The 288,358-nt window shown below is 39.5% G+C and overlaps 1 protein-coding gene across 3 annotated transcripts; it reads right to left on the reverse strand.

Annotated features, from left to right (window-relative positions):
* Positions 1–20,138: 20,138 nt before the first annotated feature.
* Positions 20,139–228,796, reverse strand: FAM135B (family with sequence similarity 135 member B). 3 transcript variants are annotated; one of them, XM_032182514.1, is made up of 20 exons: positions 228,699–228,796; positions 167,907–168,002; positions 133,203–133,282; positions 101,383–101,522; positions 94,521–94,591; positions 92,581–92,754; positions 75,829–75,955; positions 50,470–50,623; positions 47,421–47,467; positions 42,987–43,142; positions 40,873–40,946; positions 35,700–35,854; positions 32,607–34,674; positions 30,813–30,979; positions 29,339–29,430; positions 26,658–26,755; positions 26,205–26,356; positions 25,527–25,637; positions 22,984–23,097; positions 20,139–20,965 (listed from the first exon to the last, which is right to left on the reverse strand). In XM_032182514.1, the coding sequence occupies exons 2-20, from the start codon at positions 167,981–167,983 to the stop codon at positions 20,760–20,762; spliced, it is 4,263 nt and encodes a 1,420-aa protein (XP_032038405.1). In that variant the 5' UTR covers positions 167,984–168,002; positions 228,699–228,796; the 3' UTR covers positions 20,139–20,759. The 3 variants fall into 3 exon arrangements, with proteins under 3 accessions (XP_032038405.1, XP_032038402.1, XP_032038404.1); XM_032182511.1 differs by having other exon boundaries at positions 47,421–47,470; XM_032182513.1 differs by lacking the exon at positions 228,699–228,796 and adding an exon at positions 174,648–174,702 and having other exon boundaries at positions 47,421–47,470.
* Between the last annotated feature and the right edge of the window lie 59,562 nt (positions 228,797–288,358).

Below are 288,358 nucleotides of genomic sequence, written 5' to 3' on the forward strand. Positions count from 1 at the left end.
TTAGCTCACAGAGCTCAGCTCACTGTTATTACAGAAAAGAGTATCCTGGAACCTCAGTTGTACAATTGCAGAAAACTAACATTATAGGCAGCATTCTTGCCCCTTGTACCTTGATTTTTTATTTTTATTTTTAAAGTAAAGCCTAGCTCTGTAGGTCTTGAAAGAGTTCCCTTCTGCTCAGTTTTCATATTACTCCATTTACACATTCCTTCATCTCCTTGTTTCAATTAATGTTTTTTGAACATGAATTGGACAAAAGTGGGCAGAGCTGTACAAACAGTTTCAAATGAGATTCACTAGTACATAGAATCATAGCTGTGGGTTGGAAGGGACCTTAAAGATCATCCAGTTCCAAATCCCTAGTACCTGGTATGACAGGTAAGGCCTACAGCTTTTTCTCTGTCTGTTAAATTAATTATATTATTTTACCTTGGCTGTTGTTGACTTCTGTGGAATTTATATCAGTTTTGCAAGCTCCTATATCTTTATTCTTAATCCTTCAAACACTGCATGCTAATCAGATGTAACAAATTGATCTATATCTATTTGCAGTCACTTCTTTGCCTGGAGGACTCAGTTCTGTCCTGTGAAGACATGCACTGAGGTCATACAGTGCAGCACTCTGTTAGGCAAAGCAGCGGCTCATAGCTGCTCCTCTGGTGCATGCCAGCAAGTGCTACAGAGAAGATCCAGGTTCTACCCACCCATTGCCTTGCTACTCCCACAAGAAAGAGAGAGTATAAGTTGCTCCCAAACCTGTTTTTCTTCCTCAAGCCTGAGTATTCAGAAGAAAATATTTTATACATCCACCTTTCTCGAATTTTTATATTGTAATCTCCATAGATTAGATGCTAACTTCTGTGGTTATCTGTTGTCATCCTTTATTATCTGCTCATTTTATTTCCCTGCTTTCTTTCTCCCTTCCTACTTCCCTTTCTTGTTCCTTCCCTCTGTGTTCCTTTTTAAACCTGACAGTCACCTCAATGGTTCTTTGTAGACAAGCATGAACCAAGGCTTTAAATGAAAAATCATTAGGTTCCAATCAGCTGCCTATAATGTACGAATCCTCACAAGGAGAGGAACTGCAGAAGGAAGCCAGGTGTTTGGGGTCTGGTTGGCTTCCCAGTCACATCTTATGTGCCCTCAGATGCCAGCTTAAAAGCTTCCCATTGTATTCAAATAGAGGCCTGCAGGCAGCCCAACAGTATCAGGACCAGTGCCAGCCAGGACTGTTGAACAGACTAAATGCTATAATTATTACATAGCCCTTTTAACAGCAGGGATGGGACAAATAACTGCTTTCTGGCCAAAGGAACAGCCACAGACTATGAAGAGTCATATTCTGCTCTGCTGAAGCACGCATGCTGTATAACGTAGATCTAGTGCTGGAAGGCTTATAATCCTTCCCCAAAAAACATTTCATTTGTGAGAAGTCTCAGCCAACTCTGTCAGAAGTGTAGTTATGGCTAAGAAAAAAAAATCCTCAGAAGAGAAAAGATAACACAGGCAGTTTGCTATTCATCATGCCATAGTATCACAGCAAGTAACAGACAGGAAAGCTGAACATGATACAAACATCACTGAGCCCATGCTATGAGAGTCTTCTGCATTTGAGAGCTTTAACAGGCAGAAGCACATTGTCAAAAGCCATTAGATCCAGCTTGATGGCAACCAACCAAAGCACACATTCTCACTAGCTCTGGTTTGGCTCCTAGATAAAACCATCTCAACCTGGTTGGAAGGGACAGTAGGTCAGGCTAAGAAACTTTAGTAAATGGCTGACAGTACTGATGTTCCTGTGGTGGTGGCAGGAGAGACTAGTTTTTGGTTTCCATCAGCTTTTCCATGTAGTAAACACTTTTTGTTGTTGTTTGTTTTGCTTTTTGTTTGTTTGTTTTGTTTGTTTGTTACCTGAAGTGACGGGTACATTTAGAATCATTTTTTCTTCCACATTGCATTTGGTGTTGTTTGCATCACTACCACCTTCAAGTAGCCCACTGCTCAGGGATGGCATTATCCACCTCTGCCACTGGCAAAACCAAAGTAGAGGAGCTACATCTTTGAATTCGGTAGCCTTCTTCTTTACCCAGGAGTAAAAGCAAGCCACCACTGAACATGAACCCAGTGCAGCAATACAGGACATCAGTCTGAGACAAATTCTGGAGTTCAGCTTTTCCCTAGATTTTCTACCTCTTCCACTTTTCCTCATGGCACATACATTTTAACTGGCAGCATCACAAGATTTAAATCCCCCCTTTCAGCATAGAGGAAAGCTGTTTTAATGTTCTGATGAGCACAGACAACTCAGTTACTAATGTTGTCTTGTTTCAGAAGGAAAAAATGCCTGGATACTAGCAATAGAGGTTAGATGTATTAGTATACTAAGGGGGAAAATGAGAGGAAAAGGATTTCCCTTTTTTACTGAAGAACTTCAGGAACTCCTTAATAAATTTAGACATCATAATATTAATATATTAATTTCCAAAGCTATAAATTATCATGTGAGTTCAGAAAGGTATCGGTTTAAGTCTGTACTAACAGACTGAGTAACTGAGTACTGAGTAACTCCAGTACTATGGAAAAAAAATGAGATCAACAAAATGAAACTCACAACAGTATTTTTTTTCCCTTTCTGATAAGATCTCACTTACAGAAAGAGTGAAAACTTAATGTCTTAGTCAACTTCACCCCCTCTATCAAATTTAGATGAAACTGGAATCCAGCTGAATTGCTTAGCAGGACAGTATGAGCCTCATTTCCTCAGGAAAATAATACAAACAGCTGAGGAAACTTTTACCCTGAGGGAACAAGTGGAGCATTGATACTTTACACTACCATGTGACTCCTTTGGGATCGATTGCAAACCTCTCCTGTGTACACTGGCAATCAGAGGATGTGTTTAATTGATTTCACTTTTCCTTCTTCCCTTGTTCAAAGAAGGGGTACAAGTCAATATTTGCACTGACTGGGGAACCATCTAAGAATTTCTGTTAAAAGCCTTTAAACTACAAAAGCTACAAGCACTCTTATCTAATAGGAATGTTGCTTCAAAATTGCCCCACTGATGATAAATCAAATGCTTTAAGCATAGAGACTAATATGAGTGTTTTAAGGGTCTCTCAATTACATTTTTTTTTTTTTACTATGCTTTTTTCTTTTAGCTCTTCAGAGTGACAACGTATTTTATTCCTCTGTGAAGGGTGAGCACTGCAGAGGTATCTGAAATAACTTTGATTAATGTGTCTGAAGCTTTTAAAACCTTTGACAGGAACTTGACTGAATGCTCTATAGAAAAACTTTTTTTTTTTTTTCCGTATTCTACAGCATTCCATAGTAATTTTCACTACTCCATGTACTTCTACATTAAAACTTTAATGTGGTGGTCTGTCCTTTGATGTCTTATTCAGCCATTTGCTGTCTGGGTTGGAAAAAGGAGGAAGGTACATCTGACTGATGAGGACACTGCACTTAGTTGGAATATTCTACAAGAATAACATTTCAAATAAAAACTTTCTCAGCATAGATTTAAGTTGTATCACAAAGTCTTCTAACAGTCATTGACCACCATGTAGAAATTACATTCATAAAGTCTGCTTCTTCTGACAGAAGTTGGAAAGGATAGGAATGAAACTGCTAATCCCTCAGATAATAAAAAATAAAAAATACCCAATATGCTCAGTTTCCCCTTGGGGAATTAATACTGATGACCAATTGACACTCCTATGGAAAATGCTCTGAAAGAAGAGCATTCAGCACATGCTGCTGGTGAGGGTAATTCTGAAGACGGAGGAGAGAGACTTGAAGGTATGTTTGGGGCTTTGAGTTTGTATTAGGACCTTTACTCTGTGGTGGAGACTTTCTTCCAAGACATGAATAATAGAATGTCTTGACTTGGAAGGTACCCACAAAGATCATCAAGTCCAACTCCTGGCTCCACACAGGACCATCCAAAAATACAAACATATGTTTGAGAGCATTGCCTAAACTTTTTTGTTTGTTTCTTTGTTTTTGCACTAAATTAGGGAGCCAAGACTATACTAAAGCTTTTTTTTTTTTTTTTTTTTTTTTTTTTTTTTTTTTTTCCCTAGTCTAGACCAATTCTGAGTACATTTCTACTTATTCAAGCATTATCTGGAAAGAGATGGAAATATTTAAGACTATCCATGGTACATACAACAAACTGGCAAACTGACACAGATATGCACCATGCATCTTGCTTCCACACAGTGCTTTTATCACTGTCTCTTTAGTGTAGGCACTATAAGTGTAAGTATGTGAAAAGTCAAGTCAAATATAGTCTCAGTATGGCTCCAAGAAAGGTAGAACTGTGATTTGTGTGCTTGGGAGTATTTTTCACTGCTTGAACTTAAGCAGAAGAGTCAGCAATATCAAGATATTTCCAGAATGCTTCAAGACACACCTAGCTTAGAAAGACCTACATTTTTCAAACTGACATCCTTTTGGAACCACCACAACAAAAATAAAAGAAGAAAAGGCATTAAACACCTAGATAGCTGTTGTGATACCCTTGGAGAACAGTCAAGGTTAACAAAATGGCTGATGGTGGCAGAAGAACAATGAAAACTTGCCTCAATTGCTTCATCTGTTTTTCCAGAGAGAAGACTTTTACTGGAAGACTTTTAAACAAATTTCATGCTAAATAATAATAATATTATTAATAATAGTAATAGTAATAATAGTAATAATAGCAATAATAGTAATAGTAATAGTAATAGTAATAGTAATAATAATAATAATAAAATCTAATATTAATCTAAAAAAAAACAAAAAACAAAAAACTTGTGGCTTAACCATTACAACTCCAACAGCTGGCTGCTTACTAGAGGGGTTTAAGAGGATTTCAGTATTTAATGATGATTTAACTTTTGTTTGTTTGTTTGTGTTTATACTGTAAAAAATATGGCAACGGAGAGAACATTAAGTTATGTAAGTATTAACAACAGAGTTGTTCTAATGCAGTGCTAATCCTTCTCTATGTATTAATCATCTTGTAGAAAAGGAAATGTAGAACAGCAGAAACCCTATGAACATAAGAAGGTTTACCAAACATATCTAGCATATGCTTTCAGCAGAGATTTGACATGTTACCAGCAGAATGGATTAAGCTTTTCAACACAGGCTCCAGTACTGTTCATCAAAAGGTTAAGGATGTTCAGCACTGAAGAAGAAACACAGTTCAGTAGCCAAGTGAAAGTAGCAAATCTGTTCAATTTCCTGCTCAGTATTTGTATGTTTGCTAGTGGAAAAAATACATCCAAGCTTTCATCTAAGTTTTGTGTTGGACATATGTACCCTTCTGCTGGAGGACATGTCCGTATCAAAGATTCACCAATCATTTTAATGAAAGAGTACAGTAGCATAGGGGGTGGCATTTGATTAATGCCTCGTGGCAATTCCTGTGTTCAGAGTCTGATGCACTGGAGTCTTCCTGTTAAATTCCAGCAGGCTCTGTGCTCTCATGCTTTTTAATGGTACAATAGCCTAATATGAGCTCATACTTTTGTTAATAAAAAGTAGCTAGTCCTTAACAGACTCTAAAAGAAATTTGATTTCTAGGAACTCAGAGGACAACTTCTAAGAAATTGTTGAGATAAAACATACTGAGCAAGCCTATGAGCACTAAGCTTAAATCTGCCATGTGCTGGGTCTAAATCTCCAGTTTCGGATGGAAAAACAACAGGAAAAAAACAATTCATATAGCCTCAGGATATATGCTGGCAGTCTAGAAAAGAGAAATGATTTATCAGAGGCAAAATTTCAAGTCAGAAGAACACACAATTTTGTCTTTATGGTCATGTCGTGGTGCACCTGGTCCTGGGCTGGTACATAGTGTGTCACCTACCTTGGGTCACTTCCAATATAGCATCCCTTGGCCCGTCACAGTCCTGCACAGGTGTGCAGTGGCAGCCAAGGAAATGCACAGCTCATTGTATTTGTATGATCCAACACTGACATCGTGTGGCTGCCTGGAAAGGGTCGACCTCCTCAGGCTTCACTTGTAACTGCTGGCTGTTGGACTATCAATCCCCATGACTTCTAAAAGCATGTTAGTGATTTGGAGCTTGGGAAGACAGCATAAAACTAACAAAAAATGCCTTCACTCATTTTCCTTCTGAAAACTTACAGTGAAAAACGCCATCATTCTTGTTATGTGCAAACTGATTTTTCAGGAAATTCATGGTTGGTAATACCACCCTAGTGGTTCACTTGTGTAGTCAGTGGCATTCCAGCCATGAAGATGACATGGCCATATTGGCACTATGCTGGATTGAAAGCTTACTTCCATGAGTAGAAAAAGAGATTTGCTGCCTGTTTAGCCCTTCCAAAGACATTGCATGCCAAAGACTTTCATAAGGAGACAATGCAGCATGCCAGTTTCACCATCACATCTGTGTGAAGTACAACATGCTCTTGGGAAAGTTCCCATCTAACCCAGACTGAACTAGATACAGAGAGTCTCCAGTTACTGTTAGTGGTGATTTAAAATAGCTTTCATTTTGACTAGCTGTGAATCTCTGCTATGTAGGGATTGCTTTTATGATTTATCAAAGCTTCTTAAGGATGTTCTGAGCTGCCTGCTGCTTTTTTTTTTTTTTTTTTTTTCAGTTAGCACAGTAGTGTACAGCACTAGAGAGATATTGGTGTATATGTCCTGTATTAAAGATCAAACAAGGTAATCCATAAATAACTCTGCAGCTAAAAAGCTTGTGGCAGCTTTGGATTATAAGAGACATGCTTGTGGCAAGAGGCTATACAATTTAATTCCATGATTTTGATGTCCAAGTTCCACCAAAATCATTTGAAATTGTGTAGAGAAGTCACCAGGTCTATCTGACAAGTGGGTGGAGCATGGTCAGTATTGCCTGAACTAATCTATTCCCACTGCACAGCACAAGGCAGGCATTCTGTATTGCAGTAGAATAACACCATCACTCTCCACAGTCCCTGTAATGAATATTATTTCAAAACCTCACCTCACACTGTTTATGGGATGAGTTTGTTCTATATGCAGGAACAATAACTGCTATTAATGATCAATTAGTGGTTGAATTTGACTATGAAACATAGCAGACATATAACGAGAGGGAGAAAAAGTAAGCAGTGATGGAAGAGATGTTCCAGGTTGGGTGTTGATTATATTCACAAATTCATGGCTCAAGAAAGAACAGTGCATCCCAAGCTTCATCTCCCTCTCCAAATGTGTGCAATTTTGTATGAATACGAAGCTATTAGCTGACCTATTTGGACATAGACCTACAGCAGAATTAACTGTAGAGTGGATGCTGGTGTTGTGTGCGCATGTGAATGTATACTCTCACTCCTTGTATGACTCAAATTAGAGAGGAAAACTCTTTGGGGCGTGATAATGAAAGCCTGATTAGACAAGTGTAAGCTCCTGGGACCCATCCAAACTGAAGATCAGGTTGCTAATGCCACCACATTGTACATATCAGTTTCTGATCAATGACGTCTGAAAAGGATGAAACGCAAAAGCCCACTCTCATTCCTTTATTGAGTAATTTGGCTTCAGTTCCAGCACAGTAATGAATTCAAAGTCCAACAAACCAATTTTGACTTATTGGTTTGCTAATTAAAGTCTTAATTATGTCAATAGGTGTTTGGGTCTGCAATAATTCAGTCTCCTTTAATTTGTCTCCTGACTTTTACAGCCAATTGTCCATCACACACCAACCTGTGCTGTCTTTGGATAATGGGAGAAGGATGTGTTTGTGTTGGGGGAGCAGGGAGGTTTGAGTTAGATGAAAAGGAGAGAGAAATTGGCCTATAAACATTATAGGAAAGGACACAGGCTGCAACTACAAATGTCTTACACATGGGAAGGAGGAATGAGAACCCAGCCATAGGCAGGTTGGTGCCATGCAGAATGACCTGTGCTTCCAGGTGATTAAAAGGCTTTGGCCTAGATTCACCAAGGGCTATATACAGTAACATTTTATTAGCCCAACTACTTGTTTTCCAACCATAACCTACCTGGAGTAAGGACAGTACCATAGCTCTATTTTGAAAGCACTACTTTGTCTTGGACAGTCATGGTAACAAATTGTGGTGTTTCTTCACTAGGAGTCCCCAGAAGAACACTACAGCCTGACAAGGATACAGTTTAGTACATAACACCACAATATGACTTACAAGAATAATAAGGTAAATTTAGCCTTTATTAAAACAACAGATTGAAAATACCAGTTTGGACCAGGCAGAGTGAAACTGGCATTGGTTTGTTTTGCAGCACAGTTGTGCCAATGAGTATCTCCTGGTGCTGACCAGAGTATCTCCTTATCTGGACTATTTAGAAGTGCACTCTGCCAAATCCCAGAAAATACGTCAAATCCTGTAACATTCTGAGGATGGACAAATGATTTGTTGGGATTAAGGTGAGGCCAATTCATTTTCTGTCTGTGAAAGTGCAATGTAATTGTCATCAAAAGTAAAAGGGAAATGCATATAATCAATGCATACATTATCCTCCCCCTGTGGCTGGTTCCTTTGCCATTTGATATGATTGAGGAGTGAGTCAGAAAAAAGAAAACCTATCTCTACAGACACAGGCACATCACCAGACCCCTTTGTTGGCTACTAATCAGTTTGCACTAGGAAAGCAGCAATCCCCTAGATTTTGTACTCCCTCTGTGCTCATGCCCCTGCTTCCATCAGATGCTCCATGTATTTGCTGTCTTTTGGAGCTTCTGTGGGAGATGTCATCAAGCGCCTCTGTTTCCCGTAGAATTGTCTGAAATAGCATAAAGATAAAAAAGGGCCAGGAAATTTCTTCTGGGACTGCACACACACAGCTTCATCCTCACTGCCTTCCTTTCTATGTCTCAAGGTAGAGATACCCAGTGATTCTACCACACTAAATCACAGATAGCATCAGCAATCATAACTATCTCTGGGGTAAAATAAAATAAATAGACAGACAGAGATATATCCTTATCTTTGTAGGAAAGGATAAAACAGAGACCTGCATTGTTGACATATATCTGTGACTAATTTTAAATGCAGATGTATTTTTCTGGAAATTTGTTGGGATAACACCAGAACTTACAGTTGAAGTCCCTGTTCACTTGACAAAAAGCAGAAATGTCCTTTCCCTGTATAGTTAACTGGTATAGAAATTGCCAAAGGCACATGAAGAAGCAGCAACACCCCCACCCCAACACCAACTCCTGATGATGGTAGGCAGCTGCCTATAAGGAGGTTCATGACCTCAATATATGGGACCAGAGGAGCTCAAGTTTAGTTATGGATTATATTCCTGAAATGAATTCTTAAATATACATACAAAAGCCTGAAAAAGAAGTGTTCAAGCACTTAATACATTGCTGCCTTCAATGTTTTTCTGCTTCGAGGTCTTATTCATTTAATCAGTCAACATAAGTTCCATGTTAAAAGCCTTTTAGGTCATGATCAGTTCATCTAATAATTTCTATGTATTATTGATTCAGTGTCTCAGAGTTGTTTTATGTTCTTCAAGCAGAAAGTCACAATGTGAATTGGCCAAGGTTGCTCATACAGCTCATGCATTCTCTTACTTCACATTTTCAGAATTTTTTGTTTGACTTCTCTTTATCACTGGCATCATGTTCCCTCACACTACAAAGACAAAAGAAATTTGTGACGTCCTGTGTAAATACCAGGAACCACACAAAGTACAGACAAAAGGAAGCAAAGATTTTATTGACATTTCTTTACACAGAACACAAGCTACACAAAATGCCACAATAAAGCATATGTAGAAAAATAGTAGAATCATATTGGCACTGATGACTATTCATTATTATTATCATCATCTTATTATACAGGTTTCATCATAACCATAATAAATAAGCATTAAAATTTCACAGTGGCATTATAAGCTTTACATTCATGATCTTGTTTATACAAGGGACCATGTCAGGTTTCTTCGCTTTTTTATTTTATTTTTTTATTTTTTTTTTTTTTTTGTATGATCATGATTCTAAGTAGTAGATTTAAAAATTAAAAGCCCTTTCCCTTAACCTATAAGGATCTGTCCACATTAATCCATTGACTTGATCCCTTGAAGAGGTCTGCATTTGTCTAAATAGACATTACTTCTAAAACATAATTGACCAATTTGAAAATTGGCCTTAGAAAGAACCCAGGATATTTGTTATCTTCTGGTGGTCCAACTGTGAGATGCCATGAATGCTACTGGCTGCCATTCAGCAAGATCCTTAGGAGGTATAAACTGCTTTATCAGGTTAACCCACTTGGGGATCTGGCCCATTATAACAAAAGTGCATTTGAGCAGCATTTCTCAGGATCAGACCTTTAGTCAAGACTTTGTGGATGCTGTTGAGTCAGAACATACATTTCAAGAAAATTGATTTGTGTCTGCATTTTCCCTAAAATGTCACAGAACTGACTCAACTTCATTTGTTCCCACTTTGTGAGATCAGTTTGGGTTTTTGATATGTCTTACTTAAATCTTGACAGACGCAGTTAAAGAAAATTGAAGTGTATGGCAGTTGACAAATGTTCATTAGGGAAAGGAAAGTAAATTAGAGTGAGGCAGAACAGAACACATTTTGTAGATCTTCTTAAAAAGAGTCTTCTTAAAAATAAACAAAGAAACAGTACAGATTTTCCAAGCTCACAGACTCTAATTATTGCCTCTTCTGTCTGATTTGAAATACAATTTGTGAGAAGCATAACTGCCTCAATCAAATGTAATAATATATAATTTAAAAATACAACCTCTAGTGTCACATGACAGAATTAGTTGTACTCATATTCAGACCACAGAAATGGTTATACTTTAAAATACCATAGATTAGTCATCTGCAAAGTTCAAACTCAGTATAAAGTTACTGTCTTTAGACCCAAATTTGCAGAAGGTTGTACATGCATCACTTATATCATGCATATTGCTCACCCTGAACAACCAGCCTTAAAGGAAATACTTGGAGAACAATATATTTCTGATGCATTGCTTTGCATCCTGTGTGTACAAACATGGACACATTGTCCAATGATAGTTTAACACATCCACTATGCATGGGTACAAACGGTTATTAAGTCCAGGGATCAGCCTCTTTATTTGTTTGTCTGTTTCTTTGTTTTGAAATTGAACTGCTTGATGATGAATTTATCACTTGAAATTCAGCCCATTATTATTTATGTCAGTTGTTTACTTTAAAATATGTATTTATTTTTAAAGTATTTTAACCTTGTCCTTTTTAACTAAGAAATGTAAAAGTATACTTAAAGAAAACTACTTTCAGAGCTAATCACTTAGAGGAAAAAGCAGGGGGGTTAGTTCTAAGGGTTATTATCTTGTTAATTAGTATAGTAAATAAAACATATTTTTTATAACATAGAATAGGGATCTTCACAGAACTGTGATCAGCAAAATTCCAGCAAATTCTATTCCACATGTCTGTTGAGGAACAGTAAAGATCCAATTTTAGGTGTTGCCATTGAGCTGAGAAATAATCCAGCAATGTAAAGTGTTCCACTTGAATAGATACTGTACAGTTGAAAAGCTATTTCTGGTGACCTTGCTAACCTTAACTATTAAAAAGTTACAGGCTGATTTTGAGGGTTACAATTTTAATAAACTTGAAAAAGGAGTTTCATCAAGTTTTCCAAGACTCTCAAACCAACATAATGGTTCCAACATCAAAAATAGCAATTGCCTATGTACATCACATACAAGGAAAGATATGGCAAGCAAGACCTGCCTCATGGATGTGCTTTGTTTGGAATATGAACGCTATTTTTCTGATTTTAAGCACCTGAGTGTGAAATTTGCAGCAAGAAATAGAGAGATAGGATGAGGCAGAGATCCACTTACTCCTGTGAATTGCCTAAAAACTTGTTACACGTTCCTTCTAAGGAAAACAGAAAGTTCTCCAGCAAGCAAGTCCTGCCAACTAAGGGCTTGATAAAGGTAATTCTGATTATAGGGAAAATTACATTTTCTGATATCTTAGATGCTGCCACTAATTATCCAAACATAAATGGGAAGATGGAGATATAATGTCAGATTTAAAAAATAATAATAATACTTGAGTATATGTTAACAGATTTAAGCAGATGATAGAGGCCTAGTAAGATGAGTACGTAAGACTAGGGTTAAAAAAAACTTCAATACTAAATGGATTCATTACTGAAGTCAATGAAGCCCAGTCCTGGGTTAATCTGAACCATTAAACTGCTCATCATTTAAGAAAGCTTGCTATTAAAAGTTGAATACAAGCAACAAATATAGATATGGATTTCAGTTTATCTCTGAACTTTGTGTTTAGGAATATGCTCTTCTATATTTTGATTTTGGATCAATATTTCTCCCAAACATACAAAAATATTATAGGATGATTTATCCTGCATCTTTGTCTTTTATCTATCTTTTTATCTACATCCAGACTCTTACTTACCTGGATAATCCTAAAAGTCATGGGACAAATTACCAGTATTGCTTCTTTCTTGGTAAATCAGTGAAAAATAAACCTTGAAAACACTACCAGTGATGTGATTTATTTATTTTCTTCAAGACATTTGCAAAGGAGTACCCTGGTTTGTCTAGACTGATCTCCTTCCTACTTCATAAGAAGATTTAACAGCAGAAGAAGGAAATAGCTAATTCCCCAAACTGTATGAATAACCAAATACACACAAGGCTAAAATTAGCAAGCAGAATTGTAAAGCTGATAAATTAGTGGTCCATCAGCTTAAAAATAAATGCTTGGTTGAAGAGGAGGGATGTCAAGAAAAATTTAAAAATGGTGACAAGCTTCCTGTCTCAGAAGATAGGGCAGCTGGGTTTGACATTACATTGACCTTGGAAGCCATGGAGTTGGTAGATAACACCCATCAAATTCAAGACTGCTTAGATAAGATTAGTCAATGAATGGTCTGCCAAGAGGCTGACATTGTCCAAACCAATCTCTCTCCTCCAATGAGGTGGAGGAAGCCAGCAAACTGCTCTTTCACAGGAGCTCTGGAAGATAACCAAAATGTTCCTCCAAAAAGGAATAGTAACCTATGAAATTCAACAGTCACCACAAGCTTCAAAGTAAGGTATGATATACATGTACATACTCTACATATGGGAACATACATTCATTACATATAAGATTATAACATACATTACATCAGGGAAAGGACACTTTTTGTATGCATAGGGATGTTAGACATACCACAAAAATGGTATGTGGGGCATACAAGACCTATTTTTTTTTATCATTTTTACTGAAAGTGATGATATATCTCAGATCAAAAAGATTCCCCTTATCTCTTCCTCAACCTTTGTAGTGCATGTAGCTGCATATATGGTAGTGTATCAGAAATGCCTTGATATCTTTCCACCATTAGGAGTAATGCAGGTAATGTTATCCACATTACAAAGAAAAAAGTAAGAGTAAGTGAGCATTTCTCCTGAATTGGGACAAGTAGATTTCTACTAGTACTTTAGCATTCAGGAAGGAATTAAAAGCTTCTTAAATTAATTGACAGAAACTACTACAAAAATTGAAATATTGAACCTCTTGGCTATTCTATTTATTAGACTAACCACATGTATAGGTAATGGAGAAAAGTGAGGCCATCACAGTATTTGAACCACCCACTCAAAAAATAAATAAATAAAACATAAAAAATTGCTCGAGGCTGGACTTCTTCATAGACTTTGGGGAGGTTTGTTTGCTACTTTGGAAAAGCTATTTGTGTTTGCAGTTGATAGCTCTCAAAGTCTGAACTGCATGCCAGAATAGTCCTATTTACTACGTCACAGTTTCACGTTTTCAGAAGCAGAAGCTACTTGAAGATGTGCAGCTCCATGCATATACCTAATGGACTTCTGGCACGTTTATCTACTTGTGGGAATCAGTTTTGCACAGAAGTGATTAGTTTTCTGCACAGATAATAGGATCTTCCAGTGCTTTGGGTAGAAGTAGAGTTGAATTCACAAAAGCAGATAAATCAAGTTTCAAGGTTGTAATAGAAGTTAATTCAGTTTGACCTTTTGCATAAGCAGAGCTTATACATATTTATTCTTTATGCCTCTTAACCTATGAAGGGAAGGCCTGACCCATCTGCATTTAAAGCAGCTATACAATGATTAAACTGTTTTCATAAGCATTTCAATTCAGTGCATTAACTTCTGTTAGGGAACTGCACATGTATTATATAGTCTTACTAAAAAAGAAAAGAAACAGCAGCAGCATCTATTTCAGACCACAACCTGTTGGGAAGCAACATGCCATGGACCTGATGATCAAAAGGTAAGAGAACATACCTGTCACTCATGCCAGGGTGAACAAGACTTACATTAGGCTCTATGTATTGTTATTTGTGCCTGAAGATTACCAATGACTGTAAAATAAAAATATGGAAAACCAGGAGGGAAGCCATTAGCATCATTGTGGGTGTTCCAGGGGTATAATGTAGTCCCAGATGTATTGTGTGCTGAAAGAGAGGCCCACCAATGGTGGTGGTATGACACAGGTCACAACTCTTTGCCCTTGCTGGTGCAACCACTTCAACCAAGATCAAGGATCAAAGAATCAAGAAGTAAAGATGAACTCACAGAGGGATGCAATCTGCAAGTTTACAAATTCTGGCAACAGGAGGACAGCTCCAGCTCCAGCTGTCCAGATTAGGACCTGAGATAGGAAGAGGATGTGATGAGAGTCGATTGCCAGTGACTCCCTCCTTCCCAGGGCAAAGGCACCAGTCAGGACCAGAGCTGCTATCCAATGGACTTTCCTGATACCTGGAGGCCAGATCCATGACAGTGCAGAAAGACTGCATAAGACCCTTCTGACTATTTCCTCTAACTGCTCGACTATGTGGACAAGACCAGGGTTAATCTTGAGAATACTAAAGGTGTTTGGGCACTTGGACAATGCTGTAGCTTTGTATGAAGGAAAGGACTGAATGATGAAGAGAAAAGGAATTCATGGGAGCTGTAAGAAGAAAAAAAAAAAAAAAAAAGAGGCAGGAGATGTAATCAGATAATGGAAAAGTGACTATACAAATGGGCAAGACAGAATAGTAGCTTGGGGCCATTTAGGCTACTCAAGAAATAGCAAGTTTTGGGAACCATAGTCAAAGAACAGAGCAAGAGGGACAATCTTGCTGTGGTCACAACATTTGATCCAAAAGAGAGTGGTAAATAAATATTGAAGATTGAACTAGGAATTGACAGTTACTTAACAGCATTCAATATCAAAATTGCTGAGTATATGCACTGAAATAAAACACTCTTAGAGAGCTCCTTATGAACATGACCTTTAGGCTCCAAATAACCAGCAGGAGTGAAATATCATGGTCTGTTCTGATGATCATTTTCAAATGGAAATTTAAGTCCATAAAGAAAATAATCACTCAGTTAGGCTGGCACATATTGGCATGCTGAGACCACTGTAGAAGTGCCCCGTGACTATTCAATGTATATAATGTTTCATGGGATATTTACGTAAACTTTCACAAGGGTCTAACACTCTTAGAAGTTCTCATTTTCTTCTTGCATCACCACTTAGATACTTCAAATGCAGCAGTAGAAAGGAAGAGATCTTCTTTTCTTAACTTGCAGAATGAACAGAGGAACCTACAAATTCTAATGAAAGCTTTGGCCTGAATTCCCAGTTTTCACATAATCTTGTGACAGCTTTCTCTTTCAAGCTTGGCACTTCTCTAGCAAGGAAATGCTGAAGAGGATTGGTCAGTTGATACTTATGAAGTGCTTTGAAGTAAAGTAGCACTCAGCATTTGTACTAGTAATTTCCAAGGCTCTGTGCTAAGGTTTCAAGCCTTTAAGACACAATCCTTTAAAGCTAAGCAATTTCAGCTTCCACTTTTGTCAGTGGAAAGACTTGATTTTAAAAACAGAATAACAGTTTTGTTAAAGAGAAATTGGCATCATTGGAGGCTGGGAAAGACACATTTTCAGGCTAACTTTAAAGAAACCTGTTTGTCTCTTCAGTGCTTGCTTATGATCCAACTGTACTAGTCCAAATTCACACCTAATTATGAAAAACAGATCAGTTTTCTAACCAGTCCACCAGTGTTGGTCCTCTACTTTATGCCAACACCTTAGGGACCCAAAAAATGAGCCTTACAATAAGTCAGTGAAGAGAGGCAAGTGACTCTGAAGGCCACCAAAGGAGAAAACAGGAGCACTCCTTCAGAGTACTTACCTCTCTTCATTGACTACAGTAAGAACTTAGACACTTCCTTTAGTTGAACAAAGTCATTTTGAAACTAATTTTTAAGCGCAAATTAGGTAATAAAAATAAACAGGCTAATTTCTACTCTACAAGCAGAAACATCTCTAGAGGTTTCTCCAGGTTTTGTGAAGGGCAGTCAGCAATTACTAAGAGATTAAGAAACAGACCCCTGAAGATCCTTAAGAGTGCCGCAGGAGGAGCTAGACCCTTTTTGTCCTTCACCTACTCACATTTAGTCAATACTGCAATGTCTTTCCATTTGTATTCAAGAAATAATTCTTCTGTTTCAAAAGAGATTAAATCCTTATAAAACAGAGTTCAGTAGTCTCATTCTAAGTACTTTGTCAATAAAATTGGTGATATTTTAAATACTCTTTCTTCCAGAATTACTGTGCTATTCCAAACTAGATAACTGTGAAACTGAAAAGGAGATAGCTTCAAAGGCAAGTGTTATTTCAAGGTACAGTAGGCTTTATTAAGGCCTTTGGAGTGGGGATGGATTCCCATAAGATTTCCAGTGGGAAATCGGTGGGGGACTCCCACTGATATTTTGAAATTTTGAAATTTTGGTGTGGTGGCCTCATCTGATCAAGCTTAGGTATCTAGAAAGTAGACGACAAAATCTGATATCCTGCATAGTCAGTGGAGAAGAACAGGCATAAAGAAAAATAGAACAGACAAATAAAACAGATCCGACAAAGCACACCCTAAAAGTGTATCTTTCCTTCCACTGACCCTAAAAGTCTCTCCTACCAGGTCACAAAATGACTTCTATACCATAATTATCTAAGGTTAAGTGTAATGATACTACTCTGTGTGGAGGTTTTCAATTACTTGTAAGGTAATTTGCCATTGCCTGTGCATATTCCTTGAAACAATTTTCTCATATAGCCCATACCTCATATTTAACACTGTCAAACCTTACTAGACAAGTTCATTTTACCAGTTGGAGCCAGGATGTCTACCATGCTGGTTTTAAGACATCACACCCAGGTGCTCAAGAAACAGCCCTGCATTGTCTTCTGTGTTTTATCTTATCTAGAGAAAAGATACAAAGAAGTGGATGGAGTTTCACTTCAAATACAACCGCGTTCTCCACTCTGACCAACCTCTTGAAAAAATGTCTTCTTGTGAATGTATGAGCTTCACTTAAAAAATTAAGCACAGCCTCCATGGATATACCAAAACAAGCAGAGATTGTAAAGTTTGAAGGGAAATCCTTGTATCAATACTGAAAATGCAATTAAATCCATTTAAAGTGACTTTATGTGACAGGGCAATACATTAAAATTCCAAAACATAGAAACACAAAAGCTTACTGTGCAATTATTTTGACATCTCCTATGAAGATAATTCTAATATTATATTTCTCTCCATATAAATCAATATATAAAAAACTTCTAAAAATGATTCCATGTTGATTGCTATATTTTGATGAAGTGCAACCACTCAGATGTTATTTACATTATAATGACAATGAGGATTTCTTTGCAATATAGTCTATACCATTAGAGAAGATTTACAATATTCTGTGTCATTATCAAGGCAATATCCCATTAAAAAGCATAAAAGAAAAGGAGACTATTCTGAGAACCTCAAAATGAATGCTAAGCTAGACAGTTATTGCCAATATATCCCACAACGCTCTGGCAGCATAAGGAAGATAAAATCTGTGTCATATCATTTCACAGGAATGACATCTCCCAGATTTTTCTGAGGCTCTATAGAAGCTCTCTATCACACCCTCTAAGGAGCAAGCTGAATGAACCTAATCCAACTCCGCTGAAATCAGACTCTAAGATGTGGAAGAACAGTTTATGGACAGGTACATGGAAATCTTTAGGTATGTTTGTCCATAAGTCACAGCACTGGTAGCAGTGTACAGTGTGAACATGAACGTACCGAAAGGGCTACCAATTTCTGCAGTAATACAAAAGAGACTTTTTCACATTTCCCCTCTTCCACACGTACATAAATAGAAGGCTAGGAATGCTGTCTAATGTACAAGGCAAGGCAAGAAACCACCTGTATGATTTTAAGAAGCACTACACCAGTATGTTGTCATATCCATTATATTCATGATTAAAAACATGGAATGTTTGACCTTGAAATAAGCATACTTCTTTGTATGCATTGCAAATACACACACGCATTAGGTATGTATATATTTGTAAAATAGCCTCTCAACAATTTAAAAAATTTTCCATGTGCAGACTCCCAAAAATTTTCTAAAAGAGGAATAGATCGCCATATAAATCACTAAAGACTGCTAATGTTTGGGGATTGCTTTTCTTTCTTGCTTTTCATGTACTCCTTAGAAGTCCGTGTCTGTGGATCAAAACCTCTGTACAAAAGCTTTACCTCCATGCCCCATTATGTTTAATAATGTGTAAACAATTCTCCAAGGAAGAAGTAAGCTGTGATGTGTAAGTTTAGTTGGCATTAAAATGTTGAGGTGGAACAGTGATAAAGACTTCTAAAACAATACGTGAGACCCAGAAATTCTTGATTCCTGACAAAGAATTTTTTTTTTAACTGGGCAAATCCATCTTTTAGCTTTAAAATGTCAATTTATTAAAGGAAAAAAGAGAATAGTATCTACCTATTTACTTCAAGTATTGCGGTAATATTTAATGTTTACAAAACTAATTGCTATTGAAATGCACCATGTGACCACTTCTATTTCATTTCAGTGTCAACTTTGAAGAGCAGAAGATGATTTAAGGTGCAATATACCATTCTGTTTTCATGTTTTAGTCTTACCTTTTTGGACATTCCTTCTTATTCATTTCTATTTCAAAACATGCCTGCATTATTAGACCACCCTAGTCCCAGTTTGTCAGCAACTCTTTTCTCGAACGAATTCTTCAAAAGTTTTCCATTTTTCTTCTTTTAAACACAGCTAGTTTTACCTTCTGCATGTACAAATATTTCCCTGGGGTTGCAAAATTTTGGGGCTTATTTTCTTAATTATTTTATTTCAGAAATTTCCACTATCTTCATCCTAGTTCACTGATGACAGTCTTGAAACCTAGAACCAACTTTGTCACTTTTTATGTTCATTTGTTTTATTTTTTCACAAGATATAGAGGTCTGGTCACCTATATTTTTAAACAAATTGCATTTGCTTTAAAAAATTACCTTCCTTCCAAACACAAATATTTGTGAAGAATCATTTGCCTCCTTCTTTTTGAAAAACTGCTGTGACATTGAAAATTTATCAAAGTGGTATGAAAATGTATAGAAAGTTATTGAAATGTGTCATTTATAATGCTGACAACTTTTTGATAAAAAAAATAAAATTGAAAATGCAAAAAAAAAAAAATACAAAAAGTGAAAAATGGGTTATTTTCTAAACCCCTGAAAAGAATTCTGATAACATTGTATGAATAAAATTTTAACTGTTTTGACCAGCTGTAACCATGTAATTAGGACTGGTTATAGCACTGTAAATGGGAATTAGTAAAACCCTATTATAGCATTACAGAGAAATCTAAAACATATGTATGGTTTTTAAGCTTTTGACAATCATTACTGCTCTAGGTCACCAACCTATTTTCATCTGATTGGTGTTTTTTAGGAGTATTACTGGCTAGATTTTGAATTTCAGACTAATGTATATATATACATAATACATATGTACATATATATATATGTACGTATAATACCTTGGGGTAAATGTATTTTGATACAAATTTAAAAGTGAAAATTGTACCTCTGAGGTTATAATAACAAGCACAGTAATGGTATTCTAGAAATGTAAACAGGAGAAGTGCTAACAGATGCCACTGATATTTCACAAGTAATCCAATAGATTCCCATCAGTCTGGCAGCTTTTAACTTGAAGAAGTCTTCCCAACTAAAAGTTTGTGTTGTTTTCTTTTTTTTTATAAAGTCAAATATCAAGGTTTTTTTTTTTCATTCTATGTTAAATATTTTCCTCCTTTCCATGATTTGAATGTGTGCATGTTACAAATGATTACCAATGATGGAACCATTTTCTTTTGAGAAACAGAAATGTTGAAATTGTCATAAATGTTTTTTAGACTTTTCATTTCATTGCAAAGGAGGTTTTAACCTGAGTTCATATACACTTGTTTCCTCTTGTATTAGCCACCTCAAAGTGCTACAGATGTATAGCTTTGTTAAAATGTAAATAAGCATTAAATCAAGAACAGACAAATTCCTGGGTTATTATCTGAGAGAAATGGTGATCATATTGGTCCCATCACATTTAGATAATATTAACCATCTTTATTCTGATTCTCTACTTCAGAAGTAGTTCATATCTTTATGTGGACAAACAACATATAAACAGAAGAGGAATATTTATTTCTTCCAAAAGCACCAATATTTGGAAGCTTGAATGCCTTAAAGCCATAGCACTTTATTCTCTGAAACAGAAATGGAAATGGAGAGAGATTGAAAGTCCCACCTGATCTCATTTCTAACACTGCACGCTTTTGGCTAAGGGATTCTCCTCCACTCAGTGAAATGGTTTGCTTCTGCTACCCCATACTTCAGGCACTATTTGAAGTAGTTGAGTCCTGCCACAAGGAAAAACTTCTCCAGGAAAAGTTCAGAGTCCAGCACAGCAATGTGGGCTGCCCGGCCAATCAATGTGTTGGCGGTGTTTGGCAGAGCATGGAACACGTTGTGTCTGATCAAAGTGCAGTCCTTCGCCCCAATCAAAGGCTGGAGCAGGTTGTTAATCATTTCTGCATAAACAGGACCTGCAAAAGATTTTAAAAGTCACACGTACATGCCAAAACTTCCAGATCCCCTCTTTCTTTCCAGTATTATTTAATTACAGTCACAAAGAGAAGGAAAATGGAACAAATAGTAACAAAATGCAAGTGAAAGCAGTTTATTTCAATGGTTTGCCATGTACCAGGATGTTATTAATGTAATGGAGCCACTGGCCACCCAGAGAGACCTAGTGAAGCTGCTAGCACGAAGAGTGGGACATGCCTCAGCATTTAGTTCCATTTCTCCTGAGGTGGAAAGAAACACACATTTCCTCCAGGGAAAGAGGTCTGGATTCATACTGCCTGTGAAGCTGAATGCAAAAGGGTCAGGCAAGATATGTGTGGTTTTTTTGTTTGTTTGTTTGTTTTTTCTGGGTAATCTAATGCAGGAAGAACATCATGCCTTTCTGCAGATAGTTTAGAAGTTTATAGGGCAACAACAGCAGCTCAGGAAGCTTGCACTCATGGATGTAGGTCTGGCTTCTACTAGGCCAAAAATGTCCCTGAGGAAAAAAAAAAACACCTGAAGAAAGAGTTAGAAAACTGCCTTTCAATTCATGTGTTAGGTAAGATGAAAAGATCTGTGTGAAGGCAACCATGTTGGCCCTTGGTCAGCAGAGAGAAGAGATCAACACCTCCTGCTTTTGCTTCCCCCGTTGAGGAAACCGTAGTCCTGCAATGAGGTAACCCCTCAGCCTTCTCTTCTCTAAACTGAACAAAACAAGCGACCTCAGCCATGTCTTGCCCTCTAGGCCCTATCTAGGCCCTACACTATCTTTATTGCCTTCCTTTGGACACTTTCTAATAATTTTATATCCTTTCTAAATTGCGGCTCCCAAAACTGCACACAGTACTCAAGGTGAGGCCACACCAACACACAGTAGAGTGGACTTCCCTTGACTATCTATCAATGTTGTGTTTGATGCACCCCAGGGTACAGTTGGCCCTTTTGGCTGCCAGGGCACACTGCTGACTCATATTGAACTTGCTGTTGACCAAATTCTCCAGATCCCTTTCTGCAGGACCACACTCCAGCCTCCTGTCCCCCGGTCTGTACATATAGACAAGTTTGCCCCTTCCCAAGTGCAAAATGTGGCACTTGCTCTTGTTATGATATGTTTGATATGTTTGATATGTTTGGTGATTACCCAGCTCAATTTCTCAAGATCTCTCTGCAAGGCCTCTCTACCCTCAAGGGGGTCAACAGCTTCTCCCAGTTTAGTATCTGCAAACTTACTCAAAACGCCTTTAAGTCCTACATCCAAGTCATTTATGAAAACACTGAAAAGAACTGGCCTACAATGGAACCTTGGGGAACCCCACTAGGGACTGGCTACCAGCTTCCAAGGACAACCTCCATTTCTACATAACTATGTATCTGAAACTGGTATAAAATTACACTGAACATATTTCTGGAAGTGGTATCAAACTGAAACGATGAAACATTTTATAAGCGAGGGAGACTGCAAATAACAAAGGCAGTATTTGGAACAATGCACAAACTAAACTCACAGGAAAGCTAGGCCTCTAATGGCATGAGTGCTGATGTACTTTGCAGATTTTATTACAAACCAGTATGATTTTACATCTTTCAAATTACCCGGCAATCACCCAAATACTACTGAAAACAAATGGAAAACCCATTGACTTTGGATGTGCTGAAAGAGATTTTGTCATGTGAGACAATACTAATAATTCAGTAGACTAAAGAGAAACATTGTTAGGAACTAGTTCTATTATCTCCACAATTTAAAAAATTATTTACGGAGGCAAGAGCAATATGAAATCTTTGATTACAACCTGATTGAAACCTATTTTCATCAGACAAAGAGTATCTTTGAAATATTTTCTTGATTTCAGTCATGTCCTGTGAGAGTAGAACACTTTCTTCCTTATCAAATAAACATTTGAGTTTACATCATGCTTATGAAAAACCCTTCTGATTTACACAAAATCACAATTTCTCAACAGCTTTGTAAATATAGAATGGATCTTAAACATACCTGTGTGTCTGTCTTTAAGAGCATTTTTGCACATTTCTATTCTTGCTGAATGGAAGGGTACATATCTGTCTTGGGGTGAGGCCACTAACACAACATTTTTAAAGTACTGAAGGCCTGTGGCAAACAAATTCATTAAATGCATTTATTACAGTGTTGAACAGCACAATCATATTCATGTTGAAATGCACTTTAAAATCTATTGTGAAAAACAAATGAAGAGTAATTAAAACATACAAAACAGAAATATTCACAAGAATAACTTAAAAACATTGCTGCTGCTTCTATGAACTATTTGTTACTTATCAATGCTCATACAAGTTAATTGTATATCAACAACAATAACAACAAAAAAAGTGAGAACTGACTACGTTTCAAAGAGAAAATGATTAAAAACTTAATCTTGCAAATATTTATGCCTGTAAACATTGCAAACACATGTACAGGATCACTGTAGTCCATGGATGTACTTGCATGAGTAAATGTTCACAGATTTGGGGATCACATTTTAAAAAATAGTACAACCAATTAGTAAAATAGCAAACAAAATATAGAGAGAGAAGGAGAAGAGAAATCAGCTTCACCACTATGATGTCATACTATTACATCAGTGTGGAAGGAGCCTTGGGATCCAGTCCTTGCATCCAGCAGTCCTTGGATAAATACACACTGATGGTACATGGACTGGAAACCAGGAATTCTCCCTCTTCCCTGGAAGTAATGGAGCCACCATTCGCTATGAAAAGACTCCTGCTACTTACTCTGTCTGAGATCTCTTGAGCTCTAGATCACCCACATTCAGCAGAAGAGTAGGAGTATGGACACAGATAATCTACACTAACTCAGAGATTATTCTGTACATAGGAATGTTGTCGGTTTGACCTTCATCCTTCCCTTCCCCTTACAGAAAAGAGACCCAGAACAAAGCCCTTTGCTTTCTAGTGCTTAATAGAAAAGTTGACCATCACCACCACGAGGAAGAGCCCTGATAGTTGCCTCTACTAAGCCTGGCTGAAGCCATCATTTTCTTCCTGTGTAATCAAACCAATTGTGTTTGTGACTTCTCTGGGGTAAAATGTAAGAGGCATCAATGAGTTTTAACATAACTAAAATCTTATGTGAAGAGACTCGGTAGGGAGCAATGTCATTTTTATTTTCTTCTGAGACAAGCACAAGAAACATTTAATGAAATTGAATAGTGGAAGGGATTTCTACTTTAAGAAAGTCAGAAATTGCTGGAGGCTCAAAGAGAGAGCAAGCAAAACACTGCAGCTTTGTAGGTACTCTCAATCAAATGTGTCCCTTTGTAGGTGCTCTTACCACTTTTGGGAGCAGAGTGCTAGAGTAAGGGCACCTCAATTCTGACTCATTGTGCTAGCTCATACATTTTAATATAGAATTTTACAATTTAAGATTTTTCTCCTAAGCATCGACCTGGATCGTTTTAATTTACAGGCAACCTTTTTGATACTTAACTTTCTGCTATTATAGAGACATCACCTTCATTTACTGTCTGCCAGATCTCCAGTCTATCAAGCTAACAGGCAACAAGTCACTTTAACTCACAGGAATACTTAGGAATTCTTGGCTTGGGAAGTAACAATGCGAGCTTCCTATGTAGAACCAATTTTATTTGAACATGACTGTCTTAAAGCAAATATCCCACTGTGGTCCATAAAAAATGGGAGCTAGAGAACCAAAGGAAAATTCAAATAAGGAAATTTAAATAATGCCAAGATATAGCATCTTCCTGTCATTGATTAGGTCATGTATTGTGGTCAGAAAATTATGAAACAGCTCTGTCTGTCAGACCAAGTATTAAGTTGTACCTGTATTAAGATAGTATTTGTTTCCTATTAGCAACATAGCAGAGTAAGAGAAAAAAATAAAATATCAAGTAGTGACTGTGAGTGCATCCTTAGCACTAGCTTACGCACAATATTAAAATAACTTTTAGAAGAAAACATTTGTCTGAACAGAAGGATAATGCTTGCTTTCTTTTCTTAGGGAAAGTCTGATTTATTTCATTTATTCATAACAGACCAAGGAAGTGGTAAAATGATGTAGACATAATTTTTACAGCGTATGGCCATACATCTTTCTCTGTAGTACAGAGGTGCCACAATAGACATGAATAAAATTTGCTCTTCATCTCACAGCACCATATTTCCTAAAGACAAGAGATGTTGAACTTAAAAAAATATTAAAAAAGGAAAAACAGTTTGCATCTAATAACATAAATTAAGTTATGGTGGCCTGTCAAGAATAGTATTTCTTGCTTGAAGAATACAAAATTAGGTGCATATTTATTACAGCATGTAGGTCTTATTGGGCACTAACTGTTTGGCAACTACATCCACTAGTAATGGTGCAGATAAAAGGCAGATAAAACAGTTATTAGACAGGGCAGACCTTCTTGAAAGTAAGACATTTAAAGAAAGATCAATAATGAAATGCAGATTTTCTTTACCCCCTGGAATACATAGTATCTAGCACAATCCTTTGGAACATCCCCCAACATTTACACAACATTAAGCCCTACTCACCTGTTTTTTGGCTGAGCTGGTAGAGGAAACACTTGCGCAAATCTGCGTTGTCCCTGAAGGTCAATTGCAAAAGTGACCCTGATTTTTTCAACTTCTGCATGAGCCACAGACCTGGAATAAAATTGGTGTATATTTTTAGCCTTTTTGCTGATTATCAAACAAGGGGATTGAAGTTGTGTGCCTATAATAATAAACTTGAAGAGATTACAGTACAGTTAGCACTGTAACTCAGTGTAAGTCTTTGTTTTCTCTTGTATTGTTAATAAACAAAGAGAAAAGTCTAAGGGTCTCTCTGGACTATCCAGTGTCATGGTAACATAAACGTTCAGGAAGGGTGAACATAGGGCCATTCATTTTCCATAGTACTGTAAGTGTTTTCTTCAGCCTTGGAGATGCCTCTCTTTATTGGCAGTATAAAAAGTGGAAGAACACAGTGGAAGAAAGGTCATCTCTTGCTGCTCCACACCCCTGGATTTTTCACAATGCTGGACCATGTAGTAGGCCCTGAAAGCCTCTCTCACTGCTATTTTCTCTGAGTCTGAAGTCTTCAACAAATATTTGCCATAGGTACAGTGTATGTGTCACGTTGTCACAATTTACTGCTACCTCCACATGTTGCTCTCTCATATACTCTGCCATGGACTCCAGTAAGTCATAGCTTTCCCATTTAACTCTTACCTGTACTAACCAAAGTGCTATTGTTGTAAAGTGTTCCCAGGTGAGGTCCAGAGAGGGACAGGAAGGTATGTAACTTGTTGAGGTAATAGCGAAACCTGGGGCGAGTTAGTACAGATCGGATGATGACATTACCGAGGGAATGTCCAATAAAACTGTTAGGAGAAACAGAATTATATTAATGCCAAAATCCATCTGTATGTTATTTAAATTAAATGTAAAGGCAGCAAAAATTGCTCTTGAGGGGACTCTATCAGAGCTTTCAGTATCATCCTTTAGCTATCATTTTACATTTTGTTCAGCCTAGTGGATACTCTTCCAGCTATAACACATGTGAAAACTCAGCTCACTGACTTCAATGGCCTTTGACACAGGACACTTTTGAAAAAGCTAATTTCACAGAACAATGCTGATGACCACAAATAGTTACAGACAATTAACTATCAGAATGCTTACCTTATTCGGGATATGGAGAGGTTATACAACTGAATATGCTGAATAATTTCATCCAACAATCGGTCAGTCATTGTATCAAAATCAGCAAAAGTATCAGTCTAGTGTAAAAAGGATTGAGTAGGTGAATTCAAATATATTGCTCTTATTGAAGTATACATATATCATAGACTAACGTTATTTTCAAAGTAAGCTGCAATCACAAAAGTAATAACTAGTCCAAATTTTCTTTGTACTTGCTCAATGGGGAAGAATTTTTCTCTGTTGCTTAGTCCTCCCAAAATAGAAGCCCTTTGAAAACAGCCATAAATTTTCATTTTCAGATTAATATCAAAATTATTTCAACTAAAATTGTTAACTTATTCAAGGCAAGTATTTTTTTTCTCACACAGCTTTAACAGTAACAACACTTGTCACTATCAGTCTTAGGGCTCTCAGTATAGCCCGTATGGAAATTAATTGTCTTCATTAAGCTCCCATGTAAGATAAGGCAAAATCTTTCATCGCGGAGGTTCTTTGACTCTATATTGTGCCTTTTAGCTTCAGGAATATGACCCGGGCTTTCAATTTAGGACAGGAGTTACCTTGTGCTTCCTTTGTAGGGTATGGAAATAGGGCCCTCTAGAAACTGTATTTTAAGGGGATTACATTACCTTCTGTGGTTGCTTCTGTTTCTCTAGTGACTGTGCCTCTAATTTAGGCATAATTGGATAAATCTGGGCCTAAGGTTTATTAATAGTAAGATTAATAGTGTCAGGCCGAGTGATTTCAGAGTCAAAAGTAAGGTTTTAAAGCAGCCTGACTTGACAAGGTTGAGAACTGCTTAGCCTCTCCAGGCACCGTACTCTGCGTGTGGAAGAAAAGCTTTTTATATTTTGGATTTAATGGATTACTATAATAAAATAGTTACAGCTTTATACACTACATATAGGTGATGTTGACACTACAGACACAATCACAAAATTATTAGGCCATCTTAATTAAATGCTGTGTGTTTGTTATTCAAGAATGTCAGTAAGATAATGAGTGCCAGAGAGGGACTTAAACAATTTGTTGCTTGCAACAGTTATGGTAGTTTTGATACAATAAAACTAATAATATATTGTCTAGTCTATACAATTGCAGGCAGATCTTATTCAGAACTGTGTCATTTGGCACTCTAACAGGACTCTAAATCAAATTTGTAACTAATGAGATGCCACAAAATCATCAAATGTTGGAACAGCTATTCAGAGCAAGCATATCTAGTAATTAATGCTTTTGTAACACAACCCATCTTACTAATTGCAGCTCTTGCAAAGGAAAACGAGCATATTCACTTTGCAACACTGCCTTAAAATAAATGTTCTTCTATACTACAAACAGTCCAATAACCTCTTGCCGGTTTGTTTAGCCTGCATTGATAATTAACAATTTCCCCTTAGGCTCATTATCCCAAATCTTTCAGGTTGTTTAAAAATGGAAGAATACCAGCCTGAGCATTAACCACAAACAAAACACATCAAATGTCATATTTCACCTGGTTATACCTCCATTCTTCAGTATCATCTCAGCCTGACTGAGCTTGTCAAATATATTACAGATGAGTGCATAAAAATGTGGCTTAAATTTTATTCTGTAAAGCAAACTTCAGCTAAATGACTGATTTCATGGATCATTTTAAATGTGGTTCCCAGAGCAGGGAAAAAACTGTGACAGGATGTTTTAAAGCATCAAAACATTCATCAAAAGATATCGGTCCTATCCAGTTCTATGTGAACTTGCACACACTTCCTTACTACAGGAGGACTGAAAGTTTCCATTATGGGTTCAATACAATAGTAAACAGAGATGTTGTAAGAGCTAATCCTTTCAGCCTTGCAAAGCATCAGGAGAAACTTCGATGCAAGTCTGGTCTCCTCATTATTTCCATTTTGTTCACATTAACCATGCAGGTCCACTTCTGGCAGAGATGTACACTGAAAGGCGGCAAGTTCACAGACAAACAACAACTGGCCATTTCAAAATATAAAAGCTATTGAACAAAGAGAGTTTTGACTCTAGTTTCTTGGCTGCTCATAAATCAGAATAATGTTTTTGACTGGGCACTGGAAATCCTTATTCTATGCATAAAGGTGTCATAAATATGGGTTCATTGCGAAGCAGGCCAAAGAATTCATTTCTGGTGTTCTGCCTAGGCTAGCAATGAATTGCTCTGGAAGACACTTATTTATCATTCAAGAAAATAAATCTCACAAGCCTTGCAACAGGAGAAACAATGGCTGATGCATCAAAAGCAACTGACAACACCTTCTGGATATTTCTAATCCTCCAGAGAATTTAACATTACTAAACCTGCTGCTTTCTGTCGGTGCTGTGTTGTACAGCATCCAAAAGGCAGAGGCACCCAGCTGCTAAGTTTGCAAACTGAGAGGATAAATCAATTTGGTTTCTCTAAGGTTTAGTCCTATAAGTAATACACTGAACTTTGAGTTCAATGCAAGGAATCTTTCCTGGTGTGTTTGAATACCCTATCACCTCAGACAGGAACAGGCCTTTGAACTAAATCCTACATAAAATTCCCTAAATTCCTCAGTGCTTTTGCTTTATCCAGCTTCTGAAAGAGCCTTACTGAAGGTCCTTTTGCAGCAATGGCAACAGGTTGTAGGAGATCTAAATGAAGACAGAAATTAGCTCTACACTACCTGATTTCGTTCAGACATTAGGAAGTCCAGTTTTCCACCAGGGAGTCCCAGTTCTATAAAAGTCTTTACCAGCCGTAGATCTGCACTGTTACCTGGAAACAGATGGCAATTTATAACATGCGATTCAACAGGAATATATATATATAAATTCAATTTAATAAATTTTTCTTCTTATAAACCTTCTTATAAACCTTGGCACCAGGGACCTCTTGTTAAATGCTGCTAAGGCAGCTCACCACACCATATGATCATGCATTGAAACATCAGGAGAGCAAGAATACCCACAACATGTGCAAGGAGGGCTGGACCTCACATCCTGCTGCTGGGCACTTCATGTGCTCTCTAAAAAGTGGGAGGAGAAGGCAAAGATCAGGCCCAGAATAACTCTGTCCCTTAATTGCTGAACAATGTAGGTAAGACAAGGCGTCATCAAAAGGTTAACATCTATCCTTCCCAATTTGCAGCTGGTGACACCCCAAGGAGACACTGCAGCCATGCTGGGAACTTCAGCACATGTACCTGGATAAGGGGGATAAGGATGTGCCTTCATATGCACAGCAGCCTGCCTCTCCTCTCACAATTAAATTTGGTGCTAAAATGATGTCAGTCTAGTAATATTTTACAAGACTAGCAGGGTGGTTAGAACTACATGATTTTCAAGTCCCAATCTTTGCCATTCTATGTTTCTATCATTTTGGGAGATGAACAAAATGTCCCAATTCCATATTAGGTAAATTACAAGGTATTCTGAATTATTTTTTCTGGAAACAGAGGTACCTTCTCTTCGTAAGAAACTTATCACTGTCATTGGTGTATTGGATGGCAATGGTTCTTGCACAAACCAAGGAGAATTTCACACTTTTCTGAGGCTCTGCCCTTCCTTCTCCATAGTCTCAAGGTTAATGCTTTCACCTTCCCCATTGAAGCCAATAGCTTATCAAGAGAAGTTTCAACTTTAATATATCTGTTTTCTGCTTAGTAAGCATGTATTTAAAATATTTCAGGCCAGGCTTCCTTTGTAGTGAATATTGATTTCAATTTTCCCACATTCTAAGTCCAGCCACTATCTATCCTATAATATCAGTTTATTTTGTTTAATAATGTCATCCCAGTGACATACTGCTAAACAACCAGATACCTCCGGAAAGACAAGAGGAACTACTGTAGTGTACTCTTACTGTATGCTGAAGGGATGATGTGATTTGGTGTAGAATTCTGATTAAATAAAATAAAACAGAAAAACAAAACAAAACAAAACAGTGCAGCACCCATTTCATAAAGAAAATACTTAATATTTTCCTAGACCCTTTATTACAATGAACTGAATAACATAAAGGAAACTGAATACTTAGTTAAGATAAATGTTTTCCATAGACTCTCTGTTCTTTCCCACTTCCTGTAGATATGCCTTTCTTTTGTTTTGTTTGTTTACACTTGAGTGACTCTTACACATATCTATTCCTCTTGGTCTTACCATCCAACCCATGGACACAGACAACCAGGTGAATTCCATCTTCCAAATTTTCTTCCTCTTCCTCTGGTGGAAAATATGGGATATCAGATGCTAGTACAGATAAGTCACTGTACAGAAATCCTTCAATCTTCATCTCTTTTTTAAATTTTTCTTTGGCCTGATAAAAACTGGAGAATAGATTAATTAATCACAGTAGAACTGGGTGTCCAACAAAAAACCCTCAAACTAGAAATAAGAAGGTTCTATTCTGATTGAGAGAAATCAAGATGCAGGGAAGAAAAACTATTCCCAAATGGTTTGATGCCATACAGGGAATAGGTAAAAACCTTCAGTATCTCACACCTGCTACAGGAACACAAAGAACCTTCTGGTGGCCAAGAACTATGAGAATAAAATGCAGAATTGCAAAATTTGCATCTTATAAATGTCCTCAGACATACTGACACTGAAAAGCAAAATTATACCATCAGAAACATTTATAGGCAGGTTGCTCTCCCCATTCCTCAGACAGTGGAGTTTAAGGGTACACCTCATTACAGAGATGACATATTTTGGTTTGGTTTGTTTTGGTTTGGGGTAGTCTTGAAAACATTTAGTGGCTAAGTGGAAAAGCAGCTCAGAGCTGAAAGAATTAAGATAACCCCTCCTCTGATGAAGGCCTAAAGTTTGACATATGAACTCACCTTGAAGCTACCCAAAGGTGACAAACACTTCAGTGGCTTTTTAAGTAGAAAAACTTATCCAGAGCTTTTAGGAATTCAAAATCGCAATATAAGTGTAGGATTAGAAAACTGTGATGGACCTGGCCAGGAGATATAAACCTTTAAACCTTGGGGGTAGCCTAAGGCCAATCAGTATGATGGTGAAAATTACTTACATCAACCCTACTGACATTAAAAGGACTCAAGAACAAAAAATCTAATATTCTGGCCATGGACCTAGAGGCCCTGAATTCATCAATGCATGAATACATGGTTAAGTATTCTGCTTCACAAAGAAGGAATATATTTTGTGCTTATATCAAGCGGGATTTACAGCAGGGTTCATCAAATGAACCTCAAGATGTTAAAAAAATAAAAATGAAAGTAAAACTTAGGTCCCAAATGAATGCACGTGCAGAGAACCAACATGGGTGAATGGGTTGAGAAATTCCCATGCTACCATTTTCCTTCAGCACAGCAGAGACACAAAAAATATAACAAAATAGTATATTTACTAGCATGTCAGTCTGTGGCATAGGCCACTGTAAAATCAAGACCATGATGTGGCATTTTTTTCATGGGGTAAGAAACAAGAGAAAAACAAATAAACAAACAAAAACACCTCTTCTCAGTATGCTTACTCTCCCGTTTTCCAGTTTCACTGAAGCTGATGCCCTGCCAACCAATCTGTGTATCCCTTTTATAGTTTCACTAATGAGTAAAATTAAGCAGAAAAGAAAAACAAGCTATGACACTGTTATAGTGAAGCAAATATCTGGGATCAATATCCATGTCTTGGTAATGTGACTTGTTGATGGAATGCCAAATTTTAAAGCCTATTTAGACACCTAAATCCCACTCATTTCCATGAGGATTAAGGACCTAATAATCTTTAAAGATCTTGATTCTCCGTGTTTTTGTTCTTCCTGTCTACTTAGATTATTTATTGTGTATAAACCATATGTCTATTTGGATAACTTATACTGTAATTCCAGCAACTGTCTCTGAATGCAAACTTTCACTATGCTCTGAACTTTGTCAGGGTCTCTTGGCATCACTGCAACATTAATTAAAAGTAATTAGACATTCTTACTTCAGCATCCTTTCATTGGCCTCTTCATCCACCTCATTTGAGTTAGAAGAAACAACTCCAAAGGAGCCTAGAGGCTGTCGTGTGATGGGGAACACAGCCTGCTTTGCAGAGAAGCCGACCATCGCAGGGGTCTCTTTGAGCACAGAAGAAAAGGGAAGACATGTGGCCGTGCAAGAGACAGAGAGGTTAACCACATCAACAGCCTTTCTGCTTTCCAGTGCTACCCCCTCTGTCGTCACCGAATGAAACCCAGTGCCATTAGCAACAAGTTTATGGTCTTGGCTGTCGGGTTCCTGAGGGTATTCATCATGGTAGGATCCTGAAGCAGGGTCTGCTGAGGCAGGTGAGTCATTGAGCTCAATTTCTTGTAACCCCTGCATTTCTGTGTACACCAGCTGGCTCTCATCAGCAAGAGACCTACCGCATTCTCCTTGCATTGAGCCAAATTCTGTTGAAGTCTCTGAAGCAGCTGAAACAGGATTACAAGTATCTGGTAACACCTTTATGCTTTGTGAGAAACTCTCCTCTCCTGTTACTCTGATATCGGTGTAAAAGCCTTGTTCTATTTCAAAACTGTCAGGCTTAGGTTTGTCCTTTGGATCCTTGGTGCATGCATCAAACTTTTCTGTACTTTTGTCCAAGTAATTATTAGCCCTTGGTGTTTTTAAGCTGCACTCACCATTGCTCTCCAGTGACTGGCATTCAGAGATGTTATCTCTGAGTGACTTTGGACATGCAGGTGGTTTTGCACATTCCAAACTACAGTAAGTCTCTGAAAGACTTTCCTCTGCCTCCTCCTTATGTAATTCCATGTGACCACTACTGTGTTTGGCAGTGGGTATGGGATGTCCTTTTGGTTCTAGCTGTCCACTTTCAGTGGTGATATGACACCCAGAGAAGTCCATGATTAATTGCCTATCTTCGTCCTCTGTTTCCATGCAACTTTTTAAATATCCTTCTGAGTCTCCTGAGGTTGCTTCACTGTGTTTGGATATATCCACCTCCTCCACAGGCTCTTCTGGGCTACTGATCTGAGGAGCTGAAACAGACTTGGTCAGTTTGGTAAGTTCCACTTCTCTCTCCTCTTCTTCAAAGGGCAAAGAGCTAATGGATGTGAGTGATGCTTGGATTCCACTGGGCAAGCTGGTATTGCTTTCTGTGTGGCCACCCTCCAAGGAATTTCGGTGGATGGCGTGTCTCCGTACCAAATGGTGCAGGATCTCTCGATCACTGGGCAGCTCCAGAGCCCGGCTACGAGCATCAGACCATGCCACTGAGCTTGGTTCACTTTCAATGCCTGAATCAGATATTATAGAGGAGGATCTCTTTATAACTCCTGACATCAGGGTAAATTCTTCACACTCTTCAGTTCGTTGCTCCTTTGCGAACAGTTTTACTTCCAAGCTGTGGGCAGGCAAAGCTTTCAAAACGGGCAGCAGAGTCTTGTTGTCTGTATCTGCTGTTTTTTCAAGACTGGTTAACTCACTCAGTGCAAGCTCAGAAGTGAAATTATTCTCAGGATGACCAGATTCAGCTGTTTTCTGTATTTCAGACCTGTCTTCCAAGCTATCAGTTCCACATGCTTCACACTCATACTGAGCACTGACAATTAACACAGGCTCACTTTTGTGGGCATCCTTATTGCTAGGTTTCATGTCTCCAGAGGTAACATCTGCTGCAAGTCTATTGTCTTTTAATAAAACTTCTTTACATGTTTTAAATTCCTCTGATGTGCATTCTGTATTGCCTGGCTCTGAGTCAGTAGTTTCCTTACTTGAAACAAAAATATTTTCAGGTTTCCTTTGGCCTTCTTTGTTCAATGTACATACCTGAGATGTGGAGTGTGGGTTTAAACCCTTTGCTGCATGAGCAGCACCTTCAGTACCACTGTACAAGCAGGACAGATTCCCATTTATCCTGTCTGTGTGTATTAGCAGAGTACCTTTTCCAAAGTCCCCTTTTGTTACTGCAGTGGTATCATTTGACGAAAAATCTTCCTTGTTGTCTATTACATCCATTTGTGTATGTTCAGGAACCTCAAAATCTGGGAAAACATCCAAATTCTGATCTGAAATGATGAAAAAAAAAAAAAAAAAAGTGGTATCTGCAAGAACATGACATATTATCCCAATGTGATGTAGGACTTGGAAAAGTGATTGTAAGGCCTAGAGAAGTATGTATATTTATGTTGTAAATTATCTCTACATTATTTATTATGTTAAGAATTATCTTTACATTAGAGTTATATTACAAATACAAATGGCCCAGGGCATTTAATTGGAATTATGCTCAGTAAACAGTTACAGTTAGGTGAAAAAAAAAAACTTTCCTCTGTACAACTGCATTTATACTGCTAGTTTCTAGAATTGGTAAATCAAAGCTGGCATTTCGTTGCACTCCTGCTGTTGTACCACATTGTATGTAGAGTAGATCTTGCTTGTGAATCAGTTTAATATGGAGTTTCATAGTTTAAATATCTGTAATTGTTACTGTCAAAATTTAGCAAGTATGATAGCTCTGGAAATGGCCACGGGTCATCTTTACTGGGCTATGCTTACTTATGATACTATCTCTCTGCTACACTTAACAATTGTTGAAAAGGGAAGCAAGTGCTATGAGGTTTTACTATACGCTTGAAGAACTAAGTATTTTTTCTTAATGAAAAATCCAGTTTGGCTACTCTAGAGGATTTTTTTTAAAAAAAAAAAAAAAAAAGCAATACTCCCTTTTGGACACCATGTTAGGCTTCACACAAATTTTATTTTGTTGTTGTTCTGACTCTTCTTAACACTAGATGTCACTCTGAGTATGAAGTTAGTTGCTGTAATAAAAATGGTTTTGCTTTCTTTCTAGGTTTTGCCTCCAGTCCTTGCAACTTAACATCTTACTTGGAAGATGAAAACTATGAAGTTACAGGAAGTACTCTAAAGTTCACTATGAGAGAAAATAGAGGATTCAGTTATATTTTACAGTGGGTTGTGCTTTGATCCAAGGCAGAGTCAGCACAAGTTATATAGGATCATTTACCTTCAGCTGGGGAAGTGAACCTCCTCAGCTCAAGCTGTCTCATGTACCTTGGGGTGTTTCACTCACCTTTGCAAGGCAAATCCATATACCTGTCTTCAAAAATAACTGGAAGTGTGTTCCAGTCCCCATCTATGTCGAGGCATTCTGCTGGCAGCGGGGGCATGCTGGTGAAGTACTCTGAATTACGAATTTCTGTAGAAATCTGTCCGTGACTTTGGATCCTGGCAGCAAAGGACAAAAGAAATTGAGTATTCGAATGGTTACCATGCTTTTTCTCAGTCACTGCAAGCCAGGCAGCAAAGGCAGATATGTAGACAATTACTATATGTGTCTGCCCTTCAGCTGATATGGGGCAATACCATTTAATGCCTGTATTTAACACCCTCAGTGATGGGACAGGGTGCACAGCAGCAGGTTTGCAGGTAATACTGAGATGGGCAGGCAGATATCTCGTGAAGTTCAGTAAAGACAAATGCCAAGGTGTGCATGGACAATGGCACAATCCCCTGCAGCAGGGCAGACTGGAAGTCATCTACGCAAAAGGAAGTTCCTTGTGGGAAGATATGTTTTTTCCCCTCTCTTTATCACTGCTACAACCCATCTGCCACACTACCTGCAATGTAATGTCCTCTGCTGCTCATTCATTCAGAAATTCCTTCCAAGTTGCAATAGCTCCCAGTCTGTCGCACCATGGACCATGTTGCAGAGCTAGCCCTGAGACTAAAACTCAGTATCTATAATCTTCTTCAAATTACAAAATGTCTGTCAATGCCAGTTTAGGTAAAATGCTAACGAATTAGTCCACATCTGGCTGAATTTATGGAGTAGAATAAAGACCACTGTGGTATGCTGAAGGATATCACACAAAGGAGACGAGTTCATTACACCAGGAGCATTGCACTCAGAAGACATGATGACAAAAGAACAGTCACATGACCAGAACAAAAAGTACATCTGCACAAAGCTGTTAGAAATAAGATGGAGTTTTCATCATTTGAATTTGTCTTTGGCTAACCTAACCCAGCTGAAGGAATGTACTAAGAGTTTGCTGCACAGCATTCAGAGTAGATATAAAGACATACAACCCCTCAACAATTCTACCAGGCAAATTGTGTATAGCAAGAACTGCTTCTTTCTATGAGCATGTAAAATATCTGACACAGAGAAGTCCAGTAGTATTTTCCACTGCACCATGCTGATAAGATTAAGGACAAAGACACCAAGGTTTCTGTTTTGATAGAAGAGCACTGAAGGTGGTTGAAAACTATGAGTGGTATAAACAGACAAAGGAAAAAGTAGGTTTGAGGGAACAGAACTTCAGGTTCTATTCCACACTCAGTAGTACTTCTAGTGTAATAACAATCTTCTGTGTCCATAACAGATGTTTAAAACAAATAACATGAATTATTTGGATATCACAACAAATATTGTAAGTATTGTGGACTGTGGATAACTTTAGGCATACTCAGTTACTAACGGGGGGATGGTAGGAAAAGACAGAGGCAGTGTGTTTGAAAGGAGTACTCAGTGCTTGCAGAACACGTCCTATGAGTTGATTTCTCTTTCTGATAGAGATTTCTTTGCACAGTCCCTCAATGCAAAACCTCTTTCTTTATTGGAAAACACTCCTGCTGCTCCATGACTCATTGCTGTCAGCCCATGGGTCACTGCAGATGGCTGAGACTGTGCCCCTCCACTGGCTTTCTCATCAGGAAAAGAGGTCTGTTGCTCTGACTGTTCCAAGGGTTTCAAAACCCAGGTGCAGGAAGCAATAATCAAAAATGTCTTTGACCAGAACAGCGGGGAACAAGGCCAAGAAGGACACATGGTAGGCCTTCTATCTTGCTTATGCCAGTCTTCAGAGCAGTGTGGTATCTCACACACTTATGAAAGAGCTAAGGCATATTGGTTCAGCTACTGCTTGTTGGTAGAACTAGAATAGCTGTTCTGTTCCATCTTTTTGCACATGTAAAATGCTACCTGGATTTCATCAAGGAATGTTACATTAAGCTGGCACAGGGATGTGGGTTTGGCTAAAATAAATACATTATCCTAAGGAATAAAGAGGGAGGAAGCAAGTTTTTTGTAGACAGTTGGATGAAGGTAATTCTGGACAGCTACCACAGGACAGCACAGTGATAATACTTTTGATTATCATTGGCGGGAGTCAGGTAATCACCTTGTGATAGTTAACTGGAAGAAACACTCTTTATACATTATGAAGCAAAACTTAAACAACAAATTTGTAATTCTTGTAATTGGTCTGTCAGCACATGCCAGCACAGAAGATTCCTATATCCATACACAAAAAACCTTGTGCAAACCAGCATACTGGCTTCAACTTCAGAACATAATTGTTGTTGTCTATCATTTGCTCTTACTAGCTATTTTTTTCTCAAAGATAGGCGAGTCATTGATTGCTAAAGCATGAATCAGACAGAAGTCACAAACAGCTAGCTGCTCAGTCTTGCCTGCAGCAACACCTGGGAATTTGGAGTTAAGCCCTAGCACCATAACAAAGTTCTCACTGACATACTAATAAACAGCATTGTTGTTTATACTAAAGGCCACGTGTAAAAATCATAAGTAAACTTGCTTTGAGACCAGTTCCTGGCACAAGAAAAATGAATCATTAATGATAGGTGTAGGAAAAAATATTTTTTTCTGCAAAGTGTTGGGAGGCTATGTCACCTGCTAGAGCCACCTGCTGTGTGATATCCAACCTATTGGAAACTGTACTTCCTATTCTACTTGAGCAGTCAAGAACTGCCACGCATGTAGGTGCATGACCTAACAGAATTCACAACCATAGTATGGGAGGCAAAAAAAAAAAAACCCTCATCTGGTAACAAGGAAGAAATAACTGGGGGAAAAGCCTGCTCATGTGTGAGTTGTTTGTACAGCACCCAGCACACGAAGAGCTGATCTCATCTGAAGCCTCTTTGAACACAATTAATACTCCCTGCTGGCACCCTCAACACTAATAATACTGTGGGAGCCAAGATTCTGCTTTTCTAACTGCACCATCTACCACAACCAAAAGGAAAACAGGACTCTGCCATGAGGCCTGTATATACCGAATTTACCTCACAGATCAACTTTTAGCATTTGCAAGCAATTTTATTTTTTTGTACTCTATCTCCTTGATAATCACTGAGGAAAATTATGCTTATCTGTAGGAAATGGGCTAGCTCTGTGGCTGTCTGGAGAAATAAAAGCACTTCATGCAATTAGGCTTCCCCTTGTGCAGGGCTGTGTTTGCTTAGATGGGGCCGTGAGTGTTTTTGACCTCACCCTGGGGTCCTGCCATGGGTCTTTCCATGTACACAGCTTACTTAAAAACTGACATGGGAGAACTAAGTGAGCACAGCTGGGCCCTTGCAGCCATGGCCCTGCTCTAGTTTGTCAGAAAAAGGTACCCTTGTATAACCCATCCACTAATGAAGTCATGGCCTTTTCCACCAGCACTGAATCAGCCTTAATGTTCCTAGCGACAGCTCTGAGAAACTCATTTTCTTCTTTGCTCTTGGTTGGAAACAGATGTCTCACTTAAGACTTATCATCATGACAGAACCTGATGTCATGGCCTTTAAGCCACTTCTGAAAAGTGGGTTTCTGTTCTGGTAATGCTGTGGTCCTCCTGTGATAACAGGCTGTTTCAGTGCAGCAAAAGTTCGGACATTACTTTGAAATTCAAATCTGAGCTGCTTTCCTTTAACTCTGCCATCAGGGGTCAGATCCTGAGTAGTATCCATGCTCTCTACTTGGAATCACTAGCTAAAACTGAAGGCAGGATGTGCACTACTGCAGCGTTGAAAGGGGCCCCTCATACTCTGCAGTTTTGGTCAAAAGCAAGCAGTGTCAAGCAGATGGAAACATGGAGTAGTGCATGCAGCTTTAGGGCCCCCAGCACAAGAAGGACACAGAAGTATTGGAACAAGTTCAGCGGAAGGCCACAAAGATGATCAAGGGGCTGGAGCACGTCTCCTACGAGGACAGGCTGAGGGAGTTGGGGTTGTTCAGCCTGGAGGAGAGAAGGCTCTACGGAGGCCTTACAGCAGCCTTCCAGTACCTACAGGGGGCCTACAGGAAAGCTAGGGAGGGACTCTTTGTCAAGGGGTGTAGGGATAGGACAAGGGGTAATGGCTTTAAACTAAAAGAGGGTAGGTTTTGATTAGATATAAGGAAGAAATTCTTCACTCAGAGGGTGGTGAGGCACTGGCACAGGCCACCCAGAAAAGCTGTGGACGCCCTATCCCTGGAGGGTCCAGGATGGATGGGGCTTTGGGCAGCCTGGTCTGGTGGGAGGTGTCCCTGCCCATGGCAGGAGGGTTGCAACCATTCTATGATTCTATGAAATAACCACCTTGCTCACATTTCATAGCATATTTTTGTGAATGCAGCCCAGTGCATTGTTTATTTTCCCAAAGTGTTTTGTACTGTTGATTCTTGATCAACAAATTATCAGCCCTGAGCTCACATCACTCCTACAGTTCCTCCATCTAATGTTGTGGTGTTCCCGTGTGGTCCTTCACTGCTGCTTCCAGTGAACATTCACATCTTTGCGTTGTCTGTTTAATGAATCAAGGTTCCTATCTGCATGTACAGATGATCCTTTCTGATATAGAAAGCAGGGATGGACTAAAGACTAAAATAAATCCATGACTGCCTATAACTAAAAATATTATAAGGAAGAGTAAAAAGCAAACTCTTAAATGTTATTTTTTCTGTTGCTTTTCAGCTATTACTTCATTTTAAAATTGCCAGTACTAGATCTGGTGTAGGAAGGTTTAGAAGTTAATTGAAGAAAGACATCAAAAATATTTCTGACTACCCTGAGGCTGATGTTATTGGAGATAAGCTCTGCAGAGACATGTACCTGGTTTGGAAGAAAGGTAGGGAAAGAGGCATCATATACCACATCATATCCCTTGAAGGCTCTTGCTACAGTGTTTTAGCCACTCCCTGATGTCGTAAGTATTGTGAGAGCAGAGAAAGAAAAAGAAATGTCTTACAGGAATCTTAAAATTAATCATCTCTTGGGCCTGATTGGAGTTACTTACATTTGACATTGATTTCAATGGATTTACAATATGGAGCTAGAATAGACCTAGTGATTTCTCTCAAACCAAAGCCTTCCATACCCAGCAGAAAAGACCTCAGTCTTGGTAGAAAAATATTTTAAGCAACTACATTTTCAGCCTTCCCGGTGACAGAGGAGAGTCAATGAGTTACTTACAGGCCTTCCTGGAATGTCAGCACAGCAAGTTTCTGGTGCTCAGTGTAGAAGAAGGCTTCTGAGAATCTCCTTACCTGAGGAAGAAACATACAAATTAAACCTAAGATCTACTGAAAGGTGCCAAGCACAATCAAGCTGAAAACAGAGAAATGACTGTCAGGACCAGATTCTTTAGTATGCTCTGTCTGCTTTGCACCACTCTGGTGACAGAAAGAAAACAAAGAGCTCAACTCTGCTTCACTTTCCCAGTCCAGCACAAAGCAGCTGCTGCTGTTGCATATTTTACTGGGAGGGAAGAAGTGTACCTTGAGAGGAAATCAAGATTTTCTTATATGCATCTTCTGACTACTTTTCTAAAAGCTGTCAGATTTACCATTTTTTCCTTGTAATATTAAAACAAGGACGATTTCTTCCTTTCCCACTGTACAAATCATAGCAGCAGTGGAGTGAGTTACTAAATTAGAACAACTCATGATTGATCATCTTTTCTGTGGGAACATTCACAGCGGTTCCCAAGATGATAAAGGAAGTTTTACACTTCAGCCTAGAGGAGAATAAGCCCTGTCATGGCAGAAACACATCTGCCTATGTCACGATACTTACAAATGAGAGCTTTTCAAATCTCTTCATAGACATTTGATCTGCTCAGTGTTGGATAATCAATTACAAAAGAGTCACAGAGCTGAAGTGTCTGGCAGAGCACAGAGTGTGTAATAAGCTATAAAAAATTCAGTGTTTCTATCTGCCCTGGAATAAGCTTTGAGTTTCAATCAATCCATCATAATATGCAGTCAACTGTACTGAACTGTTAAACTGCAGCCCATACATAACTAATAATATTTGTAAGAGCGACCTCTATTATGGTGTCAGAGAATGGCAGTGAAAACCACGTCACAGCATCTCAGCATCTCCCTAAATCCCAGCCATACTTCAACAAATGGGTTTTCTAATAAAAGAATGACTATCACTTCTTTAAAAAGAGCGCATTGGTTTATCTGGAGCTCTCAAAGTGTTTTCTAGGACTAGGAAAGTTTTATTACACACAGCTTAGATAGGGAGGAACTGATGTACATGAAGGTACATCATTTACCACAGGTCATGCCAGCAGTTGTCATAATTTGAGGCTAGGATTCACCTTGCTGGAGCTGGGGGCCTACAGAGTTAGGTCCTTTGGCTGATCAAGCCATCCAGGTCCTCTCAGAGTCAAAGGAGACATAGCTAAAATAGCCAGTGGAGTCTCAGCATCATCTACCTCTTTCTGAATTTTATGTCTCCCTTTTGCAAGCATAAACATTATCTTATCTCCAGTGACTGGACCTCCACTGACTTTAACAAGAACCAGTATGTAAATTGGGATGTTAGCACCTACACTGTAGCCTTCTAAAGCTAAGCAAGATGAACCCTACTTTTCTCTACGTCTCTTTTTTAATGATTAGATCAGGCTATGAGTTCAGTTCAACCAATGTAATGAAAATGATGTATAGTCAATAACCCAAAACGTCCTCATGGAAGGCACAGCACTTGCTGAACTAATCAGGTATGCAGCTTTGATACAGTTAGCCCAAAAGGCAATTGCTTTTGTGCCTTCTTTATTATCAAGAACCAATTTCCACATGAACAGTATTAATATTTCCTTTTGTGAAACTCACTAGGAGAAAGGCAAGAACTAGCTGTATGTATGTGACATAGTGAAGAGAACAAATCTATATTCCTCATGGTAGTTCTGTGAAAGAAATTGAGATAAACTCATCTTTTGGTTATTTCGCATTGTGATGCTTATGCCTTTTAAAACATATAATTGTGATGTACAGATACCTAGCAAATATGGGGCACATCTACCTCTTTTCACCCACTTCATGTTCCATGCTGGATTCTAGTATTCAGTGTACATTCATTTTACACAGGATTCTGGGTATCATAAAAGCAACATCATTGCAAAAATTGAAATCTTTAATTTTAATTTCTCTTCTTATTCCTTGTCCTACTCACCACATCTCCCATAATGGTTCATAAGACATAATAGTAAGAGAGATATCTATCCAGATACATGTACATCACCAATGTCTGTCAAGAGGTTACCATTATGGAACTTGCTTTTAACTTCTTAATGTTACCCTTAGCATATGATGCTCCTGAGTCAGATAAGCTGTGACTTCTGGATGGAGTGTTGCCACCTCCAGGAACTGGGTCCACAGGGCCAGGAGGTGGGAGCAAAGCCAGGCGAGGTCCTTGCTTATCTGTTCTGCTATCTTCTCTGGGTTGCTCAGCAGCTGGAGGGGAGAAAGAGCATTCTGAGAATTGCATTTCAGAAAATCAGGTAGCATCTTAGGTTAAGACTTTTTAGGAAAAACAACAACAACAAATCCCCTTGATTTAGAACTATTATTAAAGCCACTATTTTGAGTTATTTTACCCCAAAATAATGCAGGAGAAACTTTTGCTTTTTCTCTTTAAAAGCCATGAGGTTTAGTGCAGAGTCTCAGTTATGTATCTGGAGGAAAAAAAAGATCAAGATGAACAAGGGACTGCAGCACCTCTCCTAGAAGGAGAGGCTGAGAAAGCTGGGACTGTTCTTCCTGGAGAAGAGGTGGTTCAGAGTGGATTTTATCAATTTGTATAAATACCTGAAAGGAAGGTGCAAAGAAGATGGAGCCAGGCTCCAGTGACAGAACAAGATGCAATGGGCACAAAATGGAACACAGAAGATTCTGTCTGAATTTCAGGAAGCACTTTACTGTGCAGGTGACAGAGCACCTGACCAGAGAGGTTGAGGAGTCTTCTTCCTTGGAGATATTCAAAAGCCATTTGGACATTGTCCTGGGCACCCTGCTATAGGTGTCACTGCTTGAGCAGGGGCTCAGACCTGATGACATCCAGAGGTCCCTTCCAACCTCACCCATTCTGTCATTCTGTCATTCTGTGAAGTGGCAACAGCTTCATTTTTTTCCAGAAACTTTAGTGTAGATATACATGTAGTAAATGGAAAAAAAAAAAAAAAAAAAAAAAAAAAAAAAAAAAAAGCAGATTCCAAACTACCCACCAGATGGTGCTGGATGCTCTGAAATAATAAAGCATGGCAGCATGGCCCGTTGTCTCCTTTCTGATTGCAAGAAAAAATAAAAATAAATCCTTCTCAGCCACATCACACTAGAATGCCAGATGGGTGATTATAGAAAAAAAAAAAAAAAAAAAAAAAAAAAAGGCAAAAAAGCACTGTGTCAACACACAATTCAAACAGACATCACAGAGTCTGCTGGTGCTTCTGTCCCACACGGGGATGGGATGGGATCTTTGGTGTTCCCAGATGGAATTCTGCACTGAAGCGTGGCAGCCCAAGGAGTGCAGGTCATCAGCAAAGTCTGCATACCAACCCCTCCCAGTTTGACAATTTCTTCAACAACAGACAGGCATTGCATTTTACCTTTACTGGATTGGCACAAAAGCAACAGAGACTGTATCTGTTGTTAGGGACTCTACCTGCCTCTATGAAACAGGTAATACTTCCAGAAATATACCATAAATAATACCACAGGGAGTTGTTCTTTCTTGTCCAGGTTTGTCTTTTTTTTTTTTTTTTTTTTTTTTTTTTCTTTTGGTTGGAACTGCAGTCTAGTTGAAAGCCTGCTTATGTCTTGCACAGTTTATTATGCAGTTAATTTTCAGACTGGTGACACTGCAAACTAAGTCATGATTAAAACCAAATTGTGTGAGACAGAAACAGAGAAGATGCATATATGGATGACAACCACAGGTATTGTCAGAGTTTACTTTGTTGGGGTGCTATTCTGTTTTAATGATTTGTCCAAAATGTCACAAGCTCCAGTACCCATGCTGGTACCAGAGAAAACATGTTGTTAAACAACAGATACTCCCCATATATCACTCTTTGCAGAGTTAGGACACTTCTTTATTTCTGTATTCAATTTTATTTTTATTTGAAATTTAGCCAGTAAGCTACTTCTTACATCAAAGACCAAAAGCATAGTCTTCAAAGAACATGAATTATTAATGTCAGCCATGCTAGGACAAGGGGTATGATGGCTATTTTTCTAGTTTATTGATTCTTAACCTTTTGAACAGGAAGGAAAGAAGGAAGGAAAGAAGAAAGGAAGAAAAAGAAGGAAGAGAGGAAGGAAGGAGGAGAGGAAGGAAAAGATGAAAGAGTGGAAGGAAGGGAGGAAGGAAGACTGGAAGAAAGAAAGGAAGGGAGAAAAGGAGGAAGGGAGGAAGGGAGGAAGGAAGAAAGAGAGGAAGGGAGGGAGGGAGGGAGGGAGGAAGGAAGGAAGGAAGAGAGGAAGGGAGGGAGGGAGGGAGGGAGGGAGGGAGGAAGGAAGGAAGGAAGGAAGGAAGGAAGGAGGGAAGGAAGGAAGGAAGGAAGGAAGGAAGGAAGGAAGGAAGGAAGGAAGGAAGGAAGGAAGGAAGGAAGGAAGGAAGGAAGGAAGGAAGGAAGGAAGGAAGGAAGGAAGGAAAATAAAGGAAGGAAAATAAAGGAAGGAAAATAAAGGAAGGAAAATAAAGGAAGGAAAATAAAGGAAGGAAATAAAGGAAGTCAGGCAACACCTACTCCTAATTGTGAGAATTTTGCTGCCATGTACAGAGCAAGAGCCTGGCAACCCTTGCAATGCAGGTTAATTCCCAAGGACTCAGTTCCTCAAAGCAAAGCCCAACAATTAAAATGATCACCAAATATGATTCTGGTTATTCTGCTCAAGTACTTGCTGCTGGGCTGTTAATCATGACTGCACCTTTCAAACCCCACTCAGGGTATTCTGGTTTTAACAACACTGTTATGCAAAACACATTTAGAGGGCTTTTTGGAGGAATTATTTTTTGCTCGATTGCTTACAAATTAATCACACAATTAGAAAAATATTGTCCTTCCATTTTCTCATTTTGAATATCTGCTGTGTCCTTGGGTTGAATACAAAATAGGGTAAAACTCACTTTCTTCCCTTCTTTTGTTTTTATTTAATTCTAAAAACGGGCCTGACTCTGGTAACACAGTGGTAATGGGAAACTAACCCCACAGGCTTCTCTCTGTATGGTTTTAATAGCATTTTCTTCCTTTATAAATGACTGCTCTTCGTATTTTCTGCTGAAGAGAAATGGTTTCAGTTCACATATTCCTAGAGGCAAAGTACAGGGAGAGCTTTGCCAATACTCATCTGAACACCATACAGAGGTCCACACAACTTCTGCACGTACATTGCAGAGCTGGTCAGTGCTTCCTCTAGGTCCCAACAATATTGTACAGGGTCTCAACATTTATGTCTAAAGAGTCTCTGCAAATTCACTGTCTTAATCATTACATTATCAGTACAAAGTTATGATTCAAGGATGCTAATGCCAAATATTTTCCTAGCATATAGGAAAATCATAGTTGATTTTTGTTGTTGTTGTTTGTTTTTGTTAACCCAAAGCCATTCTAGCTGTTGTGTTCTCCTTTCTGCTCCTACACTGTTATGGGCAGCTTTCAAAAAACAGTAAGGGCAATCTCGCTTTACTAATATGGCCATGCAAAACAAGTCAAGAAGCTTTTTAGGAGAATAATAATTGGACATAAATAAGAAAATACAAAAAAAAAAAAAAAAAGAGCTGTCATTTTCTGTTGTATGCCAAGCCAGTTTGGACTTTGCTGGACTCATATAAAATAAGTCCTAAGGAGTCTCTAGTGAGTGTTGTCTGACCCCCTATATACTTAAGGTTTCTAAATTTCTGATATCTAGTTGAGTTGAGCCACATAATTTAGGTTTCCCTAAATCAAATTTAAATGAAATCAAATTTCTTTCAAAGAATCCAACTTATGACATAGAATCAAGAAATTCGCCTTTCCAAATATTTTTCACACATGGCTGACAAACATTAGCTTACCATTTGTAACTGTAGCATAAATGTACTTGCAGTTTGATTTGGTTTCAAATTCCCTTCATTAATTGTTATTTTGCCATTCTTTCCTATCCTGTTTTCCTGCTAATAACCCGAGAAAATCAAAACTATTAGATCTCTGATTACAAAACATTTTTCCCAGTCATCAACTGCCGTTTGCATTTCTTCCTGACAACCTTGACTTTCCTGTGTCTCACTTGAAGCCAACGCAGCAGAAGTTCAAGACAGTAATTCAGTCACACTGTGCCAAAATCACTTGTGTCTTCCCATGAGCCTCCCTACACATTTAGGTGTTTTTATTTGAAAAAAAAAAAAAAAAAAGTGGCTGCACAACTTGCCAAAAAATCTTTTCTCCTGTCAGCACAAAAGCTGTAATTGCACCCTATCCCCAAGTCATTTTTTGTGCATACTCTTGACACTCAGGGCTAGGATCACTGAAGGATCCTAAAGCAATCCAGCTGGTGACTCGTTAAAAGTGACAGAAACATTATGTAAGTGAATAATCAAAATTATGTGAAATTGTCGGTGAAAAAGAAACATTCAGCAAACTTTCTGTTGGCACCAAATTCCCTCTCTCCCCACTCTGATAGATGATTGTACTGTCTCACTGCACTTGAAAAATGGACGCGTAAAAAGCAGACCGATTCTGTTGAAGAAAATACCTGCAGCTCTGTACAAAGCTGAGATAACGTGTCTTCCGTGGAAAGCTCTTCTAGGGGAAAAAAACACAGAGAGAGAAACATACCAGGTTTGAGAACAGTAGGTGTGAAATGTTAAAGCTCTACAGTTTATTCACACAATAAATAGTCATTTGATGTTTTTTGCCAATGGACGAGTTTCTGTTAGGATGTGGGTCCTCCACAGTACACATTGTACCTGCAGAGGGACAGATACAATTTCTGCTTATGCTGAACCGCTAAACCTGTACATGTTCTGGAAGGCTGTCAGGACATAGAGGACAGAATTGGGCTTTTCATTGTTTACCCTTCCCCTGAGTAGAATTTTTTTATTAGTCTTTGGTGCTTATCAATGTATATAAACACTTGAAGGGAGGTTGCAAAGAGACAGGATCTGCAGTAGTGCTCAGTGGCAGTGGGCACAAACTGGAACACAGGAGGCTCTGTTTAAACATCAGGATGCACTTCTTTACTGTGCAGGGCCTGAGCACTGGAACAGGTTGCCCAGAGAAGTTATGGGATATCCCTCCTTGGATATCTTCAAAAGCCACCTGGACATGGTCCTGGGCAGCCTGCTCTGGGTGTCCCTGTTTGAGTAAAGGGTTGGACCAGATGGCCTCTCGTGGTCACTCCCAACCTTAACCATTCTGTGATTTATGGCCAATTTCTGACCTAAATGCAATATTATCTCACCATTGGAAAATGCGAGTAAATGATATACAATAAGTGGTTCTCCTTATCATGCTACATGAGGCCATGTAATAAACGCCCTAGTTGTATGACTGGTAATACTAAAGCGTCTCTGTATCACCCTGGGGAATGTGAAGTATGTCACCACCCCTAGACTATGCAGCATTGCTTTGATATAGCCTTGAGATCCAGTCCCTAGCATAGGGACTGTCCACATTAAATGCACCACAAACTATAAAGCAGAGGAAGACATAAATCAACTCTCCAACTTTGACAGCCAGATTTTGCAATGTGGAACTTTCTAGTAGTATATAGAAAGAAAAAAAGCAGAGAAAAGAAGCAACCAATCCCCTCCCCAATACCCAAGTGATTCTTCTTAAATAATACTAAGGAATTTAAGAGGACAGAGTGAGATGTGTAACACCTCAAAAATATCTCTCCACAGTTGGTAAAAATTGGGAGACAATAATTTCCACTTTTAAAGTCTAAACTAGGCTATTAATTTTTTAATATATTATTCAGGGGGCTAGAAAAAGGAATTTAGAAAGTCCGCAGAGGAGATTTATAGTCTCATATTTATCTTAACTATCTTTAGAAACCTATGATGAGATTAATTTCACCAAATATAGATGTCTAAAACTGAATGAGTCATTTACATTCTTCTCCTGGTCAGTGGAGAAAAATGAGCAAGTACAAGATGCAGTTCATGTCATTCTAAGTTAGAGAGCACTACTTGTCAGATAACACATTTTATTGTCCTAAATGGGCCTGTGTCTCCCCAGCGACTGTAAGGACAGTCCGAGCAATTGTCTCATATAAAAACTGGCTTGATATTCATCATACTGGGTAAATCTTACACCCCATGATTTTTCTGTGCTTTGCATCAGGCCTCAGAAGGCTAGCCTTAAAATTGAATCTTCAGTAGATTTTCAGGCTGTGAATAAAATGATGCAGAGTGCTCTGCTCAAGCAGCTAAAAAGGGTATTTGCATTTAGCAAATTTGCATGTATTACAACAAGTACATTTGCAAATTAAGTGCCTGCTTCAGTACCAGTAGTCATTTGAAAACTAAGTCAATTGTATTCAGAAAGCCAATATGTGCATATCTGGGGCTGTTCTTCAGTTGTGGTCAACCAACCATACATAACTCTGCCATCTCCCAGTCTATAAGCCTGTCCAGGTAAAACACAAATCATCTAAAAATGTGCCTGATAACCAAAATGCTCGAAGCATGGGTTTTGTTGCATGTTAGATTCTGTTTGACAGCTCATAAATTGCAAATAAACATGCTGTACTTTTTTTTTTTTTTCCTCATAGCTGAATTGAATAACACAGTATGTGCTCTTCCCATCCCATGAGTTTCAGGTTTCCCGTGAGTGGAAATATATATCAGGGAACAAAACATAAAGAAACATAAAGTGGAAAATAGAAGCTATCAAGCTCATAAGTCTGTACAGAATAATGTATTATATTTGAAAGTGCTTGTAGTAAAAAAGCACTATAGTAAAAAAAGGAGAAAGATTTTATCATCCCTTTTTAAATCTGCTGCCCAATGCAATCAATTTTCATAATATAATTATCCCTGAAATACAACAAACTGCTAACTTAGAAAAAAATGTGCATTCAGATGTACAATGAGACAAAAACACAGATGAGACACATGCCTTAAATTCAAAGAAACAGGTGGGAGAGCAGGAATTAGTCAGGGATGCTCCTCATTTTCACAGGAGCTCATGCTGTCATTACAAACATGACTAAACACAAATTACGGAGCTCTGTCCTGCAAATCCAGCCAGACAGCACTTCTATGTTGGACCCAATACGCCTGACCAGCTAAAAATGTTTCTGCCAAAAAAACTAGAAAATCTATTTAAACAAATGCAATTATAATATGGGCAGAGAAGTGCATTGCAAGGGGATGGAGCACATTTCATAAACATTCATATCACCTTTCAGATTTTTGTTTTCAGTTTAAAAAGAACAAATTTGGTTGGGATTAAAAATTACTACAGTCTTCACCAGATCTCATGGTGATTTTGAAATGGAAGTTAAAATCTTCAGAAAGCAATGGAGTCCAAATACCATTTAGAGGCAAGTATTCTGAGAAATTTATCAGAACATTTTACCCCTCTACACATCAGGCAACCTTCAGTTCCTATAAAAGGATTTTCATAAGCAGAGAAAGCATTAGTCTTTAACTGTGTGCCAAAATAAACACTAATCAGGAAACAGGGAGAAAAATCCTCTAAAATCTCTACACAGCCCAAGAATTTTGGTACTAAACTGTGTATTGAAAACACAGCAATGTTCTATATTCAGTGATTTAAAATGTCTGTTCTCTCACCCAACTTCAGCTGTGGTAAATCAGGAATCTCCTTCATTATGAGGGTGTAGTACATGTGAAGTCCTCTTTGAGCATTCAAGAGCAGAAGACAGAGGTCCTTATGCCATTTGTATGCATGCTGCATGCAGTTTTCAGATGGGACATAAAAGCTGCCCTGTATAACAGAAGCATCAAGAAAAGAAAAATACAGAAATACAATTATTGCTCTCCACTTGTCCTACAAATTTCCATAAAAATCTAACTGTGGTCAGACTTCCACTTCTAACCAAGCGTTTGGCACCTAGATCTACTTCCTAGCCATGTAACCATAACCGTACCTCATTCTCTGTGTATGCTTTGCCCAAACCATATCAAAACTATTAGGTCCCAGGAATGCTGTCACATATACACTGAAACTAAAAGGAGGAAAGAATAACTCATATTAGTAGGTAGAATGGCAATACCATATGCATTGTTTCACTAATGCAAGTTATTCTGTCCTCCAGGATCAACAGCATGATTATTACCTCTCGTGGGAAGAGATGTCATTGGACAGACTACAACACAATTATACAAAAATATCCCAAATTTCTTTACACTTAGAACATAAGCTGTGTTTACAATAAGGTATCCTAGATCAAAAGTTTTCAGTTCCATCAAAAGCACCACTTCTAGAAATAATTTATATTTGGAATTTGAACTGTTCAGACTTCAAAATAAAACTGTTTCTTAAACTGTGCTTTTGTGGCCAGGATTTCCAGGAGAGTTGCAAGTAATATTATGTCAACTGTCAGTAATAGGTCTATTTCCTAGGTCTCTGTGAACGATGCATTTTAGCGGTTTTCATCACATCATGGAACTGCTATCCTCTTTCAATTTCTGGAAATGGTGCAGCAGAAAGGCCTGTGAGCACTTGCAGTCAATGACTATAGCTGCTTCTCGATCCCCCACTGACTCTAGTCACGGGGTGGGGTGTGATGGTGTATTCCCCCACACACCTGAGCTTTTCACCCATAATTCTGCTCAAGTGATAACCAGACAGCTGCAGACAGCTCAGATTGGACTCTGAGGAGACAGAAAACAACACAATAGTCAAGGGCTAATTGAGCATGTGCCAACCAAAATATGGTCGGTATGCAAATATGACTGAGTCCATTATCTCACCCCATAAACAGGGGGAAACCCAGAGCCCATTGAGCGCCCTCCACAGTCAGTGGGCTGTATGCTAGGATTGCTAGGGTCTCTGCTTGAGTAGGGGCACCTCTTAAGATTACTCCTTGAGGATGAGAGATTCCTCACCTATTAGAGATCCTCGGTAAGGCACTAATAGCTTGCTGAAACTTTGCAAACTTACATTTCAGATTGATCGTGCACATAGTCTTTTAGACATAAACTGTTGACCAAGTCTGGGACTAACATTGGATCCAGTGATACCTAAACTCCTTTGAAAAGCAAAAGGGTCCATTCTGAATCTCATGACTCAATGGGCTCTCCTGACAATTTCATCTGACCCTGTCCTCTATGCAGTAAATAACTGAGCATACCTTGCCATTGAGTCTTTTTAAACCACTGTCTTAATTTACCATTAACTTCATCAAATCACCATCTTATATCAACGAAACATATTGCTGCTTCTCTCTTACAAGTGAAGTGCATCACTCTACAACAACCACAAAGGATTAATTTATCTGCTTTGCATGAAGAGCAAGGGTTATGAAGACAAAGAGAGAAAGACAGCAAGGTACTTTTCCCTTGAACTTTATGAAGTATTAAGTAAATTAAGCATACATCTAGATGTGCATTTTAAGGCATATGAGCTGCACAAAGGCACCAGGACACGACTTTCCCACTGTCTATCTATGGAGAAACATGAACAATTTGCAAGTTACTCCACTGCTGATCATTTATGGGGAAAAAATACAATTCCTACATACCCTGTTAGGTACTAATTATGTATATGGACACTAAGTAGCTATGCACGTTCAGGAAGAACAGTGAAGACTTCAACTACATGTCAGTGCACCTCCTTTGTTTTTCTCCCTTTGAGTCCCCCCAATAAAGACCGTATTTCATGGCTTTTAGCTTGAGCTAGGATGTGATTCTCAACTTTCTTGTGTAAAATAACAAGATGTTAACTCATGTTCTGTGGTTGACACAATGGGGACTGCTCAGCTTGGCCCCTTAGAGAAATGGCTAACAATAATTGACTGAGTTGATTGTTCTTGGAAGGTTTCAAAACCTCTAGCCTCAGCATGAATCTGTATTTTACTCTCACCATGAAAAACACAAAAAAGGCAGCATACAGAAATGCTGCTGGGAATAATAGAAAATCTGATGTGGATTGATACACAATGTCACCAAAAAAAAAAAAAAAAAAAAAAAAAAAAGTCCTGTTTTATAATCCATTGCCAAATTTTAAGCAGAAATAGCTCTGGAATTTAAATGCTACACTGACAAGCAGAAGGAACAATGGGAGATAATTTCATAGTTCATACCAGCACTATAACACAGTATTGTCAGGCAAGTCTAAATTTTGATAGGTCTATTTTCAGCCTTTCTTGTCATAAATTGTTGTTTAAAACTAAAATGAAGAAGTAATAGGAAAGCACAACTGCAGGTGGGCTCAAAAATGTGTGAACTAAAGACAATGAAAATCCGAATTAATTAGCTGTTTTAAATGCATTAATGTTTGCCTAACAGTCATATAGTGCTTTTTAAATTTTCTGAAATAATAAAATTTCATAGAGATCAGATGGATCAGTTTGCAGAGTATGGGAATTTAGGAGAACATACTTTGCAAAGATTTACACAGTATTAAAACACAGAATGGGGAAATAACTGTTATTAAAAATAGTTCTCAATGTTATATATTAGCAATAGAACTTGGTCGTTATTGTAGAAATATAAAATAATTTAGGTCTGAAGGGATCTGTGGAGAGCATCTAGTCTAACTACCTGCTTAAACAGTTATGATCAGATCAGGCTGCTCAGTGTTGTGTTCTGTTTGGTCTTGAACATCTCCAAGGAAGTAGATTTCATCACCTCTCTGAGCAGCTTGTTCCAGTGTTTAACCATCTTCACAGAGCTGTTTTGGGGGCAGTTGGCCACTGATATGCACTACTGCCTTGGGTTTGTTCATCCCAGGTGCAAGATTTTGTATTTGGTTTTGGTTATATTCATGAAGTGCCTACTGCTCCATTTCTTCAGCCTGCTGAGGACACCATGAATAGCAGACCTTTTTGCCCTCCACTGTAGTAACTGCTCCTTCGAACTTGGTTTTATCCAGCTTGGCAATGAGCTGTTCTTATCTGAGGAGTTTGCTCTTGAAGATTAAACAGCACTCTCAGGCCTCATTTACCCTCCAGGGTAGTTTCCCAAAGGATCCAGACAAGATAGTCCCTGAACAGGCCAAAATCTGATCTTCTGAAGGCTTGTAATTCTTCTGTTTAACTTGCTAACTTCTCTCAGGATGTTAAACTCCATAGTCATACAGTTGTGGCAGACAAGGCTGCCATTAATAGGCATGAGAAGAGGCAAGTCCCAGGCCTAATTCTTATGCATCAGACTTGAAGTGTGACTCTGTGATAATCATTTGTCCCATACATTCACTGGTGATGCTGACATAGGCTATTTGCTTCCTCCAGTGACTCCTTTTCAGGGATGCAGCCAAGACTTGCCATTTTTGGCAGCAATGTTATACACACCTGAGAGCTTGAAATGTATCAGCTTGTAAGAAGGACTGCAATTTTACTTTCTCTTTTGTAGACAGAAGTATGAGAAGAATTTACCTATGTCCACTTCTGATCATTTCTGTCAGTTAATTCTATGGACTTACTCAGGATTTCAGGAAATAGATTACTGTGAATCCAAAATTCTATTTTAAAGGTCAGATATTTCTGAAGATCCTCTAACATTAAGTCCCAGACCAATTAGTTTCAGAGACATTGCAAAAGCAGCAAGCATCTGGAGTCACTGCCCTAGTAATCTATGACAGAAATTGTACAAATGCCAACCTAAATTCATTTATTTATTAAAGACATCTCTAGTAATTATGTCATTTTTGGAGAGGGAGGGTATGCATGAATAGCAAGAGTGTATGTATATGTATGGTGGAATAGGTTGTTTCTATAGTAATAGAGAAAAGCCACCTCCATATTAATAATTTCCAAGCTCTAGGGTCCTGTGAAATCAAAAGAGCAGAACCTTTGCCATCATTTCAGCCATGCTCTATACAATTCAGACTGGATCCTCCTTTCAGTAAAGCAGTTGTTTTCAGATGGAAGAAATATGGCTAGCAAGTGGTGCAGTCCTCCAATGAAATGTTGGCTTTTATATATGCAGGATGATATGCAGGATGATACTTATGATACACAAGCTGTTGGTTCTGCTTCCTCCTTCATGGAGCACCATCTTCTAATATGAAGCAGCACAGTGAAGGAAAAACTAACCTGGGGTATTTCTCACAGAAATAAAGTTTCAGTTTTATACCTTCCATTTGAAGAGAAAACATATGAGGAGAAACGTTGTCAAATGTATTCATTGAAAGAAGACAAAATTAAGAAAGTCCTGGGCTCTGAAAGAAGGACTCACACAAGCAAACACACATACATGTTTCTGAGCTACAAGCTCTTTTGAGAGATGGAGAACGGATGAAGAAAAATACACTGCTGTGTAATTATTGTTTTCATGACTAAAATGTCATCTAAAATCAGGAAATTTAATTGTGGCCATTTCTTCCCAATAAATGAAGGAAACATAGGACAACTGGTGACATATTCTACACTGCAGAGATGCATAATTAGGAGCACCGAATAAGGCCACAACAGACGAATCAAATTTCCTGTACCATTGCTGTGCATCAAAGTGTATTTCTTCAAATATTACCGTGAGATATTGATAATATACATGAGTGCATAGGGGCCTGAGGAGATTACTCCCAGATCTCCTTTCTCTTCCTGTCACAGTTCTCTCCAGGAGGAATATCTGTGCCGAAGAATGGTGCTGTGCTCTCAGAATACCTTTGCATGGGAGGGCTAGCACTGCACAGTTGCAGCTCAAGGCAATGCCAAACAGGCACAAACTAGGCCATGCCGTGTGTTATTAGAAGCCATATCATTAATCTGGAGCATTATGGTGCACCTCCATTAAGTGGCAGATGACTTCAAAATCCTGTTGTTTAATAAGAACATCCATCCCAATTTGACAAATCACCATGTCGAGGTGGAAAGTGACAGTGATGGAAAAAAGACACCAAGTTCCAAATCTCTGGTCCTTCAATGACTTCACAGAACTGCTTAGAAAGTTGTCACACACAGAGAGGAGGCAGAGCAGGACATAAGAGAGATTATTAAACCCACCTCACGGACAGTTTAACTAATATGAGCTAAGGTCTGTGCATCCTTGTCTGCTGAGGACCCAAGCATGGCAGGCATCTGTCAGATGAGGCCATTATAACCTGCTGCAGCTAAACCAGCCTATCTGTCACTGTTCAGTAAGCTGAGAAATGTCAGGAAATGCCCTCCTTTGGGATGGTCTGAAGACTGCATACCTTCCACGTTCTCTATGTGAATTACCTTTTCTTCTGTGCCATTTAGGTGGTCCACTATTTGCTAGGTTATAGCCTGGAAGAGGGCTCCACACTACAACACTAACAAATCAAGTTTAGTGGCAAACATGATACATGTTATTCTAAGGAAAAACAGTGATGCAAAAATAATTTAGGAAAAGCACTAGCTTTGACCCATTAAATAACTACAAAGTGCTCAGAACTCTGGGCTTCTTGGACTGCAAGGACAGACATCTTTTCCTCCAAAAGGTCTACTTCTTGTTAAGGTGCAACTTATATTAAAACAAATACTGAAGCTAACAATCCCAGCTTGCCCAAAGCATGATGACTGCGCTGAGCTTGTAAAATCCATTGTGAAATTACACATTAGCTTCCTTGGTAAACACATTTTAAGTTAATTCCTTTGGCCTCCTGTTATTCTAATCTCATTAGTTTGTAGTTAATGACAGATTTTTCTTTGCTAGTTGCAAAATACATCTGTGCTGTCTTCCTTTTCCAAGACACTTTCTGTCTGTAATAGTAGACTTTAGTTCTGGCTTTTGCCCTTCTCTACTTCTGAAAACTTTGGGAGCAAATGAATGCCTGACAAATCTTCACTTCAAGACTTACCACCTAAAGGTACTTTGCTAGCAGTGATGGATGATGATACAGAAGCTACTAGTACTGACAGCAGAGAAAAGTATGACTTCTATTGTGCCAACAGCATCAGAAGCAAAACAGATCAAGAAAGCCAAGAGATGATAGAAAAAGAGGCAGTCAGGAAAACAACACAAAGAACTGCAAATAATGGTTATAATTCCAGACTGCAATGATTTGCTTTAAGAGTTTTTGTTTGTTTGTTTTTTTCCCTGTGATGTGTGAAAAGATGTCAGCTGTATTGATTCCATAAACAAATAAATAAATGAAGTTGTCCCATTGATTGCCAATATTTTTTTTATGAACCCTCACAGCAAGTACTGTGTGCAGTTTTGGGCACCACGATTTAGGAAGGATATAAAACTATTAGAGAGTGTCCAAAGGAGGGCAACAAAGATGGTGTAGGGTCTAGAGGGTGAGACATGGCTGAGGTCACTTGTTTTGTTCAGCTTAGAGAAGAGAAGGCTGAGGGGTGACCTCTTTGCAGACTATAGTTTCCTCAAGAGGAAAAGTGGGGCAGGAGGCACTGATCTCTGCTCTCTGCTGACTAGCAATAAGACCCGAGGGAACAGCATGGATCTGGGACAGGGTAGGGTCAGGCTGGATGTTAGGAAAAGGTTCTTCACTGAGAAGACACTTGGGCACTGGAACAGGCTCCTCAGGGCAGTGGTCACGGCACCGAGCTGCCAGAGGTCAAGAAGCATTTGGACAATGCTCTCAGACACAGAGTTTGATTTTTGGGTGGTTTGTAATGGCAGTAAGTATAAAATACTTCCTAACTCTTTGTTTATTAGTTGTGAAATAGAAAAAAAAATGTTTTCCTAAAAGATCAGGTGAGCACCTGGGTGTACACATTATATCAGAAAGGATGTATCACTTATGTCTGTTTGCAGGGTGCAATGAAGAACCATGTACATGTAGCCTTAATCTGTCTTTTTCTCATTTAAATGATCATGATCATAGAATCATAGAATATGAATGTGATGACATAAAGAAAAACCTAGTCAAATGCCAGGTTAAAATAAACAAGCAAATAAAAATGCTGTGTTTTGTATGTGCAAAGGTTTCTGTTCAATTTGGCCATGTTCTGCAAAGCTAGATTCTGACAATGGACTCTCACTGTCCTTTGTCCATCTGTCCTCTAAGATGTTCCTCTAGGGCTTATCCAACCAAGTAAAATAGCTTGTAAAAAACAACAACCCTCAAACAAACAAAACACTCTTGACAACATCCCTGCTAAATATATTCAAATAAATCACCCTTTAAAATGAATGCGTCCCATGTAATGTTCTTTTCAGTCAACAGATTTCTGCTATAATTAGAGTGTATTACTTTATAAATGTACTTTTCCTTTATAACAAGAGAAAGGAAAATTACTTGAGAAAAACAAACACAAATTAAACAAGGTTCATGCCAATTCATTACTGTAATGCAGAGAACAATTTATGGATATCCACTTCCAGTGTACCAAATCCACCTAATATCAAAAGACACCAATTGGATTTTACGCTCTGTTATATACACTAAGTTGTATTTCTTTTGTATTGGTTTCACAAAATATGCTAACTGTCTGAAAAGTTCAACAATAGCACTAGCAGCTGGTAAATTAGACCCTTTGTATTTAATCTGATTCAAAACAGCATTTTGTAATTTAGATTCAAATTCTAACTGCTTTTCAAGAATTTTGAGGTACTAAAAAGCCACTGCAGACTAATTAGATAAGTTTGGCAGTTTTTCGTTAGTAGACAGTATTAGCCCACCTTTTTGGCAAAGATCAAAATATCTGCTTAGAACAGGGAAAGAAAAGTCAGCACCCCAAGATGAATGCAGTTTCTGAGAGCACAGTGTCTGCATCTTCATGCCCGTATTTGTCACATCGCATATTATTTTTGGTCTAGCTTCAAAACCACTGAGAAAGAAGATTTTATATTTCTACTCTGGAGACTGCTTTTAAGGTAGGAGATCTCCTCTCAGCTGGTGGTTTGAACAGAAATGATAGTCAATAGCTTGATATAATACATTATATTTACACCTCATTATTATGTTTGTAAAAAAGAAAGGATTAAAAGGTGATTTCTGGTCATTAGGGACATGGCTGAAATATAAGGACAGAAACATGCTTTCACATGCAAGAAAATACATGACAAAGAGAGAGATTCATATTTTATAATTAAAACAAAACAAAAATTAAACAATAAAAATTCAGAAAGTTAAACAACAGGAAAGGAACTAGGAGTTATATTACACAACATACTATTTCAGTTATATTATTGCAGTCAGTTGTTTCAGAAATATTTATATGTGCAGTCTTTGTTAAAAAACAAAAGCCTAATTTATTAGGCACTTTGCATCCAGCTAGCACTTCTATGGGAATCCAGTCTCCTGAACAGTTGGTTGCCATCTAAATGATGACAAATGACAGGAGTCTCCAGTGCAAGATCCCTTACAGTGATCCTCAGCTGGATCAGATGAGACTCCCCGGAGTGCTGGTCTGATGAATTCCTGTATCTCACTGGGCCATGATCCTGTGTGACCACTCCAGCACATACATGACCCATCTTTACTGTGTCTTATACCATGTAAGAAGTATTTTATTAATACATCAACTATTTATCAAAGTCCATCCTATTTGACCATCTCTGCCTCTGCAGGAATAGCACCTATTGACAACCCACAATACCTCCTTACCTTTGGTCAATTTTGCAGCAGGAACTTCCCAGCAGAGTCCCTGGGACAGCTGGACTGCCCAGAAAATATTTGTTAGCATACCAAAGCACACAAGTAGTGCCAGTCAACAGGTCTGAGACCTGCCCAGGGGAATCTTTGGGACAGTCTGAAATGCCCACCTAGGTTTTTCCTCCACCACCAAGTCAAATGCTGCTTCTAAGTGGTGCCAGTTTATCTCAGATTGATCCATTGTCTCATTCTCCACTCTGCCTGGTGGAGAAGGACCTGGGAGTATTGGTTGATAGTCAGCTGAATATGAGCCAGCAGTGTGCTCAGGTGGCCAAGAAGGCCAACAGCATCCTGGCTTGTATCAGAAACAGTGTGGCCAGCAGGTCTAGGGAAGTGATTGTCCTCCTGTACTCGGCTCTGGTGAGGCTGCACCTCGAGTACTGTGTTCAGTTTTGGGCCCCTCGCTACAAGAAGGACATTAAGGTGCTCGAGAGAGTCCAGAGAATGGCAACAAAGCTGGTGAGGGGCCTGGAGAACAAGTCCTACGAGGAGCGGCTGAGGGAGCTGGGCTTGTTCAGCCTGGAGAAAAGGAGGCTCAGGGGCGACCTTATCGCTCTCTATAAGTACATTAAAGGAGGCTGTAGCGAGGTGGGGATTGGTCTGTTCTCCCACATGCCTGGTGACAAGATGAGGGGGAGCAGGCTAAAGTTGTGCTAGGGGAGTTTTAGGTTGGATATTAGGAAGAACTTCTTTACCAAAAGGATTGTTAGGCATTGGAATGGGCTGCCTAGGGAAGTGGTTGAGTCACCATCCCTGGAGCTCTTTAAAGGACGTTTAGATGTAGAGCTCAGTGATATGGTTTAGTGGAGGACTTGTTAGTGTTAGGTCAGAGGTTGGACTCGATGATCTTGAGGTCTCTTCCAACCTAGACAATTCTGTGATTCTATGATGCTGTGATTCATGCAGATAACGTAATGAGATGTTCCTGGACCTCCAGTGTATTAAAGCCTAAGTGCTCTGGGTGCACATAGTCACAGCCCTAACACCATCCTACCCCCATACTATATTATAGGATGAACTTGATCTTCACCCTTGTATCACACTTATCACTTAAATTAATATCTCTAGCCACCAATGTGAAAAAAAAAAAAAAAAAAAAGAAAGAAAGAGGATTAAACAGAAGCTTAGAAATGCTTTCAGAAACATAATTGTAAATTCCAAAAATATATAAAATAATAATAATTTTAAAATATTACTTATATTTCAGTTAAGACAGAGGTCCCAACTGAAAAAATGAAGGTCTGCTATATCTAGCCCTCCAAAGTGACAGTAAACAAACACAGATTTACCAAATTATTAAAATTTTTTTAGCTTTTCATTTCTACTGACCTTCCTTTCTCCCCCTCCTTCAATATTCTTCTTTTTTTTTATTTCTTTCTGGGAAACCAATATTAGACTCACTGAGAAAGAACTTCATTTTCACTTGAACTGATACACATGACTATGCATGCTGAGGAAGAAGTGATATCCCTGTTAATTAAATCAGTGTTGGGAATGAAAAAGGTAAAATTCCCACAGTTTCAGCACAGAGTGCCTCATCAATGAACCAGTGGTGGGAGGAGGGCAAGTTCTTATCCCATTTACCGAAACTGGTTGCTTGTCAAAATTACTTTTGTCTTGAGTATTGTGTAAATATGTTAAACTGAACTCTGAGAAAAGACCAAAGATACAGGGGAATGCCTTCTCCTGAGCCTCAAAGAGGTTCTTATAGCAGGAATGAAATTCAAAAGGAAAAAAAAAAAATAATAAAAAAATCAATCAATTAAAATGAAGTAGTTTTAATTAAAATGTTTCATGGAAAAAAATTATATATATACATAAAAAACTATACATATATACAAATTTATGCATACATGTATATTTACACTTCCATTCAGCTATGGAAAACAACAACAAAAAGAAACAAATCTTCCCCATTCATTCACTCACCAATAAAAAATAGCATAGATTCCTGTGCCAGACAGTGAAAACAAACAAACAACAACAACAACAAAAACAGCAAATTCAAGAGCATTTCATAGGTCAATGGCATGAACATCCATAGTGACGAGCTTGCAGATGCTCTAGTGAGATAATGTTTTTTCATTGCCTGTTTTCCTCAGCAAACACAGCATATTCAATGAGGTTGTCTGTGTATGTCAGTATGACAGTGCTTCCAGAATTTTTTCTACATGGTGGCTGAATTTAGCCTTCTTTGAGAGATAGCAAGACATTTCCAATAGGTTAAGTGCCTGAAGTGCAGGGAAAATGGGCAGCCAGAATAGAAAAGGGACTTAAAATGCTGTCCTAACAGAAAGACTTTAGGCTGTAAATAAAGGGCATGATGCACAAAACTTGATCCTGTCTGGGGGAGAAATCTGTTATGAAAGAATGTTGATTGGTATTTCATAATATAAGGTATAATTTGACATTTCTGTTAACTCCTAAGAGTTAGGGTTACTTTCCAAAACCACGGGGGTGACAATAGAGTAGAACAATTATTTAAGATTGGAGTCAGACTTAATAATTTACACTTTGTATAAAAGCTAGCATGAAAAAAGTATTTAACTTGAGACCCTTGAAAAACAGGAATCATCAGGCTTGAAAAAGATCCATCATCTGAACAGTTGCAAGAGAAATATCCTGGTCAGCTCTAACAGTTGTGTCTCAAGATTTCAATACCACACGACACTTAAAAAACACAAGATGTAGTTTCTCAGCTAAGAATGGCTGAGACAATAAATGGCTGAGAAAGATGAAGTGTCCAAGAAAATTTTTGATAGGAAAATTTCCATTTCAAAATATCATTTTAGTAAAACAAAAATACAACAAAGATCACATTGATTTCCAATAAAGTTTTTCTATGAAAAAATAAAAAGGTAAACCCCTGATAAAGGTCCAAATGCCTCATTTTGACACTCTGAAAGCAAAACATTTTGATTTTTTCATTACAAATGAAGCCTCTGGCTACTCTCTCTTTCTTTCTTTCTTTCTTTCTCAAAATCATATTAAAATTGTAGGATATTTTACAGTTTAAAAGTGCAAAGCAATACAAAAATTTTTCTATGCACAGGTCTCTTCCTTGTTTGTTTGTTTTGATTGCTTTTTCAGATTTTTTTTACACTACATTTTATATTTTTTACATTTCATTTCAATAGAAATGAAACCAAATTCTGCAGTCTCCTCAGACTGTCTCAAATCTATTTCCTGAATCACCTTGAAAACTATACCTAGGCAGACTGCCTAAGTCGAGTTACATCCTAACATATCTTCAGCAGCATCACAACAGCTCTTCATGTAAAGACATACAAAGAAGTCTTAAAAAAAAACTGCTGAAGATGAATAAGGAAAAAAAATTGTTTTATCCACCTGAACTCTAGGGTTATACATCACTTTGGAAAGCCATAAAATATTTTTTCTAGCAGTAAATTAAGCACTGGAGAAGACGTCTTATGAAAGCTAGAGCAGGTGTCTGACAAGAGGCATACTTCTTCCAAGAGCACTGAATCATCTGGCACAAGAAAAGTCATATGCCTCCCTTTCCCTCCATTAGACGTATGTATGAAAATGACACATTAATCCATATCTTCATCTTGTAGGTATTAAGAGTCTGGTTTAGAGAACACTCACAAAGCTTTCTGAAGTATCCTTTGGCTAAGAGATGGTACAGAAGTACTGAATAATTATTTTATGGGAAAAAGCAGTGGTTGATTTTTCAAAAAATGTGAACATAAATCCTTGTGTCAAGAGAAAAAGAGAGAGAGCGAGTTTAGATAGACAGTGATATACATGTGTGTATATATATATACATATATAAAGCTTACTTCTATATGTAATTCCAAATTTAATATTTATAAATATTCACAAATGCACACATATATATGGTGTGAATGCAGACCTCCTAAGCAAAATAACACAGTGCAGATATCAAAAAGGACCTTAGTACCCTGTCCTTTCTGATTAAATAGAGTCCATGCTGCTTACCAACAGATAAGGAAAGCAAATCCACTCCTGTTGCTGTGATCAAACAAGGACCCCTGAGCTGAAGAACTGCCTTGTTTTAACACATCACTGCAGGCAGCAAACAAAATCAGTAAGGTTTTAAAAGGAAACTTGTTAGCATATTTTTTGTCTCTCCCACACATTATGTACACACTAACGCATATAAGAGAGACCATTCAAAGTCATAAGGAAATTGTACCATTAGAAATCACATTAAGGACAACAGAAAGTATCAGAAATGTTTTGACACAACTTTTACACATAGCAATAGGAAAGGACATGTCCAGCTGCTGCTCTGGCTACAGTGGAGATGGTCTTATGCTATGTACTTGCACAGATTAGCATCTGGTGAAGGAATTTTATCCTTTTCACTACTACGATGTACTGCCTGATACTAAATGAATAAGTGTACCCAAATATTGTATAGTCTCTGAGTGCTTTTGTTTTGAAAATATTACAATTAGTTACCTAGGTGGCAATTATCAAAGCTCTAACACATCTCCCACTTTGCTCACATAAGAAGAATGAGATTAATATCTCCATTTTATATTTGGACTACAAGCATCTACAACTCAGAAAATCATCCTAGTTTCCCTTCATAGCACCTGGAGGGAAACAAGCAATTTTACCTCCCCTACTATCATGGTATAATGCATTATAAACCAGTACAGAATAATCTACTGAATAAACAAATGTGCTAGCACTTTCTCAATCTCTCTTCAGTTTCTAACCTGCACTGTTAAGATATATATATATAGCAGTGGGTCAACAATGTTCAAAATACAGTCGTAACTATTGGAGGTTTGGGAGATCTAGTGGCAAGGAACAGGCCCACGAGCTGTGTGTGACTGGTTTCTCTCAGGGGCATTCAGTTCCCAGGGGGGCTGATCTATTCTTTCTTCTCATGTGAAGGCTCAAGGAGTTGATTTGGGTGTTACGTGTTCTGTTTCAGAACAGCACACAGTTTCACTCTTTTGTGTGATCTCAGCAGCTATATGAACTGGACACTGAAAAATATTGACAGATTCTAAACCTACAGAGGAATAAAAGCGAAGTGTTCGTTGCAGAACTGGCACTCACACCTCTGGGGTTTTATGCCTTCCTCTCTACCATACACCTCTTCCATATCCACTGCTGTCAGGCTGTTTCAATGACATTGTAAAATTGTGTATTCCATACTTGTGGTGTTATCATCAAGTTGAGTCAACAACATACTGCAGGTTGGGAAGGGAAGGGAAGGGAAGGGAAGGGAAGGGAAGGGAAGGGAAGGGAAGGGAAGGGAAGGGAAGGGAAGGGAAGGGAAGGGAAGGGAAGGGAAGGGAAGGGAAGGGAAGGGAAGGGAAGGGAAGGGAAGGGAAGGGAAGGGAAGGGAAGGGAAGGGAATTATCTAAAGGTAAGAGAGAAGTTTCTGTGTTTTCTTTTACAGAAGAAAACTGCCATGAGAAAAGCATCTGTTGAGCAACTTTTAAAGGATGTTAGCTGGCATAATTCTGCTTTAGCTTGGTGTTAGCTTTCTGAGGGGAAGAGTTTTTGAATGAGCACAGGGTTGTAGTAGCTCTGATGTGCACACCTGAGAATGGCAAAGGTGGAATTGGACATATTTCCTGCCCTTCTGTCTACACCTAGATGATCATTCCCCATATGTGGCCAAGGCCAGTGTAGCAGAATTACTTGAGTCTACTTGTGTACTGGCATGTAGACCGGCTGGGAGCTGGCAAATGTATTACTGAAAAACAGTTCTCTTGCACATGACATTTCTCTCATAGTGTTTGGCACAATATGCTATTAAACATACAGAACTTATATCATACTGCATGCACCAAAGAACTTGTCTCAGTGTTGCTTTCTGATGCACAGAGCCCGAGCAAATGGTCACTGAAATGCTGTTTATTGAATAAAAGCAATAGTGGGAACCACACCTTCCTATCTAAAAATGTCAGGCTCTATTAAACAGTGCCAGTCTCTGTCAGAGAAAGAGTGACTTCAGGCCTGAATCTCTGTTCACATGTGACTAGAGCTATGGGAATAATTGATTTTACAGTTCAGTGCCAGAACTGGGAAAAAGGAACATGTTAGGTCAACTCAGAAAGAATTTCCTTGTTCATAGTGAAATAAAAGACTTTTTTTTTTTTTTTCCTAAGGCAGTTTTAAGAATTACTGCGAGTTATCAGATTATTCTGGTTTAACAAGTCAAGATCTATCAGTTAAGCACCACAACAGACCTTGTATACCCTCTTAACGAACTACAGATATGAATTAAAACATACTTTAAACTTCTTCATGTTGTGAAGCTAGATAAAGAACCATGTCCTAAATCAGTTAACTTAAAATGGCATGCCATAATGATGTCTAATATAGGAAACAATAAAGAATGGGATGCAGAAAAGGTGTTCCTATGGGAAATATTTTCCAACCTACTGTAATAAATGCCTGTTTCACAGTTTCCCACAAAGGTAGTAGACTGAACTCAGTGATCCTATCATCTGTGTGGATGTGTAGATGTGGTGTTTTGGGACATGGTTTAATGGTAGTGCCCCTGCAGCCCATGGGTCCCACATGGAGCAGATCTCCACGCTGCAGCAGATGGAGGAGCCCCTGGTGGAGCAGGTGGATGTGGCCTGGAGGAGGCTGCCGCCCATGGAGAGCCCCCGCAGGAGCAGGCCCCGGGCCGTAGCTGCAGCCCGTGGAGAGGAGCCCACGCAGGAGCAGGAGGTCTGGGGGGAGCTGCCGCCTGTGGGGGACTTGTGCTGGAGCAGTTTGTTCCTGGGGGATGGACCCCGTGGGACAGAGCCATGTTCAGTTCCTGAAGAGCTGCTGCCTTTGGGCAGGCCCCGCAGGCTCAGTTTGGGAAGGATGGCATCCCGTGGGAGGGACCCCACATGGAGTGGGGTCACAAGTCCTCTGAGGAGCAGCTGAGGGAACTGGCTTGTTTAGTCTAGAGAAAAGGAGGCTATAATCAAAGAGGAGGTATAAAATCAACATAGTGGTTCCATTACAGAAGTCCACCTCTAGCAACCTATTTGATTTTGTTTATTCAGCGGAGCATAACAATGAAAACTTATCTTGGGCCTTGTGAAATTTCACAAGAAACTGTGCTAGAGTTGCAGTAAGACCTTGAGACAGCAGCACACAACGCTGGCATTTTAAACCTAAAAAGGACAGACGCTTTGCACCTTGCTACTCCCTTAAAGTAAAACATTACTCAGCTACAAGTACATGTATGTTCATATATGGAGGAAAAGGTAATTACTTCCAGTGGTAGAGCACTAACTTGCCATAAGAAAAAAAAAAAAAAGAAAAAAAAAAAAGAAAAAAGAAAGGAGGAGGAGGAGAAGGAGGGGGAGAAGCAGAAGCAGAAGCAGAAGCAGAAGCAGAAGAGGAAGGAGAAGCAGAAGCAGAAGCAGAAGAAGCAGAAGAAGAAGCAGAAGACAAAGACGCAGAAGAAGAAGCAGAAGAAGAAGAAGCAGAAGAAGAAGAAGAAGAAGAAGAAGAAGAAGAAGAAGAAGAAGAAGAAGAAGAAGAAGAAGAAGAAAGACAGTGATAGGAGGAACAGGTTCTCTGAGCCTTACAGCATTTGTCTACATCCTTATGAAGCTACAGGTCTGAACCATGCTTTAATCAAGACCCAGAGACCCATTGGTATGAGCTGTGGGGAATATATATCTACTGTCTTGCAACACCACATGTTGACAATAAGCAACCAACAAAGCCTGTGTACTATTTTAATAGAAAGGGACCGGGGACATGATCTTCTTGGGATCTGTGATATGTTGTCATTCCTGCCTATGAACAGGACTTTCATGATTTGTACCATGTGCTTTTCAGTCCACTTCTATGGTTGGAAATCACATTGGATCCTCTCTTTCTAATTCCATTTGCTTGGACTCTGAAATGACTTTATAATGGATATTTGGAAATAGCTTCTCAGTAGGTCATTTTAGTATTTAATTACACAGAGTCTTAGAGGAGAAAAGAGAGATAGAGCTAATCATGCCCACCCAAAGGTTTTATTACTTGCCCAGAGTTCAGTGTGGAAATCTCCATAATCAGGGCTATTGCTGCATGCAGGCTAATTAGCTTCTTCACAAATGCAGATGCAAATGAGAACAATCACAACACTACAGATCTCTTCTTAAACTTGGCAGCTTTTAACATTAGAAACACTGTCAAACAATGGCTAAAGAGGAAATATCTACTTGCCATTTGGCAGTGACAAATTACTTCAACCTTTATGGGTTCCTCTTTTATTTATTTTTTTTTTTAATTTTTTTAGCAGTCTAACATAGCAGTCTAACATTTTGTTACTAAGGCAAATTTTTTGTTTTATTATTTCTTCCAGTCTGTTACACAGTCACACCATTACCAAGTAGGTTCCTATGAGTCATGAGCAGGTGGGAAGCAATCAAGTCTCTTTTGATAGCATTATTATTTTTTATTATTATTTCCAAATGTTCTTGCATATCCCCTTCTTTCTACTTGGTTCACAGTCAACTTCTCATTTTCCCTCAAAGGTGTGGGCAAAATATGCTGTTCTGTATATGCTCTGTCAAACTGGATCAGAACTGAAGCCCAAAAAGTCTTGTGTTTTAGAACCAGCTGTAGTTAACTGCCAAATACTCACAGGAGAGACAGATGTAACCAAAAGAAAACCCAAATTTAAGCTCTGACAATTTCAGAAATTGCATGCCTTTAGGCAAAATCTAAAAATGCCCAAATACTGGTTTATGCAGCACTCCTCACAGTGCCATGATTTTTGAAGAACGTGCAGTCATTTTCACAATCACGGCAGAACCTCCTAAGATCACACAAGCACCTTCCAGATATGTGTTGTTCTGGCTATAATAGGGTCTATAAAACTGTAGGTAAAAATCCTGTTATTAGTTCTAAATATGCTACTTTTTGACTTCATGGAATTTTGTCTGTTTTTGTATTGGGAAAAACAATGAACATACGATGTTTTGCAAGATCCTACTCCAAGGTTTGCTGTAAATAAGTTTCCATTCCTTTCCCAGCTATTTTGCTGAAGATAATTCTATGGCTCTGAGAATTCCATCACTCACATAATTCAAGTTTTCAAAGTGACCAAGTGAAATCTATTGAATTTTTCTCATAGCAATGTTTCAAAACCTTTTCTTTCTGGAGTATTACTTTATTTCAACCAACTACACCCCAAAAGAATTATTTACAGCCCTGGCTGCAGAACCCTTCCTTCTTGCAAATAATTAGTCTTCACAAGAATTGCTCTGCTCGAGCCTACGTGCTATGTGGCTGGTCTCTGTTTTCTTTGACATAGAGGGATGTGGTTTCTATGCCTTTTGCTTCCAAAAAACAACTCAATGCCTAATGCTGTCATTATGCTGCATTTCTGAAGTCTTCACTTATGACATACTCAGGCACTGAATCATTTATACCTCTTTGACATGCATGCAAACATACCTCAAATTGCAAAGCCAATTATAAAACAATATACTGGCCTTTTTATCATTTCAGAAATCCACTGTTTCTATTTTAACACTGAAACAGAAGTAATGGCTAATCAGAAACTTTCCTGAGTATGTTACTTTAAGGCAATTATATTAATTTGGTATAATTTACTGCAACAAAACAGGGAATTTTTGAATAGCTGGACCTGTATAAATTTGCATAAGTATTATATTTTCACAGGTTCATTTTCCTAGCTCAGTAGATACCTCCTGTATTATGCATAGTACATATTCCAGCCCTCAAGTCATTTACACTTAAAGACAATCAAATTTCATGAGCCATGAGTAGTTTACCATTTATTCTGCAGGCCTTCATTTTATGGTTTTAAATAAAATATTTCTAGTCAGTTTAGTAGATGAGAAAGGGGAGGTTGACTGGTAGGTCTGGAGACTCAACCTGTATCTGTTTACAATAAAGCATAATATATAGAGCAGAAACATTGCTTTACCATCCCCAGGAACAAGACTCAACACTGCTTTGGAGGAACCCCTCTGTCCTGTTTATGAGGCCTTTATCCTTGCTTCAATCAACACTTTCTTCCAATGACAGTTAGAGCTGGTTCCAACAGGAGTTACAGATTGCTCCAAGAACTAACAAGAAACCTGTGAGATGATAATGATTTTCTTGGGGGGTTCATCAGTGAGCAGACATATAATGGCCTCTGTTCTCCTCATGGACTTTTCTTTCACATTGAATCATAGAATCATAGAACTGTTTGGGTTTGAAGGGACCTTAAAGATGATCTGATTCCAACCTCCCTGTCCTACTGGAAGTCAGAGGCTGCAGAGTGAAAGATACTGCAGCTCTTTAACACACTTCATGACACAGCCAGCTACCTAGAGATGGTAGTGTCTCAGTGAACAGACACCATCAGTGCACCCAGCCCCATTCAAATACCATGTTGTGTTGCTGGATCAGCAGAGGCAAACACTACTGTAAAATGAGACTGCCTGGAAGATTGATTTCTCCAGATTTATGCCAGTGATGGAAGCAGCGTAAGTTTACAGGCATACTGAATGTGTCTAGCTTACCCTATATAAATGTCTAGACATAGATTCTCAGATATCCATATGACTCACTGCTTGAATAATCACAAACATTTCTCATCTATGTAAAGACGCGGAGATATGGATTTGTTTGGTTTTGGTTTAGCTTTTTTTGTTTGTTTTTAAAGTGTCCCCAGTCTTCTACAGTCTTCTTAAATGGTCCCAGTACTTCTACAACCATCATTTTCCCTTGTTGTCTGTGTTCTACTTATCCCAGCCCACCCAGGTTCCCCAGATCTACAGAGTCCATTTTGACAAAAGAGCCTTTATTTTCAGCTCATTTCAGGCCAATTCTTACTCAGAAGCTGAAAATCTTTTTGTTGCAGGCCCACTACTGGAAGTTAAGTAATCTTTGATGCTGGTTCTGCTCCCTCTCACAAACCCTCCTTCCAAATTAAGGAATTAACATTTACAGACTATATAAGCAGTCTTGAGCCTAGCATACCAAGGTATCATTATGGTCAAAAGCATACACTTGAAATGCAAACATTGCAGTCAAAGTGGTAATTATTACTAAGGTAGTAATAGATTTACTGGCTGAAGAATTTCTTTAGAGTTATCAGGAACATTAAGTAGGAAGAACATAAAAGCCCTAGTCACATTTGCCAAAGTACCTAATAGCTGAATTCAACTCTCCTAGCTATTGCCATCTGATCATTTAGTGTAAATAAGTGATAAAGTCTCTCTCTAAAGCCAGCTTGATTCAGATAGGCTATTTAACTTCTGTGCAGGCAAACACTCCTATGCTCAGGACTTCTTCGATTTAGAAAAACAAATTAAACTGAACGCTAAACTAAGTGTGATAGATTGCAAATACAGTAGTTCTGATTTCACGGTTTTACTCCAACTTTTTGCCCTTCCTTCCTTCAAGCATTAACAGCATTACTGTTCTTCAAGCATTCTACCCAGCAATTGTTTATTTTTTTGCCACCCATCAAAACACTGAAATACAGACTCTAAACATATGTTTAAGTCCAGACAACTTCAGGGGATTTTGTTCTTGTATTAAAGGACTTCTACATTTTTTTCTTATCTTATCCATGAAGCTCCAAAAATGTTTTGTCTATACTGGCTAAAGCTTTGACAATTGGTATTCACTGGAAAGGCTTTTGAGAATCATACACTGGCCCATCTCTGTTCACTCATCCCCTTGTTTTCTGTTTGTCACATTGTTGAAGCTTGTCAGATCCTCAGAGAACTTGTAAGACCATTGGACCGGAGAGAGTTGCTTGTACACAGGCTGATGCCAAAAGGACTGCACTTCCAAGTCTTCCTCTCAAGCACTGCACCAAAACTTATAATTCATATTAGCTGTGAAACTGATTCTTGGGTCATTACGACTGGCATGGTCGCTTTGAACAGAGGTACAAGCTTTTGCTGTCACTCGAGGATTTGTTTCCACAAAACATGACAAAGTGGTTGGAAAAAGAGGGAATCTCTTTTCTTATTCCCCAGTCCGTGAGCTGCTGTCTGGGACACTTGCCAATAGCAAAGAGTTAGTTTCCAGATGATGGATCTCGACTGTGCTGTTGTTGGCATTTGTGCTCCTGTTGGAAAGGCCGTCAGCTCAGAAGCTATGAGACTTGATTAGGTCTCCTTTCAAGAACTCTCTCACCATCAGTCAGTGGGAATTATTGTAGTGTTCTTTAGGGCATATGAAGATAATTTTTCAACAAACTACCACTGGGAAAAGTACTGAGAAGAAGGAAAAACTGAATTATAGAGCGCTCTACCAAAGGAAGGGAGCAGCCAAGTCCACTTCCCAAACTGAAGCATAGAAAGGCTCTTCCTGCTGCTTGTGTACTCTGTTTCAGGGCAGAAGGAAAGAAACATCTGTCTCAATCCCCCTCCTATAAACTACCTTGAAAAATCAATGCTAAAATCTGTAGAAAGGGAAAGTTTTAATTGGAAGGATGTCGGTCAAATGAGTGACAGTACAAGCCACTTCAGTGGATTTCAGCCCCCAAGTAAGACATTACAGTTGATAATAAATAATAAGCCTAATAAATTCTTCTGTATATAACTTTAATCGTAGCTATGAAAGAAAAATAAATTCTCCATACTGAGTATGCCTTTTATCACTTTACTTACAGCTACTCTAAATTAGCTACATAAAACTTTATTTTAGTTGCACAACTCTAGGTGTGATTAACTCTTTCACAGCAATATGCAGAGAAACAGGTAAATTTGTAAATACATGTAGGATGTAGCAGTTTAATTCTGTCCAATACATACATGCCATAGAAAAACAGCAAAATACAGGGATGAAAAATGGAACTTCCATTGCAAATTCCATCAATTTTCAAAACGGATTTTCTCCAGAAGAAAACTCTATCGCCACCCTGGCTGAAGTCTCACAGGAATCTTTGGATGCTTTCATGACAGTGAAAGCCAAAGTGAAAAGACAGATAATTTTTTTCAACATCGCATTTTATGCCTAATCCCAGTTTAATCCCTGTTTTGAACTCTACCATAATGCAGACCATTGCTTTGCTGTACTCTGCATATGCCAGGTCAAACACTAAGAGCCACAGAAAAGAAACATGCCAGTGATTAAAGAAACCAGTTAGTGTCACATTATTAGTTAGCATGTTTTCTGCTAGAGCTAGGAAATCATTTACAGTTCTTTCTAAAGATCAGCCATTTATCTTCAGGCAACTAAAGATTAAAGACTTCATCAGTAATTATCACAAATGGTGCCCTCAGCACACTGATTAAAGATACTTGTCATTATACCTTATAAGGAACAGTACATCAACTCTTACTATTTCAGAATAATTATGTGGTGGACATCTGCTGGAGTTCCAATCACAACTAGTCACCATTTGCATAAGCAAGACAGTGAAGGACTCCTGCTCCTTTAAAACCACACAAAAGCACACAAAGGCATGAGAGATGCATTTCATATCTGTCCCACTCCAAAAAAAAACAGAAGCCTGAGACCAAAAGAAAGTGGTTTAAATTTAAAATTAGAAATTAAGGCAGAAATTTTGATCTGAGCTATATTTGCGCTGTTTGGATCAGTTATATGGAATAAGTATAAATCAAAATTAATTTAAATATTTTTTTCTTTAATTTCATTTTTAAATGTGAAATACTGTACAGCAGATATCAAATGCTCTAGCTTTAAACTGGTAAAAACCAAATGTATGCTATGCCTAAAATTTGTAGATAATCAAGTGTTGTTTGTAAAAAAACACTACTGAAACACAAATAAGGAAAAAGAGAGAAAGGTCTTAGCAAATTCACCAGCCCTATAGATACATGTGATCCCTTTTTACCTAGCATGAGATAGAGAACCTCTGTTAATTTCAGACGGAGTTAAAAATAAAATACATAGTGCCTTTTCCTTAAAAGGGAAATGCTGAGTCTTTCACAAAAGTTTAGTTCTCTAAATCTAATATTTCCCTTCCCTTCCCTTCCTTTCCCTATTCTTAACCCACAGTATGTTGTTGACTCAACTTGATGATAACACCACAAGTATGGAATACACAATTTTACAATGTCATTGAAACAGCCTGACAGCAGTGGATATGGAAGAGGTGTATGGTAGAGAGGAAGGCATAAAACCCCAGAGGTGTGAGTGCCAGTTCTGCAACAAACACTTCGCTTTTATTCCTCTGTAGGTTTAGAATCTGTCAATATTTTTCAGTGTCCAGTTCATATAGCTGCTGAGATCACACGAAAGAGTGAATCTGTGTGCTGTTCTGAAACAGAACACGTAACACCCAAATCAACTCCTTGAGCTTTCACATGGGAAGAAAAATAGATCAGTCCCTCTGGGAACTGAGGTGCCCCTGAGAGAAACCAGTCACACACAGCTCATGGGTCTGTGATCTAGATCTCCCAAGCCTCCAATAGATATGATTGCATTTTGAATGTTGTCAATCATTGATATATTTCTCTTGATGTCTATGTTAATCATTTATATATATAACTATATATCATTGTTAAACATTTATATATCTATCTTATGTCTGTAAGTTAAAAGCTGATGAGAGCTTGAGAAACTGCTAGCACATTTTCTCATTCTGCAGATTGCTCTCTATTGGTTTCTTTATCAGAAAAGCATCTTCCTTCATATTTAGCTAACAACAAAAGGCACTAATCAATAAGAAATATCTTTGATATTTTAACTTTGCTTGAAAGGAAAACACAGTAGAGAGGAAAAACAAGGACACTTTGTTCTGTGTTCTGCCATGGTTCAAGAAAATCCTTCTGTATATATAGAGAGAAAAGGGAGGGAGGAGGAAAATAGAAAGGGAGGAATGGAGGAAAGGAAATCCCTGTTTGCTGGGAATCATAGAATCATAGAATATCCTGAGTTGGAAGGGACCCATAAGAATCATCAAGTCCAACTCCTGGCTCTGCACAGGTCAACCCAAAAGTTTAGACCATGTGACTAAGTGCACAGTCCAATTGCTTCTTAAATTCAGACAGGCTTGGTGCAGTGACTAAGGGGAAGGTGACTTGGACATGTGTAGAAGGTTTCAAAAACAAAACAAAACAAAAAACAACAAAACAAATCAAACAACAACAACAAACACTAAGGATTAAACAGGTTCAATTATTATAACTTCTCTGTCGAGATGAGAGAGGAGGAAACTGTCACTGGTGTTCAGAAGTCAGTTGTGGGGAGCTACGGAAACTGCACACATACAGACCAGAACTGCTCGCATTTAATTAGTCTCTTCCCTGAGAAGCTGGAAGCACAGAATGAGAAGCCTTCATGATCTATCACAAAGCAGTGGCACCTAAGCAGCCTGAATGCAGAAGATTAAGACAGTAAGTGGCAAGAGGAGCTGATGATTGATATGAACTTTCTTTAGAAATGAAGGCAGTAACTTGCACTTTCAATAAAGAAAAAGCAAACTGAGTACATAAACTAGCTGAGAACTTGTACAGTCAGTCTATGGACCTATAAAGAAAATTAGCTCTCTGATGGATCCACATGTTTTATGAGGAACAAAGAGGTAAAATAGGTTGTATGACCTAGAGATAATATGTCAAGGTAAGAGTCCTCTACTTCATACTCAAGAGACACTTGGAAGACATGACTTAGTAGTGTTAACATCAGATCAGACAGTTCTCCACCAACTGCCTTAGGCTAGCACATTTTTAATACTTATGTAGAAGAGAACAGCTCTCACAGGAAAGTTTGAGGGAAGTTGAGGGCAGCATGTTAATTAGAATCTTTGAATCAGGGTTTCCCAACAATGTGATGATTCCAGTGTTCTAGGTTGAATTTCTAGATCTGATATTTCTAGATCTGAGGAAATATTTCTGACCAAAATAAATAAATAAATAACAAAAGAAACACCCCAAAGCTAGCACTTTCCTCCAATCAGAATCCAATTATTCATTATTTTCCAAACAAGCAACTTTGTACTAAAAATTGCACAACAAGCTCTGCTCATCCCCGGCAGTAAGTAGTAAGATCAAAGGCAAACACTAACTAAGAAATCTGCCTTGACTAAGGCAGTGTACATAACATCCCTTCAGCAACATACACAGTACTCATTCCTTGATATTTCAGACATAAACCCTTCCAGGTTTCCTTCCTGATGCCAGCTTTGACCTGCTGCTAATTACAGCATCCTTAATAATGACTCAATTCCTCTGCCTGGAAAGCAAGGATCTTTTACTGAATTTCACCCTAAAGCAGACATCTAGTTAAGTGAATTCAACCTTATAAGTCCATTGTTAATCAGGGGAATATCCACACATCCCGAATTTTTCTGAGATGGTTGGTATAGGTGGGGTCTGAACATCCACAAATTGTGTATCCAAGTGCCAGGTAGTTCATGCAGAAATGTTTGAAGGGCTCTTCTTTAAAGAAACTCTCTGTACTAGAGACAAACATTCTTCCAAGATAACACAGATGTTGTGTGACCAAATGGAAGTGAGGTATTATGGTCCCACCCTCCTTACCTCTGATGAAGTAGGTTTGCAGTAGCCAGCTCCAAACACTAGATTTTCTAATGACATACTGGACTGGTCTGGTCCCGCATCCAGGTTGCCTTTACCAAGCCATGATCCTTTCCCTGGACGAGCAAAACTAAAAGAAGAAGAAATGAGAATAAAAATAATCAGAGCAGTAATGTTACAGAAGAATCTTTTCCTTCCTAATGCATGTATTTATTTGTTTATTTATTTCAAGCTGACACCATAAGCCCAGACACCATGTTTCCCTCATTAAATGAACATTGTCCAGTATGTACTGGCTAAAATTATGTGAATGGAGCCTTATTTCTTGGCATTCAGTCCAATTGCTTGGGTGTTATCCTCAGTCCTTCCTTTGTTGTCTTACAGATCTTTTTCCAGACTAACATATCAACAACACAAACTTTCCATCTACATAGATAACACTCTCATCCAACTTCTCATCAGCTTGTATCTTGATTGATGAGGCAACTTTCTCTTTGGCTTTAACCATATCACCCTTCCTGTTTGAATTATCCATTATCTATGTTAATTATCAATATCCTTCATAGCTCATCCAAATCTTTTAGTACTAATTGGAAGCACAGGTCCCAGTTCTCACTGTCCCAGGGCATCAACCTCTAGAATTATAATGAAAAACAAACAAACAAACAAACAAACCTGCATTTCTTTTTACTGGGAGCAGTTTGTTTTCTTGGACATGTTCTCCCATACCCATATGAAATGTAAGTTAATTCTTATTCAAACCTTCCTCAGAAACCTGACAGGATTTAAGTTGTTTTACTGTTGAGGTCATTACCTCTCAGTGCTGACTCATGGCTACAGTGTTCCCTTCTGACCATATCTGCATGTTTCCTGTCTTATAGGATGAACCCCTTAATAGTGGAACACCTTTATTGGAGCCTATTCAGCCTTGAACCCACCAGAATCATGATTCATAGCTAGGGATCTTATTTGGGATTAATCTGACCCAATGTCCACATCCTCATTAATGATGTAGGCTGCCTTTATAGTTGCTGAAGAGGAATAGACATATCCAAGGGGTGAGTCATCTTCTTCTAAAGTAGTCGTATCAAATAGGTCAGATGAATCTCACCCTTGAAGTGCTACTTCTAATTGTGGACTATAAAGGGAGGCAAGGATGACTGTCTCATAAACAACTAAGGTTAGGTGAGATAAACTCCACTATTAGTCCCTGTGATAATGTGCTGCACATAAACTTTATCAAGATTTAGAGAGAGAAACCAGGCTATTTGTGGAGAACACAGTGAGTGAAATTACTGAGTCTAAATACTAATGCAGGCAATTATAATAGTTTTTAAAAAAAGCATGCAAACAAAAGTGGAAATGAAATAATGGACTGCACAGAAAAAAAAAAAAAAAAAATCCACCAAATTTGCTGTTCTTAATCAATGCAGAGGTAATGCCACTGAGTTTGTGCTATAGCTTTCAGGCTGGGATCACCATCCACTGTGAGATGTTGTACCCCAGCCAGCTATCCCAAATAACTCCTGTTCAGGAGACCTGTTGTCCTTGGAAGAACAAAAGCTTCCAAGATAGGGAACACATAAACACACACAAATTAAAACCATAAAGTGCCAGTAACAGAGGCTACAGGGCAGTGTTACTCATCCTGCCAGAACTTTCCAGCCTTATTCCCCTATGTCGATGTGTATCATGTGTCCATGTTAATTCAGATCAGCCATACTTCATGCAGTTCTACAGTTTTTTCAGTTTTAATGACAGATGCGAGTGTTGGCTGTTGTACAGAAACACAACAAATTAAAGGTGTCTTATGGTAAGGACACAAAACAAAAGAGAGGTACAGGAATACTTCCTATGACTTAGTAAAAAATAAGGTTTTGAAAAGAAGAGAAACTCAGTAACTTTTGGAAGAACAGAAAATTAATATCAAGCAAAATCAGGAACTGAAATTTTTCAGGTTGATCACAAATCCCTGCTTCCTCTCTAAGTCAAAAGTGCTATTTTTTTATATACCCTCAGGCATTCATATACTGACAAAAAGAACATCTCATAAGGGAGAGGATGGTGTAGAAAGCTTTTGCATATATCTGAGCTTGTTTATGTATATTAATTGATGTGATCCAAGAAATTTCCAGTTGGCTGCTTTTAAGCAGCAGGAAGTCTTTCCATGTTATTTCCTACATGCTAAATTTAAGGCACAAATAAATAAATAAACTAAAGCAATTATGAAGAGCCAAGAGATAAATGCTGCTCAGAATAATTTCAGCTGTTATTGGGTGATGTTGTCTGCCCTGGTCTATTGGAAAGGCTCAGGAAGCAGAAATAAAAAATGATTGCTGTGGTATCAGAGAGAAGCTTAAACAAATGTCGCCTGCCCATGAAAAACTCATCATTTGAATATTTGCAAAGCTTTCAAAGGTTTTAAGGGAGAGAAAAGCACTTTTTAATGCCTTTTTATTTATTTATCTTTTGCTTTTACAGCAGAGAAGGGATTTTAATCTGTTGGTTTTATGGAAATTGATCCCACATAGCACTGTAAAACAAAAACCGTTTTTGGGAAACCTGCCAAAATGTCATCTGTCTGTTGAGGAAAAGTTTAACTGGAAGGCTTACAGATTGTTGAGGTTCCCCTAATGCCTTCTGAAGCACATAATCATAGAAAATACTGAGTTGGAAGGGACCCAACAAGGACCATAAAGTCCAACTTACCACTCCACACAGGATCACCCAAAACTCAGACCATGTGTCTTGACAGCACTGTGCAAACACTTCCTGAGCTCCAGCAGGCTCAGTGCTATCATCACTACCCTGGGGTGCCTGACCACCTCATGGGTGCAGAACCTTTCCCTAACACCCAGCCTGACCCTCCCCTGTCCCAGCTTCATGCCATTCCCTCAGGTCCTGTCGCTATACCCAGAGAGCAGAGCTCAGCACCTGCCCCTCTGCTCCCCTCATGAGGAAGCTGTAGAGCAAGACCTTGGGGCCCAAATGGGGAGTTGGGGTTGTACAGAAAAAAAAAAAAAAAAAAAGAAGTCTTGACATCCTAAAATGATATTTTGGATTCTGAAATGAGAACTTGGACCCTGAAAAGAGGCTGCAGGTCCTTAAAAGAGGCTTTGAGCCCTCAAAATGCGGGTTTGTACTGAAAAGGAGGCACTGAGTCCAAAAAACTTGAGGACAATTTTAATTAGCAATAAAAAGCAGGTTATTTTAATATTTTGCTTACTGTATTTATTTTTTTTTCCATTTATTCCAGAAACCATGCTCATTTGTATGAATATTGAACCCTGGTTATTTATGCGTCCTTTTGAACCATCTACTTAATAGAACTAATCTAACATCAACATTTAGAACCTCATCCTATATGCTAACCTTAGCTTTTATTCAGTCAGGATAAAGAAGTAAAGGAGTTCATGTGTGTATGTCAAAGTAAATGAACATGTGTGCAGCACTATTATTATTTTCAGTGAAAGAAACAATTTATTTTAGCTTTTGTTGAACTGTTCTTTTGATTATTTTAATCATGAGATATCTTTATCTATCAGAAGAGTCTCACAGCTTTTTCAGCAGCTATCTATGGACACATATAATAATGAACTGTCCTCGAAAAACCCCGTTTTTCCAGTAGTATAACCTGCCTGCTAATAGCAATCAAAATTTAAGAACTTTCTGACTCAGAGGTTATATTTAGGCAACTATTTCCAGCAGTCATGGTTATCTTCCATTAATTTGTGTCCATGCCTTTTTGATTTTTACTTTTGACCTCTCTAATAACTTTTTGGAATTAATTGCACATCGTAATATGTGCTGCACTTTATGCTTGTTTTGAACCTGCCGTTACAGAATTGAATATGGCACCTTTTAGTTCTTGCACCGCACAAAATGTTAAATTCCCTAGTTTTTATCTTCTGTGGACAATTCTTTAACATATAAATGAGATGACAGTTCCCTAGCACAAGCAATGGATTGTCATTGATAAATATTAATTAGATGCATTATTGAAGAAATTCAGAATAAATGCTTTAGGACATTTTAATAAAATAAAATATATTATTTGACATTAAAATGCCCCCCAAATGAAATAACTTTAGTTTTATTTTTTCTTTTATTCACATTTAATTTTTCATTCATTATTTTAAAGATGAAGACTTTTTTTTTCTCTTGGTAAGCAAAATTTAAATGCTTCACAACTTGTAATTTTTAGCAGAATAGGAAAAAAGTTATCTGTTATCAGATTTGAGTCTGAATATTCACAAAAAAAGATTATCATGCATATGAATTAGTAAAACTGTAAAAAACAAGCACCCTCACATTTAAAATTACAAGAAATTGTTTGAACCAGAGTGGAAGTTCAGGAAGGGAAATTGCATCCCATTTAGGCCACATTCTATAAAAAAAAAAAAATCACTCTGTCTTTTTTCCCTGAGTCTTTTATGGATAAAATATCACTGATTTCAAAAATGAAAACTATAAGCAAGTTCCATAGTGGTAACAATATATAAAACTCTAACATAACTACATCTTCCACTGGCAGCACCACATTGCATTTCACCACAAACTTCTGCTTCCCACAGACAGGAAAATATACATTGCACAACACCAATTTCCCTTACTGTTTTAACTCAAAACATTAATATAGCAAATTATTTGTGGCAAATTACTGCTGGCATACAGCCATAGAATACATGGGTGATCTGTTATTTGTTTTGTGAGAATAACAGTTGGATATTTGCAGGCTGTGCTCACCTAGCTATCTTACACAAGTTTCACTAAGGTTATAATGAGTGACTGTAGAATATTCTGACATTCTTGGGTAAGGCTGTTAAGAAATATTAAAATCACATTAGTAATGGATACAGATATTTGTCCCTGGATCCCAAATAGAGTCAGGGTGCAAACTGGTTTGAAACCTGTAGTGATTTTGATTGCTGGAAAATGCTGGTTCAGTTGCCCTGAACCTAACTTTAGCTGCTATAAAACTTGAAATCAGGCAAAGTCAGGTGGTGATATTTATTTATGTGGTTTGGTTTAGTTTACTTTAGTTTTGTTTTAATGAAAGCTTGACTCAAAAATGGTCAGGTGTTTTCCTTAAATGACTTCTTGGCTGGTAGCTCAAGAGGATGGCATGTCAAAGTGGAAGTTTCTCTTTGCAGATGCATAATAAATAGTAACAAATAAAACAAAATTCAGAGGAACAATCATGCAGCTATTATGCAAGAATTCTTAGAGAAAAAAAATATGAAACTATTATTTAATAAACAAGTTATGGAAGCAATAGCTCTCTCCTGGATAAATATTCAATTTTCTTTCTACAGATTACTGGAAAAGTAAGTCATGACCTTTGCTACCCAGGATTACATCTGTTTCAGATATAAGCTGCCCATAAGTAGGTGCCAGCTACACTCACAATTGTAGAAAAATTGACCTGCATAGTCTGCACCCAGAATTGAGGTGCACAGGGTAGAACAGCATGTATATCACACAGATATATCAGTTATGGTGCTTTGAAGGTGTTGTCGACGGGAGGAAGACACAGACGCTCAATATGAGTGAACAGTGAACTTCAACTTTAATGGATAGCTCAGTCGCCTTTTATCTATTCCGAAACTCGTAAACATTCTTAAACTAAACTTAGGATTGGCTAACACTTTCCCGCGCTATGCAGTTGCTACCGTCCTGCCCCAGAGGGTCTATCCAATCGCCTAAGGGCATCGTGTTCTTGATCCTGATTGGCTCTCAGCCACCTGCGTACTTGCCCAGATCCATGTAAGCTAAGTACGGTACTTTATTAGCTTATTGCCTGCCAATTGCCCCACATTCACATGTCCCACCTCACTTAACCATTCCTCAACAATTCCCCCGTTTTTATTTTGCTCAACAAATACCTTCTGTGTGAGTTGCTCTAGTTTTTTCGTTAGGCAGTTAAAGATTACATATGCAGCAATTATAATCAATATAACTATAAGTAGAAACCGAAGTCCCTCTTTAACTAACTGAACAGAATGAGCTCTGTCCAGACTGATTAGCCCAGGTGACCCATATATTCTGCTGAGGGTCAATTTTCCCTAAGATGGCATTACCATGTCCAGCCATTATTATAACTGATAACATAACCAAAGTCCCTTGCTTCGTTAATTCAGCCATGGTCGCTGTTATCCTTTCTTGGTGACTTTTCTTCAAGGGCTGGTTTTACATCAGATGTCAAATACATAACATAACACAACTATACAACTTAACCCTAATAACACTACAATTACTGTAAGCACTCAATGGCAACACAATTAATAGTAAGCAACACAACTCAATAGTAACACACCCAAACCCAATCACTTGATGGTGATTAAAGGCTGCTCTTGATAGTCGTCGAGATGCCACAGCCCACGTCACCGTCAGAATAACTATCAGGAACCTCTTCCTGGTCGTCCTCGGCGCGTGCAGACTCCAAAGCTGCTTCAGTCCGCTTCTGCAGTGATCCACCGGGCACCCACTTCCGGCACCTCTTCAAAATCTCTATAACATTTTATAACATTTTTGCAAGTAACCCTACAACCACATTTATCACAATACTACATGCAATGATGATTGACACCACAGCGAACAAAATCCTCAGTCCCTCCTTGATCAATCCCAGTAAGCATCTATGCACTGTTTCAAACAAACCAGTGAACCATTGATGGAAAGGATTGATACCATATTGACTCTTTCTCATGTGCTCTTTCAAGAAAGTAATAGATTTGTGCATTGACTCAGTACGATCAAAAGTTTTAAACAGTACATTCCCTTAAGTTTCTCCAAGTGGCTACTTCACACAATGACTAATTTCCTATGATTTCAGCCTGTACTATGGCAATAAATGCGCTCTCACTAACACAGTACACAGCACACTTGCACACTCAGATCACACTTGCACACCCAGAGGCCTCTGGCACATCTCACTCTCAATCATACCACAACCTCAATCATACCACAAGAATATAATTTAGAATGATAAGCAAACAAACAAGTATTGCCTCTCATTGTGTTCCTTGTGAAGTGACTTGCAACACTTTGTTTTAAAACCTTACCCTTACATAAATACTTTCAACACAAAACACCTGGACATTTAAGAATAACACATCTTGAATTGTTCTTCGGGGTTGCAATGGGGGAGCTATCCATTCCAATACCACAGTTTCCACTCCCGTCTCCCCCGTTTTTATTTTTTGCTGTGTGATAGCACCCATCAAGTATTGCGGACCACACAGAATAGTAAGATCGAGTGGCCTGTCGGGTATGCGTCGATGTGTGACACGCATTGTAATCAATGATGCAATTTGTTGTAATATTTCTGACTGTTTTTCTGATAATGTTACCTTTGTGGCAGGGTCGGTTCCTTTTAATAATGGCCGAAGGGAATTCAACAGTTCATTTGGAATTCCGACCACTGGCCTAATCCATTGTAAATCTCCTAGCAGTTTTTGAGCATCATTGAGGGTTTTGATGTTCGATTGGATGGTAAGTTTCTGAGGCTGAATAGTGGAATCTGTAATTTTCCACCCCAAGTACTTCCAGGGGCTTGCCTCCTGAATTTTTTCTGGTGCAATTACCAGTCCCATTTGTTTAAGAGCAGCTGCCAGAGCATTTTTCTGTTGCAGGGAAAATATCTCCTTTTGGGCTAACAAAATATCGTCCATGTAATGGTAAATTATCGTTTTGGGCCATGCGCGGCGAATTGGTTGAAGTGCCGCATCGACATAGAGCTGACATAAAGCAGGTGAATTATGCATGCCCTGAGGTAATACAGTCCACTCAAATCTCTGACATGGCCCTTCACAGTTTATGGCAGGGAGTGTAAAAGCAAACCTCTGTTTATCATTTTCATGTAATGCAATTGTAAAAAAGCAGTCTTTAAGATCTACAATTAACAATTTCCACCCTTCTGGTATCATAGCAGGATTAGGTAACCCAGGTTGCAGTGCTCCCATAGCACACATTTGACTATTAACTGCTCGTAAGTCGTGTAGCAAACGGTATTTCCCTGATTTTTTGGGAATCACAAAAACCGGAGTATTCCAAGGGCTTGTTGACAGTCTCAAATGCCCTTGTTGATACTGTTCCTGTACTAATTTATGAGCATGTAAAAGACTTTCCCGTTTTAGTGGCCACTGTTCAACCCACACAGGTTCATCAGTTTTCCATTTAAGTGGGATTGGGAAAGTCCAAGCAATGGCCACACCTAAAAATTTTGATGATTTGTTGTGAGAACCGCTCCCATTTGGGCAAGGATATCTCGCCCTATTAACGCTTGTACTCCCTCAGGCAGTGATAAGATGGATACACTGCAATTTACCACCTTATCACCTATTGTCCATTGCAGCACTGGTGATCGACGAGCAAGAATCATACCTCCTACTCCTGAAACCGTGGCACTAGACTCAAATGTAGGCCAATGTGACGGCCAATCTTTTGTGCTAATTATCGATACATCAGCACCAGTATCCAACAATGCCTCAATTTGTATTTTTTCATCCTTTAAGCACACAGTGACCTTTTGTCGTGGTCTTTGACGCATACCAAGTGTCAATAGCACCACTTTTCCCGTGGAGCCAAATGCTCCCTGTCCTCGATACTTTCCAGATTCTGGTGCTAACGATTCAGCAAGATGAGGCAATGGGATTAATTGTGCTATTTTTGTGCCCCGCGGCACATGAATTGGAGGGAACATTGCAGAAACCATAACTTGTATTTCCCCAAGATAGTCCTTATCAATAAGTCCAATTAATATTTGTAATCCACTCATAGTGGCAGACGATCTCCCTATTAATAGAGCTCCCACGGGTTCACCATTAATAATTATTGGTCCAAAAACTCCTGTCCTTACCCTGGTGGGTCTCGAATCCAATAAAGTCACATCGACTACTGTTGCCCAATCCAGGCCGAGGCTCCCTCTGGTGGCTGGTCGGAGAAAGAGGGAGCCGCTGCAGATGGTGCTGTTGCTGCCGTTGTCACAAAAGCCGCTTTTTGTGTCGTCGCGGGGCGACGCTGCTCCGGCCGTTTCCCGACGCACCTCGTCGGCATGCCGAAGTGCTATGAGTATTTAATTGACAGTTTTGGCACCACACTGATTCTGTTTTACACTCCCGTCTGATGTGTCCCGCAATACCACACCGAAAACAACGGCGCGGCAGCGCCGATCCTCGGCCATTAGAACGTCCTCCGGGGGTTTGCAAAGGTGCAAGGGCGGCAAGCACTTTAGACTGCTCCTTCATGTTGTCACCTAATTGTTTTACTGCTTTTATTAACATAGCCTGTGGACCTACAGGTACCTGAGACATTCTTTCCAATCCTTCCTCTATTGTCCAAGTACTCGGCAATGTAGCTAATATACTTCGAGTTGAAGGGTTACAATTTTGGAGTGCACATTGCTTTAATATAGTGCCTTTAAGATAATCGGGAACTCCCGCGGCTTGTATTGCATTTGCTACTCGATCGATAAACAACCCGAATGGTTCCTCCCTACCCTGTTTAATTCCCATGTAGGACGGTATTCCCCCTGGTTCTCTAATTTGTTCTAATGCCCTTCTGGCTAGTCCCTGTGCATCTGGAGGTGAGTACACCACCAGGAAGGCTGTTGTTATCTGTGCTGCTATCTCGATATTCCCGTCCTTCATTGCCTCATGAGCTATTCTTTTCCATGTCTCCTCCCTATCCTGTAAATTGGATTTAAATGGATTTGTCGAAAATGAATTTGTTCCCGATTCCCCACCCACCCTTTCTCCATTCTCTAATTGTGCGGGTGGGGCTGTCGGTGGCTGTGAAGATTCTTCTTCCCCTGATATGGGTATAGATGTTTCCCAGCCACCCGAGGTCCCCTGTGGAATTATAACTGTTCTATATGATGGTGGAGAGGGGTAAGACTGTTCCTCAGCTCTTTGTTGAGTAGAGGAAGCAGCAGAAGTCCCCCCATTCTGACTGGATGATCCTAATTGCTCTGTTATGGCAGCAGCTATTTTTTGTTCAGCTTGGTGTGTTGCTAACGCATTAGTTACCGCCCTCCATGGCTTCATTAATTTTCTCGCCACCTTGTTATCACTAATCACCTCATCAAATAGTTTGTCCCCGAACTTCCTCCACTCTGCTTGTTCAAACACCATATCAGGATTTAAAAAACAACCCTTAGCTACCCCATAAGCTAATAACTCTGGCAATTCCTTTTTACAATATATACACTGTGTGCTCCGCTTTTCTAAAAAGCATTTGAGCAAATCATACGCCGCTTGCCTCTCCATACCTTTATATGCGTCGGTACCGTTGCAGCCTTTGCAAGACCTCGGCGGCGCGTTCCGGCGGGACCCTCTATGGGCTCGTCCCGGGTGCGAGGACTCCCTTTCCGAGCTGCGGGTGCGGGGATTCGAAGTTTTCGTCCCTTTCGCCTTTCAGGCCTCGGGTGCGGGGATTCGACAATTTTTAATCCTTTTCACCTCCTGAGCTGCGTTGCAGGACCGGTCCCCGTATCCCGTCCAACCGTGGCTCGCAGGTTCGACTCCAGCCGAGTCCCTGTTCCCGTTCAGATCGGTCCCTGTTCGGGCGCCATTTGTTGTCGACGGGAGGAAGACACAGACGCTCAATATGAGTGAACAGTGAACTTCAACTTTAATGGATAGCTCAGTCGCCTTTTATCTATTCCGAAACTCGTAAACATTCTTAAACTAAACTTAGGATTGGCTAACACTTTCCCGCGCTATGCAGTTGCTACCGTCCTGCCCCAGAGGGTCTATCCAATCGCCTAAGGGCATCGTGTTCTTGATCCTGATTGGCTCTCAGCCACCTGCGTACTTGCCCAGATCCATGTAAGCTAAGTACGGTACTTTATTAGCTTATTGCCTGCCAATTGCCCCACATTCACATGTCCCACCTCACTTAACCATTCCTCAACATGAAGGAACAGGGGGATGCCTGAGAATAAAAGGCTGTAGTCATGATAAAATTACTCAAGGATGGCCAGGGTTGGCCTGATTCCTCAGTGCAGTGGAGCACAGCTGAATTAGGTCAGGGCTGAAACCTTTAAATACTCAATGTCCCTTTGATTGTGCTTCCTCTTGCCACAGCAGAGCAAGCTCAGGGCACTACAAAATTCAGTATCTGCATCATGGTTTCATTGCTTGCAAAAGGGGTACTATATTGTTTCCCCATCTCAGATGCCACCATGAAGATTTACTGTTTCTTATTCAGTGATTTGGATTTGGGCAAAAAAAAGATTTTAATGTTAACAAGTCACAACTCTGAAGTCTACATTGCTTTTCACATAGATGTAGGTGTGAAGCTGGGGGAGAGGATAAAAATTGAGGAGAATCCAAACAGCTGAGGAAATTAAATCCCTTTCTTATGCAAACAAGAGAAATCAGGTTTGCCAGCTGCCTGTGAAGGAGGTACTCGCTTATTTGCAGCATTTTCAAATCTTGCCTTTTTATTTTTTTTTCATTCAGATTGAAAATGTTTTCAGCTGAAGCCCAAGAGCCACAGCAAATAACACTGCAGATACTGCGGCCATCAAGTGAGCTGATCCTTAGACAAAGCATGGCTTTGGGGAGACCCAATCTGTACAGATAGTACCAGTCTGGTGGTGAAATGCAGCACTTAAATTTCCCAAAAGCTTTCAAGGGAAGAAAGTACAAATCATGTGATGTCCCTGGATAAACTTGCAGCAGAAGTGACAGTCTGATCCTACTGGCCATGCTGCTTAAAAGGAAATAGAACACGTACGGCATTTATATATATATATATTTATAAACAATAATTTATGCTAACTCCTCTTGGGAAGGAGTGGCCAAAAGGTCTATGAAATTAATGATGCACATAACCATGCTTCTTGCTATTTGTTTCTTACAGAAGTCCAGTATAAGAAAGAAACTGAGCATGCAGCATGCCTGAAACTAAGTAGATCTGCACACCACAGAGATGGATGTGTCCCAAGGAAAGAAGAAATATTTACTGAGGTCTGAACGAAGCTGGAGCAAAGTTCTTTTTCTAAGTACTGATGCTGTGCTAAACTGTTCATTTCATTTATAAACGGGGCCTGTTGCAAAGCCAATGACAGGGAGCTAAAGGAAAAGTCAATGTCTCAGGCCAGAAACCTAACTGATATATACAAAAGACAAAACAGAAAACTGGTGTCCAAACTGGGAGATCCTCCTCACCTTTCTTCTCCAACTGCCTTGTCTAATTTAGGTCCTCTGGACTGGCTCCATGTCCCTCATGTACTGAGGAGCCCAGAACTGGACACAGTACTATAGGTGTGGCCTCACCAGGGCTGAGTAGAGGGGGAGGATCACCTCCCTTGACCTGCTGGCAATCTTCTGAATGCACCCAAGGATACTGAGCCAGGGCACGTTGCTGGCTCATGGGCTGGCTGCTGGCCACCAGGACTCCAAGGTCCCTCTGCAGAGCTACTTTCAGGCAGGTTACCTCCTGACCTGTATGGGTGTTTGGGGTTGTTCCTTGGGGTGAAGGATCCTGAATTTGCCTTTGTTGAACTTCATGAGTTTTCTTACCAGCCAACTCTCCAGCCTGTCCCTTATTATTGCACCCCTGCCTGGAAATACAAAAAATTTGGACTCAGCCTCCAGTGGTCCAGCTTCCCTAACTGCTTGTGGGGTGTTTTTTTGAAAAGTCAAAGGACCCTAAATGTCAAAGTGGGAATTTTTAACCAAGCTCTAGCTTGGTGCTCTGTAAGGAGAAGTCAAAGCTACCCAGCTCCTTCTCTGCTGCTCAGCAGCAGCATCTCAAAGCGATAAAGCTGCCCAGAGAGCCACGAGAGGAATTGAAGACCAAGACAATCCCACTTTGTTCCTCATCATCCCATACCTGGAACCAATACGATTGCTGGGGGGATTACGGAGTTGAATTGACTCTAGTTCTGCCTCATCAACTTTTTATCCAGGCTCTCACCTCCTTAGGAAATGCATAAAGCCATTAGCATCTGCTATGAATAAGGACCCCATTACAAAGCTGAAGGGTATGATCATTGGAAAAGCCGATTCACAAAATTTCCATGCACGGTCCTAAAAAGAATTCCACAATCCAGAATTTCACTTTTTCTCAGTTCTATAAGAAGTGAAGGGTTCAAAGTACCAAATCTAATATTTACAGTATAGGAATTATTAACCAGGACAGACACTTATAGCAAAATGTTAATTTTCAAAAACATAAAATAAAAAAAATAAATAGGAGTAAATGGAGGCATGCTGGCAAGTTTTGCACTGTGGGAGCTTTTTGAAGGTGAATATTACCCAGCAGGGAAGGGCCTGAATCTATCCTGCTGTTTTCCCTACGGGTTGCTCTGTTCAAATACAGGCAACACGGAAGAACTTTGGAGAAGAATGTATAATTTGCCAACAGATCTAATAAAATATGAAAAGCTGAGTCCACAGGGGATATGTGATCAGATATCTGTGTTTCAGGCAAAGTTGTTTTCCAGGACAACTTCAAGACAGAAGTAAATTTCAACTTCACATAATTTGTGAACTTTATAGAGCATGTCTAGAATTTTTATCTTAGATATAAGTGTACAAATATGTGTAGAAATAAATCATAGAATCATAGAATGGCTTAGGTTGGAAGGGACCTTAAAGATCATATTAATCCAACCCCCCTGCCATATATAGGGATACCACCCACTACATCAGATTAGCCGAGGCCCCATCCTTGAACACCTCTAGGGATGGGGCATCCACAGATTCTCTGGGAAACCTGTGCCAGTGCCTCACCACACTTACAGTGAATAATTTTATTCTAAAGTCTAATCTAAATCTTCTCTCTTTTAGTTTAAAACCATTCCCCCTTGTCCTATCATTATCTATCTGAGTAAAGAGTCCTTCTCCATCTTTTTTATAAGTCCCTTTTACTGAAAAGTTGAAATGAGGTCTACACAGAGCCTTCTCTTCTCCAGGCTGAACAGCCCCAGCTCTCTCAGCCTTTCTTCATAGGAGAGGTGCTCCAGCCCTCTGAGCATCTTTGTAGCCCTCCTCTGGACCCACTCTAACTGATCAACATTTATTGAGCCAATTCCTTATCCACCGGATGGTCCACCCTTCAAATCCATATCTTTTCAATTTAGAGACAAGGATGCTGTGTGGGACTGTGTCAAAGGCCTTACAGAAGACCAAGTAGATGACATTGGTTGGTCTTCTCTTGTTGACTGAAGGCATTGGTCAGGCATGATTTGCCCTTGCTGAAGCCATGCTGGTTGCCTCAAATCACCTCCTTGTCCTGCCAGTGCCTTGTTACTGCTTCCAAGAGGATCCATTCCATGATAATACCAGGCACAGAGGAGACATTCATTGGTCTGTAGTTTCCCAGGTCTTCCTCTCTTCTATTTTTAAAAATAGGAGTGATGTTTCCCTTTTTCCAGTCACTGGGGACTTCACCAGACTGCTACGCTTTTTCAGTTATGATGAAATTCAGTTATGTAGGAGCTTGGCTACAACATCAGCCAATTCCCTCAGGACCCTGGGGTGCATGTTATCAGAGCCTATAAACTTGTAGTAATTAAGTTGTGTCAGGACATCTTGAACTTGCTCTTCACTTATAGTTGGAGGGACTCTGCACACCCATCTAGAGGTTTGGAGACTCAAGAGATGTGGGAAGCCTGATCACCAGTGAAGACCAAAGCAAAGAAATTGTTAAGTACTTCTTAATTTTCCTCGCCTGTTATTACCAGTGTTCTTCATTTTTCAGAGGCAGTACGCTCACCTTAGTCTTCTTTTTTTGTGGCCAATGTACCCATAGAACCCCTTCTTGTTATTCTTTGTATCCCTCACCAAGTTTAGTTCTGTCGGTGCCTTGGCTTTCCTGATCCCATCCCTGCACATCCAGACAGTGTTCCTGTACTCTTCCAGGACACATGGCCCTTGAATGTACATATATATATAAAATACATAGACAATAGGATGGTTTAAGTTGGCAAAGTAAAATATAGTATATATATATATTTCCCACATAATGTAACAATCATGCATTGATTTTATTATTTTATTTTATTTTTTTTTTTACAATGTGTCAGAAAGGCTTTCTGATCATTTGGGCTCTGTTGTGCTACAAAATAAAGATGTGCTTTTACATTTTTTTCATGTTCCCAGTAAATCCCATTGACCAGTGCTAAACAAGTAATCTCAGATGAGAGAAAAGCAAGTAGGTTTTTGTGGGTTGGTTTTGTTTCAGGATGCTTGGCACTGACATTTCTTTTATACTCTTCACCTTGGTTTATATTTAGAGAACACATGATACTCTTCGGGTTTTGAAAATTTAACAAGAAGATAAATCCTCAGTAGCACACTTCAAAATGATTTTACTGGCTTAAGAAAATGAAACTCTGCATTGTGTTGTCAAAAATCTTCATTTTGTTGCACTAAGTAAAAATATTGTATATTTCATAAATGTCCACAAAATCATATTTTGAAAGCTATAATAATCTGGAACAGTTGCTCATTATGCAATTTATGTGTAATAGCAGTAACAACTCTCTGAAGCCCCATTCATTAGAAGATAACAAAGCACTGAAAACAGTCATTAAGCCTGATAACTATTGCTCTTCCACCCTTTTGTATAGTAGAACAATGGATAAATTATCTGAGCAGAACAATCTGGTTAGGAGTAGTCTGCTACAATTTAATTCACTATTTTAAAAATCTACATAGCAGGAAAGTCACAACAGCAGTTACCTGCATCTCAGTGGAGGAAGAAAAGACAGATTTTGCAGTCTGAGGTACTAATAAACTCACATCTCTGTCACTACTCAAACTCTTACAATCTTAATTCATTGAATGGCACCATACATTTATACAAATGAAGAACTGAAGAAAAGATATATTAAGTCAAAATAGGAAATCTAAGAAAAGAAGAGAGTCTAGAGAATCATCTTTTCTTTCTCACACAGTGGTTGTCACTCAGTATTTGTCAAACTCAATGTAGGCTTGGTAAACATCAAGGCCTTGCCAGAGTAAAAGGATCTGAACAACACTGAACACTGCATTTTGTTCCAGGACCCAAGGAGTTCCCTCCCTTTCAGCACTCTTTATCTCATGTGATGACAAGATTGGACAGAAAGTAAATTACCAGAAAGACCTTTGCTTCCCCTCGCCTGTTCTAAATATTAGAGGATATTGACCTCCAGTCCTGTTTTATTTGAAGGAGTTCTGAATTATTTTCATGTCCTTACGAATCAGATAACATAAATCACACCTAGGCCCCATGGCAGTTAGTATTGCACTGCTCCATGGTTAAATCAGATGATGCTACAAGGGAAAAATCAACAGAGGCTTATCCAGTATTGACTCATGCATGCTTCCTTCCAGCCATGTTATGAATTATGCTAATACCCAGAGGTCAGAAATGAGATTAGAGACCTACTGTCTAAAATGCTTTACAAAACAACAGAAAAAAATATTTATTAATGTTCTTATGCGCTTTTGGACTAAAGATGAAAGACAGACAAGGAGGAGGCAAGAAATTTCACCATTCTCTTGTTACAGATGGGGACTAGAGAGATCAAGTCTCCCTGACATTCTGCAGACTGATGTTTTTTGATCAGGCCCTTAGTGTCTTATCAAAGAAAGGAACCCGTGTCAGAGGCTGGATCCAGTCTCCAGAATCCTAGCCCATAACAAAAAAAAAAAACCTGAAATTGAATTATGATCTCTGCTTCTCTTATATAATAAGCAAATGTATTCAGAAGAGGGATCTCCTCTGCCTTTCATGAGACATTTCTGTGTCCTTTACCTGATCAGAGGCTGGTGTAATGCTACCAGTGACGCATGCACAGTGACGGATATCACTGACAGGTGAAAATAGTCAAACATGACAGGAACATGGTGGTGCAGACCTCTCCGGGGGTGGAAGTGAAGACACAGTGTACGGCTGCTGATCATGGGAATGGCTGGAACATCCCTCAGCCTGGAAGAGAAAGAGGTTTACAAGGATTAGTGAAAGCTTGAGTTGTCACAGCCTGTAACGTGATACAAGCAGCAGTCTGGGAGATGGCTTGATCTGAATTTTTATCACTGCCTGGTAACATTCAGAGCTTCAAGAGAGCTTACATAACTGATGAGTATCTTGAATTGTACTTATGTCTAGTGTAAATACAAATATAATAAATATAAATAATAAGTAAAAATATAATGAACAAAAGAGATATATAATGAAGATCCAATTTCCCTTTGTGATCACCCTTGTTGTCCACCTGTATACTAGTTCTGGAATCATCAAGAACTAATAAATAACCAAGTGATATGCAGTTAGCAAAGTACTCAGCTTGCTTGAATGTTCATAGCTAGAAAAGATTACTAATTGTGATTTTTAGTGTACAACCAATCTATTTTTCCTTAGGCAATCTGTGAGAGGTAAAAGCAGTCCTGTGTCAGAGCACTGAACATATTCAGAGTACCTTTCTAGATAGCTGATCTTCTGAAAAACTTTTTGCAAGAGGTCAGGCAAAGGAGTAGGTTAAGTAACTGCAGAGAAATTATACAATTAGCACTAGCTTCTTCTATTTTCAGTAAATAAAACCCAATGCTTTAATTTCATTGTTGATTATAACTATCCTAGAACAGCTTTCCTAGTGTGCAGTCAGCCATATGACATCCAAGACATCTGTAAAGCATGAGATGTAGATCTGAGACCATGCCTAACTACGTCCTCCCGAAGTAAGGGCAAGTCATTCCTAAAAAAAAAAAGAATTATTTTACAGCATTAAAGACACTTCTGATGTAAGCCAATTGCTTTCCAGAGCTAAGAAAAGCTATAATGTCTTGGTTGAGTATGGTGTCGTCCCAAGCAATGTTTCAGTGAGGTTTGCAGAATACATTTCTAGAAATACCACTGCTTTTGTTTAAAGTAAACCGGATTAATCATTCAAATGATAACAGAAATGAAACGTATGTTTTATGCCACAATTTCACAATAATGTGAAAGTTGCATTTCTTTTTTATTTTTGGCTTTCATTTATGTTTCTTCTCTCAGCTGGTGACTGATGGTCCAGTCCCACCTGCTTTTGTGAACAAGGTTTCACTTGTTGTGTCTTGAAGATAAAGGAAACACATGCCTTGAAATTTGTTAAGATGCTTCTGGATATGAATAAAAACACATGAAACACAGCTGCTGAAGTCATCAGAAGCCTTTTCTGTGATTCAGCAAGGTTGAATAAGGTCTAGGATTACGCTTACTGCTATGTCTCAGGAACAGATGCTATTTCCATTTCACCAAGATTTTGGAATCAAATGCAGTGGGAAGAGATCAAAGTCAATGGGAAGACTTTTTCCTCCTAAAATATCAAGACCGCTTTGGTTTTCTCTCACAAGAAAAGCACTCAACATGCTCATCCACATATCTTCAGCCTTTAGTTGTCTCCTGAGATAAATGCTTTCCTGAACAGCAGCCCCTTTCACATGGAAGTCAGTGATGATATTTCCATTGACTTCAATAACAGTAGAGATAGAGCAACACTTAAAACTCACACTTAAAAGAGAAAAAATGTTGTTCATTAATAGAGGAGTGTGAGACACACTTTTCAAATACAGAGATGAGAAACAGAAGGACTTCAACACTAAGGAAAAGGAAAGACATATCAAAGACATCCTTTTTCAAAAGGACTCACTTCATCAAAGTCATTTCCCAATTGAATAAACCCTGCATTACCAACTGAGCTTTAAAACAGCACTTACTGTTGTTCACTATCAGTAAAGTGCAGGTCCAACTTGAGCTGAAAGTCTGCCTCACTCAATGCATCTTCCACCTACAAAAGAGAAAGACAAAGTTATCTTTATAAATTGGCACCTACAATAGTGAAGACAAAGGAGGATGATTTTTCCTAATAAATTGACTCACTGGTACCTTCATCCAACAGATCCCACTAACAAGATCACCCTTCTCTTAGGGTCAGTGAAATATTGGATTGGATTTTGCGAGACAGCACATGAGGACAGCTGTCAGTTCTTTACACTCACCTGGAGAAGTCAACATTGGAAAACACTTCCAGCTTGGCACAGCTGAAGTAACTATAACCTAAGGAAATAACTAAATTAGACTGGAAGAGGGATTAAGCTGCCCAAAACTGTGTTTTATTCTTTTGGGATGTCTTTTCTTCCACAGCCATGTATGTTTAGTAGAATAAAAAAAAAATGAAAATTGTTACTATCAACATAAATGGAAATGTGAACAGAAAATCACTCGATTATCAAAATACTCCTTTTCTGTGAGTATAAGTATCCTTTGCTGTGCACCATAGTACACTGGAAAAATATGGGAACGTAGGTGGAAAAGCAGAATTGCACACTGGGGATCAAGTAGTACAGAGACATCTTTTTAGCCTAATTTAGGCACAAAAAAAGTAACGTGAGACATCTAGATTCGGTCTTTTGTCAGTGGAAAGCAACAAGTACACACATGCAGTGAGATGACCCATTTTGAAGCTCACATCTACAAAGGATAATTGATTTGTTTGTGCCTGTCTCTTTCCATTGACAACAGATGGAGCATGGACAAATACCTTGCTCTTGATATATTCAAATTTTAAATGGCTTAAATTAGGAAAAATTAAGTCTTCTTTCTCCAGCACATTAGCACCTTCTTAATATAATATACGAAAAATATACTGAAGACAATGTCAGAGGCATCTAACCCACTCTAACAGGTAGGATCCACAAAATACATAGCTTAGAACATGTTTAGTTACATTTCCCAAAGCTGAAACTCCATCTGCAGTGTGCCTTTTTCTGTGGAAGCAAGAAAAATTAGAGCCAAGGACTGGTTGTACTTTGTTGAAAAAATCAATGTAGACCCTTCCAAAGTAATATGGTGTTTCTTCTAGCATGATCACAGGCACTGAGATGTGAGAAGAAAATTCCAGCCTCTGTTTACTGAAAATGTGCCTTCTCTTTTGTGTTTGTCTCAAAACATCTGGAAGTATGTCTTTCAGCAAAAAAAGACTTTTTCCTTTTTAATGAGCTGTTGTCACTAAAAATCACAGTTGCTGGCAGTTGCAAAAGAAATAATCATTATTGAAGCTACAGACTGAATTTAAACTAGGAATTAATCTCAAGTATAGAGCAGCAGACAAAGCAAACCTCATCTGCCAACAGAGGGTTGAAATTTTGGGTCTGTGCCTAAGTACTGCTGAGCACCTGCAACTGTCACTGAAATTAGCTTGAGTTTAAACAAGTTCAATAGCTTCAGAGACAGAAGGCTAGTGACACTAGCCCAAAACAGGCTGAGGCAATGAGCAGGTATCTGAGAGGTATTCACAGCTGCACAGGATCAAGCATTACTGTGCAACTGTACAATAGGGTATATTTAGTCCCACAAGTGGATTGAAATTAGACTTCACAGCACAGTGTAAGAACCCATATAAAATCATGTCACAGTTGTCACTAGAGAGATTGCATGTTTTTCTGTATATATTGGAGGTGTATATAATAAAGCAAGTGAAAACTGGACTGTGGTTCTATACTGGAATCTTCACGAGAAAATAGCATTGAAAGGTTTATGCATGAGTTGAGTATCTAAAGCTCTCCACAAACACAGCTTATCTAGAAGTTAATCCAACCCTTAGACATAACAGCTATATACAAAAATTACATGACACAAGTTAATATACAGCTTTGATTCTTGCTAGACTTCACTGTGTTTTACTTTTCTTCACATATTAGAACCAAAGTATATAAGATCTTTTACAGGAGAGAAAATGAAATGGCCTTTCCATAACTCATACTGAAGAGACATTGAGATTTCTATCATTTATTTGTCAGTCTTCTGTATGCAATAATATTGTCCTTAAATGAAATATTGGTTGCTCCTTTAAGCACTACTGGGACTATTATGGTGTTTTTCACAGTTATTTACAAATGGTAATTGCCCAACAGTGTGATAGACAAACAGTTTTTTTTCTTTCTCTGAAGAAAAGATGTAAAGTTTTAAATGAACCTACTCAAGAAATCAGCTTGAAAACAAATCTCTGAAATATAATTCATGTTTGACTATCTAAGCCAGGAAGTGGTCCTTCCAGAGAAGGTATGAACGGTCTTCTGATGTTTTTTAAAAAGTTCTTCAACTTCTCAGCAATAGTAATGATTGAAATCACAACTCATGAAAGAGGAGATAAAGATCTTTATTTGTAGAAATACATTCATATGAAAGAAGGAATATTATTCTTTTCCCTAATATTCCATATAACTAAATAAAAGTAAAGGAAGTTCAGAACATCTGACCTCTGTGAAATGTTTCACATGCTGATCTTGTGTCCAGTCAAAAATGAAATAAGACAGTTCTGAAGAGAGATTTTGAAAGCTTTCTTTGAAATAAGTACATGCATTTCCCCAGCCTCCCCTGCCCCCCCACTAAATCAAGTAAGGCTGAAATAAATTAATTTTGTTCTTTCAGATTTGATTAATTCTTCCTTGTTTGCATCAGTGTTATATTACTCTGTACTTTCTTGTAACATCATCTTGTGTCTTGTGGGAAGTTCCTCATCGTTGGGATGGGCCTATATTTCCCCGTGTTCCTACCTTGGCCCTTAGCTTGTGCCAAAAACACCATATTTGGCTGTGAGCACACAAAATTCTCCAGAAAGCACTGTCCAGAAATCAGGCTGGTTTCTACCCTCTGCCTCTCTCAACAACGGAAAGAACTGACAGGGAGATGCATTTTATTAAACACTGTTTGGAATCTGTTCAATAAAAAGTATTTGCATATAAAAGTAGATGTAGTTTATGCAAGAAAGAACATATAGAAACCAAAATACTCCTATTTCTGCTGAACCAGTCTGGAATCAAAGGCATCATTTCAGTTTTTATTTCTAAGTTTTCAGGTTTACGTTTACTTTTTTTTTGGTTTTGTTTCTAAGAGCTGCAATAAAAGTTGTAACTGAAGTTTCCAGCATCCTTGTGATGTACTACCATAATATTTAACAGTTTAGCCAGGATGTCAGACTGAATCATCTGGCTGTCCCATCTCACTTAAATTTCTCTAGAAAGTACAAAATCTAATATACCATTATATCCCAGCATGCCTCACCCTGTCCTCTCCCAGCTGCTAAATTGTCCCCAAATGGAGCCAGCAAGCAAGGAGACAAGTTACCTGTTTTACTGCTTGATGAAAAAGGCAGTGCTCCTTCTTTAATAGGAATGAAAGCAAAAGCTTATGAAAATAAATTAGACTTTGTAACACTAAAGGCTGCCTCAGCCCTGCAATATTGTTTCCTATGAATTCAAGGAATGCTGCATTCTGGGATAATACAGAAAAAGGCATCTAATAAATGTCAGAGTTTTAAAGAACCATTTAAATGGTGAAAGGTATGCTCAGTGTGACTTGTAGATGGATAATTGAGGCTTCTTCCATATAACACCAAAAAAAAAAAAAAAAAAAGACATATTTCCATATTTAAGCTTATCAAGGGTTATACAGAAAAAAAAAAAAAAGAAAAAAAGAAAAAAGAAAACAATCTAATCTGAACATGCACACTGCAATTCTTTTTTTTTTTTTTTCTTTTTTTTCTTTTTTTGTACTGAGCCTATCTCATCTACAGAACTACCCTAGCACCATGAGGAGAAAGCATACTGCTCCCTTGATGTAATATTTGAATATGCCAGCTCTGGCAGCAGAAACTACAAGGAGCATATAAACCCAACACTTCCATTACCCAACCTAACTGCCTTGCCCATTTACAGAGAAAGCAGCAAACAGACTTACACCTCTCAACCAAAAATGCCACCATAGATCACAACAGGCACACATAGGACTGGCATACTCTGTGTGTTAAATAAGTTAAGTTAAGAAGTGATGAACAGAGACAATATTCAAAAGGCTTTGCTGAACTCAAGATATTTCTCCAAAGCCCAGTTGCAGGAATTGCATCTGACATTATGTGATAGACATGCAATACCATCTCTGAACAGTAGCTGAAAATATAATAGCTTTTATTCTGAGCAAGGTGCCCTGTTAAGTGACACAATTTGCTTTTCCCCATATTTACGATGATTTTTTACAGTCACAGAGGACAAGATGTAACAGCAGAAAACAGAGAACTGGGAGCATTAATCATAAGTGAATTGTGCGAACCTGTGTAGTGGGTTTACGTGGCAAGGTTTTGGTAGCAGGGAGCCATAGGGGTGGTTTCTGTGAGAAAGATCTAGAAGCTGCCCCATGTTTGGGAAGGGCCCCATTGTTTTCCAGATCTGAGCCAATAAGCGATGTTGTTTTGCGCCTCTGTGAGAGCATATTTAAGACAGGGAAAAAACGCTGCGCCACACAGCAGCCGGGAGAGTCAAGGGAGTGAGAGAACAGCCTGCACATGCCAAGGTCAGTGTAGAGGGAGGGGGAGAGGTGCTCCAGGTGCCGGAGCAGAAGTCCCCTGCAGCCTGTGGTGAGGACCATGGTGAAGCAGGATGTCCCCCTGCAGCCCATGGAGTACCACGGTGGAGCAGGGTTCCATGCTGCAGCCCGTGGAGGAGACCACGGTGGAGCAGGTGGCCCTGCACCGACGGAGGCTGCCGCCTGTGGAAGACCCCTGCCGGAGCAGATTCCGGGCCGGACCTGTAGCCCGTGGAGAGGAGACCACGCAGGAGCAGGTGATCTGGCAGGAGCTGCTGCCCGTAGGGGAGCCAGGTTGGAGCAGTTTTCTCCTGAGGGATGGACCCCGTGGTACGGACCCATATCTGGAGCAGTTCTGGAAGAGCTGCTGCCTGTGGGAAGCCCACGCCGGATCAGTTCATCAAGGACTGCATCCCGTGGGTGGGACCCCACAGCACAGGGGACGAGAGTGACCGAGAAGGAGCGGCAGAGAAGAAGTGCTGTAGACTGACCATAACCCCCATTCCCCCGTTCCCCTGCGCCGCTCGGGGGGAGGAGGTGGTAGAGGGTGGATGGGGGGGAAGGTGCTTTTGGTTTGCTTTTTCCTTTGTTTTCTCACTTCTCTCGCTTGTTAGTAATAGGCAATAAATCTTGCTATCTCCTTATGCCGAGTCTGTTTTGCCCGTTACAATAATTACTGCATGATTTTCTCGTCCTTATCTCAATCCTTGAGCCCTTTTCACATATTTTCTCCCCATTCCTCTTTGAGGAGGGGGAGTGAGAGAGCGGCTGTGGTGGAGCTCGGCTGCCCACTCGAGCGGAACCACGACAACCTGCTAAATGCAAGAAGTTTTATAAACCTTTACTTTTTGCATTTGACTCTTTTTAATACCTTCAGAAATGCATTTTGGGTGAACAAACCCGTTTATCCTCTTGTTCTACACCCTTGAAAAGCCAAAGCAACTTCATCACACAGAGATAATGGAGCTTTCTCTTTGTAAAACCACTCTGTAAGTACAGAATTGGGCAGGTGTTCTTTTCCCAAGGAACCTCTTATATAAAGGTGTGATGGGCACAGTGCACAAGTCAGGACAAGTTTTAGCTGCAAGGAATATCATGGGATTATTTCTTTCATTTTGTGAGGTGCATAGCTTTCTGAATATTAATGCAAAAATCATCAGAAATCATCCCTGCTCAACACAGCGGAAACCGCTGTAATTTGAGGGGAGGGATATTTAATCAGAGATGTTCCACTGTGGAAGGATAAAATTAATATTCAATTAAGCATGTTGGAACATTTTTCTAACGAATATTAATAACCTTGCACTTAGTACTTTTTCCTATAAGCACAAAACAACAGTTCTAGGGAGGAATAAATTGATCAAACTGCATGTAAAAAAAAAAAAAAAAAAATAGTGGGAGGGGAAGGGAAGCATTTGAAATGAGCTTAAATTAGGTTCTCCAGCTGTTTCACAGAATCACAGAATCACAAAATTTTCTAGGTTGGAAGAGACCTCAAGATCATCGAGTCCAACCTCTGACCTAACGCTAACAATCCCCACTAAACCATATCCCTAAGCTCTACATCTAAATGTCTTTTAAAGACTTCCAGGGATGGTGACTCCACCACTTCCCTGGGCAGCCTGTTCCAGTGTCTAATAAGACAATGTTAGATCTATATATAACAATTTAGACAATTTAGTTCTATATATAACCCAGGTATGTTTGGGTTGAAGTTAGTCAAAACATAAATTTCAAATCTCTTCATGCTTAAATATGAAGTTACAAAGTGAAGGACAGCCAAGTATCTCTGGCCCCAAATCCAAGTTCAACGCATAGCATTTGATTCACACTGGCTGCACTAGTACTGATGTACTAGAGTATGTCAACAAGTTACTCCACTGGGAAGCCAGGGTGTGGACTACTCGTCATGATAGGTGCAGTGCATAGGGTCTGACCTAATGCAGATGTTTTCAGTGTTGGCATTCACATCTGAACAAATGACCCCATGCACCCTCATCAACAGAGATAATGATAAATACAGGATCTCCTTCTAAGGCAGATGCTGATGAGAGGTCAGATAAGCCTTGCCATTACCTCCCTCAGTTATATTGACCTGTGACAACACAGGAACCCCATAGTTACCTCTCATATGGAAGTATGTGTGTGATGGACACCTAAAAGTTAGGTAAGAGGAATCCCAACCCTCCTGTTTTTTATGAGTATCCCAAGACAACTCACCCTTTCGCCATCCAGAAGCAGGTGTACTCTGAAGTTCATTGTTTCATTAAGAATGATCTCTTCGTTCCTGTACAAAATCTGAAATATTCTGCTGTAAACGTTGTTTTCATGCACGCAGGCCGAGCAAAGGCTGGAATCACCTGCACAAAACACAGACAGACTAACAGTGTGATTTCTGCAGGGAGACTATTTTCTCTCCTACACTTCATGATTATCTAGGCCAGTTGTATTAGCACTTCTAATTAAACACTTGCATTATCAATAATTAATGTTAATGAAGCAGGTTGTTGTTGTGGATTGCAGGTTCCCAAGCATGGCACTTAAAGAAAACAGATGTTCATCCAACAGAAAAAGGTGCATGCTTTAGAATGAAACAGATTTTCACCTGAAGCCCACTGCTTATTAGATCTTCTGTCACTGACAGGAATAGAGCTTGGCTTGTCTAGCTGTACAAAACTACATTGTAGGCAACACTTACTGCAATGAGTTCCTTCCAGAGGAGTCTGCAATACCTGTGTGACCATTTAATGAGCAATTGGGCACCCGAGTGAGGTACTTTCAAATGGAGTCTTGGCTTTTAATCTGAATCACTTGCTAATTCTACTTCCATTGCCCCTGAGCAAAAACAACTTCCAAAATGTATTCAGAGCCAGCTTTACCTTTTTTTTCCAGCATTCAGTTCTGTAGCGACCTAAGCTTTTGAAATGTAATCCTTTAGCAAATGGTATTTTGGAACTCTCCTGATGAGGTGTGCTTAAAAAAGCTGTACTGATATCAGTCCTTCAAAGAGAGACAGATCTGTGATCTTCATCAGGAAGCCAGCAAGTACATGATTTTTAAAAAGAATAACAGTTTTTCAGGAGGTACTTCTGGGAATTTGTGTCTTTGCAGAATTGTTTTGAGCTCATGAGCTGGGGGAGGATAAAAGACCAGGTCAAGAAGTCTTGGGGACTGCTGGTTTGTCAAGAGCTTCAAATCAGGACAGGTCTATTCTGCTGTGCTAAAGCTACTGCTGCATAACTTGTAGAGCTGCTGAATACATAACTTGCAATCAGAAGTTGGTGAGTTGATACTGACAAAGGACTAAAGATTTCCAGAGGGAACATTTATTTAGGATGGAAAAAAAAAAGGAAGGGAGAGGATTTAAAAAAAAAAAAAAGTACTAAAGGTCCTGGGACAAGGTCCTGGGACAACAATTGTCATTATAATGATTATTTTTTGTGGCACCTGTCTGTTGGAACTGGAATAGTTCCAGACAAAGAAGCACCTTCTTGAAAAAAAAAAAAAAAAAAAAAAAAAAGGAGGGGGGAGGGGAGGAGAGCAAATGAGTTGATTAGAAAATGATAGTACTTGTGCTAATTAATTAGTAGGACCAGGACCATAGGTCTATAGATATAAACTACATTCAAATCATTTTCCTGTTACTGACTTTTACCAAGCACACCCAGGATCAGCCTGTGTTTCACTCTGCTGTTGTCTTCCCAGCTCATATCCTTCACAATAGCTCTGCCAGACAGCCTAGATAAATGCACATTTATTTCCTTGTGCTACACCCGTTAGGCTAGAACGTTTCAGCCTGATTAGCTCTTCAAAGCATGCAGTCATATTTATTTTAATTTAAATCTCATCATATTAGAGACACTGCAAAAATCATATTAGGGGTATAATGCATTCTTATTCCTATCTGGCAGACAAAGGGAGCTTTATGTTATTTGATTTGGATATTGATATACTGGTACTCTTCTAAGATGGAAAGTTTAATGTCATTTACTTTTCAAATGCACTCCTGCACAGACCACTGCTAGTGTGTAATTGCTTTAGGAGCTGGAGTTGCAAGGTGGCACAAAGAGTCATTTCTCTTGTTGGGAAGGTCGAAATCAAAGACAAGCTACTATGCTTAGGGATGTCTCAAATCCGTGCATGTGGGTATACTACAGGGCCAAAAATTGCTTAGTTTTGAGAACGCAGATATAGCTTTGCAGAGATCTGGCAGAGAACTGCAGCAGATGAGTGCCTGATCATCCCCTAAGCAAAACCCGTCCCTGCCTGCTTCAACGGCCGCCGCCTGCTTCTCCACCTCCTGAAGAATGACATAAGGCTGTGGCAGGAGATCCCTCAGAGGAGTGCTCAGCAGCACGAAGACATCTCAGCAATGCTGACGGCAATACAGGCGTCCTGCCCCTCAGAGCAGAGGGGATGACAACATCGCCGCAGACGCCGCTCGTCAGGCAGCAGGACTCACTCACGCACCCTGTGCTTTGTTGTGCAGGCAGCAAGCAGGCTGCGCCGCTCTGCTTCAGCTTCTTCCACTCACAAAGTGGTACCCATGCCAGACAGGCGCTTCTTTAGCCTGCTCCACAAAAACCTTGTCATCATCCTGGGAACTTTTACAGATTTCTCCTTTTTCCTGGGATGCCTTCTGACAGCCATGTCTTTTGAAACCCACAAACTTGTCTGCTAGCAGACACCGTGGCAGGAAGGTTGGCGTTTGCACGGCTGACGTTCTTTAGAGCTGGTTGCTGGCAGAAGAAGTAGCAGATGTACACCTGTGCACACACACGCCTTTGGCACAAAGCGTAGGGTGGCAGGAGAGCAAAGCTTCAAAGACTCCCCCTTTCTAGCAAAACCTCAGTTACCCCAACAGCTCTAGGATGTGCCTGCACTGCTCACCACTCATGTGCAGTCCAAGGAAGATGGATGTAGTGTGTGGAAACTGCCAGAGATAAGACTGTATTGACCTGTGCTTTTGCTAAATTTCCTCATTAGGAGATGTATTTGTGACACTTCCAGTGTTCCTTAAGCTAGACGTAAGCCTATTTCATTTAATGGTTATCTTCTTTGGGTCAAAAAAGCCTTCAAAATACCTGGAAAGAGCTCTCAGGGCTGTAGGAACCATCTTAAGCATGAAGAGGACAGCTGTCCTGCACTGCTGTTCATTTAAGGGAATGAGAGAAGTCTGTTGATGCATCTCCTTCTCTTTCTACTCCTTCCACAGGAAATATATTGCTATCCTAATAGCACCACTAGCAATCCCTTTGCAGACTTCTAAGTAATGGCATTTTAAAAAAGAAAGGAACTTGAAGTAAGGGCTATCTATGGTAGGCATGAAAAAGCCTGTATAAAACAAATTAGTTTTTTATAACATCTCAGAGTGTATAAATATGGATGTTATAGGAAAGCAGAAGTAAGCAAGCAATGGATAGAAAAATCTGTTTTAACATCTTCCACAAAGAGCACCAGGACATGAAGAACACAATCAGGAACCATAGTTCCCTACAGCAATATGTGAGATCAGATCAAATCTCACTTAACTATGTCTTTGCCTCCTAAGAGTAGGTATAATTTGACGTACTCTGTGGTTGTTGATAATCAAATCAACTTTTGTGCCTAACAAGCCCCTCTATTTGTGCCTCATGAGGGCAGAGCAGAGGGGGACAATCACCCCTCTCCCCTGCTGCCCACTCCTCTGTTGATGCAGCCCAGGATACAGTTGGCCTTCTGGGTTTCAAGTGCACAGTGCTGGCTCATGTCGAATTTTTCGTCTACCAGAACCCCCAAGTCCTTCTCCACAGGGCTGCTCTCAATGAATTCTTCTCCCAGTGACATCAGCTGGTCTTCCCTTGACAACTGATGCAGTCGCCCCATCACTGAAAGCCACCAGATCGGTCAGGCACAACTTACCTTTGCTGAAACCATGCAGGCTGTCTCAAATCACCTCCTTGTCTGCAAGTGCCTTAACATTGCCTACAGGATGATCTGTTCCATGATATTGCCAGGCCGTAGGTGAGGCTCACCAGTCTGTAGTTCCCTGGGTCCTCCTTTCCCTCCTTTCTACCTTTTTTAATGATGGGAGTGATGCTTCCCTTTATCCAGTCACTGGGGACTTCACCTGACTGTCATAAATTTTCAAATATGCTGGGGAGTGGCTTTGCAACTACATCAGCCAGTTTTCTCAGGACCCTGAAATGCATGGTTCATTGCATCCCTTGCCAAGTTCAGTTCCGTCTGTGCCTTGGCTTCCCTGATCTTATCCCTACACCTTCGGATAGCAGATGTTCATATGGGGAAAGAAAACGTTACTGGGGAAAAATAGTTAAAGATCATGACAGTATTCTGCAAGTCAGAACTGCTCTTTCAACCTTTCCAATATCCTAGTGCATATACCAGATAGACTAACTCCCAAAACTTCACTGGCCAGTTATCCCAGCTGTCATCTCCAGCTATACCAACTCAGCCTTTCTAACCTCCTTCCTCTACTCCCATCATTTCTCTGTTATCTCCCTTCATTTAAATCTCCCTTATTCTAACCATCATGTACTCACTTTTTTATTATGATTATTATTTTTACCTCTCTAAAAATGGTTTGAGAGGCTTCAGAGCTGTTCTACAGCAACATTTCCTCGAGCAAACAAACATAAAACTCACCTTGGCAAAATCAACAATGGCAATGACACATGCATATATCAACCTCTGATTTCTGTCAAGGACAGACTTTTAACTGGCAAGATCTTGGTGCAGCAGAGACTTGATGATGAATGATTCCCCCAGAGCCACTTAAGTCATGTGGATCTTTGCTATTTGCTAGCAATATGGTTGACCAGTTTTTAACTCCTCTACATTCTGTTTGGCATGTAAGTGATTATCATGCTCCTATCTCAACAGCTAAATTATTTCCATAATTATATTTTCAATTGTTCTTCCTCCTGATGTCTATAACTGCCAAAGAAAACTGGAATAAATATTAAGCTACAAACCTTTTCATGGTAGTAGGCATCCCTGCCTGTGACCCAGATTTGTTTAGGAACTTAAGTATAATATGATCTTTAAGAAATGATAGAATCATAGCATGGTTTGGGCTGGAAGGGACTTCAAAGATCATCTAACTCCAAACCCTGTGCCATAGGCAGGGATGCCAAAATATTGGAGTTCCGTTTGTGTTTAGTACATCAAGGCTTAAAAACAAATAAATGCCTAACCACACAGCTCCTAACTCAAATTCTTGCACTAAGTGATGATATAAGGGTACCTTCAAAGCCGTGGGAGCTGAGGCTAAAAGACAGTATATTTTAGACAGTTTTTGAATAAAAACCAACTATTAGAAAGGAAGCAGTTCTTACTCATAATGCTACAGAGACCATACACAGCTCAGATGATCATCACTAAATCACTTTGCATTATTTTAAACTCTGCTTCCATTGGATACCAGAAGCACAGAGAAAGCCTTGAAATTAGTTCCTTTTTTTTTTTTTTTTTTTTTTTTATCCCGTTTTTATTTTTTGAATACTTTGCTAAGAATAACCTTAAATAATGTCAGATTACCCTACATAACAAGGACCACGAGACATAAATGAAATGAGAAAAAGCTGTGTTCTCCAGGCAAAATACATTAAAACCTCCTTCAAAGCACATTTTCTCCCATACAACTTTTCTATTAATCTTGTAGGACTTGACTGCTACAGCTTTGCTGAGAATTACAAGGGGAAATCGCCATACTCATAATCCTCCATTACCTCTGCTTCTGGTACACTTCACCTTCAGGGCTTGACAAAGATCAGAGATAGGATTCACCCTGACTTTGTCCTCTGTTCTTCAGCCCAGAGAAGTAAGATAAATGATTACTTTTTCAAAGTAAGGAAGCAGGAAGCACGGCGACTCAGTCTTGGCACTCTGCTGCTGGAGATGTTACATCACTTCCTATCCCCTACACAGGGAAGAGAATAAAATCATATTTCTTTTCTAACCACAAAATTACTACTCCAGGGAGCATCAGCGTGGATGGCCTTTTTGAAAGATGACTTCAGGTTTACATCCTGCCTTCTCCAGAATTCTCTCTGCTGTTTACTGAGCTTTGAGCGAGAGGTCTAAAATGAACGGAAAGTGATTATGCAGTCATGGAAAAAAAATCCTTATGGAAAACAAATATAACTTCAAAACTACCCTCTTTACAGCTATAGCACTGGAAACAACATAATCATTCAGTAGCTGGAAACTTCTTGAATCTCTCTTTCTATCCGAGGAATGAAGTATTATTACATTGCTGCTCAAATAAATGGAAATTCAGGGTTCAGCTAAGCTTTGATTTAATGAGATACTCTTCAATAACATGGGCAAACCAAGCTGTTGTAGTTGTAAACAGAGCTTTACTGTAAGTACTTCATTATGAATAACGGTGCACGCCAAAGCATTTGTATTTCAGATTAATTCAGAGCTACAAGACACATACCATAGCCTCTATATTTGGTTTCCCACACAAGTAAATCTCATATACCTTCAGAAGTAGATAGATTCATTCTCCCAGGTCACTCGTGCACAGACAGATGAAAGGCATTCTCACTCGAGAAAGAGCTGTGAGCATCAACACCTTCCTACCCACAAACCTTATGTTACTACCCACACAGCTAAGCTGTGTCACTGGTTCATGTGATCTTTCCTAATCTTCTCGAGTGGAAAGTCATCTCCTGGTACATCGCAGTAGAAGGCAATTTAAGCTGAGCTCATTGCCCTTGCCCTGGAGCGGATTAGCAGCAGTCACACAGTCTTCTCACGCAGCTGAACGGGGAGGGTGGCTATAGATGGGTGTACGTAGTAAAGTCTTTAAGATCTCAGTTTGGACTAGCTGTAGCCCACCTCCCTGCAATCTGAGAGATTTTTATTGCACGTCTTCCTGGTTGGTACTGTCAGAAACATAACCAGAAACTACCTAGTTGCTGATTACCCTCTCCTGTCCAGACACACACTTTCTCTTGTTCTTATTCATTTCATATGAAATTCCCAGTAACATCAGACGAGATACATGTATGATGCCTGTTTAGAGTCCCCACCAAATATGTGTTCAGATACTAACTTCTAAGTTTCTGTGTCATCTGATTTCTTCTACTGTTGCCAAACTTCTTAAACGCTTGTAGGCCATGCTAGTTTTGCTATTTTTAGTGAACATTAAGGCATGTGGACATTCCTCGAATGAACAGTATGCTGTCTTGCTAGAACCTAAGAACTGTACTGCAAAATATAACCAAAGGAGACCACAAAATCTTGTGCAAATAGCCATGTTTATCTAACTTGCTTTTTTCCCTTTACCATCTGTTGGAGCCATATGCCTTCTTAAATTAGAGCTAATTATAGGTCTCCACTGCAACTAATCAAATAGTGGCAACTGTGGCAAACTTCAGCTGGAAATTTCATTTCTTCTTTATGAAAATTCCTTCCCAAACAGACAGAGAGATAGCGGCCTTTCTCTGGTTTTCTGGACTTGGGTACACAGTAGTTGCAGTTGATACACACATCTGTGTTAACATACGGGATAAATTCATAACAAGCTGCAGAACAATAAGTGCCAAAGTACAGTTCTCACCAAATACATTAGGAAGAGTGACCTTGGGACAGAAAGTGACTGCCCGATGAATATATTCACTGATATGTACTGTTGCAGAGCTCTTAATGTTCTGAGTTTTCCTTCACTGTCCCTGTGTTGTTCTACAAAGGGAAAGAGAGACAAGAAATACACCTGTCGTAAACTTATCTAGCTTTTAGCAGTGAATACCCAGGCAAAGAAGGATCCAAGACTAAAACTAACTTTTGGAATAGAGACTGCAGACTTTTTAGAGAAAATTATATCTCATAATATATCTCCTTGTCTTAAAAAAGACAAGACTTCATTTTGAAGTCCAATAGGCATTTGCATAAATGTCTCTTTGTATAAATGTCCATTAACACCATTCAGGCAAATGTTTTATAATTGCCTTCAGTGTCAATATCACTTTTCATTGGTGTGTAATGTGAAAGGACTGAAGGATAAAAATGATTTCAGTCCTAAATATGGTAAATGAATAGCTGAGGTGCCTTTAAAAAACTCCAAACACGAGGTATGTCTTTCAGCATCACAGGACAGCAGTAATTTCAGAGTGTCATGCTGACCTTCCAGGCAGTTTAGAACCATTCTGGCAGAAATTAGAGTTTTCAGAAAAAAAAAAAAGGAAATTGAAGTAGTAAGTTTTAAGCTAATTTGTTCCAACCATCAGTCAGGTAGCTGTTTCCCATTATAACTGCCACAAATTCTTTGTGTGAATGAGTGGTGTGCAAAGAAGAAAGCCCCAGCAAGGAGGTTAAAGGGAGTGAGGTGTGTGTATGGGGGGGGGGGGGGGGAGCATTTGCAGCATCTCATTTCAGCTAGTCTTTTCCTCTGGCTACCAATAGGAAAATTCCTTTGCACTTTTCTCACCACTGCTCACATGTTGTTTTGAAGGGTGGAACACCACAAGTGTTTACAGATCCAGATATATCAGAGCTGAAACACATTAAAAAAAACAAAACAAAACAAAAAAAAAAAAAAAAACTGAACATGGGTTACAGACACCTCAAGGTGTAACACTAGGACCCACCCATTATTCCCCTACTGCTGCTAGGGAAGCATAGCTGTCATCATCTAATCAACACAGCAGCAACAGAATCAGAGAAGTCCTGAACTAAAATCACAGACTTTAAGTCAAACTGGAGACTAAAGAGTTCCCTGCTGGGGATGTACCAGTTTCAGATCTCCTGATCAATGGTATGGACTGGGAACAAAATACTCTCCTGATGTACTATTGCAATGGTACCATTTTATGCACACTGTGTTCAGGGGGATGGACGGAAGCCATATATCGACCAAACTTTTATCTTCAATGCTACAGCCAGTTGCACTGGACTTAGAGGGCAAATTGCTGTGAATTAAATATGCAAAACATTTTCTGACAGTCTAATAAAAATATGCCAGTAAAACTAATTTTTAATATGTAAGAGGTAGTCCCTAAGATACCATTGTAAAACAAAAAAGGTTTAGGATCCACCATGAAGGACATCAGACTCTCATGGGCAGGAGCAACCACAGGCGGTTAGTGTTTCTGAAAAGCCAGGCAAGTTATCCAGGTATTTAAATACAAGTTTCCAAGCCCCACCTTGTATCACAAAACAAAACACAAAAAAATGCTTCAAGGTCTTACAATTTTTTTCCTCATTGTATATAATACGAGGATGTCTTTCATATACCTTCCATGACAGTTCTTCAGAGTTAAGGGAGATACAAGAGACCTGATTTTTTAGCTGCAGCTGCAGCAGCTGAGGTTCTTTTGTTCTACAGGCTATGTTCTAGTTCTAGTGTGATGTTCAAGGTGGGTTTTTCATATTCCCATTCACAAAGTGTTCATGATCCTTGATGAACAGTGATAAACATGATTTTCTTCCTCTGCGTTGAAGTAGACCTGATCCCTTGTTCACTCAGTAGAAAGAGACCTGATCCCAGTGCCTGGTGATCTGTGATTCTGAGCACTAGATTTGGTATTTGTTGGGAGAAAGGGTAGAAACATATACCTCCTTACCTGCCCATAGAAAGGATGGAAGAATGCACTGAGCTCCGAGGGCAAGATAATAGCAATAAATCAACCCCTATAGTTTCCATGAATTGCCATACGATCTGTGCTCTGAAGACATTTCACATACATTGCATGGGTTCTTCGAGGCAGCAGAAAACAAATCAGCCTCCAGAAAAACTGTCAGTGTGATGGAGATTGGCAGAATCAGACACAGGTAAGTCATGTCAAGGCTTCATGTTTTCACCTCAAATATTATCACAACCTTAGAAGCAGACAGGTAGCTCTTAGATATTCAAGCAAAATTGTACAAAAATTTGAAAAAAAAAAAAAAAAGACAATTCTGTCTGCTTATTAAAAAGGCTACAAGAATAAAAAAAAAAAAGCACATAATTACTAACACACACACAAAAGTGCAATTCCATTTGCTGAAAAATAGCTTCTGTTCAAAATAAAAACAGCATCATTATAAAGTAGCTTTCCAAGAAGTCAACTAGATCACTTATCTGTAAGAGGAACCATTTCATTATAAACAATAAACCTAACAGAAACCCAAAATGTTCTTCTGTATGTTTTATATCTTTTAACATTGATTTGACCAGATATTTTAAATCTTCCTATCCAGCTGAGGAATGAGATTACTTCTCTCCGAGGTCAGCCAGTTCTTGTCTGATTAGTGATTTAATTGCAGAGCTGTCTATACAGCTTAGCACAAAAATGCAATAAAATTATTTTTTCTTATTCATTTGCTTCTCCAATTAGATTCCATCAACCTTTGCCACTGCATCAGTAAATTTTTTGCTTTTTAATTATGCACATTATCTTGATTGAAATCCTGCAGCCTCATCTGGATCACACATGCACATAAATCAGAAAGAGACCGATGATACTTTCTCAATCCATGTCAGGCACAAGCCATTTGGCTTTCTGTCTGTGATTTCATTAAACCGTTCTCTCTCTCTCTGATGTGCCAAGAGTATCATTAGCTGTTCTTCTTTGGATTGGTGTCTGGTAAGGCTATTTATCGCCTTCAGTCTGAATTAAGGGTCTTTCAGGAAAGGGATCCCTTATCACTTTCTGAACAGTCTGTCTTTTTGTTTGGCTTAAACTTTGCATATGCATCGTGGTTCTGCAGTAAGCTCTTAAATCAACTAAGCACTGTAAGACTAGAAGGTTGCGAGTCTAATTCTATCTGCCTTCCTCAACAAAACCCATTTAAGACTTTGCAACTGAAATGGGCCACATCCTTTCTGTCCAAATAGTCTCACTTAAACTCCCTGGGACAAAAAGTTATAAACGCAATTTGCCACTCCAAGACCAATAAATGTTACAAAAGCGTTATTACCACCATCTTATAGACAGTGAACTTATAAAAAAGTATGGTAAATCATTCAAGATGATCCTGAAAATCATTGTCGGAGCTGGGAATTAACTCTAATCTAGTGTAAAGAAAGGCATCTATTTACTGCCAAACAGAGGCAGGCACTGCTACTGTATCACACATTGCAGTGTAGAGGCATGTGGCCACACTAAAACTTTAGCACTTTAGAGATCTGAATGCCCAGTGCTATCATTGCCTTCTGGGGAGACATTAGGCAAAAAATGAAGCTTCATCGTGTCTCAGTTTCCCACATATTAACTTCTCCCTCACTTTTTATCTCATTTAACCAGTCTGCAGCTGCTATTTTGAGCCCTAAGTTTTATTACAATGCTTATCTCAGTGCTACCAGCTGTTATATATAACTTGGCTAAGAAATGCATGCTGAACCTTGGGATGCAAGTCTTCAGTTGACTTCACAATAAATAAATAAATTGTGAAGATGTTTCCTTGGATATAATTTGTATAGTGACATATTCATAAGTTTTCCTAATGACTTCATAAAATCTTGAATTTTTTCCTTCATCCTGTAAACTTATTCATCTACCATCCTAATGATTTTGGAATCAACAAGTGTGTAGTCTATGGAGATAACTGTGCATCCCTGACATAAGCTGACAATATTCAGTATACGTAATTTGCCATAGTTTAATTTTAGGCTCTTGGACTTTCAAGCATCTGGGGTCTTCTCCTGGAGAAATTATCACTTTGTACAAAGTTCACAGAAGACGACAAATCAGAACCATGTTGCAGCTGCCTACAGTTTCCTTCCTAGCTTTTAAATGCTTTCCCAAAGGATAAGACAGTGAGTATTCAAATGACATAACTTTGGAGACAGCCCATAATTTTTGCAGCTACATTTGAATGAAGAGCATGAACACATAAGTACATTCTTCCTCTGGATTTCAGTGGCAGGAAAGACTGAGAGAAAAACAAATATTGGAGATCCCAACTAACAAATATTACACTAGCGTAATCAAAAAAGTACTCCAACCTATAAAGTAGTAAAAGAAGAAACTAAATTCATAGACATAAATTCCTTTATCTTTTCAATATTTTTATAAACACTGGAAACCAACAGGATGCTAATTTCCATTACCCCCAAAACAGTGATTTAGGTTAAGATTGTTCTACTAAGAAGGAGAAAAAAAAAATCTGTTCATTTCTCATAAGGCTTTTCCACATGTCCACATCCTTGTAAGGATGGCTGTCCTTGAAAATGAGCGCTATGGGAAATCATGTAAGAGCTTATAGCTTATGGATATGAATCATGGTGGGAAAAAAAAAAAAAAAAAACAACTAAGAGTTAGCTTGTTCTTATTTATAATTAATAGAGGGATTTAAAAGACTTGATAGGAACTTTTCACACAGGCAAAAAGAATCAAAAAATGAGGGTAAACTGGAAAGCGTCCAAAATAGGCTTGGCAAGAACCTTTGGCAGAAATGGTAGAAGAGGGAGAGGGAGAAGAAGAAAATAAAAAGAGGAAAGGAAGGAAGGAACACTACAGACTTCACTACTGTACAAAACCATCTTTATTTTATAAATCTTACTGCACAAGTTGCATAAGTTGTTCAAACTTTCCTGTTTTCTTGGAAAACATTTGGAATACTGTACTGGATGTCTGTTTGCTTCTTTACTGTTTCACAAGCACCTGAACTTCTTAAGGCATTCAGACACACCAGTTCACTTTACTTGTTACACCCCTATTGAGATATCTGGATATTCTTATCCACCTTTGTCCACTCTTGCTGAATTCAATGCTATTTGTGTTAGAGAATTTCAGAGGCTTATTGTCTCGAAAAAAAATTCTTTGATGTTGCTTAAGTTTGTGGTATTTCAGCATTCCTATATACTTATTATTCTCTTTCTATCTGAAATTCAGAAGTCAGGCTTAAAATTTGTTTATGTGGTTCATAAGAGAGATGCCAGTAAGGAGCTAGAAGAGTTCAGAACTGTGAAGTTTATCCATACCGCATGATAACCATTTCCATGTATTAGTTAATATTTAGCTGTTACAGACTGTCTTGCCAAACCTTTCTAGAACTGCAACTGATATTCAGTGGTTTCCTATAATACTGCTCTTCCTGTGATGCTTCTCTTATATTCTCCTGTGCACTGGAGCCACATTCTTTCCTTTCATATTGCCTACCATGTCTACTTTATATTTCAAATCACACATCTATCTGGACAGCTAGCCTTGAGTAAGGGAACAACAGCAAAGAGGTTTAAAATGTCAGTCAAAAAACATGGATGCAGCTTTTTGCAGATAACTCTTCAAAGATTTCCATCCCATTACAAATCTATCAATTTGTGACACTATCTTCATACAATGGTCAAGGCCAGAATAATCTTTGGAAGGCTATGGTGGGAGGTATTATGAAAACTCTTAATAAAGCAAGCTTGAAGTAGAAGATATACACAGTCAATATCTATTTAATCAGTGTTATGTGGAGAGGTTGTGCTCCTCCCTTATTTATTACAAAAAATACAGAGGTGAGAAGGAAAAAATAAAACCATAGCACAAATGTTAATTCAGTTCAAGTGACCTTAGCATTGAACTTGAAACCAGAAACTCCTGTTCCAGCTTAATCAGAGACTTTATCTGTAATACCGAGTAAATTACATGTGACTGGATTAAAATCCTGTCTCCATATACCAAAAGCTACATCATTAATACAGACCCTGCCATCGCAAGCTCTTCTATACCCAACAGTGGAAAAATTTAAAGGAGCCTGTTTCTCTGAAGCACTGTGCAGCCAGCAGACCTTTCTGAAGACAGATGTTTGTTGGAAATTCAGGATTTTGAAAAAGTGGTCCATTAACACCAAAATAAAATTATTAGGATTTTTTTTTTTTTTTTGTAGAAACAGGAAGAAAAAAAATCACATTTTGTCTCTGTTTTTTCTTAGTTTTAACTGAAGTTCTGCAAAGGCAAGAAGATGCTCTGCAGGAATGACTCCTGCAGAAACTGTCTATATCATCTAGAATTAGGGCTGAGCAGCTGACTGAACCTTAATTTCTATAACCATATGAATAATTTAAAGGATATTAATATCAACACCTGGCAAACGGTTCTTTAGCATCTTGTTGTCATTTTCTTAATTTCTACATTTTCCTTGCTGAAATTACTTAAACTCAAGCAGCTCAAGTATGATACTGGATGTTTTTTCAGTGTACCAGTTTCAAGAAAAATCTCCTCTAAAGCTGGATCAGCACCTCTGAAGAGAACTCATGTCGGAACAGTGTCTTTCTTCAGCGCAACTGTGCTATTCCTGCTTCAAGAACATTGTCGTATCATTTACTATTGGGTCATTTCTGGGAACTGTCAAAATACATGAAAAAGAGATCACTTTCAACTTGAGCCTGCAGGCTTTAAAGAGTAATCACTGCTGGAGTGTATTTCTTCTCTGCTACTACTGAGATGTTTCATATGACTCCCTGTACTACTGAGCTCTCCCAAGCTTTTCCCTTCATGCATCTCCTTTCAGCAATGGCTGAATATACACTACCTTGTGTTCAGACTGTCACAAAACTTGTAGCAACAAGGAGACCCTTGTAATATGGGGAAAAAGAGAAGTTGCTTTGCTTAACTCATCCAGTCACATCTGATGCCCGTCCTTTAACTTTTCCATTCTTTATCTCCACCTTATCATCTTTTAAATTAAGGATATTGCTGTGGTCCCCTTGGCCTATATTTTGAGAGATGGGAATAATATCAATAACAGATGCCTTCAGTATAAGGTTTGGGGCAGAGGAGAATAAGGATGTCAGAGGACTTATATATTTAAGTCCTATGACTGATCCTCATGGAGGCATTATTCCTACTTGAATTATTTTAGAGATGTGAGATTTGATAGTTTCTTGTTTGTACAAGGTCAGCAGTAAAACACTGTTAACCCTTCCCTTTGTAATGGGCAAGTCACTTTAATCAAACAAGTATTGTAATGGGCTTACATGGCAAGATTTTGGTAGCAGGGGTGCTACAGAAGCGGCCTCTGTGAGCAGAGCCCAGCAGCCGCCCCATGTCAAATCAGAGTCAGCTCCAGACAGCTCCAAAGGGACCTGCTACAGGCCAGTGATGAGCCATGAGCCATGCTGGTTGGGCCTCAGTAAGAGAGGAGATTTTGTTGTTGTTGTTGTTGTTTCCCTTAAGAAAGTGGAAAACAAACAAACAAACAAACAACAACAACAAACTGCTGCTGCACAACAGCAGCTGAGAGAGCTGACAGGACAGAGCCATGTGGGAGCAGTTCTTGAAGAGATCTCAACCCTTGAACACTTTTTCATCATGTTTTCCCCCCAGTTCCCTTGAGAAGTGGGAGTGAGGGAGCAGAGGTGGAGTTTAGCTAGCCATCAGTGTAAAACCACCACAAGTGTAAGTGAATGCAATAAAATTTTGTGCAGGAAACAGGCTGGCTACCTCAGTATTTGCATTTAGACCTAAAGGCTTAAAGAACAGGGAGAGATTTTTATCCTGTTTATAGACGATTATATTCTGCACCACAAATCAGCACTATTCAGCCTATAATGAGCACACTATCAAACAGCAGTACCTCTTCCCATGGTTACCTGAGTTTGTATTCACCATCTTACTTTGTTTTATGAATATACTCATTAGGCTTTTGTAGGCAATCACCAAACAAGCAACCTCACAGACACATGCAAGCACTAAATTCAATTCAATTCACCTGTGTTTTTTGTTAATCAACTGGCTAACACAATGTATCCCCTAAGACCAGTCACCTCCTGCAACTGAACACCATGTCAGGGAGTACTCTCTCTTCTGAAGATGCTCATCAGTAATAAGCCCCAGATTTCTTCCTTGCATAAGCCAATTTCCCATTCCACATTGCAATTATGTAAATGAAGGTGAAGTTCCCAATCATTCCCATTGGCTCCTCTCAGCTCATAGTTAAAAAGATGAACAACATTAAATAACTTTCATTTCAGGCTAGGTAAAGAATTTATTATTTTTTTTTTTAAAAAAGACTTTTTAAAGGATTTTTGTCTTTATCCCCCAAGGGGAAAAAGGGATTAAAACCCACTTCCAGATTTTATTATTCAAAGAGTTTACTTCATTGTCCTCAGTCACTGAATTTCTCTTCACAGCTAACTGCTAACAAAACCAGGCACAGTGTAATGTAAAAATGAGCATCATTCTGACTTAAATTTATCTGATGTGAAAGCTTCCAACATTGTTGGAATTGCTTGGAGGCAATCTATCACATGAACATTTTTATGCCTGTCACCACATCTTCAGTGTTAGTTCTTCACTTTCTTTGTTATCATGCATGATCTTGATTGTGGTGTTTGCTTATACCCATTTTATAGGTCGGAAGCTGAGGCAGAGGTTGACTTGGGCCTGTCTCCTCAATATTCACTATAAGCCAATAAAATCAGGCCCTTGAGGGACTTTGAAGATAAGTGTCTTGCCTAACATTGGAGAGGAAGCCTGTTGCAGAGGAGGAGATTGAAGCCAGATCTCACAGTCCAGCAATAGTCTAGACTCCCTGTCCTCTTCCTCTCTTCCTAATACTGTAGAAATGTCTATTACTGGAAATCAAAACACACAATAATTTGCAGTTTAATTTGGTTTCATTAAAACCTAAAACCCAATTCACAATAAACAGCCTTCCTATTACAATCCACAAACCAGAGAAATTTATTATAGAAGTCTAAAACTCTGCTTCTGTTTCCTGCCTGCAACACCAACATGACAGCACATGGTAATTCCTTGGATCCTGGCAGAGGTCCTTTGTAGTCTCTTCTAATCTAAATCTTGAGACTCAGAGCTCTGGTGAGTGTATTTTCAATCAAATATTATTATGGCTAGTACCACAGAGGTCCTTATTGTGTTATTTGTACAAGAAGAGATTTTTCATCCCCCACAAATGTAATACCTACTTTATTAGTGGTCGACTGGAGTTATTATTGTACTTCCCTCTACTTAAAAGGGGGGAAATTAAACCTTGATATTTCTGAGCAGAAGAAAATACTTGCCATGGTGACAAATCCTAACTTCCACATATTTCTTATAACAGACACTACTGATAAGGCTCCTCAGAACCACATCATACCAGTACCATCACTCAGTTACACATAATCACCTTGAATAAAATTTTAGTGTGAGATCTGTCATGTCCCATTTTAGTCACAGAAATAAACGGGCAACTAATGTAAGTTTATTTTTATTTTTTTATTTAATTTTTATTATTTTTTGTACCACATAGAGAGGAAGAAACATCTAATCAATGTAACCTAAAATACATTCTTTAAGCATGTGGAATGAAGCCCTCCCAGTGTAACCTATGCAGAAAGCTTGCACTGTCATTTTATGGAAATTAATCTAGCTTTAAGACTACTCAAGTCTGCAATTGTTTCTAAGATTTTGTGAGAAGCTCCCTTTCCTCCTCCTGAGGTTGCAAGTTCAAGTCTAAAGTCAAGACCTTGCAGACACCAATGCAAGAGAGAGTTGAACCTTACCAAGTGTAAACTATAGACATATATAGACATATAGACATATATAAACATAAATCCAGAGCAAAGTGATATTACTCTTACAAACTTGTTCTAGTTGAAGTGTAAGATGGGAGACAACAGATGGACAGACATAAACAGATAAATCCAGGAAATAATGACACCATGTTAGTCACCACAACTGGCAGTACACTTAGCACAACACTAGGCTGGCCTTTCGTTAAGCCTGAACCTTGACCAGAGCACCATTACTGCTGGAAAATTTTATAGTATTCAGAGGGAAGAGAAGACAATCAGGAGGAGTTACATTAAATAAATAAATAAATAAATAAATCATTATTTTCGATTACTTCCACAGATATTTTACCTCCTGTTTTCAGGCTTCTTGCAGACAAAACATAACATTTTTTGCTTACACCTCTGTGGCATTTTGAGGACTTTTTGGTGGAAACTGTGAGAAAGACTTGGCATGATACTAACAACTGCACAACAGTTGGTGAAAATAGCCCTAAGGTAACAGACAGCAAACTACCACCAGCACATGAGGCAGGATGAATAACGTAGAGTATGCTGACAAAGAAACATTTAGCATAAGGACACTGCTCTCAGGAGGTAAGCTGGTTTAAAGTAGATGTTGTACTAGGTCACAGAAGTGTATCAGGTCAAAGACAGGGTAAAGATCTTCAGCAGGGTTTGGGGCATTATGGTACAGGCATAAGCTCTTGTTTACCTCATGAGGACTTGAGTTAATTCACAATAACAAGGCATGCTGATTAGCGCAGAAGGAAAGTGCTACATAGAAGTGCCAAGACCTAGTAATTAATAAACAAATACTAAAAATCATTAAGCTGTTTATTTGAGCTGTTTACATTAAATTAGATCTTTTCGCCCACATTTTCAGTTGGTTTGCTGTTTCTCCTGAGCACATTAATACGCATCTTCCCGGATCTCTATATACATGACAGCCATTTAGCTTATGTTTCCCAGAAAGCGAAAGAACACTGCCCTGAAAACAGTAAGATTTCATCTAAGAATAGCCCTGAGATGAAGAAGACATTAAAGAGAAAGTTCCCAGTGAGAAAGCGTCTGGTTGCATATGTTATCCTACCCAGGCACTGCGCAGAAGGGACACAGTTAAGCTGGGGAGAAAAACACATTTTGCTGTTTGCAGCTTAAATCTCCTTCCCTCTGAACAGCCCTTAACTGCACACTTGTCTCAGCTGGTCTCTGTTTCATATTCCCGATGAGTAATGCATCTACAGTGCCCCTGCAGCCTCGAGCTTTGATGGCCACAGAGGGTCATGGAGCAAAGGAAACCATGCAGTCTCCTGGGACAGTGGCAGCCTGAGGTCTGAGGAAGCTCTGCATTCAGGTCTAAGCTCAGGCCATGATTTGCCTCCTAGGTCTGGATGTAGAGGCATCCATCAAGCACCCACAAGGCACCAGCCACTGAGAGGAGTCTCCCATGTTGGAGTTAATGTGAACTGACAGTAATTGTGACCTGCATATAAAGGATGAAGCTTCATATTTTCCTTCACACGTAGTAAAATAACAGGTACTATGCATCCCTAACCCCCTTACTATGCCACCTACCCTGGAGTGCTTAGGGCTAGCTCCTTCCACTAAACTAACCCTTGTTTCTGGCTGTGAGCCAGCAGCTGTACTTAGATTGTGAAAAGCAGAAGCTGGTAAAACCACTGCTGCAGATTTTCTAAATGCATATTAGTTATTTCTGGCAAGTTAATGTGTAGAGGTGGGGGAGAAATATTTTCATAAACAGAATTATTCTCCTAATTTTGGACGTGTTACAGCAGCTATGATGATGTTGAAGCGCACTTCCATTTAGGACATGAGCCATATTCAAAAAACTCCCACCTAGAAAAGTGTCAGTGGTTTTAATTATATTAACAGACTCCCAGATTACTGTTATTATTTCAACTCATTACACAGTGCGTGGTAGAAATAGTAGGTCAAACATTTCCCTCTTTGGATCCACTGTATTGCTCTCTAAAATGTGAAACAACCATAACAAGTTTCAAGACCATAAATAATTTTCTGCTCTCCTACACTGTCACATATCCAAGAATATGAAAGCTCTTTATATTAAGTAATTAAGTTTCACAATGGCCTTATGATACAATTAACCCCATTACACATATGGGGAAACTAAACCAGAGTCTGATTGCTCAAGATCATCGCTAGGAAAAAGAGCTAACAATCATAGGGATTAAGTCCTTCTGGGTCCTCAAACTTTCCAGTTATCATATGCCACACAAGCATATTTATAACTTCATCAAAGCCCCCTGTTAAAAAACATATAAGGGTTTCTACTTCTGTTAAGCTCTGTCCTGAGGTTTTTGCTTCTGGTACTCACTGTCTTGAATTCTGATACATTGGTTTCCATCCCTTTGTGCGGTAGTTTCATTTTCTTTATTTGTTTAACCACAAGAAACATCAGTAACACAAGGATATCCTCTACAGTGTACTTTCAAAGGAGCTTCTTTATAAAAGCAACAAATGCTAAAATAAATTTCTTTGATCTAAATAACAACCTGAATGATGCAATTTCATGAGTGTTTCTACTAACATAATGAGAAAGCTTTATTCTTATTCTTAAGGGAGATTGTGTTTATTGCCTAGATTTTTTTTTTTCCATATCAGCTTTTGACACTAATATCTGATGCCTATTAGGTAATGTGAAATAATGTGCAATATCTTTTCTTTCTTCTCTTTAAGAAGAAGAAAAACAAAAAAAGTTATAATGCCATCCCTCAGTCACATGCCGTTTTTCATGTTTTCCTTTGCTACTCAAATGTCAGTTGCAGCATTTATAAAACACTTCCATGAAACAGATCTCTCAAAGTTATAGTCTGCAGTCCTAGACTTTAGAAGTATGGCCTACATTGGCTGCAGACCAACTTTATCACTTTCTCTCCTGACAAAGACGCAACAAGTTGACTACTCTGCTGGTCTACCCTCTTTACACACAGCCCTTGGAGGCACATTTAAATGTGCAATTTCAGGGTGTTTCTGATCTTGTGAGTGAAGGGTGTTGTGGTAGCACATATAACTTATATGCACTATAACTTCACCCACACATACGCAAGGGGAAGACTAAGCTACGCAGTATCTGCCGTAGAAGGTGACCTTTTACAGCCTGTCTGTGAAAGCCAAGAATGTAATTTTGAACCTTGTTGGCTTCTACAGAATGCATGTTATTGCACCATATATTTTTATGCCACCAGCTCTGTAATTTAAAATCAAGGTGAAATCAGAATTTTTCTTAAGATTGATCCCCAATCTAGCAAACCTCTAAGCAGGTGCTCATCTAACAAATAAGCAGGATCCATTTATAGCAACAGGACTGTTTTCAAGCTTCAAGTCACAAACCAGAATTTTCCTATGCAGAATTTTACAGCAGCCAGCAGAGAAGGTGTCTGCTCTTAATAGATCAGGTCATATGCAGAGGCTCCATATAATGTGGAGAAAGTTGTTTGTACTGTGATGTTATCAAGGGACATGAATGAGGACCCAAATTTACATGTACCTCAATGTAGAAAAGAAAACACAAAACAAAAAGGTAGTGTGCCTGTGGCATTTTTATCTCTTTGTTTGTTTTCTCCCAAATCGCTTGCAGCTCTTTGAGCCATCAGGTTTAATATCCCACATTAAGTGCTTCGTAACCATTCAGGCAGGTGGAAAGACAACGCAAACTGTTCCATTTTTGGGATGTACGCTGCTTCTCTTCCTGAAAGGTGTGAAAGTTTTGTATGAAATCCAACACAATAAGTGTATTTGAGTAACTTCTGCATGTAGAAATCTATACGAAATGAAGTGTTGGGTTCCAGCATTACCTGCGGGCTCTGACTGTGGTGTCACACCTGCAGGGAATCCAAGTCTAAAGAACGAAGAAGAAGGTTGGAATCATTCTCCTATTCTTCAGTATGTTATACAGAACTCAGGTCACATTTTTCTCAGCCCTCTATTTTCTTCCACAGTGTGCTGTACTTCCCCTGGACTCCATCTCAAGTATTTCTCACGGAGAGAAAAAGATCAGGCCTCATAGGCAGCAATTAGAGGATTCAAGGCTGCTGTTCAAAACAGGCTTGCTCTCCATGTAAACAGATGCTGGCAAAATCTAAAGCAAAACTGGGGATTTCCCACTGGGACATGTGATTCAATGCCAGGACTTGTCAGTGTATCATCAGCACTGCTGTAGAAGGTTGCTAGGCACTGCTGGACAGGCTGCCTACAGGATGTCTCAAAGGTCCTGCCACAGATGGGATATTGAGAGATATGAGAGCTCCTACACAAGGAGACCTTTCTTTAAGGGCAGCACACACATCAACAGTGAGAAAGTGATTTGACACTAGGCAGGGTTTTATACCATCGCACATATCCCTTCTGTGCAATTTAAGCATCAAAATGAAATCTAGGGACTTAAAGGGTAATCTCAGTCCAGGAAAAGTGCTTATGCTTAAATGGACCAATTTATTTACTGACTTATTTCTTCTCACAGTTAATGGATAAATAAAGTAGCTGTACAAAGAAAATTGGAATAGCTGTATTCAAACCAATACTCTTTGTTCTGCTGGTCACAACAATTCCTACTTCCCTCTATCTGATCTTTTTGCCTTCTTTCAGCAATAAGGAGAACATGGGGGAAGTGAAGACTAACTAAAACCACAAGAGTAGGAGACATCCACTCTCTCTGATTACAGCTGCTAAAAAGGCAGTGGGTGCTCCACTTCTTTCTAGCATGAAGTTATTCAGAGAAAGCAGGTCAACCCTTTCTTTCAAGTGGAAAAAAAAAATAAAAAAATCCTCTCTTAAAAATTAGCCCTGGACATCTTGCTACAAAGACATGCCACAGTTCAAACGCCAGAGCTGTGTTTTGTGCACAAAGCACTTGCTGAGGTTCTGTGGCTTAGGTCAGACTAACTATAAAAATGGTCCTATCTGGACCAAACGAAGCAATGAACAAATTTCTCAGAACATTTGCCTCTCATCATGACACCATTACCTTGCCTGGGACATAAATTTTTCTGCTGATGGAAGATTTATCAGGTCATTTTGAATCACTACCTGAAGGGTACAGCTTTCTAGCTATTTGGATTCCTGTTTATCTTACACACTTAGAAAGTTATTGTTATATATATAATTATATCTTTGAAGTAATACCATCATTTTACAGATAAGATGGAGACAAGGACACACAGGTTGTTCTGTCATGTCCCCTGTTTCAATCCGTAGGCCACAAGATTTTTCAGAGCACTCCCTGACAGTGTTATCAATGCGAAATTAAACTAACCAGAATTCCTTGACCAGAATAGTAAATTAAGCATATACGTCTGAAAGGCCCATGAGTACAATTGAATGCACAGAAAAATTTCTCATTTTTCTAATTTATGATCACATCTAATACATAATGCTAAGCTTTGGGGCTACTAACGACAGAGCAATGTCCTAGAGAACTGTTAATAGCACAGAAGGCTTTGCTGAACCTTGAATTCAGTTCCTGGTTCATCTAAATTCAAGCCTGGCTCTTTCCCAGTATATTTTTTGTCCATCTATGACATTTATGGTGAAAATACAATTATTATTTTAGTCTTGCAAAGTATAAATAAACAAACCACCATTAACACAATTTCATTTTCAATTAATAAATCACTGTGACACTGTAGAAGGAAAATGTGAATTCGTTTTTTAGATCATTGCCTTTGTGCTTAATTGTTTTCACAGGGCAGCCATTTCAGTATTGTCCAGGGACAATTCTTGCTGAACAAACTGGAACCAGTTATACAGACAAGTTAATATTTTTATTTATTTATTAAATTGGTGGTGCCACAATAAGGTCTAATAAAAAGAAAAAGAAAGATAGAAGAAAGATGATCTCATGTTGGAGTCTTATCCTTTTCTTTTTTATTATATTTTTTTAGCCTGAGAAATTATATTGAAGTGCTATGCAAAATCCTGCCTCAAAGTATCATTTGTGATTATTTGCTGGGATAGACATGGGCACCATTTGCTCCCTCTGTTGCCTGACTCACCTTTGCTGATTTTTATTATTACTTCTTAATTTGCATATATACATGAAGGCACATAGTGCAATCACAGTCCTTTTGTGCCAAGGCTTGTACAAACACAATGGAAATGTCTCTCTGCAAAAGTTCCTCAACTTCTTTTATAGTAAATGGAAAGACATAGGTGTGATTCAACTCATCTTAAAATAGATATGTTAAATCAGTCCCTCAAATTACTTATTTCTCTTCTCTGACTATAAAGGGAGCCTGGCTGATTAGCTTAGGTGGAGATGCTCACAGAATTGATATCAGCAGTTAGATAAGATGATTCTTACCCTTAGTCACAGGTTCCCAGGGCCGCCTCCATCTCACAGCCATAACTCAGGTTACAGATGATTTATTGCCTGCCCTTAAAATACAACCTAGCACATCATTATGATATAAGTATTTTGTGAAAGTATAGAAAACTTGGTAAAGTAAGGTTTCTTCAGAGGCTTATTCATAAATCATGCAAGATAGCTTCACGGGAACAACCACTATTATCTGTAAATGTTGAGTATATACATATGTTTCAACTAATGAATATCTACTTCTTACATAAAACCTGTCATCTGTAGATCTAAAGATATTTTACAGAGGTCAACACTACCACTTCTGTTCAGTATATGAGGCAGAGAGGTGAGACAAGGCTTGCCAACTGTAGTGCCACAAACGGGCTCCATCCAGCTGCTCCAGAACACAAGTCTAACACTTCATCCCTCAAGTCCTTACTCTGATAATCCACTGTGTCCTATGATCACTAGGACATCCTGATACTCCCAGGAAGCCATTGCTCCCTGCAGCACATCTATAATGATTTGCTGAGCAGAACAGTGAGACATATTCCACTATCCAAAAATGTTTTTAAGAAAGATTTACAAGTGCTTGTGGTCCCCATGCAAAAATACAATTGCATCTTCCTGAAATTGTTTCAACTAGTTCCATTTAATCCCTGCTAATTCAGATCCTAAAATCTTGAGGCTCAGATGTCTGGTGAAGTCTGAGATTTACCACCTCATTGGGTAGCAAAATCTTCAATCTTGAATTACCTGCTAAATCCGAAGGTAAAACATATGAAGAGAGTGAGGTGACAGGGCTTGTGATCATGGTGGGCCAGCTCATTACTGCAGACACGGCTCCTTCATGTACCCCCTCACTCTCTTCAAGCCCTTTGGACGCATGCAAGATGCTCCCTTAACGGGTGATTCATAGCCTTTAGCAAAGTTGTCTATGTCCTTTTATCTGTAGGTTGAACTAGTGAAAAACGACTCAGTCATAACATCTGCCCATTTCTTAACTAACATAAATCTAGCCCAGTGGCATCTTCTGCAGAAGTTTCTAGTATTTTTGTAGCCCTCTATTCAGTACGTTGTATTCCCTTTGATACATCTTATCTAGAGGGAATATGAGGTTATTACAGCTGTCAGTTTAACATGATAGTGTCCCAAATTCAAAATGAAATCAAGAGATGAAGGACAAACTTTCTGTTCTATTATTTCTCCAGAAAGACAATATACTCTTTACTTAATAGCAATAACTCTGCAATAACTCTGCTTTCAGGTACTTGAAGCTTACAGGAATTTATTACTCCCAGGAACTGTGAAGCCAAACCCATTTGGTTTTTGGCTCTGATGATAGACTTGAAGGGGTTTTGCTGGTAAAACAAGTTTGTTTCCCAAATAGGATTCCAGCTACATTTTATGATTATTTTTTTCCTGTGATTTATATAAAATTTTTATGTGATAGTTTTTAAAAGAAGGTTGTTAAGATTGTCATGATTTGTCACAAGTTATCCATTATTTTTAATATGATTTCTCCTTCTTGGCAATCGGTGTACAGGAAATACTGGATCTTACTGCAGATTTTCTGTTGTGATGGGCTATTTAGTTAGCACATTTTGACAACCTTGTTTCAGAAGTACTTTTCTACAGAAACTGTAGTGTTTCAGGTTGGGGAAGAAGAAAAAAAAAAAAAAAAAAAAAGGACTGAAGCAATCTAAATAACCAATAACTTCTGAAAATTTATTTCACTTTACAAACATCTATTTCACTTTACAAGACCTAACCTAAAAACTGCCACCGAGCCTGCCGCTTTCATCTGCATGTACTAAGTTGTGCATCTACTTTTAGAAGGTTTGAGAACTCTACTGCTGAAGCATGAAAATAAATCTTCTTAAGCAGAGGAATATATGCAGACCCTCAGTTTTTACAATTAAGCTAAAATAAGCTAGATTTGAAAGTGCCGAGACAACATTTTTCAGGCAGAAACCTTTCCAATGCATCATCATTTTCCTATTTAAATGTTTGAAGAGACTTCTTATAGTTTTAAAATATTATATTTAGCATATTTATATTTAGAATAAATGCAGATGTTATATTTAGATTAAATCATTTCTAAAGGAGACACCATTATTTTTAAATTGCTTGATCAAAAAGTTCAGAATGTTTTCTCCCTCAATGTGACTTTTGATTAAAGCTGCATATTTCTAAGATGAATCTTTTATTTTAACCTTACCTTTTGACACTTCCAATTAGCCTCATGGAAGGAATTACATAAAACTGCTTCCCTGCCAATACATAGTGAGGATAAAAAGAAAGTACCCTATTAATTCCCTTGTATGAAAGATCCTAATATAAATGCAGTTTCTTATGACTGTATTGCTCTGCAAACCCAGGTTCATTTCTCAGACATGCTGAAATGTGAGATGATAGATTGCACTTAGCATCAATGCAAAGTTTTGTTGTTGCTTTCTCAATGTTTTGTTAAAAAAAAAAAAAAAACAACATTTTTTTTTATTGATTTATTGTTGTTTTCAAGCTCATTGCCAGTTCCTTAAGAGCCCTGTTCAGTTAGTTTCAGAAACCTAGGTGAACAAATATTTCTTTGCTGTGTCACCTAACTTTGTAGCTGACACTCCACATATTTATTTGAAATACTAATTCAGGTGAGAAAATTCCCCCAATAAATTATAGGACATCAAAAGGACATTTTTTGCTTTAGTGTGCAGCAGGAGGAAACAGTTGTCTGAATGCAACTATCTACTGAATAAGTGAAAATGACCATTCAGTGTTTAGGGCAGTTGTGGATGTTGAAGGACTTGCACAGTTGAACTGTACATTAGACTGAAAGCAGAAAGGATCATTCTGTGGGGAAATCAGAGACATGTAAGTAAACATGTAAGGACCCGTGAAGGTCCTGCCTCCAGAGCAGTAGGTCTGAAAACCCCCTATGGATCGTTTAACAATAAAACTGAAGGACAGAAAAAATTTAAGACTTAAGACTTAAAATTTAAAACTTAAGCAGCAAAAATGGTGTGGGGTCTCTCTCTGCATCTGAAAAACTGATTTCTGCTCTTACCAGAACTTTAGGTTGCCACTGATGATGAAATTTTGTTGTCTCAGACTCACTGCCCAGGGAGAGAGCCCCCTGGCATGCATTGGTGCTTACAAGCCCTTTCCAGTTCTGGATTTTTCACTGACCATGGCCAGCTTGTGCTCGGTCTGTCTCAACTTCAGGTTGGGATGCTGTTCAGCATTTCCAAGCCCGTGGTCTATCCTGTTGCTTCATTTTCAGTTTCCATCCTTTGAGCTATTATGTAAGGCCTTGTCCAGAAGAGGAATGACACATACACACAGCACTAGCACAACAGTTAAGATATCTTTGGTTTCTTCCTCTCCATCTTTTTAACATGTTCCGATTAACATCTCGTAGAGTATCACTGAATAATAAGAGTTAATAAGAGGTAATAAGAGTTTCTAAAATAAATCATCACAAAGTCACTCCTCACACAACAAGGTAGGTAAAAATTAGTATCTGTCAGATATGCTTTATTTTACATATAAAATACATTTTTATTTTCAGATTACTTTAACAAGCCTTGAAAACAAAAACATGTATTGGCTAAAATATGAATGTCTCCCCCCTTTTCTCATGCTTCAAAAGCAGTAAGCTTCACTTAATGGAGGCAAAAATTACCTTTCAAAAAGTTATTGAAACTAATGACTGCAATTTCATACTATTCCACAAGTCATGGTGCTGTTTCTTCTTGCTCTAATGAGCAACTAACTGCAAATGCTTGTTATGACTGCATTAAGAAGCAGTTTACGAGAAAATATTTTTTCTTTAAAAATCAAGGTAGAATTCCTTCAGTAGAAACTTTTTTTGAGATATACAGATGGTATTAAAAAGATTAGGATCACTAACTGTCTATTAAAAACAGACACAAACAGTTAGTCAAGGAGCATATTAGAATTAAAATTAGCCCTTCAGATTAGGTTTTAGGTCTGAGGTAGTCTCAGAATGAATATTTAATTTATAGGAAAAGGCAAAATTGTCTTGCAGGCATTCAGTGTGAGTGATTAAGAACTGGTCTAGCAAAATGCAAGCATGGGTTGCAGCAATTTTCTTCATTTTCTCATATAGTCTTTTACTTTCCTTTTTGCACATCACAATTTAAATCAGGCTTTTTTTTTTTTTTTTTTTTTTGAAACCTAATGTCAGGTATTCCATTTTATGATAAATCGTCAAACTACGCATACATGAAACATCTCTATGACACCAATTAAAAGAGCTAATGTGTAATGGCAAATACTGCATCTCGCCTCCCCTGCATTATGTGAGATAGCTGAAAAAGAAACACATATTCCTTGACTCTCTTTAGCTTTCTACTCAGCAAATAACACAATTTAACTGAGTAAAATTAGGTACAACACTGCTACAATCTAATAAAGATTAGACTAGCAGGTACTATTTTTTCTTAAATACTTTGTATTACTCATCATTAGACTTTCAGAACAAGTTGTCAAAAATATTTCTCTGTTTGGAAAGTTTTGAAAATTTGTAATGTGGTACTTCTGGAGGGGAGAAGCAAAGGAAATCTGCACAAAGCAAAGTCCTAAGTAATTTCTTTAGTTATAAGCCATGCAATTTTATTTTTTTTTTCTCAGTATTCACCAATTTTATTCCCTGGTCTGTAATGTAAACAGGCAAGAAGGTCTCCATGGTTGTGCTGCATGAGAATAAGGCACAGGGAGTCTAAAAACAGCATATAGTAAAACCTGACTGCAGCTTTCACTAATAAAGCATAATTCTCTGTCCAAAAAAAAAATAACATTTCAAGGTGGTATGTACATGTATTCTACTGCAAAACACTGCAGAGGAAATTCAAAATTATACTTTTACCAAGATTTAACTACACTGATATCTTCAACAATGTAATTCAACTTTGTATATCTTCCTAGGTGATAATACTCCTAAAATTTACCCCAAATATACCACTTTACTAGTAATCTTCACCTATACAGGTCTGGCCTCCACTGTTCTCCACTCAGGTAGTCCAGGAAATCAAGATACAACAGTTAATTGTAACTGCTTCTGACCATTGTCATTTCTCCCATTATTTTCACCTTGTATGCTTACTGGCAAACTTGTATATAAAAATGCTTTAAAAATATGATTTAAAGATAAGCTCCTGCAACCTTTCATCTTGTATCTATAACCCGGAAACCACTGAATGACTGTGTATTCATAACTTTTATGAATCCTTGTCTCCAAATTTATATGATACCCTAAAAACTTATGGAACACACTTAGTGGATCATAAAGCAATTCTGCCAAAGAGCTAATTATACCAATGGGCTAGTATGAGACGGTACATTCCCTTTCCCAGATCCTTTGACTGTTTGTGTTTGAGTCATGCAGATTCAGCCTAATGTATCCTGCCGGTGGACATCACCATACCATACTTTAATAAGCCATGCTTCTGAAAAGAGACGCAATAAATAAAATAAATAAATAAATAAATGCAGTCAGAGAGGCACTTCTACAGTTTGGCTTTAAGATATGTCTGCATTAACTCAGCCCTGCAGAACTGATGCTGAGACTGTTAAGTATGTGACGTTATGAGCTGCACAAGAAAAAGCAGTGAGCATAGTTTGCTCTTCATAAGCCAAAAGCAGGCTGCATCAGTCATGATGTCTATTCAGAGACAGGAAACTAAATCTCATGGGGTCTCAAAACCTGCAGAGATAAACTGAAGACTGTGCACAAACAGCCTTGTTACTACTCTCCTTTTACAGCAGAGGAAGTCACCAACCACCAGTCTCCTGTTTTTAAGGAAACCACCACACTAATAATGGTTAGAGGTATTAAGTAATAGTATACATTTTTATGTGTATATATATTTTTATGCACATATATTTGCATGCTATATGCATATTTAAGTTCAAACAGCCTGAGTCAAGTCAAGCCTGAGTGCCTTCCCCTCCAACGAATCAATGAATTCTTGAAACTATTCCTTTGAAACTATACTGCTTCTGCAGATGAAAAAAAAAAAAAAAAAAAGTAGCAGAAAGCAAACTAAACATTGCTAATGCTGTCAGTTCCCACAGTTTTCTTGCAAATCCCACAGAAGTTAATAAAAATATAATTATTTTATATATGATTCTGTATATGCCAAGGGTGATTTACATTGGAACAGGATGAAAAATATTTTTCTTCCTTCCTTGGGCATTTTTCACACTACAGCGTATGCCAAACCAGAACCGGACTTTTTTCTTTCTGTAGAATCAATTTCTTTACTCTGACTTTGAGTTTGGGAATTTTTATTTAGACTTTTTTTTTTCATTTTTGTATATATATTTGTACTTTATGCAAATGTAATTTGTAGAATTATTTTGTATTTTAATGTATAATCTTAGTTAACTGAACCAAACTTCCAAACTGAAAAAGAGCAAATATTTAATCTATGAAAGAATGTTAAATTTGAGCATTTCAAATGTAAAAATTAAAAAATCAAAATGTAATATTCAAGTTCAAGAACTCATTAATCTTGCACTCACATTTTTTATTCCTCTCTGCACAGTATTGAGTGAAAAGGACTCCATTGCTTATTCTCTATAAGCTGTCACTAACACTGAAAAATTTTCATCCAGAAATCATTTAGAATAGTAAACCTACTCCTTCCATTGCTAGCAAGGAAAGCCATGTGTAAAAGAGTGCTTGCAGATAAGGTGGTATGAATTTCCATTGCTTTTCTGACATAAAAACCCAAGAGGAAAAGGGCAGTTTAAATTCTACAAGTACTTAAAGGATCTATGCTGATAATAATAATGGTGCAATGAATTAATTGGTGTGCCTAACTGTGGTGTGTGTCCAGAAATGTCAGAATTATGAAGATACACCTGAAGAACATCTAACTGAGAAAGCGGTACAATAATCCTATGGTATGACATTGCTTTACCAGTGGATATTTTTATACTAACGACAGTACATCCAAGCTGTGGTTTAACCAGGCAGCACAGCACCACACAGCCGTTCACTCAGTCCCCCATCTCCCACTGGGAAGGAGGAGAGAATTGGGACAGAAAAAAAGTAAAAGCTCATGGGTTGAGATAATTGGTCACCTGCTGACCAATGTCCATCCTATTCCTGAGCAGTGTCCCCCCCACTCCAGCCAGCCACTTCACAGTAATATTTCAGCATGACACCACATGGTATGGGACATCCCTTTGGTCCATCTGGGCCAGCTGTCCTGGTCCAGTTCCCCCCCAGCTCCTGCTGCACCCCCAACCCCCTTACTGGCAAGGCAGCACAAGGATCTGGAAAGTCCTCGTCTCTGGGCGAGAACAGCTCTGAAACAACTGAAACATCAGTGTGTTATCAGCATTATTCTCATCCTATATCCAAGTTACTAGTAGGAAAATTAACTCTACAGTAGCCAAAACCAGAACACAAGTTTGTACCGGTTTCCTCCAACGTGAACCTGGCTGTGGATTTGGTATGGTTTCTGCCAACACTCGGTAGTGTTCACTAACTCAGAAGCTCCCACCTCTGTAAGGCCAAGACAGCATCCCACTGTTATATACACTTTTAGAGCAGAAAGTGAAGAAGTGTCTTTATACACATGTTTTTTCCTCAATATGTGATTTTTTTTTGGCCTTCTTTCAGTCCCACCCCAATTCATCAGGCACATCAAGCTTTGAAAGTCCAGAAAAGAAGTCATATGTCTAAGTAACATTTTGATTGCACAGTGGATCTGTGATTAGATTAGATTAGATATTCAGAATTAAGTCTTTATTCAGCAGGTGGTGAGGCCCTGGCACAGGCTGCCCAGAGAAGCTGTGGATGTCCCATCCCTGGAGGTGCTCAAGGCCAGGCTGGATGGAGCTTTGGGCAACCTGGTCTGGCGGGAGGTGTCCCTGCCCACGACAGGGGGGGTGAAAATGGATGATCTTGAAAGGTCTCTTCCAAAACAAACCATTCTATGACTACTCTTCAGCTGCCTCCTCACTCACCCAAGCATGGCCCAGTCTGAAACCAGCCCCCTTGCACACACCCAGAGCTGAACATGAAAACACACATATTCACTAAAACAAAAGAGCAACTTGTAACATCCCACACAAGGACAGAAACCTGAACAGTCAGAGATCAGTAAGGAAATGCAGGATTGGATCCAAACCCAAGATCAGACTTTGAAATTAATGGCCACACTTCACCTGTTCCCCTCACGCACCCTGGCCCACCTCCAGCCATGTCCCACCCCTCAGGTATCTCCTTACCTGTCTGTCCCGCAATTGTAGCAAACAGCCTGTGAGGAATCCTGGATGGGATTTTCAGCCCAGCTCTTATCTGGTAATACCTGGGGAGACAGAATTAAAAACGTCATGCTGTTACACAGGTGACTGCTTCATCCGTCTAAAAAATCTTTGAGAACATATCCTGGGCATCTAGACACAAACAGAAGGGCCCAGAACAGACTAGCTCAGAAATACTGAGCCCTTTTCTCTGCTTTGTAGTTTTTAACTGAAGTTATAATTTATACTGACGTTATCATCCCCATCCTGTTTTACAGCAGTCTGAATGAACAGAGACCAAATGTGTGACTGATAAGGAAAGGCTGTGAAATGATCTTGGTTTCTTGCAGGAAAAAAAGAGATGGAGAAATACCTATGGAAAAATGCAGGGAGATCAGACCAGGAGTGACAAAAATTTAATGCAAAATAAAGAAATTGGAAACTTCTGTGGAAGGAAAACAGATGTGCTGATCTCATATCCAGAAAAACTGTTCATCCTCTAAATACAAAAATGAAAGCTAAATTAGAATTGTAAAGGTCTACCCAGAACCTGAAGACTTTATGACAGTTGGCAGAATTGTTGGAGAAACAGAAGAAGAGTATAACAGTACATGGAAATGAACTATTAGAAAATCCAGTCTTCTGAGAACTGCTGAATAAACAACAGCTCATACAGGCCACGCTTAGCAATGTAATCTTTACTCGGGATATAATACCGAATAATCTAGATCTCTCTCTGCTAGGTTGAAAGCTGATGGAAGGGGTTTGATGGGGAGAGAACAACAATAAAAAATGTCTTTGAGACAATTCACTCACGGTCCCTCACAGCTGAAAGCTCACCTTACCCTAACTACTCCAACTTGCAGATCCTTGCCACTGGGGTATAGTCCTAGCACAACCCCTAGCACTTTTTGGTTTCTGTTTCAGGCAAGAACTTGGAAATAAAACCTCTCTATTATATTTTAGTTTTCAGAAAAGAAAACAAACAAACAAACAAAAAGCTCAGATTCTAAACATACAATATCCAGTTAAAATACCAGCAATCAAACTGCTTGATCCTTCTCTCCCTTACACTGTTCTTGTACAATGATTAAGAGTTTTGACTTATTGTTGCTGATTTCTTCAAGAGCGAGTACCAGAATTATGCCTTAAGACCCTTTGTATTTTCATTACAATTATATGCAATACAAATATTTAACTGACAAAAATACCCTCCTTGGGCTATACACACAGTCTAAACATTTCAACATTACAGCACTGTGGTATTAGTGCATTGCCAAGGCAGGGTAATAGGACACTACTCAGTATGCACATATTAATGATGTTTTGTTCCATGTCCCTTCGACTAGATTTATCCATAAGAATAACATGCAAAACTGCCTGGTAACTCTTTTAGATATTTGCCTCTTAAGACTGTGATAGGTTAGCCTTGGCTAAGAGCCAAATTTCCACCTAGCTGCTCTTTCACCCACCCTCCTCAACAGAACAGCAGGAGAAAATATGAAAAATCTTGTGGGTCAAGATAAAGACAGGTAGGTCATTTACCAGTTACGATCACTGCCAAAACAGACTCGCCTTTGGGAAAATTAGTATAATTTCTTGCTAATTTAAGTAGTTAGAAATACCTCCCCCCCCACTCCATGCCCCTTTTCCCAGGTTCAACATCACTCCTAACTCCTCTCCATCCTCTTGAACAGTTCAGGGAATGGGATGAGGGTTGTGCTCAGCCCACCACAGCCCCTCTAATCTGCTTCTTTGTCCACAGACACTACCCAATGCTTTGTAAGCATCTCAAACAACCCTAAAAATTTTCATCAGGAAAATGGCTTCACTTGGCCCAGACTAGAACTGCTAACTGTAACACAGCGTAAGACATCAAAAATACATGAAGATACCTAAATATTAAATTTACTGTTGTTTTTTCAAAGTGGGCTAGGTGCAATGGCATAAAATAGCTAGTTCTTTATCTTATTTAAACCTCTCCCTGTTCATCCCCTTTATTCTGGCAAAATCATTTGAATGAAGTCATAAATATACCTACTTCCTGTACCCAATGTGTTTAACTGTTCAAAACAAAAACTGCACCAAAAAAATGATAGAAAGCTAAGGCACTCCATGATAAAGGTTAAAATTAGTTTACAGGTCCAAATGTGAAGAGAATCTAGAGACTGGTGAGGTCTGCAATGCTGAGGAATATGACTATCATTTTCCCTTAGATTTTATATGTGTGTATTGGGTTTATATGGCAAAGATTTGGTAGCAGGGCACTGCAGGGGTGGCCTCTGTGAGAAGAGTCCAGAAGCTGACACAAGTCAGATAAATGCCATTTTCCAGTATGAATTCCATACTGGAAAAGAAGGAATTCCATCATGGAATTTGATACACTCATCCTAAAGAAAGGCTTTAGAGAATAGTTCTATACGCAGAATACAGAGGAGACTTGTGAGTATCTCTTGTCTTCCAAGCTCTGTGGAACCATGCGTTATGTGTGTACTGCAACGTGTTGCACCATGAGGTAGTGTCACTGTTGGTCCATTAGATTAATGCAAAGGACAACGGAGAATTATGTCCCCAACATCCCACTGATATTCATGGAATTCAACAGATAGGCAGTGAAAGCATCAAGGGATCAAAACAGAAGAATAAATTAAAAATGAAATAGAAATGCTCACATTTTATCAATTCAGTGCTTTAAAACAAAATATTTTCCCTGAAATTTTTTGAGAACAAGTCATTTTTCAATGAAAGTTTTCAGGCAAAATGTTAACAATAGCTTTGAAGGAGATTATAAATACCACATACATAATAAGAGCAAAAAATAGCTTCAACTTAGGTGACCAGAAAAGGGAAAAGACATCCTCATTTGAGTTTCACCAGACCCTTTGTTGTGCAGTTAAAGTAAACATACTACAGGAAACTAAATTAAACCCATTATCTGCATTTCTAATTTTAATCCCCAAATCAATGTTTAAATCACAAGACAGGCAAATGTTGCCCGTTCTTCCCCAGATCTTCCTCTATTTGCAAGTAGGGAGGAATTATCAAATACTGACTTTACAACTAAGCAAAAACATGAAAATTAAGGTTCCTGTTCCCATACTGTGAAGTTGGATGATTACTTCAAAATAGTTTGTGTATTACTGAAGAGGGTTTTCTTGATCAAAATACAGTCCATTGTAAGTATGGCATCCCGTATTTTTTTTCAGCAGCAAACAAAGATAAATAGCTCCACTTCCCCGTGCCACTGCCCTACTCCCTTCTTGACTGTGCTGTAAAAGTATTACTGGGAACAAGACATAAAACAGACCCCCACTAATGAGAGCAAATAATAAAATACTCTCTCTGTCAGTACCTCTACAAATATCCACGCTGTTATATGAGTGAATACCGTGCTCAGTCCTTGCTAACAGGATGGCAGATGGAAAACAGCTTTTAACACTAGCGATTACTACTCCTTCTGTTACACTGGGGTGCTGTATGAACTAGAAATGGGATAGATAAATCATGCTGAAGCAACAGGTACAGCTGATCATGAAGTGTTCCTGTTTTTCCTCAGAATGAACCTAAACATCTATAGCTGGTTCTAACTACCTTCATCAGGAAATGGCTTCAAAGGCTAGTCATTGTCACCAGTCTCTTTCAATCCACCCAAGCAAGAGAAGGATCAATATGGAGATGTGAGCTCTCTTTGGAATCTTCCTGACCTCTTCTCATCTGGGAGGACTATTTGCTATTTGGACACTGGAGCAGCAGAGCCTTGAGAGTGGTCTGAGCTGAGCATGGAGGCAATTGAACAAACTCTATTTGTGTTAAAGTAGCTATTATCTGCATTGCAGGGTTGGGAAGAATTCCTGCAGAGACGTACTTCAGCTCAACCCGGCTGAGTAAACATCTCCAAAATGGAGTGAACACAAAAACTACAAGGAATGGGAAATGGATCTAAAGTCAAATTTATACCTAGCACTGGAAAATCAGGCTGAGGTAAGCATTGCAAAAGCCACTAATATAGTTTCAGGATGTTCTCCACCACATATGAGCAAGCAAAGGAAAGGGCTGCCCAATAGTGATACAACACTGACTAACAATATATATTGTTATAAAATATATATATATTCTCCCTCAAAATAACAAAATGTTTTGCTCTCCTGCTTACTTTTCATGAAGAACACAGATACGAAAGCTAAAGAAGAGTACAAAGCTTTGGAAAAGATCATAACCAAGATGCCAAAATCAAAGAGATCAGCAAGCTTAGTGAGGAGGAAGCTTGAAAATCCTGGCAGAAGTGTCACATGGTCTGGAAAATTGATCATATAGATTTACAACAAACCCAAGTAATCAATAAACATACTGTAGGGCTGGAGATATGCAGAAGAAAGTCATTTTTCAAAGATGTTTAAATGGACACCACTATGGGTTTTTGAGTGGCGTCCTACAAATACACAAGGCTTTACTGTAGATTTTGAAAGGAATAATAATTAAGAAATAAATAAGAAATTGCATTAAAACTAATGTTTTACTACAAATGCAATCACAGAATTATGGAATATCCTGAGTTGGAAGGGACCCACAAGGATTATGTAGTCCAAGTCATGGCTCCAGCAGGCTTGGTGCCATGACCGTTTCCCCTGGGGAGCCTGTTCCAGTGCCCAACCACTCTCAGTGAAGAACCTTTTCCTAGCATCCAGTCTAATAATCTAATCCAATATCCAATCCACAGGCTGTGTCTGGCTCATTAGAGTTGGGTTGGTGGTACCTCTCTTTGAGTAAACAGCTGCTGTTTGCGTGTGTGCATTTTTTGTTGTTGTTACTGTGTTGTTGTTTTTTTGTTGTTTCTTTTTTTTTTTTTTTGGTTGTTTGGTTGTTATATGTTTTTAAACAAGAACAGTGCAAAAAAAGCTTATTTAGACTTGAGTAAAGTAGGGAGACCATGGAAAATTGAAAATTGTCAGATAATGTGGAACAGGTGCTGTGAGGGGAAGATGAGGAAACAGCAAGCTGATTTCAAAAAAAAAAACAAAAAACAAAAAACTAAAGGAACTTGGCACACAACTCAGCAAAACACAGAGCAATCAGATCCCCTCTCTATCTATAAATACACTGAAAGGAAAAACATCAGGAAGGAAGAAGGAGAGTGAGGTACAAGAAAGTACAACATTGGCACAAGAACAACCACGTATAACTGCCCATGAATAAATGCAATTTAGAAATATGAAGTTGTAGCTGGCAAAGGAGCAAGGCTATGAAACAGCCTCCTAGCAGAGGCAGGGATGAAAAAAAGCCAATTTATTTTTAGGGGAAGCTCAGTTAATTTCTGAATAATTTATAGGGTATGGATCCTTCTCATTTGCAGGACCAATGTTATTTACGTAGGCAGCCTGTACCACCAAGTCCCATCTCTCCTATGAGACATTCTGCACGGGTCACCCTGGTAGCAATGAGTTTGCCATTGACACCTTCACTGGTCATTTGTGAACTGCTCGTCTTTAAAGTCATTGCTAATTTGAATGTTAACTTTGTTTTTCTATGCCTGGACACTCATTAATCCTTGACGACCTGTACTGACTCACCTAGGGCACTGATGTTAAAACCTCCCTCAGGAGCCTGACTCCACTAATGGTTGTGTTGGGTTATGCAGCCACCCCTTGCCTCCCCCTTTCAAAGGGCAAAGCTTTCAGCACCTTTCACCCTCCCAGCTCTGTGATGGTCAGACCTGCTCTAAGGAGCACCAACATCACTCTTAGACGTTAACACGTTAACTGCTCACTTAACGCTCAGGCAAGGTGCAGGTTGTTTTTTCTTGTTTTTTTTTGTTTTGGTTTGTTTTGGTTTGTTTGTTTGTTTGTTTTTGTGTGTGTGTGTGTTTGTTTGGATGTTTTTTGTTTGTTTTTAACTGTCTGCTACTTATTACTATTGTACTCAAATGCACAATGGAAATATTCAGATTTATGAGAATCAAACATTTTTGTTTCAGATAGGTCATCATGCCATCTCTAGTAATTTAACCAGAACACAAGGCAGTGCCTAATTCCAACAGATTTACAACAAAACAGAAGAGGAACACATCCATGTAGAAGGCTGATGCCAGCCTTGTTACTGATGCTTGGACTCACCCCTTTGCTTCCTCCGCTCTGATCAATGCTAGACCATCTCAGCTCCCGTCTAGTCCTACAGGCTGCTATGTAATTGCCTTCCCAAGCCATTCCCCAGTAGTGACATTACAGAGACTAGACTAAGAAGATGGGATTGGGGATGACTAGTCTGAGAGAAGCAATTTGTTGGGTAATATTGATGCATCACCCTACCAAGCCAGATCACTCCCACCAGCAGCCCCGGTAGACTAGGCTGCTCCTCCCTATCCATTTCTGCAGCATGGAAAGCAAAAAGATTGGCTCAGTACCACTGCCACAGAAAACAGAAAACCACAAAACTATGTAGCTTCTGCTTGCTATGAATTATATCTGACAAACTCCAAGGCTTAACATTTCATTCCATTTTAGGCCATGTTTTAATAAACAACCCTTAAGCTAGTACATACTGTAAACAAAACAACTGTAGGCTGAGCTCTGTCACTCAGCCTTGAGATTCTGTTGTTCCTCACACCAGTGTCTCGGAGTTGCCCTCCAGCAGTCCCTGTCAGCAAAACCCTATCAAATTGCTGCTGCAGGGGAGCCAAAGCAGTACACTCTTTAGGAAAACAATGAGGTAAAAACTCCTAAGAACAGCATGAGAAGAGATATCAAATCTCTATCCAAGAAGTTACATCATTGGCTATAAAGGGAGTTTAAACTTTTTTTTTTCTTTTTTTCTTTTTTTTTCTTTTTTTTTTACTTTTTTTTCCCCCCTGCTGGAAAGAATATACATTTGTTCTTTGGCAATATTAGCATATTAGCAGACCTTTTTGTCTTGTGTTGATGATTCCCAGAAGAGGAATACAAAGTGTGCTGCCCTCTGAGAGCTACCTACTGCATATTCCAGAAGTTTCTGCTGGTTAAATGAAGCAATTATGATTATCGACAATGATTTCCAGAGAAACACAGCACCTAGGATTTCACCCAACAATTAATGAACCAAGCTACAAAGTATTATTTCCTAGACAGATACTGGAAGATGAAACTCAAGAGGTGGTGGTTGGGAGGGGGAAGAATCGTATTGCTATATAAGATAATGTGCAAAAAAAAACAAACATGAGAAAGCTCAACAATACAACCGCAAAATAGGACAAACTCTTAGATCTCTTTATGCTAAACAGCATCCAGTGTCCATGGTTCACAAACACCTCCAGAGAAGCAGTTCATCAGCAAGTTCCCACAATCAGCATCCAAAGTCGACCACAACCAGCACAGGGCTCAAAGCGGCTCTGCATATTGCTGACTGGAACACAAGCCATTACAGAATACTGCATATAAAACATACATTAATCATCAAAGGTGAACAGGAGCCCGCTAACAAACAATGATACTGAACTGAATGTCTGGGCCTAGGTGCTGGCCAGGGGCTACAGGGCCTCTGTGGTGGCTCCAACAGCCCCATGGCAGGGCCCAGCTGAGCCCAGCACCAAGCTGGCGGCGCCTCGGGGAAAACAGATTTCCAAAAGGGCAGAGCGGGCACAGGCTGAGGAGGAGGCCCAGGGCGACGGAGAAGCAGCAGAGGGCCCAGGCCCCAGGAGGAGGAGGGCAGGAGGGGCTCCAGGCCCACAGGCAGCAGGGATTCCCCAGCAGCCCTGCAGAGGCCCCGCTGGAGCAGATCTCCACCCTGCACCCCGCAGCAGGGGGACATTTCCTGAGGGAGCTGTGGCCATGGGGAGCCCCCACGGGAGCAGGGTGTTCCTGAAGGGCTGCAGCCCGGGGCAGGGCCCCTGCTGGAGCAGGGCCATGGGTGAGGAGGAAGGGGTGGCCGAGAGGGGCTGGGAGAGGGCTGAGCGTAACAAAAATGAAAGATTTCCAATTGCAAAAATATTTTTCTCTTCATACGAGGGAGAATGTTTCATGTAAAAATCAAGAAGTTTGTTACTACACCGCAAAGAATCATATGCAAACAGTGACATTTGGATGTCACACTCCATTGTAACAGGGACTAGGAGAACATTGACTGAGAAAAGAATAAAAGATGGATGACCTTAAAGCTTTTCTTAATTATGTTAACTATTATGTTAATTATGTTTACTCCTGTAAAGAAGGGAAAATAATGCCTATTCTGTTGCATTCTTAAGTGATTAAAAATGCATACAACTCAGATGTAAGCTTTGAAGTGAAACTGCAAGCTTATTTCCAAACATTTCATTTGTTGGATATTTCCTGTGAACCTAAACACATCTACAAACACATCAGTCAGGCTGCTTTCTCAATGAAATGGTATTTCAAGAAACCTGTGTGACCACCTCTACCACGGGCTCCTAGCACGGTGCTGAAGAGCCCCAAAATACAGGAGTGAGAACATGTCACACAGGAGCTACCAGTAAGCAGTAGGTTGTTCTTCTCAACTGCCATCACCCTTCCCACCATCAGCATTTCCTTCCCACTTTTTTGTCAGCAGAAGGAACAACATGGACAGCTCAGGGCTTCTGCCTAAAAAAACTTATAATTTTGGAAGCATAAAAATGGCTGTTGGAGGTGTCAAGAGGAAGGCTTTCCTCAGCCCTCAGTGCTCAGTCTTACACAAACACTGAACAGGTCTGTCAGGGAGCATCCTCCATAATGCCCACAACAGCAGGTTAGTCAAAAGCATCTACGGCACTCCAACTTCATTTATCACATCAAGTTTCCACGATTCTCATGGCAGATTTATCCCCAGGCTCTTTAACTTTTGATGAAGGTAGATCTAATGTTAATAGAGAAAGAGGAGTGCAATCCATACCCTCCTTGCAGTACAGTAATTAATACAGCCCTTGACTTGCTAGAAGGCATAGTTGGTCTACTGAAAAGCAAACTGCCCACCTACAAGGAGGCTGTAGCATGCATACACAAGGAGGCATGCAATAAGAGGAAATTCTCCAATTGTAAACATTTGGAAGCCAACTTTTCAGACTTTTTATTTTAATAGAAAATCCTGTTCTAACAATAAATGGTGTCAAGCTCTACAAACCTTAGAAGTATTTGTGTGATTATCACCCAAGCAAACAGTATGTGTGAGGGGTCTCAGCACCTTGCTGAAGACGCTTAGCATGTCCCAGGATCAAACACAGATAGGTATGTTTAGAACCCAAGAATCTGGGCTGGAAGCTCTCCAAAGCTGAATGCTGTGAATGTGATGTAGAAAAATATATACCTTTTGGCAAACAAGCACTGAACTTAACAGAACAGCTTCCATACTTCACTCTGTTACTGAATCAGAGCCTACACTAGGCACCTGATGCCTTTGAGTTGAGGCTTTCATTTGGATCCAGGTAAGCCACAGCCTTGATAATTTTTATACTTCTAGCTTCATCAGATATCACTTCACTGCAGAAACTTGCAACTCTACAGGCCATAAACGCTCCAGCCCTTGCATCCCTGCAGCTCTCTGACAATTACACCAACCAGCACTCTTTATATCTCCTTTTATGCTCACCTCAGGGGTTCTTGCCCTTTTATGCTCACCAAGGTAGCAATGCTGCCTTTTATTTGGTCCCATATCCATACTCTTAAAGCAATCTGCCCTTTACTTTACTTTCAGGCAGCATAGCAAAGTAGGGGTGAAGAGGAGTAGGTAGTTGAATAGTGAACAGCAGAGTAAAATGAAAGAGACAGGCAATGAGAGGTAGGCAAAGGAAAGGGCAGAAAATTAGAACCCCAGTAAAGATATGACAATTGGATCCTTTTCTCAAAGGCAATGAGAAACCTGGGAAACATGGCTTAATTTAGTTTCACAGTCAAGTAGTAACATTTTTCAATCCATTTTTAAATTATATGAGCAGCTAGAGAAGAGATTTTGTGCTCTTGTAACTGAAGCATCTGAAAAAAAACTTATACTTCAATAATCTTACAGAGGTATGCAATCCTTAACTGCTGTGGGTGCCAACAAAAAGCACTTATAGAAATTGTTTAATAGATATAAAGAGAGCTGAATATTACTGAAGGTCATTCTTTTCTTTCTTAATTCAAACTTTTACGTTACGTTACAGATATTTTATTAGTATAAGATGTACAGCCAGACAAACATGGTGTCTCATGAGAGTTCTAAATTGTTTCTGCAATGTTTGTGGACTAAAATGAATATACAAGTATTTAGATTTGGAGGCATTATTTACATTAAATTTTGTTGAGTTTTGGATCCCACTCTTGGAAACAGGAGACAAGAGAAAATAATAGCCAGGAAATGGCTTCTCAGAGGCTGCTCCTTTAAAAAATGTACAAATCTTTTCACATTTTGATTCTCACACCTTCCCAGAAGACTGAAAGCCAAAGTGACCTTGAAACAGAGATGCAGACTCATTGGGGACATAATGGGTACATCTAACCCAGCAGACCAAGGAGAGATTTTCAGCTCATGCACAGCCTGGCAATTGTCCAATTCCAAATGAATACAAAACCTGAGCATCTTCCATCCATTGCCCCTGAGCTGACTTCCAAAAGAAGGAAGTCTGGGACATGAGCAAAGTGGAGATGAAGAGTGATCTGACACACAGTGAATCATGAAAGAGTGACTACATCAGTGGACAAGGGAAGAGTAACTGGTGTCCTCTACCCGAACTTCTTTACGGCCTTTGACACGGTCCCACACAACATCCTTGGCTCTAATCTGGAAAGATGGGGATTTGAAGGGTGGACTATTTGGTTGATAATGAATTGGCTAGATGGCCACGTTCAAAGAGGTGTGGTCAATGGTTCGATTTGACAACTTTGTCAGTGTTTTCCTCTGAAATGAAGCTGTGTTTGTTTTTGTTGGTGATAATGCTCTCATGCACTGCAGGTTATAAATGCATTACATTTTGTGGCCTAGAACACCTGGGCAAGTTCTTAAAAACAGTGTAATCTAAGAGAACCCACATATATCACTTGATTTAGAAAACCTCTTACTCACATGAGGCCTCAACTATATCTTCTTAAAAGGAAGATTAGTAATTTTGTAACTTATTAAAAAATAATTTTGAATTTCCAATTTCTTTGAAGGCACTAAGGAAAGTGAAAAGAGGAAAAAAAAAAAAAAAAAAAAAAAAAAGTTTTGTAGAAGCAGCATTTTCCTTTACAAGAATCAATGGAAAGCCCCTGACCCACTTTCTAAGATGTCTGAATGTCTGAGGTGGGTTTGAGAGAGGAATTTCAATTTATTCTCTTTTGCGGCCTGGTACCTAAAATTCATTACAATTTAAGTTTCTCCTCCAGAATGGGGTTGCAGTGGTTCATCTCTTCTCAAAATATTGTTCTTCATTCAGAAAGACAGCTCTTTTTTTGTGAGGGTAACACCTATGGCTTGTAAACACAGATTAGAACATGACTGTCATACACAACACAACTAAAGAAATAAAGCACACACAAAGACAGCATTTCCTATTCTAAAAGATTAAAGGTCTCAGCACAGAATCAGAAATGAACACTCACACAACAACTAGGAAATGCAGAGACTAAGTTTTCATGAGTCAAACATGGAACAAGCTGTACAGTTTTTGTAAAAACAGAGGATTGTTTTTCCATTAGTTTCATATAACCTGTAAAACTCTGTAAGACAATGAACACAAAGTGATGTGCCATAAACTGTAAAAGACTTAACACAGCCCCTTTCTTTCTGTTATAACTACCTTCTAGGACTGAGAGTGGAAGTTTTAGCAAAGGAAAAATGAACAGTTCAGTGTCAGGCAGGAAAGGACCATTTGAACTTTCACTTTCAAAAAATAAAAATAAAAAATGGATAGAGAACCTGAAGTACAACTGTGAGGTAAGCAGGACCTGGCTATGCAATTATTGGAGGTTTTACATGTAAATCAGTGAATTACGGTCCTTGAAAAGCATCTTGAAAAACATTGGCAGTTGATGGATGAGTAAGCTACAGAAAGGAAAAATGAATGTGATGGTTTTCAGCAGGGATCTGGAAGAACAGTTAAAACTTACAGTAATGTCAAAGGCTTGTATAGTGCCCAGAGAATATGAGGTAGAATCTTTCAAGCAGGAAAAAAAAAAAAAAGTGAAGATGGATGATTACAATAAGCTGTTATTAGAAAAGGACCAAAACCATCCAGAATTTACAGCTTGTGATGAAGAAATAGAAAAACTGGTGGCACACATACAAGAACAGGAGAAAAGAGGTATTAAAGTCTCAAAGACTGCAAGCTACTTCAAACCACAACCACAAGAAATTAAGAAAGTGGAAACAGAATTAAAACAAAATGAAGAAGCATTGCAAAGGACCAGTACAATAACCTGATTCAGATCTCTGTTCTACAGTTTAAATTGAATGATACAGGGCATGATGTAACTACAGACGGCAGCTCTGATCAAGCGCTGAAGGAAAAGTTAGAGGCAGAACAGGAAGCACTTGTGACGAAAGAGAGAGAGAGATTGCAACCTTATTAGACCAACTAGAGCAATATAAAGGTAATAAGATAAGAAAAATTAGGAGATATCACAGCTGAACTTGTAGTTACAGTTACAGGAAAACCATAGGACTTCCAGCTTCACTCAGCTTCAGCCAGAGAACACACACCTGAAGAGCAATCTAATAAAACTCCATTTTGAGCAAAACCTAGACCTGGCTGTGGTGGGCTGATCTCAGCAAAGTGCCAGGTGCTCTGCAGGGCTGCCAGGGAATCCCTGCTGCCTGTGGGCCTGGAGCCCCTCCTGCCCTCCTCCTCTTGGGGCCTGGGCCCTCTGCTGCTTCTCCCTCTCCCTGGGCCTCCTCCTTGGTCTGTGCCCACTCTGCCCTTTAGGAAATCTGTTTTCCCAGAGGTGCTGCCAGCTTGGCGCTGAGCTCAACTGGGCCCTGCCATGGGGCCATGTCCGGCATGGGGCAGCCCCAGCCTCTGCCGTGGTGCCAACACCTTGGAATGAACACTCGCTACACTGTTTGATGGTGTCTTCTCACCTTTCCTTTTCCCAGAAGCACTGTTTCAACTGACATATCAAGAAACTGATCATTGGAATGACCAGAGAAAGAGACTCCAGCATGAGTTAAAACACTCTTCAAGATTCAGCTGTCATAATCAGCCCTGCTGTAACTTCATATAACCACTGTATGGATCTTCTGTCTTATAAAAACACTGATCATTTCAGCATTTCTTCCCTGACGTTGGTGCATTGACCAGGACTCACTCATTAATTTCACCCATTTTCCCATAGTGCTGTGTTGCAGATTGTTGTTATGTGTGACTGTTCCACTTCCCATGTGCTAACGGCTATGACTCCTGCAATGAACAAAATGAAAGGAGAGCCATCGTGCTTAACCCCAAAGTAAACCTGTCTACTGTAAATGTAAATAGAAATACATTTTCCCCACACCAAGACTGGGGATGACCAAATCAATGCCCCATAAAGAAATCCTCCTCCTTCTCCTTCTCCTTCTCCTTCTCCTTCTCCTTCTCCTTCTCCTTCTCCTTCTCCTTCTCCTTCTCCTTCTCCTTCTCCTTCTCCTTCTCCTTCTCCTTCTCCTTCTCCTTCTCCTTCTCCTTCTCCTTCTCCTTCTCCTTCTCCTTCTCCTTCTCCTTCTCCTCCTTCATTCCTTTATCCTTATTTTTCTTATTTTTCTTATTTTTAGTTTTTGCTTCAGATTTTCTTCCTTACTCTTTCTCAGGAAATGGGTCGTTTCTATTTCCACCCACTCACTCCACACACAAATAAAACTAATTGCTAAATGTGAGTCTTACCCAAATTTACCTATTTTTCTCACTGAACCATTGGCAACACTGATGGGACTTTTCCCCCTCTTCCAAGAAAGATGAATACTCTCTTCTGAAAGTACACTCGGTGCTGGCACAAACCTGACAGCTCTAGAGATGCAAATCTCGTTTTCTGTGGAATGGATGCAGCATTAACAACTGCATTGTAATTTCTCTTCAGAATGTTTCTGTCAATACAAGTCCTTGCTCTTTTACAGAAACTCTGTACAGAGAGGTGAATAGACTCTTCATTCCCACCTGCCTCATGAATCTGCCACCTCTGCTAAAGCTTTGACCTTATTTTTGAGCTAATCCTCAGAATGCTAATTACGTAAGAATTCTCAAAAAGAAATTGTTTCATAATTTTTCTCCCAGGATATACTTTTTACAGAAGACAAAATAGAAGCAGAGCAAAAATGAGTTATACAAGGGCAGAGACAAATGATATGTACACCTGAGCTGTCACCAAGTCCTGGAAATGCCTAGAGATTGTAGCTCCTTAAGCTTACATTAGTAAGCTCCAAGATGGTTGCAAATATGCTCTTGGTATGAACAGAACTTATCTCCTAAATAGCTAGAAGTGAAACCTACACTTTCCATCAGGATCCACAAATCAAATACTCTTCAGTATCATATCTGTTCAACCAAGGTCTGTACAGAAGAGAGTGCTGACACACTTCTCTGCACTTATTCCGTAACCTAACTCATCACACAGCCCAGTCCAGTTCCCTCCCATGTCTGAGATCATCCGTGTAATTTATCTTTTCTATGCTTATCCATATGGTATTGTTTTCATTCCTGCTGAGGCTGTTCCTGTTTTCATCGAATAAAAATATTAATTGGATCTCAGATCAGCATTGTATAATAGGCATTAGGAGAAGCAAGAAAGGAATCTGAGGACTCCACTGACATAAGTGAATTCACCCAATTAGTGGGCCACGGAGCTACATGTCCTTTTATCTCTAACCTTTCATCCTATTTGAGAATACAGTTACTCACTAGTTCCCTCCGTTCACTATGTATCAGATAAATTAGCCTAAACTGGACTTGTAGATTCCAGTCTAGAAAGGGAAGTACTAAATATTTGGTATAATAACACTAAACAAAATCAGACACAAGACCCTTTGTAGATCTGTATTTTCACACCAGCATTTAAGATACTAATGACAGATATGTTAATTATTTTATATGAGATCCTCCATAAGGAACAACCAGCCAAGTCTAAAGAGAATCTCAGGTGGTGCCTCAATCTATAAACTTGATGCTTCATTATAGTAGAATAAATGTTCATTTCATCTAGGCACTGATTCTGGGAACAGACAGATCTTAAGAATAATCTCTCCACACCAAGAGCACCACAAGAGTACAGAAGACAGACATTGATTAAGTGATCCTAACCTGTTTATTCTTTTTCTCTCCAAACACCTAAGTTGTTCTTCTACATTAAAGAATTAAAACCTCACTGACTCTCTTTAACCATATTCCTGACAATCATTAATCTTTGCTGTAACATCCAGTGCCAGAATTTAGCGTATTTACTGTCTACTACGGCTAGCAGAGAATCCTGTAAAATACGGGATGTTATCTGACACCAGACATGTCTTTGGGTTGGACCATCCCAAAAGCACAATGTCCATCTGTAGGTAGGATATAGGCTTGACCATCAGCTAATTTCTGGAGAGTCAAGAAGCAGTGGAATTGGTCAAGAATAATCCAGCATGGCTTTGAAGGAAGGAAACGTTAGGAACGCAGAAGGAGCCAACTTTTAATCCTTCTTACTGGCAGAAAGATATATCAGCATGTTAAAAATTGCAGCCAACAGCTGAAAGACTATGAAAGAAAGCTAGGTGCAAAAATTTGAGTAAGATAACAGACTTTTTCTTTTCAAAATTCATTGAAAATGTTGACAAAGGAAAGCAGAGTCAGGATGTAGGACACAAAGCCTTTGATACGATGATGTATATAGGGCTGTAGTCAACAAACCTTGCAAAAGGAAAGTACATTCACACTGAAAATACAGTATTATCTTGTGAAATAGAGAGAACAAAGACAGATGTCCAAATGGCATGAATGTTAGATACTCAGACAGATCTTACCAACTCAACAAATAGGCCAATATGTGTTTAGATTGGAACCATTTTTATCAGATAGGACATGTAGCAGTAAACTTTGTCATACTGTCCTGGTGGGTGCTGAAACGGAGACACTGAGCTCCAAATCATAGAGCATAGTGGAGGTGGAAAACAGTCCAATTTTTCAGAAAAAAAAAAAAAAAAAAAAAAAAAAAAAAAAAAAAAAAGCTCAAAAGATAGTTAATACAATACAACTTCAAGACCAGAATTCAAGTGTTCTTATAGGCAAAAGAGACTATTCAAGAGAGTACTCAAATCACCGTCATATCTTATAAGCTGACAGCCTTATCAGCTACAAAATTTTGAAGTTAAGGAAGTTAAATGTTAAGAGACAGAACTGTTACAGGAACTCAGTTAAGCCATGAAGAAGGAATTTCCAAAAACTTACATTATTTGCATGCTATCTGAAATTACATATAATAATTTCTGCAGCACACAGAACAAGTACTCTTGATTGTTTTCCTTCTTACTGTGATGCCACATCATTACAGGCATAGGACAAGTGAATAAAAATGGCACCAACATTCAACTATTTCCAATAGCATTTTTTCTACTTGGAAAAAAGTACAAATGTGATCAAAAGTGCTATCATGGTAATAAAAGACAGAGTTTCCATGATACCAGATGACAAAGTACTGTTGGTTAGATCTGCTAGAAGATCATATGCATCTATATTGTTTGGCTCATAAACTAATGGGAAAGCTGGTCGCCTGCTGTGACTTATAGTGCAATTTTAATTCATTTTTGAATTTCAGCATGTATCAGACACCAGGTATTCTCAGGAATCCCTTCAGAAAAGGTTATTTAAGTAAGGTATTTAAGTAAAGAGCTTTAAGTAAGGAAACAAAAATTGTCAACTCAATTAGATTCAAAAAGTATCTTAGTTTTCAATGTTTACAAATCTTCTCTTCATTTATTCTCTGAAAACTTCTCTACTATCTTATTCTGTAAAACGTACCAGTGTATTTAGCTTTTCAATATCTCCACAAACTAGAGGTGCCCTGGTGTATTTTCTTTATCTGAACATATTGTTCAGCCCTAAATTCTTTTATCCATCCCAAACTGGTAATTTGATCTAATGGCCTAAATGAAATGATCTCTTTACTAAAATTGAAATGCTTACATATTGTGCCCATTGCCAAAAGAGTTTGAGTTCAGTTTGTTTTTTAAGGAGTTCAGACATCTTTCCCTAGCCAGTGGTTGAGCAAGCCAGGGCTGCTCTTGTCTGAGAAACTTCATGTCCAGTAACTTTCCTCAAACTCTAGTAGGTCTGCTTCATCAAACTATTTCTCTCCACTGCTTCACAAATTTTATCTTAGGAGGAGGATGTGAGCCCTGGTAATATCTACCTGAAGAGTATATGTTAAACTAGTCAGCAAAGAATCACAAAATTAATTAAAAATACACAGCATCTTCAGCATTTTTGTTGTTGGCTGGCTGCAGACATTAAACAAACAGTTACATTATAAACTGACTTCTCATTTGTTGCAGGACATCATTATAAAGATTTATCTTGCATAACCAAATGGGAACAAGAGATTACTAAAGAAGAGTTCATTTTTCAGATGCATTTTATTTGTAATGCCTTTTCTTGGCAGATGTTATCCCCACAAAATAATGAATCTTCTGAAGTAACAGAGTGGACATGGATTGATGGGAGAAATTGATCTGCATTTGTTAATGTACTTTTGCTGCAGCAAGCACATTAAGTAATTAAAGTGCTAAAAAGATCTCCCCATCCAGATACACTGTATAGTCAACTCCATTAAAGCAAGGACAAAGGCCAATTGTTTTTTTCATTGCAGCTCAAGTGCACCTTGTCTGCAGTATACACGTTATATAGTTTGATTGCATCCATAGAATTAAACTATCCAGTTACACAAGCAGTTATTACCTCAAGGCAACTCTAAAGGATGAAGCGTCAAAAAAGAGTAATGATTTGGCTTCCTCACCAAAGCCATCTAAAGACCTTTGGAGGTAGGGTACAATTTTCCCTTCTGAAAATGGAGGGATGTTTTAAGCAGAATACAAAAATACCTGGAAAACAGAAGTCAGAGACACTCTCCCATGCACAATAATGTTTTCTATTACCACACCATCTGAGCATTCATGATTGTATACTGTTACTGTTGAGAACAATCTTCTGAAAAATTACTACTGCTCCCATGTTTGTAGATAAAAACTGATGGACTAAAAGGCTGTTCAGACCCATCTCAAGAAATTTCCTGAACTCATCATTCACTCCAGAAAATAATAACAGTCAAAGATCATTTGGGTTTGGAATAGTTGCATTAAAATGCACCTTACAAGACTGTGGAGAAGTGTGCAGGCAGTATTGTCAAAAGACAGGATTTCTTCAAATATAGTGCAAAGAAATAGAGCTGAACCCACATTTCAACTCACTTAGTGTTTCCTCTTTGAAAAAGATGGACATGGAGCAGTACTAAGTTAGTGACATAACAGCGAGAGAAAATACTGATTTATTTATTTATTTTCTTCAACTCTAGCTTGCATGGTGATGTGAAATTTTACACATCTAGTTCCCAGCAGTCCTTAAGACAGAGTTGAAGCCAAGCATGTGCAATATCAGAGGCAAATTTCTGGACAACATGGTTATTTAAAACAAACACATGTTGGAGAGCCCAGAAATGCTATAATAATTTGAGAGTTTATGAGAATTCCAAATGTCATCTTATCACTCTTCAATCCATATGGGCCAGATTCAACACTTGTTCTGCTCCCATTTGGTGCCCATGTAGCACAACAAGAACCAGCTGAGTCATATGGTGAGGAAGAGTGTGCTCACTTTACTTCCATCACCTTTCACACATGGGATAGCAGCTGATTCTTCTTGGTCATGAATGCTAGAATGATGATTAGTCATTAACACAAATGATTTAAAAGGACACATTGCATGACATGCAGCAAATTGGCCACCATTGACTCACAGGTATCATAAAGAAAAAAAAAAGTATAATCTAGTGAATCAATATATTCACTTCCTAGCTTTCTTTCTGATGCTATTCTTTCTTTTGGAGTTGTATCAGCTTTTTCCCATCTGTAAAATATAAAAAATATAAACAGCTAGAACTTCCAAAAGACATTTTGAAGGATAAGTGAAGGTTGTAATGTGATTTGTGATCCAAGGATAAAAGGTGATGATACTTATGCAGAGCACAGTTTGGTATAGATATTCTGGCTACCCACGTGGAAGCTTTGTACACACCAGGAAGATTCAGAAGTCAGGAGGTAACAATACAGAGAGAAAAGGCATACTGCTTTCTCTTGGAAGGCAAACATTGAATTATATCATATAGACAGTGATAGCCGAGAGGAATGTCATGCAAACAAATGGAATCCAATCTCTTAAGAAATAAAATGCAAGGTGTGATGTTAGATGAAAATCTTTGGAGGAAACACAGTTAAAAACAGGAGAATAAACTAAAATGAAACTTCTGGGATTCAATGTTTAATGCTCATTAGTAATTGGAATACAGCTCATTCCATCACCTATAACATTAACAATTGACCATCATGAGATTTTCTTCAAAGCTCTTGGTGTTTAATTGGAGAGTGCTTTGTCCGTTTTTGTGAAACCATTTCATAAAATAAAAAATATATCTGCAAGCATAGATCTTAAATATCACAGAGTGGCTTTGATCATCCTTAGAAAGTTGATTAAGCTTTAAGTTCAGCAAAGCAAAGTCTTCCATTTAGCAGACTAAAGCCATGTCTTTAAGGTGAATGTCTACTTGAACCAATAGACATTATACAATAAATGGTTGCTTTTCATTCTTCAGTCTTCTAGAGACAGCTGCACTCTTCATTCACACATTCAGGTCTAATTGTTTTATCCACTGAGTATTTGTGCTGAAAGATATCAGGAAGAATCTCAGGGCATTAAGTGCAGCATCAGAATTGGGCTTCTCCAGGACATGACGCAAGATGGTCAGAATTCAGAAACATCAATGCTTATGGAGTAGAGTGTTGCATACAGAAGAGAAGCTGAATGTAATCTTATTTGTGAACTGCATTTCTTAGCTAAAATCACTTCCTAATGTTAGTCAAATCAGCCTGTTCTGTGCTGCAGTCTAAACAGCTGTAGGATTACTGGGACCATGGTGCTGACAGTAAATCATTACAAAGTAGTGTCTGCTGCATGGACTGAAACTGAGTGATGCAGAGGAAGTTGCTCAAAGCTGAGCTCTCCCAGTTCTTCAGTTCTAAGGAAAGTCATGGCCACACTCATCCTAGACTTGGGGAATCATTCAAGCTGGAAGGGACCCTGGGAGACCGTTGGCCCAGCACCTGCCCAAAGCAGGATCAACACTGAATTGCGACTAGATTGCTCAGGTCCATGTCTAGTCATGTCTTAAAACCTCCAAGGAGAGAGATTCTGCAGCCTCTCTGGATAGCTAGCTCCAGTGCTTGACTATCCACATAGGATTATTTTTTTTTCCCTTGTAAGCAAGAGCCGTAGGAAGAGATCAGGTCTAGCCGTTCTCTCAACAGCTTGTCCTATATTTAAAGACTAGATTTGCTAGTGATGATATGCCACGCTTTCTCTAGGGATATGCACAATGTGTAACAATGTGAGAACACATTCTGAACACAGACAACTTCATCTGCCTCAATTAGTTGCTGTTTGCAAAGTGCTTTTGAAAGGAAAAGTGCCAAAAGAGCTATAAAACACCCTCACATGAAAACTTTGAGGATAACTTCCCATTCCTTAAAAACTGCATACAAGGAACACAGTGTTTCTTTGAAGCATCTCATAGTTATTTTATTACCAGAGCTGTTCATTCAGAAAATTCTGGCACTCGTTCTCTTGTTTAGAATAGTTGCATTGACACTGCCTATGCTGCTGTCATGTTTCTGGCTTGTTCTAGTTAAGTTCAATGCTTTAAAAACGTCTCGCTTAATTTGTTCTTAAGTAGTAAAACGTTGCTGCACATACACATTTATCCTTTCCCAAGCCTGTGGGCTTGGACCCCTTTTCCCTACACATGCACACATAACACAGAGCCAAGTGATTCCCAGTGGTAGCCACTGTTCCATCTGTAGCTCTATGAATTAGTAACTGCAGTCAACATTTGAAGCGTTTCTCTCTATAAATGTAAATCATGTTAGGTGAAGTTGAAGCTGCTTTCTGACATAATTCACTCAAAGTCATCAAAGGAGCAATGTAAATGTCACTTGGAATGGGGTGCTATTTGCTTTCCTTAGAAGAGACAGTATCCAGCTGTTGAGGGAGCAATGGTTTATTCTTTGGTCAACGAATTACAACAGCTAGTCAGGAAAAAAAAAAAAAAAAAAAAAAAAAAAAAAAAAAAAAGTTGTTTAACAGGTGAATGAATGGAACCTAGACTTAGTTTTAAAAATATCTATTTTAAATATGAGTGAATATGAAACTATCTGGAGGAGACATACCACCTTCCATGGTTTTCAGACCAGTCATAAGCATCAATGGGTTAATTTTAAATATTACAAGAGTTTCTTCTCTAATTGCCTGACTCCAGGAAATACAGCTTTAAAAATAAATGTAAGACCTGCATCAAAAGCACAGACATTGCCAAAGGCTCAGTTACAAACTGGCACAGAAATCTTCCTTACTCCTTGCTTAATATTAGGTATCACAAAGAATCTTCTTTAGAGGCATGTGTTTCAGAGATGCATTGCTTGCCAGCCTCTAAATCAGCAAAGACATAATCCAACAAGCCATTGGAGAGACTCCTATTAATGCTAATGGTTGTGAAGAAGGTTATGGAAGCTTAAATAGCATAAAATGCCACATGGTTTAAATTGACTTCTTGAGTGGTCAGCAGTCTTGAAAACTGAGAGTAGAAGAACAGTGGATATCTTGTATTTTGAGAGATGTAGATATTTATGTTATTTTATGCATCTATCAAAACCAGTAGTTGAAAAGATCATTACAAATTCTGCTACCATTCTGCTGTGGTACTGGCTTTGTCCAAACATAATATTCTTCTTTATTTACAAAGATGTAGATAGACACCACCTGACAAACTTTTTTTTTCCATTATCATTATGAGATTCTTATATGATACTCATCACTAATATCTGAGCAACGCTTAGCAGTGCTTCCAACAAGACTGATGTCTGTCATAAAATTTGCCTGTTATTTTCTCCCTTTGGGGAGAAACTTGAGCAGTAGAGCTTTTCCTATTTTAACTCTATACTCTGTGCACATACACGCCTTGTATGTATTGCATGCTTTTGTCAGAGATGGCAGATCAGTTGTACCATGTCCGACCCTTGGAGATGATCTCCTGTCCTGTAAGGGTTTATTGCACTGCTTCAGGTCCCAGAGAAGGGATCATCCTTCACATAGATGTATTTTCCATTTTTGATGCAAAGTTCTACTCTGGTTAAAAATAATAATAATAATATTTAAAAAAAAATAAAATACTGCACATCATGGTCAATCCTGAGATAAAGAACCTTTATGTAGATTCTAGTTGCATTCTATATGATGCAGTGTCCAACTTGCTGACAGTAACCTGTGTGGCTGAATAGATAATGTGCAGTGCTTTGAAGCAGTGGTAATTCCCTAACAAAGACATTCTGCAGCCCACAATAATTGGTATTAATACATCAGAGTGAGAGGGTATCTACTATGCAAACAGAGATAGTAAGAAGTATCAGTAGCACATATTATTGACCCTGGGACAGTGCTAAGCTGTTGGGCAGACAGACCAGCTATGGATACAAAGATCTCTCACAAAAGGATAGAGAGCTGTACTCTACAAGAAATCGTTCTCTAACTGCTAACTTGTGTCTTTAGGTCCGTGTCTCCTATTTCAGTTACTCACTGAACCACTGTAGTGTGACACAGATAGGCAACAGATGGATTTTCATATTCTCTGCAAAATGTTGTCACCTGATTTTATGCCATCTGGCTAATTGTATAATCTGCAAACATTGCACAAAAATGGTGGTAAAGACGCAAAGGGAGCTGACCACAGAAGAGCACAAAAGAAGGAGCTCCAGAAGGCAAGGCACAGTTCTTATCCCTGTACTCTGCATTCAGAAAGGACACACAAAGGTTCTCTAGCTGGTGAAACATAATCTCAGAGTCCTGAGTACTATCTGTCCAGGCCCCTTATATCTGAATCCAGATTGTAGACATTCTTGTATACTGCCTTAGGTAGTTGACCAATTCAAAATAATTAGATGAGCTTGGAGTTGGCCTTTGGCTCAGTTCTTTGTAAATAAAGAAGTGACACAGAACAGTTATCTAATACATGTAAGGTAAAGTAAGGCAGAATATTGCTTATTTGAAGGACAATGCCTTCCAGGGATGGTGACTCCACCACTTCCCTGGGCAGCCTGTTCCGATGTCTAACAATCCTTTCAGTGAAGAAGTTCTTCTTAACATCCAACCTAAAACTCCCCTGGCTCAACTTAAGCCCATTCCCCCTCGTCCTGTCACCAGGCACGTGGGAGAACAGACCAACCCCCACCTCGCTACAGCCTCCTTTAAGGTATCTGTAAAGAGCAATAAGGTCACCCCTGAGCCTCCTTTTCTCCAGGCTGAACAAGCCCAGCTCCCTCAGCCGCTCCTCGTAGGACTTGTTCTCCAGACCCCTCACCAGCTTCGTCGCCTTTCTCTGGACCTGCTCAAGCACCTCAATGTCCTTCTTGTAGCGAGGGGCCCAAAACTGAACACAGTACTCGAGATGCGGCCTCACCAGAGCCGAGTACAGGGGGACGATCACCTCCCTAGCCCTGCTGGTCACACTGTTTCTTATGCAAGCCAGGATGCTGTTGGCCTTCTTGGCCACCTGAGCACACTGCTGGCTCATATTCAGCCGACTACCAACCATCACTCCCAGGTCCTTCTCTGCCTGGCAGAATTTGTACTGGCAGTATTTGTACTGTTCAACACTGACAATATTGGTCATAGAACCATAGAACCATAGAATATCCCAAGTTGGAAGGAACCCATAAGGATCATTGAGTCCAATTCCTGGCACCACACAGGTTTACCTAAAAATTCAGACCATATGACTGAGAGCACAGTCCCAATGCTTCTTAAACTCTAACAGGTTTGGTGCCATGACTGCGTCCCTGGGGAGCCTATTCCAGTGCGAGACCATTCTGTCAGTGAAGAACCTCTTCCTGATGTCTGGTCTGACTCTCCCCTGTTGCAGCTTGACACCAGTCCTGCAGGTTCTATCGCTGGTCAGTAAAGAGAATAGATCAGTGCCTGTGCCTCTGCTCCCCCTCAAGAGGAAGCTGTAGGCCACAATGAGGCCTCCCCTCAGCCTCGCTTCTCCAGGCTGAACAGGCCAAGTGACCTCAGCCGCTCCTCATACGTCTTCCCCTCTAGGCCCTTCACCATCTTGTAGCACTTCTCTGGACATTCTCCAACCATTTCATGTCCTTTTTGTACTGTGGTGCCCAGAACTGCACACCGTACTCAAGGTGAGGCCACACCAGCGCAGAGCAGAGCGGGACAATCCCTGGTCTTCCCTTGATGGAGTAGATGGGTGATCTTATCATAAAAGGGAACCAAGTTTGTTAAATAGGACCTACCCCTCATGAACCCATTTGGCTGGGACCTATGACTGCACTGTCCCCCAGGTGCACTTCAGTAACTCTCAGGAGAATTTTCTCTGCAATTTTACCAGGCACTGACATGAGACTGACAGGCCTGTAGTTGCCAGGGTCTTCTTTTTTGCCCTCCTTGAAAACTAGCACAACATTTGCCAGCTTCCAGTCAACTGAGACCTCTCCAGATTCCCAAGACCACTGAAAAATAATTGTGAGAGGTCCCGCAAATAGGGAATATAAGGTTATGATAGACTTTCACTGGGCACTCCTGCATGCAGGACACTCAACATCGCCATCATGAATAAAATAGTTTCACAGAAGATCCTGTCTGAAAAAATTATTGAGATTTTTCCTCACAGGCGGGCACAGGAGGATCGAGCTTCCTGCAGTTCCGGGCACCTCCCCTCAAACACAGCCTCCCCATTTAGAAATGTCTCCTCCAAAGCACTGTGCTGGTACTGCAGGCACACGGATCCAGATAGGGAGAAGCCACATCCCACCACAGGCAAAGCCACCAGCACCCAGCTGCCACTGGCACCAAGGCAACGAGGCCAGCACCAAGGCAGCTGACCCATCTCACCGGGTGGCACACAAGGAGCACAGCATCCACAGCCTACATCACCCAAATTTCTTTCCACAGACAGCCCGGGGGGGCTCCCACAGGCCGTGCAAAGGGAGCCCGAGGAGCTCCGGCACTCAGGCAATTCCAGGGCCTGTGTGGGGACTGAAGGCAGGGTCAGGGGTGCAGGTGACACCACAACCATCAGCCCCCAAAAGGGCTGCTAAGCCTGCAGCGAGAGCCCAGCCACTCCGGGCAGGGCTCGTGGCTGTCACCACCAGCTCTGGCCGCAGTCTCTGCTGCCTCTCACCTCCCTCACCTCATCTCCTACATGACACCAGGGGCCTGCAGCTTCTGCCCCAGCTCCCTCAACCGCCAGCCAGCTCCCACCCAGCCCCACTGACCCGCTTCTCTCTCAACTCTTTTAGACCATGGTTTTGGCGATTTTCTTCACTCTGACATTCCTGGGTTTAATCCATAGCCCACAGAAGGTCAGTGAAGAACTAGATGCAGCTACAAATGAGCACACGCGGCAGCATGCAGAAGAGCTGCAAGCATGCATGATGCAGCTGCTGCTGGAAATGGAGCAAAGGGACCAGGAGCACAGCTGGGCACATGTGGGAGCCCTGCTCCTATCTGTGCTGCAGCACTGGCAGTTCTGGGCCCTGACTGGAGAGCTTGTCTGGTTCTTTGTGCTCTGCCGCATGCTCATGAAACTGTGCTGTGAGCTGGGCAACAGAAACAAGAAGGGCATCTCTGGAAGCAAGGAGGATGATGACACTGAGGAAGACCCCAATGGCATTTTGGATGCCCACAGATTTGTCAATGGGTACCTGCAGTGGCCAGTGAGGAGCCTGGAAGAAACATAAAAGCTCATGGAGGAACTGGTGGACAAGCTTCTTTCCGTCTGCCAGACCTTTTCCAGGAATAAGTTCATGCTGTGGCTGCAGCCAGCCATTGGAGTGGGCAGCGCCTCCAGTCCCACTGGGAACGACACCATCTACCACCTGCTCATGCCCCTGAATCCACCCCCTGGGCACGCCTTCCACCTGGAGCTGGGCACCGAAGGGGAGTCACTAGCGAGGAACTCCTGCCTGCGCGTGGAGCTGTAGTGCATGTGCACACGCGAGGGGCTGCTGGGGGATGTGCTGTGCTTCCTCCACCATCCTGAGGATGAGCTGAGACATCAGGACCCAAACCTACTGGACACCCTCTGCAGCGGCTCCTACTTGGATGTGCAGAAAATGGCAAAGTGGTTCCAGGAGCTGGTGGCAGAAGCCTGGGTGGCTATGCCCCAGTCATCCCAACTGCAGCTAACAGTGCTGCCCTCCACCCGCTTCTGTGAACTCAGGCTGACCAACGCCTCCAAGGACACCCTTTCCATTGAGATCATGCTTGGGGTAAAGCAGGACAACTCAGACACCTTCCTGACCTTCAAGTAGGCAGAGAACATCGTTAGCAGCAGCATGAGGTGGCCACAGAGCTGTGTTGTGCCAGAGATGCACTCCTTCAGGAAACAGCTAGGCATGCTTGGTACACCTTCCACCTCAGACATCTGCAGCTCTGTGTCTGTATCCTGTTAGGCACCAACTTTGCCACCCATGCCTTGAAGACAGCCATCACACACCTCCTGACCACCATCCCTGTGGTGAGCATGTACAGGAGGGATTTCCAGCTCCACACCAGTGATGATTATGCTGGCTACAAAGATGACTGACTGACACCCTGCTTGCCACATGCCCCAGAGCTGAGCACGCTGGCCATGGAGAAGATGCTGCTCCGTGGGCAGTGGGAATTGCTCCTCTGCGTCCTCTCCACAGCAAAACCACCCCTGGGGGAGGCACACCCCATGCAGCGAAGAGGCTGCTGCAGGGAGGCTTGAAGCAGAGACTCCTCTTTCCAGCTGGACAGTGACCACCTGGGCATCTTGGGAGTGTTCATTCGCTCCAGGAGCTTTGACCTCTGCAAAAATGGCAATATATATTGCTTACTTGAGAGTTTGTTGAGAAGATGCTCATCATCTGCAAACCATTCTATTTGTTATAAATGTTGTTAAAATTTTGTTGTAAATAATGTTAAAAATTTATTATGTATGTCATATTTCACCCTATTTGGATTCAGTGTTGTCCCCCTACCACTGGCACTGGAGAACCCACCTCTCTTCAGTAAGCATGGGGCACCTTAAAGGTGGCAGCACTGATAACCAGATGAGAGAACTGTCTTGACCAACAGTCATGAAAGTAACTAATCATATATTATTCTCCAGAAGTTGGGCGTTTGCTACAGTTTAGGTTATCAACATTTAGCTAACTGAGCACCTGCACCTTGTCTGCCTTCATAAGTACAGAGTTGTGCTGCACTGAATCACAGAGTGGTTGAGGTTGGAAGAGACCTCCAGAGATCACCTAGTTCAGACCCCCTGCTCAAGCAGGGTAACCTAGAGCATGTTACACAGGATGGCATCCCAACAAGTTTTGAATATCTCCAGAGAAGGAGACTCCACAACCTCTCTGAGCTCCAGAGCACTGTTCCAGTGCTCTGTCACCCCCACCATGAAGAAGTTGTTCCTCATAAGGCGATGAAACCTCCTGTGGTTCAAACCTCCACTGGTTTCAGTCCTGTCAGTTCAGTGCAGCAGGTTCATATTTGTCACTGTATGACTATACAGACAGCCATTGCCTTCTTATACTTGAGTCCTTTATTTTGGAAAGAATCTGCTGCCTTAGAGTGAAAGTCTGTTCAAGAGTCATAGAAATAATATGTCTTCATGCCATGAAATAAGCCAGTTCTGTCAATATATCTGTTCCAAGACAGAAATCATTATTCCAGAAATGCTTCACTTTGGCATGCCTGTTAGCTCTCTTCCTTTTTTTTTTTTTCTTTTACTTCATTTGTATTAAAAAGAATCCATGCATCTTAAATGAATTAGGTAAGTACATTCAAAATGAAATAGATTTACAATTCAAAAGTGATATATATTTTATTACAGGTTGGAAGTTTGAAGAAATGAATATCATCAGGAACAAAGTATCGAGATCTGTCTCTGTACTGTATTTTATTTTATTTATTTATTTATTTATTTATTTCCATATCCTGACACTGTACCTCAAAGACTCCAGGAAATGAGGTCTGAACCTCTGACCATGATGTGTATTTTCCAGGTATCCATCCTGACAGGAAAGGCCTTGGTTAATTGAAGAACCCCGGGATGCTGAGGAGAGAGGAACTGCTGCACTGTGCCTCTGAAGGGGATAATTTCATGGTTATCTACACTGAAACTCTGCTGTCCATCCAGCAGGCAACAGGGATGCTTTGTTATGTTAAGGCTTTGTCTGCTAAGACTGAATATTATCTTTTCAGCAGCTCTGAATCATGAGAGTTCTTTGTCTGATACTTGCAGGGTACTGGAAACTCTGAGACCTCTGGTCTGTTCCCCAGGGTAATGCTGCATTCATTTTAGAAGAAGCTGGAATTTATTTCCCACTAATTTTTATCACTACCACCCTCTACACACACAGACACCGGTGTAAGTGTTAGACACTTACAAATTGTGACCTGAATTTGAGGACTGAAAGGACTGATAAGCATTTGATTCAGCCCTGTGATTGGTACGTATTTACCTTGATCCTTGTTTTATAACACATCATTGCCAGAATCTTAGCATTATGAAGTCAGTGTTTCACCTTCTTTGTGCCCTCTATTCCATCCCAGACTCCAAAAGTTACTTATCCTGTGAACACAGTATTTTTTTCCGTTGGTTGTGGTAGGTTTTGTTTGTTTTTAAGTTAGGAAATCCATCAAATAGATTTTGAAATGCTTTAAGAAAAAAGGTGCAGAAGAATTGCTTCTGACAGAACCAGACAAATCAATTAATTGATCTCTGGCAGCCAGGGATAATTTTATTTCCTACTCTATTAAGAAAAATCAGAACCAGTCAGCTAATTTCACTAGAGAAAATATCTGTCACCAGTTATTAAGTGGAACATGATGGAGAGAATTAGGACAGAAAACTTAAAAATGGGAAGTTTTTTGTTTTGATTTGGTTTGGTTTTCTTTTCCCAGAAGTTGCATAACTTATTACTCAACCTTTAGAAGTATGGCATCAAACACCACTGCAAATCCTTTGGTTCAACCAAAGAAAAGGTTCTTTCTTCCCCTACAGCAGTACCTACCGCATTTAACCTTTGATGTCTATAAATGTTATGTTTATGCTTCAGAAAAAGATAAATTTAATAACTGACCAAAGTGAACTACGTGTAACACTTAATTTGCTCATGACAGTTTCTGTTATATATGCCAGACACATAAAACCATAACAAATATTTACAAAAGCTCCTGGTTACTGTTGTATCAGAGTGTCTTTTCAATATTAACCGCATATACAGGTTAAGAAACAGTAGATTCAGATCCTAAAAGAATGATTAAAATCTCACAAGGTAGAATTCAGTTAGATTAAGAAATTCCAATTTCTCATGGGAAGGAAGAGATGGCAACTGGCTCTGTGTGCTTACACAATGCAAAATAAATTCCAGAGCAATCAAAAATAGAACCAGAACCATTACAGGAAGCCTAACATTTTAAAGCACTTTGACTCTGTGGCTTAAGGCCAGCAGACCATGTCCTTAATCAAGTTTGATTATTAACCATCACCTAACAGCTCCTGAAGGGCTGATTTTCCCTGGAATCTTTAACTAAAGATTGATGATTTATTCATGCTATCATTTGCATGTAGTGCTCTTCTCCAAAGGGCTTACTGTTGGCCCAGACATGCTCTCTGTAAAGGACAAAGAATCACAGAATCATAAAATAAACCAAGTTGGAAAGACCCACAAGGATCATCAAGTCCAACTCCTGGCTCCATACAGCACCACCCAAAAATCAGACCATGTGTCTGATTGTCCAAACACTTTTTGAACTCTGGCAGGCTCAGTGCTGCGATCATTTCCTGGGGAGCCTGTCCCAGTGCCTGATCACTTCTGGGTGCAGAACCTTTCCTTAACACCCAGCCTGACCCTCCCCTGTCCCAGCTCCATGCCGTTCCCTCGGGTCCTGTCGCTGTCCCCAGAGAGCAGAGCTCAGCGCCTGCCCCTCTGCTCCCCTCATGAGGGAGCTGCAGGCCGCCATGAGGCCTCCCCTTGGTCTGCTCTTCTCTAGGCCAAATGTTAAAACCCAGTGACTTCAGCCACTCTGGAATGTCTTCCCTTCTAGATCCTTCATCATCTTGCTTACCCTTCTTTGAACTATTTCTAGTAGTTTTACCTCTGTCTTGTATTGCGGTGCCCCAAGCTGCACGCAGTACTCGAGGTGAGGCCGCACCAGTGCAGAGCAGAGCAGGCCAATCCCTTCCCTTGCCTCGCTAGCAATGCTGTACCTGATGCACTCGAGGATACGGTTGGCCCTCCTAGCTGCCAGAACATACTTTTGGCTCATATTCAGCTTGCCATTACGCAGAACTTCCAGATCCCATTCTGCAGGGCTGTTCTCCAGCCTTTTGTCTCCTAGTCTGTATCTAGGATTGCCCTGTCCCAGGTGCAGGAGCTGGCACTTGCTTATTAAATTTCACGCAATTGGTGATCACCCTCTAGTTTGTCAAGATCTCTCTGAAAGGCCACTCTACCCTCAACAGAGTTAACAGCACCTGCTAATTTATTACCATCTGCAAACTTCCTCAGTACACCTTTTAGTCCTACACCCAAGTATTTTAAGAAAACATTTAAGAGAATTGGCCCTAAAATGGAGCTCTGGGGAACCCAGCCAGCAGCCTGATGTAACCCTGTTTGCTATAACCCTTTGAGTTCAACACATCAGACAATTGTTCACTCATTGTATTATGCATTTATCTAGCTGTATGCTGGACATTTTGTCCAGAAGGACACAGAATCACAGAATCATCTAGGTTGGAAGAGAACTCCAAGATCACAGAATCACAGAATTTCTAGGTTGGAAGAGACCTCAAGATCATCGAGTCCAACCTCTGACCTAATGCTAGCAGTCCCCACTAAACCATATCCCTAAGCTCTACATCTAAACGTCTTTTGAAGACTTCCAGGGATGGTGACTCCACCACTTCCCTGGGCAGCCTGTTCCAATGCCTCACAACCCTTTCAGTGAAGAAGTTCTTCCTAACATCTAACCTAAAACTCCCCTGGCTCAACTTAAGCCCATTCCCCCTTGTCCTGTCACCAGGCACGTGGGAGAACAGACCAACCCCCACCTCTCTACAGCCTCCCTTGAGGTACCTATAGAGAGCGATAAGGTCGCCCCTGAGCCTCCTCTTCTCCAGGCTGAACAAGCCCAGCTCCCTCAGCCGCTCCTCGTAGGACTTGTTCTCCAGGCCCCTCACCAGCTTTGTCGCCCTTCTCTGGACTCGCTCAAGCACGTCCATGTCCTTCTTGTAGTGAGGGGCACAAAACTGAACACAGTACTCGAGATGCGGCCTCACCAGAGCCGAGTACAGGGGGACGATCACCTCCCTAGCCCTGCTGGTCACACTGTTCCTGATACAAGCCAGGATGCTGTTGGCCTTCTTGGCCACCTGAGCACACTGCTGGCTCATATTCAGCCGACTATCCACCATCACTCCCAGGTCCTTCTCTGCCTGGCAGCTCTCCAACCATTCCTCTCCCAGCCTGTAGAGCTGCTTGGGGTTGTTGTGCTCGGCACTTGGCCTTGTTGAACTTCATACAGTTGACCTCAGCCCATCAGTCCAGCCTATCCAGATCCTCCTGCAGAGCCTTCCTACCCTCGAGCAGATCAACACATACACCTAATTTGGTGTCATCTGCGAACTTACTAAGGGTGCACTCGATCCCCTCATCCAGATCATCGACAAAGATATTAAAGAGGACTGGCCCCAGTACTGAGCCCTGGGGGACACCACTAGTGATCGGCCTCCAGCTGGATTTGACTCCATTCACCACAACTCTTTGGGCCCAGCTATCCAGCCAGTTTTTAACCCAATGAAGCATACGCCAGTCCAAGCCACGAGCAGTCAGTTTCTTGAGGAGAATGTTGTAGGAAACGGTGTGAAAGGCCTTACTGAAGTCAAGGTAGACCACATACCACCCAAGGTAGACCACATAGACCCTTTGGGGTAGAACGCGTCTGCCCCAAAGCCGATCGCCTCAGCAAGTGAGAAACAGTACTGAAAGCTTCAATGAAAAAAAAAAAAAAAAAAGAAAAAAAAAAAAAACACACCACCACCAACAACAAAAACCCACAGCATATTCTGTTTCCACAGAAATTAAGATTCATTTCAGCTCCACAGCTATCCTGATGGACAACCTCTCACAAATCACCTTTCTAGCCTTCAGCGAGACAGGACGATATTGACTTAATTTGCAAGGCACTCAGAGAAGAAAAACACTAGTTAAATAGAAAGCTCCCATTATTATTACTTCAACCACCCTCTCCTCTGGAAAGACTGTATGTCAATCCAAGATATCCCAGATGTCCACAGTGAATATATACAATGACAGTAGGGAAAAAATAAAAAGTGTGCCCAAGTTAAAATGAAATTTGGCAAACTTATTTACTTATTTTCTTCATACTCTCATGCTGTAGTGCTATGGGCCACAGAGTAGATAAAGCCAGTCAGAGGATATTGATTGGCAAATATGAGATGCAGTAAAGAATTGTATTGCAAATGTGAACAGTAAAACTATGGAAAGAAAACAAATAAGCAATGCAGGATACATTGAAAAAAAAATACTATTAACAAATTAATGCAGTATAACCTATAGTAGTGCATAGTACTATATGCAATACTAATGCAGTATGACCTATAGTACTATGGTTGGAATAATTAATCAGTAAAGCAGGGTAAGTGCCAGTGGGGAAAAAAGTAAGGCAATTAGGGACTCATTAGTGTCCCTAATTAGAATATATTATCTATGTTAGTGCTAGGTTTTCCCCACACCAGAGATTTGATCTGACTGTCAAAGCCAAATAAAGCATTTTATAGAAATTACTGAATGCCAGAGCAGGCCCATATGAAAACAAACATACAAACAAAAACAGGCAGCTCATTACACAGCGACATAGAATCACAGAATCATCTAGGTTGGAAGAGAACTCCAAGATCACCTAGTCCAACCTCTGACCTAACACTAACAAGTCCACCACTAAACTATATCACTAATCTTTACATCTGTATCTAAACGTCTTCTAAAGACCTCTAGGGCTGGTGACTCAACCACTTCCCTGGGCAGCCCATTCCAATGCCTAACAATCCTTTCAGTAAATAAGTTCTTCCTAATATCCAACATGAGATATAGGAAAATTCCTGGCTAACATCTGAACCCCCTACCATCTAAGTCCAAAGAAATTACTGAAGCCACATGTGTGCAGATTTTCAAACATGAGGATGATCAAATACATTACACTGAGCACCAGAAGCCAAGTTAAAAATATATAGCTAGGTTAGCCTTCTAAGGTAATGAGCATGATAGTACACAGGAGTCTTCTTTTATAACTCAGATAAACTAAACACCTCAACCACAGAGCTTTTTTTTCTTTCTCTCTCTTTTTTTTTTTTTTTTGTTTTGTTTTTCTTTTTTTCCCCTGTTAAGCACAAGTACTTGTTATAGTCAGAATGTTTGAACAGAATGACAGATGCCAGCTGTTAAAATATAGACGTGTTTCCTTTATTAACGTTCATGGCATCTTTACCACATAGTTCATCACAGCAAAAACAAATAATGAAAAGCCTGTATCCAGATGGAAACAGCTTTAACTAATCCATCACAATACCTGAAACAGTTCCGTAGTTTTGTTAGTAGAAATGAAGCTGGACAAATCAGCTTGTACAAAACTAAGGCACTAAAGAGAATATCTAGTGTGCTGTATACATCAGTCCTCCTAGATGAAAGAGAATAATATTCAGCAAAACCCACTGTTGTCCATTCTTCTGACCCATCTGGGTCTTCTGGTCTCCTCAAAAAGTATTTCAGTATTATATCTTTCCCTCACAGAAAAACAGCTGTGGGGTCCAACATGCAAGCAGAACAATAACTTAAGTTTGGTTAGGCTTCTCCATTTAAGAGCCACTGGGCTATTATAAAAGCTATCAGGAACAGTGGTGCAAAAGAATAGGGGCAAAATTTTGAGTAAACCAGAAGTTGTAAATGTTCTTCTAACTTAAAGAGATGTGAAAATACAATATGTCCATTAGAACTAGAACTTTAGGCAAATTTGAATGCTCCTGTTCCTCTCTGAAATCATGGAATTCAGTTAAATTTCAGTAAAAGAATTAAAAGAATAGTCATTGGATTTATTACCCTAAAATGAACATGTTTTCACTACAATTCAGTGCAGCTATCATTTGGCACAGAGACTCAACACCAGTCCAGAAACATTTAAAGCATCTATTGTGCTTATGTCTGAACAGAGCTTAAAATAATTTGGAGCATTACACTATTGTATTACCAAAACAAGTCAGTCGCTCTGACTTTATTGTGAAAGTAATGTACATTGACCTTCCTTGACAGCAATGAAAACCTAATGACATCCTTCCCTGCCATGGAGATTGCATGAAATAAAACTACATTTGGCAGAAAACAATCTGTTGTGGATTTGAACTGTTTTCTGTAAACAACCCTTCTGTAATCAGCTGCAAATTAATGGAAACATCAACTCACCCTCTCTGGAAAAGGTCCACATTATGGAATTTGTGTAGTTCCACAGAAAACTCGACCGTTCCCTGGACCTCAGACATGATTTTTTCAGGTCATCACCTAAACAACACATATAAACAGGAATTGTAAACTTTTGAAGTATTTTGCTTAACAAATCCTCAACCATATTACTACATTTTGTTTGGCACTTGGGGTTCATGCAAAGCTCACTGAAATTGATTGGAATGTTTCCAATGACTTCATTGAGCTCCATCTTCAGGAAGACTTGCTAAAAGCGAGATCAAAGCAGTAATTAAGAGAGGTAAAATGTCTAATTAGGCCTGAGGACAGAATGATAATATTATGGAAAGCACAAGAAGAGGCAAAAAGTAAATAACATATTATGTGCAAGAATCTCAAAGCAGATTTTAATTAACTGTCTTACTACTCTTGTATGGGAAATTGATTTTTTCATCCCATTTTACCAAATGGCAGATATCCAGGGGCAGCACAGCTCATTTCTGTAAAACCACAGGCCAAAAAGACAAAACCCTGAGACAGATGAGAGTAGAATTCAGAATTCTCATGCTTTTGACCCTTTCTGTGACATAACTGAAGGCCTGGAAGGGAAGTTTCTGAGGGAATATGAATAATTTAAAGAATAATAAATGGAAAAGATTCTTCTAAGGAAATACTGACAATCAAAGTATTTAATAGGCCACAACACCCAGATAAAGATTTTGAAGCATTACAACCATTTACAGATTTTATATATATATATACACACAGTTCATTGAATCACAGAATAATTCAGGTTGCAAGGGAGCTCAGGAAGACATACCTGACTCAAGGAAGTTTTGCCAAAGTAAGTTTCCAAACCATCACTATTTAATATACTAGTGTAAACCTTTGACATTTCCCTAATTGCAGCAGAGCCAAGCAAAGGGTTTTTAGAGCTTTTTTTTTTTTTTTTTTTTTTTTTTTTTTTTTTTTCAATTTCCATTTACCCTTTCCTGCTTTTCTCCCTGAAAGTCTTCTTTTGGCAAGCTGTGAGCTGTAAGCTATCTGGAAATTGTCTATGGCATCGTTGACAAGACAGCCATCAGATTTGCTTAATTAGCACAGTTCAGAAGCATCATTTGGTTGCTTTTTCACAGCAGCCAAGTGCAATCTCTGAGGATGACCCATGTTATGACTATTAATAATTCCTCTGTCAGAGACACTTGGGTCTCTAAGGGGACATTGAGCTCAGATTGCAAATGGGAGAATTTCTCCATACATGCTAACCTGTAATTTCAAAGATTTGACCATTGTCTACAATGAAACAGGAATGAAAAGTTTGATGCATGAAGGTCTGAGATAAGCATTAAGCTGTAGCTTTCTGATAAGTCTCTGTGTTGAATACTGACTGGTAATTTTCCAACTGACTGGCTTATTACACTGATTATTTTAAACTATGTTTTATTTCTGGTTGTCCTTTCAAACACTACCAGTTTCAAAAATAGCTATTCCAGAGTTAAAATGTTGTTGTTTTTTCATCCACCCTCTGGAAAACCAAGCATTACAGATGTTGACTGTCGAATGACAAGAACGGGACACAGGATTTATGCAGTATTTGTAATATATGTGTATAGCTGCTAAGCTATCCATCTGATATACCTCCAAGGTAAGAAACTCTACATCTTAGTGCCAGGGTATAATTTTGGAGCAGTGAAGGTAAATTCTTCTAAACTCTTCTAAAAAGCGAAGGTAAAGTGGTATTATTGGACCAAATGCATGTAATTCTCAGCCTGCCTATTTATTTTTTTCATTTAAACAGGCGTGAGACTAATCCTTTCTGGCTTTGCCTTTCTGCACAGCCTGAAGGAATTGTATACTGTTTATAGGGCACATATATCACATATTCGCCTGGTAATGTGTGTGATAGTCTTGTCTGAGCATATAGCATCAAAGCAAGGCAGACTGTGTGGGGGATGAGAAAATCACACAACACCAAGTGATACTCTGACAAGGTATTCAGCCTTGAGGAGAGTGCTAATTGGAAGAATTACCTCTGGATAAATCTGCATATTGTGCTCAGACATATTTCTCTAGACCAAAAGCTCAGGATCAAAGGAAACTGTGTGCTTTTGAAGACACCAGTTTAAAGAGACTTGTGAATGGGTGGCCAGACAGTTCAGATCAGGACCAATATTTTCAAAGACAGAAAGAATGGGATGAGGCTAAGGTTAGCTAGGATGAATGAAAAATTAAAGATTAAATACATGGAAATACACATGCAGGTATTCACTACATATACTTTTTATTTTTCATGCTTTGTACTTTTTCGTAGCAAATGTGGAAAAAATATCTCGGGACAAAAAGAGAAAAAAAAAAAAAAAGTTTCTGTAGCTTAATTTCCCTTACAGATCACCAGAATGAAAGGGGAAATAGCTGCCACACCATGTTAGACATCCATCCACTCCACCAAAAAAAGAGTGGCTCAGAGCATACCAGTCTACATCTGAAGGCTAGAGGGACTGAGCCCCTACCAGCCAGGCCTGGCACCTCAGGACACATCTGACAATCACTAGAAGTGGTGTCTGACACACCTGCTCATCACGACACTTAGCAAGGTTCAAAGAAAAATTACTCAGAGCTGTTGGCAACATACTTCAATGAAAAAGCTACAAAACAAGACAAAACAGCTGCAGAAATCCCAGATGGAGAAAACACAAGTGCTTCAAATGATGTACCGAGTTTTCACTGCCATACCACGTAGCTCTTTAAAAGAAGCTGATCACAACCCTTCAAAATCCAGGGCATGTGAAGGACCTCTGACTACCCCTTACTCACTGATCTCCATGGGGAATAACCTCAGGATATAAATAGAGAATTAGATGGTAAAAATAATACTGAATTGAAAGCATTGAAAACACAATACGGACTGTTGCCAGAATCAAAGTATCAGCAATTTGATAATAAGCAGTTTAAAGAAAAATGCAGAGGTGATCCTTGGTAAGTCTTTAGTACACTGGTTCTTCTAATTTTTATTTTTTTTTTAATTTTTTTAAGTTAAACCCTTTGTATTTTCCAAGAGACTTAAGAAGACACAAGTAAATCTCTATAGAAAGCTAGAAAAAAAGAAATACAGGGGAAGTGTTTTGGCCATATGCTTGTGTAAAAGCAGTGCCCATGACTAGTCTTGTCACTTCCAGAGCAATGAATTGCTTTGTAAGGCACTGCCATTATCACTGATTGTGCTGCGCTATCCTACAGGCACTGATTTTATCAGTCAGGTCACCGCTTTGAAAGTCTGTCCTTCCAACAAGAGTTGTCCTAGCAAAAGACAATCAATTTCATTTGTCATTTTACTTGTAGCAAGGAGACACTAACTGAAAATCAGAATCCTTTATACAAATAAAGCCCTATAAAAATCTATATATTTAAATATTGGAGTGTTCTTTTAAAGGAAGAATTGATTTTAAACTCTCCATTTCATTGTTTTTTCTAAAGGTAACTTCTGAATTGGAGATTTTTCAGCATATGATACTGGTTAAACTACAATGGCTTTATTTATCTTTATCCTCCATTGCTCTCAGTAATCTTTTTGACTCATAGTGGTTGTGCTAATGACGTTTTAGAGATAGCCAACTGACTGAGCCATCTGACAGCAGTTAAGTATTGGTTATGTACCACACACACTCTATTATTACACATCTTGAAGCTAAAAAGGAGTCTGAAAATTTACCTGCTGAGGCAGCAGTCAGCATCAACCCAACCAAAGGGAGGAGATAAAGGTGAGACAGGGACAGGCCTGGGTGGAAATAAGGACAGGACACTGCATACTCTGACAGTCTATGAACTTTCTAGCATTTCTGCAATTACCTCTGAATGAAAAATGAACTAGACATTTATTTACTGCTTTCACAATTCTTGTGCATCTCTGTCACAGAAGCCAAAGGAAAAAAAAAAAAAAAAAGAAAAAACACACACACACACATCAAGGACAAAAGAACAAAACACCATGTGATAAAGGGCAATGACTCATAAACCTAGAAACATTTGTTTAGGAGAATAAAGCTGCCTCTCAGAAAACACAGCACATACTATCTCCAGGATGGAAGGATAGAACTGTCTTCCTCAATGCCTTTAAAGCGTCTTTTACTTTATTGCGATTTTTTTCAGAAACTGGTATTTGTTGCTACCTGTGCATTCTGTCTGTCTCTCTCTCTTTCACTCTTTTTTTTTTTTTTTTTTTTTTCATTTAAAGAGTTCCTTGATCAAATGTTTAGTATATAGCCATAAACCCACTGTAAGTTAACATTATTCTCCTCTCCACAAATGCCTTCTGTAAAAATCTAAGTAAGGGACAAAGTAACTCAGGAAAAGAAAGATTATAAACAAAATCTCATTGCAAGTAAGTTCTAAAGCAGTAGGAGAAGTTCACATTAGACCAAGTCTCTTTTTTTAATTTTTGTTTAATTAAATTGCTCCATTGTTCACCTTCATGCAGCTGAAAAGGATCCCAGTTCTTAAGGCAAAAATTGCATCTCAGTAGCCTCTTCTGAGCATACATGAATCGCTTGAGTCAAAGCAGTCACAACTTGAGTCAAAGCAGTCACAAGTGTCAGTAAGATCTTTCACTATAGCATTGTCAGCAACTGTTCTCCAGTTCACAGTACCCATCGCTTTTTTCTGCCAGAACATCAGTGAAATGGCAGAGATGACCTTCAGCAAAACAATGATTTCAAAAGGTAACACCTCATTTTGTTAAAATAAACAGAGCTGGCAATTCTTGTCCAAGATTGTGTGTGATAGCAAGACATCTCCTTTAGACTTTTAAAAAGAACCAATTTAAATACAATATGAAAATATAATAGGAAATGACAAGGCTTGTTTAGCAAAGCTATTAGATAAGTAATTACAATACTTCATATTTTAACCCTGTACGTTTTGAGGAGGGGGAGTAAGAGAGCAGCGTGGTAGTGTTTATCTAGCCGTAAGTATGAAACCACCATACTTGGTCCAAATCACTAACATAATAGGAACTAGGACCTGATGAGCATTATATTTTTTAGACTAGTTAGGATAAAGGTGTCCTTCTTTTTCATTCAGAATGCTTCTTATTTTCATTAAACAATTTGTTTTGTTTCCCCAACACTACTGAGGCTAAATAATTACTGGAATGTGAAGTTTTTACTCAACTTCTTATAAAACTTCGTTCCTGGCACATTACTGTCAACCCGGGGACAACCATTGACGGTTATGGTTTTACATCAGAAAAGTGATTCAAGTATGAGTTTATGCCCCCTCTGACATCTTGAATTAGTAAAATTCATTTTACTATAGCACAGTCAACAATGTAGAGCATTTACCCTAGGTAAAGGGAAGCCAATGAAACATGTGAGCCCTCAAGAGATGCCTTTTGCCACAGCTTTAACAGTAACAAAAAAGTGCTGCCTGGTCTCCCACACTCATGCGCAAACACTGCAACAGATTGATAAAACATCCACACTGAATGAGATGCAGACGGTGTCTTACTCAATATATGGCCTCACTCAACAATATGTTATTAAGTTGAAAGTGAAGAATATATGCAATAAATTCTGCGTAGATGATGCACATACCGAATTTAGAACCCAACCATAATGCTCATTAATTTGTTCTTGAACACACTTACAAAAAAAACAAAACTTTTCGGTCACTGCCTGTTTGTGATTTTTTTTTTCTGTTTATTTTGGTATGTATTATCATTTAGGACTCTGATGTCAAGTCTCCCACAGAAAACATGTTATTCTTATCCATGAGAAACCTTCTAATGCTCTGTTTAGACATGGAACTATCAGGAATTACTTTGTAAGATCTCCAGTTTTTACAATGATCTCACATTAACTAGAATGGCTTACAGAATGAGATAGTATCACAGCATAAACTAGCAATAATCCCTTGCAGCTATTTTGCCAAGGTTTTTAGTTTTCCAGTCTATTGCAATCCTTTGAATTGTTTTCTTCAATATGTCTGCAAAAGCAGAGATTTGTGTTACGGGTAAAAACAAATGCAAGGTACATGATGTTAACCAAATATAGCCATTAAACATATATTTATTTTTTTTCACCATATAAGCATTTAGTCTGGTTCAAAATGTTAAAGACTAATTTGTTTTTATGCTGCAGAGAGCTAACTTAGTTTGGATGCAAGCCCTGAAAATAATATTCCAATATTTAAAAAAAAAAAAAACAACATATACCAAGTGTGCGGTTTAATATTCTCGGGAAAATCAATATCCACAATTTTGTCAGATGCATTAGACATATGTTCATAAACAGTGCAACATCATGAATCACTTTTGCCGAGGTTCGTTGATTTCTACCACCAAAATGTTATGAGTTAGAGATGCAGAAGACAGATAATAAATGATCCTTAAAAAATGACTCATAACCCAAAGAGTATTCAAAGGGGAGCAAATAAGAAAGGAGCCGTTTTATTTATGTTTGTTTAGTTGCTGTTTTTTCACTTACAAGCTACGCTATGTCTTTTGCCAGCTGGAATTCACAAAGTAGCAGTGGTACCTAGTTCATTGGCTCACATAGAAGAGCAGGGTAAATACTTGTTCAACCCTCAGCAACATAATTAGAGTATTATGAGGAAAAATCAGCTGCATCTCATAGTCAAGAACCATCAATATCAATATCTTCAAACATATGGGTCACATAGTCATGGGTATAAACGGTGCAGCCCAAGGATCCAAAGGTAGTCACTTAGGAAAACAAGCCAACAACTCACTTCAATTTCTCTCGTGTTTTTTCTGCGTGAACCAATCCACACTGAAGAATCTCAATCCACGCAGGAGAATTTGTGCAGGTCAGCAAATCCACGAAAGCTGAAAAGCAATGGTCTAGATTACACCCTTCATAGATTGTTCATTTCAAGGGTGTTTAGATGGAGGAACAAATCTACTAGGGAAAAACAAAAACACTAGGTTGTGCCAGAGGATTTGTATGGCAGAACTGAACCAGGGCCAGAATAAATGTCAGGTGCCAGTAGGCTGCTCTTATGAGATATAAAGCCTTTGAGCTATTAGACAGGATTAAATGTGAACACAGCTGTGCAAATTTAGGTCAGATCACTCGACAAAAAGAATGAAGATCAACCTCGATTTGTCCTCTGTAAGCACGTGCCTGTCAGGACAGCAGATCTGAGTTCAGCTCAGCACAAATCACTATCTGCTTGCACAGTTAATAATAATAACCTGCTGTTGGTATTGTGCATAAAATGAAACAGCAGGGAAAATTCAGGCAACAGAGCAGGGAGGGCAAAACAGAAGGAAAAAGGAGATAATAAAAACTTTCACCTGGACTAGCTTCCCACTACTGCATAATCCTCTCCTCACCATACCTCTCCTGCCTCTTCCTTCCCTACCTTGTATCTCTTCTTTGCGACTTCCAAAAGAAAAAGAGGTTTTAAAGCTTTATGTACAACTCAGAGCCCCAAATCCAAACTCCTAAGAACATCATCATCATCAATCTTCAGCAGCTCCCACTGTTCACCTGAATCTTGTTCATATTTTTTTCTTGTTCATATTTTTTCCACCCCAGAATTCCTTTTGTGCCTTTTAGAACCATAAAATACAAGAAAAAAAAACAGTAATTGAAGTATTTGAAGCCTAATTAGGACACTTAGGCACTTATCCATCATTCTCATGCTTGAGTATGGTCCTCTATTTAATAAAAGAAGCTATGTTCTTCTCGGTCTGAGTTCTTTTATTGGTTTAAACAGGAAATTAGAGCTCTTTCAGACACAGACCATATATTATTCTCCTGTACTTGTAAAACAGCCAAAAAGATTTATTTATTTTTAAGTTCTACTCAAGTTCATACGTGACTGTTCTCCAAATTGTATGGGCATAGGTCTATACCAAGTCCTTGGGAGTATATCAGGATGTTTGACCTCATTCAAATCTTAGCAACACCTACAGGACAGATCTGTCTGTCTTCTAAAGAGGCCACATCTGAGAGGACAAACACGCTGACTGAGATTCTCCTTGGAAAAAAATCCATAATCATGTGCTATAGGGCAGGAAAGGTGATGTAAGGAGCTGGATGAGAAGCATCCTCTTGTTGAGCTATTGAGCCATGTGGCTGCCTGATGCATGAGTCAAGGAACTATCTTGAGGACAAACTGTTATGTCAATAGAGCTATTTCCAAAGAATCCAAGTGCGTAACAGAGCTTCTTGAATGTCACCACAATGCTACTGACAGTCTTGTATGGAAAGGCTAATGAATTATGTGTTCCTTGGCACTGTTCTGACTGCATTTCCATTTCTGGTCATGAAAAAAAATCATGCTACTGTCTAAATGAGCTGTAAACTCAGTTGTCCTTGTCAGATTTTAAATGCTTATATTGCATTTTACCTTATCAAATTCACTCTAGAGTTTCACTTGGAAAGTTATTGTCCCCTTCATATGTTCTAAGGACATCTAAGTAAGATATAAGAGCAAGTAACTCCTCTGCAAACTGAAAAGGAAAGACTCATTGCAGAAAGGGTGGAGCTGAATAATACAGCCTGATCTGCTCCCTGAATAACAACTAGTCCCACCAAGAAAAGGGAATGAGTGATAGCAGTAGAAGGCTCTCTTCTGAGAGGTACAGAGGCATCCATCTGCCAACTCAATCCGCTCTTGAGAGAAATATGGTGCTTACCAGGGACTCCTGTAAGGGATGTCACCGAGAAACTGCCAGGCCTTGTACAGCCTAAGGACTATTATCCACTGCTGCTGTTTCATGTGGGGACTAATGATGCAGCCAGGAGCAGTGTAAGGGGGTTCAAGAAGGATTATACAGAGACCTGAGAGCATCAGTAAAGGACTCAGGAGTGCAGGTACTTTTTTCATCAATTCTCCTGGTCAAAGGGAAGGGGATAAAAAGGACCAGTCAAAGCTGGAAAGTCAACAAATGGTTACAGGACTGGTGCCACAGAAAGGGGTTAAGATATTTAGAACTCATTCTCACCAACATGGAGGCTGAGGTATTCAATGACTTATTTTGCCTCAGTCTTCACCAGCAACTGCTCTATCCACATAGCTTGGGCCCCAGGAGGCAAAGGCTCTTATTTTTAAAATGAGAGAAAAGGAAGGCCCAGGGAACTACAGGCCAGTCAGTCTCACCTCTGTGCCTAGCAAGGTCATGGAGCAGACCATCCTGGAAACTCTGCAAAGGCACATAGAAAATAGGGACATGGTTAGTGACAGCCAACATGGCTTCACTGAGGGCAGATAAGCCTGAAAAATCTGGTGGCCTTCTATGATGGAGTTACAGCATTATTAGATAGGAGAAGAGAAACTGACATCATCTGCCTGGACCTGTGCAAAGCATTTGACAATGTCCCCCATGATATCCTCATCTCTAAATTGAAGAGACATGGATTTAATGAATGGACCACTCGTTGGGTAAGGAATTGGCCACATGGTTGCACTCAAAATCTTGTGGTCAACATCTCAATGTCCAGGTGGAGATCAGTAATGAATGGTGTTCCGCAGGGGTCAGTACTGGGACCGGCACTATTTAACAGCTTCATCAGTGACATGGACAGTGGGATTGAGTGCACTCTCAGCAAGTTTGACGATGACACCAGGCTGTGACTGACATGCTGCAGGGAAGGGATGCCATCCAGAGGGACCTTGACAGGCTTGAGAGGTGGTTTTAGAATAGCCCTGATCAGAAGGACTTGGTGGTGCTGGTTGATGAGAAGCTCAACATGAGGTGGCAATGTGTGCTTGCAGCCCAGAAAGCCACCCATATCCTGGGCTGCATCAAAAACAGTGTGGCCAACATATCAAGGGAGGTGATTGTCCCCTTCTACTCTGCTCCACCTGGAGCACTGCATTCCTCTCTGGGGCTCCCAGTACAAGAAGGACATGGAAGTATTAGAACAAGTCCAGAGGAGGGCCACAAAGATGATCAAGGGGCTGGAGCACCTCTTCTATGAAGACAGGCTGAAAGAGCTTGGGTTGTTTAGCCTGGAGAAGAGAAGGCTCCAGGGAGACCTTACAGTGGCCTTCCAGTACCTAAAGGGGCGTACAGAAAAGCTGGGGAGGAACTCTTCGCCAGGGGGTGTAGTGAAAAGACAAGAAGTGATGGTTTTAAACTAAAAGAGAGGAGATTTAGATTAGATATAAGGAAGAAATTCTTCACTCAGAGGGTGGTGAGGCTGCCCAGAGAAGCTTTGGATGCCCCATCCCTGGAGATGCTGAAGGCCAGACTGGATGGGGCTTTGGGCAACCTGGTCTGGTGGAAGGTGTCCCTGCCCATGGCAGGGGGTTGAAACTGGATGATCTTTAAGGTCCCTTCCTACCCAAAGCATTCTACAATTCTATGATTCCAAATAATTTACGTTAATCACAGAAATTATCCTTGTTTGTGAAGGCTATTAAGCAAAGATGTTTGTCCATGAGAAAAACACCTAGAAATTCCTTCATACATATGAGGTGTTGAGTTGCTCTATAGTCAATAGAGATCTGGCAAATGCAGTCAACATAATTCATGTGACCATCGACACCTACTTCTGTACTGACCATAAAAGAAAACTAAAACCGACTAGCCCAAATCCACATCTAGTCAGATGAATGTCATTCATAGCAAGACTGAAAATATAATAAGAACAGTAAGAACAGGATTTTGAATATCTACAGAATCACATGTGAAAAAGGTGAGAAAAGCAAAATGTATGAGTCTGTATAGATACACTAATAGCATGTATTTAAAAAGAGGGAGATAAAGGATCCCAGGAAATAAGAGGGGTCTCTATGCTGGTAAATTTATAGGTATTTGAAAAGTCAGGTTCTCATAAAGCCTGTTTTTATGTCTTGATTGCTTGATCTAAGGTCTGATCAAATAAAGGCTCTTAACACAACCTTTTTTATTTAATTAACTTCTCTGAAATTACTAACAAGGTAAACATTGACACCTGTCTTGAGGTTTCCCATGGAATCAGAGGAATTATTGATGCTTATAAGGAGCTTTTGAATTGCATATTTGCATTGCTGGACCAAAAGACAACAGCGCAGCAGGCAGTGCCATGGTCTCGCACACTGAGCAAGGCAAGAGCCTTGAAAGGTTGGCAAGCAGTTACAGATCAGATTGTTTCCACCAAAAATACTCACAGGCTGGGAGAGTGGTGGGAGAAGATAAAGATGGTGGAGAGAGAATTGAACAGAGAGGGACCATGGGAGGAGCATCAGAAGAAGTATGGTCCTGGTACAGCTGGAAGAGGGAATACTTTCAGTACAGACATTAGTACAGCACAATATTTTACTTTCAGGCTCACCAAAAAATAAAAAAATAAATAAAATTGTCTTTTTTATAGCCATCCACAGTTTTAAAATATTCAACAGATTTCATGAGAACTTTGAAACATGTATTCCAAAGGACATTCAGCACTGTAGAAATAAAAATCTGTAGGTTAGTTTCCATCACAATAGTTCTTTGGACAGGCAGTAACTATTAAACTGGAATGTGGTAGAGGAGGAACAGGTGCTGGTTGAGAGCATCATGATATAAATATATGCAATAAAATATGCAGAGCCATAATCAGAATGTTGACTTGTTTTAAGTGCTTGGGGCCATGTTGATATAAATAACTGCACCAGGTTTTGCTGTAGAGCAAGAGCTAAATTATGTGGTTTACAAACAGAGGAAAAGGTTGATTTATTTGTCACGGCACTACTTGATCTCTGACAAAGAAGAAAAGGGCCAAGTGAGCCACTGCTATACATGGGACTAACAAAACAGGGCCTGAAATACAGCTGCTGAATAAGCTGCCGACTAGGCTAGCAGAGTCTATCAAAACAACAGGAAAACCATTTATTTCTCAAATTGAGGCCAGCATCTTGGTAAACTTCACCAGAAGGATGGCTCTGTACAGCTAGGCTGTAATTTTTCCTGGAGACCTTGGCTCTTATTCCAGTCTCTCAGTGCAGCTGTCCCTCAAGCTTTGCCTGACAAATCTTCTCTCGTACTGTAAGCACATTGCTCAGTCATCTCATGGAGCTAATGACCCTTCTCAAATCCATAAGGGTTTGTAAGATGGATGCTGAGCTCTTGTGTTTCAATTGGAGAAGGAGTTGGATTTCCCTTTGAAGAGCTAGGGGCACTGGTAACCCATCACATGGTGTGAATCAGTTAATTCTCCAAAGCATCTAAGTGTTGTCTTTGTAAGTTGTTGTCCTTAACACACTTACTTGAGTGGGTGCACAGTGAACAGTGCCTGAAGAGGAAGGAGATAACAAGATAAAGCTAACCAACTCTAGGCTGTTAATTTCCCTGAAATCCTCCTTTCCTGTGCCCAATTACTTTTAGACAAGGAAGTCACAGGGGGCAACACAGACAGGAAGATTTCTAGAAGGGCAGCAATTGATTTGCCAGTACCTTCATCCTGCCATGCCCCCCTGGTGTCACTTGAAGTTCTGCTTTCCTAGCAATACAAAGGGGAAATTAAAATTGCAGCTGCTCAGCAATACTCATTTGTGACCAAGGAATGACCTGTCATGGAGGGAAGAAGGTTAAACTGGAAAATGGGTTAAACTGGCTGGTAGCAGGAAGGCCAGAGACGGAAAGACTTTGTGTAAGCAGTAAATTTTCCCTGCTGATGAGGTAAGAAAGGCTTCATCACTGTCATGCAGCAATCCTGGAATGCACGGGCTCAGGAGCCACCTTTGTTGAGCAGAAGTGGTGCTGGAGCATGAGCCAAAAACTGGGCTGCGGGGCTTGATACTGATGCTTACAGAACTGGTGCAGGTGCAAGTGGAGGAATTGGGCAGCAATGTATCTTGGCAGCCTCCCTGTAGATCTGCTTATGATGGTGGGACTCTGTCCAATGCATTGTTCATTTTATCTTTTTATATTTAAGCACGAATGCGTGTTTAACTCGCCTCAAGGGGTACAATAAAAATTCCCCAACAATTGATTAAGTGTGAGCAGACTCGGTGCCCATGGCATGCTGCAGATATACGTAAACCAGCAATAAACTGCACGTTTCTGATGCAGATAGCAGTCTGGTGATAGCAGCATGGCATGCAGAGCAGGAAAACACGCTCTTTTTCTGTAGTGTTTTTTCAGCCTGTAATGAATTACATACTGCCACAATTTACATTGGCACCAGTGTCCAAATGAGCTGGTTTCAAACAATCAAGGCCCTATACACTGAAATTATAGGGACTGCCATTCAGACATAGTCCTCAGCTTGCAAGGGTCTTAGCAGATGGCAGCAGGAGATGCTTCTTGCCAAAATCAGACAGAACTGTGTTGCTAACAGCTCTACACCCAGGCAAGAATCTCCCGCTGAGGCGTGGGCAGTGAAGAAACTTTCCCCTTTCAAATGGGGCTTCTGAGGTCATGCTGCTTTTTAAAGGGGGTTCACTACACTAGTGGCTGGCTGAGACCAGAGCTGTTCTTCAGCACACACCAGGACCCTACAGTTTGTCAGTTTCTGTTCTGTATACAGTTTCTGTCTAAGGACAGAAAGTTGAATATGACTCTTTCACAGAATCACAGAATGGCTGAGGTTGAAAGGTTGGGGGAAAAAAAAAAAAAAAAGTATAAATTTACTTGGAAAAAGAAATAATGAAATCAAAAGGTTTCCTGCTAGACCTTTTCATTGTGTGGGATAATCACAGCAAAATGAAGTGAATCACCCAGCACCATGTACTCACTGAGACCAAACTGCAGCCAGCAAAAGTATCCTTTCTATTTATCTGATCCTATTTCACTAATGGAATGCAGTTCCCAGAACAAGCATATCTTGATGAAAATATATATCACCACAAATATCTTGTACAGCATTGTGGTTGCAGAATCACAAACCAAGCTACTGTGCTGAAAAACAAAACAAACCAGCTCCTTGTACTCCAGGCCAGGAATTCAGTAAGAAAAGAACACCTAGTCAGAGCAAGAGAGGTTATCTGTGGGCAGAGGAAATTTCATTGCCCAAGCAGAAAATGGGACAGCAGTATGGATTAAGCAATTCTTATTCAGAGCAGGAATCTTTAGCAAACACGGAGAAGCAGCTAAGTTTTTAGTTTTATGCCAAACTGAATGACAATACTATTCCTCTGGCACACTGTGACTTGCCAGGTCGTTTGCTTACTAGTTTGAATTACCATGTCATTCTGAAAGTCATTGACATTACTTCTAAGTAACTGAATTTGCTGCAGAGGACAAGCCTCCATATCCTGACCCTGATAAATTTTTGAGCTCCTTCTATTTACACACCACATGGAGAACATTCAAGATCTCTTAAGAATGAAGACTCATCTTAAGAGAGGCGCTAACAGCTTCTGGAGCAAGATGAGACATGGATGCAGGGCACAGATCAAGCATCAACAATAAAACAAGCAGAGGGTTTTTCCTCAGTCTCCAAATAAGAAGGCGAGGTGTGCATGAAATTGAAGTCAAGAGGATGCAGTTATCCATAAAGTTGTAAGCAAAAATATGTACATTAACATCTAAGTAAAAGTCCCCATCATGTGAATATTCATTTTCAGGCATGTTTAACACAGATGTCTGCACTGTTCCTGCTGATTTTTCATAGCCTGATTCTTGGTAACAGATGAATCATTCCTGGTGTCCCATAATCAAAAACTTAATTCCCATTGTTTTTAATTCTTATACAACACAATGAAAATTTATGGCACTTGAAACCCGTGGAACTCATAGAACTCATTCCACCTTTAGTGACTGCATCTCTTTTGGTTGTAATGGGAGCTTAAACACTTCGACCTATATATATTTTGTGTGCACTAACACCTAAATGTAGGTGTCTCACTGTGGGAATGCATTCCATTCTCAAAGTGAAACTCATCTCACCTATTCTAGGTATTTACATTGTCTATAGCTACATATGGGTTGCTTGTCTAGCAAAGTGAAGAAAAAAAGAAGCAGGCACATTTAGAAAGAGATTCCTTTGACCCATTTTTCTACATCCATTTTACACTGAAATGAGTCACACCCTTTATCTCCACAGACTAGCAGGAGAGTCTCAGTTCGTCTCTGGTGTATACTTCTTAAAGATAGATGAGAAATCCCACTTCTGTGAAAGTGGTTAGAGAACAAGAACTAGACACCTGCCTCTCAGAAATATCACTAAACATCTATACCTATCTTTAGGTACCTAAGATGCATTTAAAACTATAAATTTGAGATTGATATATTTCACTGCTCTCCAAAACAAACACACAAAAAACACACTACTTCTAAGCATCTAAATGGAATTTTAAACTACAGACAGTATGCTTCAAACAGAACAATAAATAAAAGGCTTTTAAAATTGATCCAAAACTTTGATGTAGGGGCTTCATGTATGAACATCAGTTCATACAATCACAAAATGGCTTGGGCTGGAAGGGACCTTAAAGATCATCAAGTTCCAATGCTCCTGCCATGGGCAGGGACACCTTCCACCACACCAGGTTGCCCAAAGCTCCATCCAGCCTGGCCTTGGGCACATCCAGGGATGGGGCGTCCATAGCTTCTCTGGGCAACCTGTGCCAGTGCCTCACCACTCTCATAGTAAAGAGATATCTAATCTAAATCTTCACTTTTTATTTTTTTATTTTTTTATTTTTTAGTTTAAAACCATTACCCCATGTCCTACCATTATCTGCCTGTGGGAAAAAAAAAAAAAAAAAAAAAAAAAAAAAGTCACTCCATCTTTTTATAAGACCTCTTTAAGCATTGATATCAATGATATCTCTCCACCACAGCTTTCTCTTCTTCAGGGTAAACAACCCCAACTCTCTCAGCCTGTCTTCACAGGAGAGGTGCTCCAGCCCTCTGACCATCTTCATGGCCCTCCTCTGGACCCTCTCTTAACAGCCCCATGTCCTTCTTGTGCAGGAGGCCCCAGCCCGGGACACAAAACTCCACATGTTGCCTCACAAGGGCAGAGCAGAGGGGGACAATCCCCTCCCTCCCCTGCTGCCCACCCCTCTGGTGATGCAGCCCAGGATGCAGTTGGCCTTCTGGGCTGCAAGCACACAATGCTGGCTCATGTTGAGCCTTTGGTCCACCAGAACCCCCAAGTCCTTCTCTGCAGGGCTGCTCTCAATTTATTCTCCCAGTCTGTGCTCATGTCTGGGATTGCCCTGACCCAGGTGCAGCACCTTGCACTTGGACTTTTTGAACCTCATAAAGTTCATGTGGGCCCACTTTTCCAGCCTGTCCAGGTCCCTTTGAATGGCATCCCTTCCTTCTGTTGTATCAACTGCACCACTCAGCTCAATCACTAACAGTAATTTTAAATAGAACTTTGTTTTTTTTTTTTTTGTCTTTATATTTTACTATTTTCCAGTGACTCCATGGAAAGGAAAGATAAGATTAAATAACAGCAAAAAAAGTGCAACAGGCATTGTATTATGAAATTAAACCCTGTCCACTCACAAGCAGAAACGCCACTGCCCCTCAGATAACTCCCAATTTAGGGAATTACATTTACTGGCTAATAAATTTTCCATGGCCATATTGCCTTTTTCAATCCTATTTCTAGTTTTGTTGCTATAAAATAGTTGCTTTCTTCAGCTTACAGAAAGAAATAAAATATGAGCATGCTGGAGAGCATTTTGGTGCTCCTCTGGGTTAAAGAAATGTGAATTATTGTTAGAACAAAGTAACAAAGCAGCAAGTCACTTCTTCCCCAGGAGTGATGGCCTGTCATTCTGGACAAGAAAATATAAGGGCTTATTTCTCTAACTCAAGTTATCATCATCAAGATCAGTTTTCAGTGCCTCACAAGATCCCTCTCTTTAAAAAAGCTATAAAGCTGAAAAAAGTGTGATATTAAGGCGCAAAGCCTCAACCAGGCCTTTGGAGTTTTAATCACAATCTTGAACTTGTTGTATTGAGTAAACATTCATCACGGATTTCAGGTTTCATCCACCTATTAGCAACCAGACATCCATAAAATGCAATTCTCACGCAACATTGAGAATTAGGAAAACAGACAGAACACACAACTATGGCAGGCACATGATTTCATCAGGCTGAAAATAGCAAATTGTGAAATGTTCTGTTCTCCTGCATTAGAATAAATATCACTATGAACCAACCAAAGACAGGCAACCCAAGCTATTCACAACTTCTGTCATAAGGAAATCGCAATTGTGTTTCCACAATGCCCTCACTGCAGAGACAGAAGATGGCAGAGTATTTCCTGAGTGTGTTTTGTGCTTCAGAGCAGCCAAGCGACATGCAGGCCCCCCCAAAATAAAATAAATGGTGGGCCAGGATTTCATGAAATATACATTTCACCTGGTCTAGAATCATGCCCTGATCCTGCAAAGGAGAGTCCATGTTGGCTGAGTCACTGAGTCCTGTTTGCAGGATTTTTTGCAGGAGGAGCATGTTTCACGCTGCTCCAGCACTTTTTACTTTGTGTTTATATGCAGAAACATGCCATCTGTGTGTCTTCTGAGATAAAATCTTGGCAGCAAAGACAACATCACACACTGAGTAATAGCCCAGTGATTCCTGGAATATATTGATTGCAGTAAGAGTAACGATGTTGGGTAAAATTCTGGTCACACTGTCGTCAACAGAATAGCTTCTTACTCTGTCGATGAGTGTTAAACACCTATTCATGGAGATCAGAAAAATGAGAAAATAGAAAGCACTATATCCCTCTTCCTACTCCAAAATTGCATTTGAGGTCACTGTGAAGATGTTATCAACAGCAGCACTGTGTGCACTAGAGAGCGCAAAAGACTCTTAATTTAGTGATCTAGCTTCTCACATAAATCTGATGTTGAGCATCTGAAATATCATGTGAACTCTGACACTATATCTGCTAAATTCAAAAGCAGCTTCAGTACTGCAGAAGCAAAATCTTTGCAAGTTAAATAATACATTTAACGTCACACACACCCTTCTGGTACAGTGTAGACTTTGACATTTACCTCCCTTTCCAGACTTCTCTCCTTCAGATAGAACAACTTGCAATGATTTGTGTTGGAATTGGTTTCTTTGTTTGTTTTTCAGAATAGTGAAAACACGTTTCTACTTGCATGGATGAAGTAATGATATACTCAGCCATAAAATGAATTACACTGAGATCTGTTCATTGCACATAATCTTATTTCATGCACATGCTAAACCATAAAAAAAATCGTCTGTCTGTGCTATTAAAAAATTGCTTACATTCTGCAGTTCCCTTGTGAAACGTTCTGAGTTTGGCCATCAATAAAACTTGCTCCAGGAAAGGTCCCGCTCCCATCCAAAGCAATAAAATGGCTATTCTGAAAAATTTTGCATATGACTACATGTCACTGTTCAGATCAGAAGGTACAAATAACTCTGCATATTACAAAGAGTGCTCTCACGAATCTGTCAAGCTGAATGGGTTTGTGGGTTGATACTGTACAAAGAACATTAATTATCAAACAGCAGGTAATCTGAACAACAAGATATCTGCAATATTTCTCATCATAGTCAGATGTTCTGCCAGTGCATATTAGTACAGGTTGACTGAGATCAAGAGGTTTTTGTCTACTTACACCATGGGAGGATATTTCTCACTATCTTTAAAATAACTTGTCCTTCTCTGTTCTTGTATAATAACGCATTATTTCTGCAGCCGAGGCTTCTGCAAAACATGATTTCTGTGTCAGAGGGATAAAAATATCCCTGACACAACAGTGGATTTCATTTAGAAAAGCATCAGAAGATTCACAATTTGAGGTGGAATTTATTATTGATCCTTTCAGCTCAATGTAAATTTGAAATGGTGATCTGAAACAAATAATACACTTTCCTCAGCCAAATCCGTACAGCAGCATTAAGAAAAGATCAAAACAATTCTAAAATTAACCTCTAGATTTTAAAAACATTTCATAGATCCATTATTAGACATATAGAGGGAAAAAGGGGCAGGAATCTGTTTATGGTAAGAATTTGTAAAACTTGCACTTTCTTCCTTTTGCTTTGTATTTCTCCAATATGATTACCGTTTATGTTCTTAAAGCACCTGTCTGAGGCAGAAGACCCATTTTAATAAGCCCCATAGACACAGAGTAACAATACGTAATTAACCCTTGGAACTTAATAAAATACCAATTTAAGTCTGAAACAACCTCTTTTGAAGTAAAATCAACTCAATTCAGCTTCTGTTCTATCCCAATTGCTGCGCCTATAGAATCATCTGTAAAGAAAATGAACTCCAATTTATTTTCTATGGCTTCTTTTGGCATACAAAAAGCTCAGAATTCTCAGACATTTAAAATCCAGAAGCACAAAATGGCTCAAGTATTTAAAGCCCTGCTATGACAAAACTAAGGTCATGAACCAGCCTTTTCTTCCTGAAATTCTTCTACTCCATCCAGTGCCTACTCCAAGGTTTTACTGACAAAGCTACCTTAATACCTGCAATTCTGTACAAGTCCTGACCAACACCATTTTGGCTGGGCTGAGCATCTTTGTTCCCATTTTTCTTTTGAATGGGACAAGGCAGCTTCAAAACATATATATTGATGAAGTCCTTTTGAGTGGCCAGTCCATAAGGCAAAACTTCACCCCAAATGCAGTGGCTAAGAGTACTTTCACCCCAAATCTAAAATGCTGGTTGAAAAGTCTGTAGGGGAAAAGGGTTTGAGGGATGAAAAGTAGCACCCTAAAGATCAGAGGAGAGACGCTTAAACGTAGTCAGCACAGCTACTGCTATATCTCCCCACCTTACACCTTATCTAGTTCAACACTGCAATTCCTACATTTAAATTCCTGGCTTTGAATTTGACAATTTTAGTCTTGATGCTCTAAGAGATCCTTGTCTGTTACTTTCAGCCTTCCAGCAGAAGCTTCTCTGCTGGGGCACAGGCTGCAGAAGTTGTGTGCGCTGTGAGTATTCAAAATGCCTCTTTAGCAAAAGACCGCTTTCATCAATATTTCAGCTAATAAGCTGCTCTCTGAACTACAGATTATCTCCCATCTTTCCTCTCCTTGGCTAGAGGGGCAAAACTTTCCCAAAGAGGGAGAGGGGAAACACAAGTGTGACAGCATCCTTAATCTTCACAGATCTAACTGCAATAATTCATCTGTCAGGGACCTCATCATCTGAAATTCCATCATTTCAGAAGCCAACAAAAATCTTCTCTGGTGTCCTTTATTTTCAAACTCTCTAAATGTGGGTATTTTAAAAGAAAAATCATCTATATGGAGAGAGTAGGACTTTCCTGGGGAGTCTCATTTTTGGCAGCAGGCACAGTTAGCAAGCTGCAGCCAGAACTTTCAGTCTTTGAACACCTCATTTACGACATGGTCTTTCTCTGAAATAAACCTTTTAGTGATGTTACAGCTGCTAGAGTTGTAATTCTACAGAACCAGCACATCACAGACTCCCTCTGAAATCACCAGCTATTTCGGAGGTATAAAAGAACACATTGGATTTCAGTGGGAATTCAGCACGCTGGAAAGCTCACGAGAAGCCTGCTTTTTAACAAACATGTTTTCAAAGAGTCTGCTTTTACAAAGCTAGCCTGTGAGCTGCTGGCTAAGCAGCCAGGTGCTGGAGCTGATTCCAGATAGAGCAGGTCTTAAAAATTGCAAAGATGCTATACAAAAATAAGATGGGGAGAGTAGGAAAACTGAAGAGGGGAAAAATTTGTTTCCATGCTTCAGAGAATGTTGGAGCCTGGCTAACATGATTCTGGGATATGTCAGTACCAACTAACCATGTGTGGCCTCTTCTGAGTAAACCTGTGAACATTTACGCATAAAGACCCTCGTATGGAACACCGTATTTCATTACTGTTCATAATAACAGGGAAAATAGATCAGTGGCAAAACTTAGTAGTTGTACAAAGCCCATCATGTGGAAACTTTAGCAGTGCTTCATCTCCGTACTCCCCTGGGTTACATTATCATCTTTATAACTATGTGTAGGCAGTGAAATGTTTGCTAAGAGAAAATCAGGAGAAAAGTGGAGAACAGAGCCCCAGTGCCACAAGCACATTCATAAACAATCAAACTAAAAGTCCCTCTAGGCCTACAGTGTATTTTTAGAGACCACGAGAGACAAAACAAGCACAGAGCCCCCCTCCTCCTTACACATCCTTCCAGCCCTCTGCAGTCACACCCTGGCTCCAAGTTGCTTACTCTCCAAGCTGAATATGGTCTACAGCCTCTGTCTTTGTAGAAACTCTTCCATCCTTGTGATAACTCTTGCCATGCTCTCTACATTTTTTGAAACAGAAAAGACAGAAATCTAAACCATATTTAAGGTGCATATGTACTGTCGATGGCATACGATACAATGGTGTAACAAATTTCTGGGTTTGTTCATTGTTAGTTTCCTAACTGCTGCTTTCAAGAATTTCTCACTGTCTTTTCAGTATCTCTTTATGCCCTAAGAAAATACCTTAAGCCCTTCCTTTCATCTACCCATTTCAGTTTTGAGGATTGTCTTCCTTGGGTATTTTTCAACAGATACAGAAATTCTGCTTCTACAGAAAAGTTCATGTAGGCTTCGCTTGACTTTCACTGAAATCAAGGACAAAGTAAATGTTAAAAACAGCTTGCATTTTGGTGGTTACCATGTCAAACCAGGTGTCAAGCAGAAGGTGAATCCTCCTCTCTTTTATCACAAAGAAGATGACAGAGAAGTCGGTCTACAGCTGGGGAGTTCAGATCAGGCAGAGGATGATACTACAGTGATAACAGCAACAATAACAAAGTATAATCGTCTTTTCAAATCTATAGGTAAGTACCTTTCTAAGAGCCATTTAAAGGATTATCCTGAAATCCTCAATATCAGCATGCATGTCCGTTAATCCAGAGTTGGGAGAAGTCCGCAAGCAAAAAAAGGAAAAGAACCACCAAATAAACAAGCAAAACAGAATGTACAGGCACATCTGTGAGCACATATGCACACACAGGGACATCCATCTCCTCTCTGCTCGCAGAGCAAAACGACTTCACCTCTCACCCTATTTGAACCAACAAAAGCAAATCCGATCTGAAAAGCATTCAGCAGTAGGAGTATAAAAATGATAATTGAAAGTTTATTACTTAACGCTTCGCAAAGCTATTTCCCATGGCAATTTGATAAATACCTTGACTTTTCTGCTCATCATAACCTCAGACGTTTATTGCCTCATTTACTATAACAAACGTTCAGTTATCTGCCGACTACCCAGCCTATATTTAACAGACTGTACAGCAAGAATGTTGCCACGGTAGAAAAAAAGCCAAAGGATGAGACTGGAGGATCAGGGGGTGGGAGAGACAAAGATTTCCAGAGCACTGCATCCATCTTACACAAGAAAAGCACCCTAATTTAAGCAGAAATCCTGCTTCAACAGGCTCAGGAAAGCAGTGGTTTTGTCCTTTCTGATGATGGAGTCTCTCGTCAGCCTTTTCCAGCTGCAGGAACAGCAAAGACACACATCTCCACCAAATTCCTAGAGCAGCCAGAAAAAAGGCAAGTCATATGGGCTGCTGAAATGAAGTATGTATTGCTTTATTTACTACAAGCCAGTTACTGCTTAGACAAGGTCATCGTAGGCAGCAGGGCTTTGCAATCAGAAAGAATTAGGGACAAAAAAAAAAAAAATCCACTTTGTGAGTGGATTGTAAACCTCTACAGCAGTGGGAGTTTTATGGCCAAAAGGATAAACAGCCCTTGTAGCACCCCACTGCACATCCTCCTTTGGTTGATGTGGGCTGACACCACTGGCGGCTCGCGCTCTCTCTGCTGCAATGAATTGCTTGGAGGCATGGGGCTGTGTGGAGTGGAGCCATGTTGGCGCAGGATAGGTCTTCCCTCCTGCATGCAGGTACCAGGGCAAGCGTGTCTGCAGTGCTGACAGTATTTTTGAGGAGAGAGGGAAACGTAGCCTGATGCTCACTTGAGAACAAGGGGGAAAATGCTGCACCAAAGGATGGAGCTACTGCATTCTCCACATCTGGAGATGTTTGAGTTTTCATTTAAGGAAGAAAAGTGGAACAAAATCCAAAACCATTTAAAAAGAACCTGGAATTTCCAACAGAAAGTGGATAACGTGAATGTGAAGGAAAAAAATGCACAGAAGTGGAAAACCTTATCAGTCCTGTTGTTTTCATTGTCTCCTCTGGTGCAGCAGCTGAGGAAAGATCAAAGCACCCCAAATAGACCAATGGATTATAATGTCCTATGGAGCCAGTATTAGAAGTTTTTTCTTTGGTCTGCATTTCTCTGATATTATTCTAATTAGCTGTATTATGATGGTGGTGCCTGGAGGCTCAATTATTTCATTTCACCAGGGATCATTGCAGTATTAATTTTTAATCTGTTCACTTTAAATATTTACCAAACTTGTTAAGAACCTGCAACGAGATGCCAAGACCCTTCTTATCAAGAGGGGGGACTCAACTGTTTTTAGCAAAGTCCTGCTTGTTTTACCGCTCAGACAAAATCTGAAACTTAAAGGGAAATATTGACCTGTCTTACTTTGTAATAACTCTCCAAACTGAAAGCATTTGTTATGCATTTAACCTGGAGATGTTTTCTGCCAAAGACTTAATTGCTTCAGTCATAAACTCCACATCCTGGATTAAGAGGAGGGAGAATGGTAAAGGGAGATGGTAAAAATGTGATTTATTTCTAAATATTTGTCTATTTTCTTAAAGTTCTAGATCTCAGACATAAATGGATACAGAAATTTTCATCTTTTGCTACAAAAGGCAAAACAGGAAAAAATAAAACCATATGCATTCTAATTTCCAAAGCTTTAAAGGAAAATCTCTAAAACCACAGAATGATTTAATTCTGAAGGTCAAAATCAAGGTGATAAATAACAGAAATGGTTGTGTGCATACATGTATATGTTTTGATCAGAGGCCAAAAGACCAGAGAGGCTGTGGGCTCTCCATCCTTGGAGATACTCAAAGCTCAGCTTAACAAGGTCCTGAGCAGCCCAACCTAACTTTAAAGGTGGCTCTGCTTTAAGTGGGAATTTGGACTAGAACTTCTAGAAGCCATCCTAAATTAGTCTCTGATTCCATGTATATAAATGATAAATGATCATTTCTCAATAAATGGAGAACCTGCAATGGAATTATGAACCATGGAATACAGCTCCAGGAAGAAGTCCCTCTTGGTCAGTCCTTTGTGTAGGACCAAGTTTCTCTGTTTATTTAGAAATGCAAGAAGAGAAAGCAACAGATGCAAGGGTCCGCCTTGAATGGGGACCCTTAGCAATCTCCCTGGTCATGCTGTTCATAGACTAGATCGCAAACAAAAGCAATATTAGGTCACTTTCAGAATTAAAGGTTGGTTATCAGAATTGTTGTCAAATTTTGACTTTTCACATGGAAGATTTTCAGTACAAGAATACTGGGAGGATTGTGTTTGTTTGTTTGTTTGTTTGTTTTTCCTGCATTTTTTCTTCTCTTTCTCTCCCTCTTTCCTACACCCTCTCTCCTCCCGCTCATCACCCCACCCCACCTCCAACAGCAAGAGAAGTACAGAATCTGTTGTGGGTTTTTGTTGTGGTTTGTTTTGGAATGAAATGAAACTTCTGATACTCCATTTTTTAAAATAGATGATTTGGACATTGCTGATGTGTTTTAGTATGTTTCAGTTCTGGTGTGTGTGTGTGTGTGTGTGTGTGTGTTTTCCTCAAAGCAAAATTTCATCACAATCAACACCTTCTTGTACAATTACTACCTTTTTTTGACAAAAACAGCATTTCCTGATATGAAAATATTTCATCACAATTTCGTCCTCCAGTATGAGCTGTGATATTTGTTCAGCACAGTCTATTCCCTGCACAGCAACTGTGATATCATTGTGCCGCAGGCACTAAATGAACATGAAAATAAACTAAGGACAAGATGCTCATCTCTAGTGGAGATACAGGGAAGTCAATGGAGCTATGCTCAATTACACTTACAAAGGGTCAAACCTGCACCATTATGTATAAGATTTGTGGTGACATTTCAAGACCAGTTGTCTTAATCTGTTAAAGAACTCCTGTCTTGACCCTTCACAAGAATGACTTCTCACCTTCCTAACAGCTCTGTGGAGTCAGATACCTCGCTCGCTTCCCTCTCTGCTTACCTAAGTATCTCTGAACATATGCTATTTTAACATCAACATCCTCAATCTAATTTATTAGGCTTGCTTGGCTCACAGATGAGGAATTAGGCGAGTGTGATAGGACTGGGTATTCAACAATTGAAAATAAGTGGTTCTTCATGGTACCAGCCTCTCTGTTATCCTGACTGATATAGGCAAAGTCATTAAGCTGCCCCTCCTGTCAGAAGCTATGGTTCTTTTACAAATGTATTCTAATGGGCATCACTCAGTGCACCCAAGATTTACACAAAAGGCAGCTTAAATCCTTGACATTAAGTGCTGCCTTTCTTTTCTGGGAGAAAAAAGAAAAAAAAAAAAAAAAAAAAAAAGGAACTGCTGTGCAACAATATTTTCCGTTCACTGAGAAATGAATAAACAAAGAATCACTTTATGTATGAGACAATGTTGATGAAATCAGCCAAATTATTTTGCTTAGATGACAATGGACATAAGCTTCAGCAAAAGAAATTATGATCATATGTAAGGAAAATATTTTTTACTACATGAGTGGTTGCACACTGGAAAGTTGCCCAGAGAGGTGGTGGAATATCCATCCAGCATATTTAAAACTCAGCAAGACGTGGCCTCGTGGACTTGATCAACCTGACAAAGGCAGACCTGCCTAGAGCAGGGATAGGACTAGATCATCTCCAGAGGTCTCTTCCAACCAAAATTAGTCCGTAAATATGTGACCAAGTTTTACAGTCCTGTGCAGTCATGTCGTGACAAGCAGCTTAATCTAATCATGATGCCTGCTAAAGCTTGCTGTAAACCTACAGCATAAGGATGATCCTCCCAAGAGATATAGCTAAATCAGGGCATTTTAGACTACACATCTGTGTTGTTACTACTGGAGGATAAATGGGAGGAGGACACCACGAAGGGACATATTTTCTGGGCATATGTAGGGAAAGACATCAAATGCAAAGAAAGTCATCAACACAGCTATTGTGGCCCTGTCTTTAGGAGCAAGAATATTTTGGAGCAAAAATTCAACACGTAACTCAGCAGTCACAACTGTAAGAAAAAAAAAATCTTCTAGTGCTATTACAAGGGCTATCAGATCCACCTCCATGATGTCCTTTCCTCATAGCCCAGGACTCTGCAAAGTTGAGATCACAGTCTAAGAACAATCAGTCAAACTAAAGGAGCTGTAGGTAGTATCTCAAGAGGGAGGTAGGTGGAAACTCTGCAGCGCTATGAGCTTTAATAGCAGGCCCCTGGCAAATGCCTACGCAGAGTTGCTCACAACTGTGAGACTCACAGCTTGTACCGACCCACCCAAATCATTTCTTGCTTGGGTGCAGAAGGATAACTGAAGCAGTGCACACACAGAAAGCAGGGGGAGGAAAGGGGGGAAGCCCAGGGTGGGGATGAGCTGCAGCTCTGTAGATTCATGGTACCCATTTCGTTCCTTGCCTTGAGTTGCCCAGGTCAACTTGGGGACAATTTGGGCTGCAAGACTAGGAGTGGGAGAAATGGGATTGAAAGACCCAGTGACATTGGGACATTGGGATAAGTGACACTGGGATAAGGAAGGCTTAGAGAAAGAGATTGCCAGGGCTGCAATCATAAATGTATACCTGCACTCACACAGCATAGCAATATGTCAATCAGCAAATAGTCAGACAGGGTCAGCTTCATCGCGGTAAAATCACTTTGTGTTTACATTTTGAACCTGTTTTTAAGCATATTTAAGCTATTTTAAGCATATTGAGAGATGGTGAAAGCTGAACATGCTGAATAGTAGCTGCCATCTCATTACTTGGTAGAACTCTGTTTTAAAACCGTAGGGGAGGATTAGCTACTGTACATGCCCTGGAATCAAAACAAAACAAAGAGTAAACGTGTTAAATAGAAATTTACTGTTTCCTCCACTGCTAACATCCATAGGTTGGCTTTTGCAACAGAAGGATCAACACCTTTTTCCTGTGTTCTCTCTAACAATTGTGTTGTGAAATAGCTGAACATGGAGAAATATCCTAAAGGAGGATGAATGGGAAGACTTAGAAGAGGGTGCAAGTTCACTGGCTGGGTGAAATAAAGATCAGCTTAAACTACAGCGTTGTTCTTTTCATCACCCCAACCTTCCTCAAAATAAATGCATATAAATAGCAAAATATATGATTATTAAAAAGAAAAAGAACATTTTTCTCTTCTGATAGGCAATTTTATTAAAAGCAAAACTTATCTTAATAAAAAAAAAAAAAAAAGGAGAGGACAGAAGAAAAAGAGATCAGTGTCCCTCCTTGTCCCAGTGGCTAGGTCATTTGTGAGAGGCAAAGTGCTGGCTTTCGTATTCTACTTCTTCCCTAACTACAGCAGGTAGCCCAGTACTCACCATCCTCACAGTTCTGTAATTGGGGGAAATTCTAGAATGCCTCATCCTGGCTTTCCCCCAGTGGACATGTTCCAATGTGTATAAATAACCAAAAATTTGATTACACAGAGAAAATTTCTCTTCAAGTGGGGTTTAAAGAATCGGAGGGCATGCAAGAGACATTGGCTCCAACCACATTCTCATTAGCATTTAATTTTTAAAATACAAAATAGGAAAATTTAAATAAATCAAGAAAGACCCATTCTAAAACGGAAAACCCTCTGCATCACTGGCAGAGCTCTCTCCTGGGAAACAGGAGATTCAGTTCTACTTTGGGTAGTCTTCTCTAGCAATCAAACCACCCAAATAGAGGACTTTAAATTCCTAAAATCTCATGGATGGCACTTGAGCCTTGATGTTACTTAACTCCAGAAGTGGGAGGAGGCGGGGGGTTGCAGCTGCAGCAGCACTGCAGGCGAATCAGAGATTTTCTGAAGTCTCTTTGCTCACCTCTTCTTTAAAGAGCTTCTGAACACCTGCAGCTCCCATTAGCTGCAATTTGTGGAAGCCCAGCTCATCTGGAAATCAGCCCCTATGCCCACAAAACGAAGTACATTAAAATAAAACACACTGGTACTTTAACATCAGCAAGTCACTAATAATCTAAGTAACTAATAATTACTGAAAAACACCTGTAAACAGCCCGCTTGGAAGTCTTGTTAGTGAAGTATGCATGTGCCACGCAAGCAAATGCCTAACCCTTTCAACACCTCATTTAGCTCAATACATTATCTGCACATCTGCTTTTTCAGATAGCTATTAAACAAATAATATTTGTGGTACATCCTCTTTTTGAAACAACCCACCAATTCAGAACCCACTCCCATCCCACTGTATAATTTTTCTGCCAGGAAGAGCCTGAAATGCCAATATAGCTGCTTTAGGAGCCATTCAGTGTTGCTAAGAGGACATCAACACAATTGTTAGCCAGCAGTGGTCATGGCAGAGATTAACATTTCAATGGATTTTTCATAGTCTAAATTGCAGGAACAATAGAAACTCATTTTTTTTATTGTAAAAATCTCCCATTAGTAGTTCAAAGTCATTTAGCCAGTTGAACTGGTATTTATTCTAAACACAAGCGCCAATGATCTATTTCTGTGCAGTCAGCGTATCACCATTGCACTCATTTAATAAATAAAAGATGATTTTTACAACAGAGCACAACCAGGCATTCTCATTAGTGCAAGTATTTAACTACACAACAAATGTATGGTCACGTAAACTCTAACGTACACAAGGCTACTATATGTGCAGAGAACCAGTATGTTACATAAATTTCCATTTCAACTAATGTGCGCCTTCATGTGACAAATTTTGATACTGCTTTAAGAAGCAAGTTCTGCAATTTCATGTGTGTACAGTAAAGCATTTATTCATTTAACTGAGTTAAAAGCATCTGTGATGTGGTCAAGAGGCAATAACCTTCTCCTAGGATTTTTAAGTGTACTGCTGCTTTTGTATCAACAGTCATCACTGGACATTAAATTGATAAGAGCTGCAGACTGCAGAACAAAGTGTTGAACTTGTCTTTTTTTCACATAGAGTAAATATCTTGTGGCTCACCAATATGTGAAGGCTTCTCTTTTAATATTGTCATGATCTATGATATAAAAACTTTCTGCTTAGTTAATTACTTACATTGCACCCTAGTGGGAGAGCGTTTATTTAAAAATAGCTTTTTAGAAAAGAGAAAAGACAAAAAAAATCTTTACTTAAAAAAGTGGAGAAGGATAATAGAAAACTAAAAATGCAGGTGTTGTCTGATATATGGATGATTTCTCCACCCGTGAATTTAGATCTATAATCTGCAGTCAGCTACTGAATAATATTATCACAGAGGTCAAATGGGAGCAAAGCAAATCTGAGCAGGATATGAAGGCCAAGCTGGATGGGGCTTGGAGCAATCTGATTTAGTGGGAAGTATCCCTGCCCATGGCATGCGGGGTGAAACTAGGTGATCTTTAAGGTCCCTTCCAATCGAAACCATTCTGTGATTGTATGAATCTGAGAATGTACACAGTCTCAAAATCATCTACAAGAAAATGACTATTGCATGCCCAGCCTAGACAAACTACTATCACACAATGAATGTAACACACCATATCTGAAGATTTTAGAGGAATTGGCTCTAGTCCTTTAAACTTTTCCCTTACATCTGAACATGATTTTTTGAAGGAAAATAGATGCTAGTCATCCACTTCAAAATCCAAAGACCAGCAACCTATGACAGTGGATTATGGGAAACACAAACATTGGCCCAGCTTGAGCTGCAGCAGGAGGATATGAGAAATAATATCTTCCTTATACCCTTAGTACACATGAAAATTGACTTTAGGAGCCATACCTTGTTGGCCTGCATATACATTGAGCAACCTAGGTCAATGGAATTATTTACAGGATGAGAAAAAGTTGTTTCTCTCGTTTCCCATGCTAAAATCCTCTCTCAACCCTAAAGAAGTTTTGTCTCTTGTTTTGATGTGTTATGTAAGACTAGAAAACTTCAAGCTAAATTCCTTCCATTTTGCAGTTTATTTTGTATGCAAAAACAAAACAAAACAAAACAAAAAAAAACAATATTCAGCCATAGACTGCATCTGATCTAGCAACCTCAAAACTAATAATCCACTATTGATGCTTCAGTAAGTGGATTTCAGTAAAGAAAGCTCAGGTTTAGCCTGGACATCAGATACTCTGTCAATCTGGTGTACAAACATGGTGATATATGTTTAGGCATTTAACTAGCAAAGATGAGAGATGAAGGAAGCTGTCTTGAATTTGAAGTACCAAAGTAATTCAGTTTTCGGTAAATTCATAATTAAATTCTTAATCCTTTTATACTCAGTCAACAGCTGAAAACAATGAAACAGGTCTCATCCCTCCTTCTCAGAGATCGTCACACTAAAATATATAAAGTTTTTATATTCTGCAACATATAAAACTCCAGCTGAGTGGAGTGAGTGGATTATTACACTTTACTGCCACAAGAAGTGCACATGGGAGGTATCTACATGCCACATTTTGTGAAGTCTGTCTTCATTCCTCTCCACCTGTCAACAGCTCAGATGGTTTTGTCATTACGAAGAGGTGGCTACATGTTTCGATAAGAAACAGTACTTTCTTTTTCAGCCCTCAGCAGGGTGAAGGAATTATACTGGCTTGGGCTGGGATAGAGTTAATTTTCTCCTAGTAGCTAGTTAATTTTCTCCTAGTAGGTATGGTGCTGTGTTTTGGATTTAGAATAAGAATAATGCTGATAACACACTGATGTTTTAGTTGTTGCAGAGCAGTGCTCACACAGAGCCAAGGACTTGCCAGCATCTTTTGCTGCCCTGCCAGCAATGAAACTGGTGGTGTACCAGGAGCTAGAGGGGACAGAACCAGGACAACTGGCCCAGACTGGCCAAAGGACATCCCATACCATATAACATCATGCTCAGCAAAAAAGTTGAATGAGTTGGTTGGAGCAGTGGGCTGGTGCTGCTCAGGATCTAGCTGGGTATTGGTCAGCAGGTGGTGAGCAATGCATTGTGCATCACTTGTTTTGTATATTCTTTTATCATCATTACTATTCTCCCTTCCTTTTCTGTCCTATTAAACTGTTGTTATCTCAACCCATGAGTTTCACTTTTTTTTTTTTTTTTTCTCCAGCTCTCTTCCCCATCCCACTGTGGGAGGAGTGAACAAATGGCTTTGTGGTGCTCGGATGCCATCTGGGTTAAACCACAACAGGAATACAGCTAGGTACTTAAAGTCTGCAAACAAGCTATGAAGATGTATTGCTAGTGAAGGATTTCCTTAGTCAACAGACCACAGAAACTAGAAGGAAAGAAACCCTGTGGCTGAGGCTGATGCTTGTTTAAATTATGTTTATTCTAGACTGAAAGAAGACATATGCCTACCAACATGTGTGCGTGCATACGCACAGACACATGCACTAAATTATCCACACCCGCTGAATTACATACCACAAATACAGGGCAGTTCTTTATATAACTTCCAGGCTTGTTGTTTGGATGATGAGGATATCTAATAGCTAAATCTAAACCTCTAGGAGAACATACTCCTCTTGTTTATGAGCGTGGCTAGCAATCCCTGCAAGAGTCCTGATAATAGCATGGGTTTGTTCCATATCTGAGCTCATCCTCTGCCACAGAGTGTCTGAAAATATCCTGAGTGCTTATTTGAAGCACAGGGAGATGGTGAATGAAGACTTGTACAAACATGCCAAGTGCATGTCAACACTGAAAAGCAGACCCTGCGGTTTTAAGTGTTTTTATCATTTGTACTGAAAATGCTTCAAATTGCAGCCAGTCACTGTGCTGTTGTCTCATCTCTCACTTCATCAAGTGTTAGCATTTGCTGCTGAAGGAGCACCCTTTTAAATTGCCGGCTCAAATCCAAACCCAAAAAGGGCACCCTCAAGTTTAATGATGCTGACAAAGATCAACAGCATTGAAACAAGTTACAAAAGCAAAACCAGTCAGACATCAAGGTGCATTTCTGCTATAGCCTGGACTTATGCAGCAAGCCCGATCAGAACTGGATTCCTTGGTTTTCTCTTCCAAGAATGGTTCAAATACAGCAGAAACCTCAAAAAAATTGTGATTTCCATTACAGATTCACAGAGGGGTTTTACAGGTTTGGAATTTTAAAAATTTTTAACCTTTCCAGCTTAGTTTTGTTTCTAGCTATTCATTTCACTGTCTGCATTAGAGAAAAAAAATATTAAAAAAAAATATTTCTTATGGACAGAATAGTGAGACATGACAGTCTTTTGCTGCTTCTGGAATGTCACTTTGTGGTTTTCCACTGAAAAATTCCACTCTTATATGCATAAGAGCTTTTATCTCATACATTTCAAATGGATCAGAAGAGCTGTCTAACAAACCACATTCTTCATCATCATTAGATGATCTCTGAGGTGTCATGTAGTTGTTTGATGCTATTGAAGGCTGAAATGTTTCAGCTATTCTTGGACAGTAGATAAAATATATCTCCTTGGGGTTGGTTGCCTGATCTCTGAAGGGACGTGTTTCAGTATTCTGTATGAGTTGGAATTTCTGAGGTTTATGCAGAGAAATATCACATTTTCATAACTCAGCTGAGAAGAAATGAAATTAAAATCTGTCCATCACCTGCCAGTCTCCTGTGGATTTTCATATAGAGCGAAGAGTAACTGCTGTCACTCATGGATGCCAGTAAGAACTCAGAAAGAATTCAGTAGCTAATTTCCAATCAAAGGAAACTACATAAAGACTGGGAACTTTTATGAAACATTAAAAAAAAAAAAAAAATTCCTCTGCCTATGAACTTTGCCTCTTTTCCTCTTAGTCACTTCAGCTAGTATAACTAGTCAAGAGACAAAACGTCACTCTAACCATCATTTTTATTAGCTCCAAATAGCGTGTTGAAGTTAGACCTAAGCTACCTACTACTTGGATTTCTCTACCATTTGTTTCTTGGCTAGACCCACAGCAAACCTGATCTGTTTTTCAAATTTGTGCTTCCTGCAGCCACTGTATCATTTCCAAAACTTCCTATCACATCCCCGCTCTTGCATAGATATTTATTCAACACAATATAGCCTTGCACTCTGCTCACATCTCAAAGGGGAAGAATGATTGAAAGAACACTGTGCAACCCTGTGATAAAAGAAATCTGATTTTTTTTCTATGTTGTTACACATTTTCTAGCTGACTTTGGATGAGTCATTTAGCTTCTTTATGTTTCTACTCCCTTTATGAAAAAAAAAAAAAAAAAAAAAAAAAAAAAAAAAAAGAACAAATAGCACTCACTTGGCTCAAAGGCTACAATGAAATGCACAGGCATGAGAGCTATGAATCCCAGGAAAGTACTTCAGAAAGTATTTTTCTTATGTTATTCCCAGTACTTTCTTCTTCTTCCATCACACCAGGCCTTTTGTGCTCCAGCTTTCTGGTACTGAACAGCATTCCACGAGTGCTCACCATCCATTCTCACTTCATCCCATAAGCGTTTCCTTTAACCAATACTTAACAAGATAGCTTTGGAATTGACAGTGTGGGAAACTGGCTGAAGTACTTGGGCAACACATAACTACAACCTGCTTTTCTCCCCCACTGCAGTCTCATGATTTTAAATTTTTTATTTTCCTAGACCTGACTTTTCTTTAAACGCTTCTGAAGCTGTCATGCATACCACTGGTTACAGGCAGACAATGAGAGTCTTTCAAAATCTTTAATGCTTCAATGAAATATAATATATGAATATATACTAAAACAATTATATACTAGAAGAAATATATACCAAACATTGCACACAGCATGACAGTTCATGGAAGCAACTGTGACCTGGTCAGAGTTTATCGTTTCAGAGGCAGATCTACACTGGAATCTTCACACTCTGCTACAATTTTAGCTTTTAAATAGCTTGCCTGACAGTATATCCAAAGACTAAGAAATTTTACAAAAACAAATTCTAAATAAAACAGTGGAAGAATATTTTAAAGATTAGAATTGTTGCTGGACTTTAGATCAAATTAAGAAAATCACAGGTAATACAGATTGCTACCATTGCTGAAAAACAGCAACACAATGGGACATAGGGAAACATGGTACAAATACTCATGGTGTAACTATTGGTAATGCCATGGTATTGACATTAAATATAATCTTTATATTGACTACTTGTGAAATGGTGTTCAAAGTCAACATGGAAAACACACTCAACAGCAACACTGAAACAAAGAGCAAGAGCTGACTATCAGGAACATGTAACCATGCAATGACAGAGAATATTTAGAGAACCTCTTTATATGGGATCAGCTCCATATTCAGACATCTGAGTGGAGGTGTCTACATGAACACCTAGATAATCTCCCATTGCAGTCAGTAGTGGAGCCTGGGGAGTTTCTAATGTATTCTAAAATAGGAAAATCAGAAATGCAGCCAGTGAGTAGAGTAGACTGCTTCTCAGTCTCTCATTATTTTAGTTTTTTTTTTTGTTTGTTTGTTTTGTTTTTTTTTTTTTTGGGGGGGGGGGAAGAGAAAAAAAATTTTAAAAGGTTCTTAAAAAAATAATATTTCCTGAATGTAGTCAAACATTCTACTTAAAAAAGCTAGCAGGTAAAGTGCTGTTAAAGTTATGTAAATCACAAACCATATTTGTTAACTTTGCTGACCCTAATATGGTAATTAACATAGAATTAATCTCTCTTGAGGAGATATAAAACATATGAAATCAAGAAAATCTGGAATCCAGCCCAGCAAAAAGGTTATATAAAGAGGATGTACTGAACTATTTAGTCTACAACTCTGCATTAATCTGTTTTGGAAAAAAAAAATAAATCTACATGCTAAATTTTAAAGTGCTAGAATAAACTAAAAAAATGGTGACATTATTCCTGGCCTTACAAAACAAGATCTTAATTACATATTTGGAATGAAATAATTTCATATGCATAAACACTGTTCACAGGAAAACCATCCTTTTTGCTTAGGGTTCTGTTAGCTAGGAAGACCCATTCTTTTAAATGAAAAACACAGAGACATGCTGTCAGTCTTATTTTAATGGCAAGGAACAAATCTGGCAAGAGCAATCTAATGGCCAAATCACTGACTCAGTGTCTCTAGCAGAAACTTCAGCTAAAAGCTGGAGAACAGAAATACACTGTCAGAAAAACAGATGTATAACCTGCTTTAAAAATAATAATTAAAAAAAAAAAAAAAAAGTTCCAAAGAAGGAGAACAAATCCATAAAGCAGTAATAATAGTGAACAAAAGAATGACTAAGGGGAGAAAGAGTTTACAGAAGAACCCATAATCTCAATTGCGTCCACAGCATCAAATTGACAGGGCACCACCCCAATCCACATGCCTTAGGAACATTTGTAGCTCAGCTCTGTGGTTCACACAACACACTTGTGACTGTCTGAAAGAAAGGGAGGACACTTTCTGAGCAGGAATTTACTGCTTTTTCCCAGTGCCTTGGAGGCCAATTGGACAAGAAGCCTAATTTTTACAAGAGATGTGTGGTTGCATCCCTCACAAGGCAACCGCTGATTTCTAATCCCACCATTTTATTAACCCAAACCAGCATGGTGCACATTAGACAACACAGGTAGGAAGTACAAGAAAGCTGTTAGAGAGAGAAGCTGCCTTTTCATGCCAATAACCTAAGTATCCACTGACACCACTCAGAAGTGCTAAATGCACTAAATCTAACATGCACACACACACAAAAGTCTATTCAAAGTTATCAAGTGGAAATCCTAAAGATTCCTAAATCTGATAAATGCGTTTATTTATATTCAACTTGTAGACTTCATAAGAGAGGCAGCGGGGCACAGAAACTGGAGCTTTATGAGGCACTGAACAATTCCCATGTCACTTAGATCCCTTTAGCCCTCAGCAAGCAACTCTTCCTCTTGCTTGTTTGTACAGCCTTGGCAATAGGGGTCCATCATTCCCAGCATTTAGCTCTCGAGGCTCTGACAGCCTAACATATTTAGTCTTATAAATAGAAAAACATTTGCGTCAGCCACTACACTATGTTAATTCCCTAAATTGCCATATTTTCATTACTCGTTATAAAACATCCTTTTTCCCCCCCTCATCAGGGAATGATCTCTTGTGTAAAGGAGATAAATGTGGTTAACAGTCTAATTAATCCTCACGTTAGATCATATTTTCTTAGAAGGAACTACTTAAATTTGCAGAAGGCAAAGTAAGAATACTAATGAAATGGAAGCTCCCCTTTTCCAAAAAGATAGTTTGGACTTTCTGTACACCTAAACCTTCCTCTAATTGCAACATTTCAGACATTATTCCTTTCAACCACAGCATTTGCATTCCCATTTCTCTGAAGGAGCTTGCAGAGATGACAGTTCTCTGCCTGTTAAACCACTCCTACCAGAGTGAATTCTCATAGAAACAGAAGAAGCTCACATGACTGCTCCACTGACTGAAGAAACATCCCTTCACTCTTCCTGTTCTCCCCAAGTTATCTGCCACATTACCGGATTTTTATTACATCATCAAATAAACATTGATCATCAGAATGTGTGGTCTCAGCTGTCCCTCTTGGCCAAAAAAAAATATATTTGAACTTTCTACCATAGGTGACCTAGTATTATAACCAATAGGGTTATTCTCATTCACTGGATGACAGTCCAATAATCAGACAACTATCAGGGTATTATTTCACAGGGAAATGAAGCAGTAATTAATTTGTTAATAATTCTGCAGTGCTTTGAAGAGGTAAATAGCTGTAAGTGCTGGGTACTATAATTAAAGAATTGCTAGATGCACACAAACTGGGGAAAAAAAAAAAAAGAAGAAAAGAAAGAAAGAAAAAAAAAAAAGAGTCACATTTGAAATGGCTACAGAGCTATTCACCCTCCGTCTGTGCTAACTCTTCTTGCAGCAGCTATTGATTGTCCAACAATAAGCCTCTGAACACTTAATTCTGAAAAACTAGCAGGTGAAATCCTGGTCTTATTCAAGCCAATAAATTTCTTGACCTGACTTCAGAGAATGCCTGTCTTGAAACACTAACTTTCATGGTGGTGTTTGTCTCATTTAGGCACCAGCAGATCGTTTTAGGTAAGCAGACTTCTGAAGAAGCCACCTCACCTGCCCCCAGTGACTGACTGGAATCATTGAACACGTCCATCTCAGGTGCCTCAGCATTACTGCAGGGGGGAAGTAGATATGGAGAAAAAGTTTCTCTGCTTCCATGCCTGGGGATAGGTTTCAATAATTTAAAACACTAGAACCAGTTGAAACTCCTTAAATTTTCCCTATGCGGATAGTTGTCAGTGAGTGCACTTATATTTCAAATCAAACTTAATTCTTGTTTCTAAGCTGGCCCTGAACTCCTTACTTTGTCTCATATTCACCAATATCATTAAAGTCACTCTGACAATTAATTGGCCACAAAGTGCTGCCACCTCGCTCTGCATTGATCAGTGGAGTACAGTGACCTGCAGGAAGGGTTGATTTCGGCATTGATCAGTCTGGCTCACCCCCGAGTCATTAACAACTCAAATCACCAGTAGAGGAAGAACGGTGTTACTGTAGCTCAGAAACTGTACAAAAGGTACAAGGGAATTATCTGTAGTGGTCTACTGGGTTGACAAAGCCCAAACAAATGCTTCTTTTCTGTGTGTCAGACCAGAAAGCTCAAGTAAAATGCTGTCTCAACAGACAAGGAATCAAGTAAAATCATCTTTCTAATAATGAAAAAGCACCAAACAGATTTGTGTGCAACACCTAAGAAATTAAATTCTGTTTTTCCAGACAAAATGTGATACTGAGGTCAACCTGGAGACATGGCAATTCAAGTCCGGTCGCAGTCAAGCCTGACTTTGGAGACACAACATCCAGAGTAGAGGGTGTCCAGGTTAATAGTGTGCAAAAATTGTGCCTGAACCTGAGCAAGCAAATCCACAGGGAATTAGACTTTGCTATCTGCAATGCGCTCCAAATCACTGTGTTTTGTTTTGTGGTATTTCTTCATGCTTTCTGTCAAACACTGAGTTGGCACCACTGGATTGATTGCTCCCAAAATACGCTTCCTTCCATTTCTAGTAAAATCAAACAAATTTAAGCAACAGTTCAGTTGGCTTTCAAAAACATGCACAGATCTACTCGTTTATTAGATTTTGTGGCAGTCAGAAAGATCTGCGGTCTCTCCCCAGTCCCCCAAATAAATCAGTGGGCTGAAGAACAGCATTTTTCGTTATAAAAAACAGTTGACTTCAGGTAACACAGGCATGTGGAATGCTGCCACGAAGCTCAGGTATGTACGTGAAAGCCCAAGACTCTTCGAGGCTCATCGCAACAGTAGGGAGCTTGCTGCAGTAAGAAGCAACTTCCAGCTTCCACACAGCAAGGTAGGCATAAAAATAGAACTGGCTTGCTTACTGAAAGCTTTCTTTGTGTTGGGAGACAGCCACTAACATCTAGGAAAATGAAATGAAACAAAACAATCCTTTGCATGAAGAGATTTGGCCACACGAGACTGAAGAAACTCTGAAATACAAAAGGAAATTTCACTATTCCTCATCCTTTTTTGTTGTTTTTTATTTGTCAGCTATCATATGACAAAATGGAGTATCCTGAAAAAGTCAGATGAGGCAGCATCCCAAATAAGCACAACTCAGACATACACCACAAGGTCTTTGGAGAGTGCAAAGACCCTGATTCTGCAAGCAAAAACAGTGTAAAGACAACTTTTTTTTTACACTGTAGATGCCCTAAAAGAACCAAGAAACAAGGCAATGCATGTTTCCCACAGCTTTGTAAAGACATCTGAAGATCTGAAGTATGTTTTGTTTTGTTTTGGTTTGGTTTTTTAATTATTTTTTTACTACTGAAGGTATTCTATTTATTTTTCAGTTTCACATGGGAAGTTTCTTGCCTCAGCACACTACAGAAGACACTAGCTGTTTTAAAGATACATATGTTCATGTTCATGTTGTCTTTCCAAGACAGTTATCATCATCAACTCCACTTGGCAAACCTCATTAACATTTCTGTGTCTTAACCAGTCTAATTAAGGCTGCTTTCTCCTGAGTTAAAAGATCACTGTTAAAAAAAAAACAAAAAAAAAAAAAGAAAAAGAAAAAAAAAAAAAAAATAAAAAGAAAAAAAATGGAAAAAGAAAAAAATAAAAAAAAATTACAAACTCCCAGACTTTTGTGGAGTTGGTGTAGTTTCAGGAAACACGCAGTGTTGTATAGAATTTAGTGTATTTGCACAAGCTAGGTTACAGATGAGATATTGGCTGAAACATGGTCAAAGATGAATACCCTGAACACTGTGCATAGATACCATATAAGCAAATAAATCAAATGGAACATGCATCCAGTGTGAATCTTCACCAGAGAATCACTACTACAAAGTACAACAAGGTATTATGTCTATCTTTCTTCTTCTGCGACTGCTATCATATCCCCCAGATATTCAAAGATCAACCTGTAATCTAAGAATAATCAGATCCAAGACAAAACGAAACAGACTTCTCCATTTGACAGCAATCATAGGAATGTGACCCTCCTTGAAAAGTAAACAAGCTACATAATTGGTCTGCTACCCTGAACCTCTCATATTCCTTGTTTCAAGGAACATCAGTCACTACCATCCCACATTACTTCCATGCTGCTGGCACAGCATCCTTCTTAGCATTATCACAGAGCATTACTTTTGTTAGAAATGCCAAATCACATAAGCAAAGTGATACAGAGTATTGTTTACAACAGTGTAAGGAATCCCATAATGTTTTATATTTCCTGTCTAAATTATATATATGTTTCCACTTCACATCTCAGCCTTGGCAGGCTCAGAATTAAGCTTAGAGGTGCAGTTAAGAGATTAGTTCACACCCTCACAAGATGCTTCTATAACTCCAAGTGCCACTGAACCAGTCAGGTGTTGGAAGATAGCTTCCAGATCACAACTGCACAAGTCAAGGAACAGAACACTTTATAAAAGCAGCTGGCTATTAAAGGATGTCAGAGAGGAAAGGAAAGATGTAATCTCAAACCTTAAGGGAATGCACACCATTTAGCTATCACCGTCTCCTGGCTGGCTTGCTGACTGATGACAAGAGCTACAGATGGAAAAGGTGGGAGGGAGTTAAATGGAAAGCTGTCCAGCTCTTACACTTACCAGACTGTCAACAGCTCTTCTCAGTTACTTTTTATGCAGTTTTTTCTTTTTTTTTTTTTTTTTCTCAATTTCCCTAAGAAGAATTATTCATAGGTTTAATTACTCTCAATTTCGAAGAAACAACTTTGAAACAGAAAACAAAGACACTGGAGTTCTCTGCTCAGTGAGGACCATGTCACTGATTCCCACCAGCTTCACAGGGACCCTAAAAGTACAGTTATAACAATTCAGCAGTTTAGGGACAGCTTCTTTCAGGGTGTGGCTGTCCAAAGTTCAAACATTAATAAGAGAGGACCATCTTTTTTAAAAAGATCTACAACCTTCCAAGGTGATCCATTCCTCTGAGCTCCTCCAGTGATGTTTTGTCCCAGCCTGAAACTTAGCAATTTCTCAAATCAGCCTGTACACCTAGGGAAATCTAACTAGCCCTAGATTTTAAATATGACTTTGTTTTCCTTCCTTACTTTTTCCCCTCCTATCTTCAAAAGCCAGTTATGTGCAAACTGAACTAAAATGAGAGTAATAAGGTTTGACAGAGATCTGAAGCCTAAGATAATATCTCACCAAGGCGCTAAGTCTCCTGAGCCCATTGTAATAAATAAATGGCATACTGTAAAACACAAATGAGCATCACTGCGGCTGTGATTTCATTGTCCCGATGGGGGACCTGTGCCTGGCATGAGGCCAGCTATGTAATTCAATACAGAGAGAGAGCGCACAAATGGACCTCGGGAGGAGGATCGATTTTAATGTAATCCCATCTACTAATCAAAAGAGACTGAAGGATTAACATTCACTAGGAAATGTCTGCTCAAAGTTGTCATAGTTTATTGATAAAGATAGCTTTGTTTTAATTAAGATACAAAATGCCAATTCCAGGTCTAATTTTAGCTGCAAATAATCAGTTATTGATGATGTGTCTGGCTGAATTGTTTTAACTTACCGTACAATTATTTTTTTTCCTGATCAGCCAGTGTGGGCTGCTTTTCTATGCTGCAAGAAGACCACATTCTCACACTGTCTTCATCCCCAAGGCATGAAAATAGCTTATTTTCCCAGTATGAAATGCATTGTTGGCTCTATGCTAAACCTAATTCTTGGCTCTTCATCCACCACTGTGCATCCACCTGCAAGACTGTATCCCGCTTTATATATCCTGTGACGTGCTGAAAGCAGCAAGCTGATATGCACAACTCAAAAGACCAAATAATGGCTCAAAAAAAAAACAACAAGCAAGATGTGTCAAAGATGGTAAATGTGTTATCTCCTTGGATAGAGCAGGAAACATTACGTAGTCTAGGCTGGGTGAATTTTACAAGATGAGCAGAACTAATTTATAAGAACACATTCAACAACAAAGCACAAGACCTGTATCTTCACAGACCTGTGCCCCACCCTCCATGGTATTCTCAAATATTATCATCTGTAAACACTAATCCTGTAAATCCTGCTGGCTGCATTTATCATTCAAAAACACCAATCACAGAAACAGCCACTCTCAGTGAAACTCTGCAAACTGATGGGATCCACAAGAAGCTTCATCCGTCAGGGGGGCAGTGCTTGCAGAAGATCTTCTCCATACAGATGGTGTTTCTCCTTAAGTCTCAGGAGATAACCACAGGCCAAGGCTTAGTTTTACACAGCTGACAAATCTCTTCTGATCTAGTGCTATAACACACAAACCACAGTAAGGCTGAGCAGCAATATGTGGAAGGGCAGGGTGTTTCGCTGCCGTGGGATGCACAAAATTATTTTATCAGCTTCCCTTGCTCTGGGTTTTCCTCAAAAAAAGATGCAAAGTTTTACTGCAAATCAAATACAACACTCCAGCCTCTGCAAGATCATGGGGGCAAGCATGGACCCTGACATAATTTCACCCTATATTTGGCAAGGACCCCCATTCAGATCTGATTTTACACCTGGAATCCCTGACAGTGGTAACAGGGGTATTGGGCCACGTATACAGATAGCTTCATCCCACTGATCTTAAATGCTGGAAAAGAATCAACATTTGCTGATTTGAATCAAATCACAGCACATTATTATTCCAAACACTTATGTTCAAGGGGCTACATACAAATAGCGAGGCCAGTGCACAGACAGTAAATCTTACACTCAGCATGCTAAACCACAGTTTCACAGCCCAACAGTTCCTCTGCTGATCTCCCACTTCCATCACTGGGATGGGACGCTTCCAAAGCATGATTTAACTCAAAATCTCAGGTTTTACTTTTAGACTCAGCTGCCTCCATCCCCCTGTTGCAGAGCTGTCAGTCCAAACTCACCCCTGCTCATTTCCTGGGCCTGCTGACAGCTCTTTTATTCTTACCTTGCCAGAATAAAGCACGGGGCCTATTCCCCTCCCACCCACTTATTTGCAATCAGCTGGTGCAACTATGACTCATCCACTTCTAATACAGACTTCAGAGACCCGTTCAAGGAGTTTATTAGCTGCTCTCACAGTAGCTGTAGCCTTTGTAATTAGTTGCAACTGCTTAGAGAGGGATAATTTTAAAGATTGCCATTTTCTTTTCCTGGGTTAGAAGTGGATGGGGTCCTTCCAATAGACAGATGGGAGAGGAGCTAAGAACATGGAAGAACTTGTGCCCTCACTAACATGGGGATCTACATTGTAAAAGTGCTGCAGGAGAAGAGAGAGTGATAGGAAAGCCCCATTCCTATGGAAAGGTAATGAGGTTTTGGTGAAGGAAAAATTGCTTAAAGGCTGGGAGGAAAAGGAAAGCAGGTACAGAAAGGGAAGCCAGCAAATTAAAGCAAGAATAAAGATGATCCCATTTATTTTACTAGAAAATACAAAAATCCCAAGCCCACCTAAGATAAAAGGGCTAAAGATAAGAGATTTCTGTGTGACTTAAGTTTTCAGGGACCGGTTAAATCCTCCGAGCTGAACAAACCTCTGAGGATGCAGCATGCGCATTTTGCTTCCCAGAAAGACAGACACCAACGCAAAGGAGGGAAGGAGTTACATGCTTCTTATGAGACGAGGAAGCAAAAGGACAGATCCTCTTTAATATCACCTTCCCAAATTGGGTGGGGGGATATGGGGGTGGAAGTGTGAGAAGTGCTTGTCAGGCCGCACCTGGAGTAGTGCCTGGTTCTGGTCCCCACAATTCGAAACAGACTGGAGAGGGTCCAAAGGAGGGCCACAAGGTTTAGCAAGCACCATGAGAAAAAAACTGAAGGGCTTAGATCTTTTAATCCTGGAATAGGGAAGGCTCAGGGGGACCTCATCACAGTATTTCAGTACTTAAAGGGTGCCTACAAAGATAATGGAGACTCTTTTCACATCTTCACAAAGAGTCACATAAAGAAGACAAGGGGAAATTGTGTGCAAGCTGCATCAGAAAAGGATTTGTCTTGATATAAGAAAGTGTTTTTTTTTTATTATTTTTTTATTTTTTTTACAGCAAGAATAATCAATCAATGGAACAACCTCCAAAAGGACATGGTAGAATCCTCATCACTGGAGGTTTTCAAGATGCAACTGGACAGGGTACTAGATAATCTCATGTAGGCTCCCTTTTCCCATGAAAGGCTGGACCTGATGATCTCTCGAGGTCCATTCAGCCTGGGCTATTCTACAATTCTATGCGAAATAAGATTTACTTTTGAGGGTAAGGTAGGAAGGAAAGGGAAAACTACCCCAAAAAAAAAAAAAAACAAAAAAAAAACAAAAAAAAAACAGAGGAGACAGATCAGCACAGCTCTCTGTCTTGTCTAATGGGGAAAGGGACAAAAGGGAAAACAAACTGTTTTCATGGTGAGATGAAACTGAAAATTGGCAGGTTCCCATGAAGGGGCAAGAGAAACAAAGAGAAAGGAGCTGAGGGCAAGTCAGCAGGAAGCAACAAGCAAGCTCATGAAGCTGGACAGCAGCAGGCCAATCCTACTATGTGTTGTAAACCAAGTGAATTCAGGCCCTATTCCTTATGGCAAATAACGCCAGGATAGGTTTGCACGAAGCAGCAACGGCACAATGCATTCACAGGGAAGTGTCTGTGAGACTATTTCCCTTGTTTCTGTGGTAATCTACTATCTGTGGACAAGGAGATAAGAATGGGCCTGAACACTATGAGAAGTCCATTATATTGAGAGCTAATCTACATAGCTCTGCTTCCATCCTACACATGACCTAGGAGAGGTTACAGAAGATGCCAGAAAAGAGGAAAGAGTGGGGTCAAGTCTTGAATGGACGTTTCTAAGCTAGACAGAAAGAAAAAAAATACCAGAGCTTTGCTTTAGAGCTGGCTTTAGCCTTCATGATTTCAATGTGCCATCATGAACACTTCAGTTTTTAGCTGCCTTTCACAATCTCAGCTACACATTAATTGAAAACATTAAATCCTACTAGGGCATAATAGAGATTTTTCCTGAGAAGGGAACAGAATGTTTTCATAGAATCACAGAATATCCTGTTTTGGAAGAGACCCACAAGGACAACTGAGTTCAACTCCTGGGTCTGCAGCACAGGACCACCCAAAAACCAGACCATATACCTGAGAGCATTGTCCAAACCCTTCTTGAACTCCAACTGGCTCCATGCCATGGCCACTTCCCTGGGGAGCCTGTTCCAGTGCCCAACCACTCTCTCAGTGAAAAACCTTTTCCTAATATCCAAACTGAACCTTCCCTGATGCAGCTTCATGTTGTTCCCTCGGGTCCTGTCACTATTCAGAGAGGAAATCTACTTTTAATCTACTGTGGTAAAGCAGATGGGTTTCCTTTGAGCCCTGAAGAAGAGATTGCTAATAACCAATTTATTATAGGACAAGCTCACCATGCAGGTGGAAGAGAGAAAACTGCTTTCAGCTTTGTTTTCTGTTGCTGTCACAAACATCTTATTTCTCTGTATACACTGGGGCCCAGCATTCTGCAATGTCTTTATATTTCTTTCTCTTTTCAGTATAAAGTTTAATTTCAGTATAGTCTTACTTTCTACACATTGAACAAATGGAATTCTTATTTTCACTGAAAAAAAAAAAAAAGCAGTGCTAAGAAAGTTAATTAACAGTTTTTAAAATATATACATTACTGCAGAAGACAGCACGTGGCACCAAAACCAAGCTTTCTGAATGCCTTTTAGCAAGGAATGCACTGTGACATTTAAAAAGCAAAGCAAAATACAGATAGAAGCCTCTGTACTAAAGTCTAGTGCTATGTGCACTATGGCATAACAATTTCAGCACTAAAAAAAAAAACAACTTACAAATGTCTCTACATACAGATAGGGGTTTATGAACCAAAAAATAGATGTCAGAGTTCACTTTTTGACTTGAAACTACCAGAGACAAGTACAGCAAGCAGATATGCAACAGCAAGACCAATGAAAGAAGATTCAATGAAAAGTAAAAATAATTCTGCAATGAAAAGTTACAGAATATATTTCCCGATGGGCAGGTTTTGTCATAATTGCCCTCAGATATTGCTTGATGCAAAAATGAATCTGATGGGAATCTTTCTTTTTTCAGCCACTGCATCAGGACATGAGAGATTTTAAATTCACTCTGAAACTGTGAATGTTTTCACTGGCTATGAAAATGAACACTACTTTTTTTTTTTTTCTTCCACTTCTTTAAATTCTTCTAAGCCCTCCTTTTTTTCTTTTTGGCAACATTCATGGTTTAAAAACATTTCTTAATCTACATTCATTGTGTTGCCTTTTACTTTCATAGAATGCTGTCTTCTCCTTACATTTTGAAAAATTATGGAAAAAAATGTAAATCATTTCTCCACTTATTATTTTAGGTACCCACCAGCTAGTTCTGGAATGTACTCTGCATCTAGCCTGGAAAATAAGCTACCTCTCTGACCTCAAAACAGGGGTGAAAACCCTTCTACACGCAGGAGGAATTTTTTCAATTAACTTCATAGGAGTTTAACAAAAAAAATAAAAAAATATCATTCCACATTCACAACTGAAATAATATATTCATTTTACACAATGCCAAAGCATGGAAGAGTCTTCCTATCACTAATAGTTCTGGTCACCTGCTTCTGAAACCTCCTACTTAAGATATAGACACCATAAGAGACAACGATCTGATTAAAATGCACTATTTTAGGGGATTCCATGCTTCTGATAAGACACCGAAATGTTTTGGAGAGCATGCTGTAGGACCTATAGCAAGTAATTCTCTGGCTGTGTGAGTAGGTGTGTGTTTATTTGTGTTCAGACTCAAAATGAAAACCCTGTATTTCCCACAGAACTGCATCTTTGACAGAAATAAAATATCTTGATGGATCTGAAAAATTATGTTTCAATGAATAAGCATATTTCTTTTGTGTTGTTTGTTTTTTTGTGGTGGCTGTTTTTTTTTTTTGGTGTATTTTTTTTTTTAATCTCTATGGATTTTTTTTTTTCAAAACAAATGCAATTTGAAATAAAAAAGGCATTTCAAAATAAAACAGCCTGAGCTTTCCAAGAGGATTAGAGTAAACTTAATTTCCAGCTTCTTCAGAAACCAAATTTTAGAAGATCAATCCTTTCCATAGGATGATGTTAATTTAAATAAAAAGATTTTAATTGACAAACATTTCACTGAAGGAAAATAAACATGATTAATTCCTATTTTCATAAATAATCCTCATTCCAGTTCTTATGCACCAAGTATTCTATTTATTTACAGATATTTTTTTTTTTACCTGAGATAACTATACACAAAGAATATACATGAAGAAAGGGTTTCTGAAGGTTCCCCCTTCAACCGGTAAGAATTCACTTAGAACTCAACAAAGGGTATTAAATATTAAAATTATTTATTTCCATTGTACATTACCTTGTATTCATCAACAGAGAATTTCTGTTTCCTTCATATAGATTTGTTAAGTTTCTGCACACTGAGTTTGGTAATTTCAGATTTCCTACTATCTTTACTACTTTCTTGATCATCCCTTTTTTCTAGATCATTGATTTAATATATTCAATGCTGATTCAATGCACAGTAGTTTTGCTGTGATTTTTTTTTTTAATATTCATAAGGAAAATAAGATAAATAAAGTTCTTAAAATTAAGAGGAAGCATTTTGTATTCTCTCTCAACAGTTCCATTGCCCCAGACTGGAAAAGAGAAGAAAATTAAATGAATAGTTTAGATTCCTGCTGATAACCCACATGTCAGATCTGCGGAACCTACCAGAGCAACCACAGAATTAAAGTGAACAACAGTTGTGCAAGATCATTTGTTATGTTGCACAATGGCAGACAGAGAAGTAAACAACCACTGCCTTTCCAATGTATTGTCAGCAATGCATAAAGTGTCCTGAGAGGACACTAATCAGGAGTGACAATTTCTGGAATAAATTTCCAAAATGTGGCATGCTCTGCCAGAAAAAAAAAAAAATAATAATAATAATAAAAAAATAATAATAATCAGTGTTTTTGTCCCATCAGATCCCCTATTAGCATCAGTGTATTTATGCAAAGAGACTGTCTCCCCACAGGCTGGAGAAGAGCCACAGCTTCCACCAGCAGCTATAGCCCCTCACATCAGCATTTCTACGATCATCTCAGTTTGCACCACCAGCCACAATCAGTGAGGACACCACAGATCAGATCATCAAGGCACATCCTCCTGCTCAAGAGAAAATGCCACAAGAGCTGTTGGTGTGTGAAACACAGAACTCAATACCAGATGGGCGCCTTGACTGTACCTCATCTACAACTTCCATTTTGACAAGTCTGTGTGTGTGGGTCAGGAGAAGACAGACACCAGTCTGAGGCTTTCAGGACTTTTCAATTTTTTCTCAATTCTACACACTTGAGGCTTTAGTTATTCATCTGACATACTGCTGCTCTCCTTGCCATGAATGAGCCAAGACAAAGAGAGCTGGGCAATCACCATCAACATGAAATTAAACAATAGCAATTGCAGATTCTGCTCCTGTGAAGGGGCAGCCCTGGCTGTATGTACACACTGGGGCGACGAGAGGCTGGGGAACAGCCCCACAGAGAGGAATCTGGGGGTTCTGGTCAACATCAAGTTGAATATGGGTCAGCAGTGTGCCCTGGCAGCCAAAAGGGCCAACCATACCCTGGGGTGCCGCAAGCACAGTGTTGCTAGCTGGCCAAGAGAAAGGATTGTCCTGCTCTGCTCTGCACTGGTGCAGCCTCACCTTGAACACTCTGTGCAGCTTTGGGCACTATAATATAAGAAGGACAAAAATCTATTAGAGAGTGTCCAGAGGAGGGCTACAAAGATGGTGAAGGGTCTGGAGGGTATGAGGAGCGGCTGAGGTTCCTTGGTTTGTTCAGACCAGAGTATAGCAGGCTGAGGGGAGGCCTCATGGCGGCCTGCAGCTCCCTCACGAGGGGAGCGGAGGGGCAGGTGCTGAGCTCTGCTCTCTGGGGACAGCGACAGGACCCGAGGGAACAGCATGGAGCTGGGACAGGGGAGGGCCAGGCTGGGGGTTAGGGAAAGGGTCTGCACCCAGAGGTGGTCAGGCACTGGGACAGGCTCCAGAGGGCAGTGGTCATGGCACCGAACCTGCCAGAGTTTGAAGCAGCATTTGTACAATGCTCTCAGACATATGGTCTGATTTTTGTGTGGTTCTGTGTGGAGCCAGGAACTGGGCTTGATGATCCTTGTGGTCCCTTTCAACTTGGGATATTCTATTATTCTCTGAAAAAAATCTACAAGCACATGAGAAGTTTAGACTCCAGAATGACAAAGGGCAGCCTGGGTGAGAGTCATGAAGAAGGCAGCAATGCTCAGGCCTTATTGGCTCACTGTCCCCCTCAAGAGCCTGCATAGCTTACTGTGGTTCTAATAGCAGTTGTAGATACAGGTCTTTATGGTGCAATTCTCTTCAAAAAGCTGTTGATGTGCTTACTACCAGATATACTTCACCCCTTTGAGGATCGAATTCCAACTAACCTTCTCTCCCTGAACAGAAAAGGTCGTTAAGATACAAATGCAATGCTCACAATTAATAATGTTGTTTGCAAAGAACTGGTGAATATTGGAAATTTCCTCCACCAAAATGTTGTCTTTTCTTTTTTTTTTTTTTTTTTCCTTAACGTACACCATTACATCTGCAACTACTGGAGGCATACGTATTTCTTTTAGAGAAGCTGTGTGTTCCCATAAAAGCACCCACACAAAGAACTAAATTACTCCTCCAAACAAAGGGTACTGCGTATTTGAACCACTGCAGAGGTGTGCCTAAGCTGCATCTGAACAAGCTCTCTCAGGAAAGGATGGCTGAGACAGGATGGTGCTCTGCTAGGGCGAAAAAGACCCTAGCAAAAAGGAGCAGATCCCAGTGATGTCCTCTTGTAGGTGGACATCATGCTAAAGCAGTTACAGTGTGTCTACTATCCAAGATGAGTCATGGGCCTTTGCAACCTCAAAGCTCAAATGCATTTCCCCAAATATGCTACATTTTTTCCAAATACACCCTTCATTCCCTAACTACGTCTTACCATTAAAATCCTTTGGTATATTTAAGGTGAAGCAGTGCTAACAGCTGCTTCACCATTCTTTCACTTGCGGTAGTGCAGCTACCAGCCCTAAGTCCAAAGTGGGAAAATCATACTGAGAAAGGTGATCTTGTGAAGCCAACAACCAGAACATTCTGGAAATGTGAATGACAAAAGTGACCGCCTCCTGCAAAACAAAAATCATTATGCCCCACATTGCAGGAAACCTATAAACAAGTGGAAAGGGCACCTGGAGAAGAGGGATAAGGCTCAGGATGTCCATAGTCTATGCCATATCTTGACAGTAAATAAGAGTGGATATACCTCGCAAAGTGACAGACATCTACAGTGTAAAGAAGTCTTCCTCAGCAATTTGTTCGGGTTCTCTTTTAGACAGTGGAGAAAAAGCTTGTGTGTGATCTTTCTCTGCTAAAGTAGGCACTTAAAAGCTTATGTTTAATGCCTTAAAAATAGCTGCTCCTCTGCCCTGTCCAAAAAGAGAAGGCTGGAATCTACTTTAGATGAAGTTGACCCCATCACAGATAACCGACGCAAAACAAATTAAATTCCACCCATGACTAGGATCTTGTATAAAAAGTAAACACACATGGGTCTCCATCTTCCCATACATGGGCTAGCAATAGCATTTCTTCATGGAGATCTTTACATAAGAAGGTAAGGGGAAGATGAGACTCTGTACAAGCTTCTCAGTAAGGTGGGAGAGCTGACTTCACTGCAGTTCAAAATGTTCCCAGATGGTATGACTGGTCCTCAAACATGAGGGGGTGGGAAGAACCATGTCATTCATTCCCACTCCAGTGGTCTTGGCTGCACAAACTAACGTCTCACAGAATGACTTGGAGTCAATATACACCTCATTTTCCACCTACGCAACCACTGCACTAGGTATTCTTGCCCAAAGCAAGTCCACCACAGTGAAAGTGCATGGAGCTGCAATGCCTCCAGGTCGTTCAACACCAAGTGTGGGATGAAGGCAGAAAAGAGGACCACTGATAATGAGACCATCATTATTATCACAAATGAACCATGTCTGAATAATGACCTCCATTTATAAAATGTAACATAATGGAAACTGCTTGTAACCAAGATTCACTCCACCACTCACACTATAGCTAGTGGTATATGCTGATTTTAGATTGTGTGTCTGTCTTAAGACTAAGAAATACTGTTCTTTCTAGCCAGAATAGGCTACAGGGATTCTGCTGCCAACCATAACATATAAAAGAACCTATAAAATTACAGTCACACACTAAGGCATATGTCTCACATTTAACTTAATGTTTATCTTGTCAGCAAATCCAGCTAGGACATGCCAACATTTTGTTTCATTCATGCTGTCTTCAAAATCATCTGTTTTAGGGAGAAAAAGAAGGGGAGAGAAAAGAAAGTGCAAGAGAATTATCATAATATAAAAAAAAAAAAAAAAAAAACAAACAATAAAATTTGAGTTAATCTCACAGTTAAGACTCAAAACTGAAAGAGCATTGTGCAAAAGACTCAGGCAGTAACAGCATTCCCCTTTTCTCCTCTCCCATGAACTAAAGTCGTCATCCTTGATTTTTTTATGGAAAATGAGCAATCATTCTAAAATTTGCCCTCTTCACATCTCCAATAGGAAGTGGACTCCTTGACTTCTGCTAAACCTTATTTTGCTAAAAGATCTTATTATTGTCACTGCTGAGGAAGTCACCTTGACATGCTGTAGACCTGGCATCAGCCACTCCTGAAGAACACATTCGTAACAAAAATCAATTGTAACGCAGATGGAAGCAAAGGAGCAAAATGACAGCTACCCCTTTGGAAAATATCTAAAATTTCTGCATTAATAAAAGCATTTCCTTACATAAAACACAGCTTACAAAACTAAATAATTCATCACAATGAATTATTTAGAGAGATGTGGACTGAGTATGTTTACAAGTCCCAAGCTGTTTTACAAAAGGGAAACATTTATATAATTGGTCCTCAAACTCTTTCTTAAATGTGCTTACAATGAGAGGTTTCTGATTATCAGTGGCACTGCTCCTGAAAGCAAAGATTTTTTAAACTGAGCTTTTGGTGGCAAGAAGGGATAAGAGGGAAACAACTAAGTAAGGTGATTATTTTCTAAAATAATCTTATCTTAGTAATTGGTGATTATTGCTGCCCAATGGATGATTCTTCCAAAAGCCATCCTTCAAACCTTATCTCAGGTGTGGTAAAAGGTCTCCAAACCAGACATAATTAAATCATTGACCTGAGGCACTGTCTCCCCAAAGAGTCATCTGCCATGTGAAGAAGCAGGACAAGCTAAACCCATTGCACTATAAACATCAGCACTTTCCCCCTGGCAAAGCATATTCCACAAGTCCCCAGAGGAAGCCATTTATGCCTAGGAATAAGACTGCCCATGACAGCCCAAGGATGCTTTTGATAAGTTCGTCCTCACCTCTGTCACACTCTGCTTGGCACTCTCCTGTCAGAGTGTTTGCCACAGCTTCCTCTGAGTATCTCCATGGTCAGAAGTCTTCATGGAAATGGTCTTTGCATGTACTCTCAGATCTCTTCCCTCCCTGAATATGATCTCTTCCTGAAAGCTCCTGCTGACCCTAGTGCTGACAATTCAAAAGCTTTTACAGGCTCTGGGTGCTCTTTTCAATATAGATGAGTAAAAAGCTGGGCTGAAAAAAAGCCCACAGAGAGAGGGTCTGAACCCATAGCTGACCCTGATTTCAGCAGAAAATTGGAGTAGAGACTTCCTGAGGTTCCTTACAGCCTGAGTTATATGATGAATGAGCAAAAATGTCTTTTGCTATTCAGTTCATCAAAGAGTAAGTAGAATAGCACACCCAGAAAGAAGCTAAGACTGGCCAAGGAGGACAGGCAAGCAAGCTTGTCATTCCTGGTGCTCCCTTTATCCAGAGTAACCTCAGACCATAGAAGTCCACTGAAGAGGCACCTATTGCAGAAAAAATAACCTCTGTGCTCTTCCTGCCCTGACTACAGCCAATCCCCCTGACACCAAGAAGTCTTAGATGAGACACAAGGAAGAATCACATCCTCAGACTTTCTGGTTATAATACATCACAGAAGGAAAATAGGTAGAAGAAAAGCTCAGGTGCATCAAGGAAAGGGCTTACCTTTAGGTTGAATCTTTTAAAAAGTTCTGTTAGCTACACTTCTCCAAAGAACATACTGCCATTTGCTGCTCCGAGGCAAGCACCTGTACTTATATAGTAAGCAGACACCTGACTTTGGGAAGGAAAGCAAGGCACGAGTGCTAATACAGCCACAGGTACTCCTCCCACCTGCAGGTGTGGTGAGCAAACTAGCCACAGTCATATCCTTCTGCACTCCTAACCCAACCACAGTTGTCTCTATCTCAAACCAGTGAAAGATTCCCACCACAGCCAGGGATTTATTATCCATATTGCAGGAATTTCAATCAGAGCATTCAGCCCTTGCTTCTCGCCTTCATTCCTTTAGGCCTACATTGCTTTTGTGTCCTTTGTCCAGGGACAATGCCTCATCATGTGTGCCCAACACAATTAATTTTCTCTTTTCATCGAGCACCCTTCTTCCTCTACACTGTGTGCCCCATCTTTGATCTACTGTCTGACAATGCAGTAGATACTCCGCGTTGCATGGCTGATTCTGGCATTAGATGTGTCCTAATTAAATCTAACTAACCTATTTCAGGGTCTCCCATCACTACTGCATCTGAGCCACTCTTAGCTTATTGGCATGGAGACTTCAAAGTTCATAGCAGAAAAACATGTACACGCTAAATCAAATTTCACCCTCGTAAAGCCCAAGTTGACAGGCTGGGTAAGCTCTAAGAGGCTGCAGAGAAAAGTGTATAAATCTCTTTGAGCACCAGCAACCTTTAAATAGTGAAAACTCCAAGGCTCCTAATTCAGCAGGGATCATGACATCTGATGTTTATCCCAAAGCATGAGAGTGGAGCAGAGGAACAGAGTAGTCAAGGTTATACCCCTATCCCTGCTGCAGGTCACTCCACCCTCATTGGGTACTACCCTGATCAGGTAGTCCTACCCTAGGACAAACTGGTTTCTGAAGTCACCCTACATAGCTTGTTTATGGCTCTGGATAATGGTTAACTTGCTGAGGATACTAATTAACTTTCTACAGCAGGCCTAGCACTCATCTGAGGTGGAGCTTGGCGGTCACGCGTGTGGGTCACCATAGAGGACTGCTGATCTAGCAGCTGCCGAAAATAAAGGAAAGCGATTTCTCCCTGCTGCCAGAGCCCAATGTGTGTTCAGCATGTGCTGCTGTAGGCAAGAGTTATGCTGTTGGGTATTTTTAGTTCATCTAGCAGCAACTATTTCTGCATTCCAATTTCTGATGCCGAGTTATCCCACCTTCTGTTTCTCGATTAGGGTATTATTATTAGCTACGCAAAACTGATGAGCTTCTCGGCGAGGCAAGTTTAATAAAGCATTAATGTCACCCACTACCAACGCAAGTCACCTAAAGAAAACAAGGCTTCATTTACAGTGCTACTAAAAATTAGCAGGAGTCTGCTGATCATTTCTCACTAGCTTTTCTTTCTTCTTTGATGATGTTTCTTCCCTCCACAGACAAAAGGACTGATGCAATCTAAAATCTCCTCCCAAGGATCCTACCATGAAAGATCATATCCAAGTGTTTTTAACATAACATTGAGTTGCTGTTCCTTCTCCTTTTGGGCCAATATACAGATGTTTACTTCTTGCAAAAAAATAGAAAAAAGGAAAGAGTAGCCTTCCTGAAATGACTTCTCTCTACCTTGTCCCTCTTCTGCCTCCTAGTGGCCCTGACTTTGCTGCTCAGTTCCCCACACAAAGGTGAGGAACATTCTGGTGGTCGTGACATTGCTGGCTAAAACTGGATCATGACTTTGATCCGTCCAGAAAAGCCAACAAAAAACCTTTCCACTGATGGGGTTCAGGCTTCCACACCTTCCTCAAACAACAATCTCTTTGCACCCTTGTGCATTATCTTTTCTCCTGAAAAGCCTTTTGTGCATGAAGATGAATCTTGCTGTTTCTGAGGTCAGTGGCAAGCATCCTCTTGACTGCAGCAGTGAAAGGACTGGCTGTCTATAGAGCAAAGCACGCTAGAACCTAACACAATGCAACTTTATTTTCTGTAACATCTACCCTGGCCAGCTGTACCCTCACACAGCTCAGCTTAAACACAGCTGCAAAGGGAGAGGGAAACAGAGAGAAAACAATGAGGAGACATGGACGGAAAAGAGATGTCTTCAGCTGAGATTTTAAACCAAGACAGGCAGGCAAAGAAAATAAATAGGACTGCACTGCTGCATGGCACAGAATAGATTTAAGCAATGTGGTGTAGTCTATAAACACCTGTAAGAAGTCCCTTGCAGCAGCAGATCCTGCTCTGCTCTAATGAAATCCATCTACATTGTCCCATGGAGTTCCTCATGCTTTAAGGTGTGGGATAGTCGGGGTCCTAGTAGAACGTAGGAGCTATTGCGGACGTAAGCCGGTACCTGATGAACTCCACTACTCAATCATGCAGCGGGTGGGCAGCTGACACAGTTTCCAGCAGCTTGCAAGCCTCTGTCTTGGGCTCAAAACCTGTAGCTCAGAGGGTTAAATCTCTGCAGAAACAAAATTATCAGCCAGAACACAAATTTTCTTAGATCACACAAATCCAGAATAGGATTAGTCAAAGGGATCTGATTTTCCAAATTCTTGTGTTGACCCACGCTTCCCCATCTAGAGCAAAAGGGAAGTTTCCTTACGTAGACAAAATCATTTCACCATGATCTCATGCAGACACCCTCAAAGCTGATTTTCACAAGTCAAGGGCATTTTTTAGTTAGATCAGGAGGTTACACCATCCACATGCATCCTCTGCCCTCAATAAAGTCAAGACACAGCCACTGAGAAGCAACATAGGATAAGAGTGAAAAGAAGGACATAATATAATAGGAATGGAGATTTTCATATTGAGAAAAACCCACTTGTAGAAAATTCAGTGAGGAAAATACCGGCCCTTTTGCTCTCTTTTTGAAATCATTTTCAGAAAAGAGGCTTCCTTTTCCTACTGTTCAATCTTCGAAACACAGTGTTTTTGGCAGTAGGGGCTGATAAATTGACACAGACGCAAACAATGTTTCACTCAAGGTATATCCTCCAAGTAATACTCATGTTCTTTTATGCCATAAGAAACTAATGGTACACTGCTTTCTAGCCTCGGAAATAAATTCAATGTTAGCGACATGTTAGAAGCTAAAATTACACGTTAAAAGATTCTGAGGGTGCCAGATTCTTTCCCAATCACACAGATCTGGGTGGAAATAAAACAGGAAAGATTTGTTTGCCCAACTAACTGGACAAAGAAAGAGCCTGCTGCTCCCCATGCTGCTAAGTGATGGCAGCAGATGAGTGGTCCCTCCCAAACCAAGTTACATTAAGAAAGCCCCACTTGTCATTGTGCTGCATGCTGTGAATCCTCGAATGCCACACTTTTACCAGGAAGACAGAATTTGAAATTTCCATGCAAAAGAGAGAGACACCGACTTCTTGAAGCACCACTGCTGTGTTTTATCATTAGAGGTCTGTAGTGTAAATATTAACATCTGCAATTCCTCCTTTGAAGTCCCATATGATGTGTAAGGTCTAGCCTATCCATGACAATACCACATAGCTAAGAAAAAGAACAAATTGAAAATAAGATAAATATATCTACTGGAAACTGATCAGAAAGTACAAAAGCAAAAAATTTGTAAATTCATATACCAGTATAAGGTCAAAATAGTGCTTAGACAGTCTTACATGTATGATCCTAAGAATGAGAAAACAGATACCACATCAATTACACATCAGAAATGTGCATCTACCTATAGTGCCTCAACTGCAGTAAGACAAGTAAATGGTGCGGCTCCCTCTGTGTCCATGGAAGATGAGCTTCATTTTTTCTGTGGAATCAGCTGAACCAGAATCATTCTTTATGTGATGCAGCCACACAAACCGCTTGTTTCAGTACTGAAACATAACCACATCTGAGGGATGGGTGCTCCAGTCCCAAAGATATCACACCAAGGCACGTCTGATCTGGGGAGAGAAGTGACATCAGATTTCTGGAAGGTCTGTGGGTGGACTGGAGAGAGCATCCCCCTCTGCAAGGGATTCTCTGCTGATTCGCGTCAACACATGGATGTCAGCAGCATCTTAGCAAAGAAAAGGAATTCTCCCTTTTTACACTTTGTTGGGATGCTCCATCTGCTGCAGTCAGACAGGGGAAAAGTAAAACTGCTGAATAACAGCATCCTTAACATTGCAGGCACTAATAATAGGATTAGAGAGAGAATAAAATTATATCTTTTTGGATTTAGATTTGGAAGAAACCAATTTATGACTCACTCGCCTGACAAGTTGAGATCAGGCGTGCCGTGGTGTTGACCTTCTGAAACAGGACTCCGATCAGCCCAGCAGTCACCAACCACTGCGGGTTGTTTCAGCCCATTACCTCCTGGAGCAGTGTTAGCAAAGGTCATGCTGCATCACAGGCCCTTCTTCCCTTGCAGCATGTCAGGAGCTGCCAGTGTGCAAGGACGGGAACTGGATACAGGGGAGATCAGAAGAAATGCAGTGAGACACTTGTGCTAATCATGCCTTTGGACACACTTTTCTCAGTTCCTTCTAGTTGTGCTGCTGGGAAGCATGGGCTCACAGACTGTCTCACCAAGCTGGGGGGAAGGTCTTAACCCGTCTTCAAGGAAGATGATGGACCCCAGGAGATGCTGAGCAGAGGCTAAGAGCTTACACTTCCTGAGCCAATAAATGAGAAAGGAGTTACAACCTTTTCAAGTGAAGTTATGGAATATAACAGAACATAATAGAACAGAATAACATAGTTCAGTTGGAAGGGACCTACAAAGATCATCAACTCCAACTGCTTGACCACTTCAAGGATAACCAAAAGTCTGGTGTCTGCTACATGGACAGTAAGATCCAGGTACAATTTGAACTTAAGAACCTGCCAATACCAGAATGATCACCCAAAAAGGTGTGTGGTGACAAAAAAAAAAAAAAAAAGAAAAAAAAAAAAGTTTTTCCCTTATCAAACCACAGCTCCAGCTAATTTCAAGGGAACCAAGCAGATACGGAGTGTCCAATCTTTGATGAAAAGATCTCATCCTCCCCTTACTCACTGGGAAAACTTTTATTTTCCATGGTTACATGTCTACCTCATTAAGCAGCAGATCTAGCCAATCTCCATATAGTGTAAAGGCAGAGAATTACAATATTGAAACAAGGAGAATCACAAAGTATGATTACTGAGTGGAGTAATAAAAGGCAGTTTACGCATAGCCTCAAAATACAATGAATAGCGTTGTCAAACTAAATGCAAGGTACAACATTGATCATCAAATCTTCTCTTGCCTCGGGTTACTACATGGTAGGATCTGGAAAACGGCAGCTTCCTTATTAAAAAAAAAAAAAAAAAAAAAAAAAAAAAGCCTTGGCTGCAGCATTTCAGAGATGCCTGTTTCAACCTGTTGGCAAATGCTGACTTCAGAACAGCAACTATTGTACAAGTCTTCTTTTGTTCTGAGCTCCAAGAGACACAGCGGGTGACTAATGCAAATAAGGATCTGGATTTTAAAAGATACTTAATAATATCATTAGATAGAAAAATAGTTTTTTTTTCCCTTAGAAATGCGCTAGTGAGCAACACTAAGTGGGCATCAAGAGACCAGCTGTTAACAGCTGTGCACAAATCAATAGAAAAACTGTTCTCTTCCATTACTATAGAAATAAAATATAATAGAACAAGCCATAAGGTAAAATAAAATCAAAATTAAAATAATCCCTCTTAAGCTTTCCAGTTTAAACAAAGGGAAGAGGTGTAGAGGTGAGGGACACTAATCAATAAAAATTGGTTATTTGAGGTGGGAAAAATCTTTGCTGTTTACATTGATATCAGATACAATGCCCTGACTTTCCAAAAACACACAGCACTTCACAGTGCTTTTTCTACAGAGGAGTTTTATAACAAAACAGTGTTTATGAAAAAATGTACATCTCCTGCCTTTTCCAGAGCCATTTCTAGGAGAAGTTTTGCAGTGTAACACTACAGAAGCCCTTTGACCTTCAGTCATTTGCTTGTGCTTGTGAGAGATAGAGATGATCACGGCTCCATGCCATACTGAGGTGCACTTTAGATCTCTGCAACATGTATAAACAGCATTTTAATCCTGTCTCTGATGTCTTCATGCCCAAAACATGATGAGGTTTGTGCTCTTTTTAGAGTCAATTTCATAGGTATTTTTATTCCCTGTTATTACCCAGAAGAAGTTTCAAAACTGAAACATTCTCTGATTTGAAGCAGACACCAAATCTCATACAGAAATACCCTGTAACGTGACTAGATTAGTCCAATGTCCTGATGACTGTAGTCTTACGGTGCCTCTGTTTAAATAGCACAAGGATACAAAATCATCCCCTTTGGTTAAACTTCATGTCCATGAGCACCGTTATTAACAAGGGTCAAATGGCCCTTTGCAGACCTGTAGTGATGATAAGGTCAGGTTCTTAAGGAAATTATTTTGCAAATCATAGCACTGATTCCAAAAACTTGCTTCTGTTTTCTTTTTCTGTCCCTCATCCCATCAACTTTACTTGCAATGGGACATTGGTCCCAGGTGATTTTTACAACATTTCTGCATAAGAACCAGGCATAAGGTCCTGCCTACACAAATTCCTTGCTCTCCTGTAGCTTGCAGGAGGAAGATGTTTATGATCAGATAGAAAAGGTGGGCCCAATTCTGTGTTTTTTTCTGTTCTATACCTCTTTGGGAAATCACAGGTTATCTTCCAGCTCCAGCTGATTTTAGGGGGATCTGCAAGCAAGTAGCAAAACACAGGACTGGGACAAAAAACAAAAAAAGCCCTGTGATTTTCTAATCAGGTTTCACATAAAAGACAGATGCCCCTTGACTGTGTTGCTTGGCATTGGGTCATATCAAGACTGTCCCTACAGTATAAATAGGAAGTAAAGTTATGACTGTATCATACGCTCAAAAGCCTTCTGTTAAAATGGTTATCATCATTAAAGCTAGGGGCACTTCCAGCCATGCAGACAAGGATTATTTGGGGAGGACAGGGGAAGATAAGGACACCAGACAGGGAGAGCAGGGGGTTAGAGAAGGAGACAGAGACAGCAGCAGCAGCTCTCATTCTCTTTACAGCTGACCAAAAGAGAAAAAAAAAAAAATATATATATATATATATAATAGTAAGAAATATATACATATAATACTTGTTACACGGAAGTGAAAAGAGCTCTCTGCAGTCATTACATAGCAAACACTTACAGCTTGGTTTAAAGTTGCTTCTTATTCTCTCCCCCTTCACGCTCTCCAGACATGTACACACTCATCCACAGATATTTGCCTGCACAAGGACACTCCACAGCTTTGGATCCTTTCTGTTTTTAAAATGAAAAGGACTGTCCCCGTATGCCTTTGGATTAGAGCTATTATTCCTACCTTTTAAAATGCATTCAATATGTGCTTTCTCATACACAGATGAAGTGAGCATCACTTACTGCTTGGCCATCACACCCACGTCTTTAAGAAGATACATTTTTTCTTCTGCTTAGAAAGTGTAAGGTTTAAGAGATATTTCTGCAAATATATATATGTGCATATATATATATTTACAGATATGATTGCATTGTTATTGCAATGACTTAGTCTGGCTTTGAAGCACTTAAGGTAAACGTGCCAGTTCTGGACTAACGGTGAGGTTGCTAGTCTTGGCTATTCATACACCTCTCTGGTTTACAGCTCTCTGCTGGATATGATGAGAGAGATTTATTTGTGGAGTGGGCAGAGACAGAAGTGCGTTGTCGCATTAAATTTTTTTTAAAAGGGTTATTAATTACCATGTCAACCTTTGCTGTGCTGCTGCTGCCCACTTTTATTTCGGAAGCACAGCCGTTCGGCACTCTTATCACATCAGGTTCCCCAATCACCCCGTTTTCAAACAACCTCTTAAAATATTATTTATTATTCCTTATACATCAGGATGGAGGAGACAGAGAGGGACAGTATGGCAGAGACGGGAACCACGAGCCAGAAAACATGCTTGCCTTGAATTGTCATCACCCTGCTGTTGGAAGGGGAGAGCCGGAAAAACTAGCAACAAACACTCGCACGCAAACACACGCCAGGCACACACCACAGCGATCACGGGGACTTTGCGAGCAGCCCCGTGGCTCTTACCTGGGTTGTCTGGGATCCCTCTGCAGTGCACCTCCCTCAGCTCCCTTTCCCCTATTCCTGCCCCCGTTGGGGAGCAGCGGGGCCAGTGCCGGTGCTGTGGCGGGGTGACGGTGCAGGTAGGGGACGGCAGGCGGCTGGCTGCAGCCTTGGCTGCCGGGCTCTGGCTCCTGCCAGGGCTGCTGCTGCTGCTGCTCCTGATGATGCTGAGGAGGAGGAGAGCGAGTGAGGAGGAGGAGGAGGATGCTGGCGGTGATGCTGTTGCTATGGTTACCCAACTCGGCGGCGCGGAGCTGCTCGGCGCAACAGCTGCCCCAGCACCCAGATCTCCTCCTCGGCACCCACCAAAGGGCCCTGGGTGGACGGGAACAGGGGGGGGGACACCCCAAAGCCCTTCCAGAGGGAGGATGGAGGTCGCTCACTCTTTGGAGCTCGGGGAAAACATGCAGCAATGTCTCTAAAATGTTTGCATGGAAATAAAGTCCCTGCACGCTCCTGGGTGAAAAGCTGGCTGCCCTGTGAAGGTCGAACACCAGCTTCTGCGAGGCCAGGGTTTTATTTTCGGGGCTGCTCTGCATTTCTGTTAGGAAGGGGAGAAAACAGCAAAGCAGAGGAGGGGAGTAATTTTCAAAGTTCCTGTTCTGATGCAAGTTTGAACTTTTTTTCTTTTAAAAGGAAGGTCAATCCTTTTTCTTTAAAACAGGGCTTAAGAGAAGGATTTTATTACCATCTTTTGTAAAGGTGTTTTTTTGTTTGTTTTTGTTTTTTGTTTTTTTGCATAGAGAAACCCCCTTATGAGCCAATTCCTTGTTAGAGGGATAGAGCTGCATCCTACTAGAAAACACTGAGAAAAAAATCTCTCTGAAAGGAGCCTTCTTACACAGCCCAGGACACTAATAATTCATGCCTAATTACATGAAGCAAACAAGCTGAACTTTGCCTTTCTCTAGGGACCTAAAAACAAGAAAGGAAAGAATCCAAGGTGGATTGGCTGCCACAGGATCGAAACGTGGAGTCCTAACCGAGAGAGACATGTGAAATCAAGGCATTCAGTTGCCATTTATCTATCAAATACGCATGTCACGAGGCTCTGATTTTGCACTGGAACATCACAAGATGCAGCAAGGTCACAACAATCAAATGTCACTTCCATCCAAAAATGTCAGTGCAAAGCCGCGTAACATTCATATGCCATGACAGTTCTTTCCAGAGCTGGTACTGTGTGCAGGACATTGTGATACCCTGTCTAAAACCTACTGAAAAAGAAAAATCACTGGTGGAAACTTTCTAAAGGGATTTGTTTCCCACTGTCAGAGCTTTACTTGCAGCCTGGATGCCACAGAGGATATTAACCTTTGAGTCTGAGGCACCAAGAAGATGCACTGGATAGTATTTCCTATTAAATTATCCTGGAGAAGGAGTTCCAGGAGATGTGCTGGCAGCACCTCACCCCAAAGTATTCTAGAAGACAGTGTCTCCAAACCATGTTCATCTGAAGATTCATAATGTGGTTCATATAAAGGCATTTTCTATTTATCTCCTTGCTATAAGAGAACCTGGAACCACCCATCTGAGGAGCAAAACACACCAGCCCGCATTCATTAAATCAGACTTCATTGGAATAGCTTCCCATTTCCCTGTCTTTATGTATCTTATAAAACTAGTTGCTATATACACCATTGCTGCTATAGGGTTTTTAATTAATAATTTTAGTATTAATTTAGGCAGCAATTCTGATTCCCACTCAGAGACTATATGGAATAGTTGTCTCAGAGGGCTTTTCTACCACTCAGAAAATGAAAGAAAAAAATGTTATCTGTTTTAACCTTTAAAAATGGTATACATGTAAAATTATACAGTATTCTGAACCTGAAAAATAAGCTGAAAAATAGTACTTGGTGTATGGCCCAGGGGCTTCTCTGCTGATTTGGGGTGCAAGGGGAGAAGATCTCATTGCATTATTGATTGTGAGCAAATCCAAATCACCCATCCCCTAAGTAACTAGCTGACAGCAAAATGTGTGGTTATTCTGAAAAGATCACTGAAACCACAGACAGATCTTATTTCTGCTAAGTCAGGGAGCGTGTTGCAAAATGTAACTGCTGAGATACACGTAATCAGTTTGAAAGCATACATTTTCCATCTCTGCTTATAAGGGCTATTTTCTGAGAGCTGCATCTCTGAATTCAAAAATATGTATGAGAAAAGCTAGCTGGTCCCTTTGGCTTCAGGTGCTTCAGATCAGCATGGCTTTGTTACACCACCAAGGATCTGGCTGTGGCTGTGTTACACCACCTTAATTCTCTTGCTAGCACTGGTCTGCAACACAGAGGAAAAATCCACCCCACTAAAACCCATGGTTCTTTTACCTCAATGTCTGGCACCTGTGCAGATCTTCAGCAGTACAATGTGAACGTGATTCTCTACAACCAAAATAAATAAAAATAAAAAAATTAATTTGTCCTCAGTCATGCAAGGACGTCTAGCAATGACTTGCATCGGCACACTAGGGAACTAAGTCCTATACAATGCCTAAAGTATGTTGATATGAGTAGATAAAATTCTGTAAAAAGGATATCTCACAGACATGTTTGGCATATCCTAGAGGAATGACAGTAATTTTAGTCAGAACTTTATTTTTTTTAAAGCTAGAGACTGTGTCATAGTTTTAAGCCAGGAATTACAGATACCTTAGGTGGTACTAGACATCAATGTTTATGCATCTCCATCCTGTCTCTAGCTAATTTTTCTTTAACAGTCTAAAGAGGTAAGTCATTTTAGCCTAATGCAGACTTCTAAAACAAATCAGTTAAACAAAAACCCTTTGACACTGCTTTGGGGAAGTGTAACACATCAACACCATGGCTAGAGAGCAGAAGGTAGGCCCACATGCATGCTTTAGGCAAGCAGCAGGATGTTCAACAGCTCTGTAGTTAATGCACAGAAAAAAAACAAGCTGTTCATTTGATTAACTGAGAAGCTGAATTTACCTCTTGGTTGTGTCGCAGAGTTTCTATGGCACTATCTCTTTGTACTCCTCACTTTTCATTATTTCAGAAAAAGGTATGGTCCAATCAGAAAGTGTCTAGTCCAAGAACAGGTAGCACTTTCAAATCTTGGGGGTTTGATTTCTGCTGGATCCCTTGGACTCTCCAGGAGTATTCATAAGACCAAGACGCTTTCTGGAAGGAAAGTACCATATTGCTATAGCATTTTTGAAACACCCTCTGACGTGATAGGCAACTCAGTCTCACATAATCCAGTTTCATGCTATGCAACAAAGGAGCATTTAAGTAAAGGGAGAAGAAGGAAAACAGGATAGGGGATCAGAGGATGACTTTCATGCTGCTATTTGATAAAGTGTGTCCAGACTGGTTAACTAGAATGTATCTATATTTATTTTGTTGTAGATGGTGAAAGTCAGAGCTAATAAATATAAGAGGTTCTAAGCGAGTATCACAGTATAAATGTGTGTATAAATCACACGACATTTTTACATATCATACAGGAGAACTAACTCGAACAACTAGAGCAGTAGAAAGAGAATAATCTCTTGATCTATAAAGTATACTGCATCATTTCACTAAGTGTATATTTTACACAAAATATGTATCATATAATATATACAAGGATCATGAAGACCTGTCTTGCTCACAATAGCTGTATCCAAGAAAATCTTCAAGGACATAAGCTTATGCTTTCCCTTCCAAGTCCTTTCCTTTACACTTGTCACATCCTAAAGACACAGAGTCCTCATTCAGCTGTTACCCATTCGATATTTTATTTCATTCTGCCATTCAATTGCAGTCCATCATCTTATTTGCTACAGCCAACCTGCCAAGTCAATAGTCTTGTTTCAAATAAGAAAAAATCAGAAAAAAAGCTTACCCACCAGTGTTTCCCTTACCTGGAAGGCAATTGGAAAGCTTGGAATACAATCATCTCCTTCACAACTCTTGAAGACTAGATAGAAACTAGATAAAAAATCCTGAGTAAATAAGCTAAGCACATTTTAAGTGCTTAAGATGACACAAACAACCGATAGGACTTGAAGGAACTACAACAGTATTAGGAACACAAAAACAAATTCTGAAGTGTCTTTGTGTGTCAAAGAAAAAAGTTCTGGAAAAATAACACATCTACACATAATGAACTATAGGAAAGAGAGATAAACAAATTCTGGATATCTTTAAGGAGTGAGTGATGTGCTATTTAAGCACATCTTTGTAGAGACCTCTGCAAAATTCAGGAGGTTAATTTGGAGATGTGTCCCTTAGATCACCCATGGATGAAACTGGACCAATGCACCCAAATGCATGTATGAACAAAAATTTAGCCCAAGTGTGGAGACTATCATCCTCCAGGTTCAGCTTCATGCCCATGGGGGAGTGGGAAAGAGGATTTTGGGAGTAATACGGGCCTGAAAGAACAAGCTATATAAACCTTCATGAACTGCAGTAGTACCTCACACAATCATGATCACTATTTTTCTGAACACCCCTATGAGAAAAAGGACTGACATTACCACTTATTTGATACAGGGGAAAACACAGCATGGACTTCCTCAGAGACCCCCACACTCGGCTGAGACTTTCTGAAGGTCTGTACTGAAGTCTCTAAACATTGGAACAGATTGCCTAGAGAGGTTTTAGAGTCTGCATCATTAAGGATATTCAAAACTTGATTGAAGGTGGCAATCAAGATAGATAGAGGGTGGACAAGGTGTTCTCCAGAGGTACCTTCCTTTATCAACTACTCTCTGAAATCATGAATGAGTCCTGTACCCTGCTGTTCCCAGAACACACTCCAGAGATGCCCAGTCTCTACCCACTCAGCTCACCCACTACCAATTTCCTTTAATTTTAAGCATAGCCTCATTTTTCTCCACATACACATATTGCCTCTCAGTCACACCCTACACAAACACCCAACCCAGTCAATCTAAAATATCCTAAAACCCAATGCACTCGGTCTCTTCCTAGGTCTCATCACCTCCTACACCAATTTTGTGCTTCAAATAACAAGGGCAACTTCCTCCCCCATTTAGCCTCGGCAGAGTGCAGGGAGCCTTGGGTATTCCACTTGGTGTCCTACCTCAGAGCTGATCCAACCCACAGCATCCCAGAGAAAGGCAGGTAAGTTGTAGAGAATGTTGCCTTTGATGCAGCCTAGAAATCATCCACTGCACTCGATGTATCAAAGGAACTTAGTTGCTTATGTTTATTTACTGCTGAACACCAGAAAACTGTATTTATTCAAACATTTAAGGGCTAGCTTAGGTTGGTCAGAAGTTCAGAGAGATGGACACAAAAGAAAGAACATTTCTCCTTCTCTTTTCTCTTTGTAGTATCTGCTCCCAAGAGCACATAAGTGCAAGTATTCCAAAGAAAAGTATATGAGCCATTTCAAATGCAGGCAAAACTGATTATTTCTCCTCGATTCATTTACAGAAGCAGCTAAACTATTTTGGCTAGAGTTTTCCAAAATTAATTCAGTGCAAGGCAGATGCCCCTGCATAGAGAGTTTCAGCCCAAGCAATTAAGACACAGCAAAATTATAAGTAATAAAAGCTAGAGCGTTATTATAAGAAATGCTGGACAACCTTAACAACACTCATTGGTATCTCTCCCACCTAAAACACATATTAATTTACTAACCAGCCAGATGGACTTGTTTGTTTAAGACTCTTCCCTAGTGGTTTCCAGCTTCTTTTTTATATACATCTTTTAAATGCAAAATACCAGTTGGCAGGCAGTACTAGTAGTACCTTGCTATCATGTGGAGTTTGCATATAATAATTTAGGGGGAAAAAAAGACTTGTCCAATATTAATTCAATAAGCTTCACATTGCAGCCTTCAATGTAGAAGAGAAACACCATCCTTACTTGTCTCTAGATAAGCCACAGCACATGTAAGCTAACTGTCCTTGAGGAAAATTCTATGACAGGTAGGAAAAGAACTGGGTAGCAAACAGCCGACCCTGAGACATGCTCACATGCAACATGTTATTCAGCCACTGGACGGCAATCTGCTGTTTAAAACCCAAGCAAGTGGCAAAACAGCATTTGCAACAGTGGTAGAGTTCAGTACTTGAGAGCTGAAAATGTGCTTTATGTTATGTTATGTGGTTTATGTTTACCAGCTTCCAGTCAACTGGGACCTCTCCAGATTCCCAAGACCATTGAACAATAATCAAGAGAGATCTTGCAATGACATCAGCCAGCTCTCTGAGTACCCTGGGATGAATCAAACTCCACAGACTTATATGCATCCATGCAACTCCACACAAGTTTGGGGTTGACTGGGAGTTTATCATTCCCACAGTCGTGGTCCTCCAACTCAGGGCACTTGGGGTCCCATATCCTATCATTGGTGTTGAAGACAGAGGCAAAGAACGCAATGAATGTCTCTGCTTTGTCTATGTCCCTGTTTGTGAGGTCACCATCCTTATCAAGTAATAGACCAATGTTTCCTATGGTACTCCTTTTGTTGTTAACATATTTTTAAAAACACTTTTTATTGTCCCCCACAGTACTGGCCAACTTCAATTCTAAGTGAGCTTTAGTCACACAAATTTTCTGCCTTCAAGGGCAAACAGCATCTCTGTAGTCCTCCCATGTCATCTGACCTCGTTTCCAATGGCCGTACACTTTCTTTTTACACCAAAGCTTTAGAATATGATTCCTGCTCAGTCAAGCTGACATTCTGCCCCATCTGCTTGACTTCCAACATTCTGAAATTGCCTGTCCCTGCACTCATAGGAGGTGGTACTTAAAAACTGACCAGCACTGATAGACCCCAATGCCTTCAAAAGCAGTTTCCCAGGGGAACTCACTTAGGTTTTGCATTGCTTAGCTCCCTGAGAAGTCTGAAATCTGCTCTCCCCATATCCAAGGTTGAAGTTTTGGTGGCAGTTTTCCTCCTATCACCAAGGATTTTAAACTCAACTATTTCATGGACACTATGTCCAAGCCGGCCACCAATCACCTCTTCACCCATGAGACCTTCTCTGTTCACAAGCAGTAGACCTAGAGGGCATGTTTCTTAGTCAGTTCCCTTAGTACCTGTACCAAGAAGGTACAGGTATCATCAAGGTGTTTTAGGAATCTCCTGGACCTCTTTGTATCAGCTGTGTGATATTCCCAGTTAATATCTGGCAAGTTCAAGTCCCCCTGAAAGACAAAGGCAGCTGATCTAGAGGTATCTCTTAGTTCCTTAAAGAATAATTAATCGGTGTCATCACCCTGGCTGGGTGGTTTATATTAGACTCCCACAATGACATCCACTTTATTTGCTTTTATTTGCTTTCCCTGAACACTTGCCCAGAGGCTCTCAACTGTGTCATCACCAGCTAAAAACTCCATATGGTCCAGGCCCATTTAAAAAGTAGTAATATGGAAACTGCAAGAGACATTACTGTCTTTCTTAAATCAAAATGGACGGTCAATGTTGCAAAGAAATAAGATCAAACTATAAACTGTTCTGACAGGTCTCAGCAAAGCAACTTAGGATGTTGCTTTGGCAGATACAGTATCGGTAGATAGGAGAAGAGAACCGACACCAAAATACCTGGACTTGTGCAAAGTATTTGACACGTTCCCCCATGATATTCTTATCTCTAAATTGGCGAGACATAGATTTGATGGATGGACCATTTGGTGGGTAAGGAATTGGCTGGAAAATTACATTCAAAGAGTTGTGGTCAACAGCTCAATGTCCAGGTGGAGATCAGTAACAAGTGATGTTCTGCAGGGGTCAGTACTGGGACCGACAGTATTTAACATCATTGTCGGTGACATGGATAGTGAAATTGAGTGCACCTTCAACAAGTTTGCCAATGACACCAAGCTCTGTGGTGCAGTTGATATGCTGTAGGGAAGGGACGCCATTCAGAAAGACCTTGAAAGGCTCAAGAAGTGGGCCTGTGCAAACCTCATGAGGTTCAGCAAGTCCAAGTGTAAAGTCCTGCATCTGGGTCAGGGCAATCCAACGCGTAAACACGCTGGGCAGAGAATGGACTGAAAGCAGCCCTGAGGAGAAGGACCTGGGGGTGTTGGTTGACAAGAAGCTGAATGTGAGTTCGCAATGTACACTTCCAGCCCAGAAATCCAACTGTATCCTGTGCTGCATCAAAAGGAATGTGGCCAGGAGGTCAAGGGAGGGGATTCTCCCCCTCTGCTCTGCTCTCATGACACCCCACCTAGAGTACTGAGTTCAGCTCTGGGACCTCCAGCACAAGAAGGACATGGAAGTATTAGAATGAGTCCAGAGGAGGGCTACAAAGATGATCAGAGGATGGACCACCTCCCCCTGTGAAGACAAGCTGAGGGAGTTGTAGATGTTCAGCCTGGAGAAGAGAAGGCTCCGGGGAGGAGGCTACAGGAAAGCTGCGGATGGACTCTTTATTAGGGAATGTAGTGATCATGGTAGAAGGAGTTCAGTACAGAAAATTTTAAGTCACGTCTACATTGCAGATTGCTTTGGAACAACTTCCACAGGGAGTGTAAATGTAGCAGTATATTCCTTAAGTGAACCTACTAATCTTTCTACAAGGAGAAATAAATACATAACCAATGATTCTCTCTATATATTTTGTGTCCACTTCTCCTTTCTTAAGTTATCATTAGGCAGGAAACCTCAGATCCTTCCCAGAAAAGCAAGTTATCAAGTTTGTAATGGCTACAATAGACTAATCTAGAGAGGAGCAATGAACCTGTAACCGAAAAGGCATGAAGGTGATGTATACCATAAAGCTGAGTTTCTGGGTTCTGGTAAGTCAGCAAAGCAAGCTAGAAGAAGAGATCAAACTAAACCTTTCACACGAGTTAATTGCTGAGAGTCTTCTTTCACTGAGTAAATGACTCAAATTTCATGAGATCTTACTATAAATAAAAAATACACATATAAAAAAATAAATAAAAATAAAAAGGAAAATAATAGAGCATTTCTGGTGTTAAATTTTATTTCTGCTCTTCCTTGTTCCTGAAAGAACTCAAACAAACGTCCAGCTCATGATTACACAAATATAACTATACAACTATTGCATGATTCTTGTGTATTATAACAAGTGCATACACCACAAAGCCTAAGGGATAATCAAATGTTGGGACAAGATTCTGGGGGCCCTCCCTGCTCCTTTTGTAGAAGATAGAGCAGCCACTGGTTCATTTCAGGATAGCTTTCTCTTTGATGCCTGCTTTCATTTTATTTATTATTTTCAGAATAAGACTTAACTGGAAAATCAAAGTAAAACCTGGGATTTTTTGGTCAGAGAGAAAAAATACTGTTTGTATAGAAAGGTGGAAGTTTAGTGCAACTGGACTTCTTGAAATGCCTTACAGTTTTTGCCTACATAAATTGAGGACTGGAAGCAGAAAATCGCCTGCACTTCAGAGGACAGTTTCTGAGTCTTAGTCTTACATCTGATATCCCATAGACCATGCCTATATAGTGCTAAAGGCCCAATTCTCACTTGTCTCCTGGGTGGCTGGAAAAATTAAACGGCAAACAAACTAACCTGATTTGTCAATCTAATGCTTAACAAAATAAAAATCCTCTTTTGCATGTGAGGCCAAACAATGGTTATGAAAACACGTGTTTCACCTTAAAGATAAGCTGAATGTTAAAGGTTTGTGTAAAAGAGGGGACACTCGAGCTGTATGAGGCTCTTTAGTTCATGTCAGTTCAAAGAAAGGTGAAAGATATTACCTTGCATAAGAAATCACAGAACTACATCTTAATATCTGTGTAGACATTTGCTGCTTATCTTATACTGTATTATTTATTAAAGAGAGAATGAGTACTAGTGTAAGTCTAAAGCAAAAGGTAAAGCAGAGTTGCAGAGAGCAACTGCAGGGTTTCAGGGATTTGCTATAGCGCAGGATTTATCTTGAAGTCCATGAGTACACAATATGAATACATCTCCTCCTCTTCAGCTGTCAGTATGCTTCTGATGACCACATGGTAACAAGAGTCAGCCGCAATACGTGCCACCAGCTGGTTTATCCCAATGGGGAGGACAAAGACGGAGCAGACATGGAGATGGAGCTAATCCAGGGTGATGGCAACATAGCACCCTCTCACTGTATGCCCCAGCCATGTAGGCCTATCTTTAACACTGAGACCATATAGCCTGGTTACTGATACCAGTATGTTATTCTTATGAATAGCTGCAATACACCTTTTACAATTTGGCATGGTCAGAGTCCAGGGGTGACTGCAGAGGTTGGACAAACATGTGACAGAAGGAAAGGCACTCTTTGTTGTTGGTAGCGGTGGGGGTGGGAATGTTTTTGTTTTTGTTTCCCCTGCCCTATCCCACTCCAGCATGAAAAAAGAAAAAAAAAGAAAAAAAAAAAAAAAACAAAAACACCTACCTGCACTAACAGTCACAGACCAAATCAAACCCAATGCCCTGGCTACAGGCCCATCTTTCAAATATGTGTTATGCTGTTCCCCACCACAGAAGTGCAAGTAGGAAACTGTGTGTGTACACTCTATGGCAGAAACTGTAGGTGGGAGCATGAGGCACTCTGCAGTACTCTCCACCCAGCAACAGAACTGTAGATTGGTCCTCGTCTGGAAACCACATCACAGCCTGGGGAGAAAACATCTTGTTTACATATAGATCCAGCAAACGATCAATGAGAGAACTGCAAAACATGGCCCATGCAAACAATGCTGTATCCTTGGAGTAGCTGATTCAGTACAGGAGACTGGGAATGAAGAAACCCTGAAAACTACAGAGACTGTGGCTGATGGTCTGGGGAGCAGTTTTGCAGAAAAGGCTTTGGGGGTTCTGGAAGACATTAAGCTGAATGTGAGACTTGACAGCAAAGACCAACAGCCTCCTGGGCAGAAACAAGTGAGCAGCTTGTACATCAAGGCGAGGTTTTGAACCCTTCTCCTCAGCATTCTTCAGACCTCACTACCCCGGTTTTGGTAGCGGTAACAAGAGAAAATAGGCATAAGATTAAATAAGAGAAATTAAAACTTTTTCCCTATGAGGGCAATCAAGCAGCGGAAAAAGCTGTCAGAGAGGTTCTGCAGCCTCCATCCCTGGAAGTTTTCTAGACTGGACCGGATAAACCCTGAGCAATCTTAACTGACTCTACAGCTGACCATGTTGAGCAGGGAGCTGAGATAAAAGACTCCTGCATTATGCTAATGATACTTATGACTTGGCTCACTACAGAAGTCTCTTTCCCTGTTTCCAAATCTTCTAAGTAGCCTGCCTTATACTTATTGTGAAAGGGAAAGACAGATAATCTGCATCCGTACTTCTCAGTGACGACAGTCATTCTGGCGAACAGATTGGCACAGCAGGTGTATGTCAAACCAATAAGAAGGAAAACTACAGAACACTAAAGATAATCACTGAATTTATCAGAGCATTACATCACATTCATTTTATTTCCCCTTTTTCTCCAGTCACAAACACAGCAATAGCACTGGCTTCATTACCCAGCTCTGAAATTAAATGGGGCAAGAGAGAGAGACTCACTCTCCTCAGTGCAAAGGGAAAAGTAAACATTTCCCTCCACCTTGAGGGGAGCCTGCATGACCCAGATCCCTTCCAACACCGAGATAGGAGAACATGATTGAAGAGAAAGGAGGAACAGATGAAGGTGGAAAGCAGTAAAGACCATTCTAGTAGCTTGTCTCTTGAGATGTGAAGAACCCTTATCTATTGCTTTGTCCAATTCCCATCACAGAACATGCCCCTGTTTGCCCTGCCGCATGGGACAAGGAATGGTAATATCTCCTCTATACTTCAATTAGGCACCAGCATCATCCCCTGCCATCTACATATGGCATAAACCTCGAGAAAACTTACTCAAACCCTGGTTATCTTCCCATAAACTGCACAGGCTCCTTCAGGATCCCAGTCCCCAGAAGGTGGACCTTTCTCTTTCCAGTCAGAAACAGACTCATTAATATGGCCAGATTGTCTCACATACATTCTTTTTATTTATTTATTTATTTATTTATTGTTTTTATTTTTGGAAACAGAGGAAAAAAAAGTGGAATTGTTTTTGTTCTGTCCTACTCTGTAAACAAAAAGTGCCATTACTCACTTTGAGGTGAACATTAGTAAATCCTCTGCTGAGCTCTGGCAGCAACATAACGAACAAACAGGGTCAGGCTGGATGCAGAATAATGATGTGCCACCTAACAAGCAGTTGGAAGTGATTTTGCAGATAAACAGGCTGAAATGTGACACTGTCATATATATATATATATGTATGTATAATATATAATATATATACAATATGTATTATATATTAAATATATTAAATATTGAATGTATTAAATATTAATGTTGTACATTTATGTATCTATATATATTCACATATATACACACATTCTGTAAACATATATATATGAATTTATACAAACACATATATACATCCACATAGAAAATATATTTCAGTTCATAATCATGTATTACACAATATTACAAATTGTATGTGTGCTTTTTTATGTACAGGCATAAACATGAGTTCAGGTCTTACAGAACTATGCTGGTTCTGTAATTAATTAAGACAAAATTTCTGTTATACCTTACACACACAAAAAAAGTCTAAAATATTTTCAAATTGGTATTTTTGAAGTTCTAATATATCATTCAATTTTTAAGCACACCAAACTTACTTCTATTTCTAAATAATTATTTCAATCAGATATCTTAAAATGTCAATCTTGTCATTATTGTGCACATATTCAAAGATTTTGTCAGCTCTATCTTTTAAGCAACTCAGAAAGCCGAGATGAGATTGGAACTGTTGATCAGTTTTCCCATGTAGCTTTTTCTCCTGTTTCTCTAATATGACTAGTCAGTGAAATAAATTGAATTCTTTAAACTCATGTTGTGAATTATATTGGAAAGGTTTTTCCACCATTTCATCCTTTATTCCGTTTCCATTTTTTCTGCACTCCATGTATTTCTTTCCTGTACTGAGAGAAATTCTTGGGACACATTCTCAAGTGTGAGCAAGCAAAGGATACAATGTCCTGGACACTAGAGGGCAGACCAGAAACAAACCATCAATTTTATCACTCATCATTCAGACAAAAATAAATAAATAAATAAATAATAATAAAATTAATATTTTTACTTTAAAATTTTAATTCTATAATTTCGTATTTTTTTTTTCATTCTATAATTAATTATTTTATCTTTAAATATCTACAACAATGACCATAATTACATAGCATTACTTTTTTTCTCTTAAGTATTCCTTGAGAACCAAAGGTGGAAACTTCATGAAAAGAAAAATCTCATTCAGATTTCCAGGCTGAAAGACTGTTGCTTACATGCTTCCTGCAGCTGATGGAAAATAACTCATGGCAATAACTCTATAGACATCAGGAGCCTTCCTGTGGACCAAACCAGAAGGATCCTTCACATCCTCATATGCATACTGATACTGCAAGTGCATTTGAGTTACAGCCACCAAAATGCCTAGGAATAAGTGTTTACACAGTAAACATGAGACTTGGCACCCATCTCACTTTGCGCTTCCTCATTCCAGCCTGGAGCCACAGTTCCTCTACCTCAGCAAACACTGACATGCAGTGATGCATCCCCCTCTCCTACTTCTTCATACACTTCAGTTGTCTACATTTGAGAGTAAAAGATGATTTTTTTTATTACTCCCAGATGTTGATGGCTTTTACTAGAGGCAAAAGTCCCATGCACACCAGAAACTGTAAGCGTGTTTTAGGCTTATATCCAAAGGTTTATCTCCCCTGTGCTACCAGAAACAGGAAGCCCATAAAGACTTGAGACAATCCACCCTCACTGCAGGACAGCCAAGATAAATACTCATTTTAAAAAGTCAACCACGGCCTCAGAGAAAGCTCCAAATCACACCTGGGATGAACCAATCATGCTTAACTCATCCTTAACATTCATCACTTTGCACATCCTTAACATGTCTTTTCTCACCACCAGAAACCTGTAAGACTGCTGTAGTTCAGAAGGATGTGCCAGTACTATTTACAAACACACTTCTTGGTGCAGCACTGCTCTCTCAGCATAAATGCAAATACAGGCACCGCAGTATCTCACACACAACATTTAGTGCTATGCGAATTGCACCTAGATGTTTTGAGAAACTGCTTTCTTCTAAATGCTGAAAAAAGTAAAATAAAAATCTGCTATTCTTTGAGCCAGGATTATTTTTCTTCTGGCAAGCCTTAGTCCAGGGTCTCTGAGAATACATCCTGTGGATTTATGCAGGGAGAAAAAAAAAAAAAAAAAAAAAAAAAAAATAGCCGGTCTCTGCTGGCTGAGTGTATAGGCACAGACATACAGCTGCATTAGTGTGGCTCAAAACCTGAGCTAATATATCTCAAGGGCTCTCAGAAGGACTTACTAACTTGTGTACAGCTGCATGTATCCATGTTACATGGTCTCCAGCTCAGACTTGGCTTTAAACAGCCCGCACAAACCCAGATAACAACTTTGCTGTTTCCTGTCTCTTCTGGGCCAGCCAGGAGAGCCAAGATCCTTCTCTCAGACATCTGGCAATTGAGGATAAATGCAGCATCAAGATGGTAAACCTTCAGGTGGGGTGAAAGGGACACTTCAACTGACCCTGCAATGGGTATTTCTCCCTTGGTAAAACAAAAGTGGTACTCACCATCCTTTGGAAATCATTCTGAGAAGCGTTATAAGAACTCGGTATCTCTGTGGTGTGTTAACCTTGGCAGGGAAAAGTCTCTGCTGCAGGCCTGAAGTCCCTCCTACCCTCCTCCTCCTGGGGCCTGGGCCCTCTGCTGCTTCTCCCTCGCCCTGGGCCTCCTCCTTGGCCTGTGCCCGCTCTGCCCTTTCAGAAATCTGGTTTCCCCAAGGCACCACCAGCTTGGTGCTGGGCTCAGATCTGCCCTGCCATGGGGCCATGTCCAGCATGGGGCAGCCCCTGCCAGCACCTGGGCACTCAATACAATCTCATCCTTTTTTTTTTTTTTTTTTTTTTTTTTAATATGAATTCTGTAGAGATCTTATTGCGACATGCTCATGTGGAGAAACAGAGTGCCTCCAAACGACCTCTCCATGACAGGATAAATAATCATATGCTCATAAGGATAAAACAGGAAGTAAACAACAATTTGTGTCTTCAAGGCCAATGTATTTCCTTCGTGGCCTTCTATGTCCTTTCTTAAAGCACATCCAACAAACAACACCCCATCTTTGCTCATCTCCATGGCTCTTCCTCTGTGTGGACATAAGAGCTCAGACCCATGAGCAAATACCTCACAGCAAGGCCATAGCCAACACAAACTCATGGTGTTTGCCAAGCTCTGTACATGCCTACATGGCAAAGTTTTCTGAAATTGTTTTAGTACAAGTGAGAAATTACACATACAGTTGTAATTCCTTGGATGGAATTTATTTACATTTCTAGGTATCTGTTTTCAAAAAGAAATGATCTGAAATGGAAACAGGAACAGAAAAGGTCAGCTGAGATTACTGAGGGACAAAAGCATACAAAAAGCTTGACTTGGCATAGGAGTACAACAGATAAGGGAAAAAATGGTTACTCAAGCTTCTAAAGGATGAATGTCAAGATAGTGGAAGAGTTAGCTAACTTAAAGCATGATACTAGTACAAGATCAGTTGGATAGAAAATGTTCAGAAATACATTTAGGTTGGAAATTACAAGATAATTTCTATCTATCTGAGAACACTGGTTTTGCCAAGGCAAACCTGATAAGGTTTCTCATGGATTGAAGAGAGGGGAAAAAAACTTGTGTCTTGATACCACTAGACATTGTCATCTTCCTCAGATCTCAGAGGGGATTTGTTAGATTGAATTTCTGCTGCTGCAGGAAAATAGGGTAAGTGCTAACAGTCAGCCCTCCTACTTCTTGAGCAATCATACCATAGCAGCTCTAGGTTCTGCTTTGGGGATGGGAAGGTTAATACCATTATATATAACCATCAAATGAGTCGATGGTACTGCTAAAAAAAAAATGCCTTTAAGGCATAATTTTTTAGCTGTCACTAACAGACAGTTTTGGCACTTAATTCACATTCAAATAAATGGGAGCAAGGCAAGCAAATGTCTTGAAAAAATCGCCCCCCATTTATTTATTTTATTATTTTTTAAAATGCTTAAATCTCTGGTCAATAAATAAAGCACAGAAAATCTATGCTGCTGTTCTCTGGCCTTTCTCTAGACTCAGATGGTTGTGAGCTCCGTGGGTCATTGAAAATGCCTTACTCTTAGTGTGTGCATGCAGAGCACATCAGCCTTATGTGGACTTCTGTTGTTATTGTGACATAAATAACAATAGGAGCTGAGAATGCATAAGTAATCCACATGTCCCAGCAAGTATGAATCCTCTGCCCTCTTTAATAAAAGAAGACTCTGCAAAAATGTCTCTAAATCTCTGTCTCTAAACAATATAGAGGAAAAAATAAATAAATAACCCAGTACATTCATTTGTCCTAATTTTGTAACACTCAAGCAGATTTTGCCCATCTATTAGTTTTACATGCATTACACACTCAGACTAGGTACTAACTACACATTTGTACTTATCTAGAAGAAAGGAGGTCAATGCTAGAAGTGTCCTGGATGGAAAACTGCTTCACTTTCAACTTAATCAAATAATGAAAGAATTAAAAGTAGTAATGAACCTACAATAAAGCAAGGAAATGTTAGGTAATCAGGCCCATTTATAAAAATGGTTCTTAAATTCCTACTTATTTAACATGCTAAGTTTTCCTTATTGAATAATATATAGTCTATTGAACATTTTAACACAGAGCTGAATGTTACATATTAAATATTAAGCACATAGCAAGGAAATACTTGTGTTCCTTACAGGTATACAATGCTGGGCTGCTGGCTCAGTAGTTCAGAGAAAAAAAGGAGGGCATGATCCCCAAGCAGTGAATCCCAGTAGAAAACAAGGATGGGGGGAAGCAAAAGGAAGCTGTTTGTGACTAGTGGGCTTTTTCTATAAATTTAGTGAAACTACATTGATGCACGTCATAAAAATAAGACATACCTAAAAGATCATCTCTCCTACTCTGCAGAATGTTTTTCATGGAAGAGTCCCTTTGGCAGCAAAAGGAGCTGTAAAAGACTTATAAATCACATCAGTCACACTGATTGCATAATGCTAGAGTGTATTGCAGTATTTCTCATTCCTTTGATTATTTATTTAACCTCAGTGGTTTAAAAAAAGAAAAAAAGTCTTTTTTGGACTATTATTCTTTGAAAGGCAGAATTTCACCAAGCTGAACGGATTCTGATAAGACAAACTAAAGGGAATTGATCCAATTATTTTGGTACAAAAATTTTGTTTGACTAGTGTTCACCTCCTCTAACCCCAAAAGCAAGCAGGCATTCAGAAGCTGTTCAAGAACACAGTGCACTTTGAAAGTTTAACTACACAAAAGAGTCAAAGAAACTGGGTGGCATATGAAGTCCTATATACCAAGGAAGTCTTACTTAAGTAAATAGATATAAATGTAGATGGTTGAATATCAAACTCATATCAGCCTCCCCCATTTCAAAATTTTTCATAATGTTTGGTCCTTTAAATGTTTTAATCATTTTTTAAATGCTTAACTGGGTGCACAGAGGAACTGATGTGGTCTAGTTGAACAAATTTGATCAGCTGCTTTAAATATCCTTGTCATCTAAACTGGAAGATCATAGAACCATAGAATCATAGAACAGCTTGGGTTGAAAGGGACCTTAAAGAACATCTAGTTAAACCCTCCTTCACCCTCCCGCCCCCCAGCCATGGGCAGAGAGGCCACCCACTGTGGGCATGGGCAGAGAGGCCACCCAACCTGTGCCAGTGCCTCACCACCCTCTAAATGACAAATTTCTTAACATCTATCCTCAATCTCCCCTCTTTTAGTTTAAAGTCATTGCCCTTTGTCCTATCATTATTTGCCCAAGTAAAAAAAAATGTTCTCTGTCTTTTCTATAAGTTCCCTTTACATATTTATAGGCTGCAATGAGGTCTCCCCAAAGTCGCCTCTCAGCCTTCCTTCATAGGAGAGGTGCTCCAGTCCTCTGAGCATCTTAGAGGCCCAGCTCTGGACCTGCTCTAATAGATCCACACTTGTCTTGTGCTGGGGGTCCCAGAACTGGATGCAGCGCTCCAGGTGGGGCCTCACGAAGGCAGAGCAGAGGGGGACAACCACCTCCCTCCCCTGCTGCCCACCCCTCTGGTGATGCAGCCCAGGATGCAGTTGGCTTTCTGGGCTGCAGGTGCATACTGCAGGCTTGTGTCAAGCTTTTTGCCCACCAGAATCCCCAAGTCCTTCTCAGCAGGGCTGCTCTCCATCAGTTCTCCCCCCAGTCTGTACTCCCATCTGGGGTTGCCCCAACCCAGGTGCAACACATTGCACTTGGACTTGTTGAACTTCATTAGGTTCTCATGGGCACACTTTTCAAGCTTGTCCAGCTCCCTTTGGACAGCATTCCTTCCTTCTGGTGTATCAACTGTATCACTCAGCTTGATGTTGTCTGCAAATTTGCTGAGGGTGTACTCCATCCCACTTTCTATGTCATTGATAAAATACATTCAATAACACTGGTCCTAAGACAGATCCCAGAAGGACACCAGTCATCACCAGCCTCTACCTGGACATGGAGCCAATGACCAACACTCTCTGGATGTGACCTTCAAGCCAATTCCTTATCCACTGCATGGTCCACCCATCAAATCCATATCTCTCCAATTTGGAGATCAGGATGTTATGTCAAGCTAGACTTAGAACTAAGCACAGGCTAATGAGGCGAACCTTAACAGCTGTAATAAACAGTGCAAGGATATCTTCTGGCCTTAACTTTCTCAAGATACAATTGCACTATTTGCTCAGTATGAGTAAGGTGTTATTTGCTGTTATGTTAACAGTGAACAGGGAATGTGTCTGGAGAATATGATAAATAGGGGTCCTCCTCATATTTTTACATGGAGTAGCTGTGTCTTCCTTCATAAACTTAATTATGATTCACTGTAGCTATAGTTTTTATTGAATTACTTAGATAGATTTAGATGTTAGAAGAGGCTGAAATAACACTGTCACCATTCCCTTTATGAGTCCATTAGATAGGGAACATGTTCAACATATTACAACGTATGATATGTTGATCATGATATGATCATATTACAACACGATCAACATATTACAACATAATTCAACCTGTAACTATGTTGCAATAAATGTTGTTTGAACAGGAAAACAAAAAAAAACTTTCTCTCTGAAAACACAGACATCAACCAAGCACAGTGCTTAGAGCTGTTCTTTACCGCCCCACAGAATCCAGACAATACCAAGCTGACAAGGTGCCAGCTAGGTTAATTGGAAATCTGAGCTCTCAGAGTGATCATTGATATTTTCATAAAGACAACGCACATAGAATTAGAGGTGGGTCGGCAAGATTAATGATAGTAATCTAGAAACACACACACACACACAAAATGCTTAGATTAGGTTACCAGGATATGAATTGTAGGTAGTGGTTTTTGTTTGTTTGTTTGTTTGTATGTTTGTTTGTTTTTTCCTGACTGAAAGAGCCACAAATATTTATAGGTCAACTGAAAATTTTGCTTTGCATATACAGACATATGCTTGTGTTACACAGATCTGTTCTGAACATAGCTCCTAGATTTGCAAACCATTGCAACAAAAAAAATAAAGAAAGAAAGAATTAAGGATAGAGCCAAGAAGTTGTGATAGAAAGAACATTGCAGCAGTGACAGCATTTTGCTAAGCAGAAGAAACTTGAGACCAGCTTGCAGTACTCTCTAAACATATCAGGGCTGAATATACACTGGATAAAAACCTTTAAAATACTAAGTGGAAAAAAAAAAAAACTTTGAATTCATGCTGACTTCATTTGTACAGCTTTTTCTGTAACATTTTATGAACAGGAACATTTTCTTGACAGCAAATATATTCCTATAGAATACACTTAGACAAGTCTTTAATTTCAAGTGCATATCTAATTCACATCATTTGCTGAATCATATTTGAACTCCTAGCTGAAAGCATAAGATGCTTTTGCCTGATATCCCAAATTACCATCCTGGATTGGAGAAGAAGTCTATTTGTTACAGTATGTTACATCTCCCTGGTATTACAGGTTCCAAAGAATGACACACTACAGGGAAAAAAATTGATCCATTTCACTCGATCTCCATCAGCCTTCCAGGTGCCAAAGCACAGGATTTATGATCCACTCTAAAAGATATACCACCAGCACCACTGACTCTCTTGTTATCCATGTACAAACATCTAATCCCTTTCTAATTCTCTTTCACTGTCGCTCTCGGGAGTTTGTACAGCTTAATCACAAATTGTGTGGGAAATAACAGCTCTCTTGGTTGAGTTTGAACTTCTCACTACCTAGTTTAATTAACTGTTCTTTTGTCCAAATGTTCAAATAAGGAGAAAGCTCTTGATCTAGTTCCTCTACACTATTAAATATTTTGTTTGTTTGTTTCATATTATTAAACTTCATAGCCTTTCTTCAGAGGAGACCTCTTCCAGTACACAAAGAGTCATCATCCTTCTTTGCATTCATTTGAAGTCTGAAATACCATTTTGGAGATAAGGCATTGGTTCTTCACATACTATCTCAAGTAGAAATGCACTTTATTCTCAGTAACTTCCAGCACAATCTTTATATATCCTAATGTGTTTTCTGATTTGCTTTTTAAAATCTCAATTGACAAAACAAAACTGTTTGTTTGTTCATTTGTTTTTGTTTTGTTCAATTACATTATTTCAAAGCAGTTAAAAATATAAAACTAGTCATGTCTTTCTGTCCAAATAATGAGGACCATCCAACCTTGGACCAAATGATTGAGATCTCTTGAAAGAAAGTAAAATTGATTTTTTTATACAATTGTAAAATAAAACTCTCTTTCCAATATTATCAACAGCAACTGTGATTGCAGTTCTTTGTGCCATGGCAGTTGACTTCTGTGCTTTCTAGATTGATGATAATTTACTGAAGTGCCTTCAGGACCAGGTTCTCACCAGCTGAAAGTTGATTTAAAAGGAATTTTAAAATACCTATAGTTTCATCTTATGTGTTTCTCCCTTAAAGAAGAAAACAAGATTCCCTCATGAAAATAGCTGTAGCAAGGATTTTGAACAACAGGTCAAGTTTCTGAAGTGGACATAAAAGGCAACTTTACATCAACTGTTTAAAATTCAGCCTTGTTTTTTTTTTTTTTTTTTTTTTTTTTTTTTTTTTTTTAATTAGCTCATTGAGTTCCACTTCTGCTTTTGCACAGACTCTCTGCCACTTTTCATGCTTTCAGAACCACATGATGTGTCTTTTGGAACATCTTCCCTTTTCTATATCAAAGCCTGAACTAGGAAAAAGAAAGAATCAATAAATCTGCTAGTTACCAATGTATTGCTGAACATGAGTAATGGAAACCAATGGAAAAAAACAAAAACATTTTTTTCCCCTCTTTTCTAACTTCTTTCACTTAGGTTATATTTGGGATAATGCCTTCAGACAGCACTATGTTTAATTCGACAGCAATTCTTGAAACTGAAAGAAGACTGAGTTTCTCAGGTGTATAGGGCAGCTAAAACTCTCCCACCAGCTTCAGCTAGAATTTATGGTTGCGTGGCCCTCCAAAATCTGGCTCTCAAATAGTGTACAAAGTGAAGAGCTTAATTTTTGCTAGCTGCTTAGTGGCAGTGCTCCTGAGGAAAGAGCAACAGACTTGGAGAGTTAACAAGGCTTAGCAACCCTGGCAGACCCCATGAGATGAATGGCCTAGACAGATGCCTGTAGAAAGAAAAGGGGGAAGCAAAGGCTGACTGCCAGTGGCACAGCAAATAAGAAGTCTTGATTTCTATTTTTATTTCCTGTCTGTATAGTTCTAAATTGTTTTTGTTTTGTTCAAGTATAAAGTTCCTGAAATAGCAATAGCTATTCATAGTGTGAATAGTGTAAATGAGATGGAGTTCCTCCTAGAGATGTGAGGGGGTTCATTTGTGGAAAAGAAAGAAAAAATAGGGAACTAAACAAAGTTGAACCTCACAATGTAGTATATTTAGTATTTAGATTACATATTTTGCAATGCTGCAGTAACGTCATGGTATCTCCTGCTAGGTTGTACTCCATTGGGATATGGAGTTTCCTCCATGTCTTAAAACTATCTTTGAACAATTTGGGGAAAGCATTTTAAGTGGTTAAGTCTGTCCCAAAAATCTGTCAGAGATATGTAACATACCACAATACCACAGTAATTACTATAGCTACTGAAGTTGTGAGCCCAAGCATGATCTCATGATCTGGTCCAAAGTAAGCAGAAAGATTGTAAACAACAAAAAAAAAAAAAAAAAAAAAAAAGGCATAGTTCCTTCCTTCCTTTCCTCCTTTCCTCCTTCCTTCCTTCCTTTCTTCCTTCCTTCCCTGCCTTCCTCTCTTCCTTTCCTCCCTTCCCTCCCCCCTTCTGCTAAACTGTTTGCTCTGTTGCAGTGTAATGGAAGAGTCCTACCTGACCTGGACTTTTGGGGCATGCAAAAAATCTCTGCGGCAGGGCACTAGCAGTAAGAATTCTTACCACATGCTCAGTGGCACTTACCCACTCGGGAAAAGAAAAACCCTCCAATGGGGATGCAAGCTCATTAGAATTGAATATGAATAGATAGGAGAGATAATGATAATTTTTTATGTAAGCCAGCAAAGTCAAACAGTAATTATTGAAGTACTGCTATATAACTAGATAGAAACATACAAAAGAACCAAGAGAAAATATTTTTATTTTGAAACAAAATGAAAATTTAATCTCTTCTCATCAACCCAATCAAATGGCAAATACATTCCTATTGCAAAATATGGCCTGTGAGCCAGACTGTTCCTGGAAAGCTACATAGTACTACAATCCTAAGCTACATACTACTACAATACTAAGGCTTCAGGCACCACAAAAGAACAAAACTGATAATAAGTATCATCTTGTTTTAAAAAAAAAATAATAATAAAATAAATAAAAACATTTTTCACCTCCTTGTTGGATAGATAAGTACCAAACACTCATGCAAATTTGCAAAATTCACTTTTAAAGCTAGGGTCTCAGTAAATTGCTAATATGGCATATGGCACTGTTAGGATGCTCAGGAATGAGAAACAATAAATTAACAAAGACAACTAGAAGTCTTTGGTTCTCAAATCTCATTGGGAATATAAAACATCAGTAAAAAGTGAGATGAGGGGGAGGGCACAGAAAACTCCCTAAGAGACCTTCAAAGACAACATATTTCATCAGCAGATATGAAAATAAAGACACCACAATGAACACAGGGAGGTATCCAAAGTGGAAGCTAGCAAAAACCACAGGATATTGTCTCGAGCAAACCACAGCAACCACATACCAAGTGGATTAAAGCCATAAATAATCTTTCATATACAAGCAGGTACAAGAAAGAAAATTAAGAGAAGGTGGAGAAGAGGGCTCAGGATATTCTGAAGTTAGTAAGATAGAAGTTGAAGCCACCTTCCAGCCACAAAAAGATAAAGAAACAAAAGAAGTTTACTTTTGTCTCTTTTTGCCAATATCTCATGTGATAGATTCTCTGCATATATCACAGCAGAGTCTGAAGCAATGAGCATCATTCTTCATGCTCTCAGTGTTCCCATCAGTAAAGTAATGATCAGTATCCCTTTCTGTCTTTTGTGACAAAGCTGAATTAATGTAATTGGCTTCTTAGGTTACTTCAGTTATTAATTTGCACCTCTACTTCAGTAAGTGCATTCAATCTCTATCTACATTTTAGTAATCTTTTGTAGAGAGAAAATGCACACAAATACAAATGTTTTTGAGAAAACACAAGCCTACAGCAGTGGTGTTTCAGAGGTGTGTGGCATAGAAGGCTGCCAGGGATGAAACAAAGACAAAAATCAAGAAATTTTAAATTGAAGTTTCAAAACTTCCATAAAGATTTAGTGGATAATATTAATATAAGGTGATTTTTTACATTTCCTTTAGAAATCTTAGCTTCATTCTAAGATGAAAACTTTTGGATGTAAAATCAGAATTTAATCTTTTTACAGCAATGTCACAATATCTTCCCCAAGCCGACTTTTTTGCCCTTTCTGACTTCAAAAATATCCATAACTGTTTCTGCTTTCCACAGTCTTTTCAGAAAGATTGACATCTGCCCTGTGAAGACCTCAATGTGAGCAAGTGCAAGGATTTTAACCTTTCTTACAATAGATAAGAAAAGCTTCCATTTTCTGGGACCTTGGGCTGAGAGCACAAGTCTACCAAAATGTTATTGAGGGTTTTGTGGGAAAGGACCATCTGCTGCAGAGCATCTTTGCTCAATCCAGTCCCCCAAATACACTAGTGTCAATGCAAATATAATTTGATGAGAGGGGAGACGTGTTAGTCCTCCCAGAGTTGATGAGCTTGAGTGGAGTTCATAAACGTTCAGTCGCATAGAAATGGAAACCTATGTATGCTTTCATGAAAAAGTTTGTAACCCAGAGGGCTGATTTTGCAAATACGTGGTATGTGATGCCTGCAGAACCACCACTAGCATCTTTGCTGGGACTTATCTTTGCTGAGCTAATTTGTTCCACATACACAACCGAGTGACTTTGTCCTATGACATCTTTCTGCATTCTTCACAAGTCAGTAGAGGTTTTCCTCACACCACTATCAATACAACACAGCACTAGTCAGAGATAAGAAAAACAAAGTGATTGTAAACACACTCCCATTACAAAAACATGATCGTCCTGATCATCTCTGACAAAAGCTTGCTGGTTCAGAGTAGTGACTGAGCATTTAACACTGCCAACTGCAGAGAAAACTGTTCAGTATAGATCAGTCTCTGGCCACAGCTAAATTGTAAAATGGGCCTTGTTCTGGCATGACTATGCCTGTGGCAGCTTTGAATACAATCCATCTGAGGGAGTTTGCGCCAGCCAGTGTACACAGGCTATAATAAAAGAGCTCTTACACCATTCTTGAGTTGCACTCTCAGTTCTTGTCTCAGTCTTTAGGGACTTAATACAGCAATAATGTCTTGCCTGCAAATGCATTCAAAGAATCATTATGGGTCTTTTCATGTAGACGTTTCAGCCAGAGGAATTTTATTTGGGGAGGTCATCTTGGCTCTGTCTGTAACCCAGATCATTAGATCATTACCTGGAATTCTTTACAGCCCCACCACCATCACTTTAAATTTTAATTTTCCTTCTACAACACACAGTCCAGTTTCAGTTGCTCTGAAAAAAGTATAGATATCAAAGTATCTTATTTTTCTGAGATATGGAACACTTATGTTGACTAATTACAAGATCCTCACCTTGTATGCTCCATAACCTCTAGACTATGTTTTCTGAAAGCTAATATTTTTCTTTTCTTAACACTTGCTCCCCACAAATCTAAACTGATAGGAAAAAAAAATAATAATAATAAAAAAATATATATATGAAAAGGTTGTGTTGATTATAGTGGGATTTCTGTGTTGTTGTTTGTTTACTGCTTTTAATTACAAAGATGGTTTGACAGCATTTATTGAAATCTTGTTTCCAGCCTCCCTTCCAAGGATATTTTTGGGGAAAAAAATAAAATTATAAATAAAATAAATTATAAAATACATTAAGGAAGTGTTTTTTGTTTGTTTGTTTTTATATTCACTACTTTATATTAGATTATTATCAGAGAAAACACACAGTATGGTCAGCTCCAGAGTTTCTGCTAAATTATGGCCAGCATCCTCCTAAAAAGTTGACCTCTGGTCACTTCTTTTTTTTGATCACTATGAATTTAATCATTATTCTGCCTGCAACAGAAACTTTGATCTAGCAAGATCTTAAACTTAAATGAAAACATCTAGGTCCTTACATTTAGTCTGTACTTTGGCAGTTTCATTTGACAGAAACTTTGTTATCTCTGCACATAGCTAAACCTCATCCCTTAGCTCCTCTTATCTCTCCCTTAGTAGAAACAGCCTTTTCTCTTGCCTTGATGAATGCAGCCTTGCTGTGGTCATTGTCTACTTGGAATGGAGTTTCAAAGGCCATTTTCCTAGTTTGCCATGGGGTTATTTTCTGCTTTAGTAACCCTTTACCTCTCCTTCTTTGCCAAAAACAGTTTGAATACAAATCACTCAATTCATTTTTTGTCCTTTTTTTCACTTCACCCCTCATTCAGCATTAGTGACATTCACAGCACACTGAGGTTGTCAAATCTTTTCTCCCCTTACTCTGGTCTTCCTGCTCACAAGCAAACATTCAAAAATAATCAGTCGGCTATCACATTTTTATCCATCCAATATTTCCTTTGCCATGATGCATTTCACAAACACTGCATGCACTATAAAAGAAAGCTTTGGACTTAATGACACTTAAGTCCCAAAAGTAAGACTTGTTATATTACAGAAAGACGCCCTCTAATACAAATATTGTGCAAACCTCTGCTCCCTGCCCTGTTAGAGGACTTGGGTTAAATAGCTATCAGAAAACTTTTCATCCTTAGTGTTCATAATTCAGAGTCTGCACATCTCCCTAAGCCTCTTCTTTCCTGAGACACAGAAAATACAAGAGCAATATACTTTGCCTTCAAGACAGTTTTTGCCCTTGCAGGTCTACCTTGTGTTGGCTGTAGTCATGCTGTGCCAATTAAATGTGAAGACTTTCCCTCCAAGGAAATTTCTCTTTTGCGAGACATTTCAAAATATCTGAATTTCTTAATAAATAGGAGTCACTAAGAGAAAGTGAGGTGGGCTCTCAAGATAATTTCCTTTTAGCTGTGAAGAAAATAAAAGAGGGAAACTGGAGAGACACCAACTGAATTCACAGACACAATGAATGCTGTTAAAAGGGATGTGCTATAGTATAATACATCTTTGATTTTACTACCAAGTATGATCAAACATTTTCAGGCACACCCATTCAGTCTAAACATTTTTGGGCATTCATCAGGAGATGGAGACTTCCTTTTCACTGGAACAAGCTAACCAGGTCTCTCGTTTCTGATGAGCCGGTACAGATACAGATAGGATTCAGAATCCTAATCCCACACTTTCTCCACTAAAATTATTTTGAGCATTGAGCACAGAAGAATGAAAATGAGCACTCTTTTATTACAAAATACAGTTACCTACATATTACAGCTCTTCTAGGTCCAAGGGAATGAAGTAGGGCAAATGAAATGAAACGTGCTCCCTATATTCTGTCCCCAACAAAGCTCGTGTTGATCCATATTCAACACTTCCTGCCATTTTACTCAAACATTGAATCAAACAAGGATGGAATTAAATCATGCATTTTCACTTCTTCACCCACTAAATATACTTTCACAAACAGAATCCTTCCAAGTATATCACTGAGAGCCAGACAGCATCTACCCCACGCTGAGCCTATGTAATCAAGTCTCCATTGAAAATACAAATATAGAGCTGGCTGAGTGACTGATAGGCAAATTAGTTCCCAAGTTAAGCCCTGCAGGAAAGGATTTGCAAAGTAAGAGAGTATTTGCTATCTTCTAGGAAACCAAAGACAAGAAAAATACAGAAAGTTCTCAGTTCAGGAATTACTACTCTTTAGTAAATACAGATGTAAGCAATAGAAATTTGCTTTTACTGTCTTTGCCAGGGAAGGCAAGAAGCCATATTCTTTATTTTGAGAGAGAAAGATTACAGCACTGTTGCACAAAGGGTCTTCATTATGCTTTCATCAAGCTAAGGTGGATTCCAAAATATTGGGTTTACTGAAAATATATCACTCCAAAAAATCATCAAGAACCACATCTCCAAGAACCCCAAATCTGTAGTTGCAACCTAACCTTTAGATATGTGCTATTTTCAGGAGCTCTCATTGAATTCAACTTCAGTGCTTTCAGCTCACTGTTAAAGCTGCCAAATTATTTCAGAGCACTTTCCAGAAAGTGTGCTGAAGAATATAGAGCTATAATTCATAGTTGTATAGTTCAACACTGTTTTGTAAAAAAAATTCTTTCAGACAGGTATACCATCTCAATTAATTCTGCCCTCAGTGAAGTAAAGTAGCTTGGTAAGAGAGCAATTCAGATTTATTGTGTGATGGGATGCCTATGTGGATAGGCACAGTTGGTGCACATTCAATATAGTAGACACCTCTGAGGTCAGAAGAGAACATTTGGTTTACTTGCTTTCTGTAGATAGGAAGTATCACCAATCTAGCCACTTAACTATCAACATGCTTTCTTCCTCTAGCTGCAGCTGAGCAGAGGAGAGGGAGAAGAAAGTTCAGGGACAGGAAAGAAAACGTCTATTTATAGATAAGAATATATGAGCTCTAAAGCTCTTCCAGATGTCTTCATGATTCCTCTAACAAGCACATTTCTTTGCAGGTCTCCAGTGAATCCTGAATGTATCAGATAAGTAAGGAACAGCTGCAAAACGGTATGCTAAGGTTTCAGTTTTCTTTTGCTGGTCTCTTGAGCTTATTACATTTCACAGTAATCCTAAACAATACAAACTCACTCAGGAAGTTTCATCAATACTCAAATGTGGAAAGCAAAAAAAAAAAAAAAAAAAAAAAAAGGAAAAAAGAAAAAAAGAAAAAACAGAGAAGCAAAAGAATCATAGAATGTCTTTTGACAGTGACAAACTCATAGAATTATAGAATAGTTTGGGTTGGAAAGGACCTTAAACATCATCAGATCATTTAATTCCAACCCCACAGCCATGGGCAGAGACAGGGAAAAAACAAACAAACAAACACACAAAAAAACTAACAACATAGTATGAAAAAAAAAAAAAAAAAAAAAAAGTAAAACTGGCTAGGCTGTAAAGCAGGTGAAAAAAATCAACATGCAAGGTAGAGTGAAACCAGCCTATATAGCTGTTTTAGTTTTTGAACAGTATCACAGGATTCCAAGTGCCAGAGACTTGACTTAAAAAAAAAAAAAAAAAAAAAGCAATAGCAGAGCTGTCAGAAGAGTAAAACTGAAGCAGCTATTTAAATTTTCAGTGAAACTAAAAAATTACTGAGAACTGCCATGACATTCCAAAGCCTTTGAAATAAAAGGGACAAGGATTTGTTTTGTTTTGTTTTGTTTCAGCTCATTTGGTTAATTGATACCTTCCTTGAAGACTCAGCAAATCAATAAACACTTCTACTGGAATCAAGTTCCTCAGCCAAAGAAAGGCATGGAACTGAGGTTTTAGCAATACCTACTTCTCATTCATTTTATATATACATATATATATATATATGTTTTTAAAATGCTCTGTGTGTATCAGAATAGCTAGTACGTTCCCAGCTAAGTATATGTGGGAGGTTAGCACAGACCTACACCTTTCCTCAAGAGCTGTCAATTAGTAAAACTTGGCAGAAAGGTACAGTTCCTTCTCTAGCTGCAGGAAAAGTAATCTGCTACTTCCATAGTTTCTCACTAATGAAGAAATTTTATCTCATCTTTGGCCATGTAGAACACTGAATGAGAAGGAAAGGGCAAAGCTTCACCAATCCTTGTGCTCTTAGCATGCATTTGAGTGGCACTGGAGCACCTTCAGTGCTCTTTCTGAAATGGAATAGATTTGCTTGTTCTTGCTCCACACTACTTTCAAAAGCAGCTGAATGGGATTAACTAAGTGATCTGCTCTTCAATTTTCCCCATCAGCCTGGCCACAGTCTTTCCTTTGGTTCCAAAAAACAAGTGGGGTAGCTGGGAGGGGAGGTAAAAAGCACATAATTAGTAGATATTTTATATTTTGTGATATATCACTTCCCATACTGTAAGCATACAGCTCCTGAAAGGTGCTAAGGTGCTGATTTAAAACACCTACAACTCTAAATATTTTTCCTTCCGTGAAACAACCCCCTAAGGTAGTAACAATGCAGGCTTTTCTAGATTGACTGTTCCCAAATGAAAAGGTATTGAGAATTCATTTAGGAAACATACTGCATACTGCAACTTATTTGTTTGCTTTTCTTTTTCTGTTTGTTTGTTGATATGTGGTTTTATGGGTTTTGTTTATTTGGGATCAGGGCTGGACAGGAGCACTAGACACCAGAGAGACAGGCTGGGCTAAATAATTTCAAGCACACAATTCTGAATGGTGTCAAAGTGAAATCAGACAAGGCCAATGCAGATTTCAATGCAGTTTGCAAAGACGGAGCAAACAATTGTGACTGAGCAAGTTGCTGAAGGTGAGAATGGTAGAAGGCTGGGAGAGTTACATGAGGAGAAAACATCATGAGGATGCTCAACCTTTTTTAGCTTCCCCTTGGACATGCACTTCAAATCCTCGGCCAGCAAGACCTTTGGTCTTGCACAGTTTGACTGTGAGGGTCAAGTGATTGACTGGTACTTCAAACACATGGCATGAAAAAACAGGGTTGATAAATGCCATCTGGCATCTACTGAAAATAAATAAATAAATGAAGGTTCTGAATGAATCATTCATGAGAGAGGATTGAATGTTGAAGGTGTATCTATAATCTCCTCTGAACTTTCTCTTGAGCAATCTGATGGTGTAAGAACCATTATGGAATGAAGGGACTCTGTCCATTTTGCTCTTTGGCAGTTTTTCACTGCCATGATGAAAGGGTCTGATGGTCTAGGACTTACAGTACTTTTGCAAGTAAGGTGCTAAATTATCTTTGCATCAAGGGGAATTTTGTTTCATTGTCAAAGGTAAACATTTATACTGTGCACTGTTGCATCGGTATCAGAGCATACACTTCTGCAAGCCAAAGCTGCCCCTTATCACAGAATCACAGAATCACAGAATTTTCTAGGTTGGAAGAGACCTCAAGGTCATCGAGTCCAACCTCCAACCTAACGCTAACAGCCCTCCACTAAACCATATCCCTAAGCTCTACATCTAAGCGTCTTTTGAAGACTTCCAGGGATGGTGACTCCACCACTTCCCTGGGCAGCCTGTTCCAATGCCTCACAACCCTTTCAGTGAAGAAGTTCTTCCTAACATCTAACCTAAAACTCCCCTGGCTCAACTTAAGCCCATTCCCCCTCGTCCTGTCACCAGGCACGTGGGAGAACAGACCAACCCCCACCTCGCTACAGCCTCCCTTGAGGTACCTAAAAAGAGCGATAAGGTCACCCCTGAGCCTCCTCTTCTCCAGGCTGAACAATCCCAGCTCCCTCAGCCGCTCCTCGTAGGACTTGTTCTCCAGGCCCCTCACCAGCTTTGTCGCCCTTCTCTGCACCCGCTCAAGCACCTCGATGTCCTTCTTGTAGCGAGGGGCCCAAAACTAAATTATGAAACAGTCCTTATAGCAGCTCCAAAATAAAACCTCCTATGCCAAGGGAAAATACAAGTCCTAGTATCTTCCACCAGCTTCTGTGAATATTTCTCCACTTTTTTATTGCAGTCAAACAAAGCTCTCTGTTGCAGGTTAAGCTTCCTGCAGTAGCAGATTATAAATTAAAGTCAGGCTAGTCATAAACTATTTTTTCTGTATTAGAAAAAGGTAATTAAGTATTGAAGAAATTAGCTTTGATATATCCATCATTAAATGCAGAAATTACATCAATCATCAGATCACTTTCCTAAACCGGCAGAAATTATTGGCCAGTTTGCAAGTCCTTCGACTTTCTTCATTGATGGTGATCAGACAAGAACCTGTTCCACCTGATCTCAAAGCATATGTCTTTGGGGAAATTATCTGGTTATGCGTCAATCCCTTCGTTACAAAGAAGTGATAAATTCTTTAGCAGAAACACTGTTCACATCAGGAAGAGTTCACTGTAGAAAACAGTGCAGCAAAGTCTTGGATTTCCAACTTGCAAAAAATGGTTCTTTGTTATCCAATACAAGCTTGCGAATAAGTCAGAAACCTTTATGGTGTGCTTTTAAATGACTTCCAAAGACTAGCAAGTCCTAACATCTTTTAACACAGAGATCCAGAGCCAAGAAATTATAAGCAAGGGCACTTGACCTGAGTGGATCCATTTACACAGAAAGGAACAGGATCTGAGCATTAAAGACTGTGATAGTGAGGGTTTCTTTTTCATGGAATAGAGCAGGTATGGGAAGGGTAAGACACCATAAGATCCTGTCCAGAAAACCTTTTCTGAAACAGGCAAGTCCAGGCTGAAGATCATTAGAGATAATAGGAGAGGGCGAGCTCCTTCAGCATTACTAAGAGAGCCTTACCACACTGCTTGTACAGGAGTTGTACAAGAGCTGGAGTTGTCCAAAATAAGCACAGTTCCCCATTTCCTGTATCCCTTATTTTCCTCTTAAACATTTTATTGGTGGAGCTTTCACTGCCAGCTCCTTCACAGGAGGCTAAAAACCAGACAGTTATGAGACAAAGTGGGAGCACTGGGAATGTGAAAAGTGCTGGAAAGCAGAAGGAAAGGACAGCACAATGATCTGCCATCCTCAGGGCACCAAGATCTGAAGGCTAAATCCAAAATGAGATAAATGCAGTAGATCTAAGTACAATTGAGAGGAAACCATAGACCCCTTTCTCAGGGGTCAGTTGAAGATTGAAGACTTCCCTAGCGGTCAGCTTAGCCATAAATAGCCTTGACTCCATGTTGAATCCATTGTCCCATTAAAATCCATCTGTTCACTTGTATCCTTACAGTTAGGCAGGAAGCACTTTGGCAGAAGTATACGTTTAGTTATTTTAAAAATTATTTCTGTGTCCAAAAGGCTGTCTGTCTTAGTCTATTAAGAGACACTGCCTCTCCTTACAGAACTTGTTTTACATGACCTTGCTTAGGCCCTTAGACTGCAGCAGTAACACTAATTCATATATTTGTCTTTGTATAAAATATTTGTCAGTCCTTGACAGTTTCCTTAGCAGTACTGTAATACAAACAAATAATCTTGTTATAAAAATTGGTCTTCACAAATGGACATGGTTCATTCCTAGCTATGTAGGAATATGGACAAGAGGCCTGTCATTGTCTGTTTTGACTCTGGCACTGGGAATTTTGGGTTTCATTTATATTGTTGCACGTTCAGTTTCTGAATGGGGAACAAATACATCCATCATTAAAAATGAAACCCCCAAAGTTAAGTCTGAACAAGCCCTTGGCAGAGGTTTTAGCCCTAGATACTTTCTTTCAGCATGAACACTTTAATATAACCTCCTTCTGTTGTTGCTACCTGGCTGATCTTCAAGAAGAGCGAGGCAGCCACTTAGCAAATGAGATATTTCCAAATAGAAATAGAAAGCGAACAAGAAATTTGTTATCAGAGACAGTTCTGCATTGCCTTGGCGATTAAAAAACTAATGACCCCATAGCTGGAGCCAAAAGACTTTATTGTTCTCTCCTACTATAAATCAGCCCAGCCAAATTCAGTCCAACTAATTATTATGCCTACAACCTACAGCAGAAAGTGCCTTATGAAATTACTGGCCACAGCAGATGATCAGTCACTCTTTGGAGCCTCACAACAAAAGAGCTTGCAAAGCTTCCTTTCAGCCGGGGCAGATTGTGAATCTACAGGTCTGGGCTAGCAGGCAGGTCCTGAACAAAGTGTGGCATGATCGTAGCAGGGTTAGAAAGCAGGAATAGGTTCAACAGGAGATGCAAGCTGCAAAATTAATGAATCTGACAGTAACAGGCAGAGAAATTTTTGCTGAGACTTTGTCAACAGCCATTTAAAACTTTACCCTGAATTGTCCACTCTTTACCAACATTTCCAACAATTGGTATTATCTAACCATTTTGATCTCAGCTACCTATTCAGTGATTCTGTAGTGCTGCTGTCATTTTTCCGTTCAGTGGTGTGTGACAAGTGAAATCGCCCTCCATCAATCTTACATTAGCCAAAACCACATTTGCCAGGTTCAACCCCTTCCAAGAAAGCCCAGCTATCTCTGCCATGGGTATCAGGCATTGACCCTGTACAAAAGGCTTCCAAATGGAAATGTTTTTTTTTCAGTTTTACTGTGCATTGCAACTCTGCTATGGGGTGAAATTTTCCACTAATAACTTTGCAACCCATTCAAGAGACATATTCTGATCCATCAAAATAATTATCTTCATATCTTTCTAAAAATCTACCCCTCACTCCCCAAAATAACATACTGGAAATCCAAACCTCAGTATTTTCCCTCTGGAACATTTCTTTTTACTTTTATAAATTTTATTAAAAATTGAAAGTGTTGAATTGTGTCAAGATGCCCACCAGAGGGAAGGGGTAGAGGCGCAGAAAAAAAGTTTTGCTGCCAACACCATCCCATTTATCCATTCCCTTATGATCTTTTTGCTGTCACATAGCACTCTCCGGAGAAACACTTCCTAAAAAAAAGTGGGCTTCGGTGGGTTCTCAGGAAAGGGCAGCTGAGCAGAAAACAAATTTCACAGTGACCTGCACAGCCGTGCCAAACACACCAGTCCAGAGCTTAATGAGCTGCTGTAAGAGTCCCTTGAAAACTGTACTGGCCACAGTGCCCAGAGCTCCAGTTTCAGAAACAACAAGCATGTCTCACTCATACCCTTGACCTCAAATTCAGTCTAGCGATGAGGGTGAGATAGAGCTATCTCTCCTTCCCTCACACTGTGACCTCCAGGAGCAATCCTCCTGTCACCCCTTACCCCACCTGAACTTGCAAGCAGTTCACCACACACACCCTTGCCCTCCATTTGAGGTTTTGAAGTGACCCGTAGAAAGAAATAAGCCTCACATTAATTAAATCCACATCTGCTACAGCAAATATTGCTGCTGCCAGCACTGCAGAGATATTATATAAAAAGACCCCAGGCCATTAGAGAGAAATTCACTTGATTCCCTTCCAGTGCTGCTGGCTCAGAGCTGTCTCCCCTGCTCTTGATCTCTATCTCTTTGGCTTGCTCTCTTGACCCCATCTCTCCAGGATTTCTGACTGGCTCATTTTCAGCATAATTCTCTCCTCCTTATTCAATGTCTGTCATATTCATGCCTGTCTCCCAGGCATGGAAGCAACACCTTTTTCAGCCCCCATCTTAGAAACCAAGAGTCCCTTTCCATGCATTCAAAATTCTAATGGCACAGTTTCTCAACTTTAATGGCCTCACCACCTCCTGCTCTGCTGGGTAGGACCTGTTAGTGCACAAAAACAGGACCATGGCACAGTCTCAAAAGTTAGCTGCAATCATTCATACCTTTTAATTGGTAGTGCAGGCTCTGATGTAATTAAAGTATCAATTAGAAGCCTTTCAGGCAGGTTTAGGAAGAGAACATGCCACGGACTGTTCCCTGAAGGCAATGTGGGCTGAAGGAAGGGGAGGAGGAGAGGGAGTTCGGTTGGGTGGATACAAGCAACACATCATTTGACCTCGGGGCCAGAGAGCAATGCCTGGACTGCTTTACTATTTACGGATGCAGCAGCACCCTTGCAATCTAGTTTCTTCTGTTCCCATTGAAAAATACCCTAATATCTTTATAATGCACCCCCCCCCCTTTTTTTTTTCCTGGATAATCTGTTAATAATAATAATAATTGAGAAGTCAGGCCTCTTAACTGTTTTCTCCATCTTTTTTTTATTAGTTGGATGTGTACTGCAGATCAGACAGGATCTGAATACAGCAGTTGTTGGTTTAGGATCAAGGGAAGGTCTACGCATGAAATTAATATTGATATCATAATGGCCTTTTCCTTTCTTAATAATATCTATTAATCAATTATGCTTGTTCTTTCCTAGCCACAGTGGAATATTTCCTCCTCGCTTTCAAAGTATGAGGCATGTATAAATTCTTTGGTTTCCTCTGTTGCAATATCTAGCAAAAGTCTCCCTCAATCATTTATCCAACTTTCCTCCATTCCTGCAGCAACTGCAGCCTCTGCTTTTTTCATAGGTCTTCATTCTTGTTTCATTACATTTGGAATAAACATTTAGGAAAGAAACATCTCTCCTGTCTAGAGCTTAATGTTTGTCATCTAAGCTCTTTAATGATTTTTTATTGTCTTCCTTTTACCTGCATCACCTTTTTATCTTTTCCTTCCCAGTCCTGCACAGTTGTGCTCCCACTGACCTGAGCCTGTCTGTCACAGCTCTTTCCTGAATCATTGTATTTCCTGGATCATTCTTATTAAATCCTCTTTGCTTTCTGACAGGGAACACATACCTATCTATCCTCTTCATTGAAAACATAAGAAATCTCTAGGAAACACACATGATTTACTAAACAATGTTATAATATAGTCTTGAATTTGAAATTTGAAAATCAAATCCAGACATACAATAAACCTGATAAATTTGTGTCAAAGGAGGCCAATGTTTTATTTCAAAATAAATATATGCTTTTAATTCAAAATAAACACCCTGAAGATCCCAATGTTTTGACCTTCAGAGAGGTATCTCAGCTGCTTTAGAAACAAACTCACATAGAAGCATTTTCTAGGCTCTTTTGTAATGAGAAAACAGGCTTTTTTTTTTTTTTTTCCTTTACTACTATTTATAACTCATAAGCACCATTCGTAACTTTTCATGTTATTTGTCTGTTTTCTTTCATTTCATTTTATCCTGGCAATTTATATGACACTGCTGTGACTGTTTGTGAAGATACAGAGTGACAAAGATAAAGTTACTTTCATGATGAATTACATCAAAGTATTTAATGATGCTCAATACATTAAGTGACAGAAAGGTAAGCCACCTTCTGGTGCTGTTGTTTCAGAAACAGAGGTGGAGTAGGGAACATGCAGTGTGGTACACTCACACCATCTCAGAAAATTCACGTAATCTTCATTCGTCTTAGCACTACTCTTTTTCTTCATGAAAGCGAGAGGCTCTTCAGTGATGAATTCACCATTAAGTTTACATTCTTAATTATATTCAAACATTAATTATGGAAGAGGTTAGTTATGTTGGCACTAGGGACAACTAGAGGTATTGGAGTCATTCCAATTTCAAGAGGAAGTCTCCAATAAAGGGATATAAAATAACACGTGGAATAATTTTACTGGTGCATTGAATTCTGATATGTGTATAACTCTCATTATGAGAAAAGGCAAGAGATAATTCCATCAAAAACAATTCAATTAACCATTACAAAACCTGTGCTTTTCTGTCCAAGTTTACATCACCTCATACATCCTACCTTTGAAGTGGCACCCACAATATATTAATTGTACATGGAATTTATTTAATAGAGGAAAGAAAAAAAAAAAAAAAAAAAAAAAAAAAGAAGAAGAACAAAGAACAAGTTTAGTCTCATTTCCTGGAACAGTAGGAACTGTTTTTCCCCCAAATTAACTAGGTTTCAGTGCCTAATGAGACATTCAAAGATCCAGCATGGACTAGATCATACAAAAGGACTGCAGCTGGAGGCACATCTGCATGAACCTCTGCACAAGTACAGTGGAGGAACTACCCTTTCAATGTGCCAGCAAATCTACATGCCCGTAGCACTTGGCACCATCTGACCAGTGGTCCTCTGCTAGCCTTTAAGAAATTCTGGACATCTTATTAAAATGCAGTTATTCTCCAGGCTTTCCACCTATTTTCAGCCTTTGTGGATGACAGTGGTGCAGTAACATCTTCGGCAGGGACAACCTGTCAGGCACACACCCACAGCCATTCTAATTTGGGTGTCATGAGGATCTGCATCAAGTGCTGTGCCTATTTTAGGCACGCACAGTCACCTCCACCACTCTACCCCTCCTAGACTCATCCGCTCACCATGCCCAAGTTCCTGCTGCGATCCTGGCTTTTCATAGCTATACGACACAGCCCAGTGAAGGCTGCTTGACACTGTGCTGCTTCTCTCTTCTGAGTCCGTGCTGCCCAACAAATATATCACCCTGATTTAAAGATTGCATAAAACTGAGCAATAAATAAATAAATATTAACAGGTGTCCTTGCTCTCCAGAAAGGAAGCTTGCTCCTTGCACAACAGTTAGGAATCACCTGGGGACAAGCACAGCTCGTGCTGCGAAGAGGCTGACAGTAATGCAGTTGGACGTTCTCTTTGAACAAAACTTGGCTGCTGGCATGCAATCTGTTTTGAGAGAGTACCAAGAGGACAGCTCTGACAAATGCCTTGAAATTCAGTGCCCGTGGCCCTGCCCTTGCCATGCTGCAATGTTTAGCAGAGAGTGGTGACAGTTCAAATGGCTGGCTGGCAGATACATTCACAATACATTAACATTTTGCTAGGATCCTGCCAAGTGTATCTCTGGTCTCAGCGGGAACCAACCAACTGCTTCAGCTACATTTGGATGGGGCAGCTGCTTCATCAAAATATCCCATCTGTGGAAGCTTTTGCAGGGTGTATGACACAGTAAAAACCTCCGTCACCCCTTTCCAAATGTTTCTTTCATGTTAGAATAGTCTAGTTTAATGTATATTTGTCCAGTTCACAGGCATCACGTTAATGGAAACCAAAGATTCTCATTTTCCCAGCTCCAGCACAGAGAACAGACTCTCGGGGCAGCACCACCAAGACATGGATTATGCCTTCATTCTTCCTCCAGAAGTATTTAGGGATTTCATTATTGAAAGGTCAAATTACTTTGTCACATCTAAAGGTATGAGCTCAGCCAACACTGTGCATCCTGGAAGAGCCTGCGAGGTTGTCCCTGTATTACCCAAAGGTTGAATTATCTTGCACCCGTTAGGATCACAGAAGGTCTCTAGCTGTGGAGAGACTTCTGCTTCCCTCATAGAGCTCCTGACAAATCCTTAGGTGCATGTGGGATTAGACAAGGGCAGAAGCAGGGAAGTCAACAAGACCTTCAGAAATAAAGTGCTTCCTCCTGACTGCCTTGGAAAAATAATGCAGCCAGGGTGTATATCAACTCAGCAGCTCTCTGCTCTTCCACGGAGAAACTATTTCCCATTCCACAGGTCAGTGCCCTCCAGTCCAATTAGTCCCATTTTGACTCAGGACAACAAGGGGTTGAATTTTACTCCAACATGATAGTGCTAAGCCTCCTCCCAATTAACCAGCCTGGTGCAAAGCCACAAGACTTGGTGTCCGAATTTGAAAGGCAGAAATAGAATTATAGATGATGAAACATCTCTTTCCCTCTGTGCAAGTGATGTTCCTTACCTTCTTTGGAGTTGATGCAAACTGCTCCCCACAAGACAGGGGTCCCACTGTTTCAGTGCTATAGCTATCCTCAAACTCATGTTACACTGGGCTTATTTTTCTAGACAAAAATAGCTGTAGGAAGCAGCTGTGAACATTGTGGTCCAGAGATCAGAGGTGAAGATAAAGGAAAATGAAGACTGTGAAGAAAAAGAAACAAAACAAAGAAAAAAGATCAGGGTGAAACTGTACTGCAGCTTCACCAGGTAGTGTATCTACATGGTTGCTTAACTTGTTGCCTATTAAACCAAGAGCACTGGGTGGAAGAAGTGAGAGGGACACATTTAGAAATGAGCCCTCAGCTGGAGACAAATTGTGTTTGGGTTTTGTACAGTATAATTTGAGAGAACAAATCAGATGTCTTCTTAGACGATCAATACAGTAACTCCCGCCATAAATCCAGGTCAGCAAAGCAGTAACGATTTATGCACACAGCTATCAGATCCATAGTATTTACTCCAAGTGTAACACAAAGAACATTTTGACTTGCAGTCAACAAAACAGACAGTATGGGGGAAAGGAGAAAGTTGAACACTACCTCTTCAACTGGAAACTAATCCTGAACCCTTGAAGACCTGATTTCAGGGAGTGCTGAAATGAGCAGAAGAAGCTCAGAATATTGCATATACATGTAAACCTCTGAAACAATCTTCTGGTGAATCAGCAAACTGATTACGGTAAGAATGGACCATATAGCAGTCTGCATACGCAAAAGGATAAAATAAACCAGCTTTCATTGACCATATATAAAATATATATATATATATATTTTAATAAAATATATATATATATTATATATATATATAGTCTCCTCTACCTCCAGTAATAAATCAACCCAAAACCCATCCTAAATCACTTCATTATGTAACCTGCTATAGCCTGAAGAATCATCCAAAAGAGGTTCACATGTTATAATATTTAAGAGCCCAGTTTTTCCTGTTTTCTGATGTCCTTGAAGCCCTTAGCTGTTTATGAAAAAATACCAAGCTTGGTGCAGAACAGCTGTGTGGCCCTGGTTCTATTTTCCTAACACAACCGTTGTTGAGAGATGGTGGTGAGCAAGTCCATCCTCATGGTGAGAACACCCATTAGTTAAAAAGCTACACAAGACCAGAAGAGTAAAAACAAAGAAAGAAAAGTAATTGCAGTGATGCATTAGCTAGCAGCTCCAGCATTCAAGAGACAAATACTGACATAAAAAAAAAAGGTATGAAACCCTAATTAAAAAAGCAGAGAATCAGAAGATGGCAGCTCAGCAGCATCAGGGATCAGCCTGTTCCAGGGAGCAATGGAGATGAGCCCTTCCCCGTCTGATTGATGACTGCCTTGCCAGCAAAGACACTGTGGTGAGCATATTAATGCTTAATGTGCTAGGTCATTAAACCTAGCTATCTACCATGGGCATTAGCCAGCAAAGAATTGCTGTGTTCTTTTAAGATGCATGCATAACGCTTGGAGTCTCGACACTAGAGATGCCTGAATCAAGCAAGCTGGAAGAGAAGTTTTTGTCCACCCAGAAACCTGTCTGTACAGTCGATTCTTTGTAGCAGAAGGAGGCTCCTCTCTGGGCCTTCTGCCACTTGCAATCACCCTTTTCTATGCTCTGACCAAGAGGCAAGCTGACTGAAGTCCTGGCCCTGAAGTAAACCCAAAGGAGGAATGTGTTGAGACATAGACAAATTCTGGATTGCTGCTGCTATTTTCCTCCTGGCATTCAGCTCTCGTGCTACTGCCTAGGGATAGTTTAAAAAGTTGGATGCTCCCTTGGCCTGAAAGATCACTGAGAAATAAATAATACTTCTTGCTTCTGACACAGGTAGACAGACTGCAACAACTTGTGGAAGAATTTCATTTTTCTATTGGGGTCAAATCTAATAATTTGTAGCTGTATCTCCAAAAACTGTGCAAACACAAATCATGTTGTTTCTGAAAGCTAACTGCTATGAAGACACCTGTAAGAAATATATAGCAAGAGCTAGAAAACTCAGAGTGAGCACAGAAATCTAAAAAGCCCATAACTAAATAAAAAACACTCAGATTTTAAATGGTTCAATGTCTACTGCAACATATGTACTATTGAAACTTGAGTAGCAAAAATTATTATTTTTTTTAAACAACAACACTCGTATTTCTTTTATGCTAGAATAAAAGTGCCAAACCCTGATAGAAAGAAAAATCATCTTTTTCAGTCAAGATTTATAGATGACCACCTGGCTTTTAATTTATCTCCTTTCTTTAATTAACACGCTGTGTCACTGGAAGAGGAGAACATTAATGGCACAAGACAACAGTGTCATCTCCTACTACAGAATAAATCTTGGAAAAAAAAAATATCAAAGAGGCTGTTTAAAATAAATCAGCAGCCCTGGCTGAGTTGGCAGTCTGCATAGCAGATATTTATGGCCTCACACAATCCTTACAGAGGGACAATAACTCGCACCAACTGGTTAAAAATAAATTAAGAAAGGTACTTCCAGCAAAAGAAACAAATAATATCGTTCAATATTTTTCTTGATGGTTAAGGTAGGAATGGTCTCTTAAGCAGAGGGAGCACAAAATAGGGATGTGTTTAAATCACACTGTTCAGCTGTGAATTCTACCCTCAGTCAACTCCAGTGTCAATTATATATATATATATATATGTATGTATATACAGTTATTTCACTTTTATTTCATTTCATATTTCATCTTGTTCAGGAAACACGCTATATCATTTTTAAGGGCCAGTCATCCTGGCAGCCTTTGTTCTTAGGCTCAGAGTGCTCAGCTCATTTTGGTTCTAGTTGGAACAGGTTTAGCTCTAACACCTCAGTCACTATGACCACTATAAAGAGTAAGGTAGTAATAATATTTCCACATACAACTAAGTTTTTCTGATCTGAGGCTCAAACCCATGGGGCTAAGAAGCACTTTGGAATAACTCCCAGCTCCTGCTCCTCTCCATAGGCACCGAATGAACCAAATTCAGATGTTTTCTGATTTAAGCAGAAACTTAACCCAACTTAGACCTGCCGGCAAGCATTCACTTTCAGTGCTCAATGAACAAATGTGATGGATATTCCAAAGCCAACTATCATCCAAGCACTCATATGCTTTTAAACTTTGGTGTATTTGGCTTAGCAAAGGCTGAGTTTTTAACCTTGGCACCAGTAATTAAAGGAATCCTACAATCTGTTCTGCTAAAAGTGTAATTTCTATTGACACAAACTCAGTTTCTGAGGAGAACTAAGTGCAATAACAACAAATATGGCCATGTAGTTACAGTCAGGCTAAAGCTAAGAAATAATTACAAAGTTTAGCAAAAGTCATAGATCTCCCAGAGTATATGTTTACGGTTTCCAAGGCAAGATCAGAGGGAATAACACAATCATCTTTTCTAAGCTACTCCAGGACAATTTCAGACCCTTTCACTCAGTGCAGCAGGAAAGATTCTTCTTTCTTAGGAGGTTTCTACATTTAAGTTCTTTAAACTGTGGTTGAATGAGGTCAAAAATGTTACTAAGACATATGATGTTGATCCTATTTAAGATGACATCTGGGACAGCTGATGGGTATCTTGTGTCTGGTGTTTTATACAAAGAGTTTTATAAAATAAATGATCATGATCCTTTCCCCTCGGTTTGTGTGACAGTTTTTAGGGACAATGAATATTGACCAGCATCTTCATGCAATGGTACAAGAGTTCAGCTTCATTGTCACAAGACCTTTTCCTGTCTTTGACCAAAACACCATCTGCTTTGCTAAAGCAGAACAAGGTATCTGGTCATTCTGCTCTCAGCACCCAGTATCTCTCACAGCTTTGTGAACAATTCTTGCTGCCTATGATACCTCTTTTCTTGCTGTACAGAGTCTGGGTACCACCTGAAACACAGGATGACACTTTCAGAACAGATTTTGTGGGAGAGGAATGTACATTTATGTGCTCTTTTTGTTTTATTATTATTATTATTACTTCTCTGGATATTTCCCAGATATGATTATGGGTTTATGATAAAATCACCTTAAAAAAATAAAAATCCCTTTCAGTAAATATTTATTCTTGGAGGTCAAAAAAATGCATTTTAATAACTTTTTTTTTTTTTTTTCCCCTAACTTAACTCTTCTACCTACCTCAGAAAGAGTTCACTAAAATACAGATAAATCCTGTGTGGGGAAAAAAATAAATAAGTACTCTGTACAAGAGTTCATATGAAACATTGCATCCAGCTGTCAGATCAGTAGTGTCAGCAGTAGTGTCAGGTTTATAGATTATTTCACTGAGTATTCAGAATGTGCTTTCAGGTATCAAGGGTGATGCATGCATGCAAAAAAGCTGAAGAAGAAGGGGCTCAGACACCACACCTTGGCCCTGGGAAGGAGGATACAGCAGGAGAGGTACTTGGAAGACCAACATGAAGGCACAGTGCTCAGCTGTCAGCCTGGAGTTGAAATGGCTATCAAGCAGCAGGACCAGCTACCACATATCACCCCAAAATACTTGCATCACCTGATGAAGACAGGTGAAACATTTCCAAAATATGAAATATGAATGTAAACCCATAGTAAAAGTGATATCTGGAATTTAAGTAAATGCTTAGCACACAAACAGACTTAGCAGTTCAAATAAATGCGTGGCAAAGAAAAGCAGTCAATAGGAAAATACATGATATAATAAACAGGGACTTGGTTAAATGCATGTAATAGAGACCTGCACTGCATCCCTCACATGCCAGCTGCTGAGCTCAGTGTTGTGGCTAACCATGGATACCTCGGCTTGCTGTTTACTGCGTAAAGCAGCAAAGCCTGTGACACAAATCTGCTGTTGAAATTTAGATCTGTAACTAAGGTAACTAAGTCAGGGTACCCAGACAGAGAGAGACGGAGCAGTCAGTATTGATGCTGGCCAGTACCTGAGCAGCTGAAACTAGAATAGTCAGGGTAATATCAGGGTACCTGCAGGACCAGAAACAGGCAGAGGGAAGGTTAGATCTAGAAAGAAGCAAAAACCAGTGTCCTGTTGGTATTTACCCACAGCAGCACTCACTGCAGTTACAGTACTCAGGTATACGAGCACCCCACCACCTTCAGTGGCATGGCATCATAATCCCTCTGGGGCCTGAATATGGTAGTGTTTCCATTTCTGTAATGTGAGATTGCACCCAGAGTCATAGAGTGGTCACAAAGGAAGCCCAATATAGAGAAAAGAGCCAAAAACTCCTTTTCTGAGTGTATAAGCTTTTCCACACAGTACTGGACCATCACTTCTATGAAAGTCCTTAGAAGATAGAAAAAAGTGACGTGAAAACAGGAAAATATTTAATTTGATTGTGAAGCTGTCATGCACTAAGATTCCTGTGTTTTCTTTTTCCTCTTGGTTTTGTATTTCTTTTGTTCACCCTCCTTTTGATGTGCATTATTGCAGAGGAACTGCTGACAGTCACTGCTTCAGATGTGGGACCATATCACAGCAGGATTAGCTAAATCACAAAGGCAGAGCATATACAGTATCAAGCCTCTTCCTATTTACATCCCAGAGGCAGATGGCAGTAAGAAATGAATTTTCTCATATTGTTAAAGCTTGTGCATTTTCACCTGTGAGAATGATTTTTGCCTTGGTTCCAGAAGGGAACAGATTTTACAATTAAAATGAAAAAGATGAATAAGCTCTACATCAAGGTGACTAATACGTTCTGTAAGTTTGCTACAAGCATGTTTCTTTTTTGTTGTAGTTTGTTTGTTTGTTTAAACTGAAGCTCTCAAGGACTGTTTTTGCTTTGCATATAGCTTCGTGATAAGACGTGTAAGTTTATTATTCTTGCAACACGAACACGTAATGACACAACCCCATGTTAGAGATGCTCTCTATCCCACACACAGACTGGGAGGTCCCATGATATATTGAGATACATTAGATTAGTGCATAATACATTTCTGAGTTTGAGGCTTTAGCAAGATTATTAACTGTAGTAAGGTGCAAAACACAATGCAAACAGGACTTTTCTCAAGATCTTCTGGATATATCTGAGAAGAAATCTCTGCAAAAATGATGCAACAGAAGAGTTGTGCGAGAACAACTCAGATTTAATAAATATATAAATAAATAAATGTATTTACAAGATATTCTCCTGCAAAGATTCTTCTTTAGCAAGATAGGGTATATTGCAAGCAAGCTTTAGTTTGAGGATGAGATGAAATCCTCTTATTTTGCACGAGACAACTACTACAGTCAAATTATATCAAAGGGATCCAACAAATGAAAAACCATTTTTAGTTCTGTTGTAGATAGAGGTAAATAAGATTCTTTCTACTTTCATATACTGGAATGAACAACCATGGAAAACTATGTCCTGATAAGTTCTGTCCTGATTGCTGCTGCTGTGACATAAGCAAGTGTCTCCCAGATATCCTCCTTCCGATAGGGTCTGGAACTGAACCACAAACCACAACTTTCTTCCTCAGACTTAAGACAGTAAAACTTTTTCCTCCCTCAAACTGAGGAAAAAGTTTTCCTCCTCCCACACAATACCGGATTTGAGTTGTGAATGACCGACACAGGGCTAATAAGTCTCCCTAGCCATTCTCATTTCTTCTATATTCATTTTTCTCTAGAGCTACTCTGAAGGATGCCCCACATGATTCATTGGAATTTAATTACACAAAACAAATGTCCAAGTGCAAGCTCCATCTTTCTAGCTAATTTGTTTCATTAACATATTGGTTAATAATTGGTTTTCTTTTACTGTACATCATATTGATTATGCATTAGATCTTCATAGCACTAATGGCAATGTGGATACTATCTTCCATTATTGAGATATTTACTATAAAAGGCTATGTAGAACAGATTAGATAGCCAAGTCAAAGTAGTATAAAGCTGACCCTAGTTAAAAGCACTAATGTTTAAATTGCCTTTTATTTTTCTTTTAGATAAAAATAAAGCCTGTCCTGATCCCTTTACCACAACGACAAGTTTCACGTGGAGTGTTTAGCTCTTGGTAATTTATTCATATAGCCATACAAAAAAAAAAAAAAAAAAAAAAAAAAAGCAAGGTTTTAGCTTTTGACTTGTTATTCTGCCGTGATAAATCTATAGTAATTTATTGCACTTTAAATGAAAGTTGAGCTGCCTTCTGCTCACTATAGCCTCAACATGTGTGGTGATCATTATGAAGCTGTTGTGAATTTCCATCCTAGCTGATCTCTAGGTCAGGTGGCTGTAATTGCATGCACTCACTTTGAGAGCTATTCTTCTACTTTACGCTTACAGAATATTACTGGTAAATCCTATATTTACTTAACTGTCACAGTGCTGTGATTATGCAGATCCATAGCGCACTGGTGGGTAATGACTGAGCCTAGCTGTTCTCTTCAAGTCCCACAGATCAAAATTGCCAAGCTACAGAAGGTAGACAGCCTACAACTTAAATTGCTGGACATCAGATGCACTTATACACAAAATTAATTTCATCATTAAACTTCACAATAAAGTTATTTTTAAGACACTGTCTCATTATTTTTTTTAATTCTTGCACATCTTTTCAAATCACTAACAGTTAACAGCAGTGAAATGTATACTTTAGCTTCATTTAACAATTGTTCAATTGAAAGCCAGACATTTCACAGTAATGCCATTGCTCATTTGCCATTTTCTTTTTGGACTTCACAACTGTTGTTATTTTTTCTTAAATTACAAGACTGCAGAAACAAAGTTCTGAAGTCAAAACCCATTTTTGATGTAGCATATTTAATCCTTATCATGAGAGAAAAGTCTTTCAACTATAATCCCTAAAAATGAGCAGGGATAGAAAAATAACTCAGTATATCTTAACTCTATGTTTTTCTAAAACTGCAGATGGATAACTCTAAAGTGAGAGCATTTCATTGTAGCTGCTTCTGAAAAAGATTTCCACAGATAAAAAACAGTATCTTTGTTTTCACCAATTTCTATCCCTTTCTCTGTGCTCATCTTTCACCAGCTGATCTCTGTTACTGTTTAACTCTCAAGATTCCTTTGTTCTTAAAATAGTTTAAGTTTGCATTCAGTCCCAAATTCAGGGCACACATCACACCATTTATAGCATTTTTATGTGATCCACCTCTTTCCAGAACAATTTTCAGTTAGCTCTTAAACAGGCTGATTAGAACAGGAATAGAAAAGATGAATAGGAAAGAGATTTAGGAAAAAAAAAAATAAAATCAAAGTGAAGGGGCCAAAGAACTTTAAAATTGATTTATTTAATCTGTCACCAAAAGAAAAAAAAAAAAAAAAAAGTTTCCTTTCCATAGACACTAGAACTTGGACCAAAAGAAAGGAAGTAAAGTCCACTGAATTTTTCTGTGAGAAACGCTCGATCTGTTATATCTGTCTGCTGAAATATTTCTTCATCCCAAATGAGAAACAGAAAAGCTTGGTCAAGAGGATCCCAGGGTTTTAAGAACAAATTTCACTGGTACTCCATTCCTCCCACCAATCTGGGGTCTGTCCATTCCAGTTCCCTCCCATCATCTTTCCCACAGCAGGTTCTTCTCCCAAGCAGTTTCTACACTCCCTACTCTAAACTTCAAATCTCCTCATGCTTTAAAATCTCTTCTCACCTCTGAAGCAGATAGGTGATGCCAGAAATAAGCTGGAAGAAGGGGATCTCATGCAGAAAGGATTGACCTATGAGCACCACCAATTCCAATCTGCACGATTAACTAGCCTATTATTAACTTAAAGCAATTTAGGCTGACCCTAATTGTGGAATGGATGACTGGCTAAGCAGAGGAGGTGAGAGGCTCTGTGGCATAGCTATCATTTAATCGTTGTTCTTACTCCCGTCTTCTTCCTGGACTAATAAATGCAACAGTGGTGGTAAGGCAGGAAGAGAAATCCAGGAAGAAGCAAGCCAGGCTCACGCTTGCATGCTTTACGTGCAAGGTTTCTTGCCTTGATGATTAGTACACTAGTGAAGAAATGGGAAAATTAATGTCGGGGCAGAAGTACAAATCACCATGGCTCCAGATGCTTCCAAAAGCACTAATGCTTTTAACACATATTCAGATGAATCAAAATATTTTCTCTTTGAATAACAAAGAGCAATGCTGTAAGTGCTATTTAAGACACTTTGATTGTACTGAAAATATTTACAGCTCCTGCATTAGCGTGTACATTAATTGCTCTTGTAGCTTTACTATCTTATAAAAGTGTTTAACACTGATGGAGCCGAGGATAGCAGACTGTTTTGAAGTTCTAATTAAATATAATCAAAATTAATTTAATAGACTCAATTTTCAGAAAACATCAGGAAGCTTTCCCATTGAAGTGAAGTCTCCTTTAAGTAGGATATGCTGGACAAACAGGAGTTACAACACCACTGATTTCTGCCTGCACCTCAGATTTTAAGGCTTTGCTGTCTCTGCCAGTTGGTCCACACCCACTTTCCTCTAACAGACCCCAGCATTTGGCCAGTATCTCTTCCCATCATTGCTTGAATAGTTCTAGCGTTGCAGCACCATTGTCACACTCTCCACTGTTGTCACTAGCTCTGCAACAGCTTCCCAAACACATGTATCAAATACCAACCCATGGAGAGGAAAAGGAAAGTATTTTCAGGAAAGTACTTTATGGACTGTTGTTTAGTTATTTCCTTCCAAGCATCATAAGCCTGTTGGTTTCCATACCTTAAAATTTTTGATGACTAAATACTGTCCCAGCAAGAAAACAAAATATTCTTGAATAATCCTCAGTTTATCTGCCCTGATATTGCATTATGACACTTTTAATCTGTTCTCAGATTGCACTGACAAACACTACAGACAGCACTAATTCCAGACTAATAAAAACAGGAGCAGCAATAAGATCTATAGAGTTTTTCCAATGGCTGTGATTGTGCTGTAGTATAAAATGATGCCTGGAGACGTTGCAGAAGGAGATGGGAATTTTATTTTCTTCTTACACATGATTCACATCATCTTCTTTTGCTTTTAGTATTGCTCCCCTCTAGTGACACCAGCAGCAAGCTTAACCGATTTCCTTTATGGCTGCTGCTTAGTGACATACAAGTTTTATTTACTTTACCCAGAAAAGGATATCAAATGCAAAACTAGTAACAGCATGGAAAGCAAATGAGCAAGTGTAATCCATGGGTCTTACCCTTACCAAGCTGAGTAGTTTTGCTGATATGATCTACACCAAGTGGAGATCTCCCATCTGCAGAAAAAGCATGATCTGAAGAGAGCACTGATGCCCAGCCCATGGGGGACAATCTCTCTGAAAGTAATTTTCAGACTCACCAGCTAAAACAAGCTTAGCTTCATGGTCTCAGCATGGACTGGATTTCAGCTTCATTGAAGATATTTTGGACTTTCTGTAGCACTTCTAACACATTAGATTCATAGAATATCCTGAGTTGGAAGGGACCCACAAGGATCATGAAGGCCAACATTACTGAATGATAGACCCATGATGACTATAAACAGGTTACCTTCATGAAAAGGGAGGGGTCATACTTATACCCCTGTCGTGGTTTAACCCGGCTGGCAGCTAAACACCACACAGCCGTTCGCTCACCCTCCCCCCTCCCTCTCTGGGACGGGGGAGAGAAATGGAAAGCGAAGCTCGTGAGTTGAGATAAAGACAGTTTAATAAGACAGGAAAATAATAATAATAATAATAATAATAATAATAATAATAATAATACAATGATGATAATAGTACTACTACTAATAATATGTACAAACAAGTGATGCACAATGCAATTGCTCACCACCCGCTGACCGATGCCCAGCTTAACCCCGAGCAGTCCGGCCCCCTCCCCCCGGCTAGCCACCCCTATATATTGTTTAGCATGACGTCAGATGGTATGGAATACCCCTTTGGCTAGTTCGGGTCACCTGTCCTGGGTCTGTCCCCTCCCAGCTCTTACTGTACCCCCAGCCTGCCTGTTGGCAGGACAGAGCAAAAGTCTGAGGTGTCCTTGGCTTGGTATAAGCACTGCTCTGCAACAATTAAAACATCGGGGTGTTATCAGCACTCTTCTCATCCTAAGCCAAAACACAGCATTCCACCAGCTACTAGGAAGAAAATTAATTCTGTTCTAACTGAAACCAGGACAACCCCAAATCTTTCTATAGCACATTGGCTGACAGGATCCATGTTTCAAGACGTGAAACATGTATACGCCTACTTAAGCGTATACAGGGTAGATATAGAAATATAACAAAAAGCATAAACTGCTCTCCTAGTAACCATATAGGGCAAAACTCATATTGCCCAAAAGAAAGAACCAAAACCAGATTTGGGGACTGTGAAAAAAGAGCTCATTTCTCTTCTCAGCTATAAAGACAGGTAAAGTATCTTGCTCAGATGTTGGCCTCAACAAGGTAAGCATTGTTATAAGAAATAGAGAAAAAGGGAGAGAGAGAAAAAAAAAACAAACTTAATTAATCTCACCTTCTGGTTGTGTAGCTGTCTTACACTCACAATTTACCTGCTATGCAGGAAACAGCATCTTGTGTCAACCTAGAATCTGCCTTTGGGGAGAAGTTCTTGGAGTTTGTCATTTACACTCCCTTTGCAGACTGCAACAGAAAGTGACTATGCTTTTGTATAGACACCTGCTTTCCCAGATCATGATAGACTTTATATTTGTAATAATATTTTGTCTTTTGCACTACCTTGCATCTCAGCAGGGCAGAACACTTTGCAAACATTTAATTAAGCCTTATGACGTCCCTCCAAGTTTGGCAGATAAGTGTTTATAATGGCATCAGGTATTTAAAATGGTTTACAGACACAAAAACTGATAATTTGGGGTGACAGAAGTCAGAGAGTCTAGCCCTTGGCTTCATTTACAGGTGGACAGAAGGGTATAGGACTATTCTCAGTCTCTATGAAGAGGCTGTGGACAACCACAGTGTCCACAAGGTAGAAGGTGTTCTGTTCTGGTGTCCAGAATGAAATCTTAAAACAGAACAGCCCTCACCCAAATGAGCCGGAAAAGCTGGCCATGTAGCTGGAAGCTGGCACATTACCTGCAATTCGCAGACTTCCCCTGGGCTGCCATAATCTCTTGCCACAGCACCTGTCTTGATAAATTACAAAGACACGTGCATCCTTGGACAAGTGGATGGAGAAAATAAAAACAAGGAAGCTGACACTAAGACCCTACACATGGTAATCCACTGCCTTGAAGAGGTGGCATAAGAGAGACACAGGACTTGTCTGCTCACACTGAGGTTCTAAATATCTTAGGCTGATATCTCTAGGTTTATTTGCTGTATTCCATTGTCATGATGTTGGAGTTAGCAGTATGGTAGATGGCAAAGTATCTCCTGCCTGATGCTCAACAGCCTTTAGCTCCAAGCCTGAGCTCAGGCCAGACTTCAAACATGCTAGCCAGGCCAACTCTCTATCACGTACTTTGTTACCCAGTCTTTCAAAATGTGGCAGTATTTTTCCTGCCGTGTAGACATGCTGCTGTAAGGTAGGGCATACATCAAATTACTAAAATTTTGTACAGATACCAACAAGCTAAATGTTACCTGAATGCTGTATTTAGATAAACAAAGAACTCCCACCATGAGACAATCCTTTAATTGGCATGGTCTTAATTCACCTGTCTCAGCTTTCCTACCTAACCAGCCACACAGAAGTGTCTGAAGGAAATCTCAGATATTCACAGATCTTTGGGTGCCCTACATACTGCTACACTCATACCAACTGCCCAGACTGCCTAAGCATCTTGCTTATTTCTTTTTGTTTGTTTTTGTTAAAGTCTTGATTGGAGTAAGAGAAGAAGGAACAAGACCAAAGGACAGAGGGGAAAGGAACACCTGCCAGGTAAATATAAGTGGTATATATGCATCCATCTGTGCCAAGCAGGGTGAGAAATTTGCTAAATCATTTAATCCATCTCTTCTAAGCCTTCTGTATGCATACACAATTGGGACATTCTAGTCAATCACTATTAAATAGATTTAAATATCTCTTAAAGAAAGAGATCACTGCAGGATTTGACATATCTCAGGGTTTCTTTTGTCTCTTACTATAGAGGAATGTTGTTGGGGTTATAAAATATATACCTCTGCTACAAACACGCTTGCATTAGTAGGATGCACTGCAAGTAATTTGGCTAATGTGCTGCATTTGGAAGAGATCAGCATGCACCAGGTAAAGAGACACATGAATTAGCTTTTCTCTAATTTCTTAAAAGCCCCAGTCTGCTTCATCATGTCAAGAGTTTTCAAATGTTTATGCTGGCATTTATAAATAAGATTTATCATGGCTTGCTAAATGCAGAAGATAAGATTACTTAAAATAACCATCAAACACTTATCATTGCCTAGCTTTTCGGAGACCAAGAGTTGTCTTTTGTGCTTTTTTTTTTTTTGTTTGTTTGTTTGCTTGCTTTTGTTGTTGTTGTTTTATATATATATATATATTTTTTTTTATTTTATTTTATTTTATTTTTTTTTCTTAACTGGGACTAAGCACCTACAACACCTTTGAAGTTCAAAGCACCTAGTTCAAATGTCCTTTTCAACAGTATCATGTCTAAAGGCCCCAAATGAACTGCCTAGGATCCTGTACAAACACTACAACTGTAACCACTCCTCTTTTGTCACTCTGTAGTTGATTTTAATTCTTTCAATATCTTTGGGAAAAATTCTACCTGCTCAAACATGTCACTGATCAGCAATGCAGAAACTAGAATGCCTTCTGCTGGAAACGCTTGAATACACACCACCAAACATAAAATAAAGGTATAACGAATAAATCCCTATTTCTGAAAATGTTTTGCATTTTATTACTGCAAGAAAACATAGTTCCTTTTTCTTTGTTTACTCTTGAGAAGCAACACAGGGACCCATTCTCTGGGAGAGCTCTCCATACTGCAGAGTACAACCAACTTGAAGGTGAGGACAAACAGAAACCAGTTCCATTCCCATTTCATTGCATTTCTTGAAGCTGATTATGGGTATAGAGATGAGTAGGATGAGCTGTTCAGCAGAAAACAACATTCTCTGGGAATAATTCTGAGGAAATGTAAATTGATAGGTATCCACTAACTTAAACTGGGAGCAGAGGAGATGTCAAGATGCTCTACAGAAGCAGAGACTCTCCCCTTCCTGTGCACCTGAAAATCTCTATGAATTGGGGGACATTTCAGACATGAGGGGAACTATGTGTAAGAATACCAACAGCAGGTTTTAGAAGACTACAGAGCAACCTGTCAAATGTTATTTCTCATCACCCCCAAGTTTTAGCACAACAGTGCTAAACCCTACCATGTAATTTGCCCTGGGGCAAGCAGGGAACGTCCCATCCTGCTGGCCACCAGGGCACACCCCTGTTTCCATCTGTACAGGTCCCCAGGGCTAACCACTGGTGTGAAATGTTGATGACCACAGACCCACCAAGAGGACTAAAGCATCCAGGGAGATGCTTGAAAAAGTCTAGGAGGCAAGAAAGGAAAGGAAAATCCTCTGGACATCAGGGAACTTTTTCCCTCCCTACAATCAGCCAGGGTTTTGCTGGCATCCCACCACCACTCAATCCCTTAACGTGGAAGAAGACATTCAGAAGGAGAAAGCACAGAATTTTTCCACCAAGCAGCTAGAATCCAAAGTGTAACGCCCCTTCTCCTTGAACAATTAATTGACTTGGAGAGATGTGAGAATTTGCACTGACAAATTACAACCACCCAGAGACATTTTAATTTGCCTTTAGCTGTTGGGGGTGAAGGAGGTTGGGTTAAGAAATAAGGCAGACATGGGGACAAACAGAACTTTCAGGACATAGCCTGAAATAGGTTTCTTGTAGCATATATATCCTACAGAAGTGAAATAAATCTGAGGGACAGCAGACAGGACACAGCAACCTAACATACCGTAGGCTCATTTTCTTTCTGCGCTGTCTGAAATAGCCTTGTGAGGTCCCAATGTCATCTATCAGCTCCACCTACACACACCTCCTGGAAAGGACCTGAATAGAAATTTGTGTCCCTGCAAATTGTATGTAACTTGGTTGATAGCAGCAGCATCAGGTAGCCTCCTTGGTTTCAGGCAAAAGGAAGTGAGGCAAAGCTGAGATAAGAAGGAGCACCATGGAGGTGTAATTGTGTTTGAGGCTGGGGCAGGGAAAGCAGAGGATGAAGTGAGTGAAGATTCACGAATACCCAAAGAGGAATGCTAGTGTGGATGTCAGGGCAAAAATGAGCAAAGAATGGTTGGAAGGACAAGAGACAAGTCAGAGTGAAAACCATGGTTGAGAGCTGCACGTGACAATTCAATGTCAATTCTCTCTTATACTCTTTCAAGTGGGCTGACAACTTGAGACCAGCACTGCACACACCAGGAATCACATCCGTTTTGCTGCATAATTGCTGTGCAAATCCCATCTGAAGGAGAGGTAGACTCCTGGGGGCATTTAAGACTTCTAGCCCTGGAGGTCTGAAAGTTTCCTTCTACTACACACACAAACCATTTTACAGATTAATACATTCATATTCAGCATTTCTAATGTCAGCTGAGGCTCCAGATCTTTTTGCACATGGTACTAAATCTGGAATCATGTCAGATATAGACAATGGAGTTATTCAGGTTCTCTCTCATACACAGAAACTGGATTTTTTTTTTTTTTTTCCCTCCAGGCACCATCTGGTCAGTGCCACATGACCGAGCAAATGATAAACCATGTTTTTGGTGATGGCAACACAGATTTCTTCCCTCAGAGAACCAAAGCCTTTCTGCACTCTTTTCTCAGCCGTGCCATAAATCCCTCTTCACACTAATTTATTCCACTGTGTCCTGTCAATTCATGCAAAGACAGCTTCATAAAAGAACATGCAACCACCCTTATGCTCTGCAAGGGCATAAAAAAGATTTAGTGTAAACAGCAATGAGGGATGAAGGGATAGGACCAGTAGGAAGTCTGGTCCTGTGACTAAATTAATATGACAGCCACTCCAAAACTTGTATTTTCTAGCAAAATGATGAGGTATCCTGAAAGTCTCCATGACAACACAGCCCAGCCTTGTGCTACAAGTTGCTTATGCAAGAAAGCAATTGAAAGTGTAGTGCCTGGGGTAGATCTTCCAAAAAAATCAGGATTTCTGCTAATTCCCTCACCTTGCTCATTTGTTGTTGTTGTTGTTTTTCATTTTCTGACATCTCAGATATTCAAAACGAAAGGAATTTTCAGTCTTCCCTAATTATATTACTGCTTGCTATTTTTGATTAAGATATGTACAGAATTGTCAGATAAGATGAAAATCTGACACATTTTCCTTTGGTCAAAGTGCTAAAAACTCGTGGCTTAAACTTTTGTGTTTCTGGCAGAACTGTTCTGGTTGGTAGTCACCACAAGAGCGCAGAGCAGCAGCAAACATCAAAATCACTTTGCTTACAGTGTACTATTGAAAATATAAACTATTAAATTTATATGGAATATATTTTATTGCAAGGATTTCTTACGGAAAAAGAGGAGATGATTTTACATCATACAGGCTCTCACCCATGGTGGCATTCAGTTGCCTAAACTGAGGTGTCTGATGCCATTTGAGATACCCCAGGCTTTCCCACTGGCTTTCAGCTGCTTCTCCAGAAGAGACCAGGGCTCCTGCAGGTCTTGTGTCACGTCTGCCAGCTCTGTGTGAACAACTCAGCCACCACAGCATTTAACACCAGAGTTAAGGACATGAAATAAACTGGTATCTGGCACTATCAGTGTCAATAGTCTTCACAAAAGCCAGGATTTCACCCCATAGATCTTATCTGGTGCGTATTCAGAGTAGAAACAATTTTATCTTAAAAAGTAAGAAAAAAAAAAAATATATATATATATATATAATCAAGTCCTTAGTTTAGACCCTATCTATAGGAAGAGCCTAGACATCTCTGATTTCAGGGTGCATTCCACTGATTTCAGTGTTACCAGGAGGTTGCACAAGGTCTAAATTAACTTCACCAGTGAAAAAAAAAAAAGCAGTCTCCTTGCACGGGGGCTGGCTTAGTTTCCCAGTAAAGCTTTAGTTTCCACTAGCATCCCAGAAAGAGAGGTTGGAGCAGAGTATTAAAAGATGTCTTATTAAGTTAACATGGGTGGAGAATTAGCCTGCAAACAAATAAGCCAAGCAGGGATTATATAAGATTTAATACAATCTTTTATCAGAGCTGAGGAGTCCCTAATTAAACTAACTATGTAAAATACTACTTAATGAGCCCATAAATAAATACCAGCAGGAGAGGTGGCAGAACTATAAAACACCTGCTGGGGAAGGTCTGATCTCCAGAGGAGACTTAAGAAGAACAAAGCAAAGATCAGAACTGTTAGAGCACCACAGCCCACCTCAATAATGGACATCCCCGAGGAGAACCACACAAACACTTAGGGAAACACCTACAGCCTCCTACCTTCCATCACTAGCACCTTCATCTTTTTGGTAATTTTAGTGGAGCTTAACATTAGTAAACATTCAAAACATGCAGTAGTGCAATTGTCCTTTGAAGTCTCTCCTTTCACACATTACATTTTACTCTGTTTAAACCACTGCTAACACCCCAGCAAGTTCTGCTTGGCATTGCCTTTGATTTGAAGGGTGTGTGCAATGCCTTGCCAAGTCCAGGCAACTATGATGATGCATATTTAAGGGACCATGGCAAAAGTTACCTGAGTTCCTGGCAGAAAGGAGATCATCTAGAACAAGTGAACTACTAAACCCCAGTCAGGCCAGATAAATGGCATGCAAAAGACCTGGGGAGGCGAAGACTTAATGGTGAGTCAAACAAGGATGTAAAATTTAGTCATTCCTGCTCCAGGCAAAGGTAGGCATCAGCTTTGCCTGGGAGCAGGGCTGATCCTCTTACTTGTAGAACACCCCCCCACAATAAAACACAGAGTTGTAATGGCCTATTACAGATGCCACCCATGGCTCTATCCACATCCTGTTACTTTGTAAACTCTGACAAGGCAACCATCCAGTGCAATAATCAAAGAGTCTGTCCACAACTTTTATCCCTTCTGAACATGATTCTGTCTTTCTTTCAAGACATCGTGCCACATGGTTTTCCTAACATTACTCCAAAAATTTCAAATAAGCCACATTTAAGAGAGGGAAAGAAAAAAAAAAAAAAGTACACTCCGCAAACACCCATGGCTGCATGTTTAGACCTCCCCTGTGTCTTCAGCAGTTCCCTCATCCTCAGCATTTAGACATCCACTACTCTGCTTGGAAGGCTTTCCCTCTTTCAAACTCTGTGGTGGTACTCAATAAACATAAAGCACCTGTGAATAACCAATTGCATTCCATTTTAGCTGGTCTTCAAGCTGCTCCACAATAATTTCTGCAGTATGACAACATACTGAACATGCAACTAGCTACTTAAAGGTACAATCTCACCTGTTGCCTATAGCTTTCTAAATAGATCCCTCCTCCTTCAATGCTGTCCATCCTTTCTTAAAGGGTTGGTGTTCAACAGTAACCTTATTTTAGATCTCTTTCCAGCATGCTTTCAGAAAAGTAAACTTCATTTTCTCAGGCCTAACAGTCATAGTCATCTGAACAGCTGAATCTGTTAATTGATCCAAATTAGCAAGTCCTGAGTGGAGAAGATTGCATTATGTCTTCAGATCAGCACCACCATAAGAATCCTCCTAGGATCCTCCTTTTCTTTCCCCCTACTATGTGGAATAGCTTCTGCTGCTTTAGAAGCAGCAGATAGGTAGGGTTTTTTTTGTTTGTTTGTTTGTTTTGTTTTTTGCTGTTGTTTGTTTTTAACCCGGGGAAGGGAAAAAAATAGAAAAAGAAATAGAAGTCTCCTATTAGAAATTTAATTTAATTTCTACAATAAGCATAATACATCTGTGTACAAGTCCGTAACTTACAGGAGAACTTTGCACAAGCCACTGAGCTGGAAAGCCAAGCTGGGGATCAGCAAGTAAACAAGCAGATTACTCTTTTCATTTTCCCTGAATAATTTGTTTCAACGTGGCTTTTACTACATCACGCATCATTATGGGTACTAATATATCAAGATCCTCAAGGAAACCTCAAAGGCTATCATACCAATTTCCACATCCATCACAGCAGAAATATTTTTTGGAAACTCCATACAACTTAGATTTCCCTTATTTGATCAGTAAATATCTTAAACTATCACCTTTACCTCAGATAACTGAAAAAAATATGATGGTGAGAACAGAATATAATCACCACAGGGAAGACGACACCACTAATGAAGTTACAGTCGATATGGTATTTCACTTTCTTTGCAGTTGCTTTTTAGCAGCTGATCTTGACACCTCATTCAAACAGGAGAATTCAAAGCATTTCAATTATGTGCAGAAAATAACCAAAGTCTTGCACAATAATGAACTAATGTCAAGACTGACAGACAGCTAGGAGATTTCTAGTCTCTCCTTGCAAAGAGAACAATATTGACCTGTAACATCCATTTCCAACCCTAACCTATTCCAATGCAGAATAGCTTTTTCTTTCTTTCTAAGTCTGCTTTACCCCATCTCCATTATTTCTTAGTACAAGTAACTTACCTGTTTAAGCTAGCTCTCCCTTCTGTGTGGTAGCTTTTTAAAACAAAGATATATGCCTTAAAAGGCAGAGTATTTATAGGAGAGGCTCTGCCACAGTGAAGATTATGTTAAGTGGTGGGAAGGACTAAGATCCCAAACATGTGCATACATATTCATCTACACCCACAGCATCACTGACAGCATTAGGTGAGCTTGTCTTGCTGCAAGCAGTGGCTGATGCCAAAGCACATAGTTTGTGTGTATAGTATTGAAGATTTGTTTGGTTTTGTTTCTTCTCCTGAAAGCGAGTGTGTTGTCATAAGGAGCAGAAATCCCTTTAGAGACACAGACATTTAATGCAATGATGTTTACAACAGCAGAGTGGTGGAGATAATAGCTGAATAAAATTTTACTTGAGTACTGCAGAAAACTACATTTTGCAGTAATGAGGTTTTGCTATAGTATATATCTGACCATAGTGGCTGTCAGTTTGAGTTAAAGCTGAAAAAATAATGTTCAAGTACTTTTTTCATTTCACCTTTCTTGTCTGGAACAGAGCTGTTTTGTTTTCTGTTTGCATTTCAGGCCTGATGTCTGCAAAACTGAGTCCAAAAACTGAAGGCAGTTGGAGTTATAAGTAAATAAGTCCTCTAGGAAAAAAAAAAAAAAAAAAAAAAAAAAAAGGCTTTTTGCGTCCCTTATGATCATGTTTCATGCATTTTCATTTGCACCATGCAGCTATACCAGGGAATGAAATAAGTATTAGGCTTTCTCATTGCACCTGAATACAGAGTAGAGAGCAAGCTGCTGTGACGCTTTCCTAAAAGTACAGGAATATGCTACTATTCTCCAGCCCAAGTCCTTTCTAAATCAGAAATCTGCTATATACAGACAAAAATAGCAAGCACTGTTGTGTGAGGGCTGCATCCAGCCCTTTTCTCCAGCCCTGAAACAAGACAACACCTGGCACAGACCCACTGGTGTTAATGAGGTGATGTGCAAACATCGATTGTATCTGCTGCTTGGTTCCTTTGCAATGTGACTTTTCCTGATGCACCCTCTTTTCCTCTATGCATCCAACTGCAGCAGCCACATGTAAGGACTTGCTATTTGTTGTGTGCCTGTTTGATCTCAGGTGCAGAGCTTTTCCTTTCAGCTC

This window comes from Aythya fuligula, chromosome 2 (assembly GCF_009819795.1).
Source record: "Aythya fuligula isolate bAytFul2 chromosome 2, bAytFul2.pri, whole genome shotgun sequence".
In the NCBI taxonomy this organism is placed as follows: domain Eukaryota; kingdom Metazoa; phylum Chordata; class Aves; order Anseriformes; family Anatidae; genus Aythya; species Aythya fuligula.

What these genes read in the sequence shown, in the direction of transcription:
- FAM135B (XM_032182511.1), bottom strand. Translation starts at nt 167,983, where the DNA reads ATGTCTGAGGTCCAGGGAACGGTCGAGTTTTCTGTGGAACTACACAAA. An exon ending in TATGGATTTGCCTTGCAAAG is followed by an intron (nt 34,675 to 35,699) that starts GTGAGTGAAACA and finishes TCATCATTTCAG; the next exon opens with ATCAGAATTTGGATGTTTTC. An exon ending in CCAGCTCAGCCAAAAAACAG is followed by an intron (nt 23,098 to 25,526) that starts GTGAGTAGGGCT and finishes TGTTTGCCACAG; the next exon opens with GCCTTCAGTACTTTAAAAAT.